General features: G+C 38.0%; 2 protein-coding genes across 2 annotated transcripts; one reads left to right on the forward strand and one right to left on the reverse strand.

Moving 5' to 3' along the window:
- Positions 1–224: 224 nt before the first annotated feature.
- Positions 225–182748, reverse strand: HEATR5A (HEAT repeat containing 5A). Its single transcript, XM_036734739.1, has 36 exons — positions 182684–182748; positions 149546–149777; positions 145699–145910; positions 144446–144554; positions 143043–143192; positions 142383–142554; positions 138972–139132; positions 137277–137532; positions 136502–136657; positions 130305–130555; positions 127939–128050; positions 122820–122972; positions 121206–121305; positions 106625–106734; positions 96857–97020; positions 96579–96754; positions 87937–88042; positions 77733–77923; positions 72456–72615; positions 68969–69158; positions 68175–68344; positions 61283–61421; positions 54701–54880; positions 52197–52436; positions 47150–47331; positions 46209–46277; positions 44759–44938; positions 33781–34015; positions 30546–30791; positions 28697–28824; positions 26046–26193; positions 23566–23838; positions 13830–14054; positions 5661–5815; positions 3038–3251; positions 225–1853 (listed from the first exon to the last, which is right to left on the reverse strand). Exons 2-36 carry the CDS (start codon positions 149669–149671, stop codon positions 1549–1551), a joined length of 6144 nt encoding a protein of 2047 aa, XP_036590634.1. The 5' UTR covers positions 149672–149777; positions 182684–182748; the 3' UTR covers positions 225–1548.
- Positions 39874–40250, forward strand: LOC118828253 (60S ribosomal protein L36-like). The gene has a single exon (XM_036734740.1). The coding sequence runs from the start codon at positions 39874–39876 to the stop codon at positions 40189–40191; it is 318 nt and encodes a 105-aa protein (XP_036590635.1). The 3' UTR covers positions 40192–40250.
- Positions 182749–223440: the final 40692 nt, after the last annotated feature.

Here is a 223440-nt window from a genome sequence, read left to right on the forward strand (position 1 = left end):
AGGAACTTTTAGAGGACAAACACATCTTAATTAGCCTTTTTAAGGAGCACTACAAAAGAAAAGGTGTCTCTGAAGTAACTATGCAGCTCTAAGTCATCACTCTGAATTCATCTAAATCAGAGCACAAAATACTGAAGTTATTTCCTCCAAACAACTGTAATTCTTGAAGCAAATAAATCATTGACCATTTTCTCTTGTGGGTAAAATAACTTAAAATACAACTATGATGAAGAAAATTAGCTTTATTTATGTAAATTAGAAAAATTGGTTTCAGGTTAGAATTTTGATCAAATGTTTAATTCTGTACAATTTACAATAGTAAATATATACAAAACTTATAATAAAAATACAGAACATCACATATTCTGAGCCCCAGTGTGTTCTCCCAATTCTGAAGGTATCTCTATCATTTCAGTTTTTAGTTATTAGCAAGGAAATGCTGTGCTTATTTTGACACAGTGCTTGGTTTATGCAGAATAATACTGGCATGGAAGGGGAGAGGCAAGGACCACCAACAGTTAGAAAACACTTGAGTAGCCGATACGCTCTTCATATTATTATATGTCTTTCTATAATAAAATATGTTCCTTGTTAAAAATTTATTTATATTCCTTTTATGATGTGAAAGTCATTACTAAATCTGACAGTTCTGTAAATCCACTGTCGATCCCAACGGATGCATATGAATTTACATGTATATTAAACTTATTAATATGAATATATGCAACATATTAAAATAAACCAAATAATTAAGGTTAGAGTAAACAAACTCATTTAAAATATACTTGAATTGAAGAATTACTAACTCCATATAGAATCAGCAAATTTCCATCATCTGAACTGATTAATACAAAACTAAACCAAAAATACATTCTGAAAAACCTGTCACTTTTTTAGACACCAAGCTTTAAGTCACACTGCTATAGAGCCATAACTTGTGTACTAAAATATGCTGGATAGTTTTAGACCTTATTAGAATTTAATTAAAGCTATCAATATTACCTTTATCATCTGGTTTAAGTAGCTTTACAATAATTTATCTTGTTTGAGAAATCCAGCAACATTTAATTTATTTACTATTATAATGGGGCAGGATTAAAAATTAGCATTTGTGATACACTCTAAACTGTAGATATTTGTACTGCAGTTAAATCTGTATCCATCATGGTACTAAATATATCGCATGTGCTTCGACTTTCAGAAGAAATCCATTTCATTTTCTAAAAAAAAAAAGTCATAGATTCTGAATAAATTTAAATTTGTGATCTCTTCCTGAAATTCTTGGTAATGATTTTGACAGAGCTCTTGTGCAATCTTATCGATTAAAATTCATGACCCAGCTTTCATTTTTAAGAGTTTACCTTGAGTTAAAAGGTCAATGTCATGTAAGACAAAAAAGCCCTTCATCAATTTTTTTAAAGAATAAATCAGACTTCCAAATGTATTTGTGCCTAAAACTTTACTCTATTCTTCGAATGGAAATGAAAAGGCACCAACTCTCCAACCAAAATATTTGATTAAGATGCTTTCAATTCAGGTAAGGTGACATCAAAGAAAATTGGTCTTTAACTGAATACTTGAATTTTTTCCAGGGTTCTTGATATGTTTGGGGGTCGTCTTGATTTTGATACTTTCCTGATTGCCTTTTATAGCTGCCTCGAGACGGGCTTTCATTGTGGGAGAAGAAGCCATAATATTTTTAAAAACTGATGAATACTGGGGACCAATCTGCATCAGATTCTGCAAAGCAAAGTCATGTAAGTTTCTCATTGTGGTGGATGCCGAGCCCAGAGCGTTTTCATCCAGGAGAAAGGAAATGAGAATGGGGAGAATACTGGCCACCAGCTGAGCTCCTGGAAAATGTGAACAGACACAACATGAATCCTATGTTCGGCAGACAGTACATATGCTTATAATGACATAATATTATATAAAATTGATTTTCTTTGGGGATTTCCCTCTAACTTCTATTCCCAGGATATAATTACTTCTATGGTAAGCAAATTTCTCCAAGTCCTTGTCCTTTTCTACGACTGTTCTGTTTTCCTGATCTCACCTACTGCCTTGCAGACCTCTCCAAGACAGGCTGTTCCTTCTCCCAGCCTTCCTAATAACAGAGGAGGCGGCTAAGTCTGGCATCGTATTTCCTTCCCACTGCCAATTCTAGACTCCACCTGTTTCTCTGTCACTATGACTCACTATCACTTGTTCCTATCACTGTCACTTCCCTCTTTGGAAGCCCACAAGTCTGATGATACTACTGTCTTTCTAAATTCCAAGAGCATTCTTTCACTTTCCTTAATAACTTTGTGTATCAAGATCACAGTTCTCCTCACTGTGTCTTCAGCTAATCTCTGCAACTTCAATAGATGCCAGGATGACCTTCCTAACATCTGAATTCACAATTACTCACCTCCAATGACTAGCCTCAAGCTACCCAGTTCTCCTTCCAGTTCAATGCCAAATATCCAGAAAGAGCAATCTGTCATTGGTGCTTCCAATTTCTCGCCACCTGCCCACTCCTCCACCCCTATGAATGTAGCTACTCTATCCACAGTCTCCCCAGAAGGGTCTCTGAAAGGTCACCAGTCATTTCTTAAATAGAAAAACAAATGCTTTTTTCTTATTCCTTATTTTCTTTGACCTCTGCAAAATCTAACTCTTATTTTCTTGATCCTTTTTTCTTCTTGACTTTCCTGGCTCCTTCCAGTTCACAAAATCATGGAAATAGGTCGAGAAGATGGACATGACATTTGCTTTCACACTTCCAAATATCTTTTCTTATATCACTGATTATCTCTCCTATGAGCTCCAGGGGGCTGCTTTCTTTGTACTCCCTTCAGCCCCCAACACGTGGCCTTGAACACAATAGATATACAGTGTTTTCTGAATTGGCACAATATAACACAAATGACTCTCTGACTTCTGTTCTGTTTCAAAGTACATCAAAATGAAAATATATTTATTATTATTCCAACAAACTTTTCACAACAGCTAAGCTCCAATGCAAAGAGGTGGGGATTATGGAAGTACTTACGGTGCTGTTCTTCAGCAATGACCACCAGGGCTTCTAAGACCTTGACACCTTCTTGAATTGCCTGAAGCTCAGCAGCATCCTTGGGCTTTATTTTATCTGTCTCCTGCAGTTTTCTCACAATGAGTGATGCTAATGAATGAATATAAGGGTAGGATACTGCTGGGTTTGGATACTGAAAAATGGAAAGGAGCAGCTGATAGCATTTGACTTGGACCTAAACGGGCAAAACATACAGACAATTACAGTATGAAAGGAAACCAGGAATTACAAGCAAAAGAAGAGAACTCGGAGAACTTCAGGAGTTAACAAAGTCTCTATGAAAATGTGATGTACGAGAACCTAGAAAATCAGTGAAATCTTTTCTCAATTTATTTATAGTTGTCAAAGTCCAAGCTCTAGAACATATTTCAACTTTTACATCAGGGAAAATGCAAATTTTTCCTTTCTCAATTAAAATTATTCCAGAAATATTTGGGAGATTTTAAAGGAAAAGTATTTGAGGTCAAGTTTGTACATACAATACTTCAGCCTTTAAGTTATGGTTTGAGATCCATCCATTTTGGAGAACAATCTGGAATTATGGCCAAAGAGTTATAGAACTGTGTATCTACCCTCTGACCCAGCAATACCACTATTAGGTCCCAAGGTGATCGGGGGAAAAGGAAAAGAACCAATATATTCTGAAATACTTAAGGCAGCTCTCTTTGTGGTAGCAAAGAACTGGGAATAGAATGGATGCCCATCAATTAATGCAAGTTGTGGTACATGATTGTGACGGAACACTACTGTGCTACAAGAAATGATGAGCAGGTTTATTTTAGAAAAACATGGACTTCCACGCAATAATGAAGAGTGAAACGAGCAGAACCAAGAGAATGCTGCATACAGTGACGGCAATATTGTCTGAAGAGTCGGTGTGAATGACCAAGCTAGTCTATTGTAAATATGAAAATCAGGTACAAAGGACCTAGGAAAGAAAATGCTATCTACCTCCAGAGAAAGAACTGATAAGAAGCATGTATGACATGGTTTCAATATGGTTTTATACATATACATACACACACATGTGAAATGGTGGCCTTCTCTAGTGCAGGGTAAGGAAAAGGAGGGTGACAGCTCAGCACTTAAAAGGTAACAAAATTAAATTAAAGTAAATAACAAAGTTATGGTTGAGGAAGATGTCAAAGAAACTGTGGTCAGACTACACAAGTTATGTACTTTTATATAACACAGCTCCCTTAAGATTAAGGTCTGTACTTGACTGGCTGTGCCAAACATGGACGTAGTACCTTAAAGCAGTGTTTCATTGTAAAAGGAGGGCATGGGGTAAAAAATAAACTTAGTTTTTGAGAATATATTTGAGTATCTCTAAGGGTAGGATGTGTAATTTACATTTCTTCTTAAGAATGAGAAATGGTTGGGGCAGCTAGGTGGCATGGTGGATAGAGCACTGGCCCTGGAATCAGGAGGGCCTGAGTTCAAATCCAGCCTCAGATACTTGACACTTATTAGCTGTGTGACCCTGGGCAAGTAGGTCACTTAACCCTGATTGCCTTGCAATTAAAAAAAAATCAGAACTGGTTCCTAAACTTTTTTGGGGGGTTTGGGTGGGGGGGAGGAGTCAATCAGGTTAAGTGACTTGTCCAGGGTCACACAGCTACTGAGTGTCTTAAGGCCAGATTTGAATTTTGGTCCTTCTGACTCCAAAGCCAGTGCTCTATCCATGAAACCTTTATTTTAGAAACAGAATTTATTAGTTCTATGTGAGTGGAAGGAGTTTAAGCTTAGTAACTCTGTAATGATAGTGATTTCTGTGTGAGGTTTGTGAAATCAATTTCATTACTTTGTAGTCACCTCAAGTGAGGCGTGCCCGAAGGACAGACTTGATTCTTCCTTGGGTTATCTGTGTAGTCAATGTAAAAAGTCACAAATCATTATTTGTAAATATCTTGAAACCAATTTAAGTTTTTTGGTATTCATATTTAAAAGACGGGTAAGCTTCAACACTAGAGAATGTTTTAACATCAAACTTATCAAAAACTGAACCGTGCGCCCTTTCCAATTATTAGCCGAAGCCATCTGGCCTCACTGCTCCAAAAAGAATAAATAAAAAGTCCCAGAATTACATGATCACAGCTCTACAGCTGGAAGGGACCCAAGAGGTCAGTCTCCTCATTTTACAGATGGGGAAACTGGGGCCAGAGAAGGCTAAGAGACTTGTCCATGGTCATGTAGGTTGTAAACAACAGAGGTGGGATTTGAACCCAGGTCTTCTGACTCCAGTCAATAGTTTTCCTACTCTATCACATGGCATCTTTCATAAACATAAGCCGTACTTTGGCCTGAAGATGACCACAGGTTTTTGAAGTGGGGTGCACAATCTAGGGCAGATTTTACTAGATTGGAAAGTCTCTGAGTGGAACTGTCACGGGAAAGGAGGCATGGAGTGTCAGAAAGCACTCTTTAGGGAGGACACAAATGACAGGTGGATAGTGTTGGCAGGTATAGATGGGGTGAAAAATCTGGTCCCTTAAAGGAGGGAAGCAGAAAGGGAGCAGGCTGCAAAAGAGCATTATGGGAGTTTAATAAAAGTAGCTATGATTAATCTACCAAGTACACTTACTACTGGGTCTTTCAACTCAAGTGTAACTTTAAACTTCTCTATACAACGTTCCTGCAGGCACTGGGTGGTGGTCACTTCTGGGCTTGTAGACAAGATAAATACTGTTATGGCAGTAAGTAGGCTGATTTCATCAAGCTCTTGCTGTGCTCCATCTACTAAAGAGAAATGATCCATTAGAGATAGGCTCTGAACACAGAATTCTAGAAGGAGGGCCACAAGGGGCTGCTGCGGCCAACTTGTCCAAACCCTTCATCTTTTACACATTAGGAAACCAAAGCCCAGAGAAGCTGAATGACTTGTCACGGAGCAGGAAATGGTGCAGTTGGGACTTCAATCTTCTTGTTCCAAAACTCACCCTCCACCCTCCTGTCCCCTCCTGCCACCATCCTGCTTTATCTGGTGCTTCAAAATGAGCCAGTGACATCTGAGTTTCAAGATTTACCCATCATATCGACTCTACTTTACTCGTGTCTGAGGTACTGTCAGTAACTAACCAGTGGCTGTTAAAGGACAGGGTAGAACCTGAGAATTCACATGCCCTCTGCCTGTGCATACAATCAAAACCATTTGCCATGTCACAGATTCTAAGTTATTCTAGTTTCAATAATTTTCCTTATAATACAATGATCCAAGATCCAAAGGATTTATGATGAAAAATCCTATCCACCTCCAGAGAAAGAATTGATGGAATCTGAATGCAGATCAAAGCATACTATTTTTTACTTTTTCTTTTTTTTGGTCTGTGTTTTCTCTCACACATGGCTAATATAGAGATATGTTTTTGCATGACTGCACATGTATATAATCTTGATCAAACTGCTTGCTTTCTCAGTGAAGGGGAAGGGAGGGAGCGGAAGAATTTGGAACTCAAAAATTTTTAAAAATGAATGTTAAAAATTGTTTTTACAAAATGTCAAATAAAAAAAGGAAAAAAGAATCAACGTTAAAAATTATTATTATATGTAATTGGGAAAAAATACAAAAAATTTTTTAAAAAGTACTGCTGGGTTCATATTTAATTTTCCAAATAAAGAAAAACTAAAAAAACCCAAACCCTGCTGCAATACGCATTCTGCTGTGGAATAACTATGAATTGTTGGGACACTTTTAAAAATAACATTTCTGCTGGATATTATTAAAAGGTAAAATCTGGGCAGCTATGTGAAACAGTGGATAAAGTGGAAGATTCATCTTCCTGAGTTCAAATGTGGCCTCAGACCTTGGGCAAGTCATCTGTAAAATGAGCCGGAGGAGAAAATGGCAAACTACTCCAGTATCTTCGCCAACCCTCCCCGCCCCAAAACCTAACACCAAATGGGGTCATGAAGAGTCCAACATGCCTGAAACAAGTGAACACAAACCCTTAAACTCTAAAATTGAGACTCACAATAACGTATCTCATTAGCAAATAAAAACTCTAAAGCAGTAGTTGTACACATAAATCATTTGGGGGTCTTTTTGCATGTCAATTTATGCCGTCCTTTACTTTTCATATTCTGATAAACTATTAAGCCTGGTTTATTAGAAAGGAATGTTAACCCTAGATAAATTAGGCTAGATCTACTAATATGACATAACAGCACATACAAAGTCAAAATAAAATGCTATGAATAAAAAGGTTCTATTTTAACAACAACTGACATTTCTGGAGCAATTAAAGGTTTGCAAACATTATGCCATTTTACCTTCACAACAATCTTGTAAGGCAGGTGCTATTAGCAGCCCCACTGTATAGATGAGGGAACTGAAGCAGACAGAGGGTAACTTGCCTAGGGTCACTCAGCTCGTTTGTACTCGTGGAGGGATTTGAGCTCACGCCTTCCTGATTCCAGGTCCAGCATTCTACTCACTGTGCCACTTCAAATAAATCCTAATCTCAGTGATCTTGGGATATGAGTTCCTTTAGAAAATATCATGAAAACGAAGCTAATTTTAAGTTGTTTTTAACGTGTCTTCAGTGAGCAGGCAGCAAAAGAGGAAGTTGGAATTTTCCTGGTGGGGCTGATATGAACACAGACTTAGGACCTGGAAGGGACCTCAGATGTCATCTAGTCTGGCCCTCTCAAAAGAAGCAGAGGCCTAGAAAGCCATCTGCTAATTAAGCCTTCTGTTTGATTTGTGGCAATCAAGGTCTTGGTATCTACCAATTCAGACTGTTTATACCTGAGAGAGGAAAGGCCAGGAGGAAAGACCAAAGGTTTCTGGTAGTCTAATGGCTGGAACTCCGAAGCTTTTCAGGGTACAGATGCTGCAAAAAGGCAGTTGTCAGCAGAAATAGTTAGGTGGGGACACAAACAATAGAGGAGTGCAACTCCATCATGTATGGAGGGGTAAAGAATCTGCTCTAGTGATCTGCAGAGACTGAATGCTTGTTTGTACTTCTGTGACAGTCAGCTAACAAGTATGTGCAGACTAAGTGTAAAATCTTTCGGCATGATGGAAAGGTAGAGAGTTATAAGAAAACTTTATTATTTTTTTAAAGCTTATCAGGGTGGCTGGAATGTTTTCTGGATGTGAGGCCCATTCCTTCACTTCAGGTGTCATATTAGTAACATACTAACATAGCTGTCTCAGAACTATTTTCTCAGAGAAGAGGCCTCACCAAGACAGTGAAGTAGCAGGAAGAAGAACAAGTTCTACCCCTTACATCACTCACTAAACCCAACACCCCCCTGCCCTCCCATCCTCTAAACAGATCTAAAAAATGTATGACTTAATCCTGATTGAGAAATTCAAGACATCTGAATGTCATTTTCCAGCCCAGTCTGACATAAGGAGACAAAGAAGTGTGTGGATACTGGAGATGGAGGTCTGACCAGGTGCAGGGACAGGCTAAACAGCAAATCCACAAGATTCTAGATTCAGCACAAAGGTGTGTAGGGCACAGGAATAGGTGCCAAGCGGCGGTTCTGTTGCTCACTACCCAGTTCTAGGATGCAGATCCAGAAAAGACTGAGAAATGAACCTGTGCTTTGGAGTAGTATTCTGGGGCAAGGAACAGTCCCCATGTACTTAAGACACCAACAGCAACTGTGTGGCTTGGACCCCTGGAGAGCAGAACATAGTCTCAGTTTCAGCTTTTAGTGTGGAGTCTGAAGAGCAATGACAAGGGAGCTCAGACCAAAGGGAAGCCTGCATTTCTGTCCCTCTGAACCAGCAGAGCTTTCCAGCTGGCTAGGGGTTGAGTCTGGCAGTAGTTTACTGAAACTCCAAATGGGGGGAGTAGAGAGCGCTGTTGCTCAGGCCCAAACCCGGTCAGCAGCTTTTGAAGAACCCAGATAAGAAGGGCAACAATCAGATTCTGCCCTGGGATCAGATGGGATCTGGGAGCCCTAGAGATCACTGTAATAATCCAATACTGAAAATCCCAAGAAAGCAGTGGTAGGACCAATCCAGACATCAAGTCTTAAGTCAGGAAGTAGGCCGGAAGGATGAGCAAACAAAAAAAGAATCCCATCATAAAAAACTATTAAGGTGACTGAGACATTGAAGACACGAACACAGAAGAAGAAAGTAACTCCAAAACATCTACAAGCACCTCGGGCGCATATTCAATTAGCATTCTTAGAAGGGATGCAGCAAGAGTTTTAAAAATCACAGTGCTAGAGGAAAAAAATCTGAAAAAGAAAGGAGAGTTATGACAAAAAAAAAAAAAAACCAAAACAAACAGAAAAGGAATTAACAGCTTGGCACAAGAAGTACCCAACCGCACCCAGGCAATAAACTTTCTGAAAATCAGAATGGATCAAAGAGAAGCTAATGCCTTTATTATCAACAAGAAATAAAACAATGTTAGAAGACTGAAAAAAAAAAACCAGAAAAGAATACAAAGCATCTCATGGCAAAAACAACTGACTGGGAAAACAGATCAAGGAGAGATAATTTAAGAATAATTGAACTAACTAGTATGGCAGGAACTAGTTACAGACCAATATCTTACACTGTATACCAAGGTAACTTCAAAATGAGCATTAGACATAAAGGATGATACCATAACTAAATTGGGAGAGCAAGGAATAGTTTACCTTACATAAATCAGGGCGTACAAATATAATCTCTACAAGTAAGGAGGAAAGAAAGGGTTGGGGGGAATGGCTGACACTTGAAGTTGATTCTCATCTAAACTAGTCAAAGGAGGGAAGAATGCACAAACACACATGGACACACACAGTGGAGAACAGAAATATATTTCACTCAATAGGGGAATAAGGGAACGGGAAGAAGGGAGACCAGATTAAGGGAGGGATTAGTCCTAAATAAGTCTAAATAAGGACATGCAGAAATATTTATAGCTCCTTTTGTGTAGGCAAAGAATTGGAAATTGAAAAGGGTACTGGGTTGGTAAGCAAAATGGGCTCTCAACACTTAGTTCGACCAAGTACCCTTGAAGAGGTTGGCTTTTGTTTCCTTTGGGTAATTCAGTGTATTTTATTGAGTCTTACTAGGTGCTAAGCGCCAGGCCCAAACCCCTATTAGGTGTAAAAACCTATGTGCATGTGGATTGGTAACTAAGATGGGGCTAACTAAGGGGTGGTGCTAACTCAAGAGCCAATTGTAGCAGCCTAAGTTCTGACCATTCAGATGACGTTTGATGACGTCTGAAACCCTAGAAGAAGAGAAGACAGAGCCATTTGCGCAGGGTTCTCACTCCTGGTGACGTTTGGAGACTCCCGGGCAGCTGTAGCTAAGAAGCCCTCCAGCTCGTAAACTCGGATGTTGGAACTTTGTTAAACTCTGGTAACTATGTTTTGGGATTTGAATCAGACAAGGTCTGCTTGTTGATGTTTGTAATTTATTTGTATTTTGCTCTGAAGTTCAGGGTGCTGGTCTTTTCCCCTGAACTAACTGAATGATATTTGTATACTGAATTAAAGTAAGCCTGTCAACCCCTTAACGTTGCTTTCCTTACTAAAGCAGATCAAAAGAACCTGTGCTTTCGAAGCGTGTTGGCAGCTTTCTGGGTGCTGGTTGTTGATGGATCTTACACTCCCACAGAAGCTGCTAGCCGGATTGTTGAAACAGGTACCCACTAACTGGGGATGGCTGAACAAATGATGGCATATAAAAGTGATGGAATTAGGAACTTTGATCAGCATAATAACCAACCAGGATTCCAAAGGACTAATGCTGAAAAATCCTACCCATCTCCTGTTTGAAGTGAAGGACTAAATAGTGCAGATTGAGACATATCATTTTTGGACATGGAAAATTCAGAAATTTGTTTTGCTTAATTATATCATTTATTACCAAGATTTTGTTTTTCTTTTTTTCTCAATGATGGGGTGGGGATGGTAGGGAGAGAAGGCCGACTTTTGATGAATGACTTGGCCAAATCCCAACTGGAGTATTGTATTCCATTCTATATGCCACATATCGACAGGGAAACTGACAAGTGGGAACATGTCCAAAGAAAAGAATTCAGACAAAAGTATACTTTAGGGAGACCATAACACGCTGCATTTAATATTCAGAATACTGTCATATGGGAGAGTAATCTCATTCTGCTTGTCCCCAAAGGGTAAGACTAGGACCAGATCATGAAGATAAGAGAGGGAAGCAGATTTTGGTTCAATATATGGTAAAAACAATCAAACAAACAAAAAACAACCAAAAAATAAAAAACTTCACATGAATTGGAGTTGTCTTTGAGAGAGAGAGAGAGAGAGAGAGAGAGAGAAGGAGGGAGGGGGAGGGGGAGGAGGAGGGGGAGAGGGGGAGGGGGAGAGAGAGAGAGAGAGAGACAGACAGACAGACAGACAGAAGACACACAAAGACAGAGAGACAGACAGAGAGAATTGCCTACATCTAGAATGGTTTGCTTCTGGGTCTGGTGAATTCCCATCTCTGGAAGTCTTCAAAAAAGAGTCCAAATAATCCTATGTTAGGGACATTGTAGAGAGGAGTTTTACTTTGGGTACGGGTCGAACTGCACAATTTTTTAGGTACCTTTTAAGTCTTAATTCTATGACTATATCCTAGTCAACCAGCCTGTATGTCTTTTCACTCTAAAGGAGATGAAGCTCTATGAGAATCTTCTTTATCTACTATCCCTCTTCTAAAACTCCTGTGCCCTTCCCTAATGCTATCTCCTTCTGAGATGGGTGCAAAATCCCGTTCAAGGACCACTGTCTTTATTGGGTCAGCAGCAGCAGTGGTAACAACGGTGGACCTTTCTATAGTATGTGAGTTGTTCAGTATGGCATTTTAAAGTTCTGCAACATAGCTTGCAACAGTCTGATTTTCTTAAAGACAAATGAACAGGCTCATTCTAAAAGTTTTTTGGCCCACATTTTGAAAATAATTTGAGGTCTTGACAAAGCATTTACCCATCATAACAAATAAGTTACAAAAATGGAAATGCTATTTTTTGAGACTGTAAATATTGTTTAAGTAGGGCCACAAAAGCAACTTAGTTGTCATCTACAGTTGCTAGATATTGGAGAAAGATAACATTTCTATTATCTAGACTTTGATATGATAAAAATGCCTAATGAAAATAAAATTAAGCTTAAGAGGAAAAGATATAAAAAGATCTGAAATATATATCAATTTGGCTATGCCCCCCTGCCACAGGATTTCTGGGTCTGAATAAAGTACAGGATATACTGCACAAAAGAGCAACATGCCCCATATAAAAATGAGACTTAGTTGTAACTAATTATGCTACCAAAGGCTACTCTCAGGGACAAAGACACATGACCCAGCAAATACCATGTTAGGAACGATCCTCTGTTGGGTGAATTTGTAGATGATATAGATTGATTCTAGTTAAAGAAGCTGCCTGTTTTACTGTTTTTGTAGAACCTGATGTCAAAGTAGGAGTAAACTCACTTTGTGGTTTTTGCTTCTATCAATCTATGAAAATCAAAAACTTATTGTCAGTCTTCCTTAAATGGTTATAGTTTTTTTCCTACCTACTTACTGACTTGCAATTAAAATGATTAAAAAAAAACCTCTATAGGATTATCTGGGACAGGGACCTTCTCTGACCCACATTTTATAAACCTAGCATTCAGCTTAGTGTCATTTAGCCTGAGTACAGTTAATGAATAATTTTTAATGTTGCTGCTGAAGGTACTACTCATGTGCTTTTATACCTACTCACACATTCTTTTTCCCATTTGAAATCTTCATTAAAAATGATATGAATGTGAGTATTATCCATAATGAGTTTAAAAATATAGTTGTACAGTCACTGTATAATCAGAGTTATCCTCTTTTAAACTGCAGTAACCTTTTTATTTAAATAAAAACAAGAGAACTGAATTTAGTACTGGACTTCAGATTTTAAAACACTCTTTAATGTTCAGAAAAATTACTTCTTTAAAGCAGTGCTTTAAGCACTTTAACTGTTCACAGGAAAACAAAATACCATACAACTAGAGCAAGCTAACAAAGTCTTCATGGTATTAAATAATACTAGGAACAAGGAAAGAAAAGTAACCAGTTTAGCTGAACAGCTAGAACAGCAAACTCAAACGTCAAGGCAATAAAAAGGCAGTTTAGTTATATCCATCAGAAACTTTCATTTTTAAAGCAAAGCAGAAGTTATCTTTTGGTTAGAAAGCTATACCTAATGCCATTCCATTAACTGCAGAACACAGAGTGGGATACTCAGGTAGACGGAAGAACGGAATAACAATGCAACCCAACTTCACTAAGGTGGGGCTAGCTTCAAGAGAATGCTGTATTAGAGGTAACGGGATGGGGGCAGACTTTGAATTTGATAATGGCAGTGCAGCCGAGGCAAGGACAATTTTCTATTACACTTCAGAGCTTTTAAAAATGCTTAAACAGCTGCAAATGCAAACCACCTAAGAAAAAAGTAAACTGACCCCTGATGGGTGGTGATTAATTAGTCATGCTGGATAGCGCTTCTATTTTTATTAAACGTGCTCTCGCAGCTGCTCCTCAAGACAAGACTGCACGACATTTAGCTCCTACAAAGGTTCAGGATTAAACTAAAACGTGAACAATTCTGTCCTCTCTTCCTACACGTGCCTACCCTATGGAGCACATATCCAATGACTATCGACAGTTCTATCAAATGAAAGATTTCGGAATTTGCTATAACTTTGAGCAAATTTAAGAACCACAGTGAATTATGCAATAGGTTATATAAAAAGAAAACTGGACAAGTTTCTGTTTACCAATAAAGCCTTAAATTACCTGGATCCCAGCAGTCTAGAATTGTTGTTAAAGCACTTCGAAGAAGGTCAGTCCAAGCGCTGTGACTCTTCTCTGCTCGAGCCAAGGGAGAAGACAGTATTCCTTTCAAGGCTTGCAGAGCAGCTGCAACAGTAGAAGAGAGCTGGCCTCCAGGTAATCTCACAGCAGTTTCTCGGAGGACCCCAATCATAAGATATAGAATAGTAGGTAGAACTGAAATGCTTCCTGTAAGAAAAAAAGCATTTTCCTACTTCAAATTTCACATGTTTCTAGTATGCCTAAAAAGCTACATCAACACAATCCATTTCAGCTCTAAATCTATGATCTAATGATCAGGATGTGCAACCCTTATGGCAAGTTAAAATACAATTTATTGCTATTAGGATATTCTTGCTAAAGATTTTAGTTGTTAAGATCAGTGATAGGCGCTTTTTAAGGTACCTTTAAATAATGTTTTTAGTACAGAATTTAATTTTTCAGTTTGTACTTGGTGCTTTATAAATGGAGTATCTAGTTTTTGGTTGAAAGAGAATCTCAAAGTTGTGAACTATTTAAGAAAAGAATTCAATCCCCTCTTTGGATAAATCAGAACTGATAGCAAGTATTAAATGCCATTATTTATCTGCCTTTGATGTATCAGCTGCAAATTTGGCCTAACAGAAAGATCACTGACTTGAGAGTCAGAGAACCTGGGATAAAATCCTGCTTCTCTTACTTACTACCTGCATGATCTTGAATAGCCATTTAATCACTGTGGGCCTCAGTTTCCTCATCTGTAAAATGAGCAGTTAGGATACAAATCCTGGTACACGGTAGGCACTTAATAAATGCTTGCTGCCTTGTTGACTTCCAGCTCTAAATCTGATTCTATAAACCAGTAAAGCTTTATAAAAATAAAAGTCATCAGATACATGCCACTTAGTAATTCACTTCAAATGAACACGTACATTTTTTTTTTCTAGCTTGTTCTCGTAAGACTTGGTGTACATGTGCTTGGCCGCAGGCACTTAAGATCTAGTTTTAAAAACAGGTCACACACATAATTGATATTTACTTACTCGATCCTAAAGCCAGAAGTGGGACTATGATTGAAATCTCAACCCTTGCTATGTATAAGGAAGAGGGAAAGGGCAGGGGATTTCTTCTATGGGGGAATATACCAGAGAAAGGAAATGTGGCTTAATTATCAGAGAGAGACTGTAGCAATCATTTGTGAGGAAATGGAACTGCAGTCACAGGTGCCCCCAGCCACAGCCTTTGTGGTTTCAACTGTGATGCCAATCTTCATGACCAGTGCTAACTGTCAGCTAAAGGAATAATCAATCAACCAATAAATATTTATCAAGTACCCACTGTGTGCTAGGCAATGAAGATACAAAAAGAGCAGAAAGCTGTCTCTGCCCTCAAGGACCTTACAGTCTAATGGGGAAGACGACATGCAAATAAATCTATACAAAGTAAGTTCTATACAAGATAATTGGAAATAATTGAGAGGAAACGCACTTTCCCAGCCTCCTGTAACAGGGATTTTAGTTGAGACTTGGAAGCCAGGGAGGTCAGTCGTCATAGCAGAGGTTGGAAGCCAGAGAGAAGGCCAAGAGCCAAGAGATGGAGTGTCTTGTGTGTGGAACAGCCAAGAGGCCAGGGTCACTAAATCTAAGAGTAAGTGTTGAGGAGAAAGGTGTAAAAAGGCTAGAAAGGGCTTTGAATACCAACCACAGCATTCTGTATTGGATCCTGGAGTTTATATAGTAGGGGACGACATGACTGGCCCTGTGCTTTAGGAAAATCACCTTAGTCTCTAAATGTAGGATAAACTGGAGTGGGGAGAAACTCGAGGTAGTCAGACTATCGCAACAGTCCAGGCCTGAGGTGAGGAGGGTCTACGCCAGAGACACTACGCAGTGTCAGAGGAGAGGAGGGGGCATGTTAGAGAGATGACAGGCTTTGGCAACAGCTTGGATATGGGGGATGTGAGGAATCCAGGACAACTCCTAGACTGTGAACCTGAAGGACTGGGAGGATGTACTGCCCTCATCAATAAGAAGGAAGGTAGGAGGCAGGGAAGGTTGAGGAGGAAAGACAATTAGCTCTGTTTTAGACATGGTGAGTTTAAGATGTGTACTGGATATCTGGTTAGAGAGGTCTGTTGGAGATGTGAGACTGGAGTTAGAGAGGCTGGGGCAAAAATTTGAGAATCTTAAGCATAAAGATGGTAATTAAGCTGATAAGATCACTAAATGAAGTTGAATGAAGGTAGGAGAGAAGAGGGCCCAGGACAGAAGCCTGAGGTACACCTATGGTTAGAGGGTGTGATCTGGAGGAGGATCCATCAAAAGAGTCAGAGGGGTAGTCAGATGGAAAACCAGAAGAGAGTGGTATCCTGAAAACCCAGAGAGAAGAGACTATCAAAGAGCGAAAATGATTAGCAGCATCAAAGGCTGCAGAAAAGTCACGGAGAATGAGAATTGTTAAGGAGTCCCCAGAATTTGTCTTTCTGGGTTGCCATATTTTCCAGAGACACTGGACCCAGAGCATGCAGAAAGCCCTGAATGGGTCAAGGATGATGCTCCCCCGAAGCTGACATAATTTATTGTTGTACCCCAAAGTGACATCCTTGTGCGTCCTTGAAAGGCAAGCCAGGTGCCAGTCAGTCTGTGCCAGGCTGGGATAATGCTTGTGCAGCTGGGGTGCTTTGCAGATAAGCAGACTCTCCTATCATCATAGTCTAGGGGTTCCTAAAGGAAAAGCATGTGACTTTTGCCATCACTTTGCTCCTCCTCTTCGGTAGGGGTTACTGGGGTTACTCCACTCTTTCCTCCCATGCCATGTCCCTTCCTGTTTTTTCCTCCTCTTTTCGTGGTACTGTCATAAATATACTGACTTCTATAAGGACTGTGAACCCACTGGGTTCCACATGCGTGTTAATTTCTCTTGTAATAAACTTTGATTTCACTGCTCCATTCATATCCCAGACTCCCCTCTCTTTGGGTTGAGTTCCTTATTACAAGAGAAAGCAGGTTGCCCATGGTAAAAGGGGACTAAGGTTGGGTCTTATTTGGTTAAGGGTATCCCAGTTGATGCGGATTTGAGAATCTGATCTGGATAACTGGGCTGGATGTTTGGATAAAGGTTATCCTAGCTAGGACAGAAATGGGTTTAGTCATCCCTAGCTAGAAGACTTGGCCAAAGAAAGCTTTGGGAGGAGCCCTGTACCAAGTTATCAAGTCTTTGGGGTGGACTAAGGGGGCTGGGTTTTTGGCCTTATTTCCAAGGTGCTGGCCAAGGTGATGCCGTGGAAGAGGGCATATTAAAAGTAAGGGCCCTAGTTCTTCTGGGCAGCTGACTGACTGAAATAAAGAAGATAAAATGTACAGACATATGTACATGAATTGGAAATACAAAAGTTTAGGGTTACTTTCGTTGTTTCTCTCTCCCCGTGGGAATTAATGTGTCCAAAGATGGCACTGTTCTTAACGGGACCGCTACAGGCTAACTTTCATAGCTATAAGGCCTTGACAACTGCAAACTGGCGAAGAGATGCATTTTAACTTGATTTGTAGATAGAAAGCCTAGGCTGGCAAGGGCTGTTCAGCGCTGCTAAATTGCTGGGCTGTTTGTTTCTTGTACCTGCACTTATATATCTCTGTGGCTTCTTAGCTAATTTACGTTTTTAGAAAGTTTTTGGTTCTCTTCCTTCACATTTTTGAACTGTGGTCAAGTTCCTTCCATCACCCCCTCCCCAGCCCCGGGAATGACTGGGTTATGGTTTTACAGCTAGAGAAGACGGTCATTTCACTGATTATAGAGACAGGTGTGGGGGCTATATCAGCGAAAGTTTCAAGGCTTGCACTTCAGAACTGACTCATGAAAAAGGGGAAAGTCTTTTGTGAACTGGGACACAACCAAAAAGTAACTGAATCTGACTGGAATATCTAATTTGGTATTTAAGGAATCATACAAGTTAAAATTAAGCACCGATCAACGGAAATAAAACTTTTTGAATTGGTGTACGTACTGTGAAACTGGAAATCTTGCTATACATTATATGAGACTCATTCATTTTAGCATAGCTTTCTTTATTTGAGTCTTGACTCCTTATTTCTGAAAGTAACTTGAAAATGCTTTGTTGCTCCTTTTGCAAATAATACATCAGAACTTGCCTATTATTTGAACAGACCAAGTTCTATAAGCTGTTAGTAAAACCTAAAAGGATCTTGAAGGATTTTTGGTCCTTCCACTTCTTAGCAAATAACAGAAATGTTAATAATTCAACAGTTTAAATGTTATGGGCATATTAATAGCCAACATTTGCACCTTAAGAATCAAATTTTTTATTAGGTCATTAGTTTGTTTAACATCACTGAATACTAACGTTTTAAAGGGGAATTTAAGGAGTGAACAAAGTAACGAGTGGCATAAGGGAAGAATCTGAAGGTACTAAGGAAGGTGTGGGTCTTTTTATGAAAGACAGTTTATGTTGACAGAAAGGGCTGAGAAAATTTTGCTTTTAAGAGGGAAGGTTGTGTGAAATGTCATGTGTTTATTTTAGTGGGAACTTACAATAAAAGTTACTGCTTGATTTGGAAGTATATAGGAATAATTCATAGAGAGCTATGAGTAAATTGATAAGCTATGGGTTCCTTCTGAGATTGTGAAACCCAGATTTGAACTAAATTAAAAAGTGCTCTTAAGTGTGACAATTAGGGTAGATTAAATCCTAATATCAGAATGCCACTTTTACAATCTTTGCCAGTGGACTGGCTGGGAATAGTGGACCCCGTAATATGAGATGTTTGGAGTAAATAGCATTTGTGTAAAATATAATACCACACTATTAAAATTATAACCCAAGATTCTGTGTAATACCATTTGGAACATAGATCCAGGTGTAACTGAATTCATTCTGGTCACATTTTAAGTGAAATAAGTCTCTCCTAATTTGAAGCTTAAGATAAGTCAGAATTTATTATACTTTTTGAATTAAGACAAACAGAAAAAGCACAGATTTGAAATCTGTTAATTGGGTGACCTCAAGCAAGTTACCGCACATCTATTTACCTGCTTACTTCACATGATTGTAAAGTGCCTAACACAATGCCTGGCACAGGGCAAACACAAGGTAATTTGGAAATGCATTCAACTGGACTGGAAGCACATGATCAGTAATGGGTTTCTTTCAAGTTTCAAATACATAATATTGTTTGTGGTTTGCTATGTTTCTAAGTTTTTTATATTGTGCAAATTAGCAAACTTTTGTATCAGTTATGTTGAGCAACTTTTTATAATTTGGATGTTATTAGAGTATGAACTGAAGGAAACTAAAAGATGGTAGAAAAGTTGTTTAAAACCAGTTATGCTATTTACCAGCCCTACTAACCCTGTTTTTTAGTGTTTTTAATTGCCATTTAGGGAACTGGATATTTCTACCTTTGCCTGTTGTTAAGAGTTCTATCTACAGCTATTTGGCTAAGTGTAAAAGTGTTCACTAAGTTATTTGGGATTACTGTCATAATGTTGAAACCTAAAATTTGTAGTTGATTACTGTGTGTGGAAAGGAAGGGATGGGGTGAAAGCCTTAACTGGATTGATTCTGCTTATTTAGAGCAGTCCACCTTGGGGTATGAGGGTGTGCAGGAGGGTTGGTCTATTCTACCTTGCAGTGGGGGGAGGGAGGGAGACATGTCAAAGAGCACAGCCCATAGCAGCTCTAAGGGTAGATGGAGTGGGCAAGCAGGTAGGCATCAGGCTCAGCCCTGTCTCTGGGGCCCCGGTCAATTCCCCTTATTTTGTAAACTTGCCAGGTTCCTGGAAACCATCTGTGTGGGCAAGGTCATCAGCCCTGGGAAATGAGCTAGTTTGGGTTATGGAGTTCCTAAACAATGGACTTGGCTTGCTGAGGGTTTGCAAGTTTATGTAGAATATAGAAATTATTTCTAATGATTGGTCTTTACACCAGGACAAATTTAAGCTTGAGAAAAAAAAGAAAACAAATAAAAAATGTTAAGTGAAATCTTTCATATATGGTTTGAGTCCTGGTAAACTTTTGCTGCTCACTGCAACTCCATGAGAGGAAAAATAAGAGCCCTTGCAGAGTGGGATAGAGTTGATAAAGGAGTACATATAGCAGGACTGCCTAGCAGCGGTGAGGGCCCAGTTGAGGTTGTGTAAGATAAATTTGTACTGGACTCAGTCAAAATGGTTGCATGGTTTTCTCTATCTTTGTTCAGCAGCATATATGTAGGAATGAAGATGGGAGACAGTGGGAGTGATTCAGGGCTGGGGCCTGGCCGGGTGTAAATGGACATATAAAGGGGATAGAGATTAAAGAGAGGACAGTATAGAGTTGAATTGGTTCACCAATAGATCAAGATGGAGATAAGAGGAGAGGGTGGTTAGTATAAGGGGAAGTGGCCTGAAAGAGAATTGAGGGGTCAAGAGATTAAAGGCCAAAGTGCAGACAAAAAAGGATTTTAAGGAAAAGCAGAAGGAAAAGTAGAAAGCCAATAGACAATGGTCAGATAAGGAGATTTTAGAATTTTCAACAAAGTGGGAGTATATCTGTTGGTGATGGAAAAATCCAGATTATCTTTGTGTGTGGCTGAGATGGGGTGGAGGCCTAACCCATGGGAAGCGAGGAGGTTGAGGAATTGAGTAGTTAGGGTGTTTGAAGAAGGGACAGTATGTACGCTGAAGTTCTCTAGTATGAAGAGATGAGATGGGGAGGAGAGAAAAAGTGTGAGCCATGTATCAAACTCATGAAGGAAGGAAGGTTGAAGGAGAGAAGATAAGAGAGGTGAAGCGGTCTACCTGCTCAGACAAGCTGAGGTGTTGGAAAAAGGGCTATGAGAAGAGAAAACCTACAGCTGTCCTGCTAGCCGAGAGCAACAAAGGTGACATTCCTCCTCTGCTCCTCCTTCTGAGGAGGAGGCATCCGAACCAAAGTTTATTTCTGCTTCTTTAAAGTCTATTTTACATATCTTTCCACCTAGTCTATAAAAGCTCTTAAGCTAAGACTTGCATTACCACTCGTATTTAATTTGCTCAAAGGCAACCAAAAGGGAGACTAAATTCTGCTACCCAGAGAAAGAAAAGGAAAACCTCTAATGGGGAGGATTTCAATCCCCTTGGGGCTAGATTAATCAATCAAAAAGCATCTATTAAGCCAGGCACTTATCATGGGCCAGGCACTATGCTAAGCACTGGGGACACAAAGAAAGGTAAACAATCCAAAGAAGTCTTTATTGATAGGTTATGAAGTTCCTCCGAAGCAGAGAACACTATGAATTCTGACCAAGTATTCCACTGAGCACAAATGAACCAAAAGTATGGTGGGAAGAGTAGGAAGCTTCCCCAGGAGGCAGGTCTCTCAGGCAACTCTTTCCCATTGTCCTCTCTTCAGAATAAGGTTAAATAGCCTCATCTTTCCCCCTCCCAGATTCTAAGAAAAGCAGTGACTTTTCTTAAGCCCAGGGACTCCTGAAGGGAGGAGCTCGGAATGTGGATCTATCCACAGGACCTAGGAGTCAGAGAGAAGGAGCAGCTGCTTTTCCTCTTCTGCCAAACAATTTCATATCACTGTTAAGACATATGCGAAGCAATCAGAGAACATAACGGTATAAAACAAGAGATTATGACAGTTTAATTGTGTGGTTATAGATAATATGTATAACAGTAGTTAAATAAAGCAAAGATTAATATGGGCTTCTCAAAGGAGACTTGAGTTAAGCTGGGCCTTTAATTGTGGGGAGAACCTGGGTTTCAAATCAATTTAGAGTGTCTACTAAGACAATGAGCTGGGCACTCTGAGTATAAAACTGAATAAATCTTTATGGTTCAAGGAGATTAAAACTGAGAAGGGGAGATAAGACAGGGACACAGATGGATATAACACAAATTAGAATACAGAAGAGGTGCACAGAAGTGGTACAAAATGCTATGAGAGTTCCATGAGGCAGGGCCTATTTCCTGCTGGGAGATCAGAAAAAAATGCTTCATTGATGAAGTGACACCTAGGTTGGGTCTGAAGGATTTTAAGAGGTATATCTATGTATGTGTTTGTGTTAGGACTACCTTCATTTACTTCTACATACCTAATCATTTGCATTCTGTCTCACCCATTAGGATGTACATTTACTCCTTGAGAGCACAGCCTGTTTTTGTTTTTGGCCATTTTTGTATCCAAAATGTTCTTAGCAAAATGCCTGGCCCATAAAAAGGGCTTAATAAAGTCTTGCCGACTGAGAGCAAATGCAGTATAAAGTATTTCTAAATAAAGTATTTCTTTATAGTAGTGTATACAATCTTATCAAAACTTATATGGGGAAAAAGACACATATCAAGGGGTTACTTCAGAAAAAAGAAAACAAAGCTGCCAAAGGTGAACTTGCATGTCTAAAGCAGATATGACCAAAACCATATGGTATTGGGCAGAAAGTAGAAAATTAGATCAATAAAACAGAATAGGGAATCCAGAAGAAGAATGAAATATATACACAAACTTGGTGTCTGATGAACCTATACAAAATAAAAACCTGGGAAGGATTTATTATTTAACAAAGGTATTTGGAAAAATGATATGCTAGAAAATAAATTTATAACTCACACCATGTAATATTATAAATGTGAATACAATCATTAAAAAGATTATAAAATTGAATATATCTCATTTATAGAAGAAGTAATTTTTAATCAAATAAATACAATTTATCGATTAAAAGGTAGAGATTTGACTACACAAAATTCTGTACTGGAACCCAATAAAATAAAATATAGACTGATAACTTAAAATGTCATACTGGATTATATCAATGTCTCTTCCAAAATGTTTCCTATAGTGGACTGTCTATTGTCACTAGGTGGCATAGTAGAAAAAGTGTTGAGCCAGGAAGACCTGTGTTTGAATACTGTTTTAGATACTTACTAGCCATGTGACCTTGGGCAAGACAGTTAGCCTCTGCCTCAGTTTCTTCATCTATAAAGTGGGATAATAATGATAATAATACCAACCTCCCAAGGTTGTTGTGAAGATCAAATGCAATAACGCACATGTGTAAAGAGCTTTAAAGCCATTGTTGTTATTATAATCATGAGTTCTTTTTATACCATTTTATTGGACTTTGAATTTTATAAGTAAGAATTTCATGCATACAAGAGTAATCTGTGTCTCTCTGGGTCAGTAGTTAGCAAGAGCAATCTAATTTAAACATTTGTTCCTCAAATAAAGGCAAATAATGGGGAAAATTTTAAGTTTATAATCACCTTCTCTATATTACGGAGTTAAAGTAATTTCTAATGTTTCAATGTTATAATTATTCATAATAAGGTATTCAGACAGATTTTTTTAAAGCATGATTTATATCCGAAGGGAAATGGCTGCAATGTCGAAGTTTTTTGCTCCCATTCAAGGCTGGGACATTAGATTACATACAATATAAGACTATAAAACTGTAAACTATCTGACTGTACCATTTATGTGTCAATGACTACCATTAAAAAAAGACTTTAAATTATGGGAAAGTCTGTCAATTTTCTGCTCTTAACAATAACTATCTCTTGTTTTCAACATTTTACTACAGTAATTATAAGAATGTCATATTGTTAAAGGATTGAAAACAACAGCTGGGTCTTTGGCTTTCAAGCTAGTTTAACAAAGAGATTAGCCTCTGGACTCATATATCTCTTAATACTATTTCCCACCTCCCAAGCCATAGAAGAAAATCATGTCACATCCTACCTTCAGGAGAGCACACTCCAGGAAGTTCAGAGAGGATAATTAATGCTGCTGAAACCAACTTATTTCCATCCTCTGACAGAATCTGTGCTTTTGTAGTTTTTACTCCTGGACTACCTGTCAGTTTAGGATTTAACTCCGGAAGTTGCCGGACCAGAATGCATACACACAGCTCCAGTGTTGCAAACACCAGAGATCTTCCAGGTACCAGTCCTCCTGTGTCTTTTCCTTCTCCAAATTCTGGCAGGGTTTCCTTTTCAGCAGCTCCATCATCAACTACAAGGGATAATGATGAAGGTTTGACAAATATTCCAGCTTTTGGTTTGCTAATGTAAGTTTGCCAAGTCTGAAACAAAGTGCAATCATGGAGCTAACAGGTCTCATCATTTAAAACTAAGTTCTAGTAGGAGAAGGAACACTTTATTCTTAGTCAGCTTCGAAGCTTTAAAATACTTTCCAATTGGGGCAGCGAGGTGGCGCAGTGAGTAGAGCACCAGCCCTGGAGTCAGGAGGACCTGAGTTCAAATCCGGCCTCAGACACTTGACACATGTACTAGCTGTGTGACCTTGGGCAAGTCACTTAACTCCGATTGCCCTGCCAAAAAGCAAAAAGCAAAAAAAAAAAATACTTTCCAATTAAATAACTGAGTAGGTAGAAGGGCAGGAGGATAAGAAAGCAAAGTTACTGTAACGGAGATTACACTAGAAACAGCTTCAGTCCCATTTAAAGCCTGATAGCTAAGTGAAGATTGCAGAATTGGAACAGCATGGGAACGCCTCACAAAAATCCATTTTTTTGTGTGTGAAGGAAAAAGACAGAATTTATTAAGGATTAGCCATATTAGGATGTTCCAAGAAATCCCACCCAAGCGGGCCAGATCCAACCTGAGCTAGATTGAATCTAAGCCCAAAATAATATTTTAAAGTCAGTTTCGCTCACGACCTTCTTGAGTCATTCTGGGGGTACTCTGCAGATCTGAAGATAAATGGTTGAGCTTATCAGCATGCCAAAACTCGTGCTGGCCGAAAGATTTTAACCAGCACTTTCCAACAACGCAGGTGAGTACCAGTAGCCAAAACAGCACCGTATTAACTAGATCGTGTCTTCAGTATTTATTAAGTGCTTTATATATGATCTCATCTGGTCCTTACAACAACCCAGGGAGGTAGGGGCTACTATTATCCTCATTTTACATTTGAGGAAACCGAAGCAGACAGGAGTTAAGTGACTTGCCCAGGATCATACAGCTAGTAAGGGTGAATTTGAACTCAGGTCTTCCTGACTCCAGGCCCAGCATTCTATCCACTGTGCCATGTAGCGGCTTTATGTTCCTCCCCAGAATGGGAGCTTTTTGATTATGCTACTTTTAAGCTAGGTGGTGTTCAAACACAGCTCTAAATACTTAACAGGCGAGTTTCTATTTTATCCTACAGGCCAAAGGGGGTGTTAAAGCTACTTGAACAGCAGAATGATATGGTCAAAGCTGTGCCTTAGGTATCAATTCAGAAGCTGTGCGGGGGATGGATCAGAGAGATTAGAAGTAGGGTGACCAATTAGGAGGTTGTCGTAATAGTCCAGTCAACTGGTGATGAGGATAACGGCTTTATGAATAAAGAAAAGGGAAAAGATAGGGTGTTTTGGAGGTAGAACTGATGAAAATTGGTGAGTGCAAATGGGGAGTAAGGGAGAAGAAAGAATCAAAGATAACTCTGAGGTTGTAAACCTGGAAGACTGGAAATGTGGTGGTTCACTTAATAGAAACAAGATACTCAGGAAGGATGCTAGGACTTGAGGGGAAAGAAAATGAATTTAGTTCTGGACACAGTGAGTTTGAGAGCCCCATGGGACATCCAGGTGGAGATAGCTATTGACAAGTAATGTCACATGGTGTTAGAACAGAAAAGGTAAGACAGTCCCAGCTTTCAACACGCTCACACTCTAATTTGAGGAGACCACTTCACTGTTTCCTAGGGGTCTGGCAGGCTGAGGCAAGGCAAGGGGCAAGACCTGGTGATCCTCCCTCTCACAAGAAGGAAGAGAATTGATGATTCCCATCTCATTCAAGTGGTGTAAACAGGCAAGTGGCCTGGATGGGGTGTAGCCAGTTGGGGCTGGGGAAGGACTAGGAGGAAAGAGATTATAGGGCTAGATATGTAACCTGGGAGTCATCTGCACAATGATGACAAGGTAACCCATCGGAGCTGATGAGATTCATTGAGAGAAGACAGGATGCCTGAAACGAATTTCCTCCATAATTTGACCTTGCCAAATCCCTAGCTTTCCTAGAAATTCAGCTCTAGCGCTGCTTCCTATAGGAAGCCCTTCCTGATTCCTTCAGTTGTTATTGATTGCCCCTCTTCCCTCTTTCAAAATTTACTCTGTATTCATCGTGTACTGATTTATCTATGTATGTTTTCCCCCAAGAGGACAGAATGCCCTTTTCTGATGATACTCTGTGGTCAATTTTTGGCCTGATACTCACCTTCTGCACTTCTCCTCTTTTCCTTTACATGTTCTTGGGCTGCATAGATAATCTGTCTTACAACTTCAAGTGAAGCTAGCTGAATGGAAGGTGACTCTCTAGTCAGTATTACTCGATGGAGTACATTCAGCAATTCGACTCCTAAGTCCTGTGGCAGAGGGTAGTTGAAATTCACATTAGCAAACATGCTATTTATTTTTGTATTGGAAAAAAAAAAACTAAAATTAAAAAGTATAGTCAAATTTAGAAAATGCAGCACATAATCAGGCAAAAACAGGATTCTGTATAGTAGGTTGATTAACCCAGTGAAAACCAAAGTGTCAGAAAGTTGTCTAATTAGAGATGAAAAATACTTCATTTATTATTTCAAAACAAAAAAGGCCCATTTCACAATAAAAGACTGATGAGTTCAATAACATTAAGAATCTCTTGAAAAATCCCATGTAAAGCGAAGTCAGTGTTAATTATGGAATCACTAATGTATAATAAAATTACATTTAATGGTTCTAACACTGGAATTAATATAAACACATTTAAGCAGCTAGTGCAGAAGCAAGAATCAGAATGGCTAGTTCCTGAAACATGTGGTCACACATCCAACAATGTTTGCTTCACACCGAAAACCTAATTCTAGATTTTCTTTAAAAACATTAGAATCGCTTTCAAGGCTAAGCTCATACAAGATTTGGAATACCAACAACCCCAGCTGGGTACCTGACTTCCCTTCATTTAATTTCTCAAAAGGAACCATATACAGTTTTGGGAAAACTCAAGAAAAAGGAATACAAAGAAAAAAAAATACAAATAATATTTCCCTTTAAACTTTCCTTTCTTCATTAGGTCTTTTTCCAAATGTGTGTGTGTGTGTGTGTGTGTGTGTGTAAACATATACACACAACTCCAAGTTTGTAAACACTAGACACTGTACGAGCGTTACTCCCTCCTATGTTCTTTTCAACCCTTAACTAGGGCAAAGTTTCCTTTTCAGCAGCTCCCATATTAACTACAGTGGAAAGACACACCATGGTAGTCAGGAAAGATACAGATTTATCTGATGTCAGCATATTTGCAAATGCAACATCATGCAGCAGTTTTCTAGCTAAAATCCCCATGTATCAAACTGGAGGTTTAAATGATTTAAAAATTTTTTATAAAATTATCATTTCTTGCTTTTCTCTTCTCTATTCTTTCTTATTCATTCACTATCACAAAACCAGAGGATATCAATACAACAGGACAAGGAGCAAGCAGAAGCATGAGACTATTAAATAATATCTTTGCTGGGCTTCAATTTTGGGAAAAGAGTAAAATTCAGTTATGGTTAATCTAATAATTTTTTTTGGCTGCCAAGTATAAAAAATAAGGACCAATAAGAAATAGATATGAAATTTTTAAAAAAGATTCTATTTCTAAAGAAATAAATGCACATTTTACACTTAATACATGATGACCTTACTATTATGATAGCCAAAATGCTATTAGCCTAAGAATTCATACTGTGAAAGGAGAAGAGGAAAATCACTGGAGAGCATTTAAAATTTTTAAAGAACAATAATTAGCAACCAGTGTTATTAACATCAAATATATTAATATTTTCTGATCATAGTAAAGAATGAAGGATAAATAAGTCCGACCGATAACTGGAACTCAATGTCGAGAATTACAGGTATGGGACAAGGTCTTCTAATGATAAACTGGGGAGGTAAGCCAGTGAAATTTTACTTAGCAGTATGTTATCAGTTCCAATAACAGAAGAAATAAGGTTGAATTTATCTTTTCACCAACAAGAAAACCGAAAATAATTAGATGTTTTTAGTAGTTGTAGTGAAGTCAATTCTTGATTATTTGTGCTAACGAGCATGAGGTAAGATGAAGCATGGATCTGAGCTACAAAGATAATGCTAAAACTTTTTTGTTATAATGTCATCTTCACCAAAGTTATCAGTGGGAACTATAAAACTGATAAGCTATTTGGCTAAAAGGCAGAACAGGGGAAGCAGATGTCTTAGTTAACCTACTGAGATAACTAGCCAATAAATAGCTTGGATCAACTGTCATTTTTTAACCATAACATTCTTCTTCCACTTTTTAATTTCTCTCTATTGACTTTTTTTCTAACGGACCAAACTCCAATGGCATAGAGGTGGCTTTAGTTTTTTAAAAGCCATGCAACAAAAGCACAAGATTTAATAGCTTATATCTAGCTGAAAAATTTCAAGATTGAGCCTGGAAACATACTTTATCTGAGAAGCAGCATAGTTCAGTTAAAAAGGTTTATCATTAAAATAGTGGCTCCTAGCTTTTTTAAGCCACGGAAACTCATAAAGACTATGTACCAGGATGTAAAGGGATCTATGCTGGTGGAAGGAATGCCTGTACTGTTTGAAATTATAGATCCTTGTAAAATACGCAGATCTCCAGAAAAAAGTACCTGACATATAGAGAGGCATATTTTGTTTTTAGGCCTAAGAAAATAAGTACAAAAACAATGTAATTTTTCAAAGGTCTTTGCCATAAGATGATAGGAACTTAGTAAATGCTTTGACAATACAAAATATTAATGGATTACACAGAAAGTCAGTGTTATAGTTAGGAATTTAACCCAAATTTCTTGATTGATGAACTCAAATGACAGCAAATGAACCGATTACCTGATCACTGCCAATTTTAGATCTGGGCCAAGGAACATCTAGTAAAGCCTGCAGTGCATGTAAACAAGCAGTGATGCTTTCCAAGGTTGCATCTGAACGCAGGGAACAGAGAAATTCCACACTGATTCCTACAGACAAAGAGATTTCCCTGAGAACCATTTTGTAAAATTATAAAAATAAATGATTAGAAATATAGGATCTATGATATTATGAAATCAGACTGTCTACCACATAATTATCTAAATAAATCACAGTTAAAACAGAAATCTAGAGAAGTCAAATGAGACAGCTAGGTGGCACGGTGACTAGAGCATCGGCCCTGGAGTCAGGAGGACCTGAGTTCAAATTCAGACTCAGACACCTGACACACTTACTAGCTGCGTGCCCTTGGGCAAGTCGCTTAACTCCAGTTGCCCTGCCTTCCCCCCTCCAAAAAAAAATAGAGAAGTTAAATGACTTGGTTTTGAGAGGCAGATCAATTAATTAAACTAATGAAAACATATACTATACAACTGTTTATTAATACTCAAAAGTTGTTTTCTGAAGGGTGGAGGAGCTTAAAGAAGATCTCTTTGCTGGGAGACCAGAAACTAAAATTATACTAGAGAAGTAAACATTTATACTTAAATTTCCCCCCTAAATTTCTAAGTTTTTTTCTAAATTCATGTTAAAGCTTGCATTTCATAAGTGTGCTTGCAATCCTAAAGTAAAAATTAAAATAAAGATTTTTACCAAATCCAGCATTGTATAAAACCTAATTTTTGTTTTTTTTTTAAATGCAACCTCAGCCCATGCTGCTTTATTGCTAAAAACCAAAAACAAACCCCGAAAGTTTCCAACTTAGGTTTTTAAAAACAGTTCCTCTTTATACCATCAAAAGAAAAAAATCTCTCCTTCAAACTCCCAAAGATGCATACATATAAAAGCCTTTTCCTAAATTTTGAGTATACACAATGAGAAATTCTAACAATATTACCTTGTAAAATGTAGTAACTGTGCCATGGAGAGATTTCAGTGCTGCGTGTGCATACAGTATGGAAACAAACTTTCCTTCACCAAAGACAGTCAATATAATATATAGAATATGTGAAGTGAGCTCTTCAGTATTGGGTCTTTCTAATCTAAGGTCAAATTGTTTATTTTACATAGAAGAGTTGAACAATTTAAAAGTAGCTTCAGGAATAGTACAGTTACTTAAAGATGGAAGATTACCATGCAATGCTCCAGTAAAACCTAATTTTCCTGCCTGGGCCAAGACTAAAATCAGTGACTCAGTAAACTGTAGAATTCATGACATACAATCACATCTCTTTGCAATTTTTAGTCATGCTTCATCTTGCTGAAAAAGCTACGACAATGACAGAAGAAAATTAGAAAATTATCAGTTACTATTTTGTTTTGAGATGGCTGACTAAACCAAAACTGGAACCCAAAGCACACCTTGATTTTCAATAGAAATATCCAAAAGTCAACTTCCTTAAAAGCTACACTGGAATAAATACATAAAAATTGCCTAGGAATTGAGTTACTTCATTTGGTCAACAGCTTTCTCATCTCATACTTCAGCTACTTAAAGGCAGTTGCTTATTCTGTAACTATTTTATGCTACGATACCACACTTTGAGAGTCCTAATAGGCTTCTAACAAAACCTGTACCCCAATACTGAGCTGAAAAACTATATCAATGCGTACTCTCGGGAATTCATAACTTTTACTGTTACCACAGGGAATAATTTAAGTCAACGAAATGCAATTAACTACACTATTTACTGAGATCATTTGACTGCAATTGAGAGCAGATTTGAGATGAAATATAACTTACAAATAGCCTACATATACTGTCACTGACCCAGGATAAGGTGAAATCTGTCTGTATAGACATCTTCAGGGGATTTCACTGCTGACCCAGAAGAACCCTGACACATTGTAGTTGGTGTCACAGGTCTTGAGAGATTAGCCGCTCCTTCATCTGGGTCAGCTACAATGAAGCCTGTGCTAGTGAGCCACAGCGCTGTAGCATGAAGGATAAGAGCCCAGGAATTATGATAGTGCAGCTTTGCGTTTTCACTAGTCTCTGCAGTGTAGAAAGCGCCACCTACAAAAGGGAAATACAGACAGCTTTAATAAATGGGATTATTTTTAGTTTCTGACCCCTCTTCATCCACAACAACAACCAATGAAGTCTCAGTAGGCCAAAGGCTTTTTAGTTAATAACAAATACATATCAAGCACCACCCAGGGCTGCTTAATCTTTTTTTTTTTTTTAAATCACAACTACCAATGTATGAAAGTGTGTGTGTGTGAATGTACACCTGAACACTCTACAGGAATAGAATTCTAGGGAAACTTTTCAAGTAACTATGATCCAAAACTGATCTAGGTTACCAATAATTCGATTTTTACAGGATCAAAGAACCTTAGCTAGAAGGGAGGAGAAAGCCGTGTAGTCAATACCCCTCATTTTACAGCAGAAGAAACTGAGGCCCACAAACGTTAAATGACTTGCTCAGCGTCATAGAGGTAATGTCTGAGGAGGTATTTGAGCCAGATCCTTTTACCCCAGAGCCAGTGGTCTATACCATGTTATCTTCCCCCCTTCCCTCCTCTCCCCAATTCCCACTTCACTGTTTCGTAATCACAGTTGGAAAGGTTTTTTTTTTTTTTTTATGAAAATCACCCAGGCAAGGTAGCCTTGCTAACACCTTATCACAATAAGATCATTAATATATTATAACAAGCACAAACACCCACCCAACAGCCATCTCTCAACTGCTTAATCCAAAGACTTTTCCCAGTCCTAATTTTACTTGATTCTTTGTAGCTTTTGATACTGTCAACCAGGCCCTTCTGCTGACTGGCTTAAGGAACACTGCTTTCTTATGATCACTTAAATAATCATCAGGCATTCACCAAACACCCCCATTGTGCTAGGCCCTGTGTGAGGCTCTGGGGATACAAACACAAAAATCACACAACACTTCCCCTTAAACAGCACAAATTCTAACAGGAGAGACAACACATGTACATATAAATAATACAAATAGAAGGTAATTTTGGAGGGAAGGCACTAGCAGCTGGGGGAATCAGGAAGGGCTTTATGCATACTGTGGTACTTGAGGTGTGTCTTGAAGGTAACTAGAGCTCGTAAGAAATGAAGGCAGAAAGGTCTGAGTATACTCCAGGGATGAGGGATAGTCAGTGTAAGGACAGATCGGAGATGGGAGCACTGTATTCAAGGAACAGCAATGGATGCAATGTGTAGTAGGGCAGGAAAGGCAGGTTAGGGTTATGTTTTACAAACAGCTTCTTTAAATGCCAAATAGATTTGGTCCTCAAAGTAAGAGGGAACTACTGGAATTAACCAAGCAGAGGATCTCCCGATGAGATCTGAATTTTAGGAAAATCACTCTGGCAGGTATATGAAGGATATATTAGAAAGGGGAGCAATTAGGAGGCTATTGTAACAGTTCAGGTGAAGGTGATGAGGGTCTGCACTAGACTAGTGACTATGAAAGTACAGAAAAGGGGATACACACGAGAGATACTGTGGAGGCAGAAGTCTAAAGTTTTATTCAGAAGTGGCTGGATACGTGGGATGAGAGAGAATGAGAAGTGAAGATGACTGCAAAAGTGGAACCTGAATGCTTGGAAAGATGGTGACATCCTCAACAGACACAGGGAAGGAAGACCACCTAAAGATAGGTTTCATAACTGTGTTATGAAAACCCTGAGAAAGAACATACAGAGTGAAAGGACTGGGAAAGGCTTCTTACAGAAGACAGAACTTTAGCTGAGACTTGAAGGAAGCCAAGAGGAGGAGATAAGAAGGGAGAGAGTTTCAGGCACTGGGGATATCCTGTAAAAATGCCCTGAATTGGGAGAAAACGTTTGGAGTTTGAGAAATAGCAAGGAGGCCAGTGTCAGAGAACTGCAGGCTATGAAGGGTTTTGAATGCCAAATAGAAGATTTTATATTTGATCCTGGAGGTAACAGTGAGCAACTGGAGTTTAACAGAAGAGAGCTGGTGGCATGGTCAGACCTGCACTTTAGGAAGATCAATTTGACAGCCGAGTGGAAGATAGAGTAGGGCAGGGAAAGAGATTTGAGGCAAGGAGCCCAACCAGAAGTCTGCTACAGTGCTCTAGGCATGAGGGGATGACCACCTATACCAGGGCAGTGGCAGTGTCAGACGGTGGCAGATGTCACTCAGCATGTACAAGAAATGTTATGAAGGTAAAAACAGCACTTGGTGACCCATTAGATATGGGGGTTGACAGACAGTAAGGAGCTGAGGATAACACCTACACTGGTGGGTGGTTGTCCTTTATTCTTGAAGAGAACCAAAATGACATCACTATGTTGGGGGCATTAATCAATATGAGCTCAGAAGGCTCTACCGCAGGTCGGACACAAACAGTCCTTATGAAGAGGAGTTGAAGATAACTCCTATCTAGGTTATAAGCCTGGCTGACTGGGAGGATGGTGGTGCCCTCCCCAGTAAAAGGCAAGATAAAAAGAGGGGCTAAGCGAGGGAAGAGACTGAGTTCTATTTTGGACACATTGAGTTTAAGATGTCAACAGGACATCCAGTTGGAGATGGCCAGTAGGCAGCTGGAAATTCAAGTAGGGAAGTCAGGCAAGGGAGTAAGCATGGATAAGGAGATCTGACAATCATCAGCATAGAGATGACTGAATCCACTGGAACTGATGGGATCATCCTGCAAAATGGTATAGAAGAAGAGAAGAGGGCCCAGGACAGAGCTTTGGGTGGGATCTACCATTAGTGGTCATGACTTGGATAAAGATACAGCAAAAGAGACTAAGAAGAAGCAAACCAATGGACAGGAGAAGAACTAGGATAGAACAGTGTTGAGGAAACGTAGAGAAAAGACAGTATGAAGGAGAAGGTGAAGGACTGTGTCCATAGAGGCTGAGGAGGATTGAGAACAGGCCCCTTAGATTCAGCAATTAAGTGGTCAGAATAAATGTGTACTGAATTGAATTACCAGGTGAAGAAGAATTTTAAAAAATACTATGTTTACTGAAAATTAGGGACCAATAATCAAAAGATTTTGCTATCTTACCTTCAAGTGGAAGTTGGGAAGCAAATTCTGAAGGCAAAGTTAGGAGAGCAAAATCCTGAAGTGCAGCAAGCCAGAGTTTGCTTAGTGTTCCAAGATCTGTTTGAACTAAGTCAAGAAGTCCATCTGTGTAAGATGACACATCTCTAGCATTTTCCTCCATAGAGCTGGCAGTCTTTGTGGTTTGCTTCTGTTTTTCAGTTTGTTTTTTCTGTCTCTCTACAGCAATTATGTAAACCTGTGATGAAGTTAATCTGTCATTAGGAAAGTCTTGAAGAGGTCTTGAAAATTACCACAGTACACTCTGAGATATATCCTTTAGAGAATCAAGGTAATCAAGGCTGTAAGCTCCATAAGTGCAGGGGCTGTTTTCACTTTTTCCTTCTATCTCCAACTCTTAGTACAGTGCTTGGTATGTAGTAAGCAATTAATAAGTGCCTGATCGTCTTTTACCTTCATGCCCAAACTTAGATCACTGAGATGTACCTACGGTTTCTGACTATAAAGTAATGAAGCTGATTTTTAGAAGTCAGGTGCAGTGAGAAAAGCACTGGATTTTGAGTCGAAGGATGTGAGTTTGAATTTCGGCTCCAGTCTTCCTACCTGTGTAACACTGGGCAAATCTCTTTGGGTCTAAATTTCCTCATGTATAAAATGAGAGGTGGAACTAGATGATCTCTAAGGTTCCATTCTAGATCTAGTCCTATTAGCTTGTGGAAGCAGTTTCTACTTACTATAAAATCACATGCCAGATATTTGACAGCACTTTGAAAACAGAGAAACTGAACAACTGATTTTCTATTCCTTCAGGAATTCTGCGAAAGAAGAGATCCTGGAGACTTTCTTTTTCCAAATTAAGAGTCTGAATACAATTTTAATGTTCAAGTTCTTAATAACACAGTTTGCAGATACATTCAGCATAGATGAAGTAAAAAATTTTAGCTTTTGTATGAGTCTTAAGACAAAAAAAAAGAAAATTACAGGGTTTTTATCAGGGAAATTAAGAAGATGATAAAATATTCCTATCACAATGAACACAGAAACTGTTGTTTTTGAGTACATTTGACTATATATAGATACATATACCACAACAAAGACCATCCTACAAGTTGAATAAAATATTTTTCTTCCTGATTTCCTTCTACAGGTTACCTGTATTTTACCCTAGGGTAATGAATTGCTACTGTTCCTTGGAAAGGCCAGCATATGGATCTACTATGTCAGCTGTCTGACAGCAAAATTCCAGCAAACTGGATGGTTCAATATAGTAAGATAAAGTAAAATAGCCAAGTCTACTTGTTATCAGCTGAAACTTGACACTAAATCACTGGAAAAAGCTGACACAAACCAAAGTCAGCATCACCTAGAAACAATTTCTAGGATTAGATTATTAAAATAAAATCTACCACAAAGTATTCTGACGTCTCACCGTGGTGGGAAGGCAGCCCTGGACACTGAAAGGCTATGCCAAGGGAACAGAAGCTTTAGTAAGTTCAACTAAGTTAGAAAGGCTTTAGAGCATGGTCTAACCAAAAAACGTGTCTACTTTCTTTCTTTCAACACTACAAACTAAATTTTGTAAACATATACTGAACATCCAGAGAGTACATGTATTTAAACTCATTCATACTAGCAGAAGTTTAACTGTTAAATTAGCTATTTTAAAAGGCAAGATACAGTTATCTACACATACACAAATGAATTCTTTAATGTTCAGCTCAGGTTTTTTTCACAGTATCTATTAGATTGTGGCAAAATACAAACATTTTTCCTTCAACTTAAAAGTATTTTTGTGTCAAGATCATCCAGGTGGTTACTTTCTGAGACAGGTGTTCTTAATCCGCGATCTGTTAACATTAAAAAAAAAATTTGATAGCTATATTTCAATACATTTGGCTTCCTTTGTAATCCTATGTATTTTATGTGTTTAAAAACATTCTGAGGTGTATAGGCTTTACCAGATTGCCAAAGAGGTCCACGACATGACGTTACACTGGGAGATCAGGAGAGGAATCAAACATAGCTTGTACAAAATACAAAAGTAAAGCCATGAAAAAGTAATCAAATTCTCAATTCTGAAATCTTCATGTACTTGTGTTAACACTTAGAACCATTTGAAAGGACTGCCAAAAAGTTTCCTCTTTGAAAAAGAGTGGTTTAGAACTAATTTTCAGGGCAACAACTGTTTCAAGTTTTAGCTCTGGCATATGTATCGGCCAATTGGTTCTCTAAGGATGATACAGCACACGAACTCCCCACGTTTGTAGTTTTGTTGCCCAGTCTTCCTAGCTCGGCCTTGGAAAGGCCACAACTGTTTACCTATGCTTCCTTGATTATGAGTCTTGGAAAATTAAAAAGAAAAGGGTAAAGGGGGAGGAGAAGGGAAGGATAGGTAAAGGAAGTCAAAGGCCTGGAGACCTAACTTCCATGAACCCCTTGTTTATTGCCAACATAAACAATTCAGTATGCCACTATATGTTAAGGCAAAGAATACTGTTTTAGGAGCAAAAAAACTTGAGAACTATTGATTTATCCAATATGGAGGAAAAAACATCAAGGATGAATGGTTAAGTATATAGGACATATGATTTGTTATCTCTAGAATTCCCAGTCTGTCTTTATCAATGAGAATATATCCGGTCTTAGTCCAGGCTGACAGTGGGGACACTAACAATGGCTACTTGAAGTAATATTGACAATGATGAATCCTTATTCTCTTATCTGTTAAAAAAAATCTCTTAAGTGACAGTAAATAAATAAATAGCTTTCTGATGGGCCTTCTGTCATAGTCCGGATGGGGTACAGGCTCTGGGAACCCCCTTGAGCTCTCCCCGAATCTTCTCACTTGACCTGGCTTTTCATGTCCAAATCTGTTGTCTGCTACCTCCATTGTCAGGTTACCTCCAGATTGGCTGTGGCCATTTCCCACCCTTGATCCTATCAAAGTATTGGTTACTCCAGCCTTCGGCTATTTCTCACCCTTAATCCCATTTCTGGAGTCTAACTTCACCCCAGTCCCCTGGTCCCATCAAGATCCTCCCTAAACCCCTTCCCCCATCACCCCAGAACCACCCCTAGATCCCTCCCACAATCTTTCTGCATATAAGATGCATCTTGCCTCCATGAAGGTGCTCAGATTCAATCTAGCTCAGCTCAGATTGTTCTGGCCTGCTAAGTGTCACAAAAATGGTGAAATTTCTTAAGACTCTACCCAATATGATGAATCTTTACTAAACTTTGTTTCTGTCTTTGGCTGAAAGAAGGCTTGAGTTGAATTCATTCAAGCAGGACCCGGCGTGGCATGTCAGTATTTTGGGATCCCGAGCACCCCCAAACCTCAACAGTCTGATTGCAAATACAGTTCTACGAAACTTGGGTAACAAAAAACATTTTTTTAAAGGAATAGAGCCTGAATTCACTGATCACTGTACATGCTAAACTAGTAAGTATACTTTCTGCAATCCCAGACACTACATTAGACCTTTCATTCTGGATTCTGTTAAGGAAAAGTATTTACCTCTAATGGATACTGAAAACCTATCAGTTTTTCTAATAGTATTTAAATCATGTGACTAATCTTGTAAATATGCCTGTGGTAATTTCAACTTTGTCAATGCCAGAATTCACATTATATCCATAGAGACTATAAGGAGCTGTGTACTCATCCATGAATGCACTGACGCACTGAACTAGGGAAAACTATACATTGCCTTAGAATTTTGCTCAAGATTAACCACGTTATGGAGATGGCATAAGCCAGAGAGAAATACCACAGTATCTCTACAAATCAGGCTTCATTTACCATGCCTATGAATACAGCTGTTTTGGTTACCTACTTAAGTTTTACTCATTACTTCAAGAGTCCATATTTATGTTGTGCATTTTCCTCCATCATATTCTCTTATATTTTCCTATCTGCACCCCTCTTTACAAAGAAGAGTGGTGAGGAGAGAAATGTGATGAAAAAGCCAGTAATCTATAATTCAAGTGGTCTTTTCCCATTCTACTGCTCTCCTTTGATCACAGATTCTAATACTTTCTCTTCTTTTAATCTCCCCCTTTATGATCCACACCAGTAGATGAATTTTATTGCTTGGGACTATTCCAGCAACAATTCCTCCTAAACCCTGTTTCCCTGTTGAGTTTAATCTATTACTATACCAAACTTTTCCCTAGATATGACTGAGGGTCGTCCTCATTCTGAGGATGCCTGCTCTGCCTACCCCTTCTCCTTCATGTCTGTATACTCCTTTTCTTGTCCTCCCTGTTATAAGAATAAGGATATTCTTCACCTTTCTTCCTCTTCTCACCTTCCATAACCACATCTAAGCCCTCGGTTTTACTTAAATTCCCTCTCTCACCCTTGAAAATGTTGATGTTGGGACAGTGCATTTGGATCTTCTCCTCTTATCAGAATGTAAGCACTTCAGTATTGTTCAGCCCATTTCAATTGTTCAAATGCATTGACTTTTCTAGGTTGGTCTTGGCTCCTTTGTTTGCATGTTCCTCTGTATTCTCCTCTGGCCTTTTTCATTAGCAATGTAAATAGTACACTATTCTATTAAAGATCCATTTTGTCCCTTGTGGGATCATACTCAATTTGGAAGTCTTAATAAGTCTGTCTTAGTTTCAAGCCTCTAACTTTTGCCTTTGGGAAGATCATATTCCGGGATTTCCTGTACTGTAGATTATATGCTGCCAAATCCTGTGAATACTTGACTGGTTCCTTAGTACTCAAAATTTTTTTCTTTTTCCTAAAAGTTCTTTTAGGAGGTGATAAGTGGATTCCTCCCACAACTCTGGTTACTTTAATTTATGATTTCCTAAAACATGGTGTCAAGGTTTTTTTGTTTGGTCATCGTTTTCAAGGAGTCTGACAATTAAGTTATCTCTCCTCAACTTGTTTTCTAGTTCAATTCTTTCTGATAATAAAATAGCTTACATTTTTTTCTGTTGTTTTTTTTTCATTTTCAAAAAATATGTCTTTTTGTCTCTTAGACGCAATGAGTTATTTGTTCCAATCTCATTTGCAGGGAGTATGCTAATTGTGTACAAATTTCCACCTTCAATTCTAAGTTATTTATTCTCCTTCCAACTTTTTTTTCTCTAGAGCTCCTATTTCATGTTTGTCTCTTCCTTCATTTATTCTAGGTACATTTGTAGTGCTTTTGATCAACTCATTTTTTTCTTTGAAAATCTACTTGTAAATTTGCCCTGATTAACAGAAGAGGAAACTGAATACTTAACCCCATTTTAGAAAAAAAAATTGAACAAGCCATCAATGAATTCCTTAAGAAAAAATCCCCAGGACCAGATGGATTCACTGAATGGATGAGTTTTACCAAACATTTAAAGGCCAATTAATCTAATACTATATGAACTATTTAGAAAAATAGGTGAAGATGGAGTCCTACTTAGTTCCTTTTATGACACAAACATGGTGCTGATATCTAAACCAGGAAGAGAAAAAACAGAGAAAGAAAACTATAGACCAATTTCCTTAATGAATATTGATGCAAAAATTTTAAATAAAATAATAGCAAGGAGATTACGGAACTATATCACAAGGATCATACACTATGATAGTGGGATTTATGCCAGGAACTCAGGGTTGGTTCAATATTAGGAAAACTAGCAGCATAACTGACCATATCAATAACAACCAACATGATTATAATTACATGAGTATTTCAATAGATGTAGAAAAACCTTCTGATAAAATGCAACACCAATTCCTATTAAAAACACTAGAGGCCATGGGAATAACTGGAACTTTCCTTAAAATGCTATGTAGCACCTATCCAAAATCATCAGCAAACATTATCTTTAATGGGGACAGGCTAGAAGCCTTCCTAATAAGACTGGGGTGAAACAGGGATGCACACTATCGCCTCTATTATTCAATATTATACTAGAAATGTTAGGTATAGCAATAAAAGAAAAAGAAACTGAAGGAGTGAGACTAGGCAATGAGGAAACAAAACTATCACCCTTTGTAGACGATATGATGGTGTACTTAGAGAATCCTAGAGAATCAACTAAAAAATTAGTTGAAGCCTTCTGCTGTGGCTGCCGCTGGGGCTATGCGCGGCAACCATGGCCATCCGATACCCCATGGCCGTGGGCCTCAACAAGAGCCACAAAGTTACCAAAAACGTTTCGAAGCCGCGACACTGCCGCCGCCGTGGGCGCTTGACCAAACACACCAAGTTTGTGAGAGATATGATCTGGGAAGTGTGTGGATTTGCCCCTTATGAGAGGCGTGCCATGGAATTGTTAAAGGTCTCTAAGGATAAGAGAGCCCTTAAGTTCATCAAAAAAAGGGTGGGAACTCACATCCGGGCCAAGAGGAAGAGAGAGGAGCTCAGCAACGTCCTAGCTGCCATGAGGAAGGCTGCTGCCAAGAAGGACTAAACTGGACCCTGCCAATCTTTCCCACTTACCCAATAAAGATTTGACAAATAAAAAAAAAATTAGTTGAAATAATTAACAACTTTAGAAAAGTTGCAGGATATAAAATAAACCCACATAAATCATCAGTGTTTCTACATATACTAGCAACAAAGTCCAGCAGCAAGACAGAAAGAGAAATTCCATAAAAAAAATAAAAACTGTACGGTATAAAACATCTGGGAACTATATGAACACAACTGTAAAACATTTTTCATACAAATAAAGTCAGATCTAAATAAGTGGAAAAATATCAATTGCTCATGGGTAGGCCAGGCCAATATAATAAAACTGACAATTATACTTAAATTAACTTATTCAGTGTCATATCAATCAAACTATCAAACATTATTTTATAGAGTTGAAGAAAATAACAAAATTTATCTGGAAGAACAAAAGGTAAACAGTATCAAGATAATTAATGAAAAAATGTGAAAGAAGGTGGCCTGGCCATACCAAATCTCAAACTGTATTAAAAAGTAGTAATCATCAAAACTGGCAAAGAAATAGAGTGGTGGATCAGTGGAACAGATTAGGTACACAACAGACAGTAGTAAATGCCCATAGTAATCTTGTGTTTGATAAATCCAAAGACCCAAGCTTTTGGGATAAGAACTCACTATTTGACAAAAACTACTGGGAAAACCGGAAAACAGTATGATAGAAACTAGGCATAGACTAACATCTTACACCATATACCAAGATAAGGTTAAAATGGGTACATGATTTAGATATAAAGGGTGATACCATAAACAAATTAAGAGACGAAGGAACAGTTTACCTGTCAGATCTATGGACAAGGGGAAGAATTTATGACAGCATTACAAGATGTAAAAGAGATCATTTTGATTATATTATAAAGTTTTGCACAAGCAAAACCAATGCAACCAAGGTTAGAAGGAAAGCAGAAAGCTGGGAAATAATTTTTGTAGTATCTCTGATAAAAAACTCCTTTCTCCAACATATAGAGAACTGAGTCAAATTTCTAAGAACGTAAGTCATTCCCCAATTGATAAATGGTCAGAGGATATGAGCAGGCAGTTTTCAGATGAAGAAATCAAAGCTATCTCTAGTCATATAAAAAAATGCTCTAAATCAGTGCTTCTTAAATTGTGGTTCGCAAGCCCGTATGGGGTTTAAAACTATGTCAGTTTAAGAAGTGCTGAAGGGGTCACGAGTGGAAAAAGTTTAAGAAGCCCTGCTCTAAATCACTATTGATTAGAGAAATGCAAATTAAAACAACTCTATCAGATTGACTAATATGACAGAAACAGAAAATGAAATGCTGGACAAGATGTGGGAAAACTAGGACACTAATGCATCACTGGAGTTGTGAACTGATCCAACCATTCTGAAGAACAATATGGAACTACGCTCAAAGCAAAGGGTCCAAGCAGACCCTCTGATCCAGTAATACCACTACTAGGTGTATATACCAAAGAAATTTTTTTTAAAAAAGGAAAAGAACTGATTTGTACAAAAATACTTATAGCAGCTCTTTTTGTGGTGGCAGGGAATCAGAAGTTGAGGGGATATCCATCAATTGGGGAATGCTTGAACAAGTTGTGGTGTATGAATGTAATGGAATACTACTGTGCTGTAAGAAATGATGAAGCTGATCATTTCAGAAAAGCCTGGAAAGACTTACGTGAACTGATACAAAGTGAAATGAACAGATCCAGGAGAATGTTTTATACAGTAACAGCAATATCGCAGCTATTCTCAGCAATGCCAACGATCCAAAACTATTACAAAGGATTCATGATAAAAATGCTACCCACCTCTAGAAAAAGAACTAATGGAGTCTGAATGCAGATGGAAGCATACTAATTTTTTCTCTCTTTTTTCTTTTCTTTTTTGTCTTCCTTCTCATCATGACTAATATGGAAATTTGTTTTACATGACTGCACATGGATAATCTATATTGAATTGCTTACCATCTCAGGGAAGAGGGAGAGAATTTAGAACTCAAAATTTAAAAAAAATTAATGTTAAAATTGTTTTTATATGTAATTGGGAAAAAAGAAAATCTTATTTTACGAGGGGAAAAAATGAAAATTTACTTGTAGCTGGGTGAACATCTGGCCCTCATATTCCTTCCCAGTTAGCTCACCCAAGCCCCCCTGGAGTTTCCTTGCAGTCTGCGTGCTTCAGATACTCCTAGCAACTTGAAGGGTAACTGATCAGAGCATGAGAAGGCTGCTGGTCCGTTTACTTGAACTCATCCTGGCTTCTCTGGAGGGATCCTTCTCCTAATGCTCAGTCTTTTGCCATCTTTTTTCTATAGTCCTGAAATAGGTGAAGATGCTTAACCTACTTCTTTTGGCATTTCTTGATGCTTATTTGCCAAGGGTCCTCTTCTACAGGTACTGAATCTACTCTAGCTGCAGGGGCCCCTGGCCCTGAAGCTGCTCTGGCTATTGGGCACAGAGACTTGGAGGGGGTGGGACCACATTAAGCCCACAAGGAGAGGGGGGAGGTCTATTGAACTGTCCACTTAAGTTAAGTGAGATAACTGATTGTATGTGAGAAAGATGGACTTTTCTATATTCTTTCATGTCATCAACTGAAAATCCAAGTTCTTTTTTAATTATTTCCAAGGACAAAAATTTCCCAATCTCCTGCAAGTTAGATTGTTTCTTCTTCTTCTTCTTCACCATCATCGTTATTATCACTAGCTTTCATATAGTTCTTTACGGTTTTCAAAGTGCTTTACATATATAATTTCATTTGATTATCCATATTTAGAATTGTTGAATATCAGACCCAATAGGTCGTCTAGTTCAACTTTATCCCAAGTACAAATCTTGCCTACAAGACCTCTGACAAATGGTAACCTAAGATTTCCATTGATGAGGAACTCACTACTCTTCAGGTTACCTTTTTTGGACAGCACTAAATATTATAACTGTTCTTCTATAGTGAGGTAAAATCTGTCTACCTGTCAGTTCAACTTCTGTCCTCTAGTGTAAATCAAAAGAAATAGAATTCTTTTTTTTTGGTAGAAATACAATTCTTTAAAATATCTAAAGGCAGGTAACTTGTCTTCTTCCCCATCCCTAAGTTTTCTTCCTCTAACTTTAACCACCACAGTTCTTTCCCAGTGATACATGCCAACTCTGTATTTACTTTTCAAGCTATTGAAGTACTCAGGTACTCTAGTGCTCATTGCTAGTCACCCTTTCCTTCTGTGAAACAGATATTTTTCAAATATACTTAGACTATTTGATTAGACTCCGAAATATGAATCCACTTGATTATGTGCAAAAAGATTAGATTCTACTACATTCTGAGGGAATTGAGGGGGTTAGAACAGCGAGTAGTTAATTGTGGGAACTGAGTAAACCACACTGGCTCCATCTTGTGACTTAATTCTGGAGCTAGCTTAGTTTCTATTCAGTTACGGGTCTAGTCCAATTTCTGTTACGTGAGAAAATGTCATTTGATTGTGGGAATTGGGAGAAAAACTTATTTCATTGTTTCAACCTAGCCATGCATGGCTGGGAAGCAGGACCACCTCCACCTGTTGCTTAGAAACCCGTTAACTAAGGACTTATACTATATTGACCAGAAACACAGTCAGACCCTAAGACTGATGCAAGGAGTTTTCTCACAATTGTACATCTCAAGCAACCTGTATGTCTTATCTTAAACATGGCCCCGCACTAATCAAGCAGTTACTGTTTCCAATATTCCTTTGACTGTTTATACAGACACTTAGGGGGAATGGGATGCCTCATTTAATAAATTCAGGGAATCGTACCTGTTCACTCTGTCCCTCCCAACCTGAAAAGTCCCTAATCTTTCATCCAATTAGAAATCAGATTACCTAATGTTGTACTGTTTCATTTCAATTAGCTGGCCCTCCCTCTATATTTGGGGCCCTAGGCTGAGGATGCATTGCTTAAGAAATCAAAATGCTTTTCAGAAGCTCCAATCTTTGTTTCCCTCAATCACTTCATCTTTTATCCACCACAATTCTGAAACCCTGTCTTCCTGTTTTGACCTCTCCTGAGATGGACAACTGCTGATCATTATCATTCCACAGGGAGGGAATTTTCCTTTATCAAATTATAAGAGATAATGCAAAATGTAATAAAAAGAAAATATCTTTTCAATTGATACCATGTAGGTTCTTAAATTTCTAGGCATTATAGGGTATAAAGTTTAACAGATCACATAGGTAAATGTGAACATTTTTCTCCTACATGAAGTTTTTAAGTTTTTGTTTAAAGCTGCCATGAAAACTGATTTTACTACTTCTGACTATTAGAACATCCTCCTGTCTAACTTCAAAACAGCAGGCAATGGAACACCACTGTCACTTTAAGTTAGGAGCAGGGATGGGCCAGGCTCAATTATTAGTTTCCATGGCAAATAAATCATCCTGAATGTGGTGCAAGATTTTTTTTATAATCTTAAAAGGTTGGTATACATATTATATACACAGTTAATATTTTTATAGTTTTAGTGGTTCAATGACCAAAAAGGCAATTATTGAAAACCGAATTCAAGATGAAAAAGTACTAACCTCTGCCCAGGCTTTGAGAACAGCTAAGATTTCCATAGTGGAAGCACTTTCATTATATAATTGACTCAAGGCCTCTTTCCCAGCCTGTATTTTTGTCAAGGATGATACAAGCAACTGATGAACTCTTCGGAGATCATTGAGATCACTTACAACTCCACTTGCTATCCAGGCACTGCAAACCTGCAGTTTAAGAAGAAAAGATGCGTTTTATTTTTTAAAATTATAAATGATGTACAAGTGATTTTGGTGGCATTTATTAAAGTATTAGGAAACTATTCACTGAAAATAGTGTATTATACAAAATGTTAGGGGTAGTACAGATGCCAAAACAATGTAATTAATTGAAAATCATGACTTAAAAGCAGAAGAAAGTAAGGGAATGAATGAATGTAGTGACTGTAATGAAGAGTATTAAAAACTATAAGCTGGAGAGTTTTCTTAAGGTCATTAATAAGAGGGGAAAGCAATAAGAGATACCAAAGAGGGTAAATAGAGAAATGTCTGGATTAACATTTAAATGAAATTTTTAATCTTGATGGAATAAACTTATTTAAGACTCCAATGTAACTCTTGGATTAAACATACATTTAATAGTTAAAATTTGGTTAAAAATACTACTCAAATCACAAATAGGAATTTGATCATTTGCAAACCATGTAGTTCTAAATTTTTTATCAACTAAAAAATTGCCAATGATGATACAAGATAGAAAATCTATCTATCTGCTTAAGATATGATTTCCTATTTTGTGGATTATTCAGGTTTTTTATTATTTTCCCCCCCTCTGGCTATTTAGATCTTTTGATCAACTAACTGCTAAACTGAACCTCTGAATTAGAGCCACAGTGAGGAGGAATAAGAAAAAAAATCTTTTCTACTTAAGGTATGATCATTAACTTCATGTTACACAGATTAGGAAACTGAAATCCAGATGGGATAAACGATTTTGCCCAGGACCACAGAGCTAGTTAGTAAAGGGCAGAAGCAAGACCTAGGTTTTGAATAAAAGTCTAATACCACAATATAATGTGAAGTAATCATTCAATATTGTTGCTTTTAAGGAATTCTGATAATATCTGGTAAAGAATTGAAATTAATGACCTAAATATTTTTGGATGATCTGTGGACTTAATTCATACATGCTAACTCTGTCTCTAATTACTTCATATAACCTAAAGTTTGATATATAAGATTATCTGGTAACTCAATTTAAAATTAACTTCATATAAACATTACAGCGCTGGCTGCTTAGAATGTGGAACACTGTAATCTTATCTGGTAAGAATTCAAAGTAAGCCTAATATAGATGTAGTTTTATGAAAATATGATGACAACCAAAGTGTTCAAAAAGAGGGGGAAGGAAGCAATCTTACTAGCCAGAGAAGCATATTAAAGAAACTAAGCAACTGAAAGCTCTGCCTTGAGAAGTTTCGTCTTTTTAAGACCTCACCTGACATGCTTTGGCAGTCACATCTGGTGGTGTATCTGAAGTAAAGGCTGGTCGGAGGGCTGCTCCTACCTGATAATAAATCACACAAAACAGCAAATATCAAGAAAAGCAGACTTCTATTGGTGGAGTGCAAATAAACTGTTTGTTATAAAGGAGTATTTTAAAATAATTTCAATCCCCTCCCCTGTCTCTTAGCTAAGTGTATGGCAACGTTGCCTCCTGGAAAGGTGGAGAATGCTAATCAGGAGGTGAATTGCACTAGTCTGCCTAATTTCTTGTCATCAGTAGCTGCCCCTGAGTCATAGCAGGTAGTTTTCTTGTACGAATGTTGCTGGAGGATTTTGAGACAGGTTATAATCTTCCTAGGATTCCTGATGCACAACTACAAATACAATTAGTTTCAAAGAAATCTGGAACATGGGTTCTATAGTAAGAACCTAAACTGTCTTTTACGTTTGGAGTACTTTCACAAAGTCACATATACTATTGTTTTCTGTAACAGCAATTTGTGATAAATAACTTGAAGAGAGGGTAAACATTTTTCCACTGTTTAGGATGATTTACTGTTACACTGATTGACAGGGTGCTTTGTGAATGGCTTTATCACAATTACTTCATTAATCAAACTCATAAAGCAATGTTAATAAAGTAATTTAACATTTAAAGCTATAAAAACTTTTTTGTACATCAAAGAGTAACATCAACCATCTAGAAAATTGATATAATTGAACTTCTACTCAATTTCTTTCTCAGGCCTATGGAAGCCCCATTTTGTTACAAATCACCTTGCCACATTGATTAGATCACTGATATTTTAATAGGGCCATACATCTTCACTTAAGAATTCATAATGATACTGCTACTTAGTTTTAGAGAATTGTGAATATTACTGTGACAAATTTTTTTTCCAACCAAAGGTTATCTAACACAAAAAGTCTTACATTGGCTTGATACTGTTCCAGAATCACATGACCTGGGAACTCTGGTTCTGGAATAGCTGCAAACTGCCGAACAACAACTAACAGTGTCTGAAGACCAGACAGGCGGAGCTGGTCACTATGGTCTGTAGCAGCCATAAAAGCCATGCGGATCAAATCAGCAAGATGTAACACCAAAAAATCATCTGATGAGAAAAAAAGCAAACATCTAATAAGGGAAAAATCAGGCTATTTTGATACTTAATTTCTCATATATGAATACCTTCTTTTGTTTTGTGACAAACACTTCTCTCATGTACCTCCTGAATTAATTTACTTTCGGTTAAAGAAGGTAGAAATAAGTTTTTGTTTGTTTGTTTTTACCTAGGACTATGATTTCACCACAAAGAAGGTACTGGTTTTTCAAACTGGAGATAATGAGTATAGTTAATTCCACATGTCATAAAACTATTTATATATAACCACTTAAAATCTGACCAAATACAGGTCCCATTAAAATCATGCTATGATGTTAACACCTTTGAAAGACAGCTATTTTAAAAAAATATTTTATCTTTTGATTTTCAAATTTTCTGTCTCTCTCCCTCACCTGTCCCCTCACTGAGACAAAAAGCAATTTGATGTACGCTAGAATGTTCAATCATGCAAAACATATCACCATATTAGTCATGTCGTGAAAGAAGACACAGACCCAAAGGGAAAAAAAAACCATGAAAAAAATACAGAAAGTGAAAATTTTCAATCTGCTTTCAGACTCCATCAGTTCTTTCTCTGGAGGTGGATAGCATTTTTTGTCCTTTGGAATTGTGGAAGATAGCTATTAGTAAATCACGTAAAAAGTTACTTCGTACTTGTGGTATTAACGCATTTTAGGGGTTTTTATTTTTATTCTGAGGTCGTGGAACTTATTTAAAAATTTTTTCTTATAATTATTTTTAAATTATATTTTAAAAACATTATTTTAAAAAGGGTCCATAGGCTTCATTACAGTTCAAAAAAGTAGTCAATGTGTTCATGACACAAAAAAGCTTAAACTCCTGAATGAGAAAGATTTGGAAAGCAATCAGACTTATGACTTCAAAAGTCCAAAGAACTAGTCTCTGTAAGTGATGAATAGTTTTATTTTGTTTATTGCAGGTCAGTGTAACAGACCTAATATTTTTCTAACAGTTCTGTACCATTCTTGAATGTGGACTGGTCATGGGTCAATGGAAGGACGACTGGCTTTGAAGGGGGGGGGGAAGAGTCCACTCTTTGCTACTTGCTGTGTGACCTTGGGCAAGTCAATTAAACTAATGGGGGGGGGAAGACACACACTTTGACCTCGAGGCCACATGTGATTTTGTAGGTCCTTTAGTGTGGCTGTTTGACTGAGTCCAAGTTTTACAGAACAAATTCGGATTCAGTCAAAGGGCTACACTTGAGGATCTAGAGGGCCACACATAGTCTTGAAGCCACAGATCCATTAGAATCATGGTTGATCATTATGCTGCTCGCAGCTGGTAATTCTTTCAAAGATACGTGATTTTACCATATTGTTGTCATTGTATAAACAATTCTCCTGGTTCTTTTTATTTAATTCTGCATCAGTTCATACAAGTCTTCTCAGATTTCTCTGAAACTACCCCCTGTATAATTTCTTAGAATGTATTCCATCACATTCATACACCACACAAAGCAGTCATTCTCCAAATGATGGGCACCCCCTCGAATTCTCATTTTTTGTCACCTCAGAAGAGCTCCAAGTATTTTTGTACATCCTTAAAGCTTTTCTTGCTTAGGACTAATCTACTATGCCTCTAATTCCCCCTTCTCTTTCCTTCCTTTCCCCCTGTTAAGTGAAACGTATTTCTGTACCTGTAAGGGGTTGGTGCCAACCCCGGAGCTGTTAGGACCCTAGCACTTGGCCTGTTTCCTGGGTAAAACCAGACAGGCTTAGTAGGAGCTGGAACGGCAGGCGCCTGGAGGGAGGGCCTCCGCCCTTAACAGCCCCCTGTAGTATTCCTACACATGCAGGCAGAGTCTGTCCACAAGGGACTCACAAGCCCAGAAGGAGGAACCCAGCTGGCCACTACCTAATGCTCTTCAACCAGTGCCTAACACAACAATACTTTGATACTTTACTTACTGGAACATCTCTGATACTTTACAAGGGCATCCTGCCCCGTGCCTCACATAGCTCATATAGCTCTGATACCAGCTTGCTACATGCCTGAGCCTTCCCATGCCTCCGTAGATACTGTAGGACAGCATCCCCCTTTGTTCCCATACTCCCACAGAAACTATTTTGCTACAGCCCTAATTTTTCCCATACGCTTGTAGAAACCATAGTTTGCAACAATCCAGATTCTTCCCACCTGATATCGATCTTCCCATGCTGTCATCCCCTTACCCCTTGAACACCTGCTTCTGCTCATGTAGTGCAAAACCCTATAAAAGTGGATAATGTCTCCCAATAAATCGGAGTTGTATCTTCTCTGACTCCCGTCTCATCATTGCGTCCTGAGATTGGGGTCCTTGCTGGTCGGGACCCCCCCACATGTACCCAGCTATGTGCATATGCACATGTCTCTATGTATTCTTCCTTCTTTTGACCAATTCACATGAGACTGAGGTTCAAGTGTCAGCTGGTCTCCTTGTTTGTAGAAATGTGATGTCTACTTGCAGGCCCTGACTTTGTGAGGTAAATCTCCCTAACTTTTCTTTCTCTTCCTCTACTATGATATTATTTTCCCCTTTTCCATTCTTCTCTTAAGATCAAGATAAAGCAAGAACCACTCCCAAGCATTGTGTAATAAGACTCTGTCTACAATCCCAGAGATGTGAAAGGTTTGAGAAGAGATGAAAACGTTTGGAAGAGCATTTGTGGAGAATGGGATACTGAGTTGATAAGGCATATATAGTAGGAATGTCTAGCGGTAGCAAGGGCCCAGTTAAGGTTGTGTAACCAATCTGTAATGGATCTGGTCAGAATGGCTGTGTGATTTCTCTGTTTCCTTAAAGGTTCACTTTTCCCCCTGTATGATTATATTCACTTTTGCTGGGTAAATTATTCTTGGTAGTAAGCCTACATCCTTTGTCTTCTAGAATACTGTGTACCAATCGTCCTGCTACTTTATGGTGGTATTCGCTAAATAGTTTGTGTTCCTCACCATGGTTTCTCTGTATTTGATTTTTTTTTATTTCTGGCTGCTTGAGTTTTTTCCATTGACTTGGAAGCTCTGAATTTTGGCCATAATATCCCTGGGAGTTTACATTTTGGGGTTTCTTTCAGGAATTAACTTGCTAGGATGGTTAGATTTTTAAAATTTTCACTTTAATTCTCTGGTTCTAAGATATCTGGGCCATTTTCTTGAAATATGATGACAAGGCTCTTTTTTTTTTTTTTTTTTTTGGTCCTGACATTCAGGTAGTCCAATGATTCTTAATTTTTTTTCTCCTTTATTTGTTCTCCAGGTCAATTGTTTTATGAGATACTTTATATTTTATTCTATTTTTCAGTCTTTTGACTTAAAAAAAAAAAAACTCTTGCTTCATCTCTTCTAGGATTTCTAGTCAAATTTGTGGCCAACCTGTGATTTTGAGGCTTTGCTTACAGATGTTTCAGGGTTATTCTCTTCCAGGTTTGGGCCTGTCACCAGTAAAACCTTCTATACTGGGATTCATTTTTAGTTTCTTCATTCTTTTAGCTTACCTCCTGATATGACGTTAAGGTTGGGCTCTGTGTATTTCTGGAGGGAATGTCTGGGATGGTTCTCTTGTTAGTTTCCTGGAGGTACTGAGTGTTATGTTATTCTAGGGTCTCAGGGAAAGGGTCAGACTGAGAACATGTAAACTTTCAGTGCTCCCAAAGTGCCAGTCCAGGTCAAAGTCTAACTGATGCCCACCTCATCTGAGCTTGGCAAGTTTCCAACCTAGGTTCCGGTCTAACCAACAGCAGATTGCTACTGGTCTCAGCAACTATCAACCAGCTGGGAATCTATGAGGTTTCAGTGAAAGAACCGTAGGCTCCCTCTTCTGCTCTGGTTGTTCCTTATGTTTCAGAGTGGGCCAGAAATTGGAACTAAGACCCCGCTCTGTTCCTAGGGGTCGGTCTCCCACAAACTGTTCCTGCTTGCTTCGAAACTTTTGTTTCTCTCAGCATAAGACCGAAAGCTGCTCCTTAATTGAAAAAAACTCTTTGTCATGGAAGGCCATCCATAGGTTCAGGTTTCCTCACTCAGTCCACCCTGAATTTGTGACCTAGAAATGGGCTGTAAACACCAAACTGCCAGTGGGCACCCATTTTTGCACCCTGAGTTTCTCTGCTATAGGTCTGGGAATGTTAATTTATTAAAGTCTTTTATGATAGTTAATCCACATAATATCCCTGTAGATTATTTCAATAAGCCTAAATTTCCCTTATATCAAACAAGAGCGCTTGTCAGTTCACAGAGGTAACTGGGTCTCCAAATTCCTATTACAATGAAACTTCAAAACTGACACAATTAAAAAAGAGAATATATCTGAACACCAATTCTGCAAACCAGATAATAAAAACCATAGGAAAGAGGCAAGACGGTCAACAAGTATCCTCTGTCACTTCATTAGTGTCGCACTTATTCTAAATCTCTTAATTTCCTAAGCCAAATTTTTTATTCAAATGACGTGTGTGTACTCCTCATCAGCGGATACATGTTATAACACATTTGCAATTTGTCAGATATTCTCTAAGAGTTATTGCGGCTGAAAAAGGCATTACCCTGCAGCCAGCCTAGTAATAGGTCTTCCTGAATTTAGTTTTCAGATGATGAATTTGCCTATGTTTGGGCATGTATCTGAAGCCTTTCTAGTTTACAAGGACCTGATTTTGAACTCTGTTGGTAAAGCCTTGAGGTACCCAGAGCCACTTTTATACCACAATGAGGCATCAGATAATGTCTAACAGCAAACATATTACATTTCATATCTCCAAGTATCAGTTTGAAAAATCAGGCCCTAAATTACACATTACAAAGAATGCCGCAGTCCTTCACATCTCACTTTGCCAGTTCCCTTGTCTGATACTCACTTCGTGAATCCCTCTCTTTCATTTCTTGAGCCAAAGCAATGTCAAAGTGAGCGCTGTCTGAATTCTCACATTGGCTGATTATTTTACAAACACATTCAGCAGCAAAAACTCTAGTAGTCCATCGTGGATTTGCAATAGGCTGGCATTTCTCATCATTTCTGCAGGTCAGGACTGAAGCATCATCTCCTTTATCCACTTCATCCTCCTGAGTTGCATCCACAGAAGCAACAGTTGTAAAGTCTATGATTTTATTAGGAAAAAAGTCATGTTATAACTTATTTAAATATATTTTAAAAGGATGCAAATGACTGCCAATTGAAACTAGAACAACTATTTTTATGAGCATAATTAATGCATCTTTTGATAATACAAAAGACCTATCTACCTAGGCACAGGAATAACTGTGGTCACAGGAGATGCCATTTGCCAAAATAGTTACAGTTAAACTGTATGAAATACAGCATCTATGACACATTTACTAATGAATAATGCATTGATTTTTTACTGCAATGACTATTACTATGTGGCTGATGATTCTGTTAGAAATTCTTTTCAAAAGAAACTAAGGAAGTTGGAGTACAGGAAAGGAAATTCACTTGTTTTTCTGTAAATACCTTATCTGTCAAATATTTACTTTTGTTTTGTCCCATCCCATTAGATTATGAGCTCTTCATAGGCAAGGACTCTTTTTGCCTTTATTTATATCCCATGGGTTTGGCACAAGGCCTGACACGGCATAGATGCTTAATAAAAGTTTGCTGACTTCACTCATCTTAACAGCAAAAATGTCATGAAGGACAAAGTCCTTTTCATATAACTGAAAAATAATTAAAGGTTTATACAAATTAAGTGAGAAAAGTCGAATTATAGCTTCAAACAAAGTGAATTGGTACAAAATGTTGCAGAATTCAATCCCTCTGTGTTAGTTGGATTTGTTTAAGGGTAGGTTCGGTGGGTAGATGGATGGGGAAATCCAGGGTTGCCTATGATTCAAAAACAAAAGGCATCAAAAAAACCCTTAAAAAACAAAACAACATAGTGAGATAAAGAAAACTGTGTTTTAGAGGCATAAGAAAAAAGAGATGATTATAACTGACATTTATATCGCACTTTTACATATATATATGTATATGTGTATATATATATGTGTGTGTGTGTATATTTATATATGTGTGGCACTTTAAATATAGTATCCCTTAAAATGAGGAACACCAGAAAGAAATACATTACTATTTTGAGAACAGATATTTGAATTTGTCAAAAAGATAAAACTACAGCTTCCTTTTGATTACACAGTGCCCTTTTCCCTTTTTTTCATAAAAATGGTTTTATTAATCTTTGTGCCGTAACCATAAGCAAAAATTTAAAAAAACCTAATATTCATGAAATGAAAGGATAAGAGTATATAAAATTATGTATTTTATTTGGAATTATAAGAGAAAAGTTCGAAAGCTTTGACCCAGAGATCGCACTATTAGTCTTTTACTCTCTCTCTCTCTCTCTCTATATATATATATCTATATATATGATGGTTCAAAGAAGACATGTTTTTGTGAAGATAAAATAGATGGCCTGGAAAAGGGGAATGGTTGAAAAAATTCTGGTATATGAATGGAATATATGAAACATAAGGAATAAAAGAATATGAAGAATTATGAGAAAAGCAAGATTTGCATGAAATGATGAAGATGGAAAAAGTAGAGCTCAAAGAAAATAGAGAATGACTGCAACAATATAGTTACTATAGAGACACAACAAAAGGATAGTCAATTATAACATGTTATTTCTATTGGTATCATAATGACAAAGTTAAAGAATCTATTCCTTTGAAATCAATAATGTAATTCTTTTTGTTGTTGGGAAATGTATTTTGTAAGGGACTTTGCTTTAATCTGTTCAAACAAAAGAAAATGTATCAACAGAATTTTAAAAATGAATCTAACTCCTTTGACTTTTATTCTATCAGATAATACATTAGGTAAACAGCAATACTGACAGCTGACACTGTCCATATCAGGCCTAAAGAAACAGAAATCGGAATCACCATGCGCTATTTATTCTGAAGACTTATTTCATTGTAATTTTCTCAATTATTTATTCATTAGTCCCTTCCCAAACTAATTATACTTGTATGGACAGAGACAATGATGGGTAAACGTAGAGTCATGCTTTTAGCAATAGTCTAAGCAATGCTACAGCACCCTGAGTCATACTCTGTTTACTAATACAAAGGCGATTCACTGAAACTAATTTGAATACTATAAAGCCAGAAATATTTTATCACAATTTAAGTGCAAGTTTGTATACTTGAAAATTATTTTAGTATAAAAGAAAAAAATTTAAAAGCTTAGAATCTCTCATTTTATAAATGTAGTCAAGATTTTCATTCCAACACAATACATAAAACAGCACAATAGGGAGTCTTAAATTTTCAGTGAGAACTCCTTTTATATCTATAAATATATTATTTGTTTTTATTATTGTAATGAGAATGTATTACTTACCAGCTGATGAAGCAAGGACATCTTTACAGAGTTTTAGCCAAAAAGAAAGCTTTTCCACTGCCATTGAAGTGATCATATGACTCAGGGTCTCTTTGATATCCTGGCACAACCTCTGATCAGACTCTTTGTCTAGTAAGTTCAGCAATGCCCCCTCAAGGCCCACTTCCCGGATATTAGCATCTGATAAGAAGAAAATCCATGATCTGAGTAACACAGAAAACAAAACTACTGTATCAGAAGCACACATTCAGCATTATTCAAATATTATTTATATAAGTCTCGGCAAAATCAAGTTTTCAATTACTGTGGCTCATTTACTGGGGTTTATTTTTGCTTGCTGATATTTCAAGCTGGATTAACAGATCCTACAGAGCTACTTTTGAGTACTCTCATTGAGAAATGCCCCTTTTATAGGCTAAATATGTATCCATTAGTTATTTCTTATTTTATATTGGGCTTTCTTTTGAATAAATACTTAATTTAAAAATATTCTTATATTTAATTTTTAAATATCCAAAATTTCTCTTAGTATTGCTCCAACTCACCCAATAAACCATCCCATATAACAAAGAACACTTTTGAAGAAAAAAGAGAACACTGTAAAACCAATTAAAACATTAAAAAAGCCTGAAATAAATGCAATGTTGTGTTGGCAAACAAAATGGGCTCTTAGCACTCAGTTCAACCAAGTGCCCTTGAAGAGTTTGGTCTTTGTTTCCTTGATTAGATTGAGAGTCCTTGGTGACCTCCTTGCCTCAAGGGAGGGCCTAGTTTACACATGAGTTTGAGTGACATGTTTGGGACATCAGAGGCTTTTAGACTGCATGGGTTTAAGTCACCTCTTCGTGACGATTTTAGGTCACATGGGTGAGTCCATGTGTGACTCACCCTTGACCCTGAAAAAGATATAAAACCAGGGGTTGGCTTTCTCTTTTTTGGAACTCTTACCCACAGCAGTGGTGGCAAATGTGACTCTGGGCCAGCCCTTGTTATGAGCTCCCGGGCTGAACTTAGATGTTGGTAACTATGAATTGGATTTGGTCTGTCTGTCAATGTCTGTAATTTGTTTGTATTTTGCTCTGAAGTTCAGGTTGCTGGCTTTTTCCCCTGAACTAAGTGAATGGTATTTGTATGCTGAATTAAAGTAAGCTTGTCAACCCCTTAACATTGCTTTCCTTAGTAAAGCAGATCAAAAGAACCTGGGCTTTGGCAGCATGCTTGTTGTTGGGCTTGTGTTGGTCTTTCACCCCCACAACAGCTGCTAGTCAGATTATTGAAACAAATGTTCTACACCCATCCATCTTCCACCTCTGCAAAGAAGTGGGTGGGATATTTGCTCACATCTCTTCCTTGGCATTACGCGTGTTTGTAATTTTGTACCATTCTTTGGTGGTTGTTCTTTCAATTCACATTGCTGTATTATCATGTATATCACTTACTTGTCTGTGCTTATGTCGCTCTACCTTAGCTCATTTACGTCTTTCCATCCTTCTCTGCATTCGTCCTATTACATGACATCCACTTACCACCATTTTTGTAGTTATTCCCTGGGCTTTCTCTTGAAGACACTCCATTTCCCTCTACTCTTTTTCAATGTTGGCTGCTCCTTTTGGTTGTTTGCACAATGCTTCATTTAGAGTATAAATTTACTTTACTTTACTCTGTCAGTCCATATGTCTTCCTATGTTTCTCTGGAACCATCTATTTATTTTTTAAAGCTTGATATTATTCTATTACATTCAAATACCATAATTAGTTCAGGCATTTCCCAATTGACTATTGTTGTTCAGTCATGTCCAACCCCATGTCTCTGTGACCCCATTTAGGGTCTTCTTGGCAAAGATATTGCGGTGGTTTGCCATTTCCTTCTCCAGCTCAATTTGCAGATGAAGAAACTAAGGCAAACAGGGATAAGTGACTTGCCCAGAGTCCCACAGCTAGTAAGTGTCTAAGGCCAGATTTGAACTCAGGAAGGTGAGTCCTCTTGACTCTAGGCCCAGCACTCTATCCACTGGCCTCCCAATTGACTGGCACCTCTGGACTTGACGCAGATTTTTTTTAAAACTTTTTCCTTCCTTTTAACCTTCCCTTCATTCTCCCCAGCACAATGTTGCAGTTATTTTGCTTATAATTCCCTCTCCTATTTTGAACTTCCTCATAACATCCACCACCCTCCTCTCCCTTTCTCTGCCTATTTCTCTGAGTTTAATGTATTTCTGTACCATGTTCTTTGTTTACGTGAATGTGTTCCATCATCCTTTATCTAGTTCAGATGAAAGTTAAGGTTCATGTGATAATTTCTTTTCCTTCATGTCTATATACTTTTTTAAATGCTATTCGCCTCTATTACATGATATTGAATTCCCTCCCTTCCAGCTGTGTTATTTAAGGTTATCTATGACTCTTGAAGACCATACATCTCTGAGAGGAAAACTGTTTATTCTCCCATTATTAGCAGGTAAAGAATTCATCATCCTACAATCTCTTCCAAATGATGAAATGTTTGTACTTTTCTATGTTTCTCTTTCCTTGGTTATAACTCTTTATCTTTTGGAATACCAAATTTCCAGCTCTGCTCTTCTGAAAATGGCAGCTGCCAAGTCTTATGTGATACCGATTGTGGTTCCTGAGTACTTTAAGTCTTACTTAATGGCTGTTTGGAGTACTTTTTTGTTGATCTGGAAGCTCGCTCAAGGTTTTGGTTATGATGTTTTTGAGGGTTTTCAGCGGGGGTAAGAACAGTCTCTTACTTACTGTGATCTAATTGATGGTGATGGTGACATTGGGGCAGGGGACTCCAGAAGTGTTTTCCATAGTTTCTCTAATGTGGAGTTCACAATGGCTAAACTACTTTCTGAAAAGTAGGATTCATCAGGGAGGCCCACAACTAGTTGAGAAGTAGAAATCTTAATTACTTTTTAATGAGATGGGGTTAAAAAGGACAAGGAATTCTTTAGGCTTTGGTCAGCATGGGGAAGAGAAAGGATGTGGTTGCCCCTCTACTAGGGTCTGTCACTTCTAATGGGACATCGGAAAGAGACAATACTGTTCTGTTCTGGGGCCAGGCAATTCCCCATGGTTCTGAGTAGGCTCTGCAGCTATAGTTGTATACGGGGTCAAGAACAGCTCAGATGAGATTCTGGGGTCATGAATCCAGATTCCCTAGGCTCGGGTGGGCTCTCTGGGCTTAGTGACAGTCCTCTAGCGTAAGGGAATCATCTCTGGAAGGACACAGGGTTCCCCCTCTTGACCCATGTGTTTTATAGCTCAAGTACCATATAGAGGTGAGGGTGTTAATACGTTAAATCCTTGTCTGAGTACCCAGTTTGCGTCTAATAAAAGGCTAGCCAGAGACTTTGGAGAAAACAACTCCTTGGTAAGTCCGAGTACCCAGAACAACATGTACAATAATAGGAATCTGTTCAAGGCAAAGCATTATCACAAACAACAGGGAGATATTTTGATACCTGATGGGCCTATGTCAATATGTAAAATGGAAAGTAGGTAATAAAGAGACTTAAAAACTACTGTTCCTTAACACAGAAAGGCAGAAGGATGAGAGCTGATGGATAATTATTACTCGTTGGGTCGGGGTAGACAACACAAAGGTTGATGTTACAATGTAGTCATGATCTCTCCCTGTGAACTAATTTTTTTCAATACTTTTCTTTTCTATGTCTTTTTTCCCCCCAAGATATATAGTAGTATATATATATGGGTGGTATTTCTTACTTCTTGAAAGAATCTTGGTAGAGCTAATTCCCTTACTTATTTAGTGCTCGGTCACACAGTCCCAAGTGTTATGCAGATTAATAAGAAATTTGTATACTTAGTCTTAATTTCTATTCATAAAGCAGATCTTCAAATATTTGAAGACAGTTAAGTCCTCTCATTTTCAGGCTGAACAATAACTAATTCTTTAACTGATAATCATGTAGCATAACCTCAAGGATCTTGACCACTTTATTCTCTCCTGGGTATTCTTTAACTTAACAATGTTTTCCTTAGAAAACAATACTCAAAGATGAACAGCAGACTTTAGAAAAACTTGGAAAGACTTATAATGAGCTGATGCTGAGTGAAGTGAGCAGAAACAGGAGAACACTGTACACAGTAACAGCCACCATGCGCAATGACTGATTTTGACAGACCTAGCCCTTCTCAGCAATGCAAGGACCTAAAACAATTCCAAAGGACTCATGATGGAAAATGCCATCTGCATCCAGAGAAAGAACTATGGAGTCTGAAAGCAGAGTGAAGAAGACTATTTTCTTTTTTTGTTTGTTTTGTTTTTCTCTCTCATGGTTTCTCCCATTTGTTATAATTCTTCTATACAACATGACTAATGTGAAAATATGTTTAATGGGAATGCATATGTAGAGCCTATAACAGATTGCAGGCCATCTTAGGGAGGGAGGGGGTGAAAATTTAAAACTTATGAAAGTCAATGTTGAAAACTAAAAATAAATAAACTAATAAAAAAAAGAAAACAATACTCAAGATGTGGTCTCACAAGCACAGCCAAACTATTATCTCCTTAGTCCTGGAACCCATGCCTCTCTTAATATAGCTTAAGAACATGTTAGTCCTTTCAGACTACCCTCTTAAACTCCAGGTGTGTTTCCAACTCCTTGATGGATATTTTCCAGGTAGATATCTTGCTGGTATTTCAAATTCATGTCCAAAAGTGAACTGTATCCTTAAGCTCCCTCCATTGAAAACTTTCTGGTTTCTGTTGTATTTAACTAAATTTGAAACAACAAATTAATATTTTCTTCTTTCTCTTCTGCCTATATGTTATTGCCAAATCTAACTGTTTCTATATCCACATCTCTTGCATCTACCATCTTTTCTTCTACTGACAAAGATATTAAGAGTCTCCTAATTGGTCACTGCCTCCAGTCCCTGCCCTCCCTAGCCTTCACAGATGTGTTAAAATACTCCTCAGGCAGAGGTCTGATCCTATCATTCTTTTGCTCAAAAACCTTGACTCACTATTGCCTTAAGAAGAAAAGAAACTTATTAGTCTAGCATTTAAGGCCTTCTATAACCTGGTTCCAATCTATTTTTCTATTTCTCTTTTATACTATCCCCATTTATTCTCTATATTCTCTGTAAACTGGACTATTAATTGTTCCATGACCTCAATGTATCACTTTGTATCTCTCTGCATTCAGGAAGGGTATCTTCCATACTTAGAATGTACTCCTTTCTAATTTTTGTCTTTCAGAATTCTTATTTTCAGTCAAAGCTCAATTCAGGCACTATCTTCTCCAGATAGCTTTCCTAACACCACCAGCTCAAAATGTTACCCTCTCTTCAAGTATTCCCAGATGCTTTGTCTGGATTCTGTTTATCCACGTATGGCATATCTTATATTTATGACTGCATATTATATTTATTGGTTTTTGTGTTATATCTCCTGTATAATTTACTATTTCAATTATCTTTAAACCCCAATACCTAACATGATGCCTTGCACACAGTAAGGGCTTTAGAAATATTTTGATGAAGGAGAGGACTTTAAATTCTAGGGATTAAAAAGGAATATGGGCAGGGTCCCCAATCTCCTTTGCTGACACTGTAGAAACCGTATTATATGTTACTATTAGCGTCCATGATGTGATCTGAGATCTTGTATGTTCTGAATGAGGAAATGTGCTTTATTATTTTACTGAAGGATAGAGTCGGTAGTTCTAGGAATTTCACCAGTGAGAAGCAGATGAAATATAAAGCCCTACCAACAGCATACTGCCCGACTAGATAGCAGCTTTTATAAAGTTAGGTAAAAGAATAGTAAGGGTCATAGAAAGATTATCGAATAGCTTTTGTGTTCGTTCTGAAAGAACCTGTACTAGAAAAACAAATGGGCAGTGTCAGAATTAAGCGAATTCAAGTTGCAATGAAGGCTTTGGTTAAAAAATGAAATGGCAACATATTATTTGTTAAACTTATTAAATATTACAGATTGTTACTGGTGTTCTAATGCATTATAGCTCTGATATTAGTAAAGGTGGGAAGGCCAGTGAAAAGTCTGTGACCTATACAGAAATGTGAAGGTACTCTGAAAATTATAGCACAGCACAGAAACCCAAGTTCTTTTGACCATTTTCTGGCTAAACTGTCTGTTAATTTATCTGCAAGTCCAATTCACTCACATCCCTGTTTCAAAGGACTATGTATTTTTGCATGTATTATGTATATACGAATGTATTTCAAAGTATTACATATTTTATATCTACTATATACATATTATGTAGAGGATTACATATTTTTAAACATAACTTAGGGGCCAATAAAATCAGCTACTTTTTCTAAGTGAACTCCCAAATCCAAAAGCACTAAAAAAAATCCCCCAAAACCCAAACTAAAGTCTTTTGTCATTTACATGTTCGTTAGATATTCCCGATGGAGATTCTGATAGCAATTGCTTCTTGTGACTGTCTTAGGCTAAAAACTAGGAGCTAATTTGTTCAAACACATTTGATCGTGTACAGATAATTCAAAACTAGAAAAAAATACAAATTTAAGATTATGGAGGATAGCTACTCACTAATGCATTACTTGGAAGAAATACATTACCTGGAATTAAATCTTCTCTGCTTTCCTTAGCAAGAACAACAGCATGTTCTGAAACCTCAGCTGCCTCTCTTTGCACAATCTGGCGTAAACAAGCTAGTACTGCTCTTCTCAGTAACAAGTAGGAGCTACAGAGATTTGCCTAAAAAAATCCAACACACGAAGAATAAGTAGGCTTAAATTCTCAGTGGTACTACCTTGGTCTGACAGGTCTTAAATTTGATCCCTCTTTAACTTCAACTAACCCTTCCACACTGCTGTGTTAAACGTAAGAATGTGCTATCTGATATTCCTAAGACTGTAAAATGCAATGCTAATTTGCACCATTTATATTTTTTGGAAGCAGCTTTAGAATTGGTGATTATATTTAAGTATACAATATACAATAAGCATACAACATTTAGAATATTAAAACTACAGTTTGGAGAGGCAGAACAAATTTAAGTAAATGACAATTTACAATAGCAAAGGACTCAAGACTAAATCAGTTAAGACAAAAAAGGAGTAGAAAAAAAGAGGTAAGAAAAAAAATTGTTTGCTGTTTATTTAGTAGCTGTGTTATTTTTCTTCTTGTCCAGTGTATGTTTATCTGCCCTGATATCTGTTCATTCCAATATTGTCTGCTTAAGTATTTTTTCAAAAGGATTCTTTTCAATAGACAAGCCCACTTCTGTTTAAGGTACTCTGGATATTGTCCAATATAATGTCATTATATTGTCAGTATAATGTCAGAAGTGAGTAATTAATTTTTCAAAAATGACAAATTAGTGTATAGATGGAAAATCTTTTTCAAAGAAAAGCAGAAGTATTTTTACCCTAAAACCACAATAAAGCTATATCTTTTCAAAGAGGAAAGGGTCAGGTAGTTAAAGAGATAGTAGCAGCATTATAACCAGCTTCCAAATATTTCCACATCAACATCATAACTAAATTTCTTATTCTTCATTATGCAGGACTATGTAAGCGTTACTACAATGTGGCTAGCAAATAACAAAGGATAATTTAAATACATCTTAAATTATTAATTCTTACTAATTCCGAGACTTCCAGTAATAGAAATGGATTTTAATTTGGGTGGATCCATGAGTAGAAGGAACAGAGTAAAAAGAGTCATACTTACAAAATTTATTTTAATATAACCATAAAAGTACTTATATTTAAAAACATTTAAAATGTCCCCTTGAATACTGGTTCTCAAACAAAATTTAGGAACCATTAGCATAACTCCTGCAGGGTGCCTTGAGGACTGCTACTGGTTTAAAGATAAAAATAGGAATAGAGTGGGTAAATTGGTTGTAGATGGTATGAGGCACTCTGAAGGGAAAAAGAATACTAGGCAGTAACTGCTTTTTGGAAATAAAATGCTTCAAAATGGTACAAGTATGAGGCATGGAACTACTGGCTCTAAGATTCAAGAAGAGAGAAAATAATTGTAAAGAAACCTTAAAAAGGAGATCATTAAAATAAGAGCATTTCCCCAAATTTATTAGAAGTAAAATGACAATAGGGGCCAATACTCTAGTAGAGTGAAACATTTCTTGCAAAAAAATTTTAAACTAATACCATGCCAGTCATATATATTACATGTAAGTTAAAGGAAATTAGTCCATGAGCTAATAAAAATGTTAGAACATAAACAGAACAACTCTTTTCACGCCTAGGATTATTTGTGCACTTAAGAAAATGTACTTGAAATCTTCTCAATGTCTCTGGCAAGCTGGATTTTAAGTGTACAAAGAAGACCGATGCAATGCTTCCTTAAACTGGTCAAACATTTCCCAGTAAGGGCATGCTTAAAGTAGCTGCCAGCTAATTAGAAAAGATCATCCCAAGTCAGGATGCCATATGCTGCAAATCAGAAGGTTTCATATTTCCACATCATTCTCCAGCATGTAAAGGGGGAACAGGAAGAAAAAGGGGTAAGGCAAACAAACAAATAAAGCAAGCAAAATACACAAATTAAACTACAACCTCATTTCTTTTTTGCAATGAATAAAGTCAAACTGATGCAAAATTAAATAGATAAAAAGAGCAAGTGTACCGGCTGAACAAAGCTGGAAAGGGTTTCTTTAGGGTGCCATGAAACAAATATCATAGAGCATGCTACACATATTGCACATATTGTTGAACAAAGAGATGCCAGGAAAAACAAGAACAAATACAACAAAAACCCAACACAGACAGCACTTCAAACTCTCCAAAAACTTAGGAGTCGAGGGTCAGGGACCTACCAACACAGAATTATCCAACAAGATCTCCTGCACAAAAACAAATGACAAACTGGTCATGACAAAACCAAAAGATAAACACCAGGATGATGTTGACAATTTTGAATACAAATATTTTTGAATATCATTCAAATTTGCTTAGCCACATCTCAAAAATATCCCACAAATCATTTATTCAGACTTTGTCATATCAAAAGGTAAAAGATCTTAAAAATGCCCAACCAAGTGGAAACTTGAATAATGCAAAATAAACTTACCAAATTAATAGGAAAATGTAGAAGAACTATGTATTTGCAAAGTTTGAATTTCTGGGTAAGGCCTCACTATCTAAAATAGATCAAACAAGGTTCTGCGGAAGCATGAATGTTGCCAGAATATCCAGCAAATGACATTTAGTGGTCTGTTACAATGAAAAGCAAATTTTAAAATGGCTAGTATGTTGACTACCTAGCAATGCTAGATAAAACAGAATGGAGGTTAAATATTATTTATTTAAAAGGATATTCTTCCTCACTGTGGATGGAATGTATTCTGAATACCAAGTCAGACACAACATAAATGAAAACATAAAAATATTTCACAGAATCAGACTTTCAAAGTCACAAGGGACCTGAACGACTGACCAGTCCTACCTGGGCTCTCAAGAGGCCCACCACTGTTATTTACTAAATGAAACTTTTCAAGAAGACTTCAAGTGAAGGGGAAAAGCCTATTATCTCCCAAGGCGGCACACTCTACTTTCTGGACACCTCTCAATTGTTGGAAGTTTTTCCTGACATTTACCCAACTATCGAAATCAATCTCAATTTTCATCTCCGCCATTTCCATTCATTGCTCCTAGTTCTTCTCTTTAGGACACAAGTAGGACAAGTATAATCTCTCTTTCACCTGTCAAAAATAAAACCTGACACTAATGGTGTTCAACACGAAAGGAAAGGAATTTTTTCCAACTGGTATCATTTAAGTCCACTACCAATCACGCCTTGATTGAAAACCACAATAACAAATTAAAGAATGACCTTTTAAAATACTTAATTAAAAAAAATTAATGTTGTAGTAAAAGAGATTCTGGACACAATTTCTGAAAATGTTAAAAAAAAAAAGTCTTAAGAAAAAGAAGAAATATTGAGCATTTAAGCTTTCAACTTGGATTCTTCTCAATATTTCTAAATGTTGCCATGGTAAAAATTTGACAGTGTCAGGGGTCTTTATCTTTTCTCTCCCTGGAAAAAGTAAGAAAACAATTAGAGTATAAACTCGCTGATGACAGATAACCATGGTTTATTCATCTTTTCATATAATACTTCTTTGCACATAGATATACACACTAAAAGTTAAAAGAACTGAGTATGGTTGGTTCTCGTTTGCCAAAGTATTTGGTTTAACTATGTATTTCTAAATTGTCTCTACTATGTAAAGGAAATCAATGGCAGACTTAAAAGGACATTATAATAGTTCATAGACTCAACCTACTTCAATTAAAAAAGATTTTTACTAAGCACCCGCCATATGTAAGATACTGTGGTAGGCACTCGGTATACAAAGGCAAAATTCTGGAAGACAATAGTTAACACGCTCAAAGCTTCAGCGTAAATTCTTCTTTGTGATACAACATTCGAATAAATGTAAAATAACGTGAAGAGGGAGAGAGCACTAACGAGAGGAATTAGGAAAGCAGAGAACATATGAAGACATGAAATGGGAAATGTCTGGGAAGGCAGGCTAGAACTAGACTGTGAATACATTAAATAGGAGGCTTTAGATTTTGTACTTTACCCTTGAGATTATAAGGAGCCACTGGATATTTTGGAGTTGATTAATGAAATCCATGCTTTCAGAAGATTATCTTGGCCACTGTTTGGAGGAAGGGTTGGAGAAAGCAGAGACTAGAAGCAGGGAGTCAAGTTAGGAATTTATTGTAACAGTATAGGAGAAACTAATAAGCTTGAACTAGGAGTATACATCCAAGTGAGAAGGGTATCAAAGCAATAGAAGGAGGAGAGAATATGCAAGGTAAGGGAGTGGGCAACAGTGCCAAAGGTGCAAAAAGAACAAGAAGAATAAGGACTAAGAATAAGTCATCAGATTAAGCAGTTAAGAGACTGCCAGTAACCTTGGCGAGTAGTGATCACAAGTAACAACAGTAGGGATGGAGAAGCGAATGGTCAGTCAGGATGAGAAGCCAATGAGAGCAGCGGCCTTCTCTGTATATCTGGATAGGAAAGAGTAGAAGGATACAGAATAATATCTTGATGGGGTGGCATGGTAGAAAGAAGATGGGTTTTTGCTTTTTTTTTTTAAAGGATAGGTGAGATGAGAAGCTGTTTGTAGTTTGTAGGAAATGAGTCAGTAGATGAGGAGGGACTAAAGATGAGAGAAAGAGGGTGATCAAAGTGGTTAAGCTCCTGGAGGACAACAGAAAGAATATCATAAAGGGCACAAGTAATGGGGCTGGCATTGGCAAAGAATAGAGGCACTTCATCACCACAGACTGGCCCAAAAAATAAAGGAATGGAAGATGATAAAGAGGGGTTTTGAACTGTAAAACAGGAGAAGAGGTTGCCCGTAATAGATGTGGTGACGGACTCTATTTTCTCAGTAAAGTAGGAGGCATCCTATTCTGCTGAAAGGGAGATGTAGGAAGTTTGAGGAAACAAAGAAGGTTTGAAATATTCAGTGGGGGGTACAAAAGGGAGTCATTTGGGGAAGAATAAAAGGCCTACATTGCAGCAATGAAGGCCCAGTCGATATTAGATGATAGAAACTTTTCATGTATCCAATGGAGTCTAGCAGCCCACAATTAGGAGTAAAAGAAATGCAAATCAGAGGTTAACCTACATTCAGGGTTTAGAAAGAGAAGAAGGAACAAGTTTCTACTATGGTTTTACAAGTAGAGAATGGCAGTAACCCGAATCAATATCCAAATAAAATCAAATCCGAATAAGGAGAAAAAGTACAGCCAGCACGAAAAGAATATGGAAATGCTAACAATGACTGTTCATCAACACTCTTCGAAGGCTGGGGTTTGTAAATGGCGGCTCGAATACGAAAAGAAAGGACAGTTACACGCCAAGGGGTGACTCCTCAGGTAAGACAAAGTCCCGTTTGTACATGATGCGTTTTTCTAAGATAAACTTGGGCGAAGCCATAAAGAATCTGACTTTGTTGTACATATTGCTCCCAAACTTAAACCAGAGTTCTATTTGAATGCCTTATCATGATGTGTAGGTAATCCTACATCAATAAAGCACAAGCTATGCTTTTTCCAGGTGGAAAATGTTTTAAGTATGGGTTTAGCTACTGATTTCAAGTCAGTAGGACCAATCTGCCTAAGTCTACGTGGATTTATCAACATAAAAGCTAAGGATGTGCTCTGGTCATAGCAATTTACAAGTTAAACTTACAACTACTAAGGCAAAGAGGCTGGTGGAGGAAATGCCCAGGTCAATGATATTTTTGATTGCTTAAGTAGAAGCACTGCTATAAAAACTGGTGTAAGAAGAAATGAAATGAAAACTTCATAAAAATTGAGAGCAGTTAGCAAAATTCAGAATGGCACAATGGGAAGTAGGACATGCTTCTGGTTTTGACTAGAGTCCAAATCAAACTCAGTTACAAAACCTGAAGTCAGAGGACCAAAGCTTTACTAGCTTTTATTAAATAGTTGGATGACCTCAGATGAGTGACTTAACTTCCTCCATTACCTTATCTGTAAAGACAGATGATTCCTAAGGGTCCTTACAGCTCTGATAGTCTGTGTTTTACTCTGAGCTTCAAACTCACAGATTTGTTAAAGAATTGTTAAACTGTTAATTGTTAAAGAATCGTTAAAACACAAAGAATTGTTAAACACACCTCTTTGGTAAATCCTTAAGTTTAGTTATTTGACAAAGTTTCTTGTAATTTTTCTTTAACATGGAAACAAGAGTCAAAGCAAACCTCAGAAGTATATGAATAATATCCAACACTTTTTTATTTCTTTAAAGAATAGTATTATAACTGGTTATTCCCTGGGTATATTGCTGTAACAGATATAATATCAAAGCATACTCAGAAACCAAACCAAAAATTACTTTTGTTTGGGATGACATATTTATTGAAATGACATAACATTTATTTTTATTAAACTGAGTAATAAGAGCTTACAATTATGTATTGCTTTAAGGATTAACAAAATTTTTTTAGTCAGAACAAATTTGTGAAGTAGGTCTTGTAAATACTGTTATCCCTATTTTAGAGATTAAGAAACTGAGCCTAACATAGGCTGCAACTTACCTAATATGTGTTTGGTTTTATGGCTCTAAGATCAGTGCTCTTTGGACAAGTACCACATTTTGTACGTTTGTAGACTCCACAGTGCCTAGTACAGTGCCCTGCACATAGCAGCCATTTGATAAATATTTGTTGAATAAATGAATACTTCAAATATTTGGCTTAACAAACAATCTAAGCCCTGAGCTTTTGGGCATGAGATGGAAGGCATGATTTTTTAAAAATGGATTAATGTAATTTAAGATATATATGAAGACTTAAAAAAGAACAGAACTAGAGAAAGCTAAACATTATACTAATACAATATTTCTGAGAATTTAAAAAATGGTTTCAGGTAAATTTTAAGAAATTTCAAATAAAAAAAGGAAATAACACATTTAAAATTTTATACTTACACAGAGGCAGCTGACCAGACTAGATAAATTGACATAACGTGGAGCAAACATATGAAGTTGCTGAAGACAAGAGATGGCTTGAGCTTGAACAAGGCAATCTGGGTTATCCTGCATCACTGCACATCCCAAGAGACAGGATGTCCGTAAAGTAGAAACTGCAGTACTGCTACCTAAAATAAAAAGAGAAATCTTTTAATAAATGAGCCCATGATGTTTCAAGTCATGCTACTTCATTAGTAAGATGCAATAAAAGAGAGGCAATTATTTATTTCTGACTTAAAACAAAATTCTTGAAGTAAAATTTATTCTAAGAAAAATGGTAGAGGCTGTGCTATTTGGTTTATGAAAAAAATTATTCATTCAGAAAATAAAGGGTTGATTCAATAAGATATCAACAATCAATGAACTTAAGTCAAATCACCTGAAAGTCACATCAATTTTTTTTTTCCTGAACAGCCAGGTTTGGAATTAGGAGATAACTTCAGCACTAGAATTGTTAGCATGTACGCTGCATTAGTTGAAAGGCATTTTCTACCACTAAGCCTATATTACTTTGGTTCTGAATGGACTAGAATAAATATATTAGTTTTGGGGGACCCATTTATTTATCTCTCATTTGGATGCTTTCCAAAATTACATGAATGTCAAAAAATTCAGAACAGTTTACATGTAAAGGTCAAAGACAACACTGCTGAACAAGTTGTGCAATATTTTGCTATATGTTACATTGATTCAAAAAATATTCCAACATCACTACCTTATGAACGAATCATTTAAAAAGTAGCTCTTCAAACCTTGCAACTCTGGTCCCAACGTGGTGATAAGTGCATTCAAGCATCGTCCAAGACTTTGGTGAACTTCAGCATGGGTAGGTGGAACGGTCAACAACAACATTAGTGTAAGAGAGAGAGTAGATTCCACATGGACATGGTACAATGGGCCAGCAGAATCAATTATCAATGAGAGAGAATGCAGCGCCCATGTCTGGGAAGTCAGGGGAAAAAAACTGTTACAACAAAGAATATAACGTTTTAAAAATATTCTAGTAACGGTAAATAACAGATCAAAGAACAAAATTTTTAAAGAAAACAGGAGATTTTCTAAAAGCCCCTTGTCCCCACATCCAATAATGAACATCATGGATAGATTTGAAGTAAAGGAATTTCAGATTATTTTCTTTAAACTAAACAAACAGAGCTCACTGCTCCCTCCCTCCTCCACAAACCCATCTAGCCTCAAGTTTAATTGCGTATTTTGGAATGAAATAAATATTTCTACAAATCTTAACAGCAATGACCATAAAAATAATTTGAAATTATATTACTGTCTATTAATAGTTTATTGCTTACATAGACTATTAGTGTGAAGCCAGTTTAACTAATGGCTTTTGAACAAACTTCAGAAGGAACAAAAATCCTCTCACCCCATATTATTTTTTTAAACCAGTGAAAAATTTCACATCACACTATACACAAAGTAAAGTAAACCATATGATAGAGAGAATTGGGAAAATTTTCAACTTAAACAGAAGCAATTGAAGAGTAAGAAAGCTCCCTGCTGACAGATATACTGTGGTCTCCAAGGCTTATTTTATGGAAGGCATATTTCACTTAGTCATCCTGAACTCTGAAATACCAAACTTGTTTCCATTTTACCCGCCTCTTCCAGATTTCTTATAAAAAGGAATATATAAGAAGAGCACATGACAATTGCACACTGAAAAGAAAGCCCTGAAAAATAAAATGGCAATATTGGGGGTAGGGATGGGGGAGGTGTCCCGCTAAGTATAACACTTAAGTTGCAATTAACTACATTTTCCTATCTTAACTGAAAGACAAAACAGTTATTTGCAGAACTAGTTCAGATTTTCTAAAAACCAGATACACACTATACACAAGTGTTTGGAAGTTACTTATGTTTATATAAAATGAAGCTATTAATGTGATCACACACCAGGAAGGACAGGACAAACACAAATTAAGGGATGGAGTTTTCTCAGAGCTGAAGAGTGAAAAGACTATATAAAAGGTTGGTTTTCATGCACGTGGAGGTATTCTCTTTACTAAAGGAAATCCACGTGGTGCTATAAGGGATAGAGACATGTAAAAAGGGTCCTTGGAGGGAAGCAAGATGATACCATGTATGAAGTTAAATTTTCTACATTTCTGCAGCATCCCATTCTTTTCCTGAACTGTCTGATGTCCATTATGTTAGGTTGCCTCTAAGCAACTCCATGATAATGCTATTGTCTTTGTGTGAGTCTTCACTTGGTACCTCAAGTCCTAGGTCAATCTCATCAAAGTGCAGGCAAGCTCCAGTTATTAAGGATCACACAGTAAAATAGAGAAAAGTTCAGCGCTAGCCTCAGGTAAGGTCATGTCTTTCTTACTGATGTCAAACGCTTCTTGATAAGCCCCTCGGAAACTACCAATTGTTTGTTTTGGATCAGTATCACACACTATTTGAATCTGTGGAGGAAAGTCTCCCTTTATTTTCATATAGAACACCTTGCTCTCTGGATTATTTGCTGTTAAAAAATTATGCAGCATTTCTAGGATGGCGCAGGTGGATCTTAGTTTATGCTCCACTTTCTCCTCAGTCTTTAACCAGCTGCATCATCTTCCAGTTGGTGGTAGTTTTTTGCTATATGCTGGAAATGACTCCAAGCTGACCTCTGCTCCCTGAATATGTCCTTCTGCAGACTACAGAGGGCAGGCTAGACTCTTTATTAGAGAGGCTGGTCCCTTGACTATTGCTTTTATGCAGGTGGCCATGTTGTCGCCATCCTCAAGAAGCTTTACCTTCTGAATTCTCTTCTCTATAGTGAACAGCCTGTCAGTGAAATTAGGGACAGTGGTGGGAACAGGAACAGGGCTCTGGGCAATGGGAGAAGCAGTACAAAGGGTGGGAGTAGAAAATCAACCCAGATCAGGAGTCCTTAAAAACCACATGCAATCAGCACCATTTTGATAAACGTTAAAGACACTCTTACCCTATCCCCAAGCACTGAGAGACATATAGTACAGAGAAGCTTAATATCCCCAGCTCACAACCATTTGCTAGTCTGTTCTGCTTCCCTTCTAGCTGTCTACTATTCTCCAAAAGTTTATGAAACAAAACACAAAACTATTTATATTATCACAAAATTAACTACCATTCCAAAGATAACTTATTAAAAAGATAAATGTTGCCTTTATGACACTGAAAAATTTGGAGTTTTTTTTTAAAAACCAACCAAAGTTACCAAATAAGTGTCCATTTTGTACCTGTTAGACATTTATTAAATAAACTGTGCAAATGGGCAGGGAGGGAAGGATTCAAAATAGTCTCTTATTTTGAAGAGATTAAAGTATAGTGGATAAGACAACACAATCATTAATTGTTGGATTGGTATAGACTACATATGTGATAGTACCTTCAGAGATTGTAGGCTGGGATTAGATAAAATTTCAAAAATGGTAGGTAGGACCTGAGATAGAACCTAAGAGCCAATGAGAATTTGTAGCAAAGGAAAGAGCATCCCAACAGAAGAAGAAAGCAAAAGAAAGCTCCAGAGGCAGGAATGAAAATAGCATTTATGTACGGAAGATAAAGAGGTCAGATAGAATTGAGATCTGATACAGTAGGAGGCAAAGCTAAATAGTTATGGTAGGGTGACTTGGTAGCAGAAATTAAAAGTCAGGCTGGAAGTTCTGATTTCATCCAAAAGGCAATTTGGATCCACTGTGGATTTTTTAAGCAGGTAAGTAACATTGTGAATTGAGTGTTTTAGGAAGAGGGATTTAACGGGGAAGAACCTGGAGACAGAGTTCAGTTACGAGGCAATAGCAGTAATCCAGTGATGAAGTAATATGAACAGAGACTTAAGAATAGTGGTATTAAGGATGGGAATTAAAGGAAGAATCTGAGAAATACTTTTGAAGGAATAATTAAAAGGTCTTCCTGATTGATCTGAAAAGGAAAGCAAAAGAGAAAAGAGAAGTACAAATAATTTCAATATTTTAGCTTGCAAATGGAGGGAATGGTACTATCATTGACAAAAAATGGTAAGATACAAAGCACATTACAATTTGGGGGACGATAAGTTTAATATGAGGTGAGGTTTGATGTATGGAAAGGCCCAATAAAGAAATAAAAGCCTAACCAAGGCTAGAAATGGCTTTGAAATTCATTACAGAAAAATATTTTCCATCAACTGTCAACTCTTAAAGAAAACAAAATCACTTATAAATACGTATAAAATGCATGTTTCTGATGAAGGTATTAAATGAAGCACCTTACCCGTACATCGGGAGAAGTTCCATCCTGTGACAAAGTGTAAAGGATGCCAATACAAGCATTCAAGTGTTGAGAAGACCCCACTCCTCCTAAGTATCTATGGAGGGATCCCAGAGCCAAAGAATGTCCTGTTCTGGTTACCACATCCCTAGCTGATTTCAATCTATTTGATGGGGGAAAAATACAAATAAAGAAATTTTTAAAAAAGGGAACACAATTATCATTATCATGCCAAAATTCCTGAATAAACACCACTGGACATAAAAACTAGAACTATGTTATCAGAAATGTTAACTGTACTGACAAGAACACTTTAAAATGAAGTAATATTGAATAATTAATGATTCATTCACCAAATTCTCATATGTTTTTAAAATTAAGATCTTTTATTTTTAATTTACAACACTCAGTTCTGCATGTTTTTGAGTTCCAGATTTTCTTCCTCTCCCTCCCCCCCCGCCCCAGATGGCATGGAATCCAATATATCTTCTACATATAGCTTTGCATTGAACTTATTTACACAATAGTCAAGTTGTAAAGAAGTAGTATGACCAATGGAATGAATCATGAGAAAGAAGAAACAAAATAAAAAAAAAAAAGCAGAGCAAATAGTTTGCCTCAATCTGCATTCAGACTCCACAGTTCTTTCTCTGGATGTAGCTAGCTCTCTCCATCATGAGTCCTTGGGAGCTGTCTTTGAACCTTGTACTGCTGAGAAGAGCCAAGTCTATCAAAGCTAGTCATCACAGAATCCATATGTCTGTGGTTGTGTACAATGTTCTCCTGGTTCTGCTCTGCTCACTCAGCATCGTATCATATAGGTCTTTCCAGGTTATTATGAAGTCTGTAAGTTTCCCATTTCTTATAGCACAGTAGTATTCCATTACCTTCATATACTACAACTTGTTCAGCCATTCCCCAGTTGATGGGCATCCCCTTGATTTACAATTCTTTGCTACCACAAAAAAGAGCTGCTATAAATATTTTTGTACATATGGGTCCCTTTCCCACTTGTGTGGTCTCTTTGGGATATAGCCCTAGGAGTGGTATTGCTGGGTCAAAGGGTATGCATGTTTTTATAGCCCTTTGGGCATAGTTCCAAATTGCTCTCCAAAATGGCTGGATCTGTTCACAACTCCACCAACAACGTATTAAGGTTCGTATTTTCCTACATCCTCTCCAGCATTTATCATTTTCCTGTTTTGTCATGTTAGCCAATCTGACAGGAGAGATGTGGTACCTAAGAGTTGTTTTGATTTGCATTTCTCTAATCAATAGTGATTTAGAGCATTTTTTCATATGCCTATAGATATCTTTAATTTCTTCCTCTGAAAACTGCCTATTCATATCCTTTGACGATTTCTCAATTGGGGAATGACTCGTATTCCCATAAATTTGGCTCAGTTCCCTGCATATTTTAGAGACGAGGCCTTTATCACAGACATTGGTTGTAAAGATTTTCTCCCAATTTTCTGCTTCCCTCCTAATTTTTGTTGCATTGGCTTTTTTTTATACAAAAACTTTTCAATTTAACCACAATCAAAATTATTCATTTTGTAATGTTGTCTATCTCTTGTTGTGTCATGAATTCTTTCCTTTCCTATAAATCTGATAGGTAAATGATTCCTCACTCTCCCAAACTGCTTATAGTATCAACCTTTATTCCTAAAACATGAACGCATTTTGACTTTATTTTGGTATATGGTGTAAGGTATTGGTCTATGCCCAGTTTCTGCCCTGCCATTTTCCAATTTTTCCAGCAGTTTTTGTGAAATACTGCATACATAGCCCAGAAGCTGGATTCTTTGGGTTTATCAAAGAGTACATTGCTAGTCATTGACTTCTGCGTCTTGTGTCCCTAACCTATTCCACTGATCCACCACTGTGTTTCTTAGCCAGTACCAAGCAGTTTTGATGATTGCTGCTTTATAGTACAGTTTAATATCTGGTATGGCTAGGCCACCTTCCCTAGCATTTTTCATTAATGCCCTTGATATTCTGGACCTCTTGTTCTTCCAGATGAGTTTTGTTATTATTTTATCCAGCTCTGTAAAATAATTTTTTGGTAGTTCGACTGGTATGGTACTGAGTAAGTAAATTAATTTAGGTAAAATTGTCATTTTTATTATATTAGCTTGGCCTAACCACGAGCAACTGATGTTTTTCCATTTATTTAGATCTGACTTTATTTTTGTGGAAAGTGTTTCATAATTATGTTCATATAGGCCCTGGGTTTGTCTTGGCAGGTAGACTCCCAAATATTTTATAGTGTCTACAGTAACTATAAATGGAATTTCTCTATCTCTTGCTGTTGGGCTTTGTTGGTAATGTATAGGAATGCCAGGGATTTATGTGGGTTTATTTTATATCCTGCAACTTAGCTAAAGTTGTTTATTATTTCAAGTAGTTTTTTACTTGATTCTCTAAGTAAATCATCATATCATCTGCAAAAAATGATAATTTAGTTTCTTCTTTGCCTATTCTAATTCCTTCAATTTCTTTTTCTTCTCTTACTCCTACAGCTAACATTTCTGGTACCATATTGAATAACAGGACTGATGATGGACATCCTTGCTTCCCCCCTGATCTTACTGGGAATGCATCTAGCTTATCCCCATTTCATATAATGCTTGCTGATGGTTTTAGGTAGCTGCCATTTATAATTTTAAGGAAGGCTCCGTTTATTCCTATGCTTTCTAGTGTTTTTATTAGGAATGGGTGCTGTATTTTGTCAAAGGCTTTTTCTGCACCTATTGAGACGATCATATGGTTTCTGCTAGTTTTGTTGTTGATACAATCAATTATGCTGATAGTTTTCTTAATATTGAAAACCATCTAGCCCCGGAAATTTTTTCCTAGGGAGTTCATTGATGGCTGGCTCAAGTTCTCCTATTTCAATGGATGCAGCTTATCCACGTCTAGTTCTTTACCATCGTTCCCTCATGTTTATCTTTTTGTGGTTCTCTCACTCCTGTGTTTTAATTTCAAATTTCTCCATGGCTCTAGTCTTTTCATCAGGAATGCTTGAAAGTACTCTATTTCATTAAAATTCCATTTCCCCTCACATATAGCATTACATTCACTTTTGCCAAGTAAGTTATTTTTGGCTATAAGCTCATATGTGTTTCCTCAATATGTGAATTCCTTCTCAGTATTTACAGTTGGTATTTTTGCCTATAAGCTCTGGATTTTTATTAATGTTCCTGTGAGTTCCCATTTTGGGTTTTCTTTCAGGTGGTGAACTACATTCTTTCTGTTTCTACTTTGTCCTGTGGGTCTAAGAAATTTGGACAGTTTTCTTTTAAGATTAAGTAGTGTCGTGGATACAGCACTGGGCCTGGAATCAAGAAGACCCGAGTTTAAATCTGGCCTCAGATACTTACTAGTTGGGTGACCCTGGGCAAGTCACTTAACCTTGTTTGCCTCAGTTTCCACATCTATAAAATGAGCTAGAGAAGGAAATAGCAAACCACTACAGTATCTTTGCCAACAAAAGCCCCCAAAAAGGGTCATGAAGGATCAGACACAGCTGAAAAACAACTGAACAACAACTTTTAACATTTCTTGAAACATGACAACTAGGCTCTTTCATTGGTCACAGCATTCAGATAGTCCAGTGACTCAGTTTTTTTCTCCTTGATCTACTTTCCAAGACAGTTGGTTTTGCTATAAGATACCTTACATTTCCTTCTATTTTTTTTTCCAGCCTTCTTACTTTGTTCAACTATTTCTTGTTGCCTCACCGAGTCATGGCCTCCTTTTTGATCCATTTGAATTTTCAGGGAGTTTTTTGGTTGGCTAAGATATTGTATCTCTTGTGCCAAGCTGTTAATCCCATTTCAATCCTTTCCTCCAAAGCTCTCATTTCTTTTCCAATTTTTTCCCTCAACTGCTTTAATTTCATTTATAAAACATTTCAAACTTGTTTCATCTCCTCCAGGAATTCTAGTTGAATTTGTGCCCAAACTATATTTTTCTCTGAGGCACTGCTTGTAGATGTTTTGGGAGTCACTCTCCTCTTCTGTGTTTGTGTCTTGAGCTTCCTTGCCAACACAATAGCTCATTATAATGAGGATTTTTGTTGTTGTTTGTCCATTGCTCCAATCTACTGCCTGACTCAGAACTGATTTTGGGGCTGGGGTCTGGCACACTTCTGGAAAGAAGGCTTGGGTTAATCCTATTGCTGTTTTTTTCCTTCCTTTCTTCCTTTCTTTCACATTGTATTATTCCAGGATCTCAAGGGCAGAGTGGAGACCTATAGGCTTTCAGTGTTCCCAAAGTAGTCCGATCCAGGGCAAAGTATGATTGCTACTTGTCTAGTCTGAGCTCTGCAAGCTCCTGGACTAAGTTTGAGTCTGTGCAAGAGAGAGAAGACTACTGTGGCATTCAGTGTCCATCAAGTAGCTGGGACATCTCTATGATTTGCTCTTTGACCTACCCATTCTTCAGAATTATTCAGTTTCTAATTAATTTTTACTTCAACATCTTTTATTGAATGTAATTTTTTATTGTATTATGGTCAGTATAAAGGACATTTAATATTTTTGCTTTTCTGCATCTATTCATGAAGTTATTATGCTCTAATATATGGTCAGTTTTTGTGAAGGTGCCATGCACAGCTGAGAAATAGGTATGCTCCTCAGAGGCTAATCATATCCAAATTTTTAAAAATTCTGTTCAGCTCCATAACTTCTTTCTTGATAAGGAAAAAATTTCAGTAAGAACTGTTCAAAACTAGACATTCTCTTCTCCGGGTCTTCTCTAGACATTCTCAGGCTAGACCTGAGCTGTCAAAATTAGTGGATTAAAATGTAATTGAGAAATGTTTAACGAAATAAAAATATAAGAAAGATGATGTTAATTTGTGGTTTTCTGAGTTAACATGAGGCCTGCAGGGATCCATTTCTATTTGAATTTGACATCACTGGGCTAGATAATCACTGGCTGGGAACAAGTAGGGCTTGATAAGTTCTGAGATTCCATCTCAGTCTGAGATTTTATGCCTCTGAGCATGGCATTTATGATTAAAACAAAAGAAGCTCATAAAAAGACCTAGAATTTATAACTGTTTTCTAAAGGCAGTGAAATGAGGGTTTTTTTTCTTTTACTGTATTTAAGTATTCTGCTTTTATTCTTCTTTTCTCTTATAAAAGGTCCACAAAACAAGAACTTCTTCAAACTGGCTAGTAGGACTGTGACATCACTAACAAACCAGATAGCTTCATTCAACTCTTGATGAGAACATGAAATACAAAGCTAACAAACATTAACTCCACTTACTTGTCAAAGCTAACCTGTGCTAATCCAGCAGTGAAGGAGCCATCACCAATCACCTGGGCTAATCTGGCCAAACCCTCTGCAGCAGCACATCTCATTAAGGGGTTGGTACTTTCCAAGGCTCCCATCAATAATGTTAGCGCAGGCTTTCTAATTTCTTCTGAGCCTAAATTTCCTCTGGAGCTGGCCACATACTGAAATACAAAGAAGTATCTATATTAGCAACTACAACAAACTATTACTTGGCAGGGCTAGAAATGGGTAGTCTTGTCATTAAAGAATTGCCATGTAGACCACAGTTGAATTTTACATTTTCAAAGAATGAGAATATAGCAGATTTATACTGAACACTAAAATATACTGGATATAATTAATATAGTCTTGAAGTACTGTATGACAAAAATACTTTCTCAATTACCAGATTCATTATGAACAACTGTATTATCAAGATGCATGTGTTCACTGAGAGTTTAAGTTGGAATGAATGAAAAATCATTTTTAAGTGCTTATTAGTTATTGAACTTTTAAACATTAGTTCACTGAAGAGTATAAAAGTGGTTGTAAGCAGGCTGAAATGCATTAAAAATGAGGTATTGTGCAGGAAAAGCAGCATAAAAAATGTCAAAGAAACATATGACAGGCAGAAACATGAGATGGAAATCTATTCATAGTGAGGAAAAAAAATCAATGAATAGTCTATAAGATCTACTGTTATTCACTTATAAACTATGATTTAGAGACATATTTATAGGATGATATGGATGAAATTTACACAGGATGGGTAGGCACGGAAGAGGGGAGATCCGCATTTTTGAAGATTATACTCAAATTGATGTCACAGATTGAGGCACCAAGGAAAAATTGTTCCACTAAATACTTTTTATGTGATTTTGAGATTTTTCCTTTTTTTCTTTTGTTGTCTACAAACAGATTAACTCAGAGAACAAAGGTCAAAATCCATTCCAACAGAAGCCAGATAGGCCCTTTTCCCATTACAGAACTCTATACCTATAATCTTTCATGCCCAAATCCACTGATTCATGCTAAATATTTATTGAGCACATTGCAGACATAAAAGGCACTATGTTAAGTGCTAAGCAAAATATAAAGAAAAAAACAACTCTTATTTTCAAGGAGCCTCCAATGCAGATGTAGAAATAAAACACAAAAATATTAGACAAAGTAGAGCATGATATGGGCATATTAAGTACAAAGGGCTCTGACAGTTCAAGGGGAAATCACTTTTAGCTCAGGGAACCTATTATTGTCTTTGTCTTCTCTGAACATCAAACAGACACACAGCAGTCATTCAATGAATATGTTTTAATTTATCAGCACTGTATAGGAGAGTACTAGTAATTCATAGGGTCAGGAAAGGCTTCAACGCAAAAGGTGGTTTTGATGCGTCACATAGAAGGCCTCTGTGAAGCAGAGGAAGAAAGTAGTCATTACTACTTTTGAATTCCAATCATAGAACATTAGAACCTTAGGGAGTCTAGAGGTCATCTAGTACAGGGGTTATTAATCTGGGATTCATGAACTTAAAAAAAACTGGTAACTGTATTCCAACATAAGTAGTTTCCTTATAATCCCATGCATTTTATCTATGCATTCAAGAACATTCTGAAAAGGGGTGCACAGGCTTCACGAGAACATCATCTGAAGTTAAAGAGCACTCTTGGCCGCCCTGACTATAATGCAGTGGACAGAGTTTTGGACTTGGAAATCAGAAAGACCTGAGTTAAATCTTTTCTCTGTTCACTAACTAGCTGTGACCACGAGCAAGTCTCTCAAGTCTCCGAGGTTCAGGTTCCTTATCCGTAAAACGGGAACAAGAGTACTTACCTCACACACTTATTGAGCCCTTGACACTTTCACGTGCTATGTAAATGTTGTGCATTATCATTAATAATTTGGGATTTGCTGTCGTGCTTTTTCCAGGCCCTAGTGCACATAAATTTGTTTTGCTTTTAAATGAGTTAGTATTTGTAATATGTCTTAACAGCTTTAAATTAAAAGTGCTAAATAGAACAGAAATATCAATTCTCTATATTAAAAATAGAGTCCCTAGGAAGGAATTAATTTTAGAGGCAAAATGAGGACAAATGATAAGACTGATGTCTTATTACAATGACTCATGACATGGCGGTGACCGAGGCTGTGCTGGTGAAGCTTAGCTCTGGGAGGTCTTATCAAGATGGTCTAGGGATGGGTCCGAATTCATCTGTAGTCTCATGACCAGCCTCCTGGTTTGCAAAGGCTTATCACCAGCCACAGCAATTCCCCAATTCAATTCATTAAAGTATAAAAGGGGTATAATCTGGATGGTAAAAGGAGCGCTCTCTGTGATGAATGACAGACTCCTGAAACACTGCAACATGGACACTATGTGGTCTTTAAGATGACTTGGCTACTCTCTGATAATATCCACTTGTAGATTCCCAAGGTTCAAAAGTTAGTGATTAGAGGTAGGAAATTATCTAACATTATAATAAAGCCACTAAATTAGTTTTAAAGTACATGAGGCACCATCTGAATTTGGACTTTCCTTGGCTTTTGTTCAAGCTATGTCATCCTTTATCATCAGCTCCAGCGGTATTTTTCTCTCATGACCCTGAAGAACAAATCCAGGAAGAAGTCTCTACTGCCACTTTCTAGACCTTCCTTTTGCCATCATCACTAAATAACTTATTCTTCTTTGATGTTCAGAGGATCATAGATTTGGGGCCAGCAGCAGCATTTAGAGGCCTTCTAGTCCCACATCTCATTTTAAAGATGAGGAAACAGGTACAGAGAATGACTTGCCCAAGGTTACAGGGTAATCACAGAGGCAGGATTTGAATTCAGGTCCTGGGACTCCAAAGCCAGCACTCTTTCTGTTGTACCTATTTATTTCATTCACTTATACTGTCTCATCCAGATTCTTGTGATCACCTACTCAACTCTGAGTTACTTTTCCTTAATCATCAATCTACTCTCTCAACCATTTCCTTAATTTTTAGTAACTGCAGTGTTAAAGCCAATTTCTTTCCTGAGGTAACATGATCAATAAATAAACACTTATTGAGCACTTGCTATGTATAAGCTTTTGTTGGGGAAATGAATAAAGACTGTTCTGTATCCAATACATCAATTGATCCTTTAAGTCTTTTAAAATTAAATTTTTTTTTCAATTAACTAAAATCCTTCCTGCCTTCTCCCCCCACCATTGAGACAGAAAGCTCTGTTAACCAATATGTATAGTCAACAAATTCCTACACTGGACATAAAAAAAATATATGTTTCAACTTCAGCATTAAAGTTCATGATCTTTTGAAAATCCTGGCCTCAACTTCCTCTATTCCCATGACATCCATCTCCATCCTGTCTCAGACAAAGGATGGTGATCTTACCCACTACCTAAAAACTGTTCTGCTTATAAGATCTTGAACTCAGAAATTCCCTTTTCTGATAAAAATCTTTGGTTTTTCAATCTCTTCTGTCTGCCTCATTCCAAAGATTGTTTTTTATCTTCCAGTCTTTCGATTGTTCTTTGTTCTTCTACTCAATCACTGTCTCTGCTTAGGTCTCACTTTGGTTTTTCTTTTCCCAATTTATTTATTTTAGTTTTCAACATTTACTTCCACAAGATTTTGAGTTCCAAATTTTCTCCCCAACTCACTTTGGTTTTTCTTTTCCCAATTTATTTATTTTAGTTTTCAACATTTACTTCCACAAGATTTTGAGTTCCAAATTTCTCCCCAACTCTCCCCTCCCCCCACCACATGATGTTGTGCATTCTGATCACCCCTTCCCCCAACCTGCCCTGCTTTTATTAACCCCCCTCGTCCTTATCCTGTTCCTCTTCTACTTTCCTGTGGGGTAAGCTAGATTTCTACATGCCACTGCCTTATTTCCCGTTCCTATTGATTTTGACCTGAAGAGATGCAGCTACCAAAAGAGGAAATTGTTTACAGCCAAAAATCAAGTCCCATTTCCTTAATCTTTTTTCAGTTGTCTTTTTGTCCTTCTTTTTGTAAAAGTTTTTTATTTAGTATTTTATTTTTCCCTAGTTACATACAAAAACAATTTTAACTTTCACTTTAAAAACTTTGAGTTCCGAATTCTCTCCCTCCTTCCCCCCACCCCCATTGAGAAGGCAAGAAATTCTATATAGGTTATACATGTGTAGTCATGCAAAACATTTCCCTAAGTGGTGCTGTGAAAGACTAACTGTATTTCCCTCTATCCTACCCTATCCCCCTGTTCATTCTATTGTCTCTCTCCTTTCACCATGTCACTTCTCAAAAGTGTTTTCCTTCTGACTACCGCCTCCCCCAATCTGTCCTCCCTTCTATCACTCCCCCTTCTCTTATCCCCTTCGTCCCTACTTTCCTGTAGGGTAAGATAGATTTCTATTCTCATCTGAATGTGTATGCTATTCCCTCTTTGAGCCAGTTCTTATGAAAGTAAGGTTCACTCATTCCCTCTCACCTCTCCCCTATTCCCCTCCACTGTAAAAGCTTTTTCTTGTATCTTTTACGTGAGATAGTTTACTCCATTATACCTCTCCTTTTCTCTTTCTCCCAGTACATTCCTCTCTCATGCCTTAATTTTATTTTTTAGATATCATCCTTTCATATTCAACTCACACCTCTGTTTAGATATACTCCTTCTAACTACCCTATGAATTACAATGTAGGAATGTAAACAGTTTACCTTTGATAAGTCCCTTATGGTTTCTCTTTCCTGTTTACCTTTTCATGCTTCCCTTGAGGCTTATATTTGAAAGTCAATTTTTCTATTTAGCTGTTCTTTTCTCAAGAATGCACAAAATTCCTCTCTCATTGAATGTCCATTTTTTCCTCTCATGTATTATACTCAGTTTTGCTGTGTAGGTGATTCTTGGTTTTAATCCTAGCTTCTTTGACCTCTGGAATATAATATTCCAAGCCCTCTGGTCCTTTAATGTAGAAGCTGATAAATGTTGTGTTATCCCGATTGTGGCTCCACAATACTTGAATTGTTTTTTTCTGGCTGCTTGCAATATTTTCTCCTTGACTTGGGAACTCTGGAATTTGGCTATAATATTCCCAGGAGTTTTCCTTTCGGGATCTCTTTCAGAAGGTGACTGGGAGATTCTTTCAATTTCTATTTTACCCTCTGGTTCTAGAATATCAGAGCAGTTTTCCTTGATAATTTCTTGAAAGATGATGTCTAGGCTCTTTTTTTGATCATGGCTTTCAGGTAGTCCAACAATTTTAAAACTACCTCTCCTGGACCTATTTTCTAAGTCAGTTGTTTTTCCAATGAGATATTTCACATTGTCTTCTATTTTTTCATTCTTTTGGTTTTGTTTTATAATTTCTTGATTTCTCATAGAATCATTAGCTTCCATTTGCTCCATTCTAATTTTTAAGAAATTATTTTCTTCAATGAGCTTTTGGACCTTCTTTTCCATTTGGTCAATTCTGCTTCTTGAGGCATTCTTCTCCTCACTGGCTTTTCGGACCTCTTTTTGCCATTTGGTCTAGTCTATTTTTTAAGATGTTATTTTCTCCAGTATTTTTTGGGCCTCCTTTAGCAAGATGTTGACAAGTTTTTCATAATTTTCTTGCATCACTCTCATTTCTCTTCCCAATTTTACCTCTATTTATCTTACTTGATTTTCAAAATCCTTTTTGAGCTCTTCCATGGCCTGAGACCAATTCATATTTTTCTTGGAGGCTTTGGATGTTGGAGATTTGACTTTGTTGTCGTTTTCTGAGTGTATGTTTTGATCTTCCCTGTCACCAAAATAAGTTTCTATTTTCAGAGTTTTTTTTTTCTGTTGTTTGTTCATTTTCCTAGCCAATTTCTTGACTTTTAAACTCTTTTTTAAGGTAAGGCTCTGCTTCTAGTGTGGAGGGCTCAATGTCCCAAGCTTCAGGGGTTTTGTGCTGGTGTTTTTCAGAGATACCTTCAGGGACCTGTAAGTTTTCAGTTCTTCCAAGGTGGTATGATCTAAGGAGAAGTGTTTACTCCTCTTCTGGCCTATACTCTACTCTGTGAGTGACCACAGGCACTCTTTTCTGCCCTGGAACTGTGAGAAGGGTTCCCTCTCCACTGCTGCTGCAACCTCTGCTATGCTAGTGCTTCCCCTCACCCTAGGACTGCCACCCAGGACTGTGGCCCAGATCTAAGCAGAGTCAAAGCAACAGCATCCTGCTGCAACGCCAGCAAAGAGATCCCTGTAATCTCCTTCTGATCCGTTGTTCTACCCCCTTACCATCTGTGGACTGAGAGCTCTTGAAGCAGCTGCTGCTGCCACCCCGGGGCTGCACTGGAACTGGTGATGATCTGTGCTCCTCTCTCACCCAGATCTGACAGATCTTTCCACCGACCTTTTAAGTAATCTTTGGTGTCTGTGGGTTGAGAAGTGTGTAAACTGCTACTGCTGCCAGTGATTCAGTCCTCTCAGGCCTGCTCCAGGTTCGCTGGGGTCTGGTCTGTGCCAGTATGGCCCATGCTAGACCGCACTCCTCTTCCAGCCCAGTGCAACAGACCCTTTTCCATCGACCTTCCAGGTTGTCTTGGGCTGGAAATTTGTTTCACTCTTTTTGTGGGTTCTGCCGCTCTAACATTTTAGAGTCACTTTTACAGGTATTTGGAGGGGTCTGAGGGAGAGCTCTGGTGACCTTCAGTTCTACGTCTGACGATTTCAGTGAGGTTCACCCTTGAATCCTTTGCCCCTCTGTACTTCTGCTGATCATGGTCTCATTCACCTCAAACCTCAGTCACCTTAATATTCAGATTCTGAGCAATACTGGAGGAAGGTAAAAAATTGTGCTGCCTCAGCTCATTACAAATTCATATGCTTGTTGTTGTTCAGTTGTTTTATCGTGTCTGACTCTTTGTGACTCCATTTGGGGTTTTCTTGGCAGGGATATTAAAGTGGTTTTCTATTTCCTTCTTTCAAATGGTCACTCACTGATGCAAGACAATCCTTTTATTTTTCAAAATCCCTACAGCAGTTGTTTCAAATGTCCTCGTCTCTCAAGTTCCCAGAACTACCTTAATTCACCTCTCTTCTAGCTTACGATTTTTTCTCCTATTTTATGGAGAAAACTGAGGCCATTGTGCTACTGTGCACTCAATCTCATCCCTTCCTGCCTCTTTCAGCAGCTTGTATCATCAATCATTCCCTTTCACTTTCATCTTCAATCTCTTCCTATCTACTGACTCCTTGACTAGAAACATGGTTAGGTCTCTCCTATCCTTAAGCAATAGCTAAACTGCTATAAATAGTTCTTTTCCCTGCTAAAGTCCTCAGAAGAATAGTCTGTGCTTGTTACTTCTACTTCTTTACTACCCATTTGCTCCTCCCCTCCTTGTAGTCTGGCTTCCAACTCTACCACCTGACTGGGCTGCCGATGATCTCCACCTTGCTAAATCTTGTGGCTTTTTTCTCAGTTCTCATCTTCCTTTAACTTTCAGCAGCTTTTGACACTATGGACCACATTCATCTTCCAGATATTCTTTCTTCCCTTGATTTACATGAAAACCATTCTCTCTTGGTTTCACTCCTATCTGGCTGATGACTGAAGTTCTTTTGTTGTTTAATCATTCTTCTCCTCACTTCCTAAAAATGGGCGTTTCTTATGGTTCTATTCTGGACTTTCTATCTTTATTTTCTCTTCTTTGGCGACCTCATTCTCTCCCACACATTCTTTGAAGGTGACACAGAAATCGATACATCTAGCTATTACACAAATTGCTTGATGGGTACCTGCACTTGGATGTTTTTTTGATACTTTGAATTCACAATACCAAAATTTAATTATAGCTAGGCTAACCTTCTAATTGTTTTTCACACACCATGCCATCTCCTATCTCTGTGCCTTTTTACTAGCTGTCCCCAATGACTGGAATGTACTTCTCCCTTCCCTAAACAGTACCAGAATCCCTGGCTTCCTTTAAGGCTCAGCTTAAGTATCTTTTATACATGAAAATGTAATTGATTCTCCAGCTGCATCTCCTTGCCCCTCCCAGCAACATCATCTTGCCTCTACGTACATGCTATCTCTCCTAGCAAAACTGTAGATTTCTTGAAGGACCGTTTTACTTATGTCTCTGTATCCCTGGCACTTAGCAGTGCTTGGCACACACGGACAGTAAGCTCACAATGGTCCCAGCTTTCTCAATAAAACAGGAAACTAGAGCATATGCTAGAAGAAAGGTGAGTTGTGGTGGTAGTTGGGGTCTTAGAGAGACAACGTACTGTTGATTGAACATATGATTAGTCTGGCATTTAAGGATATGATTTGTTTCCAAAGTACCTTTTCAACTTTACTTCACATTATTCTTCTTTACACACCATATTTCAGTAGGTGCTAACCTTAACTCAACATGCCACCTTCTGTCTCTGGGCATCTGTACACACTGGTATAGTAGGGTGGTACCGTGGAAAGAATGCTGACTTAGGAAATGTGAATTAAAATCTTGCCTCAGATACTTAATAGCTGTAGAGCTTAACCTCTCTAAAGCTCAGTTTCTATCCCTATAAAATGAGGACAATAGGAGCACCTGGATGACAAGGTTATTGTGAGTATCAATTGAAATAATGTATATATGGCCCTTAAAACTTGTATAGCTACATAAAGATTAATGATCATTCCTCCGTGCCTACTATGTACGCTCTCCTCCTCTTTGCCTTCAAGAATCTTTATGCTCCTTTGAAGCTCAAATCACGTACCATCTTTGTGTAGCTTTCCCTGACCCACAGGTGAAAACATTTTCTTCTGAAACATTCTGGCACACTTTATCTGAATCTCTCCTTTGTGAGTGATGGGGGTGACTCCTTAACTTATATCTTCTGCCATATGCCCTGCTGCATCCCCACTTCCTTGGATGTCTACCCCTTAATGTGCTTTATATTTGTTTCACAGTATTTCATACATACATATGAAATACATATTTATGAAATAATGAGTGTAATGAGATCATGTTTGGAAAGTGCTCAGTATAGTAACTGGTACACAATAACTGTTACAGAAATGTTAGTTGTTGTTATAATGATGTCAGGTTTTTCATAAATGTTTGCAAGATTTTTTTCTGAAGAGCTCCAGAAGTAGATTGGCATGCAAATCAATTAGTCTGCATTTATTCTAGGCTGCTTTACATCTATATTTACTGACAAATTAAACAGAAATTTTAACAGTATTTTTTGCTATAATCTTAAAAGTATGATATACATAATATTTAAATATCCATATATGTGTATATATATACATATGTATAGTAGGACAAATTACTATTACTACTGACTGTCCTTTTTAGTTAAGAGTGGGTTTCTCCTCAGTTATAGTACCTAACGTAAACAGCAAACTTATATTAAATAGAAACACTCAACTACGAAAGTCCTAATTTTGATCCCTATCCAATAACAATTTGACAAAATTTAAAACTCATTTAGCTTCATGCAAGATTCATAGTAATATGTTTTAATGTCAAGCCCATAAAAAGCACATCTTTAGACCATGAGGAAAAAAAAAACCCTTATTATGTACAATATGGTTCAATCAGGATCAACAGGGAATGATAAGCATGATAAAAAAAATTACAAATGCCATCCATCTTTTCTTGAATAATAATTATTATTGAGTAAAGCAGATGGTTTATAATAGTAATTTAACTCCAGATCCCTTGTGGAGATTTGGTGAGTTTGTATCAGACAACATCAACAACCTAAACTCTTAAGTTGCAGAGGGTTTTGAGAACTATCTTATGTTCATAATGCTGTCAAAATTTTATGCACAATGTAAATTTCGTGGATATTTAAAATACATCACGTGTAGAGTGTCTGCTGATACTATAAAAAGAGAAACTAAGGCACTAAATGTAAGACATCTATGCTATCCACATCCATTTAATGCTTTACTATGCCTGAAAGAGCAGCTAAATTATAAGTCAAATTGATTTCTTTTATACAAAATATGCAGTGCACGAGATTGTCAGGGTTACTTAGATTACATACTTAAGGTATGGAAATAATGAGACAAAGCTGTAAGTGTGGGGTACGAATGACAGAGTGACATGGAAAAACTGAATTTTTTTTTCCTTAAAACAAGGAACAGAAAAATTCAGCTCTTGAAACAATTTACTCAAGAGGTTAGTGAAGCTACTGGCTTTTTTTTTGTCATTAAAAGAACACACAAGCAAGTGTTTATTTACAAAATATAAGGCTTACCTTCAAAAAATTAGAAAACGCTGACATAACATGTAATTGTACTACTTGCTGACGAGATGCTTTTGTGTGTTTTATACTGTCCAAAAGTTGTTCCAATATCAAGAGCCTTAAAATCAAAAGCGAAAATGTTAAAAAGCAGATACAGTTAAGTTTATACAATTGAAGATTAAAAACTTAAAATTTTATAGGAAAGGAACCTATTTAGATTAAATAATACATCAAGGACATGGGCATTCCTTCTACCAATGCAAATAAAATGCCACTCATCTGTAATGGTAGGAGGCTGGGCCCGGAGGCAGGAAGACTCATATACTTACTAGCTGTGTGACTCTGGGCACCTCACTTAACCTGGTTTGCCTCAGTTTCCTCATCTGTAAAATGTTTATTTTGTCAAGAAAACCCCAAATGGGGTCATGAAAGGTCAGACAGCACTCACTGAGGCAACTAAACAACATCATCTGTAACAGTAATGTAGCCTTTAAGGGTTGCCCAAGGTTAAGAGAGATTAAGTGATTTGCTCAAGGTCATACAGCTAATGTCAGAGGCCAAACTGAATTCAGGTATTCCAAACTCTGGGTCCAGCACTGGGTCACACTACCTTCTTCACTGGCTTTACTTCTCTCCTTTCAGAGTTGATTTTACAATCAGTAGTTTTCAACAGTTATGATGAATTCCATAGCCTTGCTAATTCCTACTTTTCCTCCTTCAGTCCTTCTACTGTTCCTGCATTGCTAATTCCTAATTCTGAGTCATGCCCATTTTCTACTCTTAAGTAGTCAAGAGGTAGTCATGAAACAATCCTGTCTGGGGTCCACTACAAATTCATGCCTCCTAAGTCTCAAATGGACACTCATTTCAGCCTGGCAAACAATTTGTTCATTTCTAATGAACTACTATACTTCCCATGGTTCCCAGTTCAACTCCCATCACTTCATCTCTTAGTACAATCAATCCTCAACATCTGTGCGTTTAACTTTCATGACTTCAAGCATTTGTGTACATGATGCAAGTCAGTTTGCGGAGTGCCTGGTATCCTACCAGACACTTCACTGGTCTTGTTTGCCCTACCCTTGTAAAGAGTTCCTTGTGCATTTGCTGCATATTTTCATTGTTTCACTTTACAACACAAGTTTTATGCTGCTATTATGCCCCCAAAATGTAGTACAAATCCTTCAGCTCTGAGGTGACTCTGAGGCTTTCCAGTCTTGGTGTCTTCCAACAGCAGTGACTAAAGTCCAGCAACCTCTCCCTTAGTTTTCAGAAAGTGGCCAAGGTAGAGAGATTTACAGCAGTACAGTATACAGTACAATGCCCTCATACTGCCATCTGACACAGTGGAAGGTAAGATTCAGCTTAAAAATGTTTTAATTTTAAAAATTGTATTTGCTGTACAGTATTTGTGGTATCGTACATTTCATGTGTTATGAAAAGTGAACTGTCTAAAATCAATGGCTTTTTAAATAAAGATGTTAGCACAAAAGGTCACAGAATTCTAGGGAAGAATGAATGCAAGAAAAATGTTGTCAGTTTTATTTTGTGTACTGCATTTTATGGGTTATTTCATGGTTACTCTCTTAGGAAAAATATACATTATCAGAATTATTTTTTTAAATAAAGATTTGTATGCAGAACAGAGCATTTGTAGTAATCTCTAGTGAAAGATTACAGTGGGAACCTAACCTACTTCCTTTAGGTTCAACGTATCAGGGTTCACATTTTTTACTTCTGCGCCATTTTTCTAGGAATGTTATCCCTGTGAAAGCTGAGGACTGATTAAATATGATATTGAGACCATATCTCTTTGAGGTTTCCTGATCACTCCTTTTCCATAACATAAAATTTCACCACACTCTCATGCTTTCTTGCAGTTTCAGAGATGAAGTGGTGCTCCTCCTATTTGCTGAATTAATACATGCCCTTCATATCATTTCCTTTCACCTCCCCTCAGGATCTTCCTCCAAATGGGACCTTTCTCCCACTCTCTCATCTTCAATTTCTCTCTCTATTGGGTTCTTCCCTATTGTATGCGAACATATTGCCTTCTCATCCTAAAAACAAAACAAAAATAATCATTCCCTGACTTTGATATAGTCTCCTCAAGATGTTATCAGACATCTGCTCTCTCTGTCCTTACTAAAGTTCTAGACTCGCCTCATCTATCTCTTTACCACTCACTCACAACAACCCCCCTTGCTTTTGGCTTCTGCTATCACCACTCTACATACACTGCTGACTTCTTAATTGTCGAATCCATCTGTCTCTTCTCAACCCTCAACCTCCTTGACCTTTCTGAAAAATCTAAAATTACTACTTACTACATGAGCTCCTTCATTGTATTTTAAGACGCTGATTTCCTCTGGTCCTCCTACCTAATCATTCCTTTTTGGGTCTCTTTTGTTGCCTCATCTCCTCCCGCCCTTTCCTCTCTCCTCTCTCTCCACTCCCTGTATGCCAAGGCTATGTCCTTGGCACTTTTATTTCTATACTGTTTGCAATTTTACCCACTTTCCTGTCAATTTCATTTAGTCTCATGGTTTCAATTATCACCTCCAAGCAGATGACTCTGAAATCTATATAATTCTGCCTTAACCTCTCCACTGAGTCCCAGTCCCTCATTTCTAACTGCCTGATGACATCTCTATTTGAATGTCAAGCCAGAAGTTCAAAATCAACATGTCAAAACTTATCTTGTTATCTTTCCTTCAAAACATGCCTTTTCCCCAGATTCTCTATTTTTGTTCATAGTACCATTATGTGCTCACTCAGGCTGAAAAACTTCAATATCATCTTTGACTCTTTCTCTCCAATTCCCTCACCTACATCCAATTAGTTGTTAAGTACTGTCAACTCCACCTCCATAACAACTCACTTATGTATGCCCTCCTCTTAACTCCTAAGGTCACACTCTACAATTAACAACTGCAGTATTGCCTGCACGACCGTACAGGTGTACTAACTAGTCTTCCTGCATAGAGTCTCTCTCTCCTCTTAAATCCATCGCTAATGGAGTTGCTAAAAAATCCCAAAACAAATTTGATCATGTCAGTTCCTTGTTCAAAAAACTTTACTGGTTTTCCACTCCCCATAGGATAAAATACAAACTCCTTAACCTGTCCTTTAAATCCTCCTATATCTTTTTTCAAACTAAATTTCTTAACATTTTCACTCTTATTATTTCTAATTAGTTTATATATGCCCTATTTTACTCTACTTCTTATCATCAAACTACATATATATATATATATATATATACACAGGCATATGTTATGTATATGCCAATGTATGGATATGCCAATTATGTACATGCCAACATATAAATGTATGTATGCATGTGCCAATTAAATTGTACTCTTAGGCATTTCTTAATCTTGTCCTGCCTTCTCACATCCTGTCGCCCGTAGAATGCGCTCCCCGCTACATCTTCACCTCTTATAACTCCCTTCTCTTCCTCCAATGCCTAGGTCAAGTGCTACTTCAAGTGCCCTTGATCAATCCTATGTGAAAGTAGTTTCTGCCTCTTGAGTCTTCATTCTGTCTAGGCCACGTTGTGCAGACTTCTCTTTTTGCCTTTATCATATTCTATGTTGTATCATGTTCCCATTAACTAGAAGCTCCTTTAGGGCAGAGATTCTGCTATTTTTCATCCTCACTGTAACTACAAAGCAGGCACACCTGGAAAGTTTGTAAATATTCTTAATCTTGCATCGCAATCTGACTCTTCTATTAAAAATGCTTTTAGGAGTTGGGATTGATTAAATTATGATACTAATGAGAAGATCAGCTAGCTTTACCTATTTAACAGCCAACAAACAACATCACTATTTCCAAAGGGGTGCTGGACATGTATTACATATATCTTTGTTATTGGGTAAGACTCAACAGATTAGCGTAGAACACATCTCTTCTCAAAGAGATAAGAAAAAATAAAGTGTATGACACTTGGACAGTGGGTCAGTAGAATCAACTTCATATAACATTAGAATATACGTTATTTAAGAAACAGCTATCTTCATAAATGCTGCTACCTTGAACAACTAATCGCTACTCTAAGTTGTCTAATACATAGATATTTAAAATGATTTCTCTTGAAAGGATGGAAAAGCTATGTCTATTTTTATGATAGGATAAAAACATCTTCAATTTATTTTATATTTGCTATCATAGTATAGTCCAGTATTTATGGTATCATAGATTTCTTTTGTTCTTTATCATAGCCCATAGCAACTTTCCTTCAGTTCACACACACAATAGGCATGCTGCTAGCAGTAGTTAGAAACCTTAAAAATAATTTGGATTTTGAGAAAAATGGGAAAACAACGGATTCTCAGGAATCAGTCAGGTCAAATATATGTACTGTAATTGTAAAATTATGTCAATCTTTACCACCAATGGAACTGTTTGAGGGAAAAAGTAGCAACCTAAAATGAATTTATTTTGGTCTAGTACAAATATAATAATAAGCAGCCAGTGATCAGAGAGTAAAGCGTCATTTATCCAGAAAAAAATCATAGAAAATGTTAATTTCCTTTACTTATGTTCCCTATGAGGATATCCTAGAAAACAATTAATGCTCTACATAAAACTCTTTGAAAAAAAAAAAACCTAATTAGGTAATGAATGAAAAGGCATTATGTATATACTATGTTCCAGGCAGTATATATTAGGTACAAGAAACAGACTGTCTGCCCCCTTAATAAGCTTACATTCTAATATGAAGAGAAAATAATTTCTTCTATTTCCCATGTAATATATATCTTATTTGTCAAAAATTACCCAAAGGGATATTTTTTCTAATTGATCTATCTCTAGCCATGCTCTCCACTTTTCCCCATTTTGACCTCTGTGGTGAACCAATTCAAGCTACATTATCTTCCTATCTTAAAGACCTAAACCCCTTATCATTTTGCCGGTTACGCCCTTCCAAGCCTCAGCCTTAGGTAACTCCCATCATTCACTGTCTTCATTCCTACATACGTGTTGCTGAACAAAGGTGTAGAAAATCACACAAATATTCCGACTGGGTCCACTATAAATTTATGTTACACAACTTCAATTGTGCCCTCATGATCGCTAAGCAATCCTTCTATACCTGCCTAATCAGTTCAAGATCTCTCTCTCCACAGCACCTCTTTCAAACCTTTTCGTCCCTCCCTAGAACTCTCATGGTTCTCTCTTCTCTTTCAGCTGAGAACTTTACCTTGTAGTTTACAGAAAAAAAAATTGAGACTATTCTCCATGAATTCCCTCTTCCTCATCTCCTATTGTTCAAATGCCTTCTGCGATTATCTCCTCCTTCACTAGTCATCCTGATCTACATCTTGCCACTGGACCCAGATGTCTCTGGAAGAGAAAGTGAGGTTGGTTCCACAGCCCTCTCTCACTTCAATTCAATTCACTTGCAAGTCATAGCATCATCTTCCTAATGTTATGGTCCTCTTCAAGAAAAAAGGACAAACAACAACAACAAATAACAGCCTTCACCTGTTTCACATGACAAGGTGGCCTTCCTCCTTACCAAGGCTAAACCTGTGATCCCATTCCCTCCTGCCTTCTCCAACAGAATGCTCCCCCTATCATCCCTACTCCTTTACTTATTTTCAATCTCTCTCTGTCTACTGGCTCTTTCCTTATTGTCTATAAACATGACCATGGGTCCCCCATCCTCAAAAAACCCCTACGTATCTCCACTGCCCTTTGTGGACAAATTCTAGAGAAGGCCATCTACATTACTATCTCGCTTCCCACTCTCTGCTTAACCCTTATAATCTAGCTTCTGACCTCATCACTCCACTGAAACTGCTCTCTCCGAAGTTATTAATGATCTCTTAGTTGACAAATTTAATGGTCTTCTCTCAACCCTCATTCTCCTTGACCTCTCCGCAGTGTTTGACCCTCTTGATCACCTTCTCCTCTTCGATACTTTCTTTTCTCTAGGTTTTTGGGACACCAATTTCTCCTGGTTCTCTTCCTACCTACCTCACACTCCTTCGCTGGATCCTCATCTGGATCATGCTCTGTAACCATAGGTGTCCCTCAGGGTTCTGCCCTGGGCCCACTTCTCTTCTCTACTCCATTTGACCTCATCAGCTCCCATGGATCTCTATGCTGATGATTCTCTTATCATACAACCTCTCCTCTGACCTCTAATCTCATTATCTCCATCTGCCTTTCAGATATCTCAAACTTGATGTCCCTTAGGCATATTAAACTTAACATGGCCAAAACAGACTGAAGAGGGCAACACCATCTTCCTGGTCCTTCAGGTTTGCAACCTAGGAGTCATCCTCGACTCATCACTCTTATTCCCCGACCCCATATTGTTTTTTTTTTTTTTTTGCCAATGCCTGTTGATTTCACTCTGTAACATCTCTTGAATACTCCCCTTTTCTCCTCTGACAATGCCACCACTCTAGTACAGGCCCTTATCACCTCACACTGCTACTACTGCAATAGCCTGTTGGTGGGTTTACCTGTCTCAAGTCTCTCCTTACTCTAATAAGCCCAAAGTGATTTTCTTAAAGCCAGGCCTCTGTCACCCCTCTACTCAATAAATTCCAGTGTCTCCCTATCACTTCCAGGATCAAATACGAAAACTGCTATTTGGCATTCAAAGTCCTTCATAAACTAGTTCCCTATTTTTCCAGTCTCCTTCTCCTTACTACTTTTCACATTCTCTTCAATCCAGTGACATTGGCCTCCAGGCTGTTGCTGTTCCATGAACAAATTATTCCCATGTTTTGACTCTGGTCATTTTCTCTGGCTGTCCCCCAAGACTGGAATGCTCTCCCTCTTCAACTCCACCTACTGGCTTTGCTGGCTTCCTTTTGATCCCAACTGAATTTTATCTTTTACAGGAAGTCTTTCCCAACCCCTGTTAATTACAGTGACTTTCCTTTATTGATTTTTTCCTGTTTCTCCTCTGTACAGCTTGTTTTATATATATTTGTTTGCAAGTTGTTCACCCCATTAGAATGTGAATTCCTTGAAGGCAGAAACTGTCTTTTGCCAGTGCCAGGTACAGTGCCAGGCATATAGTAGGTACTTCATGTTTACTGATTGACTGATTTGTAGTGATGGGCTTAAGCACAATCCCTTGCCAATATTAATTATAATAAATGGTAAATTTCTTTACATAAAATGTTCCTATGTTTTAGGATTCAAGATGCTCTAAAAATGAAACATTTTCTTATTCCAAGTATAAAAGGACTAGAACAGAGAAAAACTACTTTCTATTCTCAGTTTAATCTTTAAATAGAACTTCTTTAAGTCTTGGTGTCATATGCCACAAAATGCAACCAAAAGGAAAACCTCTAAATACAGAGTGCCCAACTAAAATCCCAAGCTTTTAATGCCCACCTGCTCCCTAATTAACCTCTTTTAGTTTAAGACATATCTTTTAATTATTACAAATTATTAATATTACAAAGATATGGTTCAAAGGGAGAATAATAGCAAGCAATCTCTAATAAATGTAATACCACAACTATCAGAAAATGAGAAAATTGATAGAGAGAGTCCAATCATAAATCTTATAACTTCTAAAGTTCAAGCTCAGTGGGAAAATTTTCCCATCTGCTGCCTTTATGCAGTTTGTTCTCACTAGTCCTCTAATGAAATCCACTGGGAGATTGCAGATAATTGCTTATGACCCAGTTTCTCAACATGGTTTACTGCACAAACCACTTTCCTTAGTATTTCCCAAACTAGCCATTTTTAGCTAATTAATACCAAAGGTAGCAGGTTTCCTTTTTAATTACCTTCCAACTTTAAAAAAAATTATCTTAAAAATAATTTATACCTACTGCAAAATGCATTAGAATTCAATATACACATTATTCTCACCATTAGAAGAGCATAAACAAACCTTAAACATAATATGTATGAATATATTTTAAACAGTGCTACTATAAAAAGGACAGCCGTGAAAAATCATCCCATTTAAACCATAATTGGATTATGGAATAGAAACTTCTCACTAGTTATTAAGAAGGGGGAATCAAATTATCTAGGTACAAGACTCATGTCAAAACAAAAATAAATTTAAAATAAAAACAATGCTTTCAGAAATTTTTTTTTCCAGTGCTATACATCTAGAGTCTAATTTAAATCCCTGAATCATTAGTTTGGCCCTTTGACCAATGTCCATTATTTGAAATCAATTTTATGTTCTAAGTTACACTAAACTTCCAGTGTAGCTTACATCCAGTTTTCTCCATGAAGCTTTCAAATGACTATTTCAGCCCAGCTTCAATCACTGAGTTTACCGTCTCTACTGTGGGACTTAACGATATGCTTCTTTATGAAAGAATTCATATCATAGGCTTATTTAACTTTTGATGCACATATGCCCTCTTTCCCCAATTAGATTGTAGGTTCTATAACTTGTTACACTTTGAATTCCTAATGGGGCTTAGCACAGTCATATGCTGCCAGTACATGCTCGATTAATATTTGATAAATAACTCAATACTTTTCTGCCATAAAAGTCTAACAACTTCTCTAAATCTAACCTAAAATTTGTACAGATTGACAAACATAGTGATCTCCCCATTCATTTGTATTCTAGCAGATACTCAAAAATTGTGCAGCATATTTTCATATGTTAAAGTCCATATATTATTCAAGAGATTCAAAATATTTACCTTTGAGATTCTGTTACATGGGCACACACAATTCCAAAAAGCCTGGCTGCAGAGCTGATAAGTGAAAACATTGGAGGTAGGGGTTTAGGTACTGAATTCCCTTCTATACCATGTTCATAAATTGAAAATGGGTCATACTCAAGGCTTCCACAAGCAACACCATTACCAAGGAGGAGCTGAAGAAAGGAAGAACAAATGAAGCTTGTTAACCATGATCCACAAATGGACATTATCCACAACTGTTAGCTAGTAACTACTTGAGAATGGACTTTACCTACCTGTTCTTCAATAAATCTGTGGTCAGTGTCTTGTAGTAAAGGACTTAGTAATAAAAGATCATCCTGGTGACAGAGGGGTGGAAGTAAGAAAGTGGATGCTGCTATCTGGGTATCAGAAGCAGTCAGGTCAGCAGCCAGCTCCTTGAGAATAGCACAGAGGTTTCCTGATGAGCCAAAAAAAGAAAGGAAATAAATATTGAATCAACTATCAAAAATAATTAGTTTAGGTTTCTTTTTTGTTTAGACCTATGGCTTCATCAGTGTGAGGAACTCACAACTTGAAGACCACCTCTACTGAGGCAGATCAGCATCTCATCTGCAACTTGAAGAGTAATCTAGGACCCCGAGAGATTAAATGTCTTACCCATGGCCACAAAGCTAGGATGTGTCAGAGGCAGGATTTGAACCCTCATCTTCCTGATCCCCAAGGCTGTACATGATCTCTTCTGAGATCTGGTTAGTTTTGCTCTATTCCACGGGCTAAACACATTCTTAAAAACTTGAAAAGATATCTTTTAGATATGTGCTTAGAATGTGCTACTGGTTAGAGGGGGTACCAAGGAAGAGATGTGAAATGATCAGTACAAATCCATCACAACTATTACAAAACAATTTAAACAACAGAATCTTCTGATTCTGTTATTCTATGATTGAATTCTATGATTGAAGGACAGCAAAAGCTAAGTATTCTAGGTGTATTTGTTTGAAATATGTTCTATGAAAAAGTTGTGCGTAAAGCTCACTTTTCACCACTGATTTATAGCATAATTTCAAATGTTTATCTTCACTTGATTAATGTTCAATTGTAATAAAGCTCCTCAAGTTTAAAGCTTTACTGGATGTAGTAGTGTGTAAACTGATTACAATTTGGAAGGAAGAAATTTTTAATCTTAAAAGTTTAACTTCTATACTACCATATTTGCATTTAATCCTGGGCCCACTCCAAATTACAGTCAAGCAGCCAATGTACTATAGCTAAACACACAAGAGAAAGAATATTTGAATGGCCCTTTTAATCAAGAAAAGTATTCTAATACTACTGGGGAAAATCACTTATTGACTTTTTTTTTGTAAATATAGCTTTTTGCAAAACTAAGCTTCTTGAAGAAGGCAATGTTTATACTTTAATATTATTTAATATCTAAATATGCAAACAACATGACTGAAACAGATAAACAGGAACATAAGCAGGTTTAAAAAAAAAGAATAATTCCTAACTCTGGCAACACAAACCAGTTCTAACCGGTCCCCATCAAGGTTAGTTTTTCTTCTTGTCTGACCAGGCCTCTACCTTATAGGGAGTCTAAAGAAATGATTTTAGGAAATAGAAATGTAATACTATCCACGAAAGATAACTTCAAACTTGTCAAGTTTCTAACCAAGAAAACACGACAACACTGCTAGTAGTCCTGGTCACCAGGACTTTCTTTTCTAGGTAATACTCTAGTGTTAGGCTAAACTATTTCAGACAGCAACACCTGGATAAGGGTAAGACACTATAGCTAAAGACATGCTTCTATCAAGCAAAGTGTACATTTATTTGTTTGTTTGTTTGGTTTTCTTGGAGAGGGAGGGCAGGGCAATTGGGGTTAAGTGACTTGCCCAAGGCAAAGTGTACATTTAAATTAAATATACTCATTTGAAAGCAAGCTAAGTACTTTCTAAAAATTATAGATAGTCAATTAAAGTAAGAGTGAAAGATCTTAAAATAAACATTGACATTTAAAATTTTTTTAAATTTATTTTTAGTTTTCAACATTCAGTTCCACAAGCTTTTGAGTTTTAAATTTTCTCCCCTTCCTTCTCCTCTCCCCTCCCCAAGATGGCATGGAATCTGATATAGACTCTACATATATGTTCATATTAAACATATTTTCACATTAGTCATGTTGTAAAGAATTATAACCAATGGAGTGAACCACGAGAAAGAAGAAACAAAACAAAACAACAACAAAGAGAGAGAGCAAATAGCCTGCTTTGATCTGCATTCAGACTCCATAATTTTTTCTCTGGATGTGGATGGCATTTTCCGTCAGGAGCCTTTTGAAACTATCTTAGAGCTTTGCATTGCTGAGAAGAGCTAAGTCTGTCAAAGTTAGTCATCACACAATATGGCTGTAACTATGTACAATGTTCTCCTGGTTCTGCTCTTCTCACTCAGCATCAGTTCATGTTAAGTCTTTCCAGGTCTTTTTGAAGTTTGCCTGCTCATAATTTCTTATAGCAGAGTATTCCATTACATTCACATACTACAACTTGTTCAGCCATTCCCCAACTGACGGTCATCCCTTCAATTTCCAATTCCAATTTCTTTCCAATTTCCAGTTTCCAAATTCTAATTCCAATTCCAATTTCCAATTCCAATCCAATGTCCAGTTGTGGCCACCACAAAAAGAACTGCTATAAATAGCTCTGTACATGTGGATTTGTTTTTTCCCATTTGTATGATCTCTTTGGGATACAGCCCTAGAAGTGGTATCGCTGGGTCAGAGGATATGCACATTTTTATAGCCCTTTGGGCATAGTTCCAAATTCCTCTCCAGAATGCTTGGATCTGTTCACAACTCCACCAATAATGCATTAATTTAATGTCTCAATTATCTCACATCTTCTCCAGCATTTATCTTTTTCCTATTTTGTCATGTTAGCGAATCTGTGTGATGTGGTACCTCGATTTGCATATTTGTCTAATAAACAGTGATTTAGAACAGCTTTCTACATGACTATAGATAGCTTTAATTTCTTTCTCCAAAAACTGTTAATATCCTTTCACAAGTCATTGGGGAATGACTTGTATTCTTTTTTTTTATTTCACTTTTTATTTGTACTCTGTCATATTTACTCCAGTGTCATAAGCTTTTGTTTCTTCAAATTCTTCTGGGATATTCTTTTGAGCAACCTCCACTTCTGGTTTAGGAACAATTTGTTCCTTTTCAGTGAGTATCCTCTCAATATGGCAAGGAGAACTCATGTATGGGTTGATTCCACCATAAGCCCTCTAAGTACACTGTCGCATTTTGGGAGCCTTGTGAACCTGGATATGCTCAATGACAAGAGAATCCACATCCAAACCCTTCACTTCTGCATTACTCTCTGCATTTTTAAGCATATGCAGCAAGAATTCAGCACTCTTTTTGGGCCAACGACCCTGTGTCCAACCCCACTGCTTAGCCTGGGCACACCTGCCAACTCCACCATTATATTGACAGAGGGGAACACATTATTTCTTCAATGTGACATCTTTCAAGTACTTGGTGGCTTTTCGGATATACTGGAGTGAAGACAGTAGGCATCCCACTTCCAAATGAGTTTGCTTTATCTATATACTATCTAGACTCCAGGGGGGATTCAAGTCTAACTCTTGTGACTCAATCTGACCAAGCATTCATTAAAGATATGTTTTTGATGGATGCTGGAGTGATATGCACTGATTTTTTTCCAAAGTAGAGAGGCAGTCTAGAAAACAAAAGATCTGGTAGTGGTTTTGCTCTTTTAATGAACTCTACTATCTCAAAGAAATATTGTACTGTTGTGGCCAGAATGGCCTTTGTTTTCTTTGGATGGCTCAGTTTATCTCATTGGGCCTTGCTGGGTGCTGGGCCTGCTGCTCCTCTTCCGGGGCAGGAAGCCCAGAGACCCATGCCTGTGAACAGAGAACTTCCTGTGTGATGAGTCATGGGGCTGGCTGAGGGGAGGTGTGTTAACCTGATCTAAGCTAGGGGGAGGGGCCAAGTCAAGAACCAATCAGCCCTGGTCATTCAGGTGGCGCTTGATGATGTCAAAAACTCTGTAAGAGGGGAGAGGACAGCTTGAAGATCCCTTTTTTCCCTTTTCTGGTTGGAGCCAGAGATGCCTACAGCCAAAGCTGGTGGAATATTAGTAGATAAGAGGGACTGTATGAGATTCATAGGTATCAGCCACGATCCTCTAGTTCAGCAAGCTTTTAGGGAACATCATCAGCAAGGAGATGATGCTAGCAGGACTACTCTGTTGGCGTTAGCTGCTGCGGGATGCAATAGGAGATATACTAATGATTCTATGTGGCCCACTGAGCACAGACCCTGGTATTCACTTAAAGATTGTATCACGAGACTAAAGGAGGAGGTAATGAAGACTGCTATCATGACAGGAACTGCAGACAAATATTACAATGATCCCATAGGAATCCCTCATAGGAATTTAATAATTACGACAGCTCCCCCTGCTTATAAACAACTAATTTTGAATCTGTTACTTGGGGAAGTAGGGAGCCATCTTACAGAGGTGATAAATAAGATTTTACAGTTACATGACTTAGGAGACTGGGGAAGGGACAGATCTCGAGAGAGAAGGGTGAATAGCCAGCAAACTTGGCGCCAAAATGGAGTGACAAGAAAAGAAATGTTCACTGCTCTACTGAGAGCAGGGGTGGGTTTTGAAATGATAGATGGCATTCCAACCAATGAATTGTACAGGATGTACCGAGATAAAGGACTCGATAACAGGAGAGACAGGGAAATAAGAACTGCTCCTGCAAATGCTACAGATGTTGAACCTTCATACCCGAGTGAATCACATGCTAGGGAATACTAGGAAATAGGCCAGGCCCCAGCCCAAATTAAGGAAATACACAGGCTGGATTGCAGACCTCACATTAACTTGACCATATATTGGAAAAAAGCGTCAAGTACAGTAACTAGGGCATTAATAGACACTGGGGCTGAGGCCCCCTTATCTATGGGAATCCAGACAAATTCAGCCATGGAACTCCTATTACCATCACAGGACGAGGAGGGACTGAAATATCAGCCAGACAAGTTAAATTGATGATGAAAATTGGACAGTTGCCCAAGAAAGAATATAGTGTGGTTATTGTGCCTATTCCCGAATACATCATTGGAATAGACATTTTGAAGGGTATGACCTTAAATTTACCTGAAGGGAAATACCAATTTGCTGTGAGGAAAATAGGCATTAATGCAGTCTTAGTGGGGAAAATCAAGATGGATCCAATCACTTTGCCCGAACCTTCTGAAGTAATTACTTTGAGGCAATATCGTGTGCCAGGTGGGCAAGATGAAATTGCCAACACTATAAGAGAATGTGTTGAGGCAGGAGTGTTAGTCCCTACAACTACTCAATGGAACAACCCTGTCTGGCCAGTCCGAAAGTCAGATGGGACATGGAGGATGACAGTAGATTATAGACAGCTGAACAAAGCGACTCCTCCCTTGTATGCTGCTGTTCCAGACACGGTTACTTTAATAGAGAGAATACAAAAACATGAAGGGACTTGGTATGCAGTTATTGATTTGGCCAATGCCTTCTTTACGATCCCAATAGACCCCAAGCAATGGAACCAGTTTGCTTTTACTTGGCAAGGCCGACAGTATACATTTACACGCCTGCCACGAGGATATATTCGTAGCCCAACTATTTGCCACAGGATTGTAGCTGAGCATTTGGATGAATTAAAGTTACCTGGTGTACAGCTTACACATTACATAGACGACATCATGATACAGGGAAAGAATATAAAAGAAGTGGAGGAGAGTTTAACATTATTAATTGACCCTATGAAAAGCAAAGGATGGGAAATCAACCCCGCAAAGGTTCAAGGGCCAGCTCAAACTGTAAAATTCTTGGGGATACAGTGGAATAGAGGACTGCGAGAAATTCTCCCACAAGCTCGACAAAAAATCCAGGATTTTCCCACCCCTACCAATAAGAAAGAGGCCCAGAAGTTCATAGGGCTATTTGGTTATTGGAGACACCACATCCCACATTTGGGACAGATTTTAAAACCCTTGTATAAAGTCACCAGAAAGAAATATGAATTTGATTGGGGCCTTGAACAAAGTAGAGCTTTTGAGGAAGCAAAGGCTGTTATACAATTAGCTCTGGACTTATGGCCTATGCAAAATGGGCCAGTGGAGTTACAAGTGACTGTACAAGATGACTATGCAAATTGGAGTCTGTGGCTTTTGGTCAAGGAAACTGCCCTCATCTGGAGTGCAATATACACCTTTTGAGAAGCAGCTGTTAGCTGCATATTGGGCTTTAGTAGAAACTGAGCAACTAACTCTGGGTCATGAAGTGATATTAAGGCCTGGAATTCCAATTATGACTTGGGTAATGAGTACCCCAGCTTCTCACAGAATTGGACATGCACAAGAGGCAAGTATAATCAAATGGAAGTGGTATATTCAGAATAGGTCCAGAGCAGGCAAAAGTGGAGTTTCTGCTTTACATGAATCTGTGGCGAACATTGGCACTGAGAGGAATGAAAAACCCCTTGAATCTAAGCAACAGATGGTGCCATCCTTAGTGAAATGGAATAATGGGTATGATGGACTAAGTGTAGAACAGAAGAAACATGCTTGGTTTACTGATGGGACAGCAAAATATTTAGGACAGAAGAGACATTGGAAAGCAGTAGCCTATAACCCCTGTACTAGGCGAACTCTGGAAAGTTCTGGGATAGGTGGAAGTAGCCAATATGCTGAACTGATGGCAGTGCATCAGGCCATCAGAACGGAGAAAGGAGGACAGTGTCATATATTTACTGACTCATGGGCGGTAGCTAATGGATTAGCTACGTGGATGCCTATATGGAGGAATCAGAATTGGGAGATTCATGGCAAACAAGTTTGGGGTAAAGAGTTATGGGAAGATATATGGGACATGTCTTTGGTTATGGATTTGTCAGTTTTTCACATTGATGCTCACGCGACCCTGACCACACCAGAACGTGAGTACAATGCACACGCGGATTGACTAGCAAAGATTGCTACTGAATGTATTGTCCCTACTCCGACTCCAACTGATGACCCAGCCTTAGCAAGATGGGTCCACCAGACCGCCGGCCATTTAGGGGTCCAGGCCACCCACCGATGGGCACAGGATCGAGGTATCAGTATCTCTCATGCGTTGTTAAAACAAATAACAGAGGGTGTTGTATATGTCAATTAGAAAAAGAACGAACTCTTCCTAGGATAGTAACTGGAGAAATAGTGAGGGGAAAAGTTCCAGCCCAAATTTGGCAGATAGATTATATTGGCCCACTACACCTATTCAGGTGTACTAGTGGCTTGTCCTTATAAGGACGCAACTCAGAAAAACACCTGTAAAACCCTAGATATTGTAAGTTTATACTATGGAACCCCAATGCAGATTCAAAGTGACAATGGGTCACATTTCAAGGACAAAGAAGTGAAAAGATATTGTGTGTTGAATAATATAGAATGGATATATCATATTCCATATTACCCACAAGCATCTGGGCTAATTGAAAGAATGAATGGATTGTTGAAAGAACAGCTGAGAAAATTAAGCTCTAATAATTCATATCGACATTGGAAGGATAATTTGTCTACTGCCTTACGTAATTTGAATAATAGGCCCTTGGGGGGGGGGACACCTCTAGCCAGAATGATGACCCCAAATCTTCAGATTAGAGAACAGCAAACACGTGAGATCCAAAATATTGAATTTTGGACTGTGAGGGAAGATGTCCCCCTACCATGTCCAGGAACACCTGGTTCGGCAGGATATGATTTACATTGTAAAGAGAATTTTAGGTTGTATAGGAAGGAGATAAGAAAAACCCCTACTGGAGTATGTATGAGAATCCCCAAGAATCATTTTGGATGGATATTACCTAAACCAGGATTAGCAGCTCAAGGAGTACATGTATTGGCTGGAGTGACAGATTTGAATTATCAAAAAGAAATTGTTGTGACACTCCAGAATTTGGGTGAAAAACCTGTACAATTTTGTCGGAATGATAGGATAGTTCAAGTGATTATTATCCCCTGTGAAAAAATACCCTTTGTGAAAACTGACCCTCCTCCCAAAATAACTACTAGAGGGGCAAAAGGGGCTTGCTCCATTGGTAGAATAAAGTTGGGAGCTAAGGTATGGGTAAAATGGAAGCCAGATGATATTCCAAAGGCTGCAGAAGTCATAGCCCATGGGAAGGACAACACTGTAACAGTTGTCTATCCAGGGGAAGATAATTACCAAATCGTACCCCTGAACCATATATTTTACCGTGAATAGGGCTATAATATTAGATTCACAGACCCCACAGGTATGGCTGATGCTGGTAATTGCCACAAGGCACTCAGAGGGAAGGTGACCTTGTGTGATTAACGGATGAAAGCTTGTACATCTGGGGAAAGGCTGGGAGGACAATCTTAGTCTCTAGCTAGGATGGGATCCTCTTGGCTTAGTTTCCTCATTGTGTTCCGTTTGAAAAGAAACATTTCCCATCTGAGTTTGGCTCTGATATTGGATCTTTGTGTAACTGAAATCTCAACCAAACTGGAGATGATTTTATTTTAAGGATAATAGCCCGTACTTGCCTACTCTTTTTGTTCTTTGTTTTGGCTAACTTTGTTGCTAGTTCTGTTTCCTTTAGGCGTAAGTACCTTGCACTTTCCGGTGACTGCCTAAGCACATAGCATTCTTGGAATTCCTGCCAGCTCGCTAAAGAACTGACCTCTGGAATGGGACTCTTTGGGGCAGGGACACCTCTACGTCCAATTTCATCAAGAAGCTATGGAAAATGAGACCTTCACCCCTTACCCCAAAATTTTGAGCCCCAATCGTTCGAGGGTGGGGGGGGAATGATGATAGTGTTCTGTGTACTTATTTTGTGCTATCCTTGCTATATTATTTTATTGTTATGATATTATTGATCCTATGTAATGGATACAAAGATCTAGGGGTGGACATTTGAATTATTAATAATTATTTTGGGGATGATTGACTGAAGAGATTATCTTGCTGGGACCTAGGGCTGCATCACATTTGAATAGTAAACCAATATTTGGAAACGTCACTGAATGATATGTTTTGCTTTATTGTGAATGATTTGTTTTAGTTTCCTGCGTAATTGGATCACAATGTTCTAGGATATATAATTTAATTTGAATTATGATTGACTTGTGCATCCTAGAACATTGTGAGGGGTGGAGTGTGGCCAGAATGGCCTTTGTTTTCTTTGGATGGCTCAGTTTATCTCATTGGGCCTTGCTGGGTGCCGGGCCTGCTGCTCCTCTTCCGGGGCAGGAAGCTCAGAGACCATGCCTGGGAACAGAGAACTTCCTGTGTGATGAGTCATGGGACTGCCTGAGGGGAGGTGTTGACTCCAGAGCCACGCCCTATTGGGTGTTAACCTAGGGGAAGGGGCCAACTCAAGAACCAATCGGCCCTGGTCATTCAGGCGGTGCTTGATGATGTCAAAAACTCTATAAGAGGGGAGAAGACGGCTTGAAGCTTCCTTTTTTCCTTCTCCGGTTGGAGCCAGAGACGCCTACAGCCAAAGCTGAGCTGCCGGTAGCAGAGCTGACCCACGTGTGGATCGAGGAGTGCTGAGCGAGGACTTGAGGCCAGTGGGTAATCTTCTTACCGTAGAGGGGAAGCATGTACACGATTTTGCTTTATACCATCTCGCTTCTCTGTGGCCTCCTGGTTACTCTTGTGAGGCGGACTTATTGGGCCTGGAAGCTTTTGATCAAAATATCAAAATGGGGACGCTGGTTCGCGGGTCTGTTACTGTGGAGTGTAAATACATGCTTTAGTTCCTCTGCCTTCTACCTAGAGAATTCCTTATATCCTGTGGTTCCGAACCTTTCAGGCACATATGAGATTCTCTTTGAAATCATAGATTCTGCCTTCCTAATACAACTGTGGAAGATAGTATTTACCACTAAAACAGCATGAATTCCTGATGCATAATACAGTCATGAAACAGTGGCATCCATTTCTACCCATAGCACGTACCTGCATAGATCTGAGGAGGTAATAAAGTCAATAGTTCATATAGTCTTTGTCTGTAAATCATTGAGGAGGTTTTCAAAGGACTTCCATATGTTTTCTGTATTGAGGAAAGCCTACATAAAAAAAAGGAGATTTTAAGTGTATAAGTTATATAACACTGTAAAAATAACTGATCAAGAATTATTTAATAATGCCTACCATATATACCAGACACTGTGCTGGGCACAGTGGAGATACAAATATAAAAAATGAAACAGTCCCTACCTTGAGCGAGCGGGTTGATCTGAAAATGTGTATCAGCTAGGTGTATTTTAAGCGCTTTCTATTCACAACTACATGCAGCTGCTTCACATAGTCTTCTGATTTCTTATGAGACAAACTAGTCATTATACCTGTAATAAATACCCTCCACATTCTGCTCTGTGCTGAAATACTTTTCTTTCTTCAAGGGCCAGTTCAGGAGGCCATCCTCTCCATGAATCCTTCTCTTGCTCCCTAGCTGTACTATTGTTCAAGCCTTACCAAACAATGCTGATTCTTCTGCTCATTCCCTTGTGCTGCTTAACTCTGCTGGAGGAAATCACACAACTGTACCGACTACATTTAACAATTTTAAACCCAGGTTAAAAAACTAGTTACACTGTAAATAAGGAGGATTTTGTTATTCTTTTTAAGGTTTAGTTCTCAGGATTCATGGCCATGGCAATCTCTAGTTTCCAGGTGTTAGATAATATTTTCCGGGCTCATAACTTGGAAACCTCCACTACGCTTGCACAGTGAGATATGGGGGTGACATAATGTGATTTCTACTTTGCTTGTGCTGAATGATGCTATTGCTAAAGTTAGCCTGTGAAGCTATTGCTGGCAAGATGCCTTCTTTGTTGCCTTATAAAGCAAGTGGGCACTGGTCAATGAGTGGGGGACCAACAGGGGAATATGACAGTGTAACGCTGTGTGTGCCTTGATAGGCCCCCATCAAGGATTAGGGGGAACTCACAGGGATTTGGGTAATGCATAGAGGTTTGAGGGGACTTAGGGGAGTGCACAAGCTGGAATGCTGTGCCTGTCTCAAATGACTCCATCGAGATGCAGGGGTAGTTGCCCCCCCTTCTTGTCAGCCCCTGCGAGAAGGGTGATTAGGGAATGCTGTAGGAGTTGGTGCTCCCATTATCAGGGAACCCATTGAGAAGACTAGACTGGAATAAAGTAAGATTATTAACCCCTCCGAAGCTTTCTTGGGGTCCTTCCCATCTGCCTAGATCAAGAGTGAACCTGTTAGAGGCTGGAGTCCAAAAACTCCAATGCCTCCCATTTGTCATCTGTGAAACGGACACTATTTAATTTTAACTGGGATCTCAATGCTGCATTTAATCTTTTTATCCTTCCCTGAATGACTACTATATTTTGTGAAGCAATTGTTGTAAATCTCTTCTCAATCCTCCTGTACGGACCTCTCAGTTAGAGGACCTTCCTCCTTTACTAAGAAAATTGTATTTACTTGTGGGGACCTCCCAAGTAAGCCCTGTATTCCTTCTTTTTTTTTTTTTTGCTTGTTTCTGACAATTAGATTACCCTTCTCACCAAGGCAAACTTTTTTATTTGTGTTTACTATATTCCCTCCGACCTTTTTCTAGAAGCTCAGCCTATCCTCTCTCCCCAACTCTCAAACTTCCATCTCTTGTAATCTATTTATTGGCTGCTTCTCTGCTATCTATATATTTGCCCAGGGCTCCCTCACCCTTAAAGTCTTCATTTGACCTTGCTATTTTACTCAATTTCAAATTCCATAATTCTCATCTTTCTCATACTATACTGTAATGGCAAGCAAAATGGGACTTTTTGCTGTTTTTTTTTCCGAGTGCTCCTCAGCAGTAAGGCAATCAAGTGCCTTTGACTGAATCAAGAGTCTTTGGAGACCTGCTTAAGTCACAAGAAAGCCTAAGTCACATGAGTCTGAGTCACACGGTTGTGACTGCCCTCTGCTCTGAAGAAATATACATACACTCAGAAGTTAGCATTTTGTTTTGAGGCTCACTCATTGGAAGAGTGTTCTGTGATTTGGCCAGATGAGACTCTGGGTAGACGTTAAGGAGTACCCCCTCCCCGCCCCGGCCCCAGCTTTGAAAACCCAGATGTTTGTGCTTCTCTCTCTGGTAACTATGTATGTATTGCTATGGACAGTCAGAAGCCCTGTCTGCTGATTTGTGTCATTTGCTGTGTTTATATAACTTCTGCTTGTAATGTCTGTTTGGTGTTTTCTCTGAAGTTCAGTGTGCTGACTTTTCCCCCGAACTAAGTGGATGATATATGTATGTCTAATTAAAGTGAGACTGTAAACCCCTTAAAATTGCTTTCCTTAGAAAACCTGCGCTAGCAGCGCTCCAGTGTGCTGGTGTTACTGGCAGCATTGTTGTTACATATTCATACTATACACATACACATACACTATACACAACTGTTGCCTCCAATCCCTCCCTCCTCTCACTTTTCAACCCCTTGCAGTCTGGCTTCCACATCAGTCAACTGAAACTTCTTTCTTCAAGATTTACAAAAATTGTCTTAATCCCCGTATCTAACAGCCTTCTCCCAATCCCCATCCTTGTTGTTACCTTTGTAGTTACTGACAATGCTCACCGCCCCCTCCTCCCCCTGGATGATCTTTCCTTCCTTGACTCTTCTGTTTCAGATGAAGAACATGGATGAATGTTGGTCTCCTAAACACTCCTGCCCACTCTAGAACCCTGAACCAGCACTCATTCCTTTTCTCTCATTCTCTTCTATTCCACCGGCAACTTGTCATCTACCTACTAATAGTGTTTTTAATCCTACAAAAGCTTTCTACCTTACCAAGTTACCAATTCACCTCTCCTTTTTGACCAAATCCCCTGAAAAAGGTTTACCTAATGCTTCTGCTTTTTCATCATTCAATCTCAATTTAATTCCTCATATTTTTGCTTCTGTCCTCAAAGCGCATTGAAACTATTCTTAAAGACTATTGGTTATCTCAATCACCAAATCCAATGGCTCTCTTTCAATCCTTGATGTACTTTATCCCTGTAGCATTCGACACTATTGACTATACCCTCCTTCGTTTGCTTTAGAGATCTGTTCTTCTTCCTTTCACTCTATACACTCTTCCTTGGTAATCTGCTTCACTCTCACAACTTTTATCATTACTTCTAATCTAATGCTTGTCAAATCTATATCACAAGCCCCAGGCCTACCTTTCCAATGTCTTAAATGAAATCTCCACTTAGATATCATACCACTTAACACACTGCAAACTAAGATCATCATTCCTTAATAGTTACTTGCCTTTCTTTCCTTTACTATTTAGAATGCAAGAGTTCTAAACTTTGGTATCACTTTGGCTTTCGACCTCTCTCTCACTTCTCATCTTGAATCCTGCTTATTCTATCTCTAAAATTATCTTTTCACTCCATCTCTATCACTAATGCTACACCCTAGGGCAGACCCTCTTCATTCTATGAAGCCCTGGTACCCCAAACAAAAAGAACTCTCTCTGTCCCTTTAAAGTTCCTCAGAACACTGCATTTGAATTTGTTTTTTGCCCACATCGTAATCTGCCTTATATACCATGTGCCCGCTTTTGTGTATGTGTCCACTCCCTTCTATTAGACATAAGTACATCGAGAGGCCAGGGACTGTATTGTATTTATTTTCTGAATCTCTAAGCACCTAACACAGTTCCTTATACATTTCTGGGGGCTAGGGAAGGGGTGAAAAGGGTGAAAGGGTGTGGGTTAAGGATGGCTGTGAATTCATTTGTGTAGCAAAATTTCTCCTACCAATGCAACTGGGCAAAACTGTTCTGCATCTTGTCACTTCTGAGTTGCCTAGGGTCCTGAAAGATAAGTAACTCACCCTGTGTCACATAACCAGTGTGTGTCAGAGGCAGAACTTGAACCGAGCACCTTTTTAACTGTGAGGCTACCTCTCCATTTGTTTTAACATGATTTCTCTCAAAAACTATTTCTGTTGATCAAGCTTTTGGATGCACCTCGCCACAGTAACACCAAGCCCCATCCTGGGACTAAACTGCCTTCTGACTGGTGTCCAAAATTCCCAGGGCATTCCCTACTTCTGATTGTGCCTGCCAAAAGGGATACCCAATGCTTCACATGACCCCACCACTATACCTGGTACAAAGTCACTTGATGGATGCTCCAAAATCATCCTTAAAAACAAAAACCTCCACTAGCTCTATCATCCCTTCTACCTATCCTATAGTTCTTCTTTTCTCGGCCAAACTCCTAGAAAAAATTAAGCTTGCTGACTCTTCTCACTCACTCTCATCACTCAACTGAAACTGCTCTCTCTAAAGTTATTAATTCGCTCTTAACTGCCCAATCTGATGGCCTTACTCAGCTCTCATCTTTCTTAACCATTCTGTTGCTCTTGACACTGTTGATCGCTCTCTCCTTCTGTATCTTCTTTGTGCCACTCTGGGCATTCACGACTCTGTCCTGGCGCTTCCTCTAATGGTTTACTACAACTACCACGTGCCCTCAGGTTCTTTTGCTGATTCTTCATCTAGATCGAACTCCCTTAAGGGAAGAGTGCTGTCCTAAGCCTCATACTCTTCTCTCTGCATACTCTCTCTTGGTGGTGGATATTTAATTACTATTTTTATGCTGATCACTTCCAGATCTTCAATCCCACTTCACTAATTGCCTATTAGACATTTCAAAGGACTGTCCCAGAGAAATTTCAAACTTAATATATTCAAAACTGAATTGTCTCAGGGCAAAGCCAAGATGGCAGAGAAAAGGCAATGACTCACCAGAGCTCTCCCCCAAGCCTCTCTGAACACCTTTAACTGATGTCATAAAACAATTCCTGGAGCAGCAGAAGCCAAAAAACGACAGGGTGAAATAATTTTCCAACCAAAGACAACTTTGAAGGTTGGCAGGAAAGGTTTGTCATATACGGGTGAGAGTGGAGCACAGTCCAGAGCAGGCTGTGCTAGCACAGACCCAGCCCCAGCAAACCAGGAACAGGTTTTGTGAGCCACTGAATTAGCAGCAGCAGCAGTAGTATCCAGACCTCTCAGTCCATATATGGTAAAGGGGTCAAATAACTGGTCAGAAAGAGATTACGGGGGTTTTGTTGCTAGCACTGAGGCAGGACTCTGTTGCTTTGCCCACACTTGGATCTGGGTTGTAGTCCTGGGTGGCATTCCCAGGGCAAGGAAGAGCACTAGCACACCAGAGTTTGTAGCCACAGTAGAACAGCGACCCTCGTCACAGTCCCAGGGCAGAAAACAGTGCTTGTGGTTACTTACAGATGAGAGAACTGGACAGGAAGAGTAGTAAACACATCTCTCCTTAGATCATATCACTTTGGAAGAACTGAAACTTAAAGATCTTTAGAAGTATCTCTGAAAACAGCTATACAAATCCCTTGAAGCTTGAGACAGTGTGCCCTTCACCCTGAAAGCAGAGGCCCACTTTAATTTTTTTTATTTTTTGAGGGGGGAAGGCAGGGCAATTGGGGTTCAGTGACCTGCCCAAAGTCACACAGGTAGTAAGTTTGTCAAGTGTCTGAGGCTGGTTGAACTCAGGTCCTCCCGACTCTAGGGCTGGTGCTCTACTCACTGCGCCATCTAGCTGCCCCCCAAAGCCCCACTTTAACAAAGAGTTAAAAGTCAAGAAACAGACTGGAAAAATGAGCAAACAAGAGAAAAAAACTCTGACCTAAGAAAGTTACTATGTTGACAATGAAGATCAAGGCACACATTCTGAAGAATAAAACGAAGTCAAAGCTCCTACATCCAAAGCCTCCAACAAAAACAGAAACTGGTCTCAGGCCATAGAACAGCTCAAGTAGATCAACGTGACTGAAAATCAAGTAAAACAGGTAGAGGAAGAATTGGGAAGAGAAAGGAGAGTTGTGCAAGCAAATCAAGAAAAACAAGTTAACAGTTTGATAAAGGAGACTCCAAAAAATACTGAATAACACCTTAAAAAACAGAATAGGACAAATGGTAAAAGAGTCATAAAAATCCACTGAAGAGAAGGATGCTTTAAAAATTAGAATTGGCGGGGCGGGGCAGAGCAAGGATGGCTGCTTGAAAATAGGGACTCACTTAAGCTCTCCCCCAAACCCCTCCAAACACCTGTAAAAAATGACTAAACAAATTCTAGAGCAACAGAACCCGTGAAATAACAGAGGGAAACAAGGCTCCATCCCAGGACAGCCTGGATGGTTGCTAGGAGGGTCTATCTCACCGTGCTGGGAGTGGAGTGCAGCCCAGCGTGGGCTGTGCCAGGACAGACCAGGCCAAAGTAGACCAGGGAGAGCAGGCCTCAGGGCCCTGAATTACTGAGCTGTGGCACTTACCAGACTTCTCAATCCACAAAGGCCAAAGACAACGGAGCAGGTCAGTTGGAAAACTGCTGGATCTCGGTGAGAGAAGTGTGTGGTCTGGCCCCAGCCCCGGGGTGGGGGAGGAGGCGGAGGTGGCTGCAGCTGCAGCAGCAGGAAGCTCCGGCAGCAGCTGCTTCAGGAGCCCCCAGCCCACATGGTGGGAGGAATCAAGTGGTAGATCAGAGCAGGAGTGCAAGGAGTACTTTGCTGGCGAAGAGGCAGGGTTCTCTTGCTTTGCCCTGCTTGGATCTAGGTTGCAGTCCTGGTTGGTGGTTCTTAGGGGAGGAGGAGCACTGATGTGGCAGAGCTTGCAGTGACTGTGGAGAGGGAGTTCTCCTGTAGTTACATGGCAGAAAGGAGTGCTTGCACTTACAGAGCAGAGCACAGGCCAAGAGAGGAGTATCAAACCATCTCAGAATAGAGGTAGCTCTGAAAACAGCAGCACGAATCCCCTGAAGCTTGGGACAAAGCACTCTCCACTCTGAAAGTAGTCATGCCCTGACCAAAAGCTCAAAAGTCAAGAAATTGGCTGGGAAAATGAGCAAGTAGTATAAAAGGACTCAGACTACAGAATCTTTTTTTGGTGACAAAGAAGATCAAAACATACAGCCAGAAGTCAATGAAATCAAAGAGCCTGCATCAAAAGCCTCCAAGAAAAATATGAATTGGTCTCAGACCATGGAAGAACTCAAAAAGGATTTGGAAAAGCAAGTAAGAGAAGTAGAGGAAAAATTGGGAAGAGAAATGAGAGTGATGCAAGAAAATCATGAAAAACTTGTCAACAGCTTGCTTAAGGAGACACCCCAAAATACTGAAGAAAATAACACCTTATAAAACAGACTAACCCAAATGTCAAAAGAGCTCCAAAAAGCCAATGAGGAGAAGAACGCCTTAAAAGGCAGAATTAGCCAAATGGAAAAGGAGGTACGAAAGACCAATGAAGAAAATACTACCTTAAAAATTAGATTGGAGCAAGTGGAAGCTAGTGACTTTATGAGAAATCAAGAAATTATAAAACAGAACTAAAAGGATGAAAAAATGGAAGACAATGTGAAATATCTCATTGGAAAAACCACTGACCTGGAGTATAGATCCAGGAGAGATCATCTAAAAATTATTGGATTACCTGAAAGCCATGATCAAAAAAAGAGCCTAGATATCATCTTCCAAGAAATTATCAAGGAAAACTGTCCTGATATTCTAGAACCAGAGGCTAAAATAGAAATTGAAAGAATCTACCAATTGCCTCTTGAAAAAGATCCCAAAAAGAAAACTCCTAGGAATATTGTCACCAAACTCCAGAATTCCCAGGTCAAGAAGAAAATATTGCAAGCAACCAGAAAGAAACAATTCAAGTATTGTGGAAACACAATCAGAATAACACAAGATCTAGCAGCTTCTACATTAAGGGATCAAAGGGTTTGGAACATGATATTCCAGAGGTCAAAGAGCTAGGTTTAAAACCAAGAATCACCTACCCAGCACAACTGGGTATAATACTCCAGGGCAAAATATGGACTTTCAGTAAAATAGAGGACTTTGAAGCATTCTCAATGAAAAGACCAGAGATGAATAGATAATCTGACTTTCAAATACAAGAATCAAGAGAAGCATGAAAAGGTAAACAAGAAAAAGAAATCACAAGGGACTTACTAAAGTTGAACTGTTTTGTTTAACATTCCTACATGGAAAGATGATGTGCATGATTCATGAAACCTCAGTATTAGGGTAGTTGAAGGGAATATACATGCATATAGACAGAAGGCACAGGGTGAGTGAATTGAATATGAAGAGATATGATATCCAAAAAATAAAACAAAATTAAGGGGTGAGACAGGAATATATTGGGAGGAGAAAGGGAGAGATAGAATGGGGTAAATTATCTCACATAAAAGAGGCAAGAAAAAGCTTTTACAGTGGAGGAGAAGGAGAGGGAGCTAGTGAACCTTATTCTCATAAGAACTAGCTCAAAGAGGGAATAACATACACACTCAAGTGGGTTTAGAAATCTACCCCGCCCTATTAGAAAGTAGGAGGGGAAGAGGATAAGAGAAGCAGTGGGGTGGAAGTAGGGGGGGAATAGTGATAGAAGGGAAGGCAGATTCAGGGAGAGAGTAGTCAGAAGCAAAACACTTTTGAGGAGGTATGGGGAGGAGAGGGATAGGATGGAGGGAAATACAATTAGCAATAGAAACTGAAAAAAATTCTGAAACAAGTTTCTCTGATAAAGGCCTCATTTCTCAAACATATAGAGAACTGACTCAAATTTATAAAAGTAAATGCCCAATTAATAAATGATCAAAAGATATGAACAATTTTCAGATGAAGTAATCAAAGCTATCTACAACCATATGAAAAAAAATGCTCTAAATAACAACTGATTAGAGAAATGCAAGTTAAAACAATTCTGAGGTACTACCTCATACCTATTAGATTGGCTAACAAGACAGAAGAGGAAAATGAGAAATGCTAGAGGGGATGTGGGCAAAATGAGACTTTAATGTACTGTTGGTGAAGTTCTGAACTGATTCAACCATTTCAACCAACTGCCGTAAAGCAATTTGGAATTATGCCCAAAGGGCTATAAAACTATGCATATCCTTTGACCTTGTAATACCACTACTGGGTCTGTATCCAAAAGAGATAAAAAACAAAAAGGAAAAGGACCTCCACCTACAAAAATATTTATAGCAGTCATTTTCTGGTGGCAAAGAATTGGGAATTGAGAGGATGCTCATCAACTGGGGAATGGCTGAACAAACTGTGGTATGTGATTATGATGGAATACTACTGTGCTCTAGGAAATGATAAGCAGGATGCTCTCAGAAACACTCGGAAAGACTTACATGAGTGGATGCAAAGTGAAATGTACTGTGTACAAACTAACAGCAATATTGTAAGATGAGCAGCTGTGAATGACTTAGTTATTCTTCACAATATAATGAGCCAAGACAACTCTGAAGGACTTATGATGACAAATGCTACCCATCCCCAAAGAAAGAGTTGATGCTATCTGAATACAGACTGAAGCATACTTTTTTTTACTTTATTTTTCTTGAGATTTTTTTCAGGGTGGGGGAGGGTGTTGTCCATGTTTTCTTTCATAACATGACTAATATGGAAATGTTTTGCATGATTACACATGTATAACCTATACTGAATTGCTTGTCTTCTCAACAAGGGATTGGGGCTGGGCGTGGGGAGGGAGAAAGGGAGAGAATTTGAAACTTAAAAAAGTTTTAAAAAGGAATGTTAGAAATTGTTTTTACATGCAACTGGAGAAAAATAAAATGCTAAATAAATTTTTAAAAATTGTCTCCCCAACCATCCCCATTTCTAAACTTATCCAAACCCATTCCTCTTTTAAATATTGCCATTTCTAGTCTCCCAACTTAGTAACTTTGGCATTATGCTTGACTCCTCACTCCCCCTCATCCCACATATCTAATCAGTTGCACAACCTTGCCGTTTCTACCCTTGTAACTGTACCTCTTTTAGCGGAGTCTTTGTACCATTAGCTACCAGCTTACTTCAGGCCCTTCTCACCTTTCTCCTAGATTATCACAACAGCCTCAAGCTTCTCTTAACTTTAGTCCATCTTCCCCATTATTGCCAAAGGGATTTTTCTTAAGTACAGATCTGACCGTATCACTCCCCTACTTAATAAACTCAAGTGCCTCTAGAACCAAATAGAAATAAGTGTCTTTTGTTTCCCTCTTAAAGCACTTTACAACTTGGTCCAAGCCTAAACTAGATATTATTCCTTCTCATACACCCAACAGCCTAGTTAAACTGATCTTCTCTGTTCCTCCATGCCTCATCTCAGTGCCTTTGCAATGGCCATCCCCCATCCCTAGAATTCACTCCCTCTTATCTGTGCCTCAAATAAGCCATCTCTTCCTTCAGGATGATATAACCATTCCTGATCACTCCAACTGTTAACACCTTGCCTTCCTAACTACTTACATAATTCTCATTACATTTATTCGGTACACACATACACACATACATGCCTTCACTGTCTTCCTCACTAGAATGTAAGCTCTCTGCCCGGAGGGATTGTTTTAATTACTATATTTGTATCTCTGGTATCTAGCAGAGTACTTGGCACATAGTTAGCATTACTTTTGGATCATAGAGATCTGCTCCCTAATTAACAACCTTCCACTAATCTTAAAACTTGTTCTGTCTTGTTCCTTGTATTTTCTAACACTGAATATGACCTAGATTCCTACTGATAACAGCGCATCTCTCACATAAGTATGGACTGGACTTTTTTTTTTTTCCATAGTTTCCGATTTACCTGTTGTGGAGGTGGTTTGAAATACTTCTCCCACTCTAATGTCATTTCCAGACTCCTCCTCTGAGGTTCTGGCTATCCAAATTTATCATCTAACTCAGATCCTAGCGGTCATTACTTATCAACCCCATGACATTCATTTTGCTTCTTTCCTCAGTGAGTTTACAGTCTGGCTCACAATGTTACAACCCCAATGCCTAACACCATACGAGGGGCGCTTGTACATAAATACTGATGTTTCCTCAAGCATTCTAACGACTCATTTCCTCAGTCTGCTCCAAATCTCAAGACTTGTTCCTCCACTTTATCTCAACTACACACAGAGATGGTTATAATCTTGACTGTTTCTATGTTCAAAAACTTCAAAATTCCTTTATCCAATCATAATCTTTTATTATTCATTTTTTCCTATACTGTCGAACCTTATCCTTATTCTTTATCCTCACCATGACCTCCAACCCCTCCATCCAAGTGGGCTGTATACAAATTTGTGTTATATAATCTCAAATGAGCGCTCACTGAAGGGAGGCAAATCCTTTTATCCCTATCTAATTGATTTTCTATCTTACCATCCTCAGAGGCCTTTCTAAACTTTCTCTTCTCTCAAGCCTCCCACATCAGACCCTCCCATTATCCTCTCAGCTGTGGACCTCATCTCATAATTCACTGAAAAAAACTGAAGCAATTCACCCAGAGCTCCCTTTTCTCCCCACTGTCTCAGTTCACACTCCTTTGACATCATCTTCCACCATCTCCTCCTTCAGTTCAGTCTCTGCTGAGGGATTGGCCCTTCTCTTAGCCAAGGTCAACATGCATTCTTGATGCTATCCCTCTATGTCTTCTCCAGGAGACTGTCCCTGCTAGCATTCTTTTCCTCTCTTTAATCTTCAATTTCCCACAATGTACTGGCTTCTTCCTTGATGCCTAAAAACATGCCCAAGTTTCCCTGATCCTTAAAAAAAAAACCAACCTCTAGATCTCACAGTCCCTACTAGGTATCATCCTCTCTATTTTTCTCCCCTTCTCACCTAAATGTCTTGAAAAAGCTATGTACACAGAATGCTTCCACTTCCTCTCATCTTACTCTCTACTAAACCATCTGCGTTCTGGCTTCCTACTTCATATAATTCGGCTAAAACTGTTCTCTTCAAAGTTATCAGTCATTTCAAATGCCAAAGCTAATGACATTTTCTCAGTCCTCATCCTTCTTGACCTTTTTTACAGCATCTGACCTTCGCTGATCACCTCTCTTCTCTCAGGGCTTTCTTGACACTTGCTCTCTCCTGGTTCGCTTTCACACCTGTGTGACCACTACTATTCAGTTTCCTTTGCTGGATATTCATTCATTTGATGTCCATCAACTGTAGGTATTCCTCCAGGCTGGCTCACCACTCCTGTTCTAGCTACTCTTTTCTGGGTGATCTCAGCTATCATGGGTGCATTTATTATACCTATCTAATCACATCCAATACTATACAAATAATCCCCAAATTTACATATCAGTCAACTACCATTTCATAAGCATTTACTATGTGTCAGGTAGTATGCCAAGCAGTGGAAATACAGATACAAGTAGAAAGAAAGACAATCCCTTACCTTAAGGAGCTTACATTCTACTGTGGGAAGATGCATCAAAGGAAGTGGAAAATGTGGGGTAAAGAGGAAAGCAAGACAACTGGCAGAGGAAGTCCAGAGTGCAGTCTAGAGAGGAATGAGACATGGCTGGCCTGGACACTCTCCTTAAATGGAGGTTCTGGGGGGGGGGCATCCAACCATACAGACACCCTTAGTCTCTCCCCTGAGCTCTAATTCCTTATAATCAATTATTTGCTGGATGTTTTGAATCAGACATTCTTAACTCCAGATATCTATGATTTAACTCATTATCTCTCCCCTCAAACCCGCCACATTTTACTACCTTGGGGTCACTCTCACTTAGCCCATTTATCCAACCAGTTGCCGTATCTTGTTTTTACCTCTATGAACAGGACCTTCCCTTAATGCCCCTCCCCCCCATTCTAGAGTTTATTAATTCCTGTGGCTCCCTATTACGTCTAGAATTGAACATAATTTCCTCTGCTTTACATTTAAAGCTCTTTATAACCTGATCCTGTCCTACTTTTCCCTTACATTATTCCCCTCCATACACTCTGTAGTCTAACCTACTTGCTATTTCTCATACAGGACACCAACTCTTCATGGCTCTTCGCTGGCTCTCCTTCATCCCTTGAATACATGGCTCTCCTTACTGACTTTTCCGTTTTAGAATCCCTAGTTCAGCACTGATAGCACCTAGAAATAATTTATTCTTCATATCAATGAATAAATATGAACAAATCCTTAAAATTAAAATCTGGAAATATCTGTGTATTGTGCACACAATCTTTTGCATAAGCACTTAAAAACTGCATAGTAAATTAAATTGTAAATTGATCTGTTGTTATGTATTGGTCTCAATAGTATGGACAAAATGTGTGTTACTTTCCAGTGTATTTATGTATATGGCTTTTTTTTTTTGCAAAAAAATCACACTTTAGGAGAAGAGTCTGTATTTGAGAGTATACTATTACATTTTGAAGCAATATGATATGCAGATTACCTGTAACAGTTTCCAAACAACTATGGCAGGAAATCACTACAAATTAAAAAAAAACACACTGCGAGGCATCACCCCAAATAATGGAAAGCAAAAACTTTTTTAAAAGGCTATTTTTTTGTCAAAACATTTTATCAATGATGAAGTTTTACCCTCATGTCTAATAGCGGTATGGGGATGATACTAGGTTCTCAAAGGTTACACCACTGGAGTGTAAGTTCTGGGAGGTTTCATCACTCTGGAAACACTTCACATAAGGCAAGACAAATAAAATGTGTTTGTCATCAAAGAGCCAACCTAAGTGCTATGAGGTTCACAAGTTAGCCAAGTGGTGATGAATTACTAGATCACAGTATCTCCAGAAACAAAAGGAAACAATCTGTTGATGGATGTGACATCCGTACAGATGAAATCATGGATTTTTCAAAGTACACTGTACAATTTTCACTTGGCCATAATATCGAATTAAGGCAAATTTCTATACATTAAAGTTACTAAATAAATTGTTGCCTCTGTTGTTCTTAATTTTTTGTTGTGATCTTTGAAGTCCAATATATTTAAATTAGTAAATCTTGCAAATGGGTTAAATATTTTCAATATTAGGACCTTGCTAAACCCTTTGTTCTTAAAGTTAAAATATTTACTGAACCCAGGTGGCACTGGTAATTGAACCCATGCATTTTTCCTAAAATTATTAATTCAGAGGAGAAAAAAATGTGAAAATATTCTCTGACCAGAACTATATTTCAGTTCAATTCAAGAAACAATTATTAGGCACCTACTATTTGTCAGACATTGTGCTAATTTCATTCTGTTTGACTATTTCTAAAAAACAGAGGTGCCTAAAGTTTAAATATCAACTATGACTATAATTTTTATGCTAATTTGATTTTTAGATTATGTTCATGTGAATGAAATTGAGAAAAACAGAAACAAACATACAAAAAAGAATTAGCATTATTCTTAGTAAGGACCAAATTTTAGTAACCAGAGACAAATGGTAATTAAACAAAAACAAAACAGGCTTAAACAAAACAAGCCTAACACGACAAAAGCTTCTTGCTTCGTTTCTTTGTTCAACCTAACCACATTTAAAATAATGTTTACTCAATTCCTCACCTGTAATATCACTTCTCTATAATATTTAAGATCTCTCACTGATGATATTATATTAAAATCAAACTCAGACTAAATATTTGGTTTATGAAAGAGAAAGAAAAAACAAGGCTTACTATTATGCTTCAAAAATTAAAATCTGCTCAGAGTGCTAGGTATTTTACACAACATTTGGTACTTACTGAGTTAGTAAATCAACAGCACAAGGAAGGGGAGGAAGAAGTCGCTGAATGATGTCATCAGTAAGAAGATCCTCACAGTGGGAAACGAAGCTCTTGATAGCTGGAGAAGAAGTGACTGTAGGTTAGTACAGGCTAATCAACTGTGAAAATCACACTTAATTATGGCACATTTCAAGCAAGGCTAAGATAAAATAAAATAGAGCCAAGGCTGCCGGAATTTGGACCTGATTTTTATACCCCACTCCCCCTCCATTTTTTTTCTTTTCCCTTCACTTTAAAAAAAAAAATTCATTTAAGGTTATTTTAAAAAGATCACTGTCACAAACCTTTCAGCATACTTTAAGAGGGATAACTAGAACTAATTTTTTTGAAGAAGTCATAGAGATTTTAAATTTGCTATAACTAAGAGAAAGTTTTTTCCTAAAAGTAAAACTAAAAAAGGAAAAGAAAATAGTTCAATGCAGATGTGTGTTCCTAAGGCATTTTTATTTTCCTGACAGAAGCGCATCTCTTCAGATGTAAAGTAAACTACACGATGAAAAAAATTTCTTAACAACTGAATGTAAACGTCTGTATGATCATGAACTATTGTCTTTTCTATTTTTTTTACCCTAATCCTAGCACTAAGCTCTCAATTCAAATTACTAATGATAAATTCTTGTCATACTTTTTAGAGTTACTGATAACTTTGATAAGGTAAAGTGACAGTAAGAGTAACAAAATTTTCTAAAGTATTTAGATTTAAAATGAGAAGACTAACATAAAGTCTGTTATAAAAGAATTCCCCAATTTTCATTTTATCTCAATGGTTCCTTCCTGTGGCCGCTGATAAATCATATCTTTGACTTAGTTTCTGCCTTATTACAACAACAACAAAAAATAGTATATTATATTCTGCTAAGAATATTGAACGAACAACTTGATTAAGGCTTCGTAAGTTCCTACTTGAAGCAGCAATAATAAATCAATATATGAGGAGCTTTTTTCTATATAGTGTGAATAAAATCACATATGTAAATTCAATACTTCAAGGATTCGATATTTGACCAGTGTGGCTGCACTTCTCACCAGCAGAGACTGTAATCCCTTTATACTCTATTTTAAAGTACTCATTAATTACTTTAGTTTCCCTTAAAAGAGCATCCTTTTAAGAAAAGAGTAAGAGATTATGTCACCATTACTTATTGAAAGTATTTTTGGTTTTGCATCCAAGCAGAACAAACCTTACTCCCTCCTAACTTGATTATATTTAATAAGACATACATGACCCTGAGGCTTAAAAACATGTAATTGGTTTAATATAATGCACTTCAATTTAACATCTAGAATAGGGATTCTTATTTTTGTGTCATGGACCCTGTTTACCTACACACGCCCTTTTCAGAATAATGCTTTTAAATTATAAAAGAAAACACAATAATATTGTTACAAAGGAATGCAATGATATTGAAATAAAAATGTGAGATATTCATGGACCCCCTAATATCTCTGTGGATTGCAGATTAAGAACCTCTGATTTAGACCACCAAATCAATTCTCTATTCTAAGAAAATCACCAGGTGATAACTGTGCTCCCTAAGCAGGAAGGGAAGAAGAATGCTTAACTCAACTCACCACAGAGGGCACCTGCACGACCTTCCAAGGTCACCTGCCACGTGAATGAGTCTCCTCGACTTCTCTCTGTTTCTAGATCCTTAGGAGATAGTGGAAAGACACACTTCCACAGTCTTAGCACCCGGGGAAGATGGTGATGGATAAATGCTGAGCCTGTAGTATTTTAGAATTGTCATTTGCAGTGAGTGAAACACGAAACTGTTATATTCTAAGCCACTTTTTAAATAAGTACATCCATGTAAAAGTCAAGTTACTTAAAAATTAAGTAGAATACAGCCAAGATTAGAAGGAAAGCAAAAAATTGGGAAAAAAATTTATAGTTTCTCAGATAAGGTCTCATATCTCAAATATATACAAAACTTTATTAAATTTATAAGAATGAGTCTTTTCCCAATTGATAAATGGTCAAAGGACAGAAACAGGCAGTTTTTCAATGAAGAAATCAAAGCTGTATGTAGTCATATGAAAAAATGTTCGAAATCATTACTGATTAGAAAAATGCAAATTAAAACAACTTTGAGATATCACCTCATCAGATTGGCTAAAATGACAAACGTTGGAGACGATGTGGAAAAACTGGGACATGAAGACAATGTTGGCAGAACCGTGAAGTGACCCAGCCATTCTGGAGAACAATCTGGAATTATGCCCAAAGAGTTATAAAACTGACCCAGCAATCCCTCTATTAGGTCTGTTTCCCAAGGAGATCAGGGAAAAAGGAAAAGAACCTACGTGATCTAAAATGTTTACAGCAGCTCTCTTTGTGGTGGCAAAGAGCTGGAAGCTGAAGGGATGCCCATCAACTGGGAAATGGCTAAACAAGTTGTGGTATCTGACTGTGAAGGAATACTACTGTGTTGTAAGAAATGATGACCTGGCTGATTCTAGAAAAACCACGGAAAAACTTGAATGCAATATCAAAGAAGGAAATGGGGAGAACCAAGAGAACACTGTTTGAAGAATAACTGTGAACAATTAAGTTATTCTGAGTATTATAAATACTCAAATCAACTACAAAGGACCTATGGAGGAAGATACTCCAGAGAAAGAACTGTTAAACTGAAGTATGCACACTATAGTTTTACACACCCACACACACAGCTGCGGCAAATGGTGGCCTTCCCTAGTGCAGGTTGGGGAGGAAGATAAGTAGAGAGTTCAGAACTTAACATGTGAAAGAAAAAATTAAATAAAAAATTTAAAAATGGAGAGGTAACAAGATGACGCAGGGCATAGAGTCCTAAACTTAAGAGTCCAAAAAAAAATGAGTTCAAATCCAGCCTCAGGTCCTTACTAGCTGTGTGACCCTGGGAAAGTCACTTAACCCTGTCTGCCTCCGTTTTCTTATCTGTAAAATGGAGATAAAAATAACAGCTACTTCCCAGGGTTACTGTGAGGGGTTTTGAAAGTTTTAAGATGAGACATAAATACCATTATTATTACTACTACTAAATCCTACTTCTTCTCATGCAGTTCTTAATATAAACATTTCTTTACCTTTTAAAAACACTAAATTTCATTGTAAACACTTGAGTGGATGTACATTTTAACAGTTAACACTGGGGACAGTAACGCCTATGTTAACAACTTTGTCTATTCCAAACCTAGACATACAGTAAATCTGATGGACAAAGATTTTAGCGAAAAAGATATGAATGGTGCAGAATCTATGACTATTGAAAGGTTGTTTAAACACTGTACAGCAATAAGCAGTCAACGAGAGTAAAAAAATTTTTTTTAAAAAGTCACAGACCCAGCTAGAAGCTATGGGCTACCAAGCAATTAGGGGAAGTACAGTACTTATCCAAAAGGAAGTTGAGCATTTTAAATGTAAAATCAAGGACTGACTTAAATTATAATAAAGAGAATCTCTTCTTCCTCATCATATTCTCCCTATATCTTCTCTTCTTTTAAGTTAAACATTCTGGATATAATGACTTGCCTGTTTCTCAATATTCTGATATAGTAGAATGTAACACTGAATTAAAAAAAAAGTAATATAATCTTAGGTTGTATAGATGAAGAGCACTCTCTAAACCCAGGGAGGTGACAGTTTTGCTATATCTTGCAGCGGTGAGACCATATCTGTAGCACTATATGCAATTCTTAGTGTTACATTTCAGAAAGGATATTGATAAAGTAGAGACCATCTGGAAGAGGGAAACCAGGATAGTCTAGGCCCTCAAGACCATTACATATGAAGATCAGCTAAATAAAGTAGGTATGTTAACTTGGGCAAAGGGAAGACAATGGGAGGATAGGATAGCTGTCTTCAAAGGGTCCTCATATGAATGAGTGCTTATATTTGTTCTAAATGGCTGGAAAGGTTGATTTAGGAGAAATGGGTAGGAATTACAGTAAAGATGATTTAAGCTTTAGGTAAGGAAAAAATTTCTATTGAAACTATTCACAAATGGAATGGGTTTGGGAGAAGATAGGAGTGGTAATAACGACAGATATTTACACAGTTTGCAAGGTCTTTTACACTAGCGGTTTTTAAGCAAAGGCTAAATTACCACTTGCTAGGTATGATGTAGAAGGGATTTTTGTTCAGGTGACAGGTTAGAATAAATGACTCTGCAGTCCCTGACAAATGTGAGATTATTTGAAAACTCATTCGTACTTTTGCCGTGTAGGCCTATGAGTACCATCTAGTGGTAGAATGTGGTAAATGAAGGGCTATATGGCTTTATCTAAAAATCAAGGAAAATAATAAAACTTTTTTCCCATTTTTCAACTATTCAATTCAATTCAAAACTTATTGTGTACCCATTGTGTGCAAGATACTGCTAGGCCCTTGGAATACAAAGGCAAAAACATAATGAGTGGCCCTTGAAGTGGTTCATGATCTAATGCATAAAGGAAAAATGAGGCCAAATGTAACACCTGGTTAGGACAATACCCTTCTTTAACTACTTTAATAATTTAAAACATCCATGATTACATCAGCATTGGCATTTCCTTCATCAATGTAGATCACAACTCCCCAACTTCTTAGCAGGCGGTTTCCTGAGTTTCTATCATCACTTGGTAACCAGCCTTCTGGTGATTGATGTTTCTCTGGACACAGAGAGGCTGGTCTTCCAGGACAACATTCAAAGCCTCTCTAGCCTGGAAAAAATTGCTAATAGGCTTCAATAAGCCAGGGTCATTTCCACACCATCAGTAAGTAGCACTTCAGTGAAGGGACAGAGAGTCAGATAAGGGCAGGATAAATTCTGCAGTTTAGAATTGAAAAGGGCTTAAGAAATGTGGTTTCAAACTCTAAGGTTAGAGCTAAAATAATCTGCCCAAATTCAAAGAAGTATCTGAAAATAGTAAAAGAGAGAAAGAAGTTGAGTGTGCTAAAGAATTTTAGACTGACGTACATAAGCTAAAAATTAAAAGACTATAGTAATAAAGAGACTTCAGGAAAAAGAATCAAAAGTTCTTGTCTTTTAAAAACATTGCTATAAGTATGAAACGCAAATCTTTTTGTGTAACCACATTCAGGATAGTATAGTATTCTGCAGCCAGGGTCAGCACTACCTAGTGTGATTTACTTTCTACATAATCAGCAATTAAAGTACTGTTTTAATAAGCTTTTATAAAATTAATTATTTCTCATATCTGAAAAACACTAAGCATTATATTGTCATTCACCAATTAATTGTTTAGACTTAAGCTTCTTTTAAAATTAACCCACATAATAGATAGCAAAAAGTCATGATACTTTACAAATTTAGTTCATTACATATGAGCAACAAGTTTTCTATGCTCTGAAGTAGGAATTTACAGTAAAATAAAACTATGATAAAGCAACAAAATATAATTTTGAAGATATTTGCAGGGCAACATACACAGCATAACCATGAGTAAAATGAATAAATATTTGAAATTCTTTCAAGTATTTCAAACTGTATAAAATCATAATTCTTTGAGGGCAAATCTGTGGGTTTTTTTTTTTAAAAAACAGTCAAAAGGTGTTTAAAGTGAAATCTACTGAAAAGGATGGTGATCAAAGTGGATAAAATAGTGAAAAAATTTCTGGCCATAAAAAGGAAAGGAAAAGGAAAAAAGGACCCTAGACCACAAAATAATGTGATATTTTCTCGTATGGCTTATAATCTGACTCTGAAGACATTCTGACTGTGTTCTAAAAACATTTTGTGCCAAGGAAGCATCTTTGGAATAAAAGAAGCCTCCTAAATTAACTAAAAGAACAGCCCTCATTTGCCTGCTTGGCTTTTGGTATTTGTTTTAAAAAATCACTTCAATTGTGGTTTATCAACATAATGCAAATACTATAGCACCATTAATTTCAACAGTTCAAAGATCTATGATTTCAGTAACATGAATAGTCCCTCCACCTCTGCAGAATGCACCCCTATCCATTCACCTGGAGGCTATACTTCTGGTAATGACCTTTCTCTCCTTCTTAGATAAAACACATTTAAATTAGTTCATCATTGGCATCTTGCTAGGAACCTTTCTTGCTGGGTGGCAGCTGCCAGAGACAGAATTTCTAGGGGCATGCTCTTTGAAAACGCAGGTTCACTTCCACATTAAAGTAAGGCCCTAGAATAAGGTTTTAGAAGAACACAATTTAAAATGACAAGCATAAGAAATACAAAAAAACAGAAAGACAAAATAATTCAAAGAAAGCAGAACTTGAACTAAATACACATTTGCTCCAATTTATAGACATATAATTTTAAATGAAAAGCATAAAAGAACAAAGATTTGAACTGATAAAGATTTAAAAGGGAACAAAGAGAGAGTAATAGGTAGGTTACTGTTATTTTGTTAAATTATATTTTATTGGGGCAGCTAGGTGACGCAGTGAGTAGAGCACCAACCCTGGAGTTAGGAGGACCTGAGTTCAAATCGGGACTCAGACACTTGACACATGACACACTCACTAGCTGTGTGACTTTGGGCAAGTCACTTAACCCTAATTGCCCTGTCTTTCCCCCTCAAAAATAAATTATATTTTATTATAAATATTCTGAAGATATACTGTTTTTCTTATAAGTTCACAATTAAATTTGTTCTATCACATTATCACACAAATGCAGAATTCTTTACATTCCCATAACATAATGATGCACTCAGAAATATATAAAATTTCACCAATTACCTAATGTCATTAAGGCAGCTATCAGCAACCATCCAGCTTGTGTTCGTTGAACTGAAAGGCGACTATTCTGTGCAGCAGAACATAACAAATCCTCTGCTAACATCACAATTATCTATTTATAATTAGAATGAAAAAAGACCCAAAAAAGTACATAAGCTGAACAAAGAATATTACTTTTTAAAATAACATTTGAAAATATTAAATATATATAATTCACAGGAGTTTTGCTAGAAAGCCATGCTTCTTGAAGTCTATCAGCATAATCATAACCATATCAAAAGACTGTTTCATTAGTGATGTTCTGATCTCCTTCCTGAAACATCCTTCCCATAAAATTAAACAAGTTAAATTTCTCTAGCAGAAGGAATTTTTACAGTTAAAAATCAAATGAAAGCAGGCACTTAACTGAGTATCAAGCATACCAAATCACGAACCATCACTGCTGTTACACATGCCTAACAAAATACTGTACTACCACAAAATTAATGTAATTTGTGTAAAATATTAGTAACTTGGAAAGACTTTCTGAATAACTCTTAGTTAAAATTGTGCCAGGATGAGATCCTTTGCTATTTACAATAATTAAGCCCTCTTAGACAACAGCTGACAGACTTGGGTGGCATAGGGCACATAATCCTCAAGTACACAGAATATTCCTCCAAGACTTGCTTTTTTGGGAACACATTTGATATCTTAGATAGAAAAAGGATGTTAGCTATAAATTAATTTAAATTTTCTAGGAAACCAGAACAACCAAAAACCAACCCGGAAAAAAAATATTTTTAAAAAAATTAAAAGTATCGAATTTTATTTTAGACTCTGCACATAATCAGTGTAATCAAACCAAAAACCACACTCTGATCTCAGTTAACACTGCAGTAGTCTGCAGATCTAAGGTAAAGGCATGAGGACGGGAGAGAAGCCTCCACTTAGAAGTTCCATATTTCATTTTCTTCAGTAAATTAGAGAAGTACTAATGAACACATTGATAGGCTATTTCCAGAGGTGCGACTAAAATAATGAGAACAACTGGCACAAGTATTTCATAGAGAGAAGTCTCATACTTTTAGTCATTTCATATATAATATTCTATCCCTAATCATATCGAAACAGTGGGAAAAACTGCAAGGGAAGAATTTTATATTCAGGTTAGTAAATTCCTTCAGTTTTGCCACTGCATTTGTTGGGGAGGAAGAAGGACCCAACCAGTAAACAAAAATTAGCCTCAGATAACTTGTTTGTTTTTAAAAGTCACTTAAAGCTAAACTGGAAACACAAATTCATGAGGTTATTTCTTAAGCAAAAAAAACAAACCAAAAACCAAACCAAGAAATAATTTAGGTTTGTTAAATGAATCCCAGGTGGCAGGTTTAACAACGGAAAATTATATTTCAATTCTGCCTGATATTACTAAAAATGGCAATAGCTAGAATTAATTCAATCTAGCTTGCTTACACCAGGTCATGTGGATTGCTCTCCCATGGAACCAATAGAAAATATAATGTTGCCTGGGTTAATGACTTCTGTAGAAATAATCTTAACCAGATATTGAAAAGGAAAATTTGGTCCTTGGCAAAGTTCTTTGCTTGATATTGCTTTACTAAAGAATAAAATGATAAAGTTACTCCCCATTCTTACTCAATAATGCTGTACGAGCACTGGAGGGAAAGGAAGGGGAGTGGTGACTCGGCAATGTTAAATAAGAGGCATGGAGGTCTGAATAATAAGGGCTTTCATCTCTAAATAGCAGTTTCTTCCAGCTGTAATTCACCAGCTCTGACAAAGTTTTTCTAAAAATTCTTCTCTGATGCTTATGAACCCTATTTCTTTTCCTTCAATTCTTTAAGGTAAAATGCTGGCGCATTTTTAAAAAGTCACTTATTAAAGCATCTATCTACTAAATATGTACTGTGTTAATAATGGCATTTATCAGTTTGAGAAAGGGTGTAATTCACAAGAACTGCATTTCCTGAGAATCACTTTTAGGTGAATGGAATTTTAAGTAAATTTTCTTGGAAGTGTACCTAACAAAACGAAGTATTCAAAGCACAACTTTGCCATGGGATGAAGAGACTATTACTCAAAAATCTGGAGGATGAAATTCTTTGAATTTGGAACCAATAGTACAACATATTTCTTTTAAAGTAACCATATTTATAGTTACGATTTTAACATTTAGCTTTAAGAATTTTTCCTCATCTTTCTCAGACAGCTACTCACATTTAGCTGTGTAATTAGGCTGTTTCAGCTTCCAAGAACATGGATTATAAAACCAAAGATTTAGAGGCAGAAGAGGTCATCTAGGCCCACGAGCTCTTGAAACAGCATCACTGCATATGGAAAATTATACACTATGTAATCATTACCTTTCCTCTTCCATGTGGAATTCCTAAAGGACAATGCTTTACTGCTCCTAGCAGAGCGGCCACAGCAAAACCGAAGCCAGTCACAGCTTCAGGTGAAGATTTGAGCACAGTAAGTCGTTCAAGGCAACGGTCCAAAAGTGGAGTTAGGTAGGAAGGCGATGCTACAGCGATGCAGTGTAAACACCAAGCTGCTGCTAATTGAACTGAAATGCTAGGATGAATAATAACTGAAATGACATTGTCAAGAATCCCTGGAATAAAAGAATAAACAAATAATGAATTTTTATAGAGAGAAGGCTGATTTAGTAATCGACTGATCAATAAACATTTATTTAATGTCTACTATGTGCTAGACACTGTGCTGAGCACTCAGTACACAAAAAGAGGCAAAAGACAGTTCCTGCCCTCAAGGAACTTAAAATCAAATGAGGAATGCAATATGCAAACAAATATATTCAAAACAAGCTACATATTGGATAAATAGGAAATGATTAACAGAGGGAAGGCACTGGAATTAAAACGGGTTGAGGAAGTCTTCCTGTACAAGGTGGGATTTTAGTTGGGCCTTAAAGAAAACTGAGGAAGTCAGCAGTTGGAGCAGAGGAGGGATAGGATTCCACGCAAAGGGGACTGTCAGAGAAAATGCCCGAAGGCAAGAGATGGAATGTCTTGTTTGTGAAACAGCCAAGTGGCCAGTGTCACCATATCAAAAAGTATGTGTCAGGGATTAAGGTGTAAGCAGACTGGAAAGGTTGGAAGGAACTGGTTAGGAAGGATGATCTTGGAGGAAATAGGTAGCCACTGGAGTTTACTGAGTAGGGAGTGACATGATGAAACCTGCACTTCAGGAAAATCATTTTGGTGGCTGAATGGAGGACGGACTGGAGTAGAGAGAGACTTGAGGCAGGCTGACCCAATGGCAGACTACCGCAGTAACTGAGGTAAGAAGAGATCACGGAGGCCCTGCATTGGAGTGGTGGCAGTGTCAGAGGAGAGAAGAGGGCTATTCCAGAGATGTTACACAAGTGAAATTGACAGACCTTGGATATGGGGGTACGAGAGACAGTGAGGAGTAGAGGATGGCTCTTACGTTGTGAGCCTGAGGAACGGAATGACGATGTTGCTCTCTACGGCAACAGGGAACATGTCTATGGGGGAAATCTTAGGGGAATGATAATGAGCTCATATTGAGTTTAAGATGTCTTCTGGACATCTAGATCAAGATGTCTGAAAGGTGGTTGGAGACGTGAGAAAAATAGGGGAAGTATTTAGTCATGTGTATAAAGATTATATTCTTCTAACATACACTAGTTGTTGAGTTATCTAAAGTTCAAACCAAGAGAGGTAATTCTAAACATTGTTTCTTTTTATAAAAGATCGGTCTAAACTAGGTCAGCTCACAAAAAAGTTACGTTCTTTAAACTGTGTCAATGCTCTGTCCCTTGGTCCTAGGAACTAAAGCTGGTTAGTAACTATTGGGGGAGGAGGGAGGAGGGAGGAGGGGAAGCATTCTAGGTCTTTCCTAGCCAAATTTTCCATCCATTTCAGGATACCTTTTTATTAACCATTTAATATAGATCTACTTCATCAGTTTGCTTTATCTGAATACTACTAAAAAGAAATTGAAGTCAGCTTGATTTCTCCATGGGATTCACTCAAACAGATCCTATTGTTTCTGTGATCACTAACAGAGTATTGTATCTATATCAATTTTTAAAATGACTGCTGTATCAGTCTTGTGTCACTAGCCACATAAATAATATATGTTCAACTCTGAAATAAAAGACCTAAAATCAATTATTTCACACACAATTGTAAAGCAGAAGTATTTTCAGATAGCTGCCTATAAGCCAAACGACACAAATAAGTATCAAATAATGATGCTGAATGATATTTTTCTAATAAGCTAAGCAAACATGTTGGTTTGAAAATTCCTTGAAAATTCCATGATAGTACTGTGTTCTAGGAAATTATGATTATGAAGAACACTGAGAAAGTCGGTAAAATTTGAATGAGCTCAAGCAGAGTAAAGCGGAACCAGAAAATCAACTTACCTAATGCCTACAAGAACATAAAGGATAATTCAATATTGAAAGAATTCAGAATTCTAATCAACACAGTGACCAAACATGACTTCACAGGATCTCTTGGTGGGTAACAGGAAGAATAAGCATTTACACACAGCATATGCCAGGCACCGTGCTAAGCACTTTACAAACATTGTCTCATTTGCTCTCACAATAACCTCGAGAGTTTTACAGCTGAGGAAACTGAGGCAAATAGATTTAAGGGACTTGTCCAAGTTTCTGAGGCTGCATTTGAACTCAGATCTTCCTGACTCCAGGCCCAGCACTCTATTCACTGAGCCATCTAGCTACTGTAAGATACACATTTTCAATATGTTTAATGGGAATGTACATGTAGAGCCCATGTCAGAATGCATGCCATCTTGGGGAAGGAGAAGAGGAAAATTTAAAACTTATGGAAGTGAATGTTGAGAACTAAAAATAGGGGGCAGAGCCAAGATGGCGGCTGGAGAGTAAGGACTTGCTTAAGCTCTCCCCTAGGTCCCTCCAAACACCTATAAAAATGGCTCTGAACAAATTCTAGAGCTGCAGAACCCACAAAATAGCAGAAGGAAGCAGGGCTCCAGCCCAGAACAGCCTGGATGGTCACTGGGAAGGGTCTATCGCACGGAGCTGGGAGTGGAGCAGAGCACAGCCGAGTGCAGGCTGCGTGAGGAACAACCAGACTGGGAGCCAAGTGGATCAGGTGCAGTGCCCTGAATCAGTGAGCTGTGGAAGTTACCAGACTTCTCAACCCACAAACACCAAAGACAACAGAGAAATTTAGTGGGGAAAACATCGGGGACAGAGTGAAAGGAGTTCGTGGTAGGCCACCGCCGTGGAGGCAGCAGAGGTGGTGCAGCTCTGAGGCTGCTTCCAGAGCTACAGCTGCAGTTGCTTCTGGCCCCAGGCCCACCTGGTGGGAGGAATTAAGCAGTGGATTAGAGCAGGAGTACAAAGCCTGCTTTGCCCTGCCTGGATCTGGGCCACAATCCTGGTTGTTGGTTCTTGGGGAAGGAGTGCCAGTGTGACAGAGCTTGCTGTGTAGGAGTAGCTCTAAAAACAGCAGCACAACCCCTCAAGCTTGGGACAAAGTACTCTCTACTCTACAAGCAGTCATACCCCGACAAAAAGCTCAAGGGTCAAGTAGTTGGCTGGGAACATGAACAGGCAGCGAAAACAAACTCAGATTCAGACTCAGACTTTGGAATCTTTTTCTGGTGACAAAGAAGACTAAAATATACAGCCAAAAGAAGCCAAAGAAGTCATAGAGCCTACATCAAAAGCCTCCGAGAAAAATATGAATTGGTCTCAGGCCATGGAAGAGCTCAAAAAGGATTTGGAAAAGCAAGTTAGAGAAGTAGAGGAAAAATTGGGAAGAGACATGAGAATGATGCAAGAAAACCATGAAAAACAAGTCAATGACTTGCTAAAGGAGACCCAAAAAAATACTGAAGAAAATAACACCTTCAAATATAGGCTAACTCAAATGGCAAAAGAGCTCTAAAAAGCCAATGAGGAGAAGAACGCCTTGAAAGGCAGAATTAGCCAAATGGAAAAGGAGGTCCAAAAGACCACCGAAGAAAATACTACCTTAAAAATTAGATTGGAGCAAGTGGAAGCTAGTGACTTTATGAGAAATCAAGATATTATAAAACAGAACCAAAGGAATGAAAAAATGGAAGACAATGTGAAATATCTCATTGGAAAAACCACTGACCTGGAGAATAGATCCAGGAGAGAGAATTTAAAAATTATTGGACTACCTGAAAGCCATGATCAAAAAAAGAGCCTAGATATCATCTTTCAAGAAATTATCAAGTAGAACTGCCCTGACATTCTAGACCCAGAGGGTAAAACAGAAATTGAAAGAATCCACAGATCGCCTCCTGAAAAAGATCCCAAAAAGAAAACTCCTAGGAATATTGTTGCCAAATTCCAGAGCTCCCAGATCAAGGAGAAAATACTGCAAGCAGCCAGAAAGAAACAATTTGAGTACTGTGGAAACACAATCAGGATAACACAAGATCTAGCAGCTTCTACATTAAGGGATTGAAGGGCTTGGAATAGGATATTCTGGAGGTCAATGGAGCTAGGATTAAAACCAAGAATCACCTTTCAAGCAAAACTGAGTAGAATGCTCCAAGGCAAAATATTGACTTTTAATAAAATAGAGGACTTTCAAGCTTTCTCAGTGAAAAGACCAGAGCTGAATAGAAATTTTGACTTTCAAACACAAGAATCAAGAGAAGCATGAAAAGGTAAACAAGAAAGAAATCATAAGGGACTTACTAAAGTTGAACTGTTTTGTTTACATTCCTGCATGGAAAGATGATATATGTAATTCATGAGACCTCAGTATTAGGGTAGTTGAAGGGAATATACATATACATATAGACAGTGCACAGGGTGAGCTGAATATGAAGGGATGATATCTAAACAAATAAAATCAAATTAAGGTACAAGAGAGGAATATGTTGAGAGAGGGAGAAAGGGAGAGATAGAATGAGGGAAACTATCTCACATAAAAGTGGCAAGAAAAAGCAGTTCTGTAGGAAGGGAAGAGGGGGCAGGTGAGGGGGAATGAGTGAATCTTGCTCTCATCGGATTTGACTTGAGGAGGGAATACCACACACACTCAACTGGGTATCTTACCCCACAGGAAAGAAGGGGGAAGGGGATAAAAAAGGGGGGGACGATAAAAGGGAGGGCACATAGTGGGAGGAGGTAGTCAAAAGCAAACAATTTTGAAAAGGGACAGGGTCAAGGCAGAAAATTGAATAAATGGGGACAGGATAGGAGGGAGCAAAATGTAGTTAGTCTTTCACAACGTGAGTATTGTAGAAGGGTTTTGCATAATGATACACATGTGGCCTATATCGAACTGCTTGCCTTCTTAGGGAGGGTGGGTGGGGAGGGAAGAGGGGAGAGAATTTGGAACTCAAAAGTTTTAAAAGCAGATGCTCCAAAAAAAAAAAAGTTGTTTTTGCATGCAACTGGGAAATAAGATATTCGGGCAATGGGGCATAGAAATCTATCTTGCCCTACAAGAAAGTAAGGGAAAAGGGGATGGGGGGAGTGGGGTGACAGAAAGGAGGGCTGACTGGAGAATGGGGCAATCAGAATATATGCCATCTTGGAGTGTTGGGGGAGGGTAGAAATGGGGAGAAAATTTGTAACTCAAAATCTTGTGGAAATAATGCTGAAAACTAAAAATATTAAACAAATAAAATATTAAAATTTTAAAAAAGAAAACTAATAAATTTTTTAAAAAAGATATGCATTTTCAGATATAGACCAATATGTTTTGCTCCCTTTTATGTATTGTTTTTCTCCCATTAGAATGTAAACTCCTTGAGGGTAGGGGCTGTCTTTTTTTCTTATTTCTGGCACTTAGCAAGGTACTATTCACATAGTACATCCTTAATAAGTGATTTCTAGCTATCTTTACTTATTTTTTACAAGGAAGGGTCTTGGGGTTGGAAGGAGGTGGAAGTTATTGAAAAATAGCAATGTAAAAAAATAAAATAAGTAAAACATTTTTAAAATAACTACATTTGTTGTGATTTATGGAACATTATATCTTAGCTGTATGTGAAATTGTAGAGAATGACTCTGGGAATACATCTGTATAAACTTTGGACTAGTCCTATTATTTCATAAGTTTAGAAAATTCCTGATGAGGAAATTCTCTCTATCAATGTAGATGGGAAACTATTCTGCAAATTATATAGTCTAACAAAGTTGCTGGAGGCACTGAGAAATTAAATCATTTGTCAAGGTCACAGAGTTAGTAGGTGTCAGTGGCAGAACTTGAACAGAGGGCTTTTTAACTTTACGGACAGCTTGCTATCCATTAAACCATACTACCTGGATAAAGTCTGAGAAAAATGAGCTAGCTAAAAGCTCTTAAATTAAAAAGGGAAAAATCTTCCTGCATCTATAAATAAAGCCTAAAATTTAAAATGTAAAATATCCATTGGCTATACATACTTCATTAAAACAACAGTATAATCTCTTTAAAATCAGCCAAATAAAAGAGGTTCCTTTACTAGATAAGTAACATCTTTAAAGCACTTAATAGTTGTAAAAATTAAAAATTTTTAAAATGGTCTCAGAGCAAATTACTACCTGCACTTGCATCCTGTAATAAAGGTGCAGCTGTTGTACCAAGACCATATATAAGATTCCCAAGTTCTTGTAAAGCACACACTAGCACATGCTGGCTGGCAGTGACATCTGTGGAGCCAGGCCGAGTTTCCAAATTACCTTCAGTCATTACAGCATCTGAAAAAAGTGCAAATATTGCAATGCGATACACAGTTTCTCTACAACACACAATGTAGAGTATGTGGTACAGAGTAACAATGTGAAAGGAACATATACAATTTGACCTTTTTTAGGTGAGGCTCTATGGACTGTTGAAAAGAACGGTGGTTATAATAACTGTAATTAATCTGTTCAGATTAAGCAGCTCACCATCCACAATGCACACCATCATGTGAATGTGGTGTGTGTTTTTGCATATGTGTATATATTTTTTTCACTAACTTAGGTGCTAATACCGTAAGGCAGAAATAACATCCTACAGGAGATTCTTGGTCAGTATGTTTTAAGGTAGCTGGCCTTTGAGGTCCCTTCCAATTCTGAGATTCTGTTAACTGATTTCAAAAGCACATTAACTTCTCAAATTGGGCAAATATTTCCGATATAGTTATTAAATACATATATGTATATAAATTCATATTTACTTAGAAAAAAATAACTGAACTGGATGGTAAAATTTTGAATGTTACTGTACTTTGCATGCATGAGATTTTCTGAATACTGAAGTGTCAGTATTATAGGGCTAGATGATAATCACTTCAGAATCAATTAAAAAAAGATAATTTTATTAGTCCCATACCAACAACTTTCTTTAGTTTCCAGATGGCCTGACAAATATCCTTGGCAGCAGCAATTTGAGCTTTTTCTCCAAGAAGACTTCCTATAGTAGTTCGAAGGATAAATGAAACACAGCGACGACAAGAGATAGCATCCATCTGAGTTTGGATTGCTTTCGGGTGAGACTGCGACACAAGGCTTAGGATATGAGAGAGTAGGGTAGTAAAATTCCTTTCCAGCCAATGTCCTCCTAATGTTGAAATAAATACCACATATGCCTGAAAAAGAATGGAAGAGTACAGCTGTCAAAATTAAAATATTTTCAATCAAATATTAATATTCTCCCTATCACAGAATACACTGAAAAAATTGGATTTTCTTTTCTTTTTTGAACACTGCAATATTTTCTCAGTGAAAGCTATGGGGCACTAAATTAATATTAGATCAAGTCCTTTTTCATTTAAGGCTACAGCTACAATGTATGGGCATTTCAACTCTGATTTCATTTAACCTGCCCCTCTGTTTTATTTTGTTTCAGAGAGTGAGAAATGTTAAGGAACTATCACAGGCAGCTGGGACATAAAACATTGTCTTTGGCCTCACAACAACAGTTTCCAGCTGTCTGAGATTCTTATCATAGAATAATAAATTTAATGTAAGAAACATATTAAGAATTATTATGCAACAAATTCATAACTCATAGGACTTTCAGTTCTAGGGACTGGAAAGGAGTAAATGCTAACAGTGATCAAGCATTATTCTTTATTTTCATGAATTTTAACGCTTTGACTTCACCAGAGATACAAAGACCAATGATACCACAACAAAGGAAAGATAACATATGGAACTACTTGACAAATTTAGTCACTGGAAATCAATCACTCCTCTGCATATCCTTGTTTCTTACAAGTCCTCAATAGCATTCATTTACCATTACAAATGAATTTATTATTTTAAGGAAGTCTGTGATGATAAAAATATTAATACCATTGGGTATATGTACAATAGCAGATTTTAAATGACAAACTAGGAACAAAATGTAATGTCACTAAGGAAAGGGATTATTCTAGGGTCTTCTTGAGTTTTCTACAACATACAGGTAAAATTTTTACAATAAGTTTTACTGATGCTTTTAGTTTTATACTAGTCATTTTTGGAAACCTCTTCCAAATATTCAGGGAAGATTTTTTTTCTTGAAGATTTAACAGCAGTTTGAGAACCAAACACTCTTTCAGCGTATACATACTAACATTTGTTTTGGAAATGAAACGATACAAAATGGCAACATAGTACTTTTGAACAATTGTTCATCTAATAACATTAGTCACCTACAATTATACCTTAAGACAGCTAAAAATATGTTAGCACGCTGAAAAATATGTTTAACCATAAGAAATAAGAAAACAAGCCTTTAGAAACAAAAGAATTACTTAACTGTACCACAACAACCAAATCAGTCCTCTTCAGAGTTAGTTGGCTTTGCTTGAGCTCAAAGTGAAAATAAAGCTCTCTTGCTTACTTATAACCTAGGTCTCCAAAAATCTTAAGCAATATATGCCAAAACACCATGACTTGTGCTGGATGACCTGTCATGGCACTAACTTTAGAGAAGTTTACATTTCAACATTATCCCAAACACATCGATACTGTATCCGAAATAGGTGTTAGATTTAGGCCAGTGAGAATTATAGTCAGATATTTCATTTGTGATCCAAACCTGAGTAACACCAACTCGAACATCCCTACTGACTGAACTGGTTCCTTTCAACATATCTCCACTGGCGCGAAGAAATCCTGAACTCCCACGCAGAAACCCTGTTCCTAGTAATTCCATGGCTTCCTCCAGAGAAACTTTGCGAATGTTTTGCCGGGAAGCTGCTATAATAAACAAAGCCAAAAAACTCTCTAAATATAATTTCTTTTTAATAGAACAAAGTTAAATCTGTTATACCTTTTTAAAAAGATATATTAATAATTGTAAAACAAAGTGTGAGACTTCTAATAAATTTGAGGCATATTTTAAAAAAGTAAATCTTTGGTGTCAAAGATAAAAAATGACAGCTGTACTCTTCTCTGTCATACTTCTGAAAAACCAGGGAAGACAATGGACTAGAAGTAGAGAAATCAGATTCTATTATTTGCTACCAAGATTTGTAAGGTAGCCTCTACTTCTGACAAAGAAAATCTGGAGTAAGAAACCAAATTTATCGAACTTAAAACTAAACAACATCGAAAAGTAAAACAGCAAAAAAAACAAGAGAACAGCCAACACACACAGCAATACATACACAGGAAAGAGTTAGAAAAAAATCTTTTAGAATGTTATTCCTCTAGCTACCCTTGCGTGAGCATTTGATACCTCATTTCTATATCCTACTATTCATTTATGGGAGATTTGGGCCTTTTATTTGAAATAATTAAGACAAGACTAGATCAAAGTATTAGGAAACATACAGTAGGAAAGCAAACTTCTACCAGAAGACTCATTCATTGACCATTTTTTTCACCTTGATCTCTGATTATACTCCCCTCTTTCAGGGACATTTATGTGCAAACTACTTACATAAGACTAAAAAAGAAGTCCTCTTCAGCTCTAGAGACGCACAGATTGAAAGGTTATTTTAAATGACATGGTCATTTAAATAAATTTAAATAATATTCACTAAAATGGGATTGAAAAAGTGCAGCATTGGGGCACTAAGAGTGGTTTATTTAGAAGTTCCTAGCCAAAAACTAGGCACAGAACAATGGGCAATGAAGAAAAATATCACTTGTGGATAAATGAAAAAAATTTTAAGTAATGTAAATAAGATGAATTGATTGATGAACTGATATTGATGAATATCAGAAGAGGAGAAACCAATTTTTTTGCCACTTGATAAAAGAATAATCATTTTCCTTAGTAAAACTTTCATTATCCAAAACACATGACAAGTAAGCCTTATTAGGAAGACTGGCATTTCTCAAAGTAATTTGGGTTCTTGAAATATACTTATAGAACCCATCCAATGCTTGTGGGGAAGTAAGAAAGGAAAGTGGGAGTAGTTAAAGAAATTTTGAAGAAAATGAATGAAATGAGACCGATTTGCATACCCTCAAAATTGCTGTCTGTATTCAGAAGTTTTGAAAGTTTTGAACACACACATTTAATTCCACATTTATCATTACAGAGAGACAAATACTACTAGCACTGGAATTTTCTTTTTGAAACCTTATCCACATTTTACAGAATGACAGCACTCCACAGAACAAAGTTTGGGTGATACAGATTTAAGCGTCTACTTTTGGATTGGAAAAGTCATTAAAACAGATGGAACTAGACAACAAAATCAGATAATGAGAAACGACCATCAAGGTTTATTTATTTTAAAATTATTATCTGTGATTTTTGGATAGTCCTAAATTTTTTTGTGGCATTTTAACAAAAATTATGGAAAGTCTAAATCACTTTTATAATTTTTAAAGACATAAGATTCCCACCCTACTACCTATAGTTATTATGTAATCCTAATTTTAAAATTTTTACAAAAATCACATTTAAGCTAATTTTACAAATAAGTTTAACTACTTGGCAAACTTAAGAAACATATCCTTTAGATCAAAGTTAAAAAAAAAGTATTGATTAAGTAAAACATATTTTAAAAAATTTCTTCCTATTAACCCTCTGTTATTACATTTTTGATATACAACAAAATCTCCCTTTATGTCTTAGTATTAGCCATATGGATCTGATAAAAAACAAACAAATATATAGGAAGCTATTACAAATTCACAAAGGTAATTCCCAGTCCACAATGGCTAAATGATGAAAGAATATGAACAGATAATTTTTCAAAAGACAAAACATGAATTTTTAATAGTTACTTGAAAATTCTCAATCTTATCAATAATCAAAAGAAATGCACTTAAAAAACCCCAACCCTCAAAGATACCATTTTATATCAAATTTAATAAAATAAACAATAAAATTTACTATTAGTTATACTGTGAAGAAAACTGGTATACTCACTCATTATTTTTAGGATGGCAAAATTTTGTTGGATAACAACAGGATACAAAGGAAGTTACAAAAATAATATCCTTTGACTCAATAATAACATTGTTGTGACTACACCCTAAAAGTGTTATCAAATATAAAAAAAAGAGCTTTCTCTTCAAAGCTCTCCTTAGCATCTATAATTAACTGCATGTAAAAATCATATGCACTTACAAAAGATTGTTTCATCTACATGTCTAAGAATACGAGCAAAGGTTAAATAAATTGTAGTATATCAAAGTAATGGAATAGTATAATGCCATTAATACTAAAAAGTCTAAGGAATATAAAAAAATGCAAAATTAAAAAAGCATAACTGTAAGAACAGAGAACATAGTAATAATGGCCATATAAGAAGGAAAATGACTAAAAATGAATGGAGAGAGAACACCAAGGGAGACCTAGCAGGAATCAGTACACTCTGAAATAATTTTAGGTACTAAGTAACTAGTTTAACTAGTTCAAGTTAACTAGTTGACTGAGGCTGAATATAAATTTTACATAAATGATTTACTAAAAATAATTTCTATGCAATTTTTATGTCAGAAGACACTGTTACAGTAACTGATTTGCTGAATCTGAACTACATATATTGTAGATTATTTGCAATCTTTTCTATTCCCAGGCTAATTTCCTTTTTGCATTTTCCGTGCAAATGGTATGAAAATAACACTAAGCAAAACTTCACTACAAAGGCAAATGTGTTATATTACGATAACAATTAAAAAAACCAAACATTACTATTTTGGAAGTTATCTACCATTTGGAGTTAACCATCACTGCTCACTCCCATTTGCACAGATAACTGAGCAAAATGTATACTGTAGTAATTCATTATTTTTAAATAGCACCACAAAGAGTTAAAACAAGATTGCATATCTGGTACGCATGGAATAATTCGGAAATATTCCAGCACATTAAAAATGCTCAAGACTAATAGGGCACAGATAAAGCGCTAAAATCACTCTTTTTGTTGTTTTTAACCTAAGAGTTATCAAATGGATTGAGCAACTGTCTCAGAACCAAAAGCAGAAAGTCACAGAATTCAAATGACTGCAAAAAATGATTACAAAAGGATTCTATGCATTTTACCTGTTCCTTGCTTAGACATCACAGCTCTAGCCAACACTGTGCCTAAGAGCTTTGACACTGCTATTCGGACATCATAACTGGAACCTTCAAATGACTTAAAACACAAAGTCGCAACACTGTCTATGTCTGTACTCCACATAAAGGCAGCCTCATTCTGAAGTTCAAGGAGACACTATACAGAAGGAAAAAAACAAATGAATAAGAAACATATAATTATTTGTGAAATAAATAATGCAAAAAGTGTTAGGATCTAACAAAACCTTTTATGTCAACAGCACATAAATAACAACTGCAAGGGCAACATTTTAGTATTTAATAGACATCAGAAAGACTTTAATTTATAAAGTGATTCCCCTAGAGGGAGGAAAAAAACAACTCATGACTCAGCAAAGTGTCAAAAAGTGGCTCTTCAGAATCAATACTGTGGTAATGAATAATTATAAGTAACATCGGTTTATTTCACTTTCTAAATATTTTAAACACGTTGTTATGAAGTCACAGGTTTTAAAATGTGTTTAAAAATAAAAACCTTGATTGCTGCTTTGCTCATTAATATCACAGAACAATTCTCTATGTTCAAGCAGCTAAAGAGATGGGGGAAGGGAGAGATGCATTATTTTGTAGTTATGTCAAAAAAAATTTGGTTTTTAGACTCTTTACCTTTGCAGCAGCACAGCGAACTGCCATGGATCTGTCTGTCAAACATGACCTTGCAGCTTTATAAATGTCTCTGTGACAAGGGGCTGCAGCAGCTCCAAGTCCATTTAAGATATTTTGCAAACTCAGCATAATCTCATAGCGACCTTGAGACTACCAAAAAGGAAAGAAAAGGAACAATTTTTCAAAGCTAAAAAACAATGATAGTTTGTTATATGTAAGACTTGGTTATGAGGAGACAAACTTCATATAAATAATAAAATTATTTTGGTCTTTGCCAAAAACTAAGAAAGGGCAGGCCTCAAGTTAGAAAGACTCATCTTCTTGAGTTCATATCTGGCCTCAGGCACATGAGTCCCTGGATAAATCACTTGACCCTATTCACCTCAGTTTTCCCATCTGTACAACGAGCTAGAGAAGGAAATGGCCAGTACCTCTGTCAAGAAAACCACAAATGGAGTCATGAAGAGTCAGACATGACTGAAAACTACTTAACAACCACAAAAAATAAGAACTAAGATATGTTTTCAACAGAATTTTTAAAAATTAAGTAACAAGAGGCAACTAGATGGGCACAATGGATAGAGCACTGGCCCTGGAGTCAGGAGAACCTGAGAGGTGTGACCTTGGGTAAATCACAACCCTGACTGCCTCCAAAACAAAATCTCTTAAAATAAATTTTTAAAAAGTAACAAAATAGACACAAGGTCTTTCTTTTCTAGAAACCTCATTAAAATACTTCAAATAGTCTAATAACCTCTGTATCCTAAAAGGCCAAAATAAGCTTACTACTATTGTCCTAAGAGACAGTGGATGACAAAAGAAAAAGAAAAAAGAATGGAAAATTGCCCCAGTTATCTCCTCCATTTCTTCAAATGTCAGAGGAATTTGTAGCTGATCCTAGAAGAAGGAACCACATGCACATATACGCATACACACATCCTGACTACATACTGTAAATACATACTTATGTATTTTATTGTTTTAAGAATGCATAATGCTGTCAATATAGGTCTATTTTCCAGCAATGCAGAATACAACTTCTCTGTAATTTAGCTAGTGGGCTTCAAGAGTATCTTTAACTAAAAAATTCATCAACCAAAATGAAGAAGCTCTGAACTTAGTCCTTGGACAGCAGCAGTCTCTCATCAGATTTCTAACTGAAATCTTGCCACCTTGCTACATCCTACTAGAGTTTGTGCTCTATTGGCATGACCTTTGAGATGTTGCGAAATATATATTCATGTGCCTACTACAAGCTGTGTATATTACGTACATGACATATTTAAATATATATGTAGAAAGATTTATATAAACTGTTATAACAAATTTTATAGCCTTTAAAGACCCACAAAGCCTCAAAAACATTGTTTTGCTATTCTTCATTTGAACTTGGGGCTTCTTACCTCTGCACTCTTCATAGCTTTAAGTATATTCCCCACTGTATCTATAAAGGTGTTACCCAATAGTCTCCCCAACTTCTTGTATAAAGAGCCCAGACACACCACAGCAGCACTGAAACAGGATAAAAATCAGATTCAAGAAATTATTACAAACATAGAAGGATAAATCTTACAACCAAGAGTTGACTGATATATCTTTTCTTAAGAGAAAAAAATGGGTTGTAATCTTTGGCAAAAATGAATTGCTATTTAATTTTGTTATGAAATCACTTGTTAAATTGCAGCATCTGATACTTAAATAGCAACAACAAATTATATGTTCAAAGACTAGGATTAGAATCAGTCACAATTTTGGAGCTACAAGGACCCTTAGATATTATCTAGTTCGATCTTCCCATTTCACAAATGAAGAACTCTATGATTTTTAAAAAGTATGCAACCAATTTTCAGTTACTACAAATTTCAGTTCTATGAACTTAGGTCTCTAAGGTCCCTTTCCTCTGGCATCATTATATAGTAGGAAAAGTAATAGACTAGAAATCAGGAGACCAGAATTTTAGTGCTGGCTCTGATACTACCTAACTGTATGATCTTGGGCAAGTCATAATCTCTCTGAGCCTCAGTTTATCCTATAACAGGAGTGGATTGGGATAGATTATCTTAAAATTACCTTCTAGCTCTAAAAATTACAAAAGCCTATGTTTAATTATGTCAAATAACTTTCTAGTACGCCATTTCTTAGGTAGTCAATCAAAATTGACCTTTAATGTAAACTGAAGGAAAAATAAGAAGTTGATGAGAACTTTATGTTATTCATAAAATCTGAGAGTTGTCTGGGAAACAATTCTATAATAAACTATATATTCTCCAATAACTACAAGAGCAAACAATTTAAAATAATTCTTCCACTTAAATAACAGCTCATAATTGCTCTGGTTGGGGGAAGAAGGGCAGGAATCAATGGAATGGGCTCCTTCCCCAAGAAATCAGCTGAGTATTTTCAATGCTATACAGACACCAAATCAAAATTTTATGTCATTCAAATACGTTAGACACAATATAAGAAAATAGCTCATTTTCTTAACTTTCAAATAAAGCCAATCAAATATTTAAGCAACTATTTTTTTTAAAACGGGAATGTAAATTTGAATTTGCATTTAGTTTTGAATTCATTCTTCAATCAAACAAATTTAGGCATTTCACAAAGCATGACACACACTATCACTCTGTTTTATATTGTTTAATATTCAACTTACAGTTTTGTGGGAAGATAACTTGGAGAATCATCTTTGCTACGAATTAGTTCATTACATTTGTCAATTGTTTGATAAACAGAAAATGTATCTCCAATACTATAAAGGATAGCTAGGTTCTCAGCAAGAAGCTTCCGGGTAGGTGGCCCTGGAGAACTATTTAATAGAGATACAAGCTGTTCAATAATCCTCTTCTGTTTCTCTCTTATGTCAGCCTACAAATGAATTTAACAAAAAACAATTCAAAGTCAATATAACAGTATGTAAACTTCTCATATTTTTCTTAATTGAGTATCTTTAGCTCACTATTTTTATATTAATAGCATTTTATTTTCTCCAATTACATGTAAAGATAGTTTTCAATATTCTTTCTTGTAAGATTTTGAGTTCCAAATTTTTCTCCCTCCCTCCGTACTTCCCCGTCCCCAAGACAGCAAGCAATATAATGTAGGTTAAACATGTACAATCACGTTAAACATATTTCCACGTTAGTCATGTTGTGAAAGAAGAATCAGAACAAAAGAGAAAAACTATGAGAAAGAAAAAACAAAAAACGGAAAATATTACGCTTCGATCTGCATTCAGACTCCATAGTTCTTTCTCTGGATGTGAACAGCATTTCTCATTGCGAGTCTTTGGGAACTGTCTTGGATCACTGTATTACTGACAAGAGCTAAGTCTAACGTATTGGATCACTGCACAATGTTACTATGTACAATGTTCTCCTGGTTCTGCTCACTTCACTCACTTCACATAAGTCTTCCCAGCTTTTTCTGAAATCCCCCTGCTCATCATTTCTTATAGCACAACAGTATTCAATTACATTCATATACCACAACTTGTTCAGTCATTCCCCAATTGATGGGCATCCCCCTCAATTTCTAATTCTTTGCCACCACAAAAAGAGCTGCTATAAATATTTTTGTACATGTGGGTGCTTTTCTCTTTTTTATGATCTTTTTGAGATAGAGACCTAGTAATGGTATTACTGGATCAAAGAGTATGCATAGTTTAATAGCCCTTTGGGCATAGTTTCAAGTTGCTCTCCAGAATGGTTGGATCAGTTCACAACTCCACCAACAATTATGCCCATACTCCTAAGAGATTCTCTCCTCAATCCCCCACATATACCCATAAGCATTTTCTGATACATTAGTTGACCATCACTCTTTGTGATCTGGTAATACATTGACTAAGGACCCCATTTTTGCTGAACAAGTCATTTTAAAGTTTGAGACGTACCACATATTCTTACTAGAATAATTTATTTACCATGAAGTCTATGTCTATTTTTTTCTTCCTCTGCTTATACCTGTGATATCAAAAATACTGTCAGTAGGGAAGGTCTTGTGTAGTTGCCTAAAGTATAGCTTCAAGGACACCAAAAGAAAGCTCACTACTTGCTAAGTGGAAGCTTGAAATTCTACAATTACATATTTATTCCCTTGGTTAAGGTATTTTATCTCTGGTCAAAATGTAGTAGTAGTTACAGTAGTTAGTTACAACAGCTGAAGTCTCAGCAGTCATTTATACCTTAATGTGAATTAACTTATTAGGTCCTTCCTAAGAAAAGAATTTGTTAAGGAGATTGGAGAGAAAAAATAGGGGGCAAAAAAGATAGTATCAAGGGGTAAAAGGACAAAAAAGAGGGAGACTGAGGCATAAGACTATTTCTACCTGTTGCAGACTCTGAATAAGGCTGAAAACAGTCTTCAGCAATCAGTCTGACTTCCTAACCACTTATTTTAGGAAATAATTTCGGTTATTTAGTTAGTTCAGTTCATATCTTTTGCATACTTTCTGTAATCTTGTTCCTCTTATGTTCTTTTGTGTTAAATATAAAAAAGCAGAAATTCTATATATACCTTAACATAATAAAGAGAGACTGCGGCATAAAGTTGTGAAATGGTCCACCATTCTGGAAAGTAATTTGGACGTATGCAAAAAGTCACTAAATTGTGACACAGAAATACTATTAACTAGGCATATACAGCAAAGAGATCAAAGAGGGGAAGGAGGGGGAAAAAAGAAAGAACTTACATGTACAAAAATGTTTATAGCAGTACTTCTTGTGGTGGCATAGAACTAGAAACTAAGGGACTACTTATCAACTGGGAAATACGTAAACTGTGGTATATCAATGTAATGAAATATCACTGTGCCAAACAAAATTATGAGAGACACAGGAAGCTTGGAAGGACTTGTATGTACTTATGAAGAATGAAGGGAGTAGAATCAGGAGAACAATTCATATACGACTATACCAATATAAAGGAAAACATTGGTCAGACTTAAAAACTCTGATCTGAACATCTCAGTGGTGCAATGACCAGTCCTGACTGGAAAAATCATCATGATTCCCATCTTTTGGCAGAGAAGTGATGGACTAGACATGCAAAACATGAGATAAAAGACATATGGTTTTAGACAAGGCCAATGTGAGAATTTGTTTAGTGAGATTATACTTACCTGGTCCGAGGGGAAGGAGAGGGGGAGGTTGTTTAGTAGAGGGAGGAGAGTTGGGTGGGAGGAAGAAAAGAAAAGAAAGTCAATAAAGTATTAAAAAAAAAAAAAACCAAAAGAGAGATGAAGGAAGATCAGAAGAGACTGGCAGGACGTGAAGGGGGAAGGGAGGCTGAGGGAAGCAATAAGCATCACTATGGTGCTCAGTAGGTGTGGGCGGTTGTACCAAACACTTGGCAAATATTATCTCATTTGATCCTCACAATAATCCTGCAAGGTAATTGCTATTATAATTCCCATTTTTCATTTGAGGAAACTAAGGCAAACAGGATAAGGGACTTTCCCAAGTTTACATAGCTAGGGAGTCTAAGGCTGGATCTGAACTCAGATATTCAGCCCCAGAGCTCTACCTCTTTCACCTAGCTGCCTCTAGTAAAAGAAACTATGATGTTAAGATATACCCCCAAAACACCTAAGCTGAGATTCAGGGTGACAAATGCAGTCTTTTTTATGTTCTCCTTTTTAAAGGAAAATGTTCATGTCTGTCAAATTCATAATAATAAAAAGGGAAATTTAAAAAAAAACTATAGACTAATATTATTAATGAATACCAACATTAAAAATACTAATAATACTTACAAGTAATATATAGCAGTATATCAAAAGAGATTTCCATTGTGACCAAGTATGATTTATGAGTGGAATGCAATAGGATGGGTTTAATATTAGGAAAAACAATTAATATAAGTCTTACTGACAAGAAAAAAAATAAAGGCACAATCACATTATTTCATGCTGAGAAAGCCTTTGATAAAATATAAAGCTCTTACTTAAATGCCAAAAATATTTTATAATATACAAAAATAAGAAAGAAATACCAGAAGCATTCCTATTAAAATATTCTGCACTATGCATTTACCAAAGTGTCTTTGTAATAAGACTTTTGGGGTAATTTAAGAGATACAAGTCATAAATGATATCAAATTTTTTTGATCAAATTTTAAAATTCTGGTTTATTCCTTTCTATATTTTCATATGACAAACCATCTACTAATTATAATATAAAAATGAATTTCTTTTCCTGGCAGAAAAATATGACTATATCATCACAAAGAGTTTTAATAGAGTCTATCTTCTTAATAGTACTATAAGACATATTCAGAGCTATAACCACTCAGAGAAATATGTAGTTGGATGATGCCCTGGCACCACTAGGAAGTCATTCCCTTTCCAGTCAGCCCACTAGATACTTATATTATTAATATAAAAATCCTAACAAGTAGCCTTGTTTATAAATTTACATGACCATGAGTTAACAGTACGAAAATCAAGAAAAGACTAGCTAGAAACGTCAAAAAAAATAACTATTTTCTTAATTTTTACATACCCTGTTGGTTGCTAGTAAAAGCTTCTCTAAAAACTTCAACCATTCAAAAACAAACTCTGCCTTCTGAACTTCTCCAAGTTGATTATATGCTTCTTCATTCAGTAATAAGCTGTGAGCCAGTTCCATTCCTTGCAATTAATCTCCTCCTTTATAAACCACAGTTGAAAACTTGTAGAGGGATAGGCAGGATTTTTCTCATTAAAATTCAATTAGTAGACTTAAATGCAAGTCTCTGTAGTAAAAGAAAATAATGCATTTTAAGGGGGGAAGAAAGCATAACTTAGGTTTATGTGAATAATGAACATTTTTAAGAGGGCAGAAAGAGTTTAATGTATACAACTTTTAAAGTGGAAACCTAAAATTGTGAAAATCACAAGTAATTTAATTTATGACTGTTAATAACTGATCAATCAATAAACATTTAGTAAGTGCCTACTATGTACCAGGCACTGTGCTAACTGCTGAAGATACAGAGGCAAAAAGACGGTCTCTATCTTTAAGAAGCTCAAAATATAATAGGAGAAAACAAATATATACATACAAGCTATATATATGAAAAACAGGAAAAAATTAGCTATGTCTGAGAAAATCTCAAGAACTATCAGGACGTGGCCAAACTGGGCCCAAAACAAGTTACCCTTTCTAGAGGTTATCATGCCTGCTGAAGAGACATTTTTCCCTTCTGCAACAGTAATACCATGATGTAAAATGATCTATCAAGCAGTAAAATGGGTAATACAATGCAATAATAAATAATTTAGTACAAAGTTTGACATCACAGGCATGGCAGAATATTATCTTGAATACCATAAATATATTCTGTAACTCATGTGCAGAGGAGTAATTAATCACTAATTACTGATACACTATATGCAATATAAATGTATCGAAAGCTCATACACACCTACATAAGTACTAACAATGTTTTAAAAAATAAGTCATACAATTTTACAAATGAAGATGAACATGCTCTTAGAAATCACTGTTTACTTCAAATCTTATTTCTGAAAAGATATATATACATACAACTAATATGTGTATATATATATGCATATATACTTGTATACAGTATGTATCTGTGCGTGTACACACATGTAGAGGAAAGAGAAAGAGAGAGAGACAGACAGACAGAGTCAATGCCATCCATTTTATTTTTAATATAACCTTGACTTGTACATCAGTCATGAGGCATCAAGCATTCACGGGGAATACCAGAGAAATAGTTTCACCTTTGCTATTTGGGAGCAAAAGGTTTCTTGAATTCTGCTGTTTAGTTACACGTATCTCTGCCTAGAACCCTTATCATTCTGATCTAATGCATAATTTCTGTTCCTCATAAATGGCTATGCAAAAACTTCTGTAAAAAAGCCTCAGCTTTTGCCTATTTCAAAGACCCCAATCTTGGGGTTTGTATCTACAAACCACCATAATCCTGTGTTATTTGAAAAGAGTCCATATACTGAAATGTCCAATGGAAAAATAAGTACAAATACAATTTCTAATATATAAAGAATAATGATAGGATTGAAGAGAGGCATTTCTCTTTTTTTGCTATTTGTTAACTTAGATATTTTGTTTTAATAAACGCACACTTGATACAATACCAAAACAAACCCATTTACAAAGTACATTCATCCAGAGAAAGGATGGATACTTTACATATGACAGTACAGTACTAACACTGAATACTATATCTGATCAGATGCGTTGCCTCCATCATTTGCTTTGTTTACACTGTGGTAGTCGTTGTCCTTTCAGTTCGGCTTTCTTCACTTTGAATCCTTTCCTCTATGTCTTCTCCAGTAGTTTAAGTACTTAGGTTCACTGAATACTAGATTATTACGTACATTTGTTACTAAGTTTTGATTTCACCCATCTGCTTTTCAACTTCTAATCTAGTGCCTCCATAATGCTTCATTACAACTTAGAGGGCAACCCTGGGATCTTGAAGGTTAGGTCAGCAGACTGCAATCTATGGAAGGTTCTACCACGTTGGAAATACTTTTATGGCACTTTTAAGAAACCAAGTCTAACCCCCCTCCAAAGAAACAAACAAACAAACCAACAAAAAGAAACCGAGTTTATTTTCTTAGAATCTACCTGATGATTTTTTTTTGGCCATGGCAAAAGTCCTGGGTAGCTACCCTCTACATCAGGAGTGACAGTGCCAAAGTGGCAGAAAGGGAGCAAAAGATGCTGAGAATTACAATTTTCAGACTGACTAAAAATTTCAATTTGATTCTTGGTACTCTAATGTGAGATACCTGTCCAATGACCAATGAGTGGACATATCGCTAGCTGTGCTGAACCATATGAACCTTGACACTCTTCTTATAAAGGAAACTGGAAAAATTAAGTTGCAGCTAAATGGGAAGATGTTTCACAGGAGGAATTGGCAGAGTAGGTTGTATTATATCATATGCCCAGAGGCTACGAGAAATATTATTTGATAGGAAATTTGGATACTATGTATTTCCATACTGCTGATAAACATTTGTAAAAAGATCCTCATGACAATATGATGATCTTTGCATGCTGATGACTGCAGCTTATCCACGAAAGAAAAAGCACACTAAAGACAGGAAAAGGAGCCAGCCTGGGAAACGTATATTAAGGAGATCAACACAGTGCTGGAGAAGCTGCAAGAGCATTAAGGCACCAATACAAAAGGTATTTGAAGAAGATAATAATGGCATGGAAAGAGATATCGGACATTAATATTAAAGAAAGGGTAAAAGGAAACATCTCTATGAAAGTCATCTATGCAGGAATCGAGGGCATCCTCAATGAAGACATGAGTAGGAAATAAGGAGGCTTTTGACAAGTGATATTCAACAATGGACAAAAACTTTACCATATCACAAATAACTGAAGGGATAGGGTTAAGCATAAGGATAGGGACAGATTGTACTTCTCATTTCATCAGTATAAGAAGCTCCCCACTGAAGAAATTCTCTTTACCAACCCAAGTTGGCTCCTTCTCTGGTAACTTAAAGTCTGAGAGTTACCTAGAGTCCTGAGAGGTTAAGTGATTTGCCTAGGGTCACAGACAATATATATCAGAGGCAAAAATGAAAGCCAGTCTTTTTAGTTTTGATTACAGCACATTACTTTTAAATAAATGAAAGCTGGAAAAATTGAATATACCACTGTGCTTACTGTTTGTTAATTACTAAAAAGCATTTAATTTGGTAGAAGAAAATCCTGCCTTACAGGATTTCATCAATACATTAAGATCATTCAGGATTCTTTGGAAGATATAACAACTAGAATAACTCTTATTAGATGACCTTCTGAAAATAAACATCAAGTAAAGCATAAAAGAGGGAGATATTTGCCCACCAATGGTATTAACCAGAGTATGGGTCAATGAGGAATTCTCTATAAATATGCTCAACATCATGAACACTGTGTTGATTGTATCAATCCCCAAGATACTGCACAGCCTTTTGAAAGAAATCTGTAATAACTCAAAGGAGTTTAGCCTTTCCATCTACACAGGAAAGACCAAGTGGATGAAGAATACCTATTGCTCAAATTTCAACATGCATTTGGACGGCCACCCTATTTGTCTGATAGTATGTGTATCTGGAACAATAGCCCAAGACATTGAGCTGGGCTAAGAGTTGAAAAGGAGGAGGAAAACTGAGTTGCTTTGGGGAAACTGTAAAGCCCATTAATTAACCCCCAAACTTCTTTGAAAGCAAAGGCCAATCTTTTCAATGGTAACAATTTATACTGGTATTGCTACATAGCAACAAAATATTGAACAACATTGCCTTTGAAGAACTAAAAGTACTGCACAGAGGGCAATGGAGAAGTTCCTGATGGGTGTAATCAATGAGGAACTCCATAATAAAACAAGTCCCACGAGATAAGCAAGCATAGGTATGTTGCAATCTGTATCATTAGAGAGGATTCCCAAATTCATGAGATCACAAAGCCATTTGCGTATTTGAGAACATCTTTACAACTCTGCTATAATAAGATGATCCTGAGTTCCCAAAGGCCAAGTCAATGAAGCACAAGTCTGAGAGGTCCCACACCAAGCTGAAAATAGTCCTAAACATACAGTGAATTTTTTTGTGAAGACTAGTCTAGCTAATCCAGAAAGGCTCATCACCAGTAGGCTGGCTATTTGGATGACGAATTCTTTGACTATGGCAAACAATGAAATAAAGAAAAATACAAAATGACCCTTCGTGGTGGAGTGGTTGAAAACAGAGCAAAGATGCTAAGAATCACAGAGATTTTAGACTACCTGTAAATGTTAATTTAGCTATATGAGATCCTTTCCCATTGCCCAACCAGTAAAGATACTACTGGAAGAACTGAATGGTATCAATCTTACATCTTAGCTATAATTTGAATCAGGGGAAAGAAGGAAGAAACAGTGAAATCAAAGGATGGCTCACATGTTCTAGGAAAGGCAAATAAAGGTACTGATAGAATTGGCTTCATTGTAGTACCCCAAAGACAATAACATAATTTCAAGGGACATCTGGTGATGTCACATTGAAACATTTATAAGTACTTGCAAAATGTCCACTTCAAAAATAGCTGCATAGTTTATAAGCCAATATCTATTGCAGAAGATGAAATAGAAAAATTATAATAAGAAGGTGACAAGACTTTCCAAACTAAAGAAAACTAGACTGACATTTAGCAACTTCCATTCAAAGATGGAAAGGTGAGGATAGCCAAAAATATATTGGCAAACATGGCTCAGGAACAAGAAAGGGAGGTTAAAGATTTGTGGATTACAATGAAGCTTCATGCTCATTTATCATCATATGGTGAGCACCAGAGAACATTGCAAAAATGAAATTTATTATATTTTAAACAAACAAGAAATAGTTCATTCAGTAATTAGAAATTAGAAAAATATATGGCAAGCAATTAAAATGACTGAAACCTGACCTGATCAAACAAGTTATTGAGGATAAAAAATGAGATACGGATGGGAAAAGTGTACAACAACCATTTCAGACAGAAATTTAACCAGTGTAAATCAACTACCATAACAAGGAAGCCAAAAGAGCCTCCAAAGTGCCTTGGTCAGCAAACACTTATGAAGAGATATGGTAAGCAACCAGTTTAAAGTATAAATTCTTTATAGAATCTAATGGAAGAAAGATTAAAAGCAACTGCCTTATAAAATAGAAGAGAAGCAATAGAGCATAAAACCAGTTTTAAGAAAGCTTGGTGAGACAATTCCAAAGGACTCATGATGAAAAAAGCTATCTACCTCCAGAGAGAGAACGGATGATCTCAGAATGTAGACTGAAGCATACTTTTTTTAAATCTATTTTTACTGATTTATTTTAGTTGTGTTTTCTTTTGTAACATGGCTAATATGAAAATGTTTTGCATGACTTCACATGTATAATCAATATAAAACTGCTTGTTTTTCAAGGAGGGGGGAGGAGAGGGAAGGAGGGACAGAATTTGGAACTTGAAGTTTAAAAAAAACTGAATTTTTTTTACAAGTAATTAGAAAATATTTAACAAAATAAAAATAATTTTTAAAAAAAGAAAGCTTGGTGAATCACCCAAAAAGGCAAAGTCATGTCATCAAGGGTATTTAAGAATGAAATTGGAAAGAGAATAGGTGAAGTCAGAGGAAAAGGAGGGCTAAGGAACAGGGGCTCGAAAAAAGAACAGAAGGCCGGAAGAAATCAGACATATAAGGTAACTTTGAAACTTACATACTAAATTTATTACATACTTTAAAAGAAAAGTAAGCTCTTCATTGGTGATATAGAATTTAATTAGAAACAGGGCAACTAAACCACATATAAGGGTACACGCAGACCGTTTGGTTGGGGACGTTGGACACCTCTGCTCTACATGTTAAATATTCACAATTTCACATATAATCCTTTCCCTCTGCCTACAATGTACGTGGAAATGCTTATTTTATTTCATATTTGTCAAGTTCAGAATTTTTTTTTTCTAATTAAAGTGGCCATCCCTTGACTCACTTCTTAAAGAGGCCTATTCACTGAAAAGGCATTACCTCACTCTAAGTGAGTACATGAAAAGGACTTGGCCTAAAAGGGCCAGGGTCTCCTAACGCATCCTGCGCCATCTCCAGTCATCCTGGTGACTACCATCAGACCACTGGACTTCGATGGCTGTGGAGGAGAAAGTGAGGCTGGTGACCTTGCACAGACTGCCCTCACTCAAATCAAAGTCAGCTGCAAGTCATGGCATCATTTCCCTAACGTCATGGTCCTCCTTGAAAGCGAAGGATAAACGCAACAACAACAAAGAAGCGCTGCCCTATAGCGCATGGCAACCTGACACAGCAGATAGAGCTCTAGCCGGGGAGGCACGTAACATGGGCTGGTCCTTGCTCTGCTACAACATAGAGCATATTTTCAAGACTTCACGATAGTGCATCAGTTTCCTCATTTGTAAAATCAAGAGGCTGGACTAAGGCATCAAGAAGATCCCTTCTATCTGTAAACCCCATATTCAACTTAAGTATGTTAGGTGACCATAAAAATCCATCTACAATTACACTGTTTCATTATCAATTCACAGATGAGCACTTAGTGTCTAGTTTTCTTCCTTTGTTGTAGAATTACAAACACTAAGCTTGACCCTAGAGGAGAGATGAGAAAATGCACCTTCCTCTTTTCTTTGGAGAGGTGGAGGACTATGGGTGTGAAGTATTTCATATACTACTGGACTTAAATGATAAGTTGGTTAACTTTGCTGGGGTGCTTTTTTGGATCCCCTTTCTTGTTTATTCTTTGGTAAAAAAGACTGCTTCCTGATTAGGGCAAGGTTAAACGAAGGTGATGAAAATCAAAAGATATCCAAGAAAAAAAGGAAGAAAAGAAAAAATCAGCAAGATGTTTATAATCAACTTTTTTTTTTTACCATCAGGGAAAGTAGAGCAGACACACTTGCAGGCTAAAAATAATTCCAGATGTGATTATAGAGAAAGTACAAATGGCTTTAAAGAGAACAAGAGAGCAGCTGAATTAGACCAAATGTACACAAGAAGATACATGCTGGAGATAACAATTGTGAAGGGTTTGAGGGATCTAAACACAAAGCATCTGAAAGAGCAGAAAGATACCAAAGGTATAGAAAAAATCTTGGACTTTCTTAATACTAAAAAGCATGAACAGTGAGAATAACAACACCTACAGATTTGTATGCCTATTTGCCTCTTTATATAAAATTTTGCTAAGAATCATCTACACACCATAAGAATCCTTGAGGGAAGTATTAGTAGAAAACAGACAGGCTTTAGCAAGTAACATTCCACAGATGACCACATTTTTGCCATCCACAACTGACTGAAAGATGTACAAATGTGAGATCTCACTAGGCATGTTGTTTACTGTCTGTAAAAGGCATTTGATTTAATAGAATAAAATTCTTTCTCAAAGGCCCTCTTTCATAAGTTGTTTTCCCCTCCATACACCAAAATTATTCAAGATTCCTTAAAAAGATATAATAAAGACCTAGTTTAAAGACCTACTGATCATTAGTTTAAAAAGAAAGTGGGGTATGTTCACCAAAGGTTTTTGCCAATTTTGTAGAGGAGGATCCAATAGAAAGTCCAAGGAGAAATTCCTATGTTTGATTGAGTTTCTTCAGATTCTCCAATTTGTGGATGACATCATGCTGGTTGCATCAAACCTTGGAACATTCAGGATCTCCTAGATAAGATCCATAACCATTAAAAAAAATGGCATAACCTCCCTGCCATAATTTTTATTTGACTTTTTAAAAATATAGTCTGAAATTAGACCAATTAGATATTCATTTGAGTTAAGCAGCCCTTTGAAAATAAAATGTAAATACTTTTGGATGAAGATTTTTCAAACTATCAAACCTTCAGTATTAAAAGGCTTAATTAGGTTTCAGGGTGGGTGAGCTGTGGTCCCAGTAGAACAGTAGTAACACTGAATGAGTCAGAGAAACAGAAGTGACACTGAGTGAGTCAGAGAAAGAAGCATATGGATACTGGGTAGCTAGGGGTTTGGGCTGGAAAGAGTATGAGGCAAGAAGCTGGATAAAAGAGAGGTAAGGGGATTTCAAGAGACAAACTTTCATATTTCTCAAAATTCTCTTTAAGCTTTGCTCCATATTCAGGAAAGGAGAAGAAGCCCTAAGTTGGGAAGACCTTAGTTACTGTTCAATCTAACTTTCTACAAAAAAGGGGATCTACTTTACGATATCCCAGAATGGTTATCCAGTTTACTTAAAAATTCTAGTAAAGTCACTACCTTGCCATTTCTGGAAAGATCTAGTTGTTAGAAAATTCCTTACTAGACTGAGATAAACTCTTATTTTCCACTAATTTCCACCCTATTTCCGATGGTCCTATTTCCGATGTCTGCAGCCGCAAAGAATAAATCTAAGCACTCTTACATGTGACTCTTATACATCCTTTAAATATCTAGTATGGAATAGAGTCAGAACTGGAAGGGAATTTGCAAAGTAACTAGCCAAACTGAGTCATTTTATACATGTGGAAACTGAGGTTCAGAGAAGTAAAGTCATCTACCCAAGGTCACGGAGCAGGTAAGGTTTGGTCCAGCAGCATTAAAACTCAGGTAGTTTTCTAATATACCAAGCTACCTCTCAGGCATTTTCTCACCTATCTCTCCTCTTTTTCAGCTAAATATACTCAATTCCTTCAAACATTCCTTAACTAAAATTATTTGAAAGAAGACCATGCATCTTCCATCTCCTGCTGTGCCTGTTCCCTGAGGGAAGACTGCTAGAGGCCAGAGGAGCAACCTGTGCTGTGGAAGGCAACTTCCATCTCCTGTCACCAGACCCATTTCCCAACCAGGATGTGGAGAACCTCCTCCATGCAAAAAGTAACCTTCCCTTTGACCTCCTGCCTTCCATCTCCTGCTGTGCCTATTCCTTAAGGAAAGAGGCAAAGGAAAGTCAGTGGAGAATAGGACTTCAATCTCCTGCTGCACAGTTCCCTGCGCAATCCTCAACCTTCAGAGGAAAGAGGAATAGTGAAATGAGGCCTCTCATCTGACCACTACCTTCCATCTACTTCCCCATTTTTCTCCAGTCCAATCTCCATACTCCTCTGAGAGAAGTGACACCTTCCACTAAATGATGAACATTCTCACACCCTATACATTCCAGAGATCATAAACCCCAGTAGGTCATCATCTAAATCCCATTCCCTAACCCCCACTACTCACTTCCTTATTCCCGTCTTCCTCAATTCTCCTAACTCCAACGTTCTAACCAAATACCATTCTCCCCTTCCACTGTGACCTCTGAAGTCCCTGTTCCATAAGCAGCAAACTTACCTTCATCCAAAATATATTACTCTCCCAACTTCTAGCTATTACTGAAACCTGGCCCCCTTTTGCTAGCTACCCTTTCCAGTACTGACTGCACTCATTCGTCTAGGCTCAATACTCAAGACAGGGGAGTTGAGGCCATTCACTGTGAGCTCCTTCTTCTCCCCTCTTCCTGATTTCCTATTACTCAGATGCCTTCAGCCACTATCTCCTCCTTCACCCCCCGTCTTATATGACAAAGTGTCCTTACTCCTTACCAAGACTAATTTCTCTATTTGTTCAAACAATCCCATTTCATCCCATCTCCTCCAACAGACTGCCTCCTCTGTCATCCCCACTCTTATCATTTTATTTTTAATTTCTCCATGTCTGCTGGTTCTTTCCTTAACGCCTACAAACATACCCATGTTTCCCTCCCCTCAAAAAACCCCTCACTTGATCTTTCTATCCCTGCTAACTGTAATCCTAAAGTCTCTTCTGCCTTTTGTGGCTAAACTCCTTACAAAGGCCATCTACAATAGGTGCCTCCACTTTTCCTATTCCTCTCATTTTCTTCTTAACTCCTTACAATCTGGCTCCCTACTAAACTGCTCTTTCCAAAGTTACCAATGATCTCCTAATCACCAAACCCAATGGACTTTTCTCAATCCTCATTCTCTGCCACTTCTCTGCAGCCTCTGACCCTGTGGATCACCGTCTTCTCTTTATCTTTTCTCTAAGTTTTGAAGATACCGCCATCTTTTGGTTCTTGGTCTCCTTTGCCAGATCCATCCAGATCATGCCTTCTAATCATAGCAGTCCCACAGGGTTCTATCCTGTACCTTTTTCTCTTCTTCCTCTATACTACTTCACTTGGTAATCTCAACAGCTCCTATGGTTTAATTATCATCTCTATGCTGATGATCCTCAAATCTACCTGGTGGATCTGCCTGCTTCAAGATTCTCTCCACTCCAGCTGTGAACTGATCCAACCATTCCGGAGAGGAATTTGGAACTATGCCCAAAGGACTGCAAAAATGTGCATACCCTTTAACCCAGCAATAGCACTTCTAGAGCTGCATCCCAAAGAGATCATAAAAATGGGGAAAGGGGGTGCAGAGTAAAGATGGCGACTGGAAAGCTGGGACTTGCTTAAGCTCTCCCCCAAATCCCTCCAAACACCTTCAAAAAATGGCTCTGAACAAATTCTAAAGCTGCAGAACCCATGAAATAGCAGAGGGAAACAGGTATCCAGCCCAGGAGAGCCTGGATTGCTGGGAAGGGTCTACGTCACAGTGCTGGGAGAGGAGCGCAGCCCAGCGTGGGGGATGCCAGGACAAACCAGACCGGGAGTCAGCTGGCTGGAACAGGCCTTAGGGCCTTTAATCATTGAGCTGTGGCAATTACCAGACCTCTCAATCCACAAACACCAAAGAGCAGGTTAGTGGGAAACTGCGGGATAGAGGTGAGAGCAGTCCAGCCCCATCCCTGGGGGTGGCAGAGGTGGCAAAGGAGTGGCGGTGGCAGCAGCTAGAAGCTCCTGAGGCTGCTTCCAGAGCTCCAGCATCAGCTGCTTCCCAAGCCCCTGGCTCACACGGTGGGAGGAATCTAGCAGCAGATCAGAGCTGGAATGCAAGGAGCACTTTGTGGGCACAGAGGCAGGTTCTCTTGATGTGCCCTGCTTGGATCTAGATTACGCTCCTGGTTGGCGGTTCTTGGGGGAGGAGGAGCACTGCTGTGACAGAGCCTGTGGTGATGGTGGAGTGGAAGTAGCTCTGAAAATAGTAGTGCTTGGACCCTAAAGCTTGGGACAAAGTACTCTCTACTCTACAAGCAGTCATACCCTGATGAAAAGCTCAAGGGTCAAGTAGTTGGCTGGGAACATGAACAGGCAGCAAAAATAAACTCAGACTCAAACTCAAACTCTAGATTCCTTTTTTGGTGACAAAGAAGATCAAAACATATAGCCAGAAGAAGTCAACAAAGTCAAAGAGCCTACATCAAAAGCCTCCAAGAAAAATATGAACTGGTCCCAGGCCATGGAAAAGCTCAAAAAGTACTTGGAAAAGCAAGTAAGAGAAGTAGAGGAAAAATTGGGAAGAGAAATGAGAATGATGCAAGAAAACCATGAAAAACAAGTCAATGCCTTGCTAAAGGAGACCCCCCCAAAATACTGAAGAAAATAACACCTTAAAGAATAGACTAACTCAAATGTCAAAAGAGCTCCAAAAAGCCAATGAGGAGAAGAATGCATTGAAAGGCAGAATTAGCCAAATGGAAAAGGAGGTCCAAAAGACCACTGAAGAAAATACTACCTTAAAAATTAGATTGGAGCAAGTGGAAACTAGTGACTTTATGAGAAATCAAGATATTATAAAACAGAACCAAAGGAATGAAAAAATAGAAGACAATGTGAAATATCTCACTGGAAAAACCACTGACCTGGAGAAGAGATTCAGGAGAGATAATTTAAAAATTATTGGACTACCTGAAAGCCATGATCAAAAAAAGAGCTTAGACATCACCTTTCAAGAAATTATCAAGGAAAATTGCCCTGATATTCTAGAACCAGAGGGTAAAATAGAAATTGAAAGAATCCACAGATTGCCTCCTGACAAAGATCCCAAAAAGAAAACTCCTAGGAATATTGTCTCCAAATTCCAGAGTTTCCAGGTCAAGGAGAAAATACTGCAAGCAGCCAGAAAGAAACAATTTGAATACTGTGGAAACACAAGATCTAGCAGCTTCTACATTAAGGAACTGAAGAGCTTGGAATATGATATTCTGGAAGTCAAAGGAGCTAGGATTAAAACTAAGACTCACCTACCCAGCAAAACTGAGAGAATGCTCCAAGGCAAAATGTGGATTTTCAATAAAATAGAGGACTTTCAAGCTTTCTCAATGAAAAGACCAGAGCTGAATAGAAAATCTGACTTTCAAATACAAGAATCAAGAGAAGCATGAAAAGGTAAACAAGAAAGAGAAATCGTAAGGGACTTATTAAAGTTGAACTGTTTTATTTACATTCCTACATGGAAAGATGATGTGTGTAATTCATGAGACCTTTCTCAGTATTAGGGTAGTTGAAGGGAATATACATATATATAGACAGAGGGCACAGGGTGAGCTGAATATGAAGGGATGATACCTAAAAAAATAAAATGAAATCAAGGGATGAGAGAGGAATATATTGAGAGAGGGAGAAAGGGAGAGACAGAATGGGGGAAATTATCTCACATAAAAGTGGCAAGAAAAAGCAGTTCTGTTGGAAGGGAAGAGGGGGCAGGTGAGGGGGAATGAGTGAATCTTGTTCTCATCGGATTTGACTTGAGGGAATAACATACACACTCAATTGGGTATCTTACTCCACAGGAAAGTAAGAGCAAGAGGATAAAAAAGGGGGGATGACAGAAGGGAGGACAGATAGGGGGAGGAGGTAGTCAAAAGCAAACACTTTTGAAAAAGGACAGGGTCAAGGGAGGAAACTGAGTAAAGGGAGACAAGATAGGACAGAAGGAAATATAGTTAGTCTTTTACAACATGAATATTGTGGAAGTGTTTTACATAATGATACATGTACGAACTATGTTGAATTGCTTGCCTTCCTAGGGAGGGTGGGTGGGAAGGGAAGAGGGGAGAGAATTTGGAACTCAAAGTTTTAAAAGCAGATGCTCAAAAAGAAAAAGTTGGTTTTGCATGCAACTGGGAAACAAGAAATATAGTGAATGGGGCATAGAAATCTATCTTGCCCTACAAGAAAGTAAGGGGAAAGGGGATGGGGGGGGTATGGGGTGACAGAAGGGAGGGCTGACTGGGGAACGAGACAGTCAGAATATATGCCATCTTGGAATGGGGGCAGGGTAGAAATGGGGAGAAAATTTGTAACTCAAAATCTTGTGGAAATCAATGTTGAAAACTAAAATATTAAATACAAATGATAAAATTCAAAAAAAAGGAAAAGAAAAAAAATGGGGTAAGGACCCACATGTACAAAAATATTTATAGCAGCTCTTTTTGTGGTGGCCAAGAACTAGAAATTGAGGGAAATGGTTGAACAAGTTGTGGTATATGAATGCAATGGAATCTTATTGTGCTATAAGAAATGATGAGCAGGCAGACTTCAGAAAAACCTGGAAAGACTTATATGAACTGATGCTGAGTGAGGGGAGCAGAACCAGGAGAACATTGTATACAGTTACAGCCACATTGTGTGATGACTAACTTTGACAGACTTGGCTCTTCTCAGCAATGCAAGGTTCTAAGACAACTCCATAAGGCTCATGATGGAGAATGCTATCCACATCCAGAGAAAGAATTATGGAGTCTGAATGCAGATCAAAGCAGACTATTTGCTCTCTCTCTTTTTTGTTTTGTTTTGTTTCTTCATTCTTGTGGTTCATTCCATTGGTTATAATTCTTCTTTACAACATGACTAATGTGAAAATATGTTTAATGAGAATGTATATGCAGAGCCTATATCAAATTTCATGCCATCTTGGGGAGGTGGGAGGGGAAGAAAGGGGAGAAAATTTAAAACTCAAAAGCTTGGGAACTGAATGTTTTAAACTAAAAATAAATAAATAAATTTAAAATAGTAAAAAAAAAAAAAAAGATTCTCTCTACTCCAGTCCACCCTCCATTTAGCCATCAGAGCAATTTTCCTAAAGCACACATCCAAACATGTCATCCCCCAATGTAACAACCTGTGGCTCCCTATCGCTTCTAGGATCAAATAAAAAAAATCCTACATTTGGCATGTGAATAACTTTATAACCTAGCCCTCTCCTACCTTTCAAGCCTTCCTACATCTTACTCTCTTGTCATGTATTCTTTGATCCACTGACACTTGCCTCCTTGCTGTTCCACAAACAAGACATTCCATCTCTCAGCTCTAGGCATTCTCTCCGGCTGTTTTCCATGCCTGGAGTTCTCTCCCTCCTCATCTCTACCCCCTGGCTTTCTTTAAGTCCTAACTAAAATCGCATCTTATACAAGAAGCCTTTCCCAACCCCTTTCAATTCTAGAGCTTTCCCTCTATTAATTACTTTCTATTTATTCTGTATATTGCTTGTTTGTTTATTGTCTCCCTCCATTAGACTTTGAGTTCTCTGAAGGCAGGGCATCTTTTGCCTGTTTAGCACAGTGCCTAGCACAGAGTAGACACTTACTAAATGTATGCTGACTGACTTACAACTTCCTTGTCTTCCTCTGGATATATCATGGCATGAAAAGTGTGATACCTAGAATCAAAGATAATTTCATCCAGTTTCCCATGTGCTACAGTAGAAAAAATAATGAATTTGGAGTTAAGAGGTTCAAATCCTGCTTTGGTCACTTATTATCTATTCCCTGCCATGGTCTTGCCAACACAAAGCAGAGTGGGGCCATTAAGTCCCTTGTTCAAACACCGTATTTCTATTAACATAGTATAAGATACATCAACAACATTGGCACCTACATAAAACTGTTGACTCATACCAGGCTCATGTTCAAATAAAACACCCAAGTCTTTTTTCATATTGACTGTGAAAACCAAGTATCCCTGATACTTGTGCATTTTTCTTTTACATTTGTCCCCATTAGATTTCATTTTGTTAGATTTGGCCCATCTTACAACCTGTCAAGACCTTTTAAAATCCTGATTCTGTTATGTTATATGTTAGCTATTTCTCTGAGCTTTGTGTTGCACAGAAATTTGCTAAACATGCTTTCTATGTCTTCATCTAAGACATTAATAAGATAGAGTACAGGCCCCAAAACAGAGCCCCTGGGTATTCACTAGAGACCTTCCTTTATATCAATCCATTAATCGATGAGCTTTGAATATTTTCAACCAGATATAAATTCACCTAATTGTACTATCAACCAATTCACATTTCTCCACGTTGTCAACAAGGGAAACACAAGACTTCCACTACATATGGTCCCCAGCTCCACATACCTACAGATAGGGATTTCATTCTACTACTATTCTTTTATAGTTCTGCAATCGTGAGATAGGCTTTGGGGGTTATCCTAGAAATCTAACCATCAACAGTAAAGTTATTTCTAGGGAGTAAAGGTGTTCCCAGTTTCAAACAATCATTTTACAAAAGAACTCTGGAACACAACCTAGTCACAAGGTACAGATTGCCTGTCCGTCCTTATTCCAAATATGCTGGCATAAATAAAAACAGTTTTTGGAATGGCTTTCAAAGCTGTATCACATTCTGTTTCATATCCATAACTGTGGCAAATCTTTCTCCTTTCAGGTTGGCTTTGACATTTAGAAATAGTCTAAAGTAATATGGAGCCAAGTATAGTAAATAATGTACATTATTAAGCTCAATCATACCATTTTGGGATCAAAAGCTACTTTACAGAGAGTGCACTGTGAGCTGAGACATTGTTTTTAGTTAAAAAACCAACTACCCTACCACAGTTAGCCCCCCGCCCCTCTTGGCAATCAATTTCTCATATATCTATGTAACAAACTTGATTGACTTGCTGAGAGAAAGTCTGTCCAAACAAATATATTGCTGTCAAAGCAAGGACTCCACACTAATGATTCTGGCACGCTTACTTTCTTTGGTCTTCAGAATGTTGGTGTTTTCTATGCAAACCTTGAGGCTTTGTTTCTGGGTCACACTGAAGATGAAATAAAATGTTTTATCACCAGTTATTATTTTTCTTTAAAAGATAATTTCATCCAGTTTCCCATGTGCTATGGTAGAAAAAATAATGAATTTGGAGTTAGAGGTTCAAATACTGCTTTGGTCACTCATCATCTATGTGATTTTGAAAAGACACAACCTCTCTGGGCTTTAGTTTTGACATCTGTAAAATGAGGGGTGTTTCATCAGATTGGCCTCTAAGGACCCTTCCAGATCTAAATCTATGCTCCTATCAAATATCATGAGCACTTCTATTCATTTCAGTGTTCAAGTGTTCTTTCAGAATAAATCTGTTTACCTGAATTTAACAGTTCAAGATGCCACTGTTAGTCATAGTCCCCAAGAGAGAGAAAAAAGGCCTAAGACACACCAAAATATTTATAGCAGTACATTTTGTGGTACCTGGAAACAAAGTACTGTAGATGCCAAATTGATTGGAGAATGACTAAATAAACTGCAGTAGATGAATGGAATATTACCATGCCACAAGACATGATGAGTATATAGAAGCATGGTAAGGATATAAACTGATGCCAAGTGAAGTAAGCAAAACCAGGAAAACAACATATAAAATGAGTAAAACAACGTTAAATGGAAACAACCAAAGAAACCCTTACTATAAGGAAATTTAAAGTTTGGACCTGAAGAAATGTACCATCTTTCTTTGCAGGAGTGGGGGGGACTATGTAGGCGTAACACTGCATGGACTGTTTGATTCAGCTGATGTGTTGGTGATTTTACTAAGATGCTCCTCACCACCCTTTCTTATTCTTTGCTATATGGCATGATTCTTTGGGTAGGAAAGGGGTGGGATAGATATGAAAATGAAAAAACAACTAAAAAAGTTAACTTGACTAACATCATATTCACAGATGTATATTTACCTGACAAAACCAAATTTCTGACCTTTTCAACATTTTTACTAGTTCAATAACAACTTACTGGACATTTTAAGGATTATAGTTAGGATCTTTACTATTTTCTTTAAAGCATTTATGCCAAGTCCTTTTTATATAAGCTATTAAAACAGGTATTCCTCATGTTATAATGGTGATATTACTTCCAGGTTCAAGTATAGGTTCAGATTATAGTTTCAGGGAACACTGTTGCAGGACTGGCTACCAGTGTCTGATGGTGGCATCCTGAAAATTCCAGACAGAACACACTAGGTGAGTGATAAAGCAGGAGGCTTGGTTGCTTAGAAGAGAATTAAAAGCTGATTTAACATTTACGATGACTTCAGGAAGATGAGAAACTCTAAAAGATTTTTATGACCTCTTTATTATCCTCAAAAGAGATATTCCCAGGGCATATGCTACACTCCTAATATGCTATGGCAGTATATAACAATCTTACAACTGCAAAATACCTGCAGTTGGTCCTGGAAAACACTAGGGCTAAATGCAACTAACAAAACACTCTGAAATTGTGCATGAATTAAAATTCAAAGTAAAAAAATATACTTACATACCTACTATGTGCAAGGCAGAGAGACAACAAGGCTTAGTTGATGGAGAGCTGGTCTTAAAGTTCAGGAAGACTCTAAGTCCCACTTGTGACACATCCTGGCATTATGGCCCTGAGCAAGTCATTTTTAACTTCTTTGTGTCCTTAGGCACCTCTCTAAGCCTATAGGGAATCTGCACTGGCAAATCTTGACTGGGAGGCCTGTACACAGGTCTACTCTAAAAAAGAAAAACACGGAAGGCACAATTTCTCAGCCTTCTCAACTCTGACGATGTTTCTTTTAATTTCCACATAAGCCACTTATCTACAGTTTTAGATTTAGACCGTAGTCTTCATTATCTCGTAAAACTACACTACATCTAAGACTAAACTTTGATTCAAAAGTCTATTTTTGACCAAAACGCCCTATTTTCTACCCCTCTAATTCTCATTTAATCTGCTTTCTTTCGTTATAATTTAAAATTCTTCAACTTTTTCCCCCAGATCATTTTCCCAAATCAAAAATGACTTTGTCTCCTCCATTTACCCCCTTTAGCCATTCGTCTATACTTTAAAGATCTACAAACCACCATCCTAGAATCTATCCTTCTTTCTTCCCTTCCTCTACCAGCTTATTCTCAACCTCTAATAACCGTGATTTCAATTTAATTCAACAAGCATTTATTTAGCACCTATTATGTGACTGGCACTATGTTAAATGCTAGATACAAAAAAAAAAACCAAAACAGTTGATATCTATTTTTCCAATCCTAGAACATCCCCAGAGATGAAAGTTAAATCAAGTTGATTTCACCCATATAAACTTATGAGGCTTAACCTCAGTTGAGTTCTCAGAGCTGCTCAGCAATCCTATTCTACTCTAATGGGCATTCCTTGAAGTGACTGCTCAAGACCCAAAGAAACTCCATACTTTTACAGTATATGATTTAGCAATCTGCTTACTTAATCTCTACTTAATCTCCTGAAATCTAATTTATACCAGAGTAGACAGAGTATATAAAATACGTGATTTAAAATAACCAAAAACATGGACTTTACAACATGCTACAACCCAGAAAACTCAAAATAGTCTCTAACCTCTCAAGTAATAGTATAAAGCCTTTTGTTCTTTTGTGTAGCAGGGTAAATAATTAAAATAACAAGTCTTTGGGAAGGTGGTGAATAAATTAAAGACATAAATTTTAAAAACTAAATAAAATTTAGGTTTAAGCTCATTGCTCTAATGAACTGTACAAATGCTTTTGAGAAAAAAAAACAACTTAGCCCCAAAATGATTCACTCCACCCCAAGCACCTAATAAAAATTTTAGCATTGTTAAATGGTATTTATCTGTACCTTTTTTTTTTTAACTGAATGCTTTCGGTTTACTTTCAGGATATTTTTAATTCTAGTGACACTTAAGAGTATTAATCTGGGAACTAGTTGAATAAGGGAAGAATGAATGTTGACGACAGTTGAAGGAAAGAAAAAAGAACTGCAGGGGGCCAGCTACAAGGGATAAATTTCCACCCAGAATGGAGCAGACTGGAAACAGACTACTTCTAAGACAGCCCTACACTGCATATCAACTGGGATAAGTTTTTCACTTGTAAATGAGTTAGTATTCAAAAGAGTTAGCTAAACAATGTAGTTTTAGAACCTTGGCAATGAGAAATGAGAAAAAGACCAATGGTTAGATCAGCTTTGGAATAAAAGCAACAAGGTAATTTTTTCCCCCAATCTGGAAGCCTAGCTAAAAGGAAGTCGGCACACACACCTTAGAATAATTTAGCTATCTAGAACCTAGATTTTAAAAGTACCTTTCTAATCTGTATGATTATTTCAGGAACTTACAATAAGATTTAATGTATTGCTTGGAAGGAAATTATAGAATTGCAATACTTAAAACACCAAGACGTAGCAAAAGATGTGACAAGGTTGTTTTGCTTGTTTGCTTTTTAAAGAACAGCACTAGGAATACACTGGACCAAAATCTACCTCCACACCCACAAAAGACTGGATGAGCGCTAATACCTCAGAGCTGTCCTGAAACCTACGAGGTAAGTTTCATATTTGGTCTCTCATCGGGACCTCCAGTTTCCTAATTTAAATGGTATTCCTAAATACTTCCCCCACTTCAGAAATACAAGTAGATTGTGACAATGTATCCAACCATATCCAAGTTTTTCCTACAATAACTAGCTCTGATCTAATAAGGAACTAAAGCTTTTTGGGGCCTTTGTAACAAATTTAGTCATTAGACTGTGATTTAGCACTTTGTGAACTCATAGGTTGCAAAACAGGAAACTGATTGCTTGATATATTACTTAAGGAAGGCCTTGGTGGGAAACAAAAGATAGGTTTCCCTATTATTAGCCTGTGTAATTCTACTTGATTACTTTACCATAGATACAGGTAAAGAAACTCTGGCCCACAGAGGTTAAATGATGACTTGCCTATTGGCAATTAAGTAATAGCCATGATTCAACTCTAAATCCTCTTGATGGGAGTAATGAGACCTGGACTCCTAAAAGGAAAAACCACGTCTTTGAAAGCAACCCCGTCCCTGAATTTTCCCATATATTTCAGCAGGCCAGGTCACTGGCACTTCCACCCAAAGCACCTGGCCCACCCTAGCCCACTTAGATCACCTAAGTAGCTTACTTGACGGTCCTTTCACTGTGGCACCTAGCCCACTCCAGACTACTTACCACTCCTTAATCCCATCCAGATCCTTTCACTGTCTCTTTTGTATACAGGCATCAGTCTCACCTCCACTAAGTTTCAGGTTCACTAGAAACCCTGCCTGCTTCTATTGGCATTAGAATAAAATTTGCCCCTTGAGTGGAAGAAGGTTTGAGTCCCTGAATTCTTTCCAGGTGGATACCACCCTGTATCCTGACATTCTGAGGTTCCCAGCAACCCCAAAACACATTACTCTGACTCTCAACCCAGAAAACTCTGGAAGAAGGGATTGTGTCTTATTGAAACTTTTTATCTGCCAGAGAACTAGTCTAGTAAGTCGTAGTTTAGGTGCCTAATAAGTATCTGTTATATTTTACTACATTGTATATCTTGAATAGTCTTACATAAACTTAAAAGAAGGATGCTAAAGTAAAGCCTAAAGTCAAGAAAACTTAACTAGAGAAGAAAAAGTGCTTACCTTCATAAAAGAAGGCTTCTTAAAAGAGGCCTTGGCTCTAAAGGTAGAGATATATGTACCTAAAATATTTAAAATGATTGCTTGAATTCTAAGCTAAGAACTTAGGCCAGGGACAAAACACCATTTTTTCCCTCCCAGTTATATATTAAGAGAACCAAAAATACAAAGTAATGCCTTCCCTTCAGCATTTGTCATTTCTGACAGGTGGTACCTAAAAACTGTTTTAATTTTTATCTTTCCGATCAGTAGTGTTAGAGCATTTTTTTTCATATGACTATGGATAGCTCTGATTTCTTCTTCTGAAAACTACCTGTTCCTATCTTTTGATCATTTATCAATTACGGAATGGCTATTTAAAAAAAAAAAATCACTCAGCTCCCTATAGTTTTAAGAAATGAAGCCTTTATCAGAGAAACTTGCTCTAATTTTTTTTTATATTACTTCATTGTCTATGGTACCTTTTAGTAAAGTTTCCTTGCTTATCTCTTTTAATTAGGTTTATTTTTGCTTCTTCTGTATCTGAGATCTCATGATAGCTACCCTTGTGTTTTGGTTTTTTTTTTATTTCATCTGAAGTATGCCCTGGCCCCTTATTTTAACTCTATGTGTCCTTCTGTTTCAAGTATGTCACTCATAAATAGAATGTTATTGTTGGATTCTGGTTTCTAATTCATTCTGCTTTCTGCTTTATGGGTGAATTCATATTATGATTACTTTTTCTGTTTATCTTTCTCTCTTTTTATCCTGTTCTTCCTCAAAAGTCTGTTTTGCTTCTGACAATTGCCTCCCTTAATACAACTGATGGAATCCTAATAAAGCTGCCCCCATTCACAATATTCTACCTTTCTTACAGACCCCACTGAACAGCAGGCCCACAGCACCAATCTAGCCGCTCACCCCCCATCCTCGCACTCAATGTGCTAACTTCTTCATATGTCTCACTGTTCAGTAGAACAATAGGTGTGTCCGTGAACTCATATTTCTCACAGAATAGCAGGCATGTCCACGTGACGGGTTCCCAGCCACCCCCTCTAGCTAGCCACTGCCCCCAGACCCATTCCTCATATTTCCCACAGAAACAACAGGTGTGTCCATGCACTCAACCACAACCATCACAATATTCAGCCAATCAGAGAGCAGCACCACCAGGGTGCCCAAGCATGATGTGGACCCCAAAACAACAGAAGAAACTTTCCCTAAGTACGCACCTGCACAGTAATAGTAAAGAATTGACCTAGGGTAAACTTATGGTGTAGACAGGCTTATTATAACATTACCATACATACCTACCCCCCGCCCCCCCAAGTGGCTTTTTCTGTATGCACTGAGGGTAATTGCATGTGTAGTTCCACTGTGGCCTGGGACCTAATCCCTTAACAAAACCCTCCTGCCTTTTTAATATTCAGAATTTCTGTTATGTAATTGCATTTTTACGCTATAAAAATCTATCCTGCTTTCTCTGAAGTTGTTGCTTCCTCTTGGAACTTAGCCTGCTTCATGAGAGGTATCAATCTCAATAAATGCCTATATGTGGATTAGAGATGGTCTGACTCTGAATTCTTTGAGACAATTCCATCACAACATATTATGAAACCTCAACAGTTTTAGTGTGCCAGGGTAGGCAGAGACTAAACCCCAACACAACCTCTCTTTTACCATCTTGTCCCCTTTCCCTCCCACTTTTCTGTTGAGTAAGAGATTTCTATACCCAACTGGGTATGTGTGTGTATGTGTGTATGTATGTAAGTGTGAGTGTGTATGTGTATTCTTCCCTCTTTGAACAAATTCTGATCAGAGTGAGGTTCAAGCATTGCCCGTATTATGCCCAATTCCTCCCTGCCCCCACACCCTGTAAAAGTTCTTCCTTCTATTGCTTTTTTCATGCGAGTTTTCCCCATTCTCTCAGTGCATCATTCTTTTTTACCCCTTCATTTTTCTTTTGAGATCATCCCAGTATAATCAAATTACACACCCTCTTTCTATTGAGATTCCTTTTAACTGCCCTAACAATGATAAAGTTCTTAGGAGTTACATGTATCATCTTCCTGTATGGCAACATAAACAGTTTAACCTTACTGAGTCTGCTTTCTCTTCCATGTTTACCTTTTTATGCTTCTCTTGAGGCTTGTGTTTGAAATGTCAAATTTTCTACTCAGTTCTGGTCTTTTTATCAGGAATGTTCAAAATTCCTCTATTTTAATAAATTTCCATCTCCCCTCCTTGTTTTCAAAGGTAGTTTTGAAGGTCTGCAAATTTGTGGTGCGATCCGGGAGGGCTGCAGTCACTGCTCTCCTGTTCTGCACTCTGATATTTACTTAGACAAGGACCCTACTCCCCTGTAGCCACAAATGTTAGTGCTCCTCTCTACACTGGAACTGTGACCAGAGTCCCTGCTCACTGTGACTGATCACATAAGCACTCCTCTCTGCCTGAACTGACTTTTGGGCAATTCGAAGTGTCAGCAAAGGATCCCCTGTAATCTTTTTCTGTTTACTATCTCTGGGCTGAGAGCTCCTGAAGTTACTGCTGATGTCACAGCCTCTAAGGCCCGTGTTTAGTGTTGCCCATGCGTGTGTGTGTGTGTGTGTGTGTGTGTGTGTGTGTGTGTGTTTTCCAGGCTGCTCCCCAACACTTGGTGTCACAGACTTTGCCTACTGACCTCCTAAATTGTCTTGGGCTAGAAAAAAGTGTCTCACCCTGTAACAACAATGTTACTTGCAGCTACTATGGCTATGTAAGGCCAACAACACCAGCACACAGGAGGGCTGCTAGCACAGGTTCTTTGACCTGCTTTTCTAAGGAAAGCAACTTTAAGGGGTTAACAATCTTACTTTAATTAAACATACATATATCATTCACTTAGCTACGGGGGAAAAGCCAGCACCCTGAACTTCAGACAAAACAAACAGAAATTATATAAACAGAGCAAAATAACACAAAATCAGCAGACAGGCTTCTAGCTGTCTGTCCAAGATGTTGCATACATAGTTACAAGAGAGAGAAGCCCCAACATCTAGGTTTTTCAAAGCCGGGGGACTCCTTAACAGCGGCTACCCAGAGTCTCGTCTGGCCAATCACATGACACTCTTCCAGTGAGTGAGCCCCAAAACAAAACGCTAACCTAAGAGTATATATACACTTCTTCAGGGTCAGAGGGAGTCACAACCATGTGACTCCAAACCCATGTGACCTAAGCCTTCCCGTGACTTAAGCAGGTCATCAAAGACTCTTGACAGAAACGAAGGCAAGACTCAAAGGCACTTGATTGCCTTAGTACTGAGAAGAACTCCAAAACAAAAGACAACAAAAAATTCCACTTTACTTGCCATTACTTTTTGTTGACCCTGTCACTCCAGAATTCGATTTGAGGCATTATTTTAAAGTTGTTTGGAGGAGAATGTTGGGAGAGTTAGGCTGGCTTGCTCCCTCTACTTTTTCTTCTTTTTAAAAATTCTATGTCAATAAAGATGGTTCTCTGGGAAGGGGTAGTATGAAGAATTCAGGGATAAAATGTAAGTGGCATAAAAACCAATGTTATCAATAAAGATTTATCTTAAAAATCTCTAGGTTGCTTTAAAAAAAATGACTTCCCTAATCCCTAAAACAATTTACTTGCTATTTCCCATATACATCTTAACTCCCAACGTCAAACCAATTTTTTCATCCTCTTATCTGAGACACCTTGTTAAGCTCTCTTACAGGTATGTCCATTTTTTCAAAATTCAGTGAAACATTAATCTCTTTCAATAAGTTTTTTATAATTAATACCAATCGACTAACTATTCCTTTACTCTATTCCTTACCATCATTCTCCCCACCCCTCCACCACTGATGTATTGCTGTTTTAACTGTATTGTCTTCAGTTTTTCTTGCCTTTTTTTTGCAACCTGACTTCACATATATAATTGATATCTTATTGTTTGCCTTCTCAATGGGTGAGGGAGGGGCTGGAGAGAGGGAGAATTTGGAACTGAAAATGTAAAAAAAAAAAAAAAAAGAAAGCTAAAAACTGATTTTTTTAAAAAATGCTATCATATTTTCTTGTATTTGGGCCACTCTACATATACAGATTAGTCTTTAGGGATTTATTCAAGATATATCTTCCAGGTAAAACGTTATATATGATGATTTGGTTCCTGGATCGGCCTGAAAATGTTTACTTCAGCCATATACTTAACGCAACAATGAATCCTGGCTCTACTACTTACTAGATTCCTTTGAGCCCTCTCTCTTTGGGTCTCAGTTTCCTCATCTGTAAAATGAAGAAGCAGGACTTGCCTCTAAGGTACCTTCTGGCTCTAACTTTATAATTCTATACTCTGATCTCACAGATATGGGTGAAAAGATTAAAATATGTTCAGTATTTATTAAATATGTTCAAGAAGTTACAGAAATATTTAATAAAGGGTATCCAAAAAGTCTTAGTGAAGTCTTAAGTTTAACCCTAACCCTAACAGCTATTGGGACACCTGCATATTATAGATTTCCATTAAAGTAATTAAATTTTTAAAAAGATCAGATGCTTAAAGGATAAATTTTAGTCATCTGAAAGCTTCACTTCCTAACATGCTGATTAAATAGAACTCTATTGTGTGGGGATGTTAATGTACACATATACATATTTAAGAACACTGGATTTAGAGCTAGAAAATATTTTAGAGATCATCTAAGTTCAAATCCCACATTCAAAACTAGAAGGACCAGGAGTATTAACTGACTAAAAAATTTTATTATAATTTTACTTTGAAACAAAAAATTTCAACCTATTCCTACTTGCTTTGTGGATTAAAAAAAATACACTAAGTCAACCAATGCAGCTTAGTCCTTCAAGTCACACTTATAGACCAGGAAGCTGAAGCAAAAAGAGGTAAAGATGTTGGAAATTTCCAAATAGTAGATGCACTTTTAAAAAACAATAGCTTTACAGAGAAAACACATCTAAGAAGCATTTTATTCAGTAATAATAACATTTTATTTGAATCCTCAAGGAAGTGTAAGCATGTTCAAGGCTTTAAATATTTAGGAATTATACCCTCAGAAGTTTTCCTTCTCTCAGTATCATATGACAGGTTCCAATGTCTTCAACAGACTAACAGCAATAGTATTTTTTGGCATAATCAACATTATGTCTGTTTTTAAGCTGCAGAAATTTTTTATATTGTTACCAAGAATCTGAAATTACAGAACAACGAAAACAACTTTTATAATATATGATATGGCTTAGTTCCTTTGCCTTTTGGGTCCATAGTTTCTTAAGCTATAAAATTAAGAGGGTTGTACTAAATAATCATAGGCTAAAATTCTACAATTATGTTACTTAGTGAAGTTACCAGACAAAAATTCCAAGGAAAGGTAACTTGTTATAGCTCATGGCTAATTTATGACTTGGATGTCTTAATTTTCTAGAAGTTGTTAGTCTACAAATTTAAGACAAAAACAGTCAATTTTATATGCCAAACCATAATCAAAACTTTCAGCCATTCAATAAACAATAAAGTAGATGATGTTTATAGTTAAAGGTCTGCAAAGCACTTTATACACATTTTCATTTGATCTTCAAAACAACTTAAGAGGTAAATTATTATGTAAAGGAGGTAAATTACAATGTAAAGTATTACATCCATTAAGAAATTGATACCTCGAGAGGTTCGGTGACTTGCCTACATTCACACAGCGTTAAAGGCAGGTCTCTTATGACTCTAAGTTCAACTCTATTACAGCACACTGTGAAAAGATACATATGACAGAATTTGCTCTAAAGGAGCTTACGATCTAATTTAAAATTAAAACACTGACGTTTACAAACATACAACCAATAATAAAAAGGAAATCAACCTACAGAGAAAATTATTACGGCGGTTATCTCCATAGTTAGAAATACAACTCCATCTAAATACATGGATTGTAGAATACTTATCAGACTAGATATAGATAGCAGAAAGGCACACTTCACTAATTTCTCCAAAGTTTTTAATTATCTCTTAATTATTCAATCTAATGGCCTACTCTGGATCTCATTCTTCTTAACCTCCTTGCAGTATTTGGCACTGGTGATCATCCACTCCTGTATCCTTTCTCCCCTTTAGGTTTTCATGACACTGTTCTCTCCTGGCTCTCTTCCTATCTAACTACTTCTCAATTTCCTTTGCTGATCCTGCAGACTCGTCACACCCACTAATCATGGATATCCAAGTCTGTCCTAGGCCTTCTCCTCTTTTCTCACCAGATTATCTCACTTGATGATCTCATCAGCTCCCAGGAGTTCAATTATCAGTTTTATACAAATGATTCCCATATTTATATACCCAGCCCTAGTCTCTCTCCTGAGTAGGACATCTCAAACTGAACAAACTGTAGGCATCTCCAACTCAACACCACCTAAAACAGAATTTGTCTTTTTCCCTCAAATGTCCCCTATTCTGAACTTCCCTATTACTGCCAAAAGCACCAGTCAGTCAATAAACATTATTAAGTGCCTACTATAAGCCAAGCTCTGTGCATACCCTCAAGGAGCTCACAATCAAATAAGGAACACGACAAATAAAAAATATGTACAATAAGGTACTTACAGGAAAAATAGGAAAAAATTAAAAGAGGGAAGGCACCAGAATTAAGAGGAGTTGAGAAAAGCCTCTGGTAGAAGATGAGATTTTAATTGGAAGGAAGCCAGGGAAGTCAGTGTTTGGAGATAAGAAGGGAGAGCATCCCAGGCATCTTCCAAGTTACTCAAGTCTGCAATCTGGGTTATCACCCTTGACTCTTCACTCACACTATCCTCTCCTCATCAAATCCATTATCAAATTTGTCATTTCTACATTCACAACATCTTTATTATATGTCTACCTCTCTCCTCTCATATTGCCACAACTGTAGTTCAGGCAGCTCAGGCACTCTGGTACCTAAAATACTGTAATAGCCTTTTAATTGGTCTACTTGCCTCAAGTGTCTCCCCATCCCATTCCATTCTCTACTCAAATTGCCAAGATAATTTTTCTAAAGTAGAGAGACCCATGTCATTCACCCCTCTCCCCCCAATAATTTCTAGTCACTATTACTCCAGGATCAAATACAAAGTCCTCTATATGGCATTTCAGATTTCATAACCAAGCCCCTTACTCCCTTTATAGACTTTACATTTTACTCATCTCAGCTCAGTCTATGACCCATCTATGCTGGTCTACTTGCTGTTCCTCACACATGATATTATATCTCCTGAAGCCATGGCTTTTCAATAGCTGCTGCTCCCCCCACCCCTTTTCTGTAATGGTCTTCCTTTTCATCCTTATCCCTTAGTTTCCTGGCTTTTTAAAGTATCAGTTTAAATCTCAACTTCTGAAGGAGGCCTTTCCTAGTCTCTTGCCTGACCACCTCTCTAGTTATTAGTTACCTTTCCCTTTGAGATGACCTTCTGTTTATTTTGTACATACATATCCTGTATATATACAATTATTTTCATGTCATCTCCCCCATTAGAATGAATGTGTGCTCCTTGAAGGAAAGAACAGTTTTTTACTTTTTGTATTTCAAACACTTGGCATAGTTCTGGTTATATAGAAAATATGTAATAAATATTAGCTGATTAATTTCGAATGTAGAAATATTGTAATACCTTATATTTCAATTATAAATTACTACACAGGTTCAGTCACTTATGAAATAACCTCATTAAGCCACTTCCTGATAGGATGTATTTTTTTTAAAAATATAGAAATAACTGTCACTTTGAGTCCTGACTTTTATAAAGTAGGGTGAATAAAAATTCTGAACTGGCCCATTTCTTTTTTTGAAATTTTTAGTATTTGTAAAGAATATGTAAACTAATCCAGGGGATAAAATATTAGACTACAACTCCAAGGCCCAATGTGAATAAGTCATTTCATCCAGGCCTTATTTTACTAATCTATTAGCACTTTTTCTGGATCTCTCTTTATTCTCATCATTCCCTACCTAGTTCTTTAAGGGTAGGGACTGTGTCACCTTTTATTGTTATATCTCCAAGGTCCATGAGAGATACTCAGAAATATTTGTTGAATAAAAGGCCAGTGATCAGAATATTCCCTACCTTAGTGATATCGCCAAAATTAGGAGAAACATATTTATTCCAGAATAAAAGTACTATGGTCCCATACCACTTTATACCTAGTAGAATAGAAAAATAAGAAAATGATAAAATCTACTACTGGCAAGGTGTAATGACAAGCAAGGTGGAACTTTTTTTGTTGTCTTTTGGAGTGCTTCTCAGCACTAAAGCAATCAAGTGCCTTCCAGTCTTGCCTTTGTTTGAATCAAGTCATTCATTGGAAACAATATATATGATGTGGTGCTAGTGATTACAGATCTTTCCCACACTCTTTTGCTAAGTAGGAGCTAAGCCTCAGGGCCCTAAACAGGGTATATATGCTCTAAGGTTGGCATTATGCTTTGGGGGCAAACTCACTGTAAGAGTGTTGGCGTGGAGGCTCTGGGTAGTTGTTAAGGAGCCCCGCCACCCCCGCCCAGCTTTGAAAATCCAGATGTTAGTGCTTCTCTCTTTGATAACTATGTATATATTGCTATGGTCAGACAGAAACCGGTCTGTTGATCTGTTTGTATTTTCTCTGTAATTTCTGTCTGTATTTGCTCTGAAGTTCAGGGTGATGACTTTTTCCCCTGAACTAAATAAATGATATATGTATGCTTAATTAAAGGAAGATTGTTAACCCCTTAAAATTGCTTTCCTTAGAAAAGCAGGTCAAAGAACCTGTGCTAGCAGCCCTCTTGTGTGCTGGTGCTATTGGCCTTACACAGCCACAGTAGCTGCAAGTAACACTGTTGTTACACAAGGCAGTGGGGAACAGCACTAGCTTTGGAGTCTAAGTACCTCAGTTTCATCATTATAAAATGGAGGGGAAGGAAAGGAGAGGACATTCAGTATATGGCCTCTAAGGTCTCTTTCAGTCTAACTCTGTGATCACATGAATTTAATGTTGTTGTGACTGATGCATTTAGAGAATGTTGTGACAATATGCAGTAAGTTACATAAATGATGATGCCTCGAGACTCAGTAATATATGCTAGGTCACAGGGGTGGGGAACCTGGAGCTTGGAGGCTACATAGGGCCCTCTAGGTCCTCAAGTGAAGCCCTCTGACTGAATCCAAACTTTGCAGAACAAATCCCTTTAATAAAAGAATTTGTAACAAAAGCATAATAAAAAGGAAAAAAAGGACCTAGTTGTACAAAAAAAAGTTCATAGCTGCTCTACTTATAAAAGCAAAAAATTGGAAACAATTTGTCCAGCAACGGGATAATGGCTGAATAAATTATGGAATAGTGATGGACCCCAATTCTAACATTGCTTATCTCCTTAGCCTCTGCTGGGTGCCTGTGCCTGAACTCCAGTTCTAAAATCACATCTCTCCCTAGCTTCAAAGCATCGGCCCAGGCAGCCTCTCTCCAGTTCAAGGGCAGTGTGCCCCAAAATTATCTCTGCTTCTTCCTCAGTAAGCAGCCATGCCCAATTATAGATTGATTCAGGATGCTGATAACTGACTATACACTGAGTCTAACATGTATCCTAGACATAGTCAAATATATACTCCATTACATTAATCTTGTCTAACAAAACACGTGATGGAGTCCACCTGGATATTCCCAGTCAGCCGTGAACTTTTGGTGACTTCGTGACGTTTCACAGGCAAAACCACACCCCCCCCGGAGGTGCCCCCCCATTTCCCAGTGAACTCTGGGTAAGATACCTGAGAAGTAGATACAAAAAGTGCATGTTCCTTTAAGAACTGACCACCCCTTAATCATGCCTTGACCATGCCCTAATCCCACCCTAAAACTTCTAATTGACAGATTTCATCCCTAAATCTTGTACTTAAACTTTCCCTGTAGCCCTGTATGGTTGCAGGTTCCCTAAGAACTCTTGCCTGCTTTATTTACGTAAAGCGTAATAAATCTTTGCCTCCTTGACTTAAAGAATGCTTGGGTCCAAGAATTCATTCCAGGCGGCCTTGCCTTGGGAACTTTGGTTTGAGATTTCTACATCCCTGGGTTCATTTCTCCCTCAACAACAGCAATGTAATAGAATTTTGCCTCTAACACATACTAGTTATGTAGACAAATAACCAAACCTATCAGTGTCCAGACGACTCTCAGAACGCGACCTACAACTGACTTCTCTTCCTTCTCCTTTCACAGCAATGTTCTCCGCTCTGATTATATCACACGTCCAAATCCCTCCCCGCAATTGAATATGAAGATAATTTAGAAGGACAAATAAGAAGCATATAAGAAAATATGGAAGGACCTAAATGAGGCGATGCAGACTGATATCCATAAAACTAGGCAAGTATACAAACTGACTATAACCGTATAAAAGGAAAGAAGAAGGAAAGCAGGACCAAAGGTGCTGGAACAAAAAATAAAAACATTTTCCTCATTTGCTAATTTACCCTTGCTAAAGCCTAAAGGTTTGGGGTAAGACTTTATCTCATGTTTCATATGGTTATTTTGCTATTTTTGTTGACTTATGTCTAGGACCTAGGTCAGAAAAATTCTGAGCCTGAGGCTCAAGTAAGGTTAAGTGACTTGCTCATGGTCAGATGGCTAGTAAATATCACAAGTTGGGTCTTCCTGTTTCCAAGATCCATATTCTACCCAATCACAACAGTTGCTAGCTGGTAGTCACTAAGTTTGAAATAAAAATTAGTTTGTAAAAGGTTTTTTTAAATAAAAACTGAGTCCCAAATGTAATGCCTATATTTTCTATATCTACTTGAAAGAAATGAGATTAGATAATTTTTAGGATATAAACATATTCATTGATGTAGTTATTGAAACAGAACCTGCATAAAACATGTGAAGGAATTAGAGAGTTGCTGAACAAATTATGCTATATGAAAGTAGCAGAATATTAGTCTAAGAAATAGTAAAAGGACAGATTCTGAGAAAGTGGGGAGATCTTCTATGATGCAGTTAAGTGAGAAGAACCAAGTTAAAGGAGGATCACAATACTGGAAAGGAAAACAACTGTTAGAGACTTAAAAACTCTGATCAATGCAACGATCAGTCACTGAAGATGAATCATGCTTCCCATCTCTTGGCAGAGAGGTGATGGACTAGAGGCACAAAAGGGGGCTGATGTGTTTTGCTTGACAATAATTGTTGCAAGGAAAGGCAATGAGTTTTGTGGGATACGGTGGCAGATCTTGGGGTGGGGGGGATATGGGGAGGTAGCCATAACGATATTCCCTCCACCGCCTCGAGGTATTTTTTTTTTTAAATCCACATGGGTGAACAGAATTAGTGCACAGTGTTAGAAGGGAACAGAAACAGGCAGGACAATGTTGGAACCACTGTTACTTAATCCTTGCTGTTATGTTGTTGATGCTTGTCAAACTCATAACAATAAAAAAGCAATGAGCTAAAGCTCAACCCTAGCTCCATCTCCAGCTCTGCCATGATTTACCATGACATCAACAAAAACGCTTGTAAAAATGAATCATATTAAAACATAATTCTTATCCTCAAAGCTTAGGTACCATTTCTTTCTCAAAGAGAGAGTGGCGAAACGACGAATTCTAAAACGTGACTCTTAATTCTATTGTGTTCTCTTATAAAAATTATATAATTATTTGTAATAAAAGCCCAAAGAACTCGCCGTATCCAACAGTTCAGTTATGATTGTTCTTCCACAGACAGGAAAGACAGAATTATCCTGCCCGAGGTGTACATTAGTACAATTACTGATCGTTATACACAGCCCTGACTTGGTAAAGCAGTTAGTAACCACTTACAGTTGGGTTGGTAGTGATAAAAGCGCAGGCTGCTGAGTCCAGAAGAGAGCCCGCTACTTCTGGGAAAAGTTGACCCCCCTCTCCCGAGCCAACTGAGCGGGGTGATCGGGGGAGGAGGACTTGAGTGAACGCGGACCCCACTCCCCCCAGGACTCATCGCTCCTCTTAGGGTCTTCATCGATAAATGAAACGTGTCTGGGTCCGATGTCGTTCGTCTCCCCAGCTCGGCCCGGCAGCCGGCTAGGGCGGGTGCCCGGGGCTTGGGGAGGTGGGGCACACCCAGAGGCCGGGCCGAGGGACGCCGTGCCCTGCCCTGCCCTCCGGTCCCTGCTCCTCGTCGGCGGGAGTCCCGGGCCGGCGCAGAGTCCACGGGCAGCGCCTACCTGTTGTACCCGCGCGCACAGGCACCGGCGGGACTCGCGGCAGTTGTCACCGTCCTTCCCGGCCCCCTTCTCCTGCCCCCTCCTTCTTTCCCTCGTGCCCCTGTGGGGCTTCGAAGCTCTCGGGGGGGGGTGTCTTCCACCCTGTCCCCCGGGTCAGGGGCTCGGACCCCATTCCACGCCCACCCTCGCCCCCAGATCTCTTCGGACATTCCTGACCTCCCCCCTCCCCCCGGAACGCGGCTCCTCGCCCGGCCGGGATGAGTCAGGGGCGGGAGGGGACGCCCCCCAAACCCCACTGTCCGAGCGTCCCGACCGCCGCCGCCGCCGCAGCCCGGCCGGGACCCGGAGCCTCAGTGCCGACACCGCCCCCTCCCGGGGAGCCTCCCCTCGGCGGGTCCCTCCCAGCCCCGTCCCGTCCCGGCACATTTACCGGCTCCTCAGGCGGGCGGGACCCGAGCACGGATCGGACTGACCGACCAGCGAACTGACGGAGACAGACCGGCAGGCGCAGGCGCCGGGGCGCAAGGGGAGGGGCGGGGCCCGCGGGGGTCGCGAGCAGTCCGGGTGGTCGAGGAGGAGTGGCGCGCGGGGAAGCCGGGAGCCCGCGAGCAGGAGTGTGCGAGAGATGGAGGGGAGCCCCCGGGCTCGGCTGCTCCGCAGGCCTCACTAGCCGGCCGCCGAGCCATCGAGCGCCCACTCTGGCAGGGGTGACTGATCGATCGCCGAAAGATGGATGGGAGGTGGCGGGTGGCTGGTGGCGGGCGCAGCGGGGAGAAGCGCGTGTGGCGTGGCTTTGCAGTTTGCAAATTCCCTTAGAACTGTAGTTCTCTCTCGGCGTCTATTTCTTTTGTTTGTTTGTTTGTTTTTTATCACTGGCCAGTTAAATTTTCTCCAGTATTTCCTGTCGAGATTCTTTTTGAAAACAGAGGAGCCTAAATTTTTTTTAGGGCTGGGTTCGTTTTATTTCAATGCGGGCGCATATTTAAATATTTTTGGCAATAATTCTTTGAAAATGGTCATTTAGGCCTTTGCTTTGTTTAAGTCCTTTATCCCGGTTGAGCCGCATGACTTCTAGACGGAGTAAGTCACAGTGCTGGCGAGACACCCAGCACTCCCCCGGAGCCTTAAAGGACAACCGTATATAGTGTTTTAGGGCTGTATTTAATTAGGAAGAAGTTAACGATGACTTACTTGACGCCCCTTCTCTCATCGAGCAGAGTCTCTCTTGTCTTACACACAAACACTGCAAGAAGCAACACTGACGGAGGTCCCTCTGGACCCCACTTCCCGAGTCACTTTCTTTGCTAACATAATTACAGGAGCGTATATTCCGTGCAGTCTAACCGTTATTTACGTTATAACCATCAGATAAGAGGAACTGGGATCTTTCCCGGTCAGACAATTCTACACAATTACAGCTTTACGGACACAAATTTAACGACCCCTGTCCTGAAAACCCTGGTTGTTTTTGTTCCCAAGTACAGACCGGACAGGCTAAGCGGCTGAACTCTCGGTCATCGGCTTCCTCCTCTCCCTCTTTTCGCCTTTTCCCCAGTGCTAACACTTCCAGCTTCCGATCGCAGTGTATCCACCGCTAATTCTGGCCGTTCTCTTCCAGCCAGGCAGGCGGCCGAGTTCACAAAACGTGCTGACTCACCTTTTCCTCATTCCAATCACCCTTTTACCATCTCCCTCATTTTCACTTTGAACCTTTCCTGACTTCTAGCTGTCCACAGAGGCTGGGTTTTTCTCTTTGTAGTTTACCGGCCCCTTTGCCCTATATTTTTCTTTGACATCTGTCTGACTTCTTCACTTTGTTTTCCTACGCCCTCATTTCGCACACGTCATAGTTTATTTGCCTGCTGCCTCAGGAAAAGACAGGGCGTAGAGTTCAGTTTACTGTTGGCTCTGCTTAAAGTAAGCCATCGACGTCCATTTCAACAACTCTGATTCGATGGGGAGTAAATCCCGGTAAAAGATTCAAGAGAAGCAGCTTCGTGCCTTCTGAAATCTCTTACTCCACAAATGTCAGTTACAAAGGGGGATGCAGAACGGCAGTGGTTTTCCTATTTCCTGTATTGACAAAACAGCTGCAGAGTTCGTTCTACATTGTTATTATTATTATTATTATTTTCCTCAGACGAAATAAGGACATAGATGTGCTAAAGGTCAGCTTCTTGGTAAGATTAGAGGCCGCAGTGAAACCCTGGACTAGCCTCACTAGTTCCAAGTGGAGGTTCCAAATGTAGGGAAGCCAGAATACATGACTCATAGATAGATCAGAACTCTTAAATTTTTAGTTCGCTGAATTTGTAAGTGTACCTTCTGTTGGAGGTGGTGTGCCTCAGTGGGTAGGGTAAAGGTCTTAGAGTTGAGAAAAGTAGAATCTGGATTCTGCCTTAGGCACTTACTAGCTCTGCAGCTCTGCGGTCACTCAGTCTCCTCTCTCTCAACTTGAGTTTCCTCCAATGTAAAAAGAAGATGATCATACCTGGAACTGCTTACCTCACAGAGCTGTGAGTATCGCTTGAGGTCATGTCTGTAAAGCACCTTGCAAAGCACAAAGTATAATTTAAATGTCTGCTGTCGTTATAGGTCCAGACGTCCCACCAGATAATAAAAGCAGTCTAAAATAGTCCATCGGCTGATTGAGATGGAATAGATCGGCACTGACAAGAGGTGACAGATAGGGTAGTGGTAAGGATGGAAGATATAGCCCTGACCTTTTTAAAGCAGCAGTATCCCTTGTCCATTTATTCCTATTCACTTCTTCTTTCATATGGACATCATAATAATAGCTAACTTTCTATAGTGCTTACTATGTGCTGGGGACTGTGTCAAGTGCTTTACAGTCATCTCATCTGATCCTCACAATTCTGCTGAGGTCCGCGCTACTATTATTCCCATCACATACAGATGAAGAAATTAAGGCAAATGAGTTAAGTGACTTGTCCAGGTGTAATGACAATTTAGGTTTGAAGATCTTTCCCACCCATTCGTAGGCCGTGTGACCTGCTTACATCGCAGGAAGCCTAAGTCACATGTGGTGGGAGAAGTTTGCTGAGAGGAGAAGGAAAGTGTATCTCAGGAAATGCTGAGAGAGCAGTCAGGGCTGAGGGAAAGAGCAGAGGGTTGTGAGTGTTTGTTGGTGGCAAGGCCCGGATAGCTTTGAGATGGACTGGTTCTCTGCTGTGATATTGTGTATTGAATTCTTTGCTGCTGTGATGGATTGGGCTTGTTGGTTCGGGGATCTGGTTCTCTGGTGTCTGAATAAATGGGTTTACTTCTACCTTCTATTTGGAGAGTCTCCTATATTTTGTGATACAGAATCACATAGGCATATTGACAATTTTCATCTATACTATGATTATTGCCTTGCTAATACACCAGGGTCACACAGCTAGTAATTTTCTAAGGCTGGACTGGAACTCAGGTTTACTCTATCCATTGTGCTACCAAGCTGCCAAAAGAACAATCTGTGTTTCAGTTGTGACTCATAGTAAAGCCTCCACCTTGGTCCTGAAGGTTTGGGGAGTACAAATTCACTAGGATACATTGTGCCTGAGCTCACGGACAGTTTTTTTAAAAATTCATATTTGGTTTTTGGGGCAGCTCAGCCTTGGCACATATGAGTGGTCTCTTATCTGGATGATAGGCTTGTACTGGTCAATTTATCATAATTAGTCCAAGAATCTAAGAATGATATTTTTAGTGTCCTTAGGAGATGATTTTTTCCCAATTTTTAAATCATTTTATTTAAAGTTTTGAGTTCCAAATTCTATCCTTCTCTCCTTCCTTCCCCTCCCCCGTCCCCTGATAAGCAATCAAATATAGGTTATACATATGCAATTATTTAAAACATTCCCATATTAGTCATTTTGTGCAAGAAGACTCAAATAAACCAAAAAAAATGAAGGTGAAAAATAGCATGCTTCAGTCTGTATATAATCAATATCGGTTCTTTCTCTGGAGGTGAATAGTATGCTTCATCATTAGTCCTTTGGGTTCTTGTACAGTCATTCACAATTCTTCACTGAACAATGTTGCTGTTACCGTGTACCACGTTCTGCTCTGTTCACTTCAATATGCATCAGTTCATGTAAGTCTTTCCAGGTTTTTCTGAAATCGTCCTGCTCGTCATTTCTTATAGCACAATAATGGTAGGAAGTCATTATTATCCCAGTGCATCTTGCCCAATTTTCCTGAGAATGATGTTGGAAGAAGACATTGTTATTTTTGGCCTCTTAAAAAGTTTAAAAGGTTCAGGGGTAGGGTATTGTTGAATTTTTAATAGGTCAATTAAGAGTTTTACAAGTTTTACAAGATCTACTCCAAGGAAAACTCTGCTGAGTTAACATGCAAGTAGAAAAGGGTTAGGGCATGTAATACGTGGTACAAGTGTTTCTTCAACTTAGGAAGGGATCTACCCAAGTAGGGCTTGCATTGGTGGTTTAAGTAATATGATAAGTATTATAAATGGATCCAACACCACTCAGGAGCTTGGGCATTCACTTAGCCTTACTTCTGCAAGCAAAAATTCATACATCAGTAGCATGTATTAGATGAGGTGAGTCACAGTTATTTATTTAAGTTACTAGCCAAGAAAACGGTCACCAAGAACAATTGGGAAGACAAAATTAACACACATGAAAAAATGAAAGCATTTTTTGGTGTGACGCTATAATGCTGAAGAGGTCAGTGTGCGCTGAAGTGGTCCGGTTTCATGAAAAATGTAGAAGTGGTATTAATAGCAAGAAAAAAACCTCCATGTATAAAAAATATTCACAGCAGCATTATTGGTGATAATGAACAGCTAGAACAAAACATCTGTCCAGCAACTGCTCAAGAAATTATGGTATTTGAATATGATGGAATTACACTGTATCCTAAGACATGACAAATGACAAAGATTCCAAGAAAAAATGGAGTGAAGTGATCCAAGGAGAAGAAAGAAGAGGCAAATGAACAAAAAACACAATGACTTAAAAAATGTACATAAAGTTAACATGGAGAGGCAACAAAACTCAGGTCAAATATTATGGTCATTGTAAGTAGTATACAGTCAGATGTGAAGGAACATATCCCTTCTTGCTGTTAATCAACAAACTTTTTAGGGGAACATAATTTGTAAGGAGATTTTTTTGCGGGGGAGGGGAAGAGTTTTTGTTGAGAAACATTTTTGTCAAACCACAGTTTCAATAAACTAAAATTTAATAAAAGGTTGAATTGAGTCTTGAAGGATTGGAATGGGTGAAGCAGAGAAAGAGGAAATTCCCATGAGGAGAAACAGCATAAGCAAAGGCACAGAGATGGAGAAGAATATGGGGTGGGGAAAGGATAGAAACGCCAAAGGCAGAAGATGGGTACATAAACAAGAAAAATCCTTTTCTAGTTGTCTAGTTCTGGTTTTAAATGTACTCACCTGAATTCTCACCGTCACGTCTCTCTGATATTCATGTGTCTGCTCTAGCCACCTCCTCTTCTCTACCTAATATGTTTGTCTAGAAATCTATGAGTCAGATCTATGACAACAGAAAGCATTTGGAAGATATCTATGAACTAGAAACGAACACCATGCATTTAAGGAGAAACTCTTAGATCTTTCACTCAGCACTTAACTTTACACACAATTCTAAGAATCTTAGTCATTTGGTTTTCCAGCCCACAGTCAATTTGAAGTACATACCTAGAGGGGTAAAGGTGAGGTACACTCGATCAGGCTCATTAATGGAGGAGTGTGTTGTTGAGGATGCTCCTTCTTTCTCAAAGAGGACCAATGACATCAGGAGGGTGATGTCTTGACCTGCGAGTGAATTGGATTTAACTGAGGCAGGGCTATGCAAAGTCATCCGCTTCATTTTTTCCTCCAGAGTCATCTGAGTCCAGCGGCAAGACATAGGTCAGGACAACTGGAGATGGCCCCAGACGCAGTGGGAGACCTTAGCCTTTTAAAGTTTTTGCCCTTCCCTCAGGTCTCAGATTGTCTGTGTTTACAATCAAAATGAAGGTAAACTGAGGTGCAAAGTTCCAAGCACAATTTATTGACAAAGCATGAATTTGCCAATAAATAGGGTCTTAGCCCCCTCAGAAAAGCTAAGACCCTGAATAAGGTGGACAGGTCTTTTTTATGGACAAAAGGAACAATATCCAGAACAGAAGCCAGCTTCATAGATGTAAAATGGTATAATTGGTTACAAAGTCTGTAGAATCATAGGTGTGAGGAACAATATTATTGGCTAGAAATTGGGAATGAGGGGCTAGCAACAACCCCTCCTCCTTCCATCTTGTTGCTAAAAAATGTTCATTGTTTGAGTCCACCTGAAAGACCAATTTAGCATAGCGGACCACATTAACTTGCATAACAGAGCAGATCAGACCAGATTCCCTGGTGTCCATCCGAATCTCTAAAGGATAACAGATTTCCTTGAGGCAAGACTAGAACGATGATTCGCAGGAGGACTGAACTCCTAAACTTAACTCGTTACAAGCCAGGTGAAATTTCTGAATTAAGTTCAGAGACTAAGAATCATGATTTAGGCAATTACAGGACAAAATTAATTAATTGTAGATAGGATCAATTAAAAAAAAGACATAATCAGTCTAATTATTTCAGGTGACACTGAGAAGCCAGCTAAGCAAATTAAAAAGTAGAACTAGAAAACTAAAAGAGTATAGTGACCAGTAGCACAGGTTCATTAACTATCAGACCAAGAGGTTTACATTTCTTTGTAGCTACTGAGGACTTCACTATATTACAGCATGTTACAATGGCTGATGTTCATAATGAAACCCTTAGTTATCAAGAAGGCAGCTATGATTTAATGTCAAAACTCTGGAGTTGGAGCCAGGAGACCCAGGTTTGAATCTTAGATCTGCCACTTCCTATCTGTGTGAACTTCAGGAAGGCATTTAACTTCCTTTAATTCAGTTTTTTTCATCAGCAAATGTAATGGCAAGTTAGATTTGAAGATCTTTCCCCACCCATTAATGGGCTATGTGAACTGCTTATATCACAGGAAGTCTAAGTCACATGTGGTGTGAGAAGCATGCTGAGAGGAAAAGGAAAGTGTGCCAAGGAAATGCTGAGAGAGCAGTTAGAACTGAGGGAGAGAGCAGACACAGGCATGCTAGCTGTGCTGTGAGTGTGTTTGTGGGAAGGCCTCAGCAGGGGCTGGAAGGCTAATGGGATGGTGAGGCTCCATGCTATTGTGTGATATTGTGTTCTAAGTTCCTTGCCATTATGATAAAGTGCGCTTACTGGTTTTGGGAGTTGGTTGCTGCTTGGATGGATTGGACTTGTTGGTTATAAGATTTGGTCCTCTAGTGTCTGAATTAATGTTTTACTTCTTCCACTTCTATATGGAGTGTCTCTCGTATTTTGCGATATAGAGCTTAATAGCCATATTCACAATTATCATCGATGTTGTGTTTATTGCCTTACTAATACAGTAAAATGAAGGGTTGGACTAAATGATAAGGAACTTACTGGAGTTGAACACTTTCATGCATTATGTCTTGTCTCCACAAAGAAAGTGGCAACTCTTTGAGGGGATGGATTATGGTATATCCTAATAGATGTTCAGGTGGCTGGGTGAGGCTCCCAGAAAGGAGAGGTCATGCCAGCATGACTTCATCAAGAACTGGTCATACTAGACTAACCTAATTTTCTTTTTTGACAGGGTGAACAGTCTGGTGGATCAGGGAAATGTTGTAGATGCAGTCTTCCTAGATTTCAAGGAAGCATTTTAAAAATTCTTGTGCTATTCTTAAGGACAAGATAGAGAAAGAGAGGCTAGATCAGCAGTTTTCAAAGTGTGATGCAGGGATCCCTGGGGGTCCATGAGATCCTTTCAGGGGATTGGTGAGGATGAAACTCTTTTCTTTTTAAAATTTATTTTATTTTCAATTCACAAAAAACCCACAAGCATTTCCATGACACAGTAAAATTTTTTTAAAATGATAGCACATGAAACTGCAAACCTACCACTTACAACTTCCTATTCCTTCCAAATATACAAAAAAGTTATCATGTAAATTTATTTTTTATTCCTTTTTTTTAATTCCTTCTTCCCCATACCCTACAGATGGCTACCCTTAGACACAAATAGGTGTATATATGCGTAAAATTACTCTATACATCCTTCTATTTATCAGTTCTTTCTCTGGATGCAGATAGAGTCTTTCTTCATATGTCCTTTATTTTTTGTGTATTTATCATAGTCAAAATGACTTAGTTGCTCAAAGTTGTTCTTAAAACAATATTGCTGTTACTATACATAATATTCTCATGGTTCTGCTCACCTCCCTCTTGATTATTTTGTGCAAGTCTTTCTACGTCCTTCTAAGATCATTGAGCTCATCATTTCTTATACCACAGTAGTATTCCATCACAACCATATATCCCAAAGGATGGGGAATCCTGCAATTTCCAGTTCTTTGCCACCACAAAGAGAGCTGCTATAAACATCCTATTCACATTCAAAGTTATAATCACTATTTGTGAATTTCCCACATCTTATTTTTATTCACTATTTTCTTTCTCAGCCTCTTTTTTCATAAAACTATTTTCATAAAAATACTAAGATGGTTTAATTTCTATTATGATAAATATGAATAGATATAACCCACATAAACAAAGCTTCAGGGGGCAGGGGAATAACTCAGTAATTTTTAAGAGTTTAAAGGGGTCTTGAGACCAAAAAGTTTGAGAGCTGGTGGGTTAGATAGTATACTTGGTGAATTTGGAGCTAGTTGAATGCTTGACACTAAGAATAATCATGACTGGGTCAATATCAACTGGGAGAGAGAAGATATAGTGGGGACCCCCAGGGAGCTGGTTTTGGTACATGGCTGTTCAGCATTTTTTATTAACAACCTGAAGCCATAGAAGGTATGCCTGTCTTATTTGTAGATGACCCAAAAACGTGATATGACAGAATCATGAATATTATTATTTCAATATAGAAATGGTTGACCAAATCTAGGAATTAGATAGATTATATATTACACAGCCTCTGCATTTCTACAGTAAGGTCTGCAGGCAAGTCATCTGTTTCTGAGTCACCTGCAAGTAAACAAGGGATATGGCTTAGCACTTCCTATATGGGTTCTTTCTTCCTTGATTTATAGGAAAGGTGACCTTTGTTACTTTATTAGTTATATCTTTATATCTAGAATTTATATGGTATTTCACTTATTAATTTTTTATGATGAATAACTATTTGCTTATAAGCCATAATGTGATATGGCTGCTAAGAAAAGCTAATACAAATTTAGGCTGTATAATACAATGACTATTCTGATCAAGGGACATAATAGACATACCATATTCAATTCTGATCAGCTTAAATCTGGAATTTTGCATGGTGATGATAAAAACAATAGAAATTGGAAGGTGAATCACTGCAAGCTACAAGAATTTACCATCTATTGGATAACCTTCTGTGTGTGTGTACGTGCATGCATATGTGCATATAAATGTATATATATACATATATGCACATATATAAATGTAGAGATTACCTGTGTGCTTCCTAATAATAATCAGTAGACACAATTAGCTTTTAGCGAAGTTAACTAAGATGGCATAGTAAAAACATTAACTACAAAACACCCCCCACTCCCATAATCCTGAGGCACATTCTCCCATAAATACATGCACACAGTGAACATGGCAAAAATGGGCATGAACAGTGAAAGTGAGGCACATGCAGAGGAAACACATATGGTTAAGACTTCTTACTACTCTGATGCTGCAGGGTCCTTTCTTTCTCCAAAGAGCCATGCAGTTCTATTTGGTTGTAGCATCTCTGAAAGGTATTTTGTTCAGCTAGGTTCCAGGGTCTGCACCTCACTGCAACTCAACTCTGGATTGTCAGGGTTAGTTTTCTCTAGAATCCATGGCCGGCTCTCTTCTCTGCTGCCAGAGTCCTTTTCGCTGAAGTTACTTTTTTTGAGTGTATCCATTTCTGTCTAGAATGTGTTCTGTCTATGTTCCCTCAATTATGGGAACCGATGAATTCTTAGATAACTGGACGAAGTGCCTCCCACTCTGCTATAATATGCCATGGTGGATGGGAAAGAGAGGAGAGAAAATTCCTTCTCACCAGCCACTTGCATTCCCCCTTACAGGAGGTATTTCTTCTACAAGTGCTGAGCCTGGCCTCCCTTGAACTCCCTAGAGTGGAGATATTTGAAGCTCCCAGAGGTGTAGGTAATTTATTTGCTCCCCAATTAGACTGTTCCCTTTAATTCACAAGCGACCTGTTCCTACCTCATAAAAGGATCACTGTTAACACATTAACAGTTAAAACATTAACACCTCATTACCTCTATAATTACACCAAATCTTGCTTACACTAGCAAGACTAGACATGGTGGCTATAACTGTACATCACAAGCTTGCTACCTTTCATGGACTGGCAGATGACAAATCCCCATAACTACAAAGACAGACTTCAATATATTCTGGAGAATTCAATCAATAAATGCTATTATAACTAGACAATTATTACAGACTGACTTGCGGCTCACAATGACTAGGACATAACAATAATCCACAAAAACTTTAAAATATTTTTTAATAGATGTCACTATATCAAGTACTACTAATCTCCAATATTTGTGGAATAAAAAGGTTTCATTATACATTTGACAACCTTTAGAAGAAATCAAAATCATGTGGAAACAGGATAAGGCACAGATCATTCTCAATTAATAAATCCTGTATGATACTGGAGTCTTCCCTAAGATGATTTCAGGAAGCCTACAGAAGATAATTTCCATCTCAATACTTTTATTCAATTTTCAGGAAATCAGTTATTTTATCTAATTTTTCAACAGTTTTAAAAATATTAACTTTATTTTTTCACTTTCTTTTTTAAAAACGTTTTTAATGGATTATTTTATGTTTCTTACATCACCATAGTATCCCAATGTATCCCTCCCTCTCCCCTTCCCAGAAACACATACGAGTAGTATTTTTTAAAGAAGGAAAAAGAAACGCAGCAATCTGACAAGTGCATTGAAAAAATTGGAAAGCATGTGCAAGGTGTAACACCTGTGGACTTCCCACCCGAACAAAAGAGTGGGCGGAGGGTATCCCCTGCTTCATTCTGAGTCCTGTTTGAGCTTTATAGTGTTGTTCCATTTACCTTTGGGGCGCGGGGGGGGGGGGATGTTGTTTCTTTCCATTTACATTGTTGTAGTTACTGTGTATACTGTTTTCTTGGCTCCGCTTCCTTCACTCTGCATCAGCTCATATAGCTCTTTCCACGCTTCTCTATATACAATATACAAATCATTTCTTTTTTTTCAGAATATTTTTTTTATTTTTAAAGCAAATACTTATTAAATACACAATCATAAAAATAGTATTATTATTCATCATCAAATAAGCTAAAGAGATGTATGCCTAATGAAAGAATTTTAAAATTCACAATTAAACTTTAAAAACACAAACCAAAATTTCAAATTTTTTTTTTGATTTTTTTTTGGTTTTCTTTTAATTTTTTTGTTTGTTTGTTTTTATTTTTTTATTTTCTTTTTTTTTTAATTTAAATTTATTTATTTAACATATTTGGTTTTCAACACTGATTTTCACAACAGTTTGGTTTACAAATTTTCTCCCCATTTCTACCCTCCCCCCACTCCAAGATGGCATATATTCTGGTTGCCCTGTTCCCCAGCCAGCCCTCCCCTCTATTACCCTCCTCCCCTCTCATCCCCTTTTCCCTTCCTTTCTTGTAGGGCAAGATAAATTTCTACGCCCCATTGCCTGTGTATCTTATTTTTTAGTTGCATGCAAAAACTTTTTTTTTGAACATCTGTCTTTAAAACTTTGAGTTCCAAATTCTCTCCCCTCTTCCCTTCCCACCCACCCTCCTTAAGAAGTCGAGCAATTCAACCTAGGCCACACGTGTATCATTATGTATAACCCTTCCACAATACTCATGTTGTGAAAAGCTAACTACATTTTGCTCCTTCCCAACCCATCCCGCTTTATTGAATTTTCTCCCTTGACCCTGTCCCCTTTCCAAAGTGTTTGTTTTGATTACCTCCACCCCCATCTGCCCTCCCCTCCATCATCCCCCCCCCCCTTTTATTACAAATCATTTCTTACAGCACAGAAATATTCCATTACATTCATGAATCACAATTTGCTTAACTATTGATGGGTATCTACTTTGTTAACAAGTCTTAGCTATCATATAAAGTACAGCTACAAATATTTTGGAGTATATGGAGACTTTTGTATTATTGATGGCTCCCTTGGGGTATGAGCCCAGTAACAGTCTCTAGTTCAAGGGGTATAGACATATTAGTCACCTTATCTGCATAATTCTAAATTGCTTTCCAAAATGATTATACCATTCGGAAGCTCCACCAACAATGTATTAGAGTGTCTATCTTTCTATAACCTCTCTGAAATTGACTATTGCTATTTTTTGTCATTTTTGCCAGTTTCCAGGGTATGAGGAAAAACCTCAGAGTTGATTTGCACTTTTTTTATTATTATTAGTGATTTGGAGCATTGGTTCATGTGCTAATGTTCTTTTGAGAACTGTTGGTTCATATCTTTTGATTTACATACTGAGGAATGGCTATTAGTCTTATATATGTTTATTAATTGTTTTCACATCTTGGACACCAAACCCTTGTCAGAGAATTTGATACAAATTTTTTTTTCCTCATTAGACCACTTCCCTTTCTGTCCTAGATGCATTAATGTTGTCTGTAGAAGCTTTTCAGTTTCAAATTTTTTTTAAAGCATTAACTTTAAAAGAATTATTGGAAGATAGTCACTTGTCCCATGATCATTTACATCTGAATTCTATTGAACAAGATGAAAATAAAACAATAATAACAGACATGTATGTATGGTTTGCAAAGAGTTTTACATACGTTATCTTACTTGAGCCTTACATCTCATGCATACTCATTGTTCCTGGAGCAAATTCTAATTAGAATTAGTTCAAATGTTAAATTCCCTAGGTTTGAAAGTATGGCGAAGGGGAGGCGAGGGGAAAGCATAACAAATCTTAATTTAACTAATATGGTTGGTAATTAATGAAGCTTAAGTCATAAATCAGCAAGAACAAGAAAATGGTAATGATGTAAAATTATGATATATATACAATAAAATAGTTATATATACATCATCGTCTATCTATCATTTCTCTCTCTTTCTCTATTTGCCTAGTTCCAAAAGTCTTAATGCACTTTTAAGCTTAAATAGCTATTAAACTGCTATTTAATTAGCTATGAAATTAAATAGCTATTTGATAAGCTATTGAAGCTTAAAACTGCACTAAAACAACCATCATCTCTATATAAATGACTCCCAGATCTATATACACAGCCCTGATCTTCCCACTGAGAATTAGTCATATACCTCCAAATGCTTGCTTGGCATTTCCAACTGAATACCACATTAATACTTCAAACTCAACCTGACCGAAACTGGACTCATTTTCTCTGAAAAACCTGCTTTTCTTAACTTTCTTACTTCTGTTGATGGCTCCTCTCAACCATCCAGTCTCAAAACCTCAGAGTCAGCTTCAAATCTTCCTTAATTCTCAAGTGCACAGTCAATTTATTGTCAAGTTGTGTGACCTTGGGCCAACAACATCTCCAGGCCTCAGTTTCCTCATTTGCAAAATAAAAGGCGACACTTGATGCAACCAAGACCCCTTCTAGTTCTAAATCTATGATCCTAAGTTCTCTACAATAGGTTTTGTATCTAGTTCCCCATGTCTCTGCACTGCAGTTGCTAGTTTTATTGAATCTTTCTCTACAATATCTCTTGAATCCGTCCCTTTTGCTTTACTCACAAGGCCATCACTCTAGTTCAGTACCTCATTGCCCTGTGCCTGAATTGTTGAAATAATAGCCTTTTTACTGGTCTCCCTGTCTACTCTCTCGTGTATTCAATCTATTCTTTACATAAATACCAAATTAATCTTCCTAATGCGTGTCTTTTGTTTAAAAATACTTCATTTATTGAGTTCTCATCACTTATAAACTCAGTATACTTAAAGTCCTTAACAACATGGGTGCAAACAACCTTTATGGTCTTATTTCACACTACCTCCCTTCACGTGAGCCAAGTTCCAGCCAAATGGATCAGCACTGCTAGCTGTTCTCCAAACTTGTCCTGTCTTTTCCCATCTCCATGCATTTGAGTTGGCTATCTCTCATGCCCAGAATGTAATTATTGATCTGTATTTCTACCATTTGAAATTCTTCTGCCCCATCAAGTTTAGCTTGGATATTACCTCTTCAATATAGCTTTCCCTCATGTCATCGTCGTTCATCATTTGGTTGTGTCCAATTTTTGTGGCCCCATTTAGGGTTTTCTTGGCAAAGATACTGGAATGGTTTGCCATTTCCCTCTGCAGCTGAGGAAACTGAGGCAAACAGGGTTCAGTGACATTAGAGTCACATAGCTAATAAGGGTCTGGGGTCACATTTGAACTCAGGTTTTCTTGACTCCAGGCCTATCACTCTATCCACTGAGCCACCTAGCTGCCCACTTCCGTCATATACAAGGCAGATATGATCTCTTCTTCCTTAAGTGTTCTGATAACACTTTCTTTGGCTCTTTTTACATCCTTTGCTCTCATTACATCCTACTTTGCTTGCTTTTTAAAGGTTGATATGGTGCATAGAGCATTTTGGACTTGGGTGGAGGAAGACTTGAGTTTAAACACCACCTCAGAAACTTACTAGTTATTTGATCCTCTGCAGGTCACTTAATCTCTCTCAGACTCAGTCTCCTCATTGGGAAAATGGGGACAATAATAAACAATAATACCTTCCACATACGGCTGTTGTGAGGACCAAACAAGATAATATGCTTAAAGTATTTGTCAAGCTTTAAAATGCTATATAAATATTAGCTATTCTTATCACCCTTTTATTTCTTAAATTTCAAATACATTCCTCTTTTCTGATCTTTATTCAAATGTTATTTAAGTTCAAAATAAAAAAAAGTTAAAAGAAGTTCAAATCATTGAGAGAATATTAGGCGTTACCTTGAAGTTCCCAGCTTAATTATCCCACCATCACTTCTACTCGAAAATGTCATCATAAGCTTTTCTAGAACTTGTTCCTTAATTTTTTTGTAACAAATCTGCATAGCGTAGCAAAATAAATTTCAACATAGGCTGAGTCAGATGCCGTATGTCTCCTTCTGGGGAATGGCTGAACAAAATGCGATACATGAATGGAGTGTGTGATAGATTATTATTGCACTGTAAGAAATGATAAAAGGATTGTTTCCTAGTTAATTGCTTCCCTGTTAGTTTTAAGGACTTTGCTTTGGTTTAACCAAAAAAATTCAATTTTATGTAACTAAAACTGCCCATTTTATCACTTATTTACTTATTTATTACTTATTTAGTTACAAAAGACATTTTCTTCTTTATTCCTCTTTTATATCTAAGTTTTGTATCCATTTGGGATGTAATGAGAGATGTTGGTCTATACCTATATTCTCTAACTGACTTTGGTCTGTTAACCCTGTGGTTGTACATCTAATTTCTGCCAGATGGCTTTTCAGTTTTCCCAGAAATTTTCCTTGAAAAAAAAAGCCCTCCCCCCAAGAGAAGGAGTTACTATATCCCTCCTTTTAGATTGTAAGCTTCCTCCTCTATAAGATGGGAAACTTGGATTGGATGTTTTCTAAGATTCTTTCTAGCTTTACATCTCCTAATCCTCTCTGTGACTGTCGTTTTCCAGCTCTGTATCCTGGTGCCTAGAACAGTGCTTGGCACATGATAAACACTTAATAGGTGTTCACTGAATTGAATTGGCCAAACTTAAATGTGTCACTAATAGACACACAAAGCCATTTACAACCCTCGCTTAGTCTTACTGATTTTATCCTATTTATTCATGCGCCCTTCCCTTCTCTTATTTCCTATGAACACATTTTGGGATCGAAATCAAGAAAATGTCCCCTTACACAGCTATTTTTCTGTCTTTTGAAACAGTTGCCAATAGACACTTTTAAAAAAAGCACACAGACTTTTATTCTTCTTCTCGGGGTAAGCAAAAAGGTCAAACCAAAGGAGAAGAGGCAGTATCAGGAAAATTTGTATTAACAAAAGGGGAAAGGAGTAGGCTAATGAACCAAGCACGCAGTTTTAAAGACTAGAAAAGTAAAAATAACTTCGTAATCTCAAAACGGGCACAAAAGAGAGCTTGAAAATTGAAGATGAGATGAAGGAAAGTGAAAAAACAGTATTAATGAAGAAAATCAGGAATCATTTTAAAGATAGATCAACAAATCTGATACACTATTAGCTAATTTGATTTTTTTAAAGATGCTGTTTTTTTTTTAAAAAGCAAAATCAAAACTAAAAAGAGGAAGTTCACAACAATGGAGAAGAAATTAGAAATGAGTATAGTGAATTATATAGCAACAAAACTAGAAAATGAAATGAAATAAAATTACTATCCAGAAAAATCTGAAATACTATATAGCTAAGTACTGAATATCATCAGCTTGTTAATCTGATGCAACTTCCCCATGTGAAGAAACTAGGAATCCAGTTTCAGGGAGAGTCATGATAATATGTAAAGGAAGAGCTCCAGTGAGGCAGTGGAGCATAAGTAAGGATGTTTGTAACTAGTTTTAGGCTTTTAACTGTGTGATTGGGAGGAGCCTTTTTTGATTGGCTGCAAACTGGGGGCCTCTTTGAAAACTCCTGAGTCGGGTTCAGCTGCCCTTTTTGGCTTCCATCCCATGACTCTTTCCTCCTGGTACCAGGTGAAAGACCATGCTGAAAGGTCCTTGCCTCTGAGGCCATATTGACCTACAAAAAGGTCTTCTCGGTCTTTGGCCTCTGCATTTGTTCTTTTCTCTTCAAGGAGATAGGAGTCTACAACCTGGTGAGTTTGAAAGGGCAGGAGAGCACTCTAATATAGTGGCATTCCAGTCTGGGTTCCAGAGCCAGTGCAGCATTAATGCCCTGAACAGTAAGGAATGACTTTTAGTGTACATTCATATACCACAATTTATTCAGCCACTCCCCCATTGATGGGCACCCATTTCTTCCTAGTGTTTCACTACTTCAGAGAGTACTATTTAAATATTTTTGTATATATGGGACCTTTCCCTTTATCTTTGATTTTCTTAGGGCATATGCCACACTATTTCTGGGTCAATGGTTATAAAGAGTTTGGTACCTTTTACGATATAATTACAAGGTTTTTTGTTCGTTTTTTTACAGAGCATTTAGACAAATTCACAACTCCACCTACAGTAGAGTGACTGTCTTCACATAATTCCTCCAACATTCACCATTTTTGTCTTTTGTCATCTGTGCAAATCTGTTAAGTGCAAGGTGAAACCTCAGAGTTTTTAAATTGAATTGTACTTATTAGTCTCGATTTTTTTTTCTTTCTGTTAGTTTTCAATGAGGGAAAGGGGAAATTTCACAATAGTACTGCCAAAATAAGAGGGCCATCAAAATATCTTTAAAAATGTACAGAAGAGAAGGAAGTAGAGGAGGAAGCGCAGATAAACTGTACGGTTTTGAAAGCAACGTGCAAAATTTACTATATTCTTTCAAAAAAGCAAAAGGCATGAAATAGAGATTTACAATTTTGTAGAGAATCTTTTTGTGTTTTGCTGTTCATCTCAAAATATTCTTTTGGGGGAGTGTTTAAGTTTAGAATAAAAAAAGTAAAGATCAGGACATAAAAATTTTAGAACAGAACCAGATCATGTATTTTTCACATCCATGGTTAGGCAACAAATTCTTTTTCAAAAATCTTTTTAATGAATAAAAATCTATTTTCTCTTTCTCACCCCGCCTTTCTCTTCACCATAGGGGGAAAAACAAGAAAAAACAAAACCCTCGTAACAAATATGTATAGTCAAAGAAAACAAATTCCCACATGGGCCATGTCTAAAAAAATATATGTTGCATTTTGTACCAAGTACATTACCTCTCTTTCAGGAGGTAGGTAGTGTGCTTCATCAGAAGAATCACGGTTAGTTGTTGGATTGATCAGAGTTCTTAAAGTCTTTTGAAGTTGCTTGTCTATGCAGTGTTATTGTATAAATTGTTTCTTGATTCTCCCATTTCATTCTGCATCAGTTAATACAAGTCTTTCCAGGTTTTTCTGATATTGTCCCTTTCATCATTTCTTACAGCACAATAGTATTCCATTACATTCATATACCATAATTCATTTGGCTGTTCCCTAATTGATGGGCATAAGCGGGTGAATTCTTAACCAAACAAGTGATAGAGGTAATTAAAGAAGGTAAGATAAATAATTTCAATTACATTAAATTGAAAAGCTTTTAGGATAAGAAAGGAAGTAGTTAACTGGGGAAAAATCTTTGTATGACATATAGAAATAATAATAGCTAATATTTACATATCTCTTTAAATAATTACAAAGAGCTTTCCATATATTACCTCATTTGAATCTCACAACAATGCTATAAGATAGGTGCTTTTATTCCCATTTTGCAGACAAAGAAACTGAGACTGAGGGAGGTTAAGTAACTTGCTAGTAAGCACCAGAAGCAGAAATCAAACTCAGGGTTTCCTGACTAGTTTATATGGTATACGATATCATATATCATATATCTATGCCAGCTCGCTGCTTCAAATATCTCTGCTAAGGGTCTGATATCCAAGATACACAAGCAGCTAACAGAAATACACAAGACTGAAAGCTATCCTCCAAATGATAGTGTTCAAAGGATATAGATGTTGGCAGCTACATGGCACAGTAGATAAAGGGTAAGGCCCATAGCGAGGAAGACTCGTCTTCCTGAGTTCAAATCTGGCCTCAGACACTTACTACTGGGGTACCCTGGGCAAGTCACTTAACCCTGTTTGCTTCAGTTCTTCCTCTGTAAAATGAGCCGGAGAAGGAAATGGCAAACCACTCCAGCATCTTTGCCAAGAAAACCGCACAGGGTCACCAAGAGTTGGACGTGACTGAAATGTACAAATAGTGGTCAAAAGAAGGACTGAAAACTATTAATGCCCATATAAAAGAATCAATAATAATTTTTAGAAAATGCAAAACCAAACAACTCCACCATTTTAACCTCAGAGCAAATTGGAAAAATAAACTACGGGCAGAGTCGATGTTGCAGGGTTAGAAAATGACAGTCACACAAATGCATTGAGTTGGTGGGACTGTGAATTGGTATGATCATTTTGGAAAGTAATTTGGAATTATGTGAAGAAGGTGGCTAAAATGTCCATATCCACTGATCTAGAGATTGTACCCATAGACACATACCTGAAAGAAATCAACAACCAAAATTAGGGCCCGAATACACTGAAACATTTTTAGCAGTACCTGGGTCTCTAGCAACCTTTCCTCCTTTTGGTTGTGTTTCTTTTCCCCTTCCCTTGAATCAGAGGAACCTTTCACCTGCCCAATATACTAGACCTCCGACATTTTGGGGGTATATCAGTGCCTGGTATTTCTTTGCCTTTCCCAAAGATGCCCTAAATTTGAAATTTTCAGTGATGAGGAGCAGAGTTTACCAAGTACGGAAGAGAAAAAGCAGGATAATGGGTATGATGAAAGGAGAAGCAGTCTCTGAAGAAGAGGAGAAGGACTGGGGATAATGACCTTAGGAAAAACAAGCAGGTGTAGGGGAGTCTTTATACGAGTGACAGTGATTTTTCCCTTTGTGAGAACACAATAAAAAGGACAAGATTTCATCTGTTGTCAGCTTTACCAATTTGCTCTGAGGTTGAAACTTCAGAATTGTTCTGATTTGCATTTCTTTTATTGTCAGTGGTTTTGAGAATCCTTTCCTATGGGTATTAATTGTTAGCAGTTCTTCTTTTGAAAACTATTTGTTCACACTCTTTGACCACTATCGATTGAAGGATGGCTTTTGGATAGGGAAACGTAGGAAGTGGACTGACATGTCCCCTAAACACGCGGACACACTGAGAAGCAGTGGATCGAATGCTGGGCCTGGAGCCAAAAAGTGTCATCCTTGTAAGTTCAAATCTGGCTGTGTGACCCTGGGCCAGCCACTTAACCCTATTTGCCTCAGTTTCTCATCTATAAAAAGAGCTGGAGAAGGAAATGGCAAACTACTTCAGTATCTCTGCCAAGAAAACCCCAAATGGGGTCACCAATCAATCGAATTGCCCAAGATCAGACATGAGTGAAGAACAACTTACCAACAAAAATTAGATTGTAGCCCAGGAGACGGGGCAAGGCTGAGCAGATCCTATGCTACTTTGTCCCGATGCATGCTTGATTGTAACTTCCTGTGATTCCTTTGGTAGGGTTCAGAGTCCAGGAAGTTGTTCTGTGTATTCGTGTTGAGGGGGAGAATTCTAGGAAGAAGCACCCCCATTCTCATCTATTTATCTAAGGATGGTAGAAGCAAGCTCAGTAGGGCTTGATCTTGCCAGGTCATAGAGGGAACCAGTCTATCACATGAGATATCCTCAGCTCTGCCAGACAGAACAAGATGAGATGTGTCTGGCTAAGGCTATCCCTGCTACTGTCAACAGAAAGATTCTTGAGGCAAACTTGAAACTGGAAAGGCAGCGTCATCCCGGGTATGAGCCTTTCTTTCTATCATTTGCAAATGATCTCCCTTCTCTCTTCCTCATTCATAAACACACGTGCTGCCAAAGAGAAGCAGTTTGGTTAAGGATGAGCATGGAGTAATTTCCAAAGGGAGAACTGTTTGCCCTCATTTAAACCCCTTCAAGGGAAGAGCTTTAGTGTCCTTCTTCAGGATCCCGCTGATGGTCCTGCTGACCTCATATTACAGTTACAAGAATCAAATTCTGCATAAAAGGTAAAGTGATGTAATAAATAGAAATGATATTATTACTACTGCAGTAGTTATCTCCACCGCCCTTGAGTGCCTGAACATCAGATTTTATAAATGGTCAGCTCAATGAATGTTTGACTGATAAACAGGAACACAATACCAAATTTTAATGGAAGCTGCCAAGGTTGGCAATGGACCAGGATCCAAATGATCAAATCATTTCTCTGGCTCTGGCACCTGTTTTTAAAATGAGACTCTTAGGAAAAATTTTAGGATGAAACGTAGAAGTTGAATCAGAGGTGGTACCTCAGGAAACACTGCATGGAAATGGGCCTAGGAGGGCCATCCCAGGGAACATTGCCTGAGTTACCCTGAAAACCTCCAGGGCCATAGGCAACTAAAAGAACCTGAAAGGTGAGATGATGAAGCAACACCCTTACTGGTCACCAAGCAGGGAGAGCTGAAAACTTACTGGATCTTTTAAAGGCAATGACCCACCTTCTACCCTTCTATCTTCTCCTCTACAGATCATATCAGGACTATTTAAGTCTCCCCCTGTAGGGGTAGGGGAAGGGACTGGGGCCCTGTCCTTCACCCTGGCAGCTAGAACAGGGAGGTTCACCCAGGAAAGCCTGAGCCTCAGCTTTTGGCTTCTTCTTTTGTTTCATTTTTCTTTGCCTGATCGTAGGTGACTGAGAGGCAAACCTGAGATGGCTATATCCTTCTCTTAGAGACAACCCTGTGAATTCAAGAGTTTGTAGAACTTGGGTCTCTCAGTTGGGGTTGACTGGCCCCAAGATGAGATTCTGCATGAAGCCCTTTATACATTGCCATTTTGGGGAGAACTTGGATGTGAGCCAAACCTAAGGGGGCAGGGGGTGTAATAAGCTAAAGAGTGTGAGAAAAAGAGTCTGATCCTTCCTTTAGGTGGTCAGGCTCTCTTGAGATTGAACCTGGTCACTGAATATACGGATCCAGAGCAGAAGGACCCTTTAGTGAGGAGAGAGAGGGAGGAGAACTCCAGTTCCCTTGGAACTAGTAGCAGTTATGATGATTAAATTACTGATAACACACACCTATGCTAGAGGAAATACCAAGCACATGGCTTAGGCTGGGTCAACTTAACTTGGCTCAAATGCTCTTTGTACCTTAGGATCTGCCAATAAATTTGCCAAAAAGTTCAACAAACAGTGAATTATACCACCAGCAAAACTGATGTTTTTAAAAGTCTCGTTGGAGGAGTATGAGCACACATTGTCATTATTTAGGAGGTTACAGCAGGAACATTCAGTAACATTTTAAACAATATTCTGAAATTGCACTGAGACTAAAATTAGACCCAGATATTTAGCAGGGAAAAACCGCTATCCAAAGCCAAGGTGATTGAGGACATATAATTTTAGTAATTGCTTGGAGACAACCAGAGGCTTATCTTTTTCACTTGTGAGTTCAGTTTTAGAACTTTGAGAAACTTCTGCCAACCTGGAACCATGGGAAAATAAGTAACTTTCTTTATTGGTAAATGGATATCATCAGAGATGCAAGAAGAATGCCGAATGGCATCAGTTCAAAGTGGCTGTGACAGGGTGTAAACACTAAAATCACCAAGGAAACCTAGAACTATTAAATGGCCCCAGTCTCAGGGAAGAATGCCTGGAGAGTAACCCTATGTTTTCAAAATGAGCCTTTTAAAAAAAAGAGCTTAAGATACAAGAGATTAGGTGAAAAGAATAAGTTGCTTGGATGAATAAGTAGCACATTAATTCACTTAAAATGAAGAAGCTTAAAAAAAACAACAGCTATTGAAAATTCTGTAACGGAAATCACAATTAAAACTGCAAACCCAGCCATGAGGCAGCCTCGTTCCAAATCTAGGCATTTTTCTCATCAGAGAAGCAGTGTGATGTAAGTGAGGAAAACACATGATTTATTATTCAAAAACCTAGGTTTGAGTCCTTGCTATACTATATATACTAGCTTGTGTGACCTTAGGCATTTTTCAGGACCTCGCTGAAGTACATTTTCTTTATCTACAAAACTAGGATAAGAATATATACTCACAAGGAAGTCAAAGACAGAAACAAAGGTCAAATATAAACCCGAACAGTCCTAGTGACGCTCTTTGTGGTAGCAAAGAAATGTAACCGAAATGAGTGCTCATTGATTGGTGAATCGCTAAAAAAACCCCCAACAACTTTGGTATATTAATATAATGGAATATTACTGTGCAGGAAGACATTATGAGAAGCTGAGCAGAGAGCTGGCCTCAAGGTCTGTCTGCGTGATCTTGGGTAAATCACTTAACCCTTCAATGTCCTAAACCACTCCCTAAGACTCTAAATTTCCAAAGAGGTACTAATCTGCATTGGTGGAGGGCGTTTTGTCCCTGACAATAACCTGCACCAATGAAATTTCAGATTTGTTTAAAAAAATTATGAAAGTGAGAACCTCAAATAGATTTGTGTGAACTTATGAAGAATAGCAGAACCAGGAGATTAATATACAATATGACAACCATGTAAAATGAAAAGGTCACTAAAATGAAGTGAGTAATTGGAAAAATTATGAAGATCTTAGAGAAAACATAGTAAAACTCACAACAGTCAAGTAGGGTAGCACTGAACCAGAATATTACATGCGTAGACAAGGTTTATGGATTAAGATAGTTTTATTTGTCTTTGTCACAAGTGCAGGGGTGGGAAACGATTATTATAAAAAACAAAAAGCAAAAAAAGGACATTTTCAAAAGTCTCAATAAAATGGAGGTGACGGGCAGAGCCAAGATGGCGGCTGGAAAGCAGGGACTAGCGTGAGCTCCCTGCCGAGTCCCTCCAAAAACCTATAAAAAATGGCTCTGAACCAATTTTAGAACTGCAGAACCCACAAAACAGCAGAAGGAAGCAGGGCTCCAGCCCAGGACAGCCTGGGTGGTCTCTGGGTGAGGTCTATCCCACACGGAGCTGGGAGCGGAGCAGAGCAGAGCCCAGAGTGAGCAGCTTGGACCAACCAGACCAGGAGCCGGGCAGAGTGGGCCCTAGCGCCCTGAATCAGTGAGCTGCGGCAGTTACCAGACTTCTCAACCCACAAACACCAAAGACAGCAGAGAAGGTTAGTGGGAAAAGCTGCGGGAGTGGAAGGAGTTCGCCATTAGGCTACCAGCCCCGGGGGCAGCGGAGGTGGGGCAGCTACAGCTACTGTTGCTTCTGGCTCCAGGCCCACCTGGTGGGAGGAATTAAGTGGCAGATCAGAGCAGGAGTGCACAGCCTGCTGAAGATCTAAGGCCAGTCTGGGTTGGGGGTTCTTGGGAAAGGAGCAGTGCTGGTGTGGCAGAGCTGGCACATCGCCCCCAAATGTGGAACATAGAACTCTCTAGTTGACAAGCAGTCATACCCCGCTGAAAAACTCAAGGGTCAAGTTAGTTGGTTGGGAATATGGCCAGGCAGCGCAAACACACCCAGATTCAGTCTCAGACTTTGGATTCTTTCTTTGGTGACAAAGAAGACCAAAACATACAGCCTAAAGAAGTCAACAAAGTGCAAGAAACTACCCCAAAAGCCTCCAAGAAAAACATGAACTGGTCCCAGGCCATGGAAGAGCTCAAAAAGGATTTCGAAAAGCAAGTTAGAGAAGTAGAGGAAAAATTGGGAAGAGAAATGAGAAAGATGCAAGAAAACCATGAAAAACAAGTCAATGACTTGCTAAAGGAGACCCCAAAAAATACTGAAAAATACACTGAAGAAAACAACACCTTAAAAAATAGACTAACTCAAATGGCAAAAGAGCTCCAAAAAGCCAATGAGGAGAAGAATGCCTTGAAAGGCAAAATTAGCCAAATGGAAAAGGAGGTCCAATGGACCACTGAAGAAAATACTACTTTAAAAATTAGATTGGAGCAAGTGGAAGCTAGTGACTTTATGAAAAATCAAGATATTATAAAACAGAACCAAGGGAATGAAAAAATGGAAGACAATGTGAAATATCTTATTGGAAAAACCACTGACCTGGAAAATAGATCCAGGAGAGATAATTTAAAAATTATTGGACTACCTGAAAGCCATGATCAAAAAAAGAGCCTAGATAGCATCTTTCAAGAAATTATCAAGGAGAACTGCCCTGATATTCTAGAGCCACAGGGCAAAATAGCAATTGAAAGAATCCACCGATCGCCTCCTCAACTAGATCCCAAAAAGAAATCTCCTAGGAATATCGTCGCCAAATTCCAGAGCTCCCAGATCAAGGAGAAAATACTGCAAGCAGCCAGAAAGAAACAATTTGAGTATTGTGGAAACATAATCAGAATAATCCAAGATCTGGCAGCTTCTCCATTAAGAGATCGAAGGGCTTGGAATACGATATTCCAGAGGTCAATGGAACTAGGATTAAAACCTAGAATCACCTACCCAGCAAAACTGAGTATCATGCTCCAAGACAAAATATGGGCTTTCAATAAAATAGAGGACTCTCAAGCTTTCTCAGTGAAAAGACCAGAACTGAATAGAAAATTTGACTTTCAAACACAAGAATCAAGAGAAGCATGAAAAGGTAAACAAGAAAGAGAAATCATAAGGGAGTTACTAAAGTTGAACTGTTTTGTTTACATTCCTACATAGAAAGATGATATGTATGATTCATGAGACCTCAATATCATAGCAGCTGAAAGGAATATGCAGATATATATATATGTATGTTTATGTATATATATAAGTGATGTGCATGTATGTATATATGTATGTGTACATATATGTAGAGAGAGAGAGAGAGAGCGGACACAGGGTGGGTTGAAGATGAAGGGAAGATATCTAAAAGAAATAAAATCAAATTAAGGGATGAGAGAGGAATATATTGACAGAGAGAGATAGGGAGAGATAGAATGGGGTGGATTATCTCGCATAAAGGTGGCAAGAGGAAGCAGTTCTGTGGGAGGAGGGGAGAGGGCAGGCGAGGGGGGAATGAGTGAACCTTGCTCTCATCAGATTTGGCCTGAGGAGGGAATACCATACATACTCAGGAAAGAAGAGGGAGGAAGATAAAAAATAAATAAAAGGGGGGGGATGATGGAGGGGAGGGCAGATGGGGGTGGAGATAGTCAAAAACAAACAATTTCGAAAGGGGATAGGGTCAAGGGAGAAAATTCAATAAAGGGGGATGGGTTGGGAAGGAGCAAAATATAATTAGTCTTACACAACATGAGTATTGTGGAAGGGTTATACATAATGATACACATGTGGCCCATGTTGAATTGCTTGACTTCTTAGGGAGGGTGGGTGGGAGGGGAAGAGGGGAGAGAATTTGGAACTCAAAGTTTTAAAAACAGATGTTCAAAAACAAAAAAAAAAACGTTTTTGCATGCAACTAGAAAATAAGATATACAGGCAATGGGGTGTAGAAATTTATCTTGCCCTACAAGAAAGGAAGGGAAAAGCGGATGGGAGGGGAGTGGGGTGACAGAAGGGAGGGCTGACTGGGGAACAGGGCAACCAGAAAATACGCCATCTTGGAGTGGGGGGGAGGGTAGAAATGGGGAGAAAATTTGTAATTCAAACTCTTGTGAAAATCAATGCTAAAAACTAAATATGTTAAATAAATAAATTTTTAAAAAAAGAAAAAAGAAAAAGAAAAATATGAAAAAAATGGAGGTGATGATACCTGGTGCTCTGATGGATAGACAGTTGGACCTGGAATCAGAAGGTCATGGGTTCAAATTCTGCCTCGGTCACATCCTAGCTGTGTCACCTCTGGCTACCCATTTAACCTGGTTTGCCCCAGTTCCTTTATCTGTCAAATAAGAATGACAATCGCTCCCAGAGTTGTTGAGACGATAAGGTGACAGAACATTTGTGAAGTGTTTTACAAACTTTAAAGTGCTGTGCTGAAACCATTTATTAGTATTTTTATTAAACTCGCAAAATGATATCTATAAAGTACTTTGTAACCTTGAAGCACTAGATAAATAAAAATTATTTAAGGAGGGGTTTCTGTCAAGAAGTACCCTCTAATTCGCAGGCAGAGCCAAACATCTCTTATGGAGACTTAGTTATTTACAACTCTCACTTCCCCCAGGAAAGGGACAGCTAATTGAGCTGATTTTACTCTTCTAAAGTAGAGAAGTCCTTCTCTTGTGTCATCTACTAGGCCCTTTCACTAGTTTTAAAACTAAAAGGCTGATTAAGCACGGAGATGTCCTATAAAATAAGTCTGAAGGGAACAGACACATGGATGAAAGCCAGCTGGCCCACATACAACCTGGGCCAGACTGAGGTGATACTAATCTTTAAGGGGGGAGAAAGGGGATGCAAAGAAGGAAGAACTGAAGCCTTGGCAAGCAACGCAACCTTATTCTTAACAGAAGCAGCTGCCTGTCAACAGAAATTTTTAAACTTAAGGAACATGCATCTGAACTCTGTACTATGTTTACTCTAGATATTCAGATGGTGATGGTGTCTGGGATGCTCCTTTACAATAATCCCAAGGCATGATTGGCAGGGGTGGGGGGTGAGGGTGGGGTAGGGGTGGGCTGGAGGAGATAAAAGGGCAGCTAGGCAGTGTAGTGGATAGAGTACTGGGCCTGAAGTCGGGAAGACATCCTCCCCAGTTAGTTTAAATCTAGCCTCAGACACTGGCTTCATGACCCTGGGCAAGTCATTTAACCTTGTTTGCCTCAGTTTCCTCAGCCATCAAATGAACTGGAGAAGGAAATGGCAAACCACTCCGGGATATTTGCCAAGAAAACCCCAAATGGGGTCATGAAGAATCAGACGTGATTGAACAACTGCAGCGGCAAGGCATGGAGGCTGGCTGCTAAAGTACACCAACCCAGGACCTAGGGCAGGTGCTGAAGGACGAACAGCAAGTTAATATTTTAACCATGAAGTAGCTGTACTGATTCTCTGCTTCTGCTCGTGGTTACAAGGGCAATTCAACCTTAGATTTACCAATCCTTGACCGTTCTCTCTCCCTCACCCAACTGCTTTTTGTTGCTGACTTGTACATAAATAGGATTTAAATGAGGCAGATGTGCAAAGTTGTCAGCCTCACTCTCTCTTTCTGAGTCACTGAAGTCCCTGTGGCAGGACAAAAGTCAAGATAACTGGCGATGGCCCAGGATGCCGTGGACGACCTTGGTGTCTTCCATGTCTGACCAAGCTCTAAGTGCTCCACAGTGCCTGTTTTAGCCACCTTTGTGGAGGCTGGCACGATCATTCTTATCTGCTCATTCCGCCAGGGAAAGTCTTCACATGTTTAGGGTTGACATCCCCCTAATTTGCCAATGGGTTTGAGGCCTGTGTTTTACTGCCAGTCTGATTTAGCCCATCTGCTGAGATGGTTTACTCGGGTGTGGCATGCTACAGCTTCTTGGAGTCAAAGGTGAGAGCTGGGTGACGGAGGATACCAGAGGTGGGTAAGCAGTCCAGAAAAGGCTAGTGCTAGTCCTCACTGCACACCCCACACACTAAAGCTGTGCCAAAAATCATCCCAAAATGGCAACTACTAGACAACTCAGTTCAGTGATTAGGACATATCCTTTTCAGAAATGAGGAAATCATTTCCCAGTAATTAGAGCTATCCACAAAGTGGAAAAGACTAAGTTAAGAGTAATGAGTTTCTCGTGACTGGGGGTTTTTAAGTAGACGAGAGGTGACCAACTGTCATCTAGCCACCAGATGACAACTATATATTATAAATGGGATACATATTTGGGACAGGAGTTTGGAATAGGCGGCCTCTTTAGTCCCTCCAATTTTAAGGAGTGAAGAGCAATCAGGAGACTTGACTTCAAATACTGCCATAGACACTTAGGAGCTGTGTGCAACCTTGAACAAGTCACTTAACTGCCTAGAGCCTCATTTCCTCATCTGTGGTATGGAGACAATAGAACTTGCACTACCTGCTTCAAGTGTTGCTGTGAGGAAAATACTGCAAACCCTAAGGGACTACATAAGGAAGGGTTATTACTGTTGTGGTTGTTACTATCGTTACGACTATAAACATTACAACGACCATTCTCGTAAGGGCAAAATAGGATCGATAACTACAGAAATATTGGTGCCTAAGACAGGTTAGGGAATACTGTCTCACATAGTGTCTGAGATAGGAACTGCTTTTGGAAATAAAATAAAATCTATGGCTTCCTTCAGAAGTAATTAAAATTCACTTCAGTTAAGATAAAACAAAAAGGAGCTATCAGAGTAGAAACAGAGGTCAAAGTAATTAAGCACATTGTCCAAAATACAGAAAGGAGCAAAAGGTTTTTGAAAATATAAGTTATCCAAATGTAAAAAAAAATTGTTCCAACATGTAACAAAAGGAAAATATAAATTATCTACTAATGAGAAAGAGCATAGATTTATAACTGTAAGGGAGGTTGAGCTCATTAGCTAATTTTCCAAATGAGGAAACTGAGGCCCAGTGAAATTAACTGACTTGCCCAAGATCAAGTCTATAGTAAGTTGTAGAGCCAGGATTCCAATCAAGTCCTTCTGATCCAAGATCCCCTACCTTCCTCTGTATCATTATGAAGCACTGTGAGACTATCCAGACGCCAGCTACCAGCGTCATTAGAAAAACCAAAATGTCAAATTCCAGAAAACATTTCAATTAACAATAGTCAAACAGAAGCAGCAAGAAGAAGGAAACTGGGTTATTTTAAAAAAAAAAAAGGAAAATTATAACTAGGAGATAAGAAAATGGCAGATCTGCTAATCGGCTACTATTTCTCCTTCCCAGAGGAGGAAGAGAAATAGAGATTAAATATGAGCAAAGAACAGAATCTCTGAAGAGAACTGTAGATTTTTTTTAACAGAACCTATGACTCCAATGGTGGAAGAAGCTCTCAGGGAGGGGCTCGCCACGCCCATTTTACTCAGTACTAGTTCATACAATGTCTCTCAATTATCGAATGACGCAGTATTTGTAAAGTACTCAGCAGTTAGCCCGGCACATAGTAGACAATAAATACTTCTTCCCTTCTTCCTCCATTCTCCCCCTCCCCCTCCCTCCTTCCTCTCTTCCCCAGACAGAACCAGATCAAGGGTGAATCAACCCCAAGTCCTGTAAACACAGGTGTGACTATGGTACAAGTGAATTTGGTGGGAGAAAGACTTTGTGGTTGCCATCTTAAGTTTGAGTCCATTCTCCCCAGGGCCCAAGAAGGCAGTGCGGAGTGGCCCAATCCAGAAGGGATGTTTTTGTACTTGGGATCATGCACTATCTCCTCAGTAACTCTGTACTTTGTAAGAGTTAACTGATGTTAATTGGCTACCAGTGAGATCACGAAGATATCAGCTGGCTAAATGATACTGGGGGATAGAGGCCCTGGAAATGATTTTAGGTGACTATTATTGGAGAGAAACCCCTGGAATGGGAGCTTCGAGCCGCAGCGTCAGAAGAACCCCAAAGCTCTTCGGTGTAATCCCTACATCCCTGAAGGGAGATAGTACTGGCTCTAGACTGCCACTGGAGTAGCAGTGGGGAGAGTGATTCCCAGGGCACTCTGAGTGTTACAATTGCATTTGAGCTGAGCGCTCGTCTCCTATTTTTGTCTTCACTGATAATATCCTAGTCATTGCTTGTATTTGTTTCAGAGGAATATTTTTCATGCTTATCAGCAAAGAGCCCAGCTAGCTACAGAGTGATTAACTAGACTCAACTAGTTGAAAATACCCAATTCACCCAGTCACCAAGCAAATCACTCAATCAGAAAGCTTTTATTAAGCATTTCCTCCATGCCAAGTAGCATGCTAAATGCTAGGGATACAAAGAAAAGTTACAAACCAGCTCTTGTTCTCTGGCAGCTCACATTCTGATAGGCGAGATAACATACAAATTACAAGTATTCATGGGCCCCAGTGGCTCCAGAGGAGAAAGTAAGGCTGGTGACTTTGCACAGCCCTCCCTCCCTTACATCCAATTCACTTACAAGTCGCAGCATGACCTTCCTGATGTCATGGTCCTCTTTGAGAATGAAGGACAAACAACAGGTAACCTTTGAGGGGAGGGCACTAGAAGCTGAGAGCCTTGGGAAAGGCCTCTAGCACAAAGTGGAATTTAAGCTGAGACTTGAAAGAAGCCAGACATACCAAGAAGCAAAGATAAAGAAAGTGAACTTTCTAGATATGGGGAATAGCCAGTGCAAATTTTGTAAGCCTTCTCAGCATGACATTTCTGCTCATAAGAGACTTGCCTCAGGGTGGAAAATCATGTAAGAGCAACGCCAGGAATTCAGTATGCCTAATTTGAGGCTCAGGCTCAGGTCCTTAGCCTTTGCTCATCTACTCTGGCGCATTGCTTTGTAAGTAAATAGCATCTTAGTTTTGAAGCAGGAGATGGATTTTTGATGATATGTTTAAAACTCCCTAAAAGAATTCTGTCCCAGTGGGGGAAAAGATTCTCCTGGCTTTTACTCAACCCTATTATCAAGAGAACACAAAATGCTGTTTATTCCAATGCTTGATGGTTCTCAGACACTGTTACATTTGGGTGTGGTGCTTTCTCCTGATAAATTCTTTTCACATTCTGAGAATTGGCTGTTGTGATAGGTCACATTTTATTAAGCCTTAAAAGCTTTTAAAGCTGTCTAGTCTGGAAAAAAAAAAAGAGGTCTTTCATATGGTAAAAGCCAGTAAAAAGAAGTAGGTTCATATTTGCCAAAAAGCTGGTTGTTGCAAGCTTCTCGCTTGCAGGGATTGTTTCATTTATTATATTAGCATTCACGTTACTCAGCCCAGTGCCTAGCACATATGAGGTGGCTGATAAATGTTTGTTGACTGATGATAAGGGGGGATGAGAGAGGATAGCCCCTAGTATAGATTCCTTGACCAAGCTCCAGGATATGCTGCAGATGTAACAACAAAGACCCAACAAATATTCATATAATATCTGGTTGTAGTCCCAAGATGGCCTGGGGAAGATCTAGAGTTTGGGATCTGAAACTCTGGAAAGAGATCTCACAGACTATTCAGAGTATCTCGCTGGTCCTGTTACTAGAATTCTAGGAGACAGGGGTTAGAGATACTCCAATCGATCAGCTGGTTAACCAAAGAATGTTCTTTCTGGGATACTCTAAGCTGAACTTAGGTTCAGAAGTACCCTAGGCTAGGAATATCCTCCAAAACTTCCCTCAAAAGTGTTTCTCTAGCCCACATGCTACAGATATTAGTTGGGAAAGATCCTTGTGACTTGCAGTAGTTGTGAAAATGGCTTCCTAGAAGAGGTGAGGTTTGAAGGGTGGAGAGTGTTCAGGTATAGAGCAGGTGGGAGCAATTTAAGTGAGGAAGAGCATGAGCAAAGAAGAGAGTCCAATGGGGTAGGTAATTAATGTAAGGGAATAACAGAAGACGCAGTCAGAAGGGTTGCAACAACAAGCATCTATTGAGGCTAAGTGCCAGGCACCGTGCTAAGTGTTGGTGACACAAATAAAAGGGAAATTAGTCCCTGCCTTCCAGGAACTTGAATTCTGGTGAGGGAGTCAAATGTAAATAAGAAGGGGACCTAATTGGGAGATGTGAAGGTAGAAACAATGAGCCTCAGCAACTATGATGGACATGTAGGGTGAGTATGAGTGAGGACTTGAGAATGACACAAAAGTTGAGTTTGGGTGAGCAGGAGAGTATCTGTGCCTTCTATAATAACAGGAAAGTTAGAAAGAGGGAAGAGATTGGGGGGTGGGGAGACAACTAGTGCCATTTTGGAGAAGTTGAGTTTGAGATGCCTATGGGACATACAGTCTGAGATCACCAAGAGGCAGCTGGTGATGGGAGACCGGGGCTCAGGGAGAGTAGGAAGCATCTGGAAAGATCTAGAATCAGCTTTGTAGTGATAACTGAACCCATGGGAGATTGAGATCAACAAGCTGGATAGCATAGGGGGAACAAAAAGAGGGTCTATGACAAAGCTTTGGGGAAAACTTAAGGCTAGTTAGTGGCGGTGACGTGGATGAAGATCCAGCAAAGGAACCCAGAATTACCTTCTTGCCATGTCAGCTAGCAGCAACTAACTGGGGTTTGGGACCTTTTGGACCACAGGTGGCCACTGTGGCTGCAGGCTGAGACTGCTTATCAGTTGCTATTCCTTTCAGAGCCAGGGAGAAATTCTGGAAGTTCCATGGATCAGGCAACAAGTGCTGACTGCAGCTGTCTCTGGTGCCTGAGAAACCATTTGCCCTAGAGATGGTAGCTACGCAGTAGCCAGGGATGCAATAGGAGTACCAGGCCAATTTCAAGGTCAGAGACATACATGGCTTCTGGCACTGGAGAGTGGCTGAGGGTCTCACTCCTTCTAGGATAGGAGGTATATTCATATGCATGTATGTAACATATATGTGTCTATATGTATATAAAATCCCCCCCCCCCAGGTGTAAACGACCTTCTTGCCCTTCCAATATCTCTTGCTTGCATAGCTGACCCCAAGCAGGCCCCAGACATGTTATACTTGTCCTCAATCTTTCCCATGACCTTTGGGAGACAAGAAAGACAAATGCTTCTGAATAGTCTATGCAGTATCCTGAGAAGGAGCAACAGAAGATTGTAGAAGGAGATTTTAGGAGACGACAGGGCAATCTTGGAGGAATAAATACTTATGTTTTTTGTGGTTTTGCTGTTTAAGAAACCATGTGGCCACTGAAAGTTGGCTGCTTGTGTAGTATGACTAGGGAGGATGCAGTCTAAGCCAGGAAATTTCCCAGATGTAGAGACAGGGGCTGTAGAAATATAGCTGGTCCTATTTTTATAATTCCAAGCCAAATTTTATATAAACCCCTAGGGTAGAACTTAGAACCCTGTTAGAGTTTCTTTCTGACTGGGCCTTTTGAAGTCATGCTGCTTCATCAAGATAAGAGTTTTCTTTTAAAAGTATCAAAGAGGATCTCTTGTGCGTGAGGCAGAGAGACCTTGACAGGTCCCCTGGGCTGATGGTTCCCACACTGCACCTCTGAGTGGACAAATTATGATTACATTTTCTCAGTGCTATCTCTTCCTGTGGTCTTGAGGAAAGGACATGAGGCAGTGTAGTCTTACTACTGCTACAGCATAGCTCAAAGGTGACTGGGATACTCTCAAAGCACACACACAACTTGTATTATGGTCACACATGTTATAAGGGAAGTACTATTTTTCTTCATGATGTGTTCATAGTTAACAAAAATTCTAAAATTAACTCACAATTCAATGTACTGAGCATAAAAACCTGCCAAAGATCCACTACATTAACTTTGGGGACTGGAGTCACTAAAAAAACAGCAATAAAACCAAGCTGAATTTTACTCTGACATGTATTTGAGATACTAATACTAGACCTTCAAAGTGGTTTACACAGAACTATTGAGTTTTAGCACTAATAGGAACCTCAGGCTATGTATAGTCTAACTCTCAATTTACAGATGAGGAAACTGAGGCCCTGAAAGATTAATTAGCTTGCCCAAGATCACTTTAGCTGCTAAGTGCTACAGCCTGTACCTGAATGAACATCTTTTGATTCTGTATCCTCCCTTCACGATCTCCTCTGCACCCTGGGTGTTAACTATCATCTTTATGCAAATGACTCCCAAGTCAGTAATTTCTTTCTGGAAATCCAGTCTGGCTTTGCAAACTGCCTACTTATCACCTCTTGCTTAAACTTATTAACAGGCCTCCCTTCCATTAGTCTTCTCGTCACCCTGACCCATCCTGTATTCTCCACGCAGGTGCCAAAATAATCTTTCTCTGGCACAGGTTTGGCCATGTCACTCTCCTTCTCAAAAATATTCCCTGGCCTTCTCCTACATGTAGGATAAAACACAAAATCTCTAGCCTGGTGTTTAAAGCTACCCACAATCTGCCTCCAGCTGCCTTTACCAGCCTTATGTCACATCATTCCCCTTTACACACACTCAGTGTACCAGCCAAAATGAACTAGCAGCTCCCAAACTTCATAGCCCCATCATCTGCCTGCTTGCACTCCTATAAGCTGTACTCTGTGCCTGAAATGCACTCCCTTACTATCAACACCTCTCACGATCCAAGTCTTTCTTTGAAAAAGCTTACGCATAACCTCCGCCATGAATTTTTTGTTAATTTCCCTAGCTGTTCACGTTCTCTACTTCTTCAAATAACCCCGTATCTATTATACTTTCCTCAATAAAATGCAAGCTCCTTTAGGGCAGGGACTACTTTTATATCTTCGTTTCTGTAGTGCCTAGAATAGTACCTTGCATTTATATGTTTCATAAATGCTTGAACTAAAATAATATTTATATTTAAAACCCTAGAATAACAGATGAAAGGGACCTAGGTTAGGTTAGGTCTCTGACATAAAATGTGTCAGGCAGCTTGTGACTTATATTCTTCTAGGTCTTTGAACTATACGATGACTCAACCTTCATTGAGATCCATCTCGATGTTTTAGCAAGTGGAAAATTCAAATCCAGCAGGAAATGGGCATGAATAGTCTATGACACATTATGATGAAGGGCATGTAGGCACAGCCTCCTCCCACAATTTTGTAAAATGGAGAATTCCCAAATCCATATCATAACAGTCTAAGACCGTGAGTCAGCATTTTTCCTCAAAGAAATCAAAATGGTTTTAAATAGATGATGCAGTCTTTTTGAAAGACAAATACAGCTTTATTGGAGAAAATTGGAGTTTGTAAGTTTATGAATAGTTTATTACACCTCAATAAATGTATCATGAAGCAATAAAGGAAAAGTTAAGGGCAAAAAGTTCATTACCAAGCTAGCTATTGATTCTTAAGTGTCTAAAATAGAATGGTATTGGAAAGGAATAGAGGAAATAGTATCCTTTAAATACTAAAAATCTTAAATATATCAGAAAACAGATATACACCAATGATGAGAGGCCCAAAGGAGTATTCGGACCTTCAGAGGTCTGAATTGTTTCTTTTTTTAACTTGCTCATATTCTGATAATGAGAAATAGTACTCTCCAGCATTTACCTTTCAGAAATATCTCTTAAAAATAGGTCAGAGTTGTACTAAATTTGTCTAGATTTTTTGTCTTGCTTTTTCATTTTTTTTTATCTTCAATTCTTTTTTTTTTAATTTAAATTTATTTATTTAACATATTTGGTTTTCAGCATTGATTTTCACAACAGTTTGAATTACAAATTTTCTCCCCATTTCTACCCTCCCCCCCACTCCAAGATGGCATATATTCTGGTTGCCCTGTTCCCCAGTCAGCCTTCCCCTCTATCACCCCCCTCCCCTCTCATCCCCTTTTCCCTTCCTTTTTTGTAGGGCAAGATAAATTTCTATGCCCCATTGCCTGTGCATCTTATTTTTTAGTTGCATGCAAAAACCTTTTTTTTTTTGTTTTTGAACATCTGTTTTTAAAACTTTGAGTTCCAAATTCTCTCCCCTCTTCCCTTCCCACCCACCCTCCCTAAGAAGTCGAGCACTTCAACCTAGGCCACGCATGTATCATTATGTATAACCCTTCCACAATACTCATGTTGTAAAAAGCTAACTACATTTTGCTCCTTCCCAACCCATCCCGCTTTATTGAATTTTCTCCCTTGACCCTGTCCCCTTTCCAAAGTGTTTGTTTTGATTACCTCCACCCCCATCTGCCCTCCCCTCCATCATCCCCCCCCTTTTATTTTTTTTTTATCTTCCTCCCTCTTCTTTCCTGTGGGGTAAGATACCCAACTGAGTATGTATGGTATTCCCTCCTCAGGCCAAATCTGATGAGAGCAAGGTTCACTCATTCCCCCCTCACCTGCCCTCTCCCCTCCTCCCACAGAACTGCTTCCTCTTGCCACCTTTATGCGAGATAATCCACCCCATTCTATCTCTCCCTATCTCCCTCTCTCAGTATGTTGCTCTCTAGTCCCTTAATTTCATTTTATTTCTTTTAGATATCTTCCCTTCATCTTCAACTCACCCTGTGTCTGCTCTCTCTCTTTTACATATATATATGTATATATATATAAAAACACACATATATATATACATACATACACATGCATACATATACACATAGATACATACATACATACATATTCACTTATATATATACATAAACATATATATATATATGCATATTCCCTTCAACTACCCTAATACTGAGGTCTCATGAATCATACACATCATCTTTCTATGTAGGAATGTAAACAAAACAGTTCAACTTTAGTAAGTCCCTTGCAATTTCCGTTTCTTGATTACCTTTTCATGCTTCTCTTGATTCTTGTGTTTGAAAGTCAAATTTTCTATTCAGTTCTGATCTTTTCACTGAGAAAGCTTGAAAGTCCTCTATTTTATTGAAAATCCATATTTTGTCTTGGAGCATGATACTCACTTTTGCTGGGTAGGTGATTCTAGGTTTTAATCCTAGGTCCACTGACCTCCGGAATATCGCATTCCAAGCCCTTCGATCTCTTAATGTAGAAGCTGCCAGGTCTTGGGTTATTCTGATTGGGTTTCCACAATACTCAAATTGTTTCTTTCTGGCTGCTTGCAGTATTTTCTCCTTGATCTGGGAGCTCTGGAATTTGGCAACAATATTCCTAGGAGATTTCTTTTTGGGATCTATTTGAGGAGGTGATCGATGGATTCTTTCAATTTCTATTTTGCCCTGTGGTTCTAGAATATCAGGGCAATTCTCCTTGATAATTTCTTGAAAGATGCTATCTAGGCTCTTTTTTTGATCATGGCTTTCAGGTAGTCCAATAATTTTTAAATTATCTCTCCTGGATCTATTTTCCAGGTCAGTGGTTTTTCCAAGGAGATATTTCACATTGTCTTCCATTTTTTCATTCCTTTGGTTCTGTTTTATAATATCTTGATTTCTCATAAAGTCACTAGCTTCCACTTGCTCCAATCTAATTTTTAAAGTAGTATTTTCTTCAGTGGTCTTTTGGACCTCCTTTTCCATTTGGCTAATTCTGCCTTTCAAGGCATTCTTCTCCTCATTGGCTTTTTGGAGCTCTTTTGCCATTTGAGTTAGTCTGTTTTTTAAGGTGTTGTTTTCTTCAGTGTATTTTTCAGTATTTTTTGGGGTCTCCTTTAGCAAGTCATTGACTTGTTTTTCATGGTTTTCTTGCATCCTTCTCATTTCTCTTCCCAATTTTTCCTCTACTTCTCTAACTTGCTTTTCCAACTCCTTTTTGAGCTCTTCCATGGCCTGGTACCAGTTCCTGTTTTTCTTGGAGGTTTCTGTTGTAGGCTCTTTGACTTTAGTAATTTCTTCTGTCTGTATGTTTTGGTCTTCTTTGTCAGCAAAGAAAGAATGCAAAGTCTGAGACTGAATCTCGGTGCGTTTTCGCTGCCTGGCCATATTCCCAGCCAACTAACTTGACCCTTGAGTTTTTCAGTGGGGTATGACTGCTTGTAGATTACAGAGTTCTATGTTCCACGTTTGGGGGGGAGGTGCCAGCTCTGTCAGACCCGCACTACTCCTTCCCCAAGAATCCCCAGTCCAGACTGGGCTTAGATCTTCAGCAGGCTGTTGCACTCCTGCTCTGATCCGCCACTTAATTCCTCCCACCAGGTGGGCCTGGAGCCGGAAGTAACAACAGCTGTAGCTGCCCCACCTCCGCTGCCCCCGGGGCTGGAAGCCGAACCGCAAACTCCTTGCACTCCTGCAGCTTTTCCCACTAACCTTCTCTGCAGTCTTTGGTGTTTGTGGGTTGAGAAGTCTGGTAACTGCCGCAGCTCACTGAATCAGGGCGCTAGGGCCCCCTCCGCCTGCCTTCTGGTCTGGATGGTCCACGCCGCTCAGGCTGGGCTCTGCTCCACTCCGTTTCCAGCTCCCAGCTCCCAGCTCCGAGCTCCATGTGGGATAGACCTCACCCAGAGACCACCCAGGCTGTCCTGTGCTGGGGCCCTGTTTCCCTCTGCTGTTTTGTGGGTTCTGCCGTTCTAGAATTGGTTCAGAGCCATTTTTTATAAGCTTTTGGAGGGTCTCGGTACGGAGCTCAGACTATTCCCTGCTTACCAGCCGCCATCTTCTTGTCTTGCTTTTTCTAATTGATTTGTTCTTTGAATTTCTTACTCATCTATTCTTTCAAGCTCATCTGAGAAAGAAAAATCTTGCTATTATTTTAAAATGTCTATTAGAAAATACAATCTTTTATCCCAGCAATTAGAATTAATAATGTGAAAATGACCATCAACCAATTTGCAAATAATTTCCAAATAAACTTTCCCTTTTTTACTCTGACAATTTCCTTACGATTATCCCTAAGTTCATAAAAAAGTAACTATTAAGAGGCTCAAAACCAAAAGCCAGAGATAGTCAGATTTTCCTTCCATTATAATATGAAGGCCTTACCCTTTGATAAACACTTTGGAGAAAAATAAAAGTTTAAGGACGAATGTTAATCCAGCTGTATAAATGAATAAAAAAAAATCTGATAGACCTTCTTTCTTTTTCTACATAGGGCATATTAAGTCTCAATTTAATAATTGTAAAATACTTGAGTTCCCTACAGAATCAGCATTACAAAAATTAAGAACTAGCAATATAATTTTTCTAACATATTATTAAAAGGAAAAATCAAGATATATTTTCTTATGCAAAATATGAGAAACTTAAAACACTGAAACCAATATAAAGTCCTGTGCATTTTGCTTATCCTGAAGCTGACCTCATTTTTTTCTTAATAGTATTTTATTTTTTTCTATTTACAGTTGAACCACCCTTATATTTCTCATATAAATCCCACCTGGCCATGGTGTACTATCCTTGTGATAAGCTGCTGTAATCTCTTTGCTAATATATTATTTAAAATTTTTGCATCAATATTCATTAAGGAAATTGGTCTACAATTTTCCTTCTCTGTTTTGGCTCTCCTTGGTTTAAGTATCAGCATATTCATGTCATAAGAGGAATTGGGTAGGACTCCAGCTATTTTTTCCAAATACTTTATATAGTGTTGGAATTAATTGTTCTTTAAATGTTTGGTAGAATGCACTTGTGGATCCCTCTGGTCCTAGAGATTTATTCTTAGGAGATTCATTGATGGCTTGTTCAATTTCAGTTTCTAAAATGGGGCCAAGTATTTTATTTCCTCTTCTGTTAATCTGGGCAATTTATATTTTTGGAAATATTCATCCATTTCACTTAGATTGTCAGTCGGGCAAAATAGCTTCTAATTATTGCCTTACTTTCCTCTTCATTGGTGAATTCACCCTTTTCATTTTTGATACTGGTAATGTCTTTTTTTTTAAATCAAATTAATCAAAGATTTATTTGTTCTATTGGTTTTTTCCTAAAACCAGCTCTTAGTTTTATTAGTTCAATAGTTTTCTTAATTTCAGTTTTATTAATCTTTCCTTTGATTTTCAGTATATTTAATTTGGCACTTAGTTGGGGATTTTTAATTGTTTTTTTCTAGCCATTTTAGTTATAAGCCAAATTCATTGATCTCTTCTTTGTCTATTTTATTCATGTAAGCAATTAGAAATATAAAATTTCCCCTAAGAACTGCTTTGGCTGCATCCCATAAGTTTTGGTACGTTGTCTCATTATTGTTCTCTTTGGTGAAATTATTGATTGTTTCTATGATTTGTTGTTTCACCCACTCATTCTTTAGGATTATTTAGTTTCCAATTAGTTTTTAACCGCTTTCCATGGCCTTTTATTATATGTAATTTTTTTTTGCATCATGAAAAGGATGAATTTAATATTTCTGCCTTTCTGCATTTGATTATGAGGTTTTTATGCCCCAATACATGGTTAATTTCTCTGTAGATGCCATGTACTGCTGAGAAAAAGATATATTCCTTTCTATCCCCATTCAATTTTCTCCAGAGGTCTACCACATATAACTTTTCTAAAATTCTATTCACCTCCTTAATTTCTTATTTTTTTTTTTGGTTAGATTTATCTAGTTCAGAGAGGGGGAGGTTGAGGTATAGTATAGTTTTGCTCTCTATTTCTTCCTGTAATTGACTTCACTTCTCCTTTAAGAATTTGGGTGCTATACCACTTGGTGCATATGTTTAGTATTGATATTACTTCATTGTCTATGGTACCTTTTAGCAAGATGTAGTTTCCTTCCTATCTCTTTTAATTAGGTCTATTTTTGCTTTTACTTTGTCTGAAATCAAGATTGCTGCTTTATTTTTTTTTTTACTTCACCCAAAGTATAATATATTCTGCTCCAACCTTTTACCTTTAATCTGTGTGTATGTCTCTGCTTCAAATGTGTTTCTCATAAACAGCATATTGTAGGATTCTGGCTTTTAGTCCCCTCTGCTATCTGCTTCCATTTTATGGAAAGTTCATCCCATTCACATTCACAATGACGATTACTGTGTCTTTCTCTCCATCCTATTTTCTCCCACTTATACTTTTCTCTCTCCCTCACTAGTGTTTTGCTTCTGACCACTACCTATCTCAATCTTCCCTTCCTTCTATCAGTCCCCTCCTTTCCCTCTTCTCCTCCTACTTATCTATAGGGTA

The sequence above is a fragment of the Trichosurus vulpecula genome, chromosome 8, assembly GCF_011100635.1.
Source record: "Trichosurus vulpecula isolate mTriVul1 chromosome 8, mTriVul1.pri, whole genome shotgun sequence".
Lineage (NCBI taxonomy): Eukaryota > Metazoa > Chordata > Mammalia > Diprotodontia > Phalangeridae > Trichosurus > Trichosurus vulpecula.

Coding starts and splice junctions, on each gene's coding strand:
- LOC118828253 (XM_036734740.1), top strand. CDS start 39,874: ATGGCCATCCGATACCCCATGGCCGTGGGCCTCAACAAGAGCCACAAA.
- HEATR5A (XM_036734739.1), bottom strand. CDS start 149,671: ATGGAACTGGCTCACAGCTTATTACTGAATGAAGAAGCATATAATCAA. Junction 122,973..127,938: donor AGCTGCCTTAATGACATTAG/GTAATTGGTGAA, acceptor AAAATACTACAG/GCTCAGCATTTATCCATCAC. Junction 121,306..122,819: donor TCGTGCAGGTGCCCTCTGTG/GTGAGTTGAGTT, acceptor CTTCTTCTCCAG/CTATCAAGAGCTTCGTTTCC.